At 41.5% G+C, this 288,358-nt stretch overlaps 1 protein-coding gene, 1 non-coding gene and 2 pseudogenes across 2 annotated transcripts; 2 read left to right on the forward strand and 2 right to left on the reverse strand.

The window, feature by feature from the left end:
* Positions 1-12,558: 12,558 nt before the first annotated feature.
* TRNAA-GGC (transfer RNA alanine (anticodon GGC)) lies at positions 12,559-12,631 on the forward strand. Its single transcript has one exon. It is a non-coding gene; the product is annotated as a tRNA-Ala (tRNA).
* Positions 12,632-30,811: 18,180 nt separating this feature from the next.
* Positions 30,812-128,130, forward strand: LOC147417444 (uncharacterized). Its single transcript, XM_086506437.1, has 8 exons — positions 30,812-30,968; positions 75,252-75,434; positions 110,856-110,913; positions 112,672-112,888; positions 126,626-126,696; positions 126,798-127,115; positions 127,202-127,349; positions 127,441-128,130. The coding sequence occupies exons 1-8, from the start codon at positions 30,865-30,867 to the stop codon at positions 127,578-127,580; spliced, it is 1,239 nt and encodes a 412-aa protein (XP_086362563.1). The 5' UTR covers positions 30,812-30,864; the 3' UTR covers positions 127,581-128,130.
* Positions 128,131-235,364: 107,234 nt separating this feature from the next.
* LOC147417445 (uncharacterized) lies at positions 235,365-236,165 on the reverse strand (annotated as a pseudogene).
* Positions 236,166-237,253: 1,088 nt separating this feature from the next.
* On the reverse strand, positions 237,254-244,072 carry LOC147417446 (heat shock 70 kDa protein 15 pseudogene; annotated as a pseudogene).
* Between the last annotated feature and the right edge of the window lie 44,286 nt (positions 244,073-288,358).

Genomic DNA, 288,358 nt, shown 5'->3' on the forward strand with positions numbered 1-288,358 from the left:
TATCGACCATTTAGTTTCTAAACCGTGGAACCATCTTCGAGACACCCATATTATTCTCAATCAAGCGTTATCAATTTTCTTTTAATTCAATATATAGGTTGAATTGCCAAACTGTGAGAAAAGAATTGCATGTCTATTTGATATATAGATACGATGATCGAAATTGAGCATGCACTGGTGAGGAAAACATATAGATAAACTAAACTTAAGGAAACTTTGACAAACTCAAAAATACAAAAAACATAAACAAACTATAAAAACTGAACTACACTACCGACCTGATAATCGTGTACAAATGTCATTCAATTGTGCAAACCGGAGGACAATATTTGAGTCAAGCTACAAAAAAGAAATGTGAATAGTTAAACATATCATCTTGCAATGAAATGTCACACACTCAAACTGCAGTGCACGTCATGCAGAGGTGTTAGTATGGTGGAGAGCTGGCACTGTGGTCTCTCCAAAAATTATAAGAAAAGAAAGTCGTGGCATGCCCTGTAGCATTTATGTGTTGCGCCAAGCAAACGCATAGTCATGGGGTGCTGATACATATTGCAATGTTGTCGAGTTGGAGCCGCACTTGTGCAATTGAAACATCCATTGTTATAAATATATGTCCTCCTTGCCAGACACAAAACACGCATTAAGATAAATACAGGAGATGTGGCATATTGATTAAGCTTAAAGAAAAGCAGATCTAATTTTATATTCTATGTCGAAGGTTCACTATATAAACAGGTATGGGTGCTTTTTGATAGATTTTTCCTTGTTAAAATTGATCTATCTCTCTCTGTTTGTCCATCAACTCTTTCTCCTACCTTATGTTGTACTAGCCAGTTTCTTATTTGCAGTGCACCCTCTCCTTGTATACCAAGTAGGGCTTCTCCTCAATTATGCAACTCACCGGCCATGCAGTAGCATGATATCATATGTAGGGTTTGTCCTCAAGTAGTCTAGGAGTCTTTCCAATTGCACGGTTCTGTTCATGGGACCGACCGATGCTTGAATTTGACCTTGGAAAGAGAACTCCATGTTGTGAACTTGCATTGGCCAAACAATACGTTCGCCTGCAGCTTTCCCTATGCAAGATCACATAATAACGGGAGTGTTGAGTTCGCGTCTCCATAGAGGAAGACACCATATTTAGTCCGCTCATCACTATTACAAATGCGGATCTAGCGAACTTTGTACTTGTTTACTTCAATGCTAGATTCTTGATGTCAATCTGCATATGTTCTGTTATATTCTATAAATGTTCTATAGCAACACCCACCAAGCAAGTCTAGCTAGCACAAAGGCCGCCTCATGGAGAATAACTCTTAGGATATCAGAATCTACATCATGGACTGAATGCTCTCATGAAATCCCCTCATTTGTCCGAGTCTGGGAGGTCTGGCATCGGGCCAAGGAGGCTCGACAGCTAGCTTCACTACAAGAGGTACTTCACATTAGTGACGCTCGTAGTGCGACGCTCAAAAGTGAAAATCCACGGCATCTCTATGGGCGTTGCTATTATCTTTATAGCATAGCAACTCTTATGGCAACGTCCATAGCGACACCGATAGGGGTAAAAAATAAATCGAGAGCGCCAAAAACTCAGATCTCAGATCTGAGTTTCGACGCTCTAGCGAAACAAGTAAACCCACGCTCTCTGTCTCTCTTTCTCTCTCTTCCCCATACGGACACACATACACGAGGACAGGAAAGAGAGCCAGGTATGCTCCTTCCCTCTCCTCTCTCTCATGTTTCCTTTCCTCTTTCTCTCTCTCTCTCCCACACACACACACACACATTGTGTCTTTGAAAGAGAGAGAGAGAGAGAGAGAGAGAGAGAGTACACATGCATAAACAAAAAACGCATACACACACACATGCATAAACAAAGAATGCATACACATACACATTAAGAGAGAGAGAGAGAGAGAGAGAGAGAGGGAGAGAAGACGAAAAGAGAGGTAAGGGAAGAAAACAAAGAGAGAGAGAGAGAGAGAGAGAGAGAGAGAGAGATTAAAAAAAAGAGAAAATATGAAATAAAATGCTATATTAAGATTTAGGGTTAGGTTAAATTTAAAATTACATTTAAGATTAGGTTTGATTAAGATCTAAGATTAAATTAAATTACATTTAACTTATATTTAACATTTATGCTAAATTTAAAACTAGGTTAGACTTAAGATTATGTTAAGATTTAAATTAGATTTAAAATTAGGTTAGATTTATGTTGAGTTTAAGGTTAGGTTAGATTTAAAATTAGGGTAAGATTTAAGATTAGCTAAGTTAGATTTAAGCTAGATTACATTTAGGTTTAGGATTTAAGATTAGATTACATTTAGATTTAGATTTAGTTTAAGATTAGATTAGATTTAGATTTATGTTAGATTTAAGATTAAAACAAGATTTAATATTAGCTAGGTTAGATTTAAGATTAGATTAGATTTAGTTCTAGGTTATTTAAGATTAGATTAGATTTAGGTTTATGTTCAGTTTAAGATTAGATTAGATCTAGATTTATGTTAGAATTAAAATTAGATTTTAGGGCATGTCAATGAAGGCTTTGCCCAAAGAGCAAACACTAGGTACACAACAATATGTATATTCCCATCAGAATCTGACACCTGTTAACTCACCCACTAACCATGTTCAATTAGCTCAGAATCATCATATGTTCAATTATGTTAGATTTAAGATTAGATTTTGGATTTAGTTTTTATATTAAAGTCTACCTTCGATATTATGAAAAAAAAAATAGAGCTAGGTGAACGGTGATCCCTCTCTTCCTCTCTATGGGTGCGACTTTAAGTTGGAAAGCTTTCAACGTCATGATACTCAGATTGGAGGCCAACATGTAATGTGCTAAGTAATCCCTCAAACAAGGATCTGCTGTGAAGAGATGTTAAGATGCTATGAATTGCTACAGCTAGAGAAGAGGCAAAGGGGTTTTGTCCACTACATGCACTGTCATGTAGACATGGGTGTGTAGATTTCTCGTACCCACAAATATAGGCATTGACCAAGAAAGACGAGATTATAACCCGGTGGTTCAGATCTCTGTGCACCTCTAGACCGAGGTGTTCGGAGATCGGACATGACTAGAGAATGTGAGGTAGTTTACAGTGTGAACAATGAGAGAGAGAGAGAGAGAGAGAGAGAGAGAGAGAGAGAGAGAGAGAGAGAGAGAGAGAGAGAAAGAAAGAGAGAGAGATAAAAGACGGAGGATGCCAATAGAAGATTAAATTTATGTCCAGGTTATAAGGCTTTTACATTCATTATGAGTAGTGACGAGCCGTCCAACCGAAACACCTATCTCTCAACAAGGATCTTATGTCCTTGTAATCAATACAAGCATGTTGTGCGATGAACAAGACGCATTTCTTTGCAGCATGTTCGTGAATTTGGCAAATTTAATCCATCTATTATAGATCGAGTTGTTGCCAATTATAACTTGTCGGACTCTGACGTTGGCCAACAGTCAACAATCTTGCAACCCAATAGACGTGTTCGCAGGGGCTTTGGTCAAGCAGCATACGTAAGGCCACAAGATGTAGCCTCTGACAGCTCAGAGGATGATCATGCAGACCACATTCCCAACGAGGCAATGTTTGAGCCTGAGATCGATGAAATGATCGAGACGGTCATGGATTTAGAAAGGCTTATCTATGATGATATGAAAAGTGAAGCCAATACACCATTGTATGATGGAGCACGTGTGTCTAGATTGAAGGTGCTCCTGGTTCTTCTCAATATGTAGGCAAAGTTTGGATGGAGTGACACTAGCGTCACAACGCTTTTCAGGTGATTTATTACAATGTGTTTACTTCAATAAAAAACTCTAGATGTATAATGGTCTGATAGATTACTTACATGTGACCGCATTTTTTTCACTGTGTAGATTGCTCAAAGAGCACATACTTCCAGCTGATAATGTGATGCCAGATTCCAAAGAGGAAGCAAGAAATATCTTGTGAAACTTGGGGATGGATTACAATTCGATTCATGCTTGTCCTAATGAGTGTATTCTTTTTGGCTAAAGAGGGGTCCAATGAGCTTCTAGTTCAATTCAACAAATATCTAGATATTTTTAAGTTCTCTCTCTCAAAGAGGTAAGCAGGACACTTGTCCTAATGCTACCCATGTGCTTGAAATGCATTGTGCATGTGATTGGCTAGGGGGAGAGGGGTCTAATGAGATTCATGCTTGAACAAAAAGGAGGGCTCGCCCAAAGCAAGCAAGGGGTATTCTTGGGGGTATACACCTCTCACGCACTCATTTTTCAAGAATTCTCTCAGTTGGTGAAAGTGTAAGACTCCATCTCCTTCTCCAAGCTTGTTGAGAAGTTGAGAGCCTACACCAACACTCTTGGCTATGGAATGCAAATCCAACCAAGAGTCATGCTTCAATGCTTAATCTTGCCATCTTCATAACTATGCTATTATGTATGCTAGCAAGAAGAGTGATGATAAGTTAGGAACTATTACTTTCTCCTATGGAATGTTTCTTCTTCCTCTTCCCTACTCTCATTCCTTGCTAGCTCTCTCCATCTTCAAAGGTGTTTGAGGCCTTGGGACTGAGGTCGGGGATGTCAATGCTTTTACAAAGTTTATGTTATGCTCATGATGTATGAAGATTTCCATATTCATAGCATCACCAAGGTCACAAGGAACACAAAGATTGTATTATACCAAGTCTCTCTTGAGAGAATCTATAATACGAAAGCCTATTGGAGGGGGGACTGCCGGCTCCACATAAATCTGATTCTCAACTGTTGTCAAGTTCTTTAATTGTCTCTCTCTCTCTCTCTCTCTCTCTCTCTCTCTCTCTCTCTCTCTCTCTCTCTCTAAAGTATTGTTCGTGCTAAGTTAATTAAGTATAATGTCTATGTTGCTACCATCAATTAAGTTCACTTGATATGCTCACAAAGTAATCTCACAAAAGTGCTTTATCTAATTTCCTAATTCCACTACTCTCAAAGTTTATAGGCCATTTCCATTACAATGAGTGTTATAGGTTTATTTTTGTTAATTGCAGGCATGGCCATCCTACACCTACTCTATTGAGGTTCCTCCACCGGTGGTAGATCCAAACCTATAGCGGGATATGTCTTTACGGGACAAGTACCTCCATTCAACGGATGCATTGTTTGGCCGGTACACTCCGTAGCAGCTTGTGAGCTACGGTCTTTCTCCGCAGTCCACGCCATGGGGGAGTCAAGGAGGGACTTCTTACATCCAGAGCCTCGCACCAACGGCACCTCAGTCTACGACCCCTTCTTACCATCCTACTCCCCTTCCATCGCAGGGTCCCCCTCCCATGGCATCGCAAGGTCCCACTTCCATTGCATCACAATGTCCCATGCCACTCCATTCCACTTGTCCTTCGCTTGAGCATCGTCAACGCAGTTCTTCTAGCGACATGCATTGATGCTTGTCTCAAGGCAGCAAGCGTCGAGAGAGACGAAACGGTGAGAGATCTTGTGGCTTTGCTTGTTTTGGTAGTGGGGGGAAACGGAGTTCCCTATTTTAGAGCGTGCCACCCCTGACACAGAGGACGAGGATACTAACGCACGCGTGCCAGACACGCATGGGCGCTACTATATGATAAACTATGGCGGAGAGGTGGACTTCGACACAACACAGGACAGGGCATTTCGATGCTATCTTTAGATTCTTATACATTCGACGTATAAGAATTGTTTTGTAAAGTTTAGAGACCAGCTGCCCGATCATGCATGCTACATTGAGGACGCGATCCATGCTAGATTTTCAAATGTCCCCAATCAACGTTTTTCACAGTGGTTGGAGGGCTACATAAAACATTTCTAAAAAACAAGCAGTCTAGTGTACGGTGCACAACGGCCAACCAAGTTAGAGATCCAAACAGGAACTATCGCGGTGGCAACATGGCAGATGCGGAGTGGGAGTGGGCAATGCAAGAAAAGAGCGATCAGGCTGCAACAAGCTCATCCTACAGGCAACAATGTGAAGCTTGGGCTAGACAAACTCCCATGCACTATGGCTCGAGAGGCAAAGCATCATGGAAGGACAAATATGTAAAGATTGATTAAATTACAACCTAAATTAGTGATTGTAAAGATTATAGTTGATGTTTTGTTATTGTTATTGCTAACTTAGAAAAATATCACTCTTAGTCGACCAACCAGAGAGATGGTCAAGTTTTGGGAGCGGCATACAATATTTAAAACTTGACGATGGTTGTTCGAGAACAACCACATCTCTTGGGAGCAATTCGACGGAGTAGCTTGATCATTACAAGCGGTAAGTTTAAACAAATAATTTTGTATTAATTGTTTTGAGCTGTTGATATTTGTTTAATTTGGTTTGGGTTTATGTAGAATAAAGGTGATCAAACGTACGTGCCTGTGGACAAGGAGGAGGATTAGATGGAAAAATATTTGTCCAAACTTTCATAAAGTCCCAATGTGGCACAATGTATATACAACTATTATTTTATTTGTAACTTTTTTAAATAGTTGATCTTCTGCACATTAAATTGTCAAGGTAAAGTAGATTCAATTTTAATTTTTTGTTTTTTGTTATACTCTTTCAAAAAACAATTGATATTTCATTGTTTTATACAGGTCAAAAATAAAGGTACTCATTTAAGCCACCCAATTTTGGGTGGCCCAAATAAGCACCTTTATTTTTTAATAGACGTTTAGCGATAATATGCACGGTAATAGCAGCGGCAAGTCACGCGGTAATAGTGGCTGATATTCCCGCGACTATTACCGCGTATATTGCTTATAAACCACTATCGCGTTTTTTGCCGCTGGTATTGCCACGTCCGCAATATTTTCTCTTTCCATTTTTCTTGGGTTTTCCGCGACAATGCTAGCGGTTGTGGAATGCTCCTTTTATAGTGCTCTCTCCTCTCTTTATCTTTAAGCTCTCTTGTCACTTTCACGCTTCATCCCTTTACCCTCTACAATCCCATCAAGATGTCTTCACAACTTTTGCACCTAGGATGGTGGTATCTCCTTTGGTTTTGGCCTATTAAGTGAGGCTCTCCATAAGAATTATGGAATCTTCAAATCCATGCCCACCTAATATGATTGCTAAACCATAGAAATTTCTCTCGTTATCATTTTTGGGTACCCTCATTCCTAGTACCATTGGTGGGTAAACTCTTGGAAATACTGGAAGTTCTTCATAATGTTATAGATAGATTTGCGAGGATGAAGCTATTATAGTAACTCACTGGTGGGTCCCTAGGAGTTACTTAATAAATTGCATTGGTAAAGGTTGCACTCATTGTGATATTTGCACCCATTGTGATATTGAAAATTGAGAGATTATTTCAAGCTCTCAAAATCAAACAACTTGATGGTTTGTGGATATTCAAAACTCATTAACCTAGCAGCCTTGCACACCATGCCATCATGATCTCCATAAAGAATCACATGATCATTTCTTCACATAAATTTGATGTGAAAATGTTTCCAAAATAAAGTGAGGAATGGTCTTTTCTTTGTTTTTCTCATTCGTTTTTGGTGTTATCAATGATGTTGGTGTTGGAGTGGCTATAAGTACAAAGATGTTATAGATTGAGAATTGGTTGGGAACGTTGGTATTTGTGGTTAAGATTCCTCTCAAGTGATTGAGTTGGAAGAGCACTCAAAATTGGGGATCCTTCCATTTGTGGGACAATATTGCCAAAGGTATTCCAAGCAATAATTGAGATCTATTGGGAACACACACACACACACACACACAATTGAACGTCAAGATTGGTTGCAACCTTGCTTGGTTGAATCTGACTTGAATATAGCCATTAAATCATCAAAATTGTGAAACATGTATACTCACAAGTTCTTGAGGCTCCTTACCTCCAAACACGATAAGACTACCCTCGTTGATATCTTTGTTGCTTATGAGTCTTTCAATAAGATTAAGGAAGCTATATCCATAATGAAATAAAAGCAAAAGGTTTCTACTAATAAGCATAGGAGATCCTTGAACTTAGAAGAGAATGATTGGGTATTGCTTAAGCTTCCCAAAGCATTCCTAAGACATACTATATGCAAAGGGAAACAAAGACATCCAGGGGGTTATACTAAGTTAGAATTAGAATTATGGACCATCTCAAATCCTTAAGCCAATTAATGAATTGGCTTATAAGTTAAAGTTACCTAGCACTTGGCTCATTCATAACCCCTTTCATGTGAGTCTTCTAAAACCCTATAAAGACAAGCCACCCAAAGACCTAGTAATTAAAGATCCACTCCAATTTGAAGGTCAAGAAGAGATCTTACAGCCTGAGAGTATCATATGACATGAAGACAAAATTATACAAAGTGGTAAGACTACCTGAAGATATCTTATTAAATTTAAGATATATCCTTTGAAGATGCAAGGTGGATGCAAAACGTCTAACTAAAGGATAATGTAAACCTTGTAAATGCTTACAATGACTCATGTCAAAAATAAGAACCAGGTATAAACACACGTGTTCCATAAAAAAAAATTTGTCTTCTTTTGAGTCTAAAGTCTCTCAAACACCAAGTAGTCTTTTTCAATCTACTCTAGAAGATATAAGGGCTCAATAAAGACATGCTTGTGACAGCTAAGTCTTTCAAGCACCAAGTTGAATTAGTCACCACTGTAGAAGGGTGTTGAAGGGAAAAAAGGAACCCTCTACCCAAAGTAAATGGACTAGTTATGACTTTGTTTTCCCTAGTCCATAGTCGAGGACGACTTCGATTTCAAGAAAGAGATAATGTCATGAAAAATAATGTCTAACCTTCTAAAATTATTTTCCATCTTAAATTGGCCACTTAAGTGTGGGGAAAATAAAAGAGAACGAGTGAAATTGATTAAAGTGCTTATAGACTTAGTTTGATCAAGGGCTTGAAACCAAAGGAAATAATCTATAAAAGAGCAAGGATATTTGCTATCTAATGATCTAATGTCAAAGGTATATATCAAGAAGGGATAAATCTCTCTCGAGCAACCTTGATCAAAGTTACAAAGACAAGGAGGTTAGTTAGAGCAATTATAGGAGTTTTAAAATAGAAACTAAATGTGTAAATTTTAACTAATCAAATCCACTCATTAGGCTCCAAGTATGAATTATGGGGGAAGCTTAGGATAGAATCAAAAGTTATGGCAAAGAGAGTCTAAATCTAGAAAATCTAAATTTAGTAGGTTTCAAGTTTGGCTTTATAGAACTCCCAAAGGTTTGTGGTAAGGTTTTGCATGGGAGGTGAAGCTCCAAAGCCCAAGGGTAAGTTTAATTTATTGTTTTTAATGTGTAAAGGATACTATGAAATCAACCTTGTACTACTTAAGATTCTCCTCTAAATAATCCTCTTAATGGAAAACTCTCATTGCACTAATTAATTCCAATATGATTGGAGGAGAAATATAGACACTCTGACATATCCCTTTCTTTACAGCAACATTAAAGTCAAATACAAGTTAGATGATGAACCATCGAACAATTCTGCTCGTATTACAAGGTGTATCTACCAAGTACAGAAGGGCTTGGTGGTCCACAAAAAATGTGCATTTGGTAGCTAGAAGATAATGCCAAACTTTCTTTACCGCATATTCCATACCCAATCCCCCTCCCTTCTCTGTAATCACCCTCTCCCTCTCAATGCACCCTTAACCACATTTTTCCTCTGTGTGTGTGTGTGTGTGTGTGTGTGTGTGTGTGTGTGTGTGTAGAGAGAGAGAGAGTGTGTTAAAATAATTATTTAAGTAAGTAAGAGAGAGAGAGAGAGGGAGAAAGATAGACAGACTAAGCACACTATTAACAAAGTGAGTAATAAAGAACTTTGAAATGGTTCATGAAATCTTTCATTTTCAATGGATCACATACAAAGCTAACATATACAAATGTCAAAGGCTATGCATAAATGGCAAGCTACACATAATTGCCACAATATCTATGTGGCATAAAAAACATAAGGTGCTCGGGTGAAAGCATGACTGGGTGGACACCAAAGCTGTGTCCGGGACATCACTATTTGGCAAATTAGTAGCTGTAATATGTTTGAGAAAGATAGAAGAACCCAAGGTGTGTGATATATCATTGGATAGTTCTTGAAGAGGAGAATCTAAAAAGTTGTTTGGCACCAAGTTTAGAATTAATTTGCAAAAAATTTACAGCGCGCCACGTCTAATAGTGCAGCTATTCAAAACTAGTAATCAACCCATAAAAGTGTACCACCTAGTCATGCTTTCACCTGCTCCAATTTTGACACAGCCCACTCTTGGGCCCACTATTCTTGCAATGTCCATCCTAAGCACTCTATCAACAAAGTGAACAATAAGGAACTTTTAAATGGTTCAATACAAAGTGAATGATAAAGTACTTTGAAATGGTTCATGAAAGCATTCATTTTCAATGGCAAAAAAAATTCACATACAAAGCTAGATATACAAAGATCAAAGGCTATGCATAAATGGCAAGCTATACATAATTGCCACATTATCTAAGTGGCATTGAAAAACGTAAGGTGCTCCAATTTTGACACAATCCACTATTTTTTCAATGCCCGTTCGTTAACCTATACATAGACCATCATAAACAAAATTATCAAACAATAATTTCACTATTGTATACGTAAAGCAAGTTATCTAGTGTCAAGTAGTACGATCAACATTGTGCAAATGCATGACATGGTTCTATTGAAGAACTATAAGCAATGAATCCAAACGAGACGCTTTCATTAAAGTCTGATGCTAAACCCAAAAAAATGCATGTAGCTCTTTTAGATACATGAGTAAGTTGTTGAGAAGTACATTGTCACTATTCAATCCCTCGTAACTGTCTTTGAGGGAAAGTGTGGGGGGGGGGGGGGGGTTTGATAGCCTTTTTTTAGGGCTATCATCTACAAGAATAGTGTTAAGAGGATTTGTGATGTTGTTGCAACCAGTGAATAACTAAAAAAAAGCACCAATAAGCTTGCTATTCCACAGATAAAATAAAATAAAATTTGTGAGTATCGATGACCTTGTTGGTGGCAGGGTGGCATTTTCCCTTGGTCCTTGACCCTTTCCTTTCCATCTATCTTGCTCCCCTTAACTCTCTCCCCCTTTCCATCTCTCTCACTCCTCCTGAGTCTCTCCCCCTCTCATCAACCCTCGAGGGGTACACCATGTAATCATGTTAACGTATACGTGAGTTCAAAAGGAGGGGTTTTAAAATGCAAAAACTTTAGGCAATTTAACAGAGATACATTAAAATAAAGGGTTTTTATATTCAATTTTGAAAAAAATTCTTAAAATAAGGGGTCGTTTTATTTATTCAACATGTTAAAAGAGGGATTTTTTCAATACCCCGCAAACGCACGTTATATAGGGGGGTATTGAAACCCCTCGAACATCAACCCCAATCTAATTATCTTGCCCTCTCACACCCCTACCCTCTACTATACTACTATCCCTCTAATTCTCTCTTTCATATATACTATCTCTCTATCCTCTAGCTCTCTCCTCCTTCAGAGAATGATAAGGACCTTCTCACTTTGAACAAAAAGAAGGAAGAGGGATTCCTTCCTTATCATCGTTGTTGTTCGCAAGCATTAGTTGAAAACGAGATTCTCATGAATGCTTGCTTTTAATAAAAGATTTCCCTAGACCCTCATTGTTGAACACAATCTTAATTGGTGAGAGGAAAAGAATATACCACCCAAGCACTAGATGTGTCTTATTGGCTGCTTGCAAGCCGATCTCGGATGCAAAGATCCAAGTGTTTTCTTTTATTGAACACAAGATTTGCTTAAGGAAGATATTTTGGAATATTCCTTCCTCCAATATCTTAGCAAGATGTGTGATTGATATCGTCTTTCGTAAGAGTATGAGTCTAGTTCCAAGGATGAGGGGACAGAAGTATGCCCTGCTAGGTGCTTGCGCGTAGTATGACACCATGCAATGAGACACGAGTAGCACTGGCGTTAGAGGGCGCTGTATGCCATGGATGAAGTGGCGCAGCTAAGTCTAGATTTGGGCTCGTTCTATCAAATTGGACCTAGTTTATGAGAATTGAAGATGACATGCAATGAGCCCCAAGTAGTATTGGCGTTAGAGGGCTTTCTATGCCATGGATGAAGTGGTTGCTACTAACGCTAGAGACGAGCTTGTTCTATTGGATTGGACCTAGTCTATGTGAATTAATGACCCCACATGGAGACGAGGGAAGAAGCCCGCTCGTGAAAGCTTGAACCATCTAAGCGATCTCGCAAAAATTATGCTTATGACAGTGCATGGTAGTTTCAAAGATGCAGTGGATGAGAAAGCATCCTTGGCGATGGATTGCTCGCTTCAATTGATGTCGGCATAAATGAGATGTTGGCTACTAGTAATGCCTATGTGTGGCCACTAGCTGCATGGAAGTGGGGTGTGTTTTCCCCACCTATGAAAGAGAAGCCATGCTTGGCAATTACCTTGTGTGGATAAGGCCAGGTGGAATTGTTACCTCGTTTTATTTTAAAAAAACGAGCGCTAGCTTATTGTTGTGAGCTGTACAATGAGCAACCTACCTTCTGGATAAGGTTGTGAACAATATAGTAATGCCCAATAGCTTCGCAGGTAGGGGGGTGTAGCTCACTTGGTAGAGCGCTTGCATGGCATGCAAGAAGTTCGGGGTTCGAGACCCCGCATCTCCAAAGGGGGTAGCAATCCCTTTTTGAGGCAGGCGGACCTTTCTGGTACTCTCTCTTCTGCCTCGCCTTGTCCAGCCAGCTAACAGCTTGCCCGGAGGGCTGGCAAGTGTGCCTTGACCACTGGCAGCAGGTCGACTATATTGCTTCCTTTTGTGACACCACTCCTTTCTGCAGCTAGCTAGCATGGCATAAAAAATACAGGCCTCAAACATGATGTGCCAAGGTTGAAAGAATAATTCTACTACTACTTATCTTTCTCAGCTCAGCAAGTGCTGACCTACCTATCCCTAAACCTGGGCACATCTTGCATTGCGTCCCAAGTCAAGAAGCAAAGTCGAGAAGAGAGTCGGGTAATGGAGGGAAAGACGCTGAGTGTGCAACAAATCATTGATTGCATGAGAGCAGACACATCCTCGGCTTCCTTTTTAGCATGCAGTTGAGGAGGGCATTCATACATGAGAGGCCTATCCTCCTCGAGGATTCTACCGTCGAAGCATGTTAAAGCCGGGCACGTTTCTTTCGAAAGTGGAGCACGTGCGTGAGGAGGAGATGCAGGAGAAATTGAACGAAGACCTTTGTATGCGGTGGTGTCATGTGACCCATAGTTGGGTGATTACAAAGGGGTTTTAAACAGCTTATGTGTAAGGCCTCATGCAGGAATCACGCAATGACCTTACTGGCTTCCACGAGAGAGAGAGAGAGAGAGTAGAATCAGATGTTTAGAAAATCGTGGGGAGTAGATTGGGGAGAGGGAGGCTTCTTGAAAATGAGGAGGGGAAGTAACACCTATATTTAACGAGGGGGAGAGTAATGGGATTGACACTTCGGGTTGGGGGGCGGGATCTCGAGGTGCACTAAACTTGACCAGCGCAAAAAATGAGGCGCACCGTCGAAAAAATGAGGGGCATTAAACCTGGCCAATGCGAAAAACGAGATGCACCGTCGCGATTTGAACCGTGACCTCGATGTCCACATTTAGGGTCACATGGACTAACCACCCCACCTGCGCGCACATTGTGTATCTCAAACCGTTTTTACGATGTAATATTGTGAGTTGATATGCATTGCCCACGTTGTCCATGTTTAGTGCATGTCCAGGTTTAGTTTTTGAGCAGTCTAAGATTAGTGTGTGTCTAAGTTAAGTTTTTGAGCAGACATCTGCAACTGCGATCTTTTCAATATTCGTGCGTGAACTTCTTCGCCCTTGATCCCATACTACTACCCCCCCCCCCCCCCCCCCCCCCCCCCCCCCCCCCCCCCCCCCCCTTCCCCCCTTCGCCTCTTAAATATAGGTGTCACTTAGTGTTGAGGGGATGCATTTGTGCGATTCCTACATCATTGTGGTAGGATTCAGAACAAACGGGGGAAGAGCATAAGGATTACAATTGAGGGCTTGGGAGCTAGCATTAAGATTTTCGAGCATTGGGATGCTCTCCTACCACAATGGGGGGGGGTGTTGTTTCGCTTGTGCAAGCTGGCTTTCACAGCCTCGTGGCGATTTCACCTTCGAGAAAACACGGTATGCCACCTGGACACAACGGTTTGAGTGGCTTCAATGGAATATGTAATGAGCCTTCTTTCATGCCTTAATTTTCCCTCAGGTACCATGGGCCAATTGGAGAGTCATGAGAGGCATTGGTGCAGACGAGCACATCATAAAAGCTAAAGTTGAGGGATGTTTAGGTGCTGACAGTCTTCTAGCTTCTACCACCACTCTGATATGGTGCACAGTTTTGGTGCTTATTACTTTTTTTTCTTTTTTGTGTTTGTCCCTGGTTTAATAGGATCTTGTGACACATCAACACCTCAAAGGTCTTCAAAGTAGCCTCTTGAGACTCTAGACTTGTTCGACGCACAATGCGTGCAAGTAAAATCAATAAGCAAAATCATGATGTATGTTGACTGATACCATACAATTTGACCACTATCAACAATGGGTTCATGTTCATATTCCAAGTCACCGCTCAAAGGTTTTTACTCTCTTAGCAAATGGTTTCAAATGATTGTCTAGATATAGATATGTGAGTCGATAATTTGTTGGTATAAGTGCTTTCTATTATGTAGGTGTCGTTGGTACGTTCTGTTCTTGTTGTCATAAGAGTCAACTCGTTTTTGGGAAATTTTAGATTGAGGATCAAGCTAAACAACTTGCAAGAAGCATCAGGTGGCTAGCCCGTTTCTATTAAAATGATTTTGTGCAAAATCACCCATTTTATGCATATTCAAGTCCGCTTCAATAAAGTTATCATGTTCTTCATACCATTCTTTAGTCACTACTAGCAGCTCTGAAATAAAAATCAATGCACAAAGAGTGACATTTTTTGTACTTTAACTCGATGTCGATATGCTTATCGCAAATATCACCTGTGATATTTGATGTAAATAACGATGCAAATATCGATTGTGATATCGTCGATGCTCCACGAGGGCTTTTTTTTTTGTGAATTAGACCATGAGCTTATTTTGAGCTATTCGTGATAAGAAGCAAATCCACCGTCTCCGAGTTTGGTACAGATAAACTTTGCCTCTCTCTCTCTCTCTCTCTCTCTCTCTCTCTCTCTCTCTCTCTCTCTCTCTCTCTCTCTCTCTCTCTCTCTCTCTCTCTCTCTCTCTCTCGTGATTGTGCACAGCGAAACACACACACACACACACACACACACACATTTAAACATGACAGTTAATTTTTAACCTAAGTAGATGAGAGCTCTATACAGTCTGTACCCACACACGCTTTCTATAAAGCAAGTCATGCTCGCACATTGCTGGTCATCTCTCTCCCTATTTCTCTCATAAAGAGTATCGATCTTACAAAACCAAAGCGTGCAGCTTCATGCAATCATGACATCCTTTGAACATCTAATTGGTTTGCTCTGACTGGTAGTATCGGCTACACACATGAAACAGTTGTATCAACCTCCTTGGGATACACAATGGAGTGCACATGGGCTCATGACCTTCTAAGGTTGGTTGAAAATTTAATGATAATCCTTTTTTGAGAATCAGAGGCCTCTATTTTTAACCTTATCTCCCTTTCTCTTGCTTTGGCTAGACGACATGCATCTCCCTTTCTTGACTTCCGACGTATAATACTCAGATATCGCTCCTCTACACCCCCTCAAACCATGCCCCACCACAAACCCATGCTTAAGTATGCAATCCTTTCACTATTCTTGTCACCTGATGCATGTGATCTGCTCATGGATTGTGTTATCTTGTTTCCTGCTCATGTGTAGAAACAAACCCCTACGGATTCGTGTTATTTTATCTTTGGCATGTCCCCATCTGCTCAAATTCATTTGCAATTCACACACACACACACACACACATTGTTGTACTCGCCATACAACACCTTCCTTCATACCGTCCACACACATGCATGGTCGCGTGATCAGGACATGACCATGGCTACCAAGTTCAGTGACAGGATCGTGCTCTTTTGATGCGCACACCCACATGAACTTCCTCATGCGTGCAAGCAAGTGGAATGATATCAACCATTATGAACCCTGGTGACACCAATTGACAATGGTACAGGTAGGTGATTATGCACCTACTTAGTATATCTGGTTTGTTATAGATGAGAGTGCTTTTGAATGTTATCTCAGTTCCTGTGGGATCTGGCTTTTTGCACACTCAAACTATGGTCTTAACTTGCTGGTGTGATAATCCCGCAATGCTGGGTTGTTTATACATTACATTATCGACACGTTGTGACCTACATACAATTATAGGTAACTCAAGTTAGAATGTAAAAATCATGCTTGATGTTGTAAATGAATATGAGGTGTATCTCGACTTTGAGATAGTTGACTCAGGGATTTCAGGTAGATGCTCTTGCACCTACTTAGTACTTAAGCTTTTCATGATGGTCGAGCTATTGCTTCTTTAACACATGCATACATGATTGCCATCTACAATTATGTACGTATCAGTATGTACGCATCAAATGATACACCTATTCATCAGATTGCCATCAGATGATACGCATCAGATTGCCATCTACAATTTGCCTCCTTGCGTTATGGGTTAGCATATATTACTCACACTTGCATGTGTACCATCATTTGCCAGTAGCACATACTTGCATATGTATGAGATTTCTCTAGTTGTCTTACCTTTTCAACTCTTCTGGGATCTGGCGATGATTTCATCCAGTACAACAAATCAAATCCACATTGATAATATTGTAATAATAGGATATGGGGATGCGCATAGCTTATACATCATGAGTATGGCTCTTAACTTATTACATACATAGTAGGCATACAGCTTCCATTGGGTTACCCCCATGGATTGCAGCTCAACACTCAGATTTGGTTTACATACATTGGCTTAATTTTGTTTTTTCACTTACGAGCTTGAGGTATTATTGATCTTTCGAGCTCAATTAATTATATAGATATGCTTATGCATCTGGTAAGGATCTTGGAAGAAGTCGTAGCGACTGAATTTTTTGAAAATACAATCTGCATATAAATAACATCCTGCCCAATTTTCTTTTTATAGCAGGCGTGTATGTGGTAACAAGTAGTATCATGACATGGATGGCATTACTCTCTTTCTCTCACACACATCACTTATAGCTTGGTTTCCATATCCTCCAATATTTTTGTTAATTTTGGTTTGCTCACTTTGAGACTTGCAGGAAAAAGTCTACATAAATTGACATGATCTTGTTGGGATATGGTTTTTGGAAATGATTGTCACTACCTGGGTTGCCTACAACCTCATGTGGGAGTATTAGGGGTGATGGCATTGACTGTTTTTCTTAACATAATGAGCAGATACCAAGGAATGGATGCTGAAATGTCTATACATCGATTTGCATACATAAACTAGTGTATATATGGCTGTTAACCATCTGATAAATAGATGAAAGCTGATATCTTGTATTCAGGGAAACCGTGCTCATCGTGTGTGACTTGAGGATATCGTAGTTTCATTTCAGGGCTACCATACCCAACTTTATTAGCTGGGCGCTACTTTATATGGTGTTCAAGGCTACCAGGACCATATGCATAGCCGTAACATAGTAGATAAATGCCGTAACATACTAACCATGCGATAATACCTAATGTATACCTAATGTATATACCGATAATATTATCTAATGTTTGGATCATTTTCTAAACATAAATTTGATCTATGTTATGTTGTTAGTTTTTGTTGTAAATTTTGACACCGATAACGAGGGGAGGGAGTCATTGACACCTATCTTCCCAAGTAATGCCAGTTCTGACGAGCTTGTGTTTCTTGGATGGTGACAGGTAAGAGATTCTTTCCTCTGGATTACAATGACAATTGCAGCAATAACAGAAGATCATCCACTATTTGGTTATTTTTATTAATGATAGATGACCCTTGTATATGATTCTTTGATAATAACATGTAATACACTATATGTCAGTATCAAGTTTAAATGTCAATTGTAAGTTTAACTTTATCTACTTGTTATCTAATGTATACATAAGGTTTGGTTATTTACACGTTAACTGGTCTTTACTCCCATTGTATGGTTCAATTGTTTGTGAAATTGTTAAATAATCTTTCTTAAACACATAAATAATGTAGATCTACATACACATAATCAATAACAATAATGTACGTACACATAATGTAAAGGAAAAAAGCATTTTGATAATTAATTGTTAAATTTATAAAAAATCAAAGATTTTAATGTTTTTTTTATTAATTAATTTTTTTCCAGTATCAATATAAGATTGAAGACTTAAAAATATAAATTATAATTTATGATTATTTTTTGTTTAAAATTTAGGATCTAAGTTTTTATATTGTTATCAATTTGTGCTAAGCTTAAAAATTGAATTTAAATTTACGGATTATATTTTTAGTTTAAATTTAAATGTTTAATTTATGTTTTTAAATTTTATTTAAATGAAAAATTTAAATCTTATTTAAATAAAAATTTTAAATTGTATTTAAATGAAAAATTTAAATTGTATTTAAATGAAAATTTTAAATTGTATTTAGATAAATATCTTATATTTATAATCTAGATTTAAGTTTAAATTATGAATTTAGGTTTATATTTAGTGTTAAGTTTAAGTTTAGACTTTTACATTGTGTCAATCAAAATTATATTTCAGTTTAGCTTAGAGTTAATATTTCTATTAGATTTAGGTTTTGAATCAATAATTTTAATTTAGAGTTTAGGGTTTAAGTTTATATATGTGCTTAACACAAACGACAAGATGACAAGCATTTTTGAAGTCGATATGTTTTTGCTACCAAGAATGTATATGGTTTTCCCAAACCACCAATAGATAAGTGGGCAAGTCATATACCAAGTGGCAAGCACAAATGGTAAGTGTGCAAGCCATTTTTTATTTTGTTTGCATTTAAGGTCCTTCAAAACACAAATGGGCTTCAGAAACTATGTGTGCACTTGCTATTTGTGCTTGCCACGTTGCATATGGTTTGCCCTTTTACCTATTGATGGTTTGAGCAAGATGGAAAATAAAAACGGCAAGTGTATAGGCCGTTTTGAAGTCCATTTACATTTAGAAGACAAAACACAAATGGACTTTAGAAATGACTTACACACTTGCCCTTTTTGCTTTTCACTTTGCATATGGTTTGTCCACTTCAAAAACGGCTTGCTCCCTTGTCGTTTATGCTAGTTCAAGAATGCATACGGCTTGCTCAAATCATCAATAGACAAATGGACAAGTTGTATGTGCAGCATCAAATACATATGTCAAGCCATGTACAAAACAACAAGCCGTATGGAAAGTCCTAAGTGCATAAGTCGTTTTTGAAGTCCGTTAGTGTTTGATTTTTTTTTTTGTGCAAAAAAGACTTGATAAACGGCTTGCGCACTTACCATTTGTGCTTGTTACTTTATATATACCTTATTCACTTGTCTATTGTTGGTTTGGGCAAGCCATATGCATTCTTGTTAGTAAAAACGATAAGATTCTTTTGTGTTTTTTTTCCTTAAAAATGCAAATGAACTTCCAAAATGGCTTACCCTCTTAAAGTTTGTGCTTGTCGCTTCACAAATGACTTGCCCAAATCAACAATAGATAAGTGGACAAGGTATATATGAAGTGGAAAACACAAATAGCAAGTGCGCAAGACAAACTAAAGTTCATATGTTGTATATCAACCCATAAGCACAAATGGCAGGTACCCATGCCATTTTTTAAGTCCATGTATTTTCTTTACTCTAAAAATGTAAACATACTTCAAAAACAGATTGCCCCCTTGTCGATTATACTTGCCACTTTACATACAATTTACCCATTAATGGTTTGAGCAAGCCCTATGCATTCTTGTTAACACAAATGCCAAGAGTGCAAGCTGTTCTTGAAGTTTCGTTGTGTTTTTTCTCTTAAAATCACTTACAGACTTCAAAAACGGTTTGTTCTCTTGCCATTTGTGCTAACAAAAATACATACGGCTTGCCCACATCATCAATAGACAAATGGGTAATCTGTATACAAAGTGTAAAATATATAGAACAAGGCGTATGTAAAGCTGAAAGCAGAAATGATGAGTGTGCAAAAGCCATTTTTGAAGTCTGTTTGTATTTTTTAGAGAAAAAAACGCAAACGGACTTCAAAAATGGCTTACACACTTAACATTTTTGCTTGTTGCTTCCTATTTGGCTTATCCAATTGTCTACTATTGGTTTGGGCAAGATGTATACGATCTTTTTAGCACAAATGGTAAGAGAGCAAGCCGTTTTGAGAGTCCGTTTGCGTTTTTTCTTCTAAAAAATGTATATATGGACTTTAGAAATGGCTTGTTCTTTTATTGTTTGTGCTTGTTGCTTCACATATGACTTATCAAAACCTTTGATAGGCACATGAGCAAGCTTTGTGCAATGCGGCAAGTAGAAATGGCAATTACATAAGTTGTTTTTAAAGTTTGTTTTTGTTTTTAAAAGAAAAAACGCTAACGAACATCGAAAACGGCTTGCACACTTCCCATTTTTGCTTGCCACTTTGTATATGGTTTGCCTAAACCATCACACAAGAGAAATCCATGTGTAAAGTGAAAGCAAAAATGGTAAGTGCATAAGCTGTTTCTGAAGTCTGTTTGCATTTTTTTGAGAAAAAATGCAAATAGACTTTAGAAATGACTTGTGCACTTGCTATTTGTGCTTGTCGCTTTGTATATGACTTGTCCACTTGTTTATTATTAGTTTGGAAAATACGTATATGCTCTTGTTAGCACAAACAGCAAGAGGGCAAGCCTTTTTTTGAAGTTCATTTACATTTTTTCTTATGGAAATGCAAACGAATTTTAGAAACAACTTGCTCTCTTGCAATTTATGTTTGCTACTTCACATATGACTTGTCTAAATCATCAATCAATCCAAGGATAATCCGTGTGAAAAGCGACAAGTAGAACTAGCAAGCATGCAAGCTATTTTTAAAGTTTGATTGCAATTTTAAAAGAAAAAACGCTAATAGACTTTAGAAACGGTATGGTTTGAGGATATTTACTCTACCCCACCTCATGGCATTTTTCCATCATAGTTATCATCCTCAGCACTGTAATGGAATTGGCCTATTAACTTGAGAGTAACGGAAATTAGAGAGAGTACTTTTGTGAATTTACTTTGTGAGCATAGCGGGTGAACATAATTGATGGTAGCAACATAAACATAGCATTTGGTTAGCTTGGCATGAACAATACTTTTGCAAGAGAGAGAGTTTAGAGAACATGACAACAGTTGAGGACCGAATTTATGTGGAGCCGGTCCCCCCTCCAATAGGCATTTGTATTATGGTTTCCCCCAGCAAGAGAGACTTGTTACAATACAATCTTTGTGTTCCCTGTGACCTAGGTGATGCAATGAAGATGGAAAGCTTCATGCATCACGAGCATAACATAAATTTTGTGGAAAACTGTAACTATCCCAAGCCTCGGTCTCAAGACCTCAAATACCTTTGAAGGTGGAGAGAGCTAGCAGGGAATGAGGGTAGGGAAGAGGAGGAAGAAACATTTCATAGGAGAAAGAACTAGTTCCTCACTTATCATCACTCTTCTTGCTAGCATACATAATAGCATAGTAATGAAAAGGAGTGTTGGTGTAGGCTCTCAACCTCTCTACTTGCTTGGAGAAGGAGAGGGAGCTCTTGTACTTTCCAATTCACACAATGAGAGTGTGTATGAGTGTGTGTGGGAGAGTATGCCCCTCAAGCAGGCCCCCTATTTGCTTTGGTCAACCCCCCCTTGTAGCTCATGCTTGAAGCTCATTGGACCCCTCTAGGCCTAGCCAATCACAAGAAACCACCCCCCCTTCTTGCATGGCTCGCCCCCTCCTTGTAGGGATTTACGTTGACTTTTGTGCCACCTCAAGCCCCTCAAACTTGGACCTAGTTCTCACCACAAGCTTGGCCCTTAAGCCCCTCAATCTTGGGCTGGTTTCTCACCTCAAGTATAGCCCTAACATCTCAAGCATGACAAGCACCTCAAGCATCTCAATCATCAAGCACTTCAAGCATCTCAAGAATCTTAGTCCTCAGGCATGTCAAGCACCTCAAGCTTGGGCCGGGTTCCCACCTCAAGCACAGCCCTAGCTCACCTAAGGTCAAAGGACTTTTAACACTAACTAGTGGAGGTCTTCAATGAAGCTAACCCTAAGGTCTTTATGCTCCATTGGTTAGCCTTTCTCTTTGATGGACCATCTCTCATTTGGGCCCCTTTATCATTGGCCCCGTGTTGAGATAGATCTATAAGCACATATCTATATCCTAACCCTTGTTCCCGTTTATTCTCTCACATTAAATTATCAGTTTAATATGAGAAAATCATTTGGGTTAGTTAGATACTAGATTTTATGACATTAGCTCTCTCTTAAAATCATAGCCGTCCTCGACTTTGAGGTAGAAGAGATAAAGCTTTAGTCATTAGTCAATCTTACTTAGCGGGTAGAGGATCCCTTTTTACCCTACGACATCTTTCCAAGATGGATGACTAATCCATTTGGTGCTTTGGAGACATAGCTACCGCAAGCATGTCTACTCTTTACTCCATTTCATTCTGCCAAGTAGAGTGACAAATTATACTTGGTGTTTGAGAGACGTTGTCATCACAAACATGATTCTAAGCATGCATAGTATTTAAATTTGTGCACAATAAAAGGAGAACTAGTCCTATAAGACAAGTACATGTGCTTACTCTTATGTAGCAAGCATTGACAAGATTCATAATATCCTTAAGCTGTATTCCTTGCATCCATCTAGCATCTTCAAAAGGATAATTTTTGAACTTAATAAGATACCATCGGATAATCTTACCATGTCGTAGTACCTTGTATTCATGCCAAAGAATAGCTTTCAGTTGTAGCATCTCTTCTTGGTCCTCAACTTCGGGAGGGTCTTCAATAATTGGTTCACTTTGTGTCTCTCCTTTGTAGGGCTTGACTAGGCTCACATGAAAAGCATTGTGTATATGAGCCAATGGTTGGGCAACTTGAGTTGGTAAGCCGTCTCATTGATAGGCTTCAAAATTTGGAAAGGGCTATAGTATCTTTTTGCTAGGTTAGCATAATACTTTTGATGGCCCGTAGGATTTCTACTCGTCGTTCGCCTTAATTGAGCCTTAGGAAACTTAAGTAAGACCCAATCATTTTCTTTGAACATTGAGGCCCTTCTATGCTTGTCAGTAACAGCTTTTTGCCTTTGTTGAGAGATGGATATAGCATCCTGAATCTTTTGAAAAGATTCTCGTAGGACATGGCTATACTCATCGACAGCAAAGATCTTCCCATGTACTTTGAGTAGCAAGGGACTTTTAGGTCTTCCCTCAATGATTTCAAAAGGTGCTTTTCTTGTAGATGTATGTACAATATTATTGTAGGCATACTCTACAAGAGGTAAGTACTTTTCCCATTGTGAGCATTGATCTACTTCTGTAACATAAGTTTTTAGTAGATCGAGTATCGTAAGATTGGCTCTCACTTTGGCCATCCGTTTGTGGGTGATAGGCCAAAGAGAAATTTAATCTTGTTCCTAGATTTTCAAAGAGAACTTTCCAAAAATTACTGGTCATTCTAGGATCTCTATCTGACGTGATGGATGTTGGTAATCCATGGTGTTTGAAAATATGTGATATGAAGAGAGTTGCCATTTGGTGTGCCTTAATAGTCTTTTTGACAGGAATAAAGTGTGCTTTCTTGCTAAACATGTCGATTATTGTCCATATTCCTATATTCCCATGGATAGACTTGGGTAATACAAAGATGAAATCCATGGATATACTCTCCCATGGTGAATTTGGGATAGGCAATGGATGGAGAATCCAGGTTGCTTCCCTCTATCCATCCTGCAAGGTGAATGGTTCCTCACAGGGGTATTACTCTCACACCTTTCCCTTGAAAGCTCTTGCCGCATGGCATTTTCTTCATAGATTGTTGTGGGAGTTCAACCTGCACTTCCTCTATATTAACCAAAAAGTTTCCTCTTTTGGAGGTCTCACTAGAAGGCCTCGCAAGAAGTCTCTCTTCTTGGGCACAAGAACTTGAAGAGCTTGCAGTTGGCTTTGAACCTTCACTTGCAAATTAGGGTTTCCCATTGCTTCTTAAATCTTGTCCACAAGGTAGTTGATAGTTCTTTGACCATCATCAGTAGTTACACCATGTACTAAGTCCATGTCACCAATATTAATCCTATTCACTTGATTATTTCAACCATGATTAAAATTCCTCGTGTGTGTATCCTAGTTCTTTCCCTTCACACTTCTAAAGCTTTGTTTACCAATCCTCTTATCCCTTGAAAATTGGTACTCAAGTAACTACAAGTGTGGTTTAAAATATTGTTAATTGCATAGAGTAGTGGAGTGTTTTTAATACTGCAAGGTTGGTACCAGTTCCTATCAAGCGGCTGATAGATCAATAATGGTTAAGCCATAGGAAAGTCCCAAAATACTCCATTATTAAGACCATGGTTCTCGATGGTGTCCCCTGAACCCTGTTATGCAAATCGACATAATAAATCCTAGCCCCACTTACCCTACTACATCGAACAACTCCAACCTTTTATAGATTACTCAAGGACCTCTCTTCTTAGGCAAGAAAAAAGAAACTTAGCCTCTGATACCAGTGTCAAAGAATCTAGTAATTTCTTGAATTATCAACGGAAATAGATTATGTGACGGGTGTAGTTTCCCTAAAAGAGGATGCTTTAGAGGAGATAGAGAAGTTGCATCGGGACAATTTTAGTGCACATTAACACACACATTAGAAAATTTAATCATGCACAAAAACTAGAAGAGAATTACGAGAGTAAGAGCTACAAATTAATGAGGACCGGATTTGCTTAGAGACAGTCCCCCCTCCAAAAGGACTTCTATCATAATTCTCTCAAGAAAGAGCTTGGTTACAATACATGATTGTGCTCTTACAGAGCCTTTCTTGAACCAAGAAGATGATGTACTTCAAGATTCCATGGTGTCACCCTCCTTCCCGATTTTAAACACCCCAATGAGGAGAAAGGAACTGTGGGGAAGATGTAGATGAGGGTGAAAGAAAAAAGTGTTTTTCAAGAAAGAGAATGTGTATGTCATATATGATTAATCTGTAAGCAATCTCTTAGGAAAACACCTTATAGTAGAGTAGTAGGGGATGATGAAGAAGAAGATGAAGCTTCCACTTGCTTGGATTAGCATCTATATCCAAGTTCTTGAGCATATAGACTATCTGTTGTGCTCCCATGAGAGAGAGAGAGAGAGAGAGAGAGAGAGAGAGAGAGAAAGAGAGAGATTGCTTGCTTTTCTTTTCCACCTTCAAAACTTGCATAATGGAAAGGGTGAGAGAGTAAAACCCAACTAACCGTTCTTGCTAAACTCACCCCCCCATTTGCTCAAATTCAAAATGGAATGCTCATAAAATGTACCAATGAGGAATGAAGACTCAAAAATGCAAATTGATGCTTAAGTGAACACTTGTACCCTCCCTTCCTTTCCAAACGAGAGAACTAGCCCCCTTCTTTTTGGACTTACCTTTGATTCACCAACACACTCCCACACATAAGCTATCTTCACATAAAGCAAGTAGGTGCTACTTTGAAGATGTGGACTAGCCATACTTGGTGAAGAAGGTCTAGGATCAACTAACTAATTAAGGACGGATTGAGTTAATCTTAGTCTTTTAATTTTTCCTAGCCTTAATTAAAAACCCTAGTCTTAACTTTGAGTTTATTCACTTATGCTCTTTTATTTTTCCCATACTTAACTGGCAAAATTAAGATGGGAAACAAAAAACTCTCCCTAGAAAAGAATTCTTCTATTGTTTGGAATCAATTTTCCATGTGAGTACAATACTACAAGCAACCTTTGGCATATTGGGATATGATTTGTGGCCCATGTTATCGTGGCTGCCAAGATGTTGGGTGATGTACTCATTAGAAAACTGCACTTCAAAGTTTTTGAATCTTTCAAGGTAGGAAAAATGAAAATGTTGCTTGTGTAGCTACATTGATAGAGCCAAATCCTGGTATCAAAAATCTTTCCACGTGGTCTTTTTAGTGTCGAGGCTCCTCTTCTCCTCCTCCACTAACAAAATGCTTAGCAAAATGAATCCTCATCACTCTCTCAAACCCTAGATGTATGGTTTTCTTGCAATGAAAATCACCTTCAAACTCTCATATCGTTTTGCAGCACTCAAATTGTTTTGGGTGCACTTTGACAACCCCCCCCCCCCCCCCACCCCCCAAAGGTAAAGCTCACTTCTTGAACATGTTGGTGGTGTCAAATTCCCAAACTTGTCTCTCATCACCCCCCCTTTAGGCTCAAAACGTTTTGGTGTGATTTTTTCTCTAGAGAAAGTTACCCCTAGATTTTATCTTATCATTATAAACCCTATTATGAATTTACAAAGTCATTTGGACCCCAAAACATCTTTTGTCTCTCAAATCATTTTGGGGCTCATAGGTGTTTCTTGAGTCCTTTTTTTTCAACTCCATTTGCTGGTGCAAATTTTTTTAGTTCTCGACTTTGCGGCTTTTCCTGTGAAACACTAGTCTTGAGCTTCTTGATGGTTATTTCAGATCCTTGTTTGGAGTGTTTTGGCCCAATTTACCACCCAATTTGTGTTTGGCTTTCTGCTACAGTTTTCTTTAGTGCGGGTTGCTTACCTACTGGTCTCAATGGTCGTACACATCATCTCATGGCCTAATACTTTTTAGCCTACTTAGCTCGATTCGTTGCCTTTTTTCTTTTGGTCTGCTCTACTTATTTTCTCCCCCTATTGATTGTATGTGTAGCCCCAACACTGTCAATGGGTTCATGCAAGTGCAAGGTGATTCAGAGATACACAAAAAGAGCTCCAAATGTAGGGCTTTACATGATTGTTTGTTTTGGAATGCTCTCCAAAAAGGACAAGTGGAAGGGAATTTACACTTTTGATTTCCAAGTTTCTACCGTAGTAACATTTCCTCCTTTTGTTGTCCTCTTATGCTCATTGACCACATGAGAAACTTAATAGAACATGTTGTGCTAGCTAGGTCACTTAGGGCACTCCAAATGGTGCAAAAAAAAAGGCAATATTCACAAGCACACTCTTGAAGAGTACTAGTTAATAGACTTAAAACTTTGGGCTTGCCTTCATTTTGGAACAAGCTACCCAACTTTAGACTCATATGCAATTCTTGGTTTAGGGTTGTGACTTGGATTATTTCCTACAAAAGATTGCTTACCAAACAATAAGATTGGAAGTGTTGTTGCCCTTTCCAAAATAGTAGTAGGAATCGTGACTAGAAGAAGTATAGGCCTTAGAGTTGCTATTTGGGCTTAAGTGGAAGACTGATCCCATTGTCTAGGTACCCATTGACATTCTGTAGCAATCAATCAATGAGATGGCTTCATGGAAGTATTATTGTGGGATTTACTTGGATTAGAATATTGAGCCGGTAGCTCATGAAACTGTAGCCTTTATTGCCCTTGATAGTAGTCTTGTGCTCCTAGTAATGCTTTTTTTACCATCTCTTTGCTGGACTAAATTTCCAAGCTACTTGTTTTGGTTGTGGTTTAGATTGTTGGTAACATTGAGTCATTGTAGCTAGCAATTGTGGTAATCTAGCCCACTCTTGCTTTGAAGGCAATTGTTTCTTGGGAACAACGTGTTCTTGTAGGAGAATGAGGTTGAGGACTTTGAATCATATTTTCCACTCAATAAAAGAGACAATCCTTGATCAACAGAGTGTAGTTGTTTAGGTTGCATTGGCTTGATGGTAGCTGGTGGAGGATTGTTCTTTGTTGGCGTGTCAACATCATTGACTCTACCTGAGGTGATGTTGAATGTGACTGTGTTCAATTTCCAATCAATGTTGCACTTGCTCTCTCTCTTCTAGGAGTAGCTAAGTATGGGAACATGTGCAGATTATGTGGGTAGTGCAATGTGAAATTGCACTAGCTAATAAAATGCTGATGAGTGAGTTCCACTATGATTGTGCCCAAAGTGTAGACTGATATGCTAGCAAAGTTGTGCAGTGTGGTGGCACGATTGGACACAGGCTTGAGAGATAGCTTTTGGTGGAATTTGTAAAAGATAAAGTTGAGGTCGACTCTAGCGTTCAACAATATTGGACTGTGTATGATTTTGCCTTGAAATCCACCAAAAGGGGAGGATTAGATTTCCCCCCAACTATTAGTCGTTGTAAGAAGTTAACTCAAAGACGTTGTAGCTTGCCTTGATGAGCTCTCTCTATAACTTCTTCTTGAGCTTGTTGTTTCATTTAAAGCTTGAGGCTCAGCCTTGTTTTCCCCTACATACAATTGTCACAACATTTCCTCATTCAATAGATCTAGTATTTCTTGATATTTGAGTCATTTATGTATGCTTTCATGGAATTTCCATTATAATCGCAAGGAAAATTGCATCTCCATTGGAGATATCACTATGTACAAAATGGGTTTAGACCTCTAGCAATGTGTTTTTCTTATTCTTTTTAAGGGCATATAGAAGCACAAGCTCTTCTTTTTTGAGCTCCTAATCTTGAGGGTAAATTTTGGTCAAACTATGTTGTTCGTCTCCTTTTCTTGGTGTACATTGCATGAATTGATTTTAGCCTTATTTTGTTAAGATTTTCTAGTTCTTTTAGTTGATTTGAAAAGGCATGTATCCATTCCAAAGGAACTCTGCGCTGTAGCATAGGGAGCAATTATTCCACCGGAAGAATTGCATTAAATCTTTAGAGTATCTAAAAAAAGTGATGCCAATTGAGGTCTTATAAGCTATCCTATATGCTTGCAACACTCCTAGTAATATATCTTCTCAAGGTTTACTATCCACTTCTATCATCTTTGTGAGTGCCATGTATAGCACCTTGTTGGTGCTTTGTGCCAATCCATTGCATTCGGGATGATAAGGTGCAAGCCATTATGTCTCGCAATGAATACATCAAAACTTTTTTGGATTTTTGAGTGTTTGTAGATGCCAAGGTGGATACCTCTTCTAGTCTAATTTTCCTATTGTAACTACCAGATTGCAAAAGATGCGTGGAATTCTCACATTGTGGTGTAATTGTAAAATATCCCAATTACTTATGATGTATTTGTACTATACCCATGGGAATTGAAGCTTGGAGGTCACATTTTAGACTCCTTAAGTATATGTCATTTTGTAGAAACGTGAAAGACTTTTGGATGACATTGTATGGGTGAAGCTAAAGCTACAGAGCTCTTTTTTAATCAACATTTCTCTCAATCTAGTAATCAAATTCAAATTCTTTCAAGTGCATTCTATTCTCTCCTCTTGCTCTATCTCTTGAATGTGATCACTTTCACTTTGGTGAAGGTTTGTGTCTACACTGTGTGAGTCTTAATCTTCTCTTTGATTCAAATTTAAATGATAATTTTTTGATAAGAGGTTGATCTTAGTCCCTAGGGGAAGCTGTTAGACTATTTTTGTTCATGTTTTGATGACCTACAAAATGATGCATATGATTCATGGTACCTCTAGAATTGGGATATTATGGTTCAAAACTGTTTTGATAGACCTTGCTTATCTTCTCTTAAAGTTTGGAAGCATTCCAAGATCATTTAGCTGAGAAATCATCAGGTGATTAGTTGGTGTGAGGATTGACTATATGCTCAATTATTAATAGTTGTGTGTTGATCCGTGATTGCTCTTTCATGCATCTTTAGCATAGGTTACTCTGCCATGATTGACAACCCAACACGTCTCCCTTGAGCAGCGACAAAAGAGTGTGTTAGTGCCAGATAGCTATGCCATAACGTATGCAAGGTGATCTGCTAACATTGGCACTATTGTCGGGGATTTGATCTAGTGACTATACTTGTGATTATCCAAAACCATTAAAAACCCATTCTAATTTCACTAGCAACATAGAGACAAAACAAGGTTTTTTCACTTGAGAGAGTCTAAGAGTTGAGGGAGGACTAGCTAGACCATTCATTTGGTAGCAAAGAGTGTTTGTGATTAAAGGTAAACCAATCATTTCAATTGCCATTGCTTTAGAGTGTTGTTCTTTCCAACACCACTAGCCATAATTTCAATTTATAGCATTATTTCATTTAAATTCATAGGAGTAGAATAGGTAGGCCAAAACACCAAAAAATGAAATTAACCACTATAGCATTAGAGAGTAAATCAACCATTGTAGCATTTGAGAGTAAAGTGCGAATACATAGAAATTATGGCAAGAACCTGGGAAAAAATTTGATAGAGTTTCCCACTGTAATTTGAGCAAAATCTCAAAATAATACCTCACCAATAATTTGGCATACACAAAAATTGTGAAGCCAACTATGCGCATAAATAGAGACTCAATCTCTCATCCACAAGCTGTCATATACCCGACCAAACTTGACCTTATGGCTCTCCGAAACCCATGAAGAGAAGCAAGACAACACTTACAGGTCAAACAAAAATTGATAAACATGTAAAAACAAAACCGTCTCAATCACAAATCCACAATGGGCATACATAAGCATAAGAATAATGATATATTTTTGTTTAGAATACATTGCTACCAATGTTCTCTAATCGAATTTATTTTCCGAATCAAAGTTTGCTTATTATTTTATATTACCAAGCCTGAATCATATCTATATGATTTCCTGCAACTGCACTTCGATAATACCCCTAACCTAACCCAATATATTAGGTTAAAATTTCAATTTCCCTTCCACTTATTTATGGTCATCAAAGGGAGTGCCCTCTAGTGCCGTATTAATTTTGTAAAAGTTCTACTAATTTATTTAGGGAAAATGGATCAAATGCTGATTTTGGGAGCACTGCCATGGCGTTTTCATGCGATGATGATGAGGGGGAGCCACCTACACGAAGTCAGGCTGAAATCACTCTCAAGCATCTTCTCGACAAGCAGCTCTCTACAACCGCCAGGTATTGTTTTGAGAGAGAGAGAGAGAGAGAGAGAGAGAGAGAGAGAGAGAGAGAGAACCATGTATAACTGGTGGTATCGGAGGTGCCAATTCGATAATCAGAGACATTGAGTTGTTGGTAGGCCAATCAGAGAACCTGTTAAATCACGTGTTGAGCATGAGTTTCGTTCGGTCTTTGTTGCATGGAAGGACTCCTAGGAACACAATCAACATTTCTAAGATGATCTTCACCGTTGTTTTGCAATTGAACTATGATGCCATGGTAGTTCATCGAAGGATCGTGCTTCAATTTGCAAAGGGCATGCAAGCAGCTGAGCTTTGATAGCACTGTAACCACTTTGGGCAAGTGGTGGGAGAGAAGACGGTGAACTATTGATCTTTGCATGTTTGAAGCACTTTTAGCTCTTCAAAACTGTTACGTGCACCTTGGCTGTGTGTGCCACGTAGACATGCTGAACCTACTTCTAGAGCCAAAGAGAGTCTATAGAGCCTCCATATCTGGACACATAGGCTTTTCTTAATGAGAAACATTTTATGTACATGCTTTGTATACGTGTTTGATGGATGCTGTTACACTTTCGTGGACATCTGGCAACACCAGCATGTAGCTTAGGATAATTGCAATGTGTCGGTGCTTAGGAATGTGTCAGTCCACTTCTTACATCAAATGCATCACTAGGTTGTGAGATACGGGCCTCATAGTACCCTAAAACTATGTGTGCGTGCACAATTGGCAAATTTGAAGGAAAAGTCAATTGACACACTCCTTGAGGTTTAGGGGCACACAATCTAAGGTTTTGCTCTCGGTTGAGAAAAGTGCACTAAAGTATCATAAGTGATTCTTTTGAAACACACGTTGTTGAAATTTGTTGTGGGCACATTCTTGCATAATGGTTGCCATAAAAATTGTGGGCTGACTTGTCCTCTTTATGGCTGGTGATGCCTGTTTTAAATTGGTTCATTTTTCCACTTTCAAAAGGCTGAAATTTTTCCGTGCAGCAAGCGGTTGCGAGCATGTCCTTTGAAACTGATTTTCTTCGTGTCGATTTTCCTCCATATGCCTTGAGATTCTTGAGAGGAAGAGGTATTCTAGTGCATCTCTTGCGAGAGAGAAAGCACACATGCACTTTCTTTGCTCTCAAACTTTTGATAGAGAGGTCCTTCTGAGAGAGGGAGACCCACTGTACAAAGAAGAGTTCAACATTGCAGAACTAGTGGGCTGAATTTTTAAAGGAGAGAAGCAAAATCATATTTTAGTAAAGGTATGATTGCATGGGCAAGGAGGGTTCTTCATAGCATAGCATCGGGGTGATGTGGGGAGGGCATGGAGGAGATAAAGAGGCAAAAAATGCAGCCCACGTATGGCTACAACAAAAAGATTTCTTTAAAATGTGGAGAGCCTTTTGGCAAGTTCAATTTTCTAGACACTAATCTATCCAAGACGTTGTTTTCTTCTTGTGAAAACACTACAAAACTTCTAGATTCTTGGACTCCTTGACTTTTTGGACTCGGTACATGCGTGGACGGCTTTAGTTTACTGAAACAGACTTGGACACTCCAAGTCAAGAATTAACCGCGACAACACCAAATAACCACTTCAAAACAATTCACAGATCACAATAGATTTGCACTGGCCTGGCGGAGTTCCGTGCCTAGAGAGATTGGCCCCAAAGATTGGCGCCCCTTTCGGTATTTCTTTTTGTATTAATCAGTCATCAAAGTACAAGAGAGCGGTTAGGGTTTCACTCTCAGACTCTGCGTCCAGATGCTCTGAGAAGTGAGGGCCCAAGCCACTTATTTAAAGGTTTACAAGGGATGCCAAAAGCAGAGCCCCAAAAGCTTGAAAGCAAAAGCTCTTTTCCCTCTCTCACAAAGAGCATCTGAAAGCAAAAGCAAATTCTCTTTCTCTCTCAATGAGAGCAAAAGCTGAGATTTGCGTCCCTCAAAAATATCCCTTTTTTTTTGTTTAATTTCACCTCTGCAATTTCCAAAAATTAGGGTTTTTGGCAGAAATTAGGGTTTTTGCTGTCCGTAGCCACGTCATCACTTTGTGACATACCCCCCTCTTGAAAGCATTGTAATCGACCGCGATTACGCCTGCAAAACCGACAAAAGCCATAAACCGTCTTAGCAGACACTGACTATTAGTACCTACGTACTAGAAACACACATCTAGCACATGTACAAAATCGACAGTCACATCACAGGACATCACCAGACATCACAGGACATCACATGACATTCAACATTCATTCGGATCTTAGACCATGATTTATCGGCAATGTAGCTAGCAATCACATCTAGGTCCAATCGGGACCTCATCGATGTCCGATTGACTAACCCCTATTGCAACCATGTCTATTTGAGATAAGTAGACCAAAATGCTGCAGTCATTTCGTCTATTAGTTCTTGCACTCAAAAGAAGTGAAGGAACAAATCAGTATCATTATTAGGAATTGCATCTCATAAAGTCATCCAATAGAATACTGTTAGCTATCAGTATCCCTGAAGCTGAAAGAGACATGAGTGACTTTAGTATCAAAATCGAGGCATCTGTTGACAAGGGAGCGGAGTGACTCCCCTCTTGCGCATCCCACTGCACCAGATCTCCGGCCAAGGTGAATTCTGGGTTCCGTTTGGAGTAGACTAATAGTCAGTGTCTGCTAAGATGGTTTATGGCTTTTGTCGGTTTTGCAGGCGTAATCGCGGTTGATTACAATGCTTTCAAGAGGGGGGTATGTCACAAAGTGATGACGTGGCTACGGACAATAGAAACCCTAATTTCTGCCAAAAACCCTAAAATTCTTGCAAACCCTAATTTTTGCCAAAAACCCTAATTTTTGAAAATCGCGGAGGTGAATTTTTTAAAATAAAAATTAACCCTAATTTTTGAAAATCGCGGAGGTGAATTAGGGTTTGCAGGAATTTTAGGGTTTTTGGCAGAAATTAGGGTTTTGCTGTCCATAGCCACGTCATCACTTTGTGACATTTACCTCTTGAGAACTTTAAGACACCAATGTCTGCCTTGTCCAACCATTGTCCAGTCGTGACAAACCATTAAAAACTTGGAGAAGCTTGTTTAATTACTTAAATTGAGGCCTAAGAACACCATACTTATTTATGCGTTTGTTCCTAGTGTGCTTAACACTATGTCTAGTTATTCTTATACTCCTACAATGCTTGGACTCTGAAAATTCTGATTGGATAACTCTTGCCGAGAATGAGTTGGATCCTAAATTATTCATATGTGCAAAAAAATAATCATGTTCATTAAATTTATAGATTATACGGTGATAGTCAACTTAGCTACAAAAAGTGACAACCAAGGGGAGCTTTTATAGCCATTAAGGTTGCCTTGAATAGGATAGCCCCTATGCTGGAAAAGCGACACCAATCCTCACACACACACACACACACACACACACACACACACAGGCGCGTGCGCGTGCACACACTTTCAACAGCAATCACACATAGGGAAGCTTCAGGAGGGGAAAAAAAAGCTCCCCTTGCCTACACCTTTTCTTCCTTTCTCTGATGTTTTGTGTTTCACAATTAATTAGGGGCAGGCTAGGTTGCTCTATTCTAAAAAACTAAAACTGAGATATGAAGAGAGCTCAATATGCTCCTTAAATGAGAGAGTTCATCCGTCTTAGAGAGAAAGTAAGCAGATTCTAGAGAGAGATACCCAAGCAATCTCACCGAATTGGGAATAGTGAGTGGTTGGCCTATCACAATGCAACACAAATGCTCACATATGCATCTTACAAGACACAACGAACGCCACCGCTAAGCACCAACTCCTCCAAGACAGACGGTCTGCGGTATGATACTACTCAACGACTACCTTGTCACTCCCATAACCTAAAAAGGTCCGGGCCATGAGTTCAAAGTACGGATACAACTAAACGCTCCCGAACCGGAGCTTGTGTTGCTTGGAGGTTTCAAACATACAACTAAACGCTCGGATCGTTTATTTGTCAAGGGAGCCTCGTAAAAGCATTGGGTGCTTGTATAGAACAATTTAGAGAGATTTCTCGCGAGGAATCTCCTCTAATTCAAGGGGCATGTGACCCTACAGGTGTGAGAGCTCGAGGGCTACCCAGAAAAGTGATCGGCTTGTGAATCGGAGCGCAAAACAGAGAATTCAGCGTGCTGTAATTTATCTCCAGGTTTTGCAAAGTGCTCTAAAGTGCGTGTAAAGTCAATGTTTACTTGGGATTTTGTTTGTGGAGACTTCTACTGTGGTTATGTTGCCGAAATCGGGTTAGAGTAGAGGAATTTCAGATCGATAAAAGTGGGATAGGTTGTGGAAGTTTACAGGTTTTTTCTCAAGTATAATAACAATAAAGAAATACCGGAAGGGGTGCTAGTCTTTGGGGCCAATAGTTGTCGGCGTCTGCTTGGAGCATTCTAGCTTCCGAACTATGTGTGCTTTGAAGTGTTAATTCTTGTTATAGGTTCCTTCTGCAAGGTTTCTCTGTGTGTTAAAGTTTAAAGTAAAGTTTCAGGTGAAATCCTACGTCTGCCGTGTCAAAGTCGACGATGTGGAAGCGTAGAGAGAGAGAGAGAGAGAGAGAGAGAGAGAGAGAGAGAGAGAGAGAGAGAGAGAGAGAGAGTCTCCTGAACCAATCAACCATGGCAATGAATAACTGAATGTATATACAATGGAGGCAAGGTGTTGCTTATATAGCACCCTCAGTAAATTGCCCTACCCAAGACTTTGACAAAAAAGTAAAATAAAACCTAAAAGCCAAACTAAATAATGGGATCACATTGGGCAGTTCACTTGAGATGCCTAAACTTTAACACCCTCTCTGCAGCTCATAGTGGACATCAATAGTGAGACCCAAGTCGATGAAGAAGCTACCATGGACACCCCAGCACCAGCCGGGATACCGATACACCTCGGTGCTGCTCTCCTCAACTTTGTACTTGAAAGTAATGCCATCTTGAGCGTCGGTTGCCTTTGTAGAAACTTTGAACTGTAGACCATACTACGTCTAATAATCCCCATTCGTGAACTGTGAACACATCACGTCCGAAATATAAAACTCCAAGATAATGAACTGTTGGAACACATCCTCTCCATGATCCGACCAACAACAATGAATTGGCTAGCCCATCCATAGTGTTTTAGACGTCTGATTGGTTCCCTGCCAGATGTATGTGCATTGAACTCCGACCTACGGATCTAAACACCAATAACTTGAATGCCAACACAAGGGTCCAAATTAATTATAGGGAGCATGTGGTTGCCCCTCTCTGCCACTCACAAGCCTCTCTCTGGCTGAAGCTAGTGGTGACACCGATTTTCATGTGATTGGAAGGCGGGAGTCCGTGCCAGTGTAGTCACCACCACATAAACTGCCTCCTTGCTGTCCTTCCCTGAGTCACTATCACTGCTTTCCTCCTGTTGCTTGCTTTTACCTTTGTCCTTTGTAGAATCTTAGGCTTTGCCTTTGGATTTGCAATCCTTGGCCAAATGACCTCATTTTCCACATTTGTAACAACGGTACTTTGTCCTCTTTCTCGAATCCGAAGCAGCAAGTGCTTCACCATGTGCTTCCATTGTCTCAGATTTTGCCTTGAGTTACCAACACGGCTTCCTCCTCAATGAGAAAAGAGCTGAGATTGTCAAATTCTAGCTTTTCCTTCGTGACTTGTAGCCGTAGTGTCCTAGCCACTGTTTCATACTCTTGAGGCAACTTTGTGAGAACCAAAGCAGCTAACTGGGTACTCGTCAGTGCACTCTTCATAGCCGATAGTTGATCATGAATAACTTTAGTGTTTATAAGAAATGATTGCATGGAACTTCCTCGGGGAAAGTGGATGGCAAACAACTGTCCAAGAAGGGTGACTGCTCGCATCGGAGAATCCCGATCAAACATACCTATGTCACATGACACATCCAACCCTATGTGTCCGTGGACAAGTTACAATACGACAAGGGTTTAGTCAGTCCAGTCAGTCTAGATTAGAAGTGATCTGGCACTTTTGTGAGTCTATTCGTAGACTGTGCATGCCCAGACACTTAGTGTAGATGCATATCCTCTGGTTGCACACAACATGATCATCAGTATTCCCGTCAGAATCCATCAGATTCCATCAGGGGAAATTTTCCAGTGCATTTAGCCTATTTTACCTATTTTTGACATTTTTCACTTATTATTTTTAAGTGACTTTTGTTGGAAAGTAGGTAGGGCAATTTTGCTAAGTTTGTATATAAGCAAACTAGAGCTAGCACTATTTGGCAGAAGAGGCAACATGAGCCAAGCTCATCAGGCAACTTCTCAACAAGACCCCTTGGCGGTTTCCCCCTCCAAGCAAGAAGAATCAGCCCTAGCGTTTTCTCATCAGCAGATCACCGCGACGGAAGCAAGCTCAGACCTAGCATTTTCACTCAGCATCATCGCAAGAAGACCCCAGCAAGCTAGCGTTTTTGAAGACCATAGCGTTTTTGCAAAGACACCTCAGCCTAGCGTTTTTGAAGATTTCAGCCTTTGCATATTGGCAGCGTTTTCAGCCACAGCATGCAGCGATTTCAGCAGTAGGAAAACCATCAAGATCAGCCCCTAAGAAGGTAGCAGATTTAGCCTTAATGAACCTCAGTTTTTAGCCCTAAAGCTGCAGATTTTCAGCGACAAAGACCCACAGAAACAGCCCCCAAAATCAGCATTTTTGGATTGTAGCAAATTTCAGCCCATAGCATTTTTGGACAGCAGATAAAAGATTGCAGATATCAGCCCTTAGGTCGGCCTCGTCATCCCTGTCGTCATCGTTGACATAGCCTAGAATTGCATCGGTCTCATGCATACAGTTTGTACCAGTTTGTGCAATCATAAGTAGACCACTCTCGCCGACGAGAGTGGGGCATAGTTACCGGGGAACGCCCCCTAGCCCCCGTTCCGGTGTCCGGGGGGCAATTCCCTTCCCGAACGTTCCGAAACGTCCCGGAATGTCTGACGTTCCGGGTGGCCAATGCAAACCGGAACGGTCGTTCCGGAACGTTCCGAAACGCCCCCGGACCGTTCCGGAATGCCCCTGGAACGGCCAACGGCTACAAACAAATTTGGCAAAAATTGAAAAAATTGAAGTAAATGTTTGGGCTTCTTTTGAAAGTGTGCAAGGCCTCAAGGACTCATAAAATGCACCCCCCTCCCCCTTTCTCTTCACAAGCTAATCCTCAAGGCTCAAGCTCTCTCCCTCTCACTCTCAAGATCTCTCCCTCTCAAGACTCACTCTCTCAAGGCTCAAGGCTTCAAGCCTTCAAGCTCTCTTCCCCTCCCTCCCACTCTCTCAAATCTCTCCCTCTCCATCTCTCTCTCTCTCTCTCTCTCTCATCATCTAGTCATAGCAAGGTTGAATGGTCTTCAAAACGAGTTTTTTGTGAGTATTAGAGTCAAAGCACTCTAATACTCCTTGTATTTAAACACAAGGAGCTAAAAATTGCACTATTTGGGTGTTTTTTATACCTCCCGTTCCGCGACGTTCCCGTTCCGGACCCCTACCCATTCCCCCGTTCTGCGGGGATCCCGTTGCCGTTCCTGTTCCGCGTTCCGGGTAACTATGGAGTGGGGCCTTCGGAGGAGGGTTTTACAATGTCTCTGGTGTCGTATCTCTCTTCTCTCTCTATCTCTCATTCTCATACACTTGCACGCACAGTGTCCATTCACTTTGTTTGTGATCATAGCATTCTCTTATTAAGAACGGAAGGGTCTACCTTCCATAAGAATAAAAGGAACCTTGAGTACAATTTGGAGCACTTATCTTGAGCAAAGCGCAGACATTCATTCCGCTGCACCTAACATTGGTATCACAGCTTTGGCAGTGTTCTGTATCACTCAAGGAAAGAACCACAAGAATCACAAGAATTTTTTTTGCTTGTTGCGGTCGCACGAACCCAAGTTCACTTGGGCGTGTTGATTTCTAATCGTGTTTTTGAAGAGTGACAGGAATCCCAGGAAAGAAGGGCTTGTCCAACCTCCCCTTGTCTCTTTTCACTCATTGAGAGCGGACCGTGCACTTAGCGGCCGGCCAATCGACGTGAGGTGGGAAAAAGAAACCTTGGTGTGAGCGCAAGGCCGCCAAGGGGTGCGCCCGCGGAAAGGATTAGAACTCGGGTGAAGAGTAGATCCTTTTTAAACACGGTTTGCAAGCAAAAGAAAACCTCAAGAACCTCAAGAACCCAAGTTCCTCGTGAACTTGAGAATCCAAGACCACAAGAACCCACAAGAACCCATGACTTCAGAATGGTCATCACTCGAAGCGGAATGGATACTTCGCTTGGAGGTGATGAGCATGAGAGAGGCGAAGAAGAATTTTCCCCACCAGGAGGTTTTTCCGACCCTCCGCCTTCCCCATCTACGACAAGGATTGCACTAACTCCTATGGAGGCTTTCGACAAGAGGATGATGGATAGGAAGTTAGAACGCGAAGCAAGAAATGCAAAAAGAATGGCAGAATTTGATTGTGAATGCAAAGAAAGAAAAGCAGAAATGGATCGCCGGCACGCAGAAGACAAAGCAGAACGAGAAGAAAGAAAGGCAAGACAAGCAAGAACAGCGCGAGCGACACAGGCAAGAGTTCTTGCGACTCTTTTCTCAAGTGCCGGCACAGATGCTAGAGATTCAGGAGACGGAGACTCTCTCAGTCTCTTCTTCTCCAAAGCATGACACAAAGGATTTGCATGATTGTGAGAAGCATGATGATGATAAGCATGATGATTTGAATGATATTGATAAGCATGATGATTTGCATGATCAAGATGTGATTTCTCACAAGCATGATGAGTTGCATGAAGATTCACAAGGATGACGTGTTAGTGGATGCTTTTTCTAGCAAAGCTAACCTTGTTGTAGATTCGATCAATTACGAAGAACCGATCTTGGCTTTCGAGTCGAGGTCCAAAGAACCCCCACAGGACGATTCGATCATTCAAGAAGAACCGATCTTGGCTCACGAGCCTAGGTTCAAAGAAACCTCACAGGAAGTATTATGTGTTCGCATGATTGATACGCACGCTTTGTTCGAGTGTTTCATTCGGGATCGTTTCCTGTATTTTAGTCAGCGTCTTTATGTTCCTAGGCATGACATATTGTATGTTGAGCACGTTTCACTCATGGGTGAGCACGAATGTATGCGGATTCAAGGAAGTCACATTCCCTGTCTCTTCCTTGGCATGACACATTCGTAGAACGAGCAAATGAAAGTATGAGCACAAGGCATGGGCATTTCCGTTGTGAATTGCCACAGTTGATTGATTTAAATCAGCAAGAAAAGATTCAATCTCATTGTTTGCACGTGTTTGGTGAACTTTGTTCATCTACATTGCATGCACAGTCTTTAGAGAAGACAAGATTTTTTCCATTCACTTTACATGGAATGGGTATGTTCATGGTTTTTTGTTGGAAATGATTTTAGGAATTTTCAGCCATGAAGATTCTTGAAGAAGAAAGAAGCATGACTCTCGACGAAGTTGAAACATTGGAGGAAACTCAGAAGACTTTGTGTCGCTTTCGGTGCGGCCTAAAGAAGCAAGCGTTACAGACCTTTATGAAGTTCAAGTACTGCATGACTGTCACAAACGGGAGCGCATAACAATATAAAATACATGCAGATAAATAGGATTTATCACTTATTACTGAAGCTAGAGGATATAGAGAGAAATAAATAGAGAGAGAGAGATAGAGAGTGAGAAGATCGACACAGTACTGGGGACCAGAAGATGGGCTGGTCCCCCCTCGTAATAGTATCTTTATTACTGAGGAGAAGTCTATACAAGCACTTGAACCGAACGTATTACCACGTTCGTTCTAGAATAAGACTTGATGGTTCTCGGAAGCTGAGGCTTCCGATACCTAGGGCAAAACCCTATTCCAAGGAACTTCTGTTCCTTATTCCAATTCCTCGAGAATCAAGGTTCTCGCCTTTGGATCTCACCTTCCAGACTCGGGGCATGGCATCCCTGCAACTCTTTTCCAACTCTCTTTCCAGAGTCCTCTTCCTGCAGAACAACTCTGCTTTCCCGGACACGAAGTCCTTACTTGGGAATCCCAACTTATCACAACTTGAGAGATTACCTCTCTCCGATCCGTGGATCTACTTTCCAAACTCGGGTACGAAACCCTTGGGCTGATCTAGCTCTAGTTCCTCAGAGTGCTTTTCTCCTGCAGAGGCTCATGCCTTCCTCTGCTCCTACTCCCTCACGAAGAGGAAGTACACCTGCAATCAAATACTCAAAGATCATACCATGAAAATCGTTACCTTCAAAGTCTCGACGCTCGAAACGCAACTCGATTCTCAAAAAGCAATTCCCCGGAAGAGATCTCTACATAGAAAATTCCTCTCTTCCAATCCTACACACAAAAGAGGTGTGTTGTCGGGTTCCTTCTTGTAAATCAGCCCCGTCTACGACGTTTATGGGCTGAAAACAGAGAAAAACAGCAGCTTGTCGCAATGGAAACACGCTCCGTAGGCACTTCTTCGCGAGGGAACTCGCGCTCTGGGTCTTGGCGACATCGGGTACACTTGGAACAGCCATGGGCATCACCGGCAAACGTCTTCTTTGCGGGTGAACTCTGTAGCAGCATCTTCTTGTAAAAACTGATCCTTCCTTCTGAGTGAGGGCATGAGATGCTTTTATAGCTCCCGGCCACGGGCACGAATAGCTGCTCGCGTAGAGATCGCAGCCGCTTTTTTCGTGTGTGTGTGTGTGTTTTTTTTTTTTGGCGTTGTTCCGCCAGAAAAAAAGAGAGAGAGAAAACGCTGGTTGATCTGTTGCCTTATTTATCGGATGGCTGCCCACTTATTAAGTGGGCGGCCTGTCACCTTTAAAAATGGTATGAATCTGTCCAAAAACTCAAGAAAACCTTATAAGTTAAAAACAATGCTTTCACAGCACTTGCTAGGCGTCCCTGGATGCAATCACACGCATAGTTGCAATGCAGACATAGACTTCCTCGCGGGAAAGCATTTGCTTTCCTGAAAAGCAATTCCGCTTTCTCAAAAAGCATCCGTTTTTCCTCAAAGTTTCCTCTGAACCCATCTTCATTCAAGTGCTTGCCTTTCCTTGTGCACAATTCTAACACAGTTCGGAATTTCCTCTCGACTATGGATATTCCCTTTCCGATGCACCTGTCACCCACCTTGTGACGCATGAGGAATACCCATCACCTAGTCACTACCTACCGAACTTACGGTACAATCTCCTTCGCGATGCTCTATGTCACCCATCCTATGATGCATCAGAGATGTCCGTTCCCGGATGGTTGGATACTTCTTCCCGATGCTTCCTGTCACCCATCCAATGTGACGCATTAGAAGTACCCGTTCCTGGTGGCCTTACAAATATTCCCATTCACAATGCTCCCGTCATTACTTTGAACGACGCACTAGGAATACTCTGTACTCGGATGTCTCCAGTGAGAAAAACCCTCTCACTTAAAATTCCAATAATTCATTTAGAATTATGTTTCCTGTTGTTCCAAGCGAGAAAACCCTCTTACTTATAAATCCAATAATCCATTTAGAATTATTTCTTGTCAAATAAAGCCAGTTTAGCAACATCTCTCTCACTTATAAACAGTTGTCCTCAACTGTAGAGGTCCAACTGAACTGCCTGGGTAGAAACCAAAAAGATTCCAAATCTTGCTCAATGGTGAGTTGAGCTGGTCCTTTCTCAAAAAAGAACTTAAAAATTAAATTAAACAGAAATTCAAAAATTCAATAATTCAATACTTACCTTACCGGTTCATGTCCTTCCTCTAGTACCTCGAGGATATCCTTCACCAATCATCAAACTTACGAGCCATGTAAGAACTCGTCATTCGCGTCTTTCCAACAGATCGGAAGTCTCCTCATCCGAGAATCTGTTAACTCAATTCCATCCACCTTCTCAATCCCGAGAAGAATAATCCTCCTAGAAATCAATCTAGGTATCTGTCCTTGCGCATAATCCTACGTTGTTAGTCCAGAGGATGTTAAACCTCTTGTGTCCTCCCACATAGGGAATGCCCAAATCATAAGAGTATTAATCTCGATATCTTCCTTTACAAACAAAATCTGCGATCACCTTAAAGAAGGTTCTTGTTTCGGGCCGTTGCTCAACGTAGGCGAATGGTTCCAATCCGAAGATTCCTGGTGCACGGCGGTACTTCCTTCCAATCTTTTCCTCTTGCAAGTTATTATCACCAACAGTGTTTTCCTGACGCCCATTAGCGTCTCTTCCTTGAAGAGGCCATCCTTGCAAGCATCTAGGACTCCTCGCAAAATCTTAGGCAGATAAAATTCTAGCCATATCATTCTTTGAACATAAGTTCAAACTTGGTCCACTTAAGGGCGAACACGCTTTAGATCTCAATGATGTTCTCCCATATGTGGTTAAGGTAATTCTTACCATTTTTAAAATAGTTGGCGAATTTTACTCTTACGAACATAATAGTTCGAATTTATTCCAGCAGCGTGTAAATGCTACTTGACCTGCTGATGGAGAAACATATACCGCAACCAAAAGTTGCTACTGTATGGTAAAAGCACATAGCGTACTCAATAATCAACGACCATCAGAAAACCTCTTCTGCGTAGAGAAACTCAAATTCCTTCTACCGAACACATCTCAAATAGAGATTCTCGTGTCGGAATATCCTTGCGCGCAAAAAGGCGCTCAAGAGAGTATAATAAACTCCCGTCCAGTTCCTGAAAAGGAAGTTGGTTCATCTCATTCCGTTCAGGAGAAAAAAAATCAACTGGCAGATGACCCACCTTGGCATAGGTCTGCATCTTCTTGTGTTATCCATGTACCCAAAGGTGTACATAATTCTTAAGCTGTGGTAGAGTTTTGATGAACCTAGGAAATTACCTTCCCTTCGTAAGATCCTTAGAGCGAAGACGCTCAACCTGACGATCCCTTGGCTCGATCTTAGAGCAAAACCCGCTCATTAAATAAACTAGGATTTCAATCCTTGGATTCTCGAGCAGAGTCCGTAGTCGTCGCTTGTTCCTTCCCTCATAAAGAGAGTGTTCATTCACTTGTGCGAAAAGCACTACCATGTTCTCCCTTACCGGGTAGAGGGTGTTGGTTCATAAGGTACTCAAGCTTAGTGAAAGCTGTTCTTGGTTAAAATCTCGGAATGGTTCCTTCCTTTCTGCCGTCCTACCCGCAATAGCAGGTAATTTGTTGGTGAACTACTGGATACGAGATCAATAGTTGACCTTCCGGATATTTGAGCAAAACAATCCATCGCATAAAGCAATGTTTCTACTGAATTCTACTCTCATAAACACTCGAGAGTGATTGTCTTGGTTAGACACATGCATATCTCGTGCATAAAAGCAATACGCAGTTTATGAGTTCCTCAAAGATTTAACTTTGATCAAAGACCTGCCCTCTCACTTAAAGTTTGAGGGTCTTCTATTCAAAAATTTAGGAGTTAGATTGAATTCCCTTACTCCAAACTTTCTCCGGATAGCAACGTATCCTTCGAGGAGAGGTAACAAAAATTCATTGTTTCTGTGTTCAATGGTTCCCGTCCCACTGCGGAGATTAAAGTCTATGTACACTAAGATGTACACTTTCAGCTTTAATCGCTGACTCCACCATCTGTTGCAAAGTATCTTGCAGATGCATCTACAAAATTCGGGCAAAAGTCCTTCGTTAAATTTCTTCATCTTTCCTTCCTCAAAGAGGATCAAGAGTGGAGCTACCTTGGCAAGAATGAACCACTACTTACTTCGAGTCACTCGTGTTCCTATTGGGCAAACCGATCCCAATCATCTTTGATGCCTTCCTCAAAGCGTAGAGGAAAAAAAATTTGTCCAAAAATTCAACCTTGAATTGAATCCAAGTCTTGTTGTAAGTTCCTTGCAGAGGTTTGGTATACCACCAAGTACTTGCAATCCCGTTGAGGTGTTTGGTCACATGCCTCATCTTCGACGCTTCTCAGAAATTGCCGTTTGCAAAGGCAACTTCAAACTCTCGAATGACAGCGGTAGCTTTCAGGACATCTTTCCTTCCGTCAAAAGTATCAAACTTGACCGGAATGTTCTAAGGTCTAAAGACCTGTTGGGTTAAAGGCCTAAATAACCCCTTTTTGTACATTTTTATACTTTGTCCAGGTTCATATTGAACTTGGACACATTTTTTAAAGGTCACTTATAATAGAAGTGGGAAAACCCAAATCTCACTTATTGAGTTTTCCCCAAAAACGTGAGCTCTCTCTCTCTCCCTCTTCGTTCTGCTAGCGCTTCCTCTCCTGCTAGCATTCACCACCTGTAACAGACTTGGACACTCCAAGTCAAGAATCAACCGCGATAGCACCAAATAACCACTTCAAAACAATTCACAGATCACAGTAGATTTGCACTGGCCCGACGGAGTTCCGTGCCTAGAGATATTGGCCCCAAAGAATGGCGCCCCTTTCGGTATTTCTTGTGAGGCACTCACCACTAATTTAAAGATTACAAGGGATGCCCAAAAGCAGAGCCCCAAAAGCTTCAAATCAAAAGCAATTGCTCTCTCTCTCCCACAGAGAGTCAAAACTTGAAAGCAAAAGCATTCTCTCTCTCTTTCTCATATTGTAGAGAAAAAGCAAAATTTGCGTCGCTCATCATTTAAAAAAAATAAAAAAAATAAAAAATTTCTATTTTTTATTTTTAACAACCTCCGCAATTTTCGGAAATTAGGATTTTTGGCAAAAATTAGGGTTTGTAGGAATTTTAGGGTTTTTGCTGTCCGTAGCCACGTCATCACTTTGTGACATACCCCCCTCTTGAAAGCATTGTAATCGACCGCGATTACGCCTGCAAAACCGACAAAAGCCATAAACCGTCTTAGCAGACACTGATTGTTAGTACCTACGTACTAGGAACACACATCTAGCACATGTACAAAATCGACAGTCACATCACACGACATCACAGGACATCACCAGACATCACAGGACATCACATGACATTCAACATTCATTCGGATCTTAGACCATGATTTATCGGCAATGTAGCTAGCAATCACATCTAGGTCCAATCGGGACCTCATCGATGTCCGATTGACTAACCCCTATTGCAACCATGTCTATTCGAGATCAATCAGACCAAAATGTTGCAGTCATTTCGTCTATCAGTTCCTGCACTCACGAGAAGTCAAGAACAAATCAGTATCATAATCAGGAATTCCATTCCATAAAGTCATCCAGCAGAATACTGTCAGCTCTCAATATCCCTGAAGCTCAAAGAGACATCAGTGACTTTAGTATCAAAATCGAGGCATCTGTTGACAAAGGAGTGGAGTAACTCCCCTCTTGTGCATCCCACTGTACCAGATCTCCGGCCAAGCTGAATTCTGGGTTCCGTTTGGAGTAGACTATGCGAAACCAAAGCATCGAGGTAAAGTTTCACAATCCGAGGAGTATCTGCTAGGTCCTCCTCCTCCATCCACTTCGCATCAAATGCAGGAAAGTTCTTGAACTTAACCAAGAACCGCCTTCGGACTTTACCTTTCTTTGTATCCGTATGTGCCAAAATCTGTTCAAGAAGAAGGGTCTCCTCGTTTTCTTCCACTGCGGGTTGCTCATCAGGCTCCCCATCATTAGGCACATCACCCTTAACAGGGTTCAAGAGACTCACATGCAATGCATTATGAATCCTCCAAGTATCTGGCAGTTTCAATCGGAAGGAGACATCATTTATCTTGTCAGTGATCTGGAAAGGTCCGTAGTATCGCATACTAAGCTTTGGAAAAAGCCTCTCCTTTCCCTTTTTCTTTCGTAGGCGTGCCTTCTCAAAAGTAAGAGCACCCAATCATCCTCCTTCAATTTCAAGTCGCGACGATGGCGATCCGCTGCCTTTTTCTGTCGTTCTTGAGACTCTGCAAAGTCTAGCGAACCTTGGCAAAAGACGTATCCAAATCTCGCGAATATTCATCCGCTTCAAATATCTAATCTTTTGTGCTCAGGAAGGATAGAACCTTCGCAGCACTTTCAACAATCTCACATGGCGTCTTCCCCGTCGAAGAGTGTATCGTGTTATTGTAGGCAAATTCCACCAAAGGTAAGTTCTTTTTCCATTGAGTCTTTTGATCCGAGATACAAGACTTCAATAAATCTAAAATCACTGAATTGGCAATCTCAAATTGCCCGTCAGTCTGCAAGTGGAACGATGACGAGAACTGCAACCCGTGCCAATGTTCTCCCAAATTGCCTTCCAAAACAAACTCATAAATCTGGGGTCTCTGTCGGAGACAATCGTCTCAGACGTGCCATGTAATAGGAAAATCATCGTGATCTTTCTGTGTTCTCGGGAGATCAAAAATGAAATCCATTGCAATACTTTCCCAGGGGTGGGTGGGTATGGGTAAAGGCTGTAACAATTCTTGTGCCTTATGCCTGTCAAACTTGACCTTCTGGCATACCAAGCAACTGCGCACAAACTCTTCCACATCCTTTTTGAGTCTCGGCCCAAAGAAGTATCTCTCTACCCCCTTCATGGTGGTAGCAATGCCACGGTGACCCGTAAAAGGTGGGGTGTGGCATTCAGTCATAACCTTATCCCTCAACGGCTGTGTAACGCACAACATAGTCTTTTTCATCAAGTAGCCTTCCCGAAGGGAGTATCCAGCTACTGTCTCCCCATCCCGTATCCGTGTGAAAATATCTGCAAAATCTGTATCTGTGGCACATTGATCGACCATATCCTCGAAGCTCCTATGATGTATCGCGGAAATAGCCAGAACCAACGGTTTCCGAGACAAAGCATCTGCCACCACATTCTTCTGTCCCTGCACATGGACAATCTGGAAGTGGAACTGTGACAAGATGTTCACCCACCGCATCTGCTTTTCCGAAAGCTGCTTCTGTGACAAGAAGTAGCGTAAACTCTGATGGTTTGTAAAGATAGGAAAATCCGCTCCGAGTAGGTAATGCCGCCACTGAGTAAGAGCGTGGATAACCGCCAAAAGCTCTTTCCCATAGATCTGTGCTGTCATCTCCGGCCTAGAGAACAAACGGCTCTCGTAAGCTATGACATGACCTTCTTGCATCAAGACCGTACCCACACTACGACCACAAGCATCACAAAATACTTCAAATGACTTCTGCAAGTCCGGCAAAGTCAAATCTGGTCCTGTAGTGAATTTCTCTTTCAATGTCTGAAAGGCAGTCACCTCTGTGGGTCCCCACGAAAAAGGTACTCCTTTCTGTGTCAAGGTATGCAAAGGGGAAGCAACCTCTGCAAACTTTCGTCTGAACCTCCTGTAGTACGAACACAGTCCCAAGAAGCTTCTAACTTCATGGACATTCCTCAAATCGGGCTAATCACGGATAGTCTCTATCTTGGCCGGGTTCATTTGCACTCCTGCTGTTGACACAATGTGTCCCAAAAAATGTATCTCTGGTAGGAAAAATTCACTTTTCGTAGCATTAATCACTAATGTGTGATCTCGTAATGCCTGAAAGACTTGAAGCAGATGATCTCTGTGTTCTGCCTCATTCTTGGAGAAAACAATGATGTCGGCATGAGTGTGGAGAAAAATCTTGGCGTTCTTTTGACCAGGTCAAAACATATTCAAACTTTATCCAGCGTTCAGTTCTCTCCCAAAAGAATGAGTAAGAAACTGAAGCTCATCAAGTACAATCTCTAAGCCCTTCATTTATCAAAGTCGCTTTCTCGGCCCGATAGTCAACCACAGCGTAGTTCTTGTGGTACCAAGGGATCCTGAGTTGAACGTCACTCGCATGCCCTGAACACCCCTGTCATTGCAAACAAAGTTTGCCAATGCTCGGTGTAATGGCAACATCCCATCCAGGTGCCAGTCGAACTACCTCTGCCTGTGGCGTCAATCTGTCGGGCGTAATTCCAAATCGAGCCGCCAATTCCAAGTGAAAAGAAGTTAGCCTTGGCTCCTTGAAAAGAGCTTCCTGATCCTTCTCTTTGCCCCAAAAGCGGCAATGTTTGTACTTTCATTCATTAGATTCGGTGCAGGTCCCACGCCATGTGGTACCAGTTCTGCTTTTCTATCTGCCTTTTCTGCCACATTCCTCAGCTGCTCTCGAACTCTCAGACCTGTCATCGTCTTTATCATTCTGTTCTTTCTGTGCCTATCCCTGTTCCCCGCATCCAAAGCACTTCCCCTCTCTGATGAAGCGAGCTCTCTCCTCAGGAGTAAGCTTGGGTCGTGCATCCTTTTTCTCTGGGTTGCTCTTTTTCTTTCTACTTTCATTCCCAGAAGTCTGTTCGGCTCGTTGTGTCATGGCCTCATCTGTGGGGTAGGTCAGACTGCCAGAGTGAATGGCAAAGCCCCGCTTCGCATGACTCATCAACTCCTGAATAGAAGTTGACTTCTGTTCCAAGCAGTGATCTCGGATCTCTGTAGGTAGACCCAAGGTAAACCGCTCAATGTGTTCTCTGAACGAGATCTTCTTGAATGAAGAGGCGGGTAGAAAAGAGCTCCAGAATCTTTCACAATAAGCATTGATTGTGTCTTTCTTGGTCATCCGAAGATGGTTCCAAGCAGCTCGTATATCTCGTTCATATTCTTGCTTCAACCAAGAAGGAATAAAAAGCTTCTTAAATTTCAGCCATTTAACTGGCGCAGTCTTGTTTAAAAGAAGCGTGGACCACCAAGTACGAGCATTCCTCTTAAAGTAAGAGGCAGCTCTCCGAATCTTGGAGTGCTCTGAATAGCGTCCTCCCGCGAAAGCAATGTGAAACTGCTATATAAAAGACAAAGCCTTCGAAGCATCTGAGTATCCTGAAAAAGTATCAAACTTGATCGAGTGGCCACCGTCCTTAAACACTCTGACTTTCTTGCTTTCATCTTCGAGAAAGTCATACTGGTTAGCTCTTTAAAAATTCTTCTTGTTCGCATAAAACTTTCCGTCATCGGAATCTGAGCTGTCTGTAGACGAGTCCTCAGTAGAACTGTCAGTCTCTGGGCGAGATGTAGCCTTCTTTGCCTTTTTCTTGCCCTTTCCGAAGCTTTGTTTCTTGCTTTTCCTGTCTTCTTCGCTCGGGTCTGAAGAGCTAGAAGAACTGTAAGAAGAAGAAGAAGAAGAACTGGGTAGGTCTTCAAACTTGACGCGCTTCTTCAATTTCTTTGCCTTGTCAAATGTCGACCGACGACCCAAATATCCCGGGAAGTCAGTGCTTTTCTTCTGCTTCTTGCCGTGCTTTTTGGCTTTCTTCTGTGCGTCAAAAAGCTGAGCAATCCGTGCATCAACCCGTGCATCAACCACCTCTTCTAGTTCCTTCTCTGAATATTGTTTGGGATCAGAAGGTTTCTTGAAAGCAGATTTCGGGAGTGGTGTTGTGGTTCTCTGCCACTCCATCTATACCTCTTCCAAAGAGGTCTGGTTCATATATTTTGCCATCTTCGGGTCCTTGGCAAAATTGAGCATCATCTTTGTTGCGTCGCCGATCAACTGGCGCCAAGGCGGGCCTTACTCTCTGCTGGAATCTTCGTTGTGATCCCTGTCCGCATCTCCAGATGCAGAGGGAGTCGACTGATCATTGCCTGAAGCCATAGGTGCCGCGGAAAAAAAATAATCGGGGATCGAATTTCCCGTAGAAGAGAAATCGGCCATGCTCTGATACCACTGTAACAGACTTGGACACTCCAAGTCAAGAATCAACCGCGACAGCACCAAATAACCACTTCAAAACAATTCACAGATCACAATAGATTTGCACTGGCCCGACGGAGTTCCGTGCCTAGAGATATTGGCCCCAAAGACTGGCGCCCCTTTCGGTATTTCTTTTTGTATTAATCAATTCAAAGTACAAGAGAGTGGGTCGGGATTCACTCTCAGACTTTGCGTCCAGATGCTCTGAGAAGTGAGGCCCTCAGCACTAATTTAAAGATTACAAGGGATGCCCAAAAGCAGAGCCCCAAAAGCTTCAAATCAAAAGCAATTGCTCTCTCTCTCCCACAGAGAGTCAAAACTTGAAAGCAAAAGCATTCTCTCTCTCTTTCTCATATTGTAGAGAAAAAGCAAAATTTGCGTCGCTCATCGTTTAAAAAAAAAAAAAAAAAGCCTTTGCGATTTTCGAAAATTAGGGTTTTTTGCAAAAATTAGGGTTTGCAAGAATTTTAGGGTTTCTGCTGTCCGTAGCCACGTCATCACTTTGTGACACCACCCCTCTCTGCACACACACTGCACTTCCTCGCGTGCTCTTTCACTTGCACACACCGCCGCGTGCTCATCAACGTGTATCAGAGCCGGATTAGGGTTTCAGAAGCTTTGCGCAGGTGGTTGGACAGCAGACAAAAGGCTTCTCTCGCGTCAAATTTCCGCTTTCATCGTGAAGTCCCTTGCTTCCGGTGTCACCTAGGGTGATTAGGGTTTCCAAAACAGCCTAAAACAAGCTGAAATTAGGTCAAAACAGGTAAAAACCAGAAAATTACAGGTCAAAACAGCAAAACGCAGGTGTTCTAAATCGATTCCCGTGAATGCCCCTTGCTTTTCCCACTCAAAATAGGTCCATTTGATGCAAATTGATACGCCAAAACAGTAAAGTTGCAGAAAATTCAGAATTGGACTGTTTTTATGTACACAAATTGAGGTTTATGTACGCCTTTTGTGGGTTTATGCAAGTACGCATTGGGGATACTTGTTAATTGCTGAAATTTTCAGCACATTGTATGCAACGTGCGGTACATTGTGATCACTGAAAATTTTCAGATTTTGTGTAGACACTTTCTGCTGCATTTTTATCCGTGCAAATGGCCTCTACTTCCTCGTCGTCTGATGCCAAGAGCTTGATGGAAATCAAGCTATTTGACGGTACAGGTTTCGACCTATGGCAGGACAGGATGCAGGGGATTTTGTTCCTCAAGGATTGTGAGGACGCCCTTTTGGCTGTAAAGCCTGAGGATATGTCGGATGAGGATTGGGCCAAGCTCAACAAGAGGGCAAAGGCCTACATCAAAATGGCTGTGACCGATGACATTCTGGTGGACATAAAGGGCTTGGACAGTGCACATGCAATTTGGCATAAGTTGAAGGCCACTTATGAGAATGCCACCCCTGTGAATCAGGTGCGTTTGATGCGCAAATTGGTGAACATGATGCTTGACGAAGCCAAGTCGGCTTCTGAGCACTTAAGTGCTTTCACCAGTGTTATGAGTCAGCTACAGGATACTGGGCTTCAACCTTTTGATGACAAGTTGAAAGCCATATTTTTATTGATGACTTTGTCAGACTCTTGGGAAACGCTTGTGGTTTCTTTGAGTAATAGCCCCAACCTCACATATGATGGAGTGCGAGGCTCCATCTTAAATGAGGAAATTAGACGCAAGTCTAGTGGTGGGGAAGGTGGCAGTTTTGCTTACAATGCGAGAGGCAGAAGTCAGAAGCAAAATACAGGTACCAAGACTCAAAATAGGAGCAAAAGCAAGTCTAGGGATAAGGATGTGACTTGTTACCAGTGTGGCAGAAAAGGCCATAAGAAGCCAGATTGTAGGTATTTCAAGAAAGAGCAGGAAAGAAAGAAGGAATCACAGGAGAAGAAGAAGACAGAGGATAAGACAGGGGAAAAATCAGCAGGTACCTCCTCCAAGGATTCGGAGACTGTCAATGTATCCTTTAGTGTGGTTATCACAGAGTTCGACAGTGAGGAGATCTTGGTTGCAGCTTCATGCCCCTCAGATTTTGTTGTAGCAAATGCAGAAGACATGCTTATCTCACGTAGAGATGTCATTGATGCATTGCTAAGTGCAAATGATGGCCTTACATAGTCTTGGATAGTAGATTCGGGTGCCTCATTTCATGTGACTCCATCTGTGGAGTGTTTTGCTTCTTATCATGCAGGCAAGTGTGGTAAGGTTTACCTTGGGGATAACCATGCTTGTGACATTGAAGGAATGGGCACTGTGCGCTTGGCATTAAACAATGGCCAAGAGTTTATGCTTAAAGATGTAAGGTATGTACTAGGCATCAAGAAGAGTCTATTGTCTGTTGGCCAGATGGATGCACAGGGTTATACAACCATTTTTGCTGGGGGTTCGTGGAAGTTGCTTAAGGGATCAATGCTCATTGTCAAGGGATGCAAGAGTGGTACATTGTACTATTTACATGGCAAAGCTTTGCCTAGCAAGTTTCTTGCAGTGGCCGAAGTTGCTTCTCATTTGGAGTTGTGGCACAAAAGACTTGGACATATGAGCCAGAAGGGACTTGATGTGCTCTCCTCTTTGAAGAGGGTTGATGTAAAGGGCACCAAGTTAGATTTTTGTAATGACTGTTTGTATGGTAAACAAAAGAAGTCTTCTTATTATTCTGGTGTCTCGCGCAAAGCTAATGCTCTTGATTTTAATTCACTCCGATGTATGTTCAATGCCTGTTAAGTCTTTTGGTGGTGCATCATACTTTGTTACATTCATTGATGATTGCACTAGGAAAGGCTGGGCATTTTTGTTAAAGAATAAGAGTGAGACATTTAATGCATTTAAGAGGTTTCATGCTTTTGTGACCACGCAAAAGGGTAGTAAGCTTAAATGTCTGAGATGTGACAATGGGGGGGAGTACACGTCTGCTGAATTTCAGCGTTATTGTGAAGAATATGGGATTAAAAGGGAGTTGACAGCCCCTTATAATCTATCTTCTAATGGTGTGGTTGAGAGGTATAACCGTACTTTATGTGAGAGAGTGCGTTGCATGTTGTCCACGGCTAATCTCCCTCATGGGTTTTGGTGAGAGGCTTTGAAAACTACAGTTCATGTATGCAATCGCTCTCCTAACAGTACGCTAAAAAATGACATTCCAGAGGAGGTTTGGTCTGGCAACCCTGCCTCTTATGATCATTTGAGAGTGTTTGGCTGCGAGGCTTTTGTCCATGTTCGTAATGACTTGAGGACAAAGCTAGATGCCAAGTCCATCTAAGGACTCTTCCTAGGTTATGGGGAAGAGGGTGAAATGGGCTACAAGATATGGTTGCCTCAGTTTAAGAGGGTAGTACGTAGCCGAGATGTAGTGTTCAATGAGGCTAAATTGCTGAAAAATGCTACATCTTTTGAAATTGACAAGAAATCGGTCAAATTTCAGTCTCTCTTGCCACCTATTGATGTTGAAAAAGAGCCTCAGGATGCATTACTGCAAGCTGAAATTGATAATCAGCCGGTTAACCTTGAGCCAGAAGAGGTAGGACATGATTTAGATGCTCCAAATGAGGATGGACAGCCACATGTCATGGCTGAAAATGATTTTCAGCAGCATGAGCATGCTGAAAATGAGTTGCCTCTTGATGTAGAACCTGTGCCTGAGAATGTAGATCATTGGGTACGCAGGTCTACTTGTGTCAGAAGGTTGATACAGCGCTTTGACCCCTCTTTGCATCATGTTATGTTGACATATGAGGGAGAGCCTCTTACATATAAAGAGGCAAAATCATGTGAGTTAAGCAGTAAGTGGGAGCTTGCGATGCAAGAGGAAATCAAATCTTTGCATGCAAACAATACTTTGGATCTTGTGCCATTGCCTAAAGGAAGAAAGGCTCTTCCTAACAAATGGGTTTACAAGGTCAAATGTGTTGATGGAAAGCCCAAGTATAAAGCAAGGTTAGTTGCCAAAGGGTATGCACAGAAAGAGGGGATTGACTTTCAAGAGATCTTTTCTCCTGTTGTAAAGCTTACGACATTGCGTGTCCTTTTTGCTCTCGCTGCAGTGCTTGACTTAGAATTGAATCAAATGGATGTAAAAACAACTTTTCTTCATGGTGACATTGATGAAGATATCTACATGAAGCAACATGAGGGTTTTGTAGTTCCTGATAGAAAGGAACTTGTATGCAAACTAAGAAGGGCACTGTATGGTTTGAGGCAGTCATCACGTCAGTGGTACAAAAAGTTTGATACTTTTATGCTGTCTCAAGGCTTTAAACGCAGCCATTCAGACCATTGTTTGTATATAAAGAAGGATAATGATGGAAGTCCTATAATCCTTGTGCTATATGTAGATGATATGTTGATTGCTGGGAAGCATAAGTCTACCATTGATGCTCTTAAACGTCAGCCGAATTCAGCTTTTGCAATGAAGGATTTAGGTGATGCTGAGCACATCTTGGGTATGAGAATCAAGAGAGATAGAAAACTGAAATTGCTCTTCTTATCTCAAAAAAGGTACATTGCTAAAGTACTTGACAGGTTTAACATGGCTGAAGCTAAGTCACTTGGAGTACCTTTACCTCCACACACAAAACTTAGCAAAGCCGATTGCCCAAAGGATGACGTGGCAATGAATGTTATGAAGGGAATCCCTTATGCATCAGCTTGTGGTTCTCTTATGTATGCTATGGTTGCCACTCGTCCTGACATTGCCCATGCGGTGGGAGTTGTTAGTAGATACATGTCCAATCCCGGCAAAGCACATTGGGAAGCTGTGAAATGCATTCTGAGATACTTGTCAGGTACACAATCTAGGTGTATATGCTATGGAAAAAGTGACTTGAAGTTGTAGGGCTATTGTGATGCAGATATGGCAGGTGACTTGGATACCAGGAAGTCCACTAGTGGCTATGTGTTTGCTATTGCTGGTGGTGCTGTCTCTTGGTGTCCACGACTGCAGAAAATTGTGGCATTGAGTACTACTGAGGCTGAATATATTTCAGCCACTGAGGCTTCTAAAGAGGCCATATGGTTGGGCCGACTTGTCAAAGAGCTTGGTATGCCTGCTAGTACTCCTGTCTTGGGATGTGATAGCCAAAGTGCTGTCTATTTGGCCAAGAATGCCATGTTTCATGCACGGACAAACCACATTGATGTGCAATACCACTTCATACGACAGGTATTGGAGGATGGTCTAGTCACCTTGACTAAGATTCACACACAGGATAACCCTGCAGATGTTCTCACCAAGAGTCTTGCTAAGGCTCAACATGAGCATTGCATACAGCTGGTGGGAGTTGGTTAACTTAAAGGCGTCATTTATACCTTTAAGTGGGAGGTTGTTGGCCTTTTTGTACATTTTTATACTTTGTTCAGATTCATATTGAACCTGGACACATTTTTAAAGGTCACTTATAATAAAAGTGGGAAAACCCAAAACTCACTTATTGAGTTTTCCCAAAAAATGTAAGCTCTCTCTCTCCCTCTTCGTTCTGCTAGCGCTTCCTCTCCTGCTAGCTTTCGCCACCCCTCTCCGCGCACACACTGCACTTCCTCGCGTGCTCTTTCACTTGCACACATCGCCGCGCGCTCATCAAGACCTTCTTCATATCCTTCCCGGAATGACGGGATTTCCTGGCTATGGTTCTGGATTAATGTTTATGGATATTTTCAGGATTCTGAAGGATCTTGAGCATTTCGCTCCTTGGATTCTCTAGGTTCTTGAGCATCATGCTCTTGTCGCCTTCTCAGAGAATCCCAAGTCTTGTGTCGACTCATTGCAGAGAGAAAAAAAAAATTCCAACTCTGCGAGCTTTTCCTGCAGGACTAGGGTTCCGCCTGCTTACTTCTCTCTTGGCTTGTCATGGCTTCTTCCCGTATCTTCCCAGAGTCGTCCTCCTTTACAGAGAAAGAGAGGAGACCATGCTCTGATACCACTGTCACAAACGAGAGCGCATAACAATATAAAATACATTCGGATAAATAGGATTTATCACTTATTACTGAAGCCAGAGGATATAGAGAGAAATAAATAGAGAGAGAGATAGAGAGTGAGAAGATCGACATAGTATTGGGGACCAGAAGATGGGCCGGTCCCCCCTCGTAATAGTATCTTTATTACTGAGGAGAAGTCTATATAAGCACTTGAACCGAAAGTATTACCACGTTCGTTCTAGAATAAGATTTGATGGTTCTCGGAAGCCTCAGCTTCCGATACCTAGGGCAAAACCCTATTCCAAGGAACTTCCGTTCCTTATTCCAATTCCTCGAGAATCAAGGTTCTCGCCTCTGGATCTCACCTTCCAGACTCAGGGCATGGCATCCCTGCAACTCTTTTCCAACTCTCTTTCCAGAGTCCTCTTCCCGCAGAACAACTCTGCTTTCCCGGACACGAAGTCCTTACTTGGGAATCCCAACTTCCGGATTACAACTTGAGAGACTACCTCTCTCCGATCCGCGGATCTACTTCCCAAACTCGGGTTCGAAACCCTTGGGCTGATCTGGCTCTAGTTCCTCAGAGCGCTTTTCTCCTGCAGAGGCTCATGCCTTCCTCTGCTCCTACTCCCTCACGAAGAGGAAATACACCTGCAATCAAATACTCAAAGATCATAACATGAAAATCGTTACCTTCAAAGTCTCGACGCTCGAAATGCAACTCGATTCTCGAAAAGCAATTCCCCGGAAGAGATCTCTACATAGAAAATTCCTCTCTTCCAATCCTACACACAAAAGAGGTGTGTTCTCAGGTTCCTTCTTGTAAATCAGCCCCGTCTACGACGTTTATGGGCTGAAAACAGAGAAAAACAGCAGCTTGTCGCGATGGAAACACGCTCCGTAGGCACTTCTTCGCGAGGGAACTCGCGCACTGGGTTTTGGCGACATCGGGTACACTTGGAATAGCCATGGGCATCACCGGCAAACGTCTTCTTTGCGGGTGAACTCTGCAACAGCATCTCCTTCTTGTAAAAACTGATCCTTCCTTCTGAGTGAGGGCATGAGATCCTTTTATAGCTCCCGGCCACGGGCACGAATAGCTGCTCGCGTAGAGATCGCAGCCGCTTTTTTCGTGTGTGTGTGTGTGTGTGTTTTTTTTTTTTTTGGCGTTGTTCCGCTAGAAAAAAAGAAAGAGAGAAAACGCTGGCTGATCTGTTGCCTTATTTATCAGATGGCTGCCCACTTATTAAGTGGGCGGCCGGTCACCTTTAAAAATGGTATGAATCTGTTCAAAAACTCAAGAAAACCTTATAAGTTAAAAACAATGCTTTCACAGCACTTGCTAGGCGTCCCTGGATGCAATCACACGCACAGTTGCAATGCAGACATCCCGAAAAGCAATTCCGCTTTCTCAAAAAGCATCCGTTTTTCCTAAAAGTTTCCTCTGAACCCATCTTCATTCAGGTGCTTGCCTTTCCTTGTGCACAATTCTAACACAGTTCGGAATTTCCTCTTGACTATGGATATTCCCTTTCCGATGCACCTGTCACCCACCTTGTGACGCATCAGGAATACCCATCACCTAGTCACTTCCTACCGAACTTACGGTACAATCTCCTTCGCGATGCTCTATGTCACCCATCCTATGACGCATCAGAGATGTCCGTTCCCGGATGGTCGAATACTTTTTCCCGATGCTTCCTGTCACCCATCCGATGTGACGCATCAGAAGTACCCGTTCCTGGTGGCCTTACAAATATTCCCATTCACAATGCTCCCATCATTACTTTGAACGACGCACTAGGAATACTTTGTACTCGGATGTCTCCTGTGAGAAAAACCCTCTCACTTAAAATTCCAATAATTCATTTAGAATTATTTTTCCTGTTGTTCCAAGCGAGAAAACCCTCTCACTTATAAATCCAATAATCCATTTAGAATTATTTTCTTGTCAAATAAAGCCAGTTTAGCAATATACGACCCACACATCAGAGTGGGCCGACGAAGAGTCCCTTTCGAGGATTCCGAATGCTATTGGCGATCTCCCTCGACGCCATACAGTTCGGTACCAGTACCTCACTTTGAAAAGGAGGGGATGTCACGTGACACATCCAACCCTATGTGTCCGTGGACAAGCTACAATATGACAAGGGTTCAGTCAGTCCAGTCAGTCTAGATTAGAAGTGATCTGGCACTTTTGTGAGTCTATTCGTAGATCGTGCATGCCCAGACACTTAGTGTAGATGCATATCCTCTGGTTGCACACAACATGATCATCAGTATTTCCATTAGAATCCATCAGATTTCATCAGGGGAATTTTCTAGTGCATTTAGCCTATTTTACCTTTTTTTGACATTTTTCACTTATTATTTTTAAGCGACTTTTGTTGGAAAGTAGGTAGGGCAATTTTGCTAAGTTTGTATATAAGCAAACTAGAGCTAGCACTATTTGGCAGAAGAGGCAACAGGAGCCAAGCTCATCAGGCAACTTCTCAACAAGACCCCTTGGCGGTTTCCCCCTCCAAGCAAGAAGAATCAGCCCTAGCGTTTTCTCATCAGGAGATCACCGCAACTTAAGCAAGCTCAGACCTAGCATTTTCACTCAGCATCATCGCCAGAAGACCCCAGCAAGCTAGTGTTTTTGAAGACCATAGCGTTTTTGCAAAGACACCTCAGCCTAGCGTTTTTGAAGATTTCAACCTTTGCATATTGGCAGCGTTTTTCAGCCACAGCATGCAACGATTTCAGCAGTAGGAAAACCATCAAGATCAGCCCCTAAGAAGGTAGCAGATTCAGCCTGGTAAGAACCTCAGTTTTCAGCCTTAATGAACCTTTGTTTTCAGCCCTAAACCTGCAGATTTTCAGCAACAAAGACCCGCAGAAACAGCCCCCAAAATCAGCGCTTTTGGATTGTAGCAGATTTCAGCCCATAGCGTTTTTGGACTACAGATAAAAGATTGCAGATTTCAGCCCTTAGGTCGGCCTCGTCATCCCCGTCATAATGGTCGACATAGCCTAGAATTGCATCAGTCTCATGCATACAGTTTGTACCAGTTTGTGCAATCATAAGTAGACCTCTCTCGCTGACGAGAGTGGGGCCTTCGGAGGAGGGTTTTACGTTTCTGGTGTCGTATCTCTCTTCTCTCTCTATCTCTCAGTCTCATACACTTGCACGCACAGTGTCCATTCACTTTGTTTGTGATCATGGCATTCTCTCATTAAGAACGGAAGGCTCTACCTTCCATAAGAACAAAAGGAACCTTGAGCACAGTTCGGAGCACTCATCTTGAGTAAAGCGCAAACATTCATTTCCGTTGCACCTAACAACCTACGAGCTTGAACCACATTTCATTGGCAGTCTTCAAGGCTGGAGAAAGGTCCTTTGTAAGAGATTCCACAATGGCCGACATTGCCTTCGCATTAGCCGCATCCCAATCGACACACGATTCGAGATATTCGTCATCTTGAAGGTGGGTGTACCTGTTGTGGGAATCCCGTGTGGAACGAGGCTCTGAGCTATCGACAACATCCCATAACTCTTTCTCTGAGAACTAGAGTCGCATAATCAAATTCCAATGAGCGTACTTATTCCCGTTCAATTTGTCGCCGGTGCTTGAGCAAGGCGGGGCCATGGTGAAGTTGCAAGATCTGGAAGTCCGGGAACCTTCTCGCACTCCAAAGTTGGCCGCACAAACCAAGCCGATAAAATCCCCACATTGTCCCTTTCTTAAGCTCCAATTTCTCTGCCTCTGTCTCCCGAGTCGTGCCAAAAGTGTCTCCTCCGATGTCTCCGTCTAGGGATCATGATCATCAAAGCAAGGAGCCATGCTCTCGAAGGACTGGCCCGGTTTCAACCCTCTACACACGTTGCTGCCCCTTACTTGTTGGCCAATAGCGTTTTAGAACGCTGCTGAAAAACAAACACAGGGCACCTTGACACGATGGCGTCTCAAAACGTTGGGGATGACCTGCTGCCAAGGGGAGAACTGTCAACTGCAGCCTTTCAAAACGTAGGGCTGCCAAGGGGGAGCCTGTTCTTCTGCGGAGTTTTAAAACACTAAGAAGCCAGGGAGGGGAGGGGAGGCGCCGGTGCGTTTCAAAACGCAGGGAAGGGGATTCACTGCCGGGCAAGGCTGGGCACAGCATCTCAAAACGCCGTGGTGACCGCTGCTACAGCAGCGTTTTAAAACGATACGAGGGGGATTGTCTCCGGCTGGGCTGCGTTTTGGTAGCGTTTTGAGATGTTGTAGGGAGGCTGTAACCGGCCTATTAACTTCAAAAAGGGCGGTAGACTTTACTTCAAACCTTGATTTAGCTTTCACCCATTATTAGTCGTCTATTCTACCTGTGCTATAATGACACAAGAGAGGGGAATGGGATACAGAAGCTAGGATGCATCTGTATGTGAAGACCGACACCAGACTGGCCCCTAAATTAGGCGCCCCTTTCGGTATTTCTTTATTCTTTAACAAAGGGAATAAAAGCTGTGGTTCCCTACAAGCTGCCCCGCACAATCTTGGCTGAATTTCAACTGTTTTGGCCTGATTTCGGCAGCATAACTATACTAGGACCCTTCACAATCAGTATTCCCACGCATTGGATGACTTTCCCGACGCATACGGTCAGTTTGCAAAACCTGGCAAGAATCTGCAGCACGCTGAATTCTCTGTTTTCTGCCCCGAAAATGCGCCAGATCACCTGTACAGCGGTCCCCTTGCGTCCCCGAACCTCCTGGGGGTATTAGGGTCCGTTTAGGGCCAAAACCCTAAACCTGCAAAAATACACAGCAGGCTGTAATTCACTGTTTCAGGCTCCGTTTTGCGTGCCAGTCGCATCCGTAGCAAATCCTCGAGCTCCCGCACTTGTAGGGCTACTTGCCCTTTGAATCGGACGAGAATTCACACGTGAAACCTCTCCGAATCACCTGTACCTGCGGGGGATTAGCCGCTAGCTAATCCAGTATCTGTGCAAGAGGCTCTTGCCTCGGCAATCGCGCATGAACCCACACAACTGTATATTGGTCAATTGAAAAGCCCACTAGAGGGGCATAACATACTGCCATAGGGGAGAGAGAGGGCAGTGCGTAGCGTGCAGGGCATCACTCCTGGCACCGCATTGTACATAAGAGGGAAAGCCAGCACTCCATTGAAGCTCTCCCACCTGTGACAGCACTCAAAAACGAGCTCACAGCTGAAAATCACGTTTTTGCCTTCTCTTTAAGTAGTAAACTGGCCTCAAAGTGCCAAGTGTCAACTCATTTGTGCATTTTCCCGCTTGAGACCCTCGGGTCTAAAAATATCTCACCTGCAGTCTCTGTTGACTTGGCCACAGAGTAACAAAATGACCCCCATGTCAAACTGCACGTAATGACGCGAAGACATTTTGCTGTCCAAAAATAGCAGTCCCTAAAATTTAGGAGTTTCTGCCATTACATTCTTCTAGGTCATCTGACCCTCTTTGTACGCTGCAGCCACACCCAGAACTGAAATGTAGCATATGTAGCAAAGGATTCTGCTTTGGCTGGCCAATGACCCCACTTTGGCTAACCATAGTCCTTGTCCAACCTTAGTGCTCTTTAGCCCTTAGGCCTGGACTCTCTCTGAACAGTTCCACACTGGCTATGCAATGTAGGGCAGTTAGATTTCCAGAGGGGTGTTTCCAAAAGGTAAGACAAACGAAATTCCCCAAAGAAAGAGAAAATAAACAAAAATGGAATTGCCACTGGCTGGTGACATACTCTCCTCTTGAAATCTCAAACGTCGTCGTTTGCACCTATGTCGTACATGCTTATAGTCAGCACTCGGGTGTCCGGACACCGTGTCGACTCATGTACGACACATACATGCTCACAGTCAACACCTCGTTGACACATGTATTGCCTGCGTGTGTGAACCCTGTCCCAATGACATAGTGGAAGCGTCACACTCTGCCATTGCTTTGAGTCCATAACTTTCCAATGACAAAATTGAAGCGTCACATTTTGCCGCTGTCTTTTAGTACACGTTGGATCCAGTAACCTTTCGAGCATACCGAAACCGACAATTTAAGAATGCAGTTACACATGTACTCTTCAATAGAAATAATTGCTGTACCCTTGACAGACTGACAAGAAATACTCACTTCTATAGCACTAAACAAACTTTTGGACATTCCATAAGAGCAATTGCCAAACTGACAATCTGTACAGCTCTAACATTCATGTAACATGCACTTCATGTGAGCTCGCTGTAAGTAACATGTACATCATTTCTTTCAGAAGCCATTGTCACACTGACGTTCCATGTAGCTCTGAATCTCAAGGGGTCAAGGTAGGTTGCAAACCAAGGTTTTAAGTTTCCATACTTTTAGTGACTCTGCAAGTTCACTTTTTTCCATCCACTTGACATCCAGAGGTGAATAGCTTTTGAACTTTACCAAACAGCACCTTGCAACCTTGCCTTTTCTTTTCTTTCTTTATGTGCCAAAATCTGTTCCGGGACCAAGATTTCGTCAAGTTCCTCGACTTCCGGCTGATCTTCAGCTGGCATATCTTCTGGCACATCACCCACATAGGGTCTGAGAAGACTCACGTGAAACGCATTGTGAATCTTCCAACTCTCAGGCAATTTCAGCCTTTATGCAATATCACTGATTTGCATACTGAGCATTGAAAACAATCTTTCTCTGCTTTTCATCTTGATCTTTGGAGATTAACCTGTGATCTACCCTTATGCTGTCACTTTTATTGGGCTGAGAATTCTCTTTTTGACCCAATTTTGGCAGCATAACTGTAGTAGAAACCTTCACAACCAAAAATCCACATATCCAAGTGATTATCCACGCATAATAGAGCACTTTTGCAAACCTGTCCTGGAAATTCAGCACGCTGAATTCTCTGTTTTTAGCTCCTAAAATGCTCCAGATCACTTGTATTACTGTCCTCTTGCTTCCCCGAAGCTCTTGGGACAAAAAGGCATCAAATAGGATCAAAACCCTAAATCTGCAGAAAAATACAGCAAGCTGTATTTTCTTCTTTCGAGCTCTGTTTTGCGTGCCAATCGCACCGATTTGTAGCCTTTGATCTTCTGCATTAGTAGGACTACTTGCCCTTTGATTTACACGAGATTTCTCACAATAAATCTTGTTAAATCATCCTGTACCTGTTTTGAATTAGCCTTTAGCTAATTGGGTACCTGTATCAAAACATTCCAAGTGGAAGGAGTCTGTCCTTGTAACAACAGTGTATTCCACCACTGACTTGCATTTTTTTTTCAGAAAAGTGACAGCTTTCTTGACTTTAAATGCTCCTTCCAACAAATGCTTTGTCATATTGTTCGAGGAAAGAGAAAACCTTTGTCCTCTCATCAAAGCCATTGAATGTGTCAATGGACTCACTGATCATTTTCTTTGTATGGCTTTAGCTTATCCATTGACTCCAAATTGTCAAAAGAGACAGTTTGCATAATGGCTACACCTGTGGGAGCCATCTGTACTCCCTGGCTAGTAACATGTTGATGTCCAGGTGTCATATTCACTGATGGGATTGAAAAACCAGCCATACCCAAGTTGCCTTGTGACACCCCAAACTGACCTTGTGTGCCTTGAAATCCTGGATGCAAACCAATGTTTGCATACATGGAGTTGGGCACCATGCCTTGCATACCCCTAAACACTGTTCCTGGCATGCCAAAACTGCCTTGAACTTGATGTGCTATTGATGAAGATTGTATGAACTCCATAAATCTTGGATTCTCCATCAATTGCTTGAACATGGTCACAGCAGTAACAACCTGCAAAGCTTTCTCTGCTTGGCCTGAACTCTCGCCAATTTCATGTGCAGTTGGAATAGATTGTCTATCCCTGAAGAGGAACCCTCTTCCTTGTTGCCATCCATCATACATCCAAAGAAAGACTCGTAGCCTTTCCCAAAGAAAGACTCTCGTAGCCTTTCTCACCTGTATCCAAAGAAAAACTCTCGTAGCCTTTCTCACCTGTAAATCCACTCGATCTACTTTCAAACTCTCTGTGTTTTCAAGGTCATCCCAAACTCTCTTTGTGTCTTTAACCCAAACTGACCAAGGCTCACTTTTTGAGGAAGAAGTGATTTAATCCTGTCGATGAAACCATGTAACCGGCCTGTTAACTTCAAAAAGGGCGGTAGACCTTAGACTTAAACCTTATTTGCTTTCACCCATTTAATTTGTCTCCCACTTTACCTGTACTTTCAAGACACAACAAAAGGGGAATGGGATACAGATGCTAGAATGCATCTGTATGCGAGTCAGACACCAGACTGGCCCCTAAATAGGCGCCCCTTTCGGTATTTCTTTATTCTTTATAAGAGGGAATAAAAGCTGTGGTTTCCTACAAGCTGCCCCGCACAATCTGGGCTGAATTTCAACTGTTCTAGCCTGATTTCGGTAGCATAACTATACTAGGACCCTTCACAATCAGTATTCCCACGCATTGGATGACTTTCCCGACGCATACGGACACTTTGCAAAACCTGGCGAGAATCTGCAGCACGCTGAATTCCCTGTTTTCTGCCCCGAAAATGCGCCAGATCACCTGTACAGCGATCCCCTTGCGTCCTCGAACCTCCTGGGGGTATTAGGGTCCGTTTAGGGCCAAAACCCTAAACGTGCAAAAATACACAGCAGGCTGTAATTCACTGTTTCGGGCTCCGTTTTGCGTGCCGGTCGCATCCGTAGCAAGTCCTCGAGGTCCCGCACCTGTAGGGCTACTTGCCCTTTGAATCGGACGAGAATTCACACGTAAAACCTCTCCGAATCACCTGTACCTGCGGGGGATTAGCCGCTAGCTAATCTAGTACTTGTGCAAGAGGCTCTTGCCTCGGCAATCACGCATGAACCCACACAACTGTACATTGGTCAAGTGAAAAGCCCACTAGAGGGGCATAACATACTGCCATAGGGGAGAGAGAGGGCAGTGCGTAGCGTGCAGGGCATCACTCTTGGCACCGCACTGTATATAAGAGGGAAAGCCAGCACTCCATTGAAGCTCTCCCACCTGTGACAACACTCAAAAACGAGCTCATAGCTGAAAATCACGTTTTTGCCTTCTCTTTAAGTAGTAAACTAGCCTCAAAGTGCCAAGTGTCACTCATTTGTGCATTTTCCCGCTTTAGACCCTCGGGTCTAAAAATATCTCACCTGCAGCCTCTGTTGACTTGGCCACAGAGTAACAAAATGATCCCCATGTCAAACTGCACGTAATGACGCGAAGACATTTTGCCGTCCAAAAATAGCAATCCCTAAAATTTAGGGATTTCTGCCATTACATTCTTCTAGGTCATCTGACCCTCTTTGTACACTGCAGCCACACCCAGAACTGAAATGTAGCCTATGTAGCAAAGGATTCCGCTTTGGCTGGCCAATGACCCCACTTTGGCTAACCATAGTCCTTGTCCAACCTTAGTGCTCTTTAGCCCTTAGGCCTGGACTCTCTTTGAACAGTTCCACATTGGCTATGCAATGTAGGGCAGTTAGATTTCCAGAGGGGTGTTTCCAAAAGGTAAGACAAACGAAATTCCCCAAAGAAAGAGAAAATAAACAAAAATGGAATTGCCACTGGCTGGTGACAGAGGCAATGCCGAGGACGAGATAGGCTTCTCCTTTTTTCTCAAGGTTGCTCCTCCACGCCAAGGGCTTCAAGCCGCTCGCTCTGATACCCATGTCAAAGTCGACGATGAGGAAGCGTAGAGACCAAGGGGAGTGCGCAAGAGAGAGAGAGAGAGAGAGAGAGAGAGAGAGAGAGAGAGAGAGAGAGAGAGAGAGAGAGAGAGAGAGAGAGAGAGAGAGAGAGAGAGAGAGTCTCCCGAACCAATCAACCTTGGCAATGAATAACGGAATGTATATACAATGGAGGTAAGGGGTTGCCTATATAGCACCCTTAGTAAATTGCCCTACCCAAGACTTTGACAAATAAGTAAAATAAATACCTAAAAGCCAAATTTAATAATGGGATCACATTGGACAGTTCACGTGAGATGCCTAAACTTTAACATACCGCCCTATGGGCCGGTTTCATGGTTCCGTCACCGGGATAGAATCACTTTTTCCTCAAGAAGTAAGCCTCCGTTGGTTTGGTGAAGACACAGAGTACAGAAACGTGCGATTACACCATGGCCGACAAAGGGAAGGGCATTATGGAAGAGGGTCCTCTTCATAGGACAGACAGGAAATTCTGCACGTTCTTACATAACCTTTTCAGCATTCGCCTCGCCAAAAAGTGGTCAAATTAGGGTTGATTTTCTGCTGCGTTTTTAGGGTTTGCAAGTATGAACCAGGATGAGATAGGGAGAGGTCTCACAGTGGTAGACTGGCCACTAGATCTCCTGCGGGAGTGATGTGGGTCTACCAGGTGGTAAATGAAATTTGAACGTTACTTGGTCGTGGGTAGTACGCTACAGTGTTGTGGAATTATGCTCGTTTGCAAAGGCAAGAGCCTCTTGTACAGGTAAAAGTTAAGGGACAGGTTGCAAGATGCTATTTGGTGAAGTTTAAGAACTATCCACCTATAGATGCAAAGTGGATGGAAGAGCATGAACTGTCAGAGTTACCAAATGTATTGCAGTTTTACCTTGAGCCTTTGGGTTACAGCCTACGTATGCCCCAACCCAACGTCTGCAAAGGAGGGGTAATGATAGAACTAGCACATCAAATGTACTCATGGATTCAATGCAATAGCAGTGTACGTTGTTTGACAAAAGTATGAAGGTCTCATTAAGTCATTTGTACACATGTTTTGACGATCTTTCTCGCAGATACATGCGATGATAAAAGGGTGCTTACCACACTAAATCGTCTATGGCATGTATATATGGCACGCAATCGAGGACGTTTGGGATTTTAAGAGGGTGGTATGTCACGAGCATCTATTTGTTCACAGATGCATTACAGGTCAAGCGCAAAAGAGGGGGCGCTCGATTTATACTGGGGGGATGCTTCATTGAGAACCTGTCACAGTTTAAGAGCTATTGTGTGCAAGCTTTCCCTCTCATATACAATGTAGTGCAAGAAGTGATGTCCTGCATGTAACAGACTTGGACACTCCAAGTCAAGAATCAATCACGACAGCACCAAATAACCAATTCAAAATAGTTCACAGTTCACAATAGATTTGCACTGCCCCGGCGGAGTTCCGTGCCTAGATATATTGGCCCCAAAGACTGGCACCCCTTTCGGTATTTCTTTATGTATTAATCAGTTCAAAGTACAAGAGTGGTTCGGGTCTCACTCTCAGACTCTGCGTCTAGATGCTCTGTAGAGTGGGAGCCCAAACCACATATTTAAATTACAAGGGATGCCAAAAGCAGAGCCCCGAAAAGCTTCATATTAAAAGCCTAAAAATAAAAGCAAAGGCTCTTTCCTCTCTCAAGCTCTCTTGAGCTTTTGAAAATAAAGCAAATATTCTCTCTTTCTATCTCAATTTGCGTAGAGCAAAAGCTGCTTTTTCCCAACGCAAAATCCGGAAAGCTTCCGTACGGTGCCATGTCATCATGTCATCGCTTTTTCCGGGTTCAACCTTGGTACCCTAGGGTTAGGGTTTTTGGCAGGTTTTAGGCTTAGGGTGGGTTTCTGGCAGATTTTAGGGTTTGCAGGTTTTAGGGTTAGGGTTTCCAGAATCAGGGTTTTCAGGAGCAGTTAAGACACGTCATCACTTTGTGACATACCCCCCTCTTGAAAGCATTGTAAGCGCCCTCGATTACGCCTGCAAAACAGACAGAGGCCATAAATCGTCTTAGCAGACACTGACTGTTAGTACCTACGTACTGGGAACACACATCTAGCACATGTACTGTCACGTGACACATCCCAACCCTATGTGTCCGTGGACAAGCTACACCATAGCAGGGTTCCCGTCAATCAAGTCAGTTTAGATTAGCGGTGATCTGGCACTTTGTGAGTCTATTCGTAGACTGTGCATGCCCAGTCACTTAGCAATAGATGCATATCCTCCGGTTGCACATAGCATGATCATCGGAATTCCCATCAGAATCCATTAGCATAAGTTAGGGGAATTTTACAGTGCATTTAGCCTATTTTCCTATTTATTGGTATTTTCACTTATTATTTTTAAGTGACTTTCCAACAAAAGTAGGTAGGGCAATTTTGCTAAGTTAATATATAAGCAAACCCAAGTTAGCACTTTCTGGCAGAAGAGGTAGCAGGAGCTTCCCGCTCAACTGGCAACTTCTCAGCAGTACCCCCCCTCAACATCAGATCCATTGCCATCACCTCCCATCCCCTTGGCGTTTTTCACAGCATCTCCCATCGCGTTGAAGTCCCCCCCCCTTCTGGCGATAGTTACCTTGCAGATCAGCCCCAAAGGCCTAGCGTTTTGGGATCTCAGCCCTCAGCAAAAACGCTAGCAACAGATCAGCCTATTAGCGTTTTTCAGCGTCTTTCAGCGTTTTTAGCAGGTGTTCTCAGCGTTTTTTGCAGCGTTTCCAGCAGGTGCTTTCAGCCCTAAAAACGCAGCCTGGCCAGACACAGCACTTCAGCGTTTTACCATCAGCATGAACCCCGCAAGATCCACCATTTTCAGCCATAACCACAACAAGAAACCAGTCATTTTCAGCCCCAAAAACAGTCCACAAATTCAGCCAAAGAAGATCACAGATTCAGCCATCGAGTCGTCGTCGTCATCGGCATAGTCCCATTGCATCAGTCCATTGCATTCGCATTGTACACCTTTGTGCAATCAAAGTAGACCACTCTTGCCGACAAGAGTGGGGCCTTCGGAGCAGGGTTTTACAACTCTCGGGTGTCATATCTCTTCTCTCTCCTTCTCTCAGTCTCCTTCACTTGCCCGCACAATATCCACTCACTTTGTTCGTGATCATAGCACTCTCCATAAGACGGAAGGCTCTCTCCTTCCGTAAGAACTAAAAGGAACCTTGAGCAATAAAGAACACTAATCTTGAGAAAATACAACATTCATTCCGCTGCACCTAACATGTACCAATCGACAATAACATCTCACGACATCACATGACATCACTAGACATCACAGGACATCACATGACATTCAACATTCATTCGGATCTTAGACCATATTTTATCGGCAATGTAGTTAGCAATCACATCTAGATCCAATCGGGACCTCATCAATGTCCGATTGACTAACCTCTAGTGCAACCATGTCTATTCGAGATCAATTAGACCAAAATGCTGTAGTCATTTCGTCTATTAGTTCCTGCACTTAAAAGAAGTCAAGAACAAATCAATATCATAATCAGGAATTCCATTTCATAAAGTCATACAGCAGATTACTATTAGCCTTCAGTATCCTTGAAGCTCAAAGAGACATCAGTGACTCTAGTATAAAAATCAAGGCATCTATTGACAAAGGAGCCGAGTGACTCCCCTCTTGTGCATCCCATTGCACCAGATCTCCGGCCAAGCTAAATTCTGGGTTCCATTTGGAGTAGACTATGCTAAACCAAAAGCCTCGAGGTAAAGTTTCACATTCTGAGGAGTATCTGCAAGGTCCTCCTCCTCCATCCACTTCTCATCCAATGCAAGATAGTTCTTGAACTTAACCAAGAACCGCTTTCGGACTTTACCTTTATTCTTCGTATCCTTATGTGCCAAAATCTGTTCAAGAACAAGGATCTCCTCATTTTCTTCCACTTCGGGTTGCTCATCAGGCTCCCCATCATCAGGCACATCACCTTTAAAAGGTTTCAAGAGACTCACATGAAATGCATTGTGAATCCTCCAAGTGTCAGGCAGTTTCAGTCGGAAGGAGAATATCATTTATCTTTTCAGAGATCTTGGAGGTCCGTAGTATCGCATACTAAGCTTTGGAAAGAGCCTCTCCTTTCCCTTTTTCTTTCTCAGGTGTCCCTTGTCAAAACGTAAGAGCACCCAATCATCCTTCTTCAATTTCAAGTCGCAACGATGGCGATCCGCTGCCTTTTTCTGTCGTTCTTGAGATTTCTGCAAAGTCTCGCGAACCTTGGCAAAAGCCGTATCTAAGTCTCGCGTATATTCATCCGCTTCAAAAATCTTACCTTTCATGCTTAGGAAGGGTGGAACCTTCACAGCACCTTCAACAATCTCAAATGGCGCCTTCCCCGTCGAAGAGTGTATCGTGTTGTTGTAGGCAAATTCCGCCAAAGGTAGGTACTTTTCCCATTGAGTCTTTTGATCCGAGATATAAGACTGCAATAAATCTAAAACCACTGAATTGGCAATCTCAGATTGCCCGTCAGTCTGCGGGTGGAACGATGACGAGAACTGCAACCGCATGCCAATGTTCTCCCAAATTGCCTTCCAAAACAAACTCATAAATTTGGGGTCCTTGTCGGAGACAATCGTCTCAGGCATGCCATGTAACTGAAGATCTGGGCCACAAATAGTGTCGCTAAGTGATCCTTTTTGACTGTTTTCTTCACTGGAATGAAATGAGCCTTTGTTTGCTTAATCTGTCAATAACAGTCCAGATACCATCGTGACCACTCTGTGTTCTCGGGAGATAAAAATGAAATGCATTGCAATACTTTCCCAGGGGCGAGTGGATATGGGTAAAGGCTGTAACAATCCCTGTGCTTTATGCCTGTCAAACTTGACCTTGCCCCCTTTTGGTATTTCTTTATGTATTATTCACTTTAAAGTACAAGAGTGGTTCGGGTCTCACTCTCAGACTCTGCGTCCAGATGCTCTGCAGAGTGGGAGCCCAAACCACATATTTAAATTACAAGGGATGCCAAAAGCAGAGCCCCGAAAAGCTTCAAATCAAAAGCCTAAAAATATAAGGAAAGGCTGTTTCCTCTCTCAAGCTCTCTTGAGCTTTTGAAAATAAAGCAAATATTTTCTCTCTTTCTATCTCAATTTGGGTAGAGCAAAAGCTGTTTCTTCCTAGCGCAAAATCCGGAAAGCTTCCGTACGGTGCCATGTCATCATGTCAGTGCTTTTTCCGGGTTCAGCCCTGCTGCCCTAGGGTTAGGGATAGGGTTTTTGGCAGGTTTTAGGGTTTGCAGGTTTTAGGGTTAGGGTTAGGGTATTTGGCAGATTTTAGGGTTTGCAAGTTTTAGGGTTAGGGTTTCCAGAATCAGGGTTTTCAGCAGCAGTTAGGGTTTCGGCTCTCGGGCAGACACGTCATCACTTTGTGACACTGCACACTGCACACTGCTCTCTCTCTCTTCCCTGCGTGTAGTAACGTGATGCCCCACAAGAGGACTCTTCATTTGACCTATGTACAATTGTGTAGTTTTATGCGCGTTTGCCAAGGCAAGAGCCTTCTGTACTGGAACCGGATTAGCTAATTGCTAATCCCCTTCAGGTAAGCACAGTTCCATCGCAAAGGAATGCGCAAACGGAGAGTTTCTCGCGTGAAAACTCGTCAGCTTTACAGGGAAACTGTCTCATTGCGTACGGGAGCACTCGAGACACGCATAGGCATGCTCGCCCCGCTCGAAACGGTCCAAAACAAAGAATTACAGCCTGCTGTGTTTTTCAGCAGGTTTAGGGTTTCGAACTCAAACTGCAGGGGAATCTCCAAGGGAGCCTTAGAAAGACCTTAGGATGTGTGTATAGGGCAGTAGGCACCTAACATTGGCAAAACAGGAAATTACAGCATGTAGAAATTGACTTGTAGCTCACTAGAAAGCTTCCATACCGCAAGGGAAAGTGTCCTTGACGTGTACTTGTGATCTTTAGGGATATTTGCGCCGTTATGTTGGCGAAATTGTGATCTTTTCGGACCAGATGCTTTTGAGTTTGAAGGCTTTTCATGTAGATTGCTTTTGGGCATAGGGCCTATTGGGCCTTTAAATACGAGGCCATGGGCTGATTCTTGGGCATGCTTATGGACGAAGGTGCAGAGGATGGAGTATCGACTTGTACTTTGATGATGCAATATAAAGAAATACCGAAAGGGGCATCAAGGTTTGGGGCCAATACTCTCTGGGGTGGAATTCTGCCACTCCGTGTCACGTGTCGTCTCTCTCTTTCAGTTCAGTTGTTATTGAAGTGCCAAAAGTCTGTTTAGTGTGTTCTTTTCTATTGGCACATGGTGCCCGTCTTGTGACAGCCTCCCTCGGCTGGTGCCCATAAGTTGGGACAACTTATGTCCGATTAGTATGCCACGTCAGCAGTTTGTGACATACCCCTCTCTTGAAAGAATTGTAATTGCCCTCGATTACGTTCGTGAAAACAGACAGAAGACATAAAACAAGTTTGGTAGACACTGACTCTAAGTACTCATGTACTAGACGACACAAATCTAGCACTTGCACAAAGACGGCTATTAGTGCACATTGAGATCATACTCAAATCAAACCACTGTAACAGGCTTGGACACTCCAAGCGAGAAATCAATAGCAACACACGAACAAAAACTTCAAAATCAATGAACTTTGTGAGTCCATACGGCCCGGCATAGTTCCGTGCCCAGAGGTATTGGCCCCAAAGTTCGGTGCCCCTTTCGGTATTTCTTTATCATTAATCATTGCCAAGTACAACTCCCAAGGGACCTCTGCTCGCAAACTTCCCGTCCAGATGCTCTGCAGAGTAAGGCCCCAAGGGCTCTTATAAACAACACATGGGATGAGAGAGGAGAGCACGGGAGAGAGGGAGAGCATGAGAGAAGTGGCATCCAATGTATTATGTCATTATGTCACATGGGCTTCATGTCACATATGGAAGGGGGAGCATCTAAAGCTCAAGGAGCCCCAACACATAGAGTCCAATGTGCCTAAACTGCTTGAATTTGCACCCCAAAACGGCCCTAAAAGGTGTGCTCAACGGTCCCTAGTCGATAGTCAAAAACTGCCAAAGGCTAGAAACGATTGCATAAAAACTAACCGTACGGAACGTACAAGATGGGATGGGTCCGGCCGAACGAAACGAAACGTTCAGCAAATCGTACGAGAACTACCCCGAACTCACAACGGCGGGAACTCTGGGTCGTTGCTTTGCTTCGCCCCTTGGTCGAATGCTAGAGGAAGAGCCTAGCCCACGTATCTAAAGGCCCTTGGCCTCTTGTGGCCTCCAAAAGCTAACGCAAACAACAACCAACGCTTTTCATGGAATTCTGTATTGCCACGTCATCGTGCCGTCAACGCACAGTCTGCTACTTTAGCCCGTCAGTGTAAAATCCGGAGGTTCCGGACAGCTGTTGCCACGTCATCAGTTTGCTACACAAAAGGGATCTTGTGTGTGTGTAGGTCTCGCTTTATTTTATTATAGCCTTTAGGCACTTGGGCCCCATAAGTTGGTGACACTTCATTATTATTTGGCCCACACAGCGAGGATCTGTAAGTTGGTAAACACCTTGTCTTCTTATGCTTCTTCTAGGATTTAGGCCCCTTGGCTGGGATCAGCAGGTTGGCTCAGGTCTTCAGTGGCTTGACATGTCTGCAGTTTGTGATAGTGATTGAGTAGATGGACACAATCATTCAGTGCGTCTTGACCTTCACGCGAAAATTGTAATGTGCAGCAAAAGTGATTGGTGGTGAATGCTTTGGATGAGTGTTCAGTGCGTACTCAAGTTCCTTTTACTTCATGAGAGAGTTTCTTTTACTTTGTGGGAGAGATGTGCAAAAGACTAGATAGAGAAGAGAGAATGATACTGTGAGTGAAGGTTCTGTGAGTGATAGAGAGAGAAGAAGACTTCACATCAGATGGGTCCCAACCTCCCTCCAAGAGCCCCCCTCTCTATCACTAGAAAGGTATTTTCTTTAGATTGCACAAATGCTGATACGTTGGTCCTAGATGTTGAGATGCTTATGGGATCTTGCTGTAGGTGCTTGGATCTATGAGGCTAAGGGCTGAAAATAGAAAACTCTAGTGTATCTGACTTGGATCTGCGATTGTGACAAGGATATGGGCTGATCTGCTAATGCCGATGTTGAAGGTGCTGATGGTAGATGGGGATGGCTGAAAACTGAAGAATGCTGGCTGATCTGGGCTGTAATCTGCAATAGAAACATGCTGGCCGATCTCTTGTCGGAGGATGGTGAAAACTGCTAACGCTAGGGCTGATTTGGTCTAGCGGTGTTGATTTGGTACTGCATGATGAAAAACGCTAAGGCTGAATCTGCTACTGCTGCTGATGATGGTAAAAAAACGCCTAGGTGCTTAGAAGATGCTGCTAGCCAAAACTCTAGGCTGGGTACTACTCCCTTCAACCCAAGGGCCTAGGGGTCACCTTTATATGAGATACGATTAGGTAGGAAAAGCCCCAATAAAAACCCTACGGCTGGGATGAATATTGGCCTGATGTCACTCATTAATAATTCACTGAACCCTTAATAATAGGTGCTTTACATGCAGTTAAAACTACCTAGGCTTGGTACTATGCTAGACTATGGAAAAACTCCCCATTGCCTACACCTAGTTGAAGTGCATGGACATGCATGTGTTGTGTACAAGCTCTCAAGGGTGCCATAACACTTCCTAGGCTGTCCTAAACCCAGAAGTAGGAGTTAGCTTGTCCACATGCACATAGGGTTAGCTCTGCACGTGACAAAACCTAATTATAAAACTCGGCACATTTGGTCACTTTCAATGGGGACTTGTTTTGCAGAGCCCAATGTGGCATGCATAATCACACAACCGCACATTGTTGGTCTGGCTTTGCCAAATTTTCACCAAGTGGAATTAGAGAAAGGCGTTGTATCAGAAGTGAGGATTTATATAAGAAGTGAGAATTTAAATTTATATGGATTCTGGAAAATGTACAGCTTACTTTAATATTTTCTTATCACAGTGATAATGTCATGTTGACTTCTATTTAGTTTTATTTTTGCAGGCTTGAGCAAGTTGAATTCCAACAAGCAACTGAAAGCATGTACTCCTCAGTCCATGCAAGTAGTGGTATAAGCACCTTGCAAGATTTTGTAAAGACCGAATCAGCACAGAAGCAACTTTTGGAAAAGACAAGGCTTCTCCAAAATGTTTTGGATGGCATGGGCTATTCTAGAAAAGAAATACAGTAAGTATTTCTTTGTTATTTGATTTGGGGCTTACTTTGTTGTTCAACTTGTAAGTGTATAATCTGAATGAATCTGCACAACTCGTATTCAACAGCCTCTCACAGTGAAAATCGCAAGCACCTAAGGCCACTTGAAAAGTTTGGAATCCTGCTGCTGCACATGCCTTTTTCTGCAGATAGTGATTGATGTAGTAGATGTTCTTGCTGGTATAACTCCTTAGATTATTTCGGAAACTCAGTAAAGTCTCTGGCAGTGGTGGCCTAATAAATTTTGCACTTGGCTCTTTGGCCTCAGCAGAACACTGAAACATTCAACCGTTTGGGTAGTTGATTGCTTAAAGCAAGAAGACAGGATCTTTGCATGTGTGTATTGTGTCGCAGAAATCACAGATAATGAGACTCTTTATTGACCTAGGAGTATATCCTTTAGTATGGGTGGATCAGGGTTGATGCTACCCTCGGCATGGTGATATCACCATGTCACAACAAATTTATTTTAGCTGCATGAATGTGTTCACTTTAGAATCATTCTTTAGGTTTTCAAGCAGACAATGGTGCAAAACTGGATGAACACTGTTGCATGCACATTAGAGGACTTCATCATGAGAACTTTGATCGTTGATAAAAGAATGAGAACTATTAATCAAAAAAGACCTTTTTTGGGCAACTTCTTTGTGCAGGCAGTGGTAACTCATGAAAGTTGTTACAATAGCTACAGTGGCTTATGAAAGTAGACGTCTTAAAGATGTAGAATTGCATGCCTCGATCTACGAGATGGAACTTATGGCTGTGATTCACGCTTTGTCTACCTGGAAGCATTATCTTCTAGGAGTGGATTTTGTGATCAAAACCGATCATCAGAGTTCGCGGTATTTCGTTAGGCAACGGAAATTATCAGAGAAGGAGATGAGATGGGCCAACTTTTTGTCCATGTTTCACTTCCATATCCCTTATACAGATGGGAGTAAGAACGTGGATGCAGATGCATTGTATAGATGGCCTAGGGTGAATGCAGTTACTTTTGTGTATCACCAAGAACTGGAACTGTCACGGGGACGGGCAGTACGTGCCAACGGAAAAGAATAGACCGAACAACTCTAAGCGCTTCAAATAACAATTGAACTGAAAGAGATGCACAACACACGAGATGGGGAGTGGCGGAGTTCCACCCCAAGAGAGCATTGACCCCAAACGTTGGCGCCCCTTTCGGTATTTCTTTATATTGCTTGAACTCAACACAATGCCGATACTCCAAGCTTTGCACCTTCATCCGAAAGAGTGCCAGAGAATGAGCCCTTGGATATTTTAAGACCCTTGGCCTCTGAAAAGCAGTTACATGAAAAGCATCACTCAAAAGCATCTCGCTCAAAAGTTGCCAGCGCGTTTTGTGGAAATCCATACAGCTGCCACGTCATCAACGTAAAACGTGAAAATTCGGACAAGTGCCACGTCAGCATATCAACGTAATTTTCAGTCGTCCGTACAGCTGCCACATCATCATCTTTTACACAATTCCTGTGTGTGTGAGAGTGGATCTTGTTTTATCTTTAGGTTACTTGGGCCCCATCGAACGGGGCCCCATAAGTTGGTGGGAACTTCTTCTGCTGCTGCTTCTTAGGGTTTAGGCCCCTCGTGTCACAAAGTGATGACGTGTCTGCCCGTTAGCATGCGGGAAACCCTAACCTTGACTGCTACTGAAAACCCTAATTATGGAAACCCTAACCCTAAAACTTGCAAACCCTAAAATCTGCTCAAAACCCTAACCCTAACCCTAACCCTAACCCTAAAATCTGCCATAAACCCTAACCCTAACCCTAAGGTATCAGGCTGAAACTCCCGGAAAATGCACTGGCCTGCTGACGTGGCACTGTACGGCAGTTTTCCAGCTTTTTGCGGCAGTTGCTTTATTTTCTCTACGCAATTGCCAAGAGAGAGAGAGAGAGAGAGAGAGAGAGAGAGAGAGAGAGAGAGAGAGAGAGAGAGAGAGAGAGAGAGAGAGAGAGAGAGAGAGAGAGAGAGAGAGAGAGAGAGAGAGAGAGAATTCCATTGCTTTTATTTTATTAAAAGCTCTACAGGGAGAGCTTGTGAGAGAAAAGAGTTTTGCTTTATTTTTAAGCTTTTGGGGCTCTGCTTTTGGAATCCCTTGTAATCGATAAATAAATGGTGAGGGCTTACACTCTGCAGAGCATCTGGACGCAGAGTTTGAGAGTTCAGAGAAGGAATTAGAAGAGGTGGTTGATGCACGTATTGCTCAGCTTTTTGACGCGCAGAAGAAAGCCAAAAAGCGCGGCAAAAAGTAGTAGAAAGGCACTGACTTCCCGGGTTATTTGGGTCGTCAGTCGACATTTGATAAAGCGAAGAAATAGGGGAAGCATGTCCGATTTGAAGAAGTACCCAGTTCTTCTCTTATTCTTCTTCTGACAGTTCTTCTAGCTCTTCATATTCGAGCGAAGAAGACAGAAAAGGCAAAAAGCAAAGCAAGAAACAACGCTTCGGAAAGCGCAAGAAAAAGGCAAAGAAGATCAAATCTCGCCCAGTGAGTGACAGTTCTACAGACGACTCGTCTACAGACATAGTTCAGACTCCGATGACGGAAAATTTTATGCGAACAAGAAGAATTTTCATAAAGCCAACCAGTATGACTTTCTGGAAGATAAAAGCAAGAAAGTCCGGAGTTTAAGGAAGGTGGACAGTCGATCAAATTTGACACTTTTTCAGGATACAAAGATGCTTCGAAGGCTTTGTCTTTTATACAGCAGTTTAACATCGCTTTCGCAGGAGGACGCTACTCAGAGCACTCCAAGATTCGGAGAGTTGCCTCTTACTCTAAGGGGAATGCTCGAACTTGGTGGTCCACGCTTCTTTTAAACAAGACTGCGCCAGTTAAATGGCTGAAATTTAAGAAGCTTTTTATTTCTTCTTGGTTGACGCAAGAGTATGAACGCAATATATGAGTTGCTTGGAACCATCTTTGGATGACCAAGAGAGATACAATGGATGCTTATTGTGAGAGATTCTGGAGCTCTTTTCTACCCGCCTCTTCACTCAAAAAGATTTCGTTCAGAGAACAGATTGAGCGGTTCACCTTGGGTCTACCTACAGAGATCCGAGATCACTACTTGGAACAGAAGTCAGCTTCTATTCAGGAGTTGATGAGTCATGCGAAGCGGGGATTTGCCATTCACTCTGGCAGTCTAACCTACCCCACCGATGAGGTCATGACACAACGAGCCGAACAGACTTCAGGGAATGAAAGTAGAAAGAGAGAGCAACCCAAAGAAGAAGGATGCACGACCCAAGCTTACTCCTCAGGAGAGAGCTTGCTTCATTAGGGAGGGGATGAAACCGGCCTGTTCAATCCAAAAAGGGCGGTAGACTTTACTTCAAACCTTGATTTAGCTTTCACCCATTATTAGTCGTCTATTTTACCTGTACTTTCAAGACACAACAAAGGGGAAAGGGATACAGGCTGCGAGATTGCACCTGTATGAGTAGACAGACACCAGATTGGCCCCTAATTCAGGCGCCCCTTTCGGTATTTCTTTATTGTTCAAAAGAGGGAATAAACGCTGTGGTTCCCTACAAGTTGCCCTGCACAAACTCGGCTGAATTTCCACTGTTCTGGCCTGATTTCGGCAGCATAACTGTACTAGGACACTTCACAGTCAATATTCCCACGCATTGAATGACTTTCCCGACGCATACGGGCACTTTGCAAAACCTGGCGAGAATCTGCAGCACGCTGAATTCTCTGTTTTCAGCCCTGAAAATACGCCAGATCACCTGTACAGCGGTCCCCTTGCGTCCCCGAACCTCCTGGGGGTATTAGGGTCCGTTTAGGGACAAAACCCTAAACCTGCAAAAATACACAGCAGGCTGTAATTCACTGTTTCGGGCTCTGTTTCGCATCGAGTCGCATCCGTAGCAAGTCCTCGAGCTCCCGCACCTGTAGGGCTACTTGCCCTTTGAATCGGACGAGATTTCTGGCGTGAAACCTCTCCGAATTCACCTGTACCTGCGGGGGGATTAGCGGCTAGCTAATCCACTACCTGTGCAAGAGGCTCTTGCCTCGGCAATCGCGCATGAACCCACACAACTGTACGTTGGTCAAATGAAGAGCCCACTAGAGGGGCATAACATACTGCCAAAGGGGAGAGAGAGGGCAGTGCGTAGCTTGCAGGGTATCACTCCTGGCACCGCACTGTGCATAAGAGGGAAAGCAAGCACTCCATAGCTCTTAACCTGTGACAAATCTGAAAATGAGCCTCTCCCATTCCTAAATTCAGCGCCACTTCTTGTTGCATGAGGCAAGTGCACCAGAAGGTGCCACTTGGCACATTTATAAGCATTTTCCCGTTTCGGGGTTGCCGTCTAAAAATATCCCAACCGGTTGCCCAGTTGACTTCTTAGCAGAGCAAGAAAATGTTCCCCTTGTCATTCCGGAGGTAATGACGTCAACACATTTTCTGGTCCCAAAATAGCAGTTCCCTAAATTTTAGGAGATGCTGCCATTGTATCTTTCTAGGTCATCCGACCCTCTTTGTACATTGCGGCCACATCCAGAACTGAAATGTAGCCTCTGTAGCAAAGGATTCCACTTTGGCTAGTCAATGACCCCACTTTGGCTAACCATAGTCTTTGTCCAACCTTAGTGCTCTCTTGCCCTTAGGCCTGGACTCCCTCTGGACAGTTCCACACTAGCTATGCAACGCAGGGCAATTAGATTTCCCGAGGGGTGTTTCCAAAAAGTGAAAGTAAATAGATAATAAGAAAGAAATCAACAAAAAGGATAGATAGTAGTCACACGCTGGTGACATACCCCCCTTCTTGAAATCAGAAACGTCCTCGTTTGCATCTATGTCGTACATGCTTACTGTCAACACTGATGTATTCAACACCTGTCGACACATGTACGAGACATACATGCTCATTGTCAACCCTGGTGTATTCAACACCTCGTCGACTCATGTATTGCCTGCGTGTGAACCCTGTCCCAATGACATAGTGGTAGCTGCGCACTCTGCCATTGCTTTGAGTCACTAACTTTCCAATGACAAAATGGTAGCTGCACATTTTGCCACTGTCTTATAGTACACGTTGGATCCCGTAACACTTTCGAGCATACCCAAACTGACAGTTTAAGAATGCAGTTACACATGTACTCTTCAATAGAAGCAATCACTGTATCCTTGACAAACTGACAAGAAATACTCACTTCTATAGCACTAACCAAACTTTTGGACATTCCATAAGAGCAATTGCCAAACTGACAATCTGTACAGCTCTAACATTCATGTAACAGGTATTTGATTTGAGCTCACTTTAAATACCATGTACATCATTTGTTTTAGAAGCCATTGTCACACTGACAATCCATGTAGCTGTGAAACTCAAGGGGTCAAGGTAGGTTGCAAATCGAAGGCTTCCAGGTAAAGTGATAACACAGTTGGTGACTTTGCAAGTTCACCTTCTTTCATCCACTTAGCATCCATTGGTGGATAGTTTCTGAACTTTACCAAGTAACGCCTAGCAACCTTGCCTTTCACTTTTCTTTCTTTGTGTGCCAAAATCTGTTCAAGGACCAAGATCTCGTCAAGTTCCTCGACTTTCGGCTGATCTTCAGTTGGCATATCTTCTGGCACATCACCCACATAGGGTCTGAGAAGACTCACATGAAACGCATTGTGAATCTTCCAACTGTCAGGCAATTTCAGCCTATATGCAACATCACTGATTATGTCGCACACTTGAAAAGGCCCATAGTAACGTATGCTGAGCTTTGGAAACAGTCTTTCCTTGCCCTTCATCTTCTTTAACCTTGCCTTTTCAAAGCGTAAAAGCACCCAATCACCAAGTGAATATACCACTTCACGACGGTGACGATCAACTGCTTTCTTTTGCTTTGCCTGAGTCCTTTCTAAGGCCACTTCGACCTTCTTGTACATTTCATCCATGTCCTGAACATACTTATCTGCTTCAAATATCTTGTCCTTTGTATGCAGTATGGGAGGAACTTTCTTGCCACCTTCAACTATCTCAAAAGGTGCCTTGCCAGTTGATGAATGCACTGTATTATTGTATGCATACTCCACCAATGGCAAATATTGCTCCCACTTTCCTTTATGCTTTGACACATAACACTTCAGCAGATCTAGGACAGTAGAATTTGCCTCTTCTGACTGCCCATCTGTTTGAGGATGAAATGACGAAGAGAATTTGAGCGTGGTGCTCATATTCTCAAACAAACCTCTCCAGAACAAACTTGTCATGCGTGGATCACGGTCGCTAACAATTGACTGTGGCATGCCATGATACTTGAAAATATTGCTCATAAACAAGCGTGCCATCTGATCTGGTTTTATCTTCTTCCTGACAGGAATAAAATGAGCCTGTTTGCTGAATCTGCAAATAATGGTCCAAATACCATCGTTTCCTGTCTGCGTTCTCGGAAGATCAAAGATAAAATCCATAGCAATACTTTCCCATGGTTTATCTGGAATAGGTAGTGGTTGCAATAACCCTGGTGCCTTTTGCCTGTCAAACTTGACCTTTTGGCATATTAGGCATTCTCGCACAAAGGCATCCACATCCCTTCTCAATGTAGGCCAATAGAAGAATGTCTCAACCGCTTTAACTGTAGCATCGATACCACGTGCCGTGCATACGGTGGGACATGACTCTCTTCCATAACTTTGCGTCGCAATGGCTTTGTGACACACAATCTGCCATGCATCATCATGAACCCGTCTTTAAGAAGATAGTGTTCATGACGTTGTCCATCCATTAGCTGCTCGAAGACCCTTGCAAAATCTTCATCATTTGCATACTGTTCTCTCATATCATCAAGTTCATGATGATAAGGAATCGACACAGCTGAAATTTGTGGCTTCCTTGACAAGGCATCAGCCACAACGTTCTTCTTGCCTTCTACATGCACAATCTGAAAATGGAACATGGACAAGATATTTGCCCATCGCATATGCTTCTCAGATAACTTTGTTTGTGTCAAGAAGTATCGCAAGGTCTGATGGTCCGTTTGGACAACAAAGTCCGCACCTAGCAGGTAGTGTTTCCAACTTAAGAGCGCATGAATCACAGCCAGTAACTCTTTCTCATAGACCTGCATGGTCATCTCTCGCCCTTGCAAAATTCTGCTCTCATAGGCTACTACGCTGCCATCTTGCATTAGCACTGCACCAATGCTACTACCGCAGGCATCACACTGGACCACAAATGACTTCCTAAGATCTGGCAACACAATGACTGGATCTGAAGTCATCTTTTTCTTTAAGAGATTAAAAGCTGAAATCTCTTTCTGTGTCCATCTAAAGGTGACTGCCTTCTTTTGAAGAGCATGTAAAGGTGAAGCAATCTCAACGAAATTTCGGATAAACCTTCTATAATAGGAGCATAGTCCCAAGAAGCTTCGGACATCTTGCACCGTCTTCAAATTTGGCCATGACTTGATCGCTTCAACTTTTGCAGGATCCATTCTGACACCATCCTTTGAGACAATGTGTCCCAGAAAGTGAATCTCTTCCAAAAAAAACTCACTTTTCTTTGCATTGATGAGCAACCTATGACTGCGTAGCTCTTTGAACACAATGGCCAAGTGATGCCTATGCTCCTCTGCATTCTTTGAGTAGACTATCATGTCATCAAAGAATGTACCAACAAACTGCTGGTGTGGACGGAAAATTCTGTCCATCATCCTATTGAACATAGCAGGAGCATTTGTGAGACCAAAGGGCATCACTAAAAATTCGTAAAGGCCAAACGTCGTTCTAAAAGCAGTCTTGTGCACATCCTCTGAACTAATGCGAATCTGATGGTACCCACTCTTTAGATCTATCCTGCTAAACATAGCTACTCCTTCTAATTTGTCCATAATATCATCAATTCTAGGTATAGGGAACCTATTCTTGATGGTATTCTTGTTCAGTGCACGGCAGTCGATGCACATACGCCATGAGCCATCCTTTTTCTGCACCAACAACACTGGAGAACAGAATGGAGATGAACTGGGCTGAATCAGCCCCTTTTCTAACAGCTCTTGTACTTGGCCCATTATCTCTTTCTGCTGAGCCGCACTAACCCTGTACGGAGGCTTATTTGGTGGGCTACTGCATGGCACCAAATCTATCGCATGGTCCTCGGGTCTCTCTGGCGGTAATTGAGACGGTAATGAATCGGAAAAACAGTCACTGTACTGTTGTAAAAACATTGACCTTTCTTTATCTAGCACAGATAAATTTGATTCATCACAATCTGACACTTCACGTGCAAAAACCAAGTACGCAGAAAGATGCTTTTTCATTACAGAAGTAATAGCAGAAGCTGATACAGTAGGAATAGACTCCCCTTTAAGCTTTACATCCAGAACATGAGTCTTTCCCCTGCTCTGTACAGTGATCATTTTGTTGTAGGCATCCATGATTCCCTGTACACGAAACAACCAAGGAATACCTAACAACACATCACATCCGTCCAGTGGCATGATGTAAAATTCTTCAGCATCTACATAGGACTGGATATGTAGACGCAACTTTCCAATGATGGGTGTCACAGCCTCTGTATGGCCAGGACATGCCAAACCTGCCTCTGTTGTATACCCCATCTCTTCAGGTCTGATTCCCAACTTTGAAGCCAATTCTGGGGAAATAAAGTTGGCTTTGGCACCTGGATCAAAGAAGATAAGCACTGTTTGATCCCTGACCTTTCCCCATGCTCTGCAAAGCTCACTTGCATCTGAATTTGGCTTGTCGCCCACCATATCTGGCACTAGACCAGCCATGGGCTTCTTTCCTTTCCTGTCTTCCTTGTCATTAGAATCAGTTGGCCTTTTCTTTGTAGGACAGTTGTAAGCAATGTGGCCAGGCTGCTCACATATAAAGCATTTGTTCTCTGTCCTCAGGACCTTCTTTTGCTCTTCTGACTTGCGAGGAGAACGTCTTTTCCATTTCTTCGCTGGTCCTTTTTCTGGTTCAGCCGTAGCTTTGTCTTTCCCTGCGTTGGCTGACTCCTGAGTTCTTTTAGGAGCCTCATTGGGAACGTGCTTCTTGGCTGAATTTTTCTTGCCTGATCCTGCCTTGACGCCAGTGTTAAATTCACAATCTTCTCCCTTGAGCAAACCATTGCCAGTGTTTGCTACCTCGATGAGCTGCGTCAAAGTAGTGACTTTTGTCTTCGTGCAGTACTTTCTCAATCCTTTAGGTAGACCACAACAGTATTTTTCAATCTGTTCTGTCAATGGCACAAACCTATAGGAAGTTACTGGAAGTAGAGCTTTCCAAAACTTCCGATTGTAATCATGCAGATTCTTGCAAGTAGCATCATTAAGCTGGTGCCATTCTGTCATGACATCTGCTTCGAAATCATCAGATAACCATGCTACTGGAAAAATCTGCTTGAAGTAAATCCATGTGGACGGAGCTTGCCCTTGAAGCAATAAAGTTGTCCACCATTGTCCCGCATTCCCTGTCAAGAAAGTGGTTGCCTTGCGGACCTTTGAAGCCTCTGTAAAGTTCCCCCTGCATAGGCCTTGTCAAACTGTTGGAGGAATGAGAGAGCCTTCTTCCTGTCATCAAACCCTGTAAAGGTCGTGAATGACACACCTTTGCCACCTTCTTTGTATGGAGTTGGCCTCTCGAGCGGCGTTAAATTGTCATATGGAAGTGATTGAAACATGGGAACACTATTAGGGTTCATCTGTGTTCCTTGGCCGCTATTAACTTGACTTGGAAATGGCAGCCATATCAAAATTTGCTTGGGGCATCCCAAATTGGCCCTGAGTGCTGTGAAACCCTGGTTGCATACCCATGACACTGTACATGGGGTTAGGCATCATTGTTTGAGCACCCCCGAACACTGTTCCTGGCGTGAAAAACTGATTTCTAGGTGCATGACCAGCCATGCTCTGGAATACCGATCCACCTCCAAAATAGCCAGGGTGTACTGAAGGTGGTGGGAAGACTTGTTGCATAGCCTGTAGGTTACTTCCCTGCCCATTAGAACCAGCTATAGGCTGCTGAAAGGTGGCGGGCTGAACTGGTACAGCTTGAAATACTGGCATCTCAGCCACCTGTTCTTGCACCTTAAGCATAGGTTGTGGAGACTGCATGTTCTCCGTCAAGTGTACACGTGTTTCCATTGACTGTGCGGTATGAATCACCTGTACTCGAGCCTTAACAGGCTTTTGAATATGATCCAGTGACCCAACTTGCTGAGACGGAACAGGAGGTTACGGAAAGGCTAAAAACCTTGGGTTTTGCATTACTTGTGTGAACATAGCCACAGCAGTAGCCAACTGGGTCCTGAATATATCGTCATCTGTCTGTGGTGGTCTTGAGGACTCACCCACTTCATGTGTCTGTTGACCCTGTGAAGAGGAAACCTCTTCAGGCACATCATCTGGTCTGTCAGCCATAATTGCAATTCCCCGTGTCTGGTCTATGATCCCCTGTGTCTTCAAGCCCAAAACTGACGAAGGCTCACTTCTATGGGAAAAAGTGATTTAATCCCGTTGATGGAACCATGAAACCGGCCTGTTCAATCCAAAAAGGGCGGTAGACTTTACTTCAAACCTTGATTTAGCTTTCACCCATTATTAGTCGTCTATTTTACCTGTACTTTCAAGACACAACAAAGGGGAAAGGGATACAGGCTGCGAGATTGCACCTGTATGAGTAGACAGACACCAGATTGGCCCCTAATTTAGGCGCCCCTTTCGGTATTTCTTTATTGTTCAAAAGAGGGAATAAACGCTGTGGTTCCCTACAAGCTGCCCCGTACAAACTCGGCTGAATTTCCACTGTTCCGGCCCGATTTCGGCAGCATAACTGTACTAGGACCCTTCACAGTCAATATTCCCACGCATTGAATGACTTTCCTGATGCATACGAGCACTTTGCAAAACCTGGCGAGAATGTGCAGCACGCTGAATTCTCTGTTTTCAGCCCCGAAAATGCGCCAGATCACCTCTACAGCGGTCCCCTCGCGTCCCCGAACCTCTTGGGGGTATTAGGGACCGTTTAGGGCCAAAACCCTAAACCTGCAAAAATACACAGCAGGCTGTAATTTACTGTTTCGGGCTCCGTTTCGCGTGCCGGTCGCATCCGTAGCAAGTCCTCGAGCTCCCGCACCTGTAGGGCTACTTGCCCTTTGAATCGGACGAGATTTCTGGCGTGAAACCTCTCCGAATTCACCTGTACCTGCGGGGGGATTAGCCGCTAGCTAATCCAGTACCTGTGCAAGAGGCTCTTGCCTCGGCAATCGCGCATGAACCCACACAATTGTACATTGGTCAAATGAAGAGCCCACTAGAGGGGCATAACATACTGCCAAAGGGGAGAGAGAGGGCAGTGCGTAGCGTGCAGGGCATCACTCCTGGCACCGCACTGTGCATAAGAGGGAAAGCAAGCACTCCATAGCTCTTAACTTGTGACAAATCTGAAAATGAGGCTCTCCCACTCCTAAATTCAGCGCCACTTCTTGTTGCATGAGGCAAGTGCACCAGAAGGTGCCACTTGGCACATTTATAAGCATTTTCCCGTTTCGGGGTTGCCGTCTAAAAATATCCCAACCGGTTGCCCAGTTGACTTCACGGCAGAGTAAGAAAATGTTCCCCTTGTCATTCCGGAGGTAATGACGTCAACACATTTTCAGGACCCAAAATAGCAGTTTCCTAAATTTTAGGAGATGCTGCCATTGTATCTTTCTAGGTCATCCGACCCTCTTTGTACACTGTGGCCATATCCGGAACTGAAATGTAGCCTCTGTAGCAAAGGATTCCACTTTGGCTAGTCAATGACCCCACTTTGGCTAAGCATAGTCTTTGTCCAACCTTAGTGCTCTCTTGCCCTCAGGCCTGGACTCCCTCTGGACAGTTCCACACTAGCTATGCAATGCAGGGCAGTTAGATTTCCCGAGGGGTGTTTCCAAAAAGTGAAAGTAAATAGATAATAAGAAAGAAATCAACAAAAAGGATAGATAGTAGTCACACGCTGGTGACAGGGGAAGTGCTTTGGATGCGGGGAACATGGACATGTCCTAAAAAGGCACAGAAAGAACAGAATGATAAGGAGGACGATAGGGCTGAGAGTTCGAGAGCAGCTGAGGAACGTGGAAGAAAAGGCAAGATGAAAACAGGACTGGCTCCAGATTGTGTGGGTACCGATCCCAACACCATGGACGAGAGTACAGAACTTTGCCGACCTTGGGGCAAAGTGAAAGATCAAGAGGCCCTGATTTTTTTTGATGGAGGAGCCAAGGAAAACTTCATTTCACCGGAATTGGCGGCGCGGCTCGAGATCACTCCCGATCGGATGGGACCACTTGCGGAGGTTGTTCTAGCGGCACCTGGCAGGGACGTGGCCATTACACCTGTCATTCGCAAACTTAGGTTGCATTGTCAGGGGTATTTGGGGCATGAGGACTTTTTCATAATGCCTTTGGAAGGTTGTGATGTTCTCTTAGGGATTCCCTGGTACCACAAGAACAACGCCGTGGTCGATTATCGGGCGAGGAAAGCGACATTGACTACAGAGAAGGGCAGAACCATTGTACTTGATATTAAACTGAAGGGCGAGTCTGTCCCCATTGTATCGGCTTTGGCCATTTCTAAATGAATGAAATCCAGTATGTTTGTTTACTCGATCTTTATGAAAGAATTGAGCGATAAGAATAGGACAAATATGTCTAAACTTGATAAAGAACGCCAAGATTGCTTCTCACGCCGATTGCTTCTCAGAGGGCCTACCAGGCGAGTTACCACCTGCTCGTCTTGAAGATCATACCATTGATATGATACCTGGAAGCACATCACCGAACCGCCCACCTTACCTTGTGAGCCGAGCACAAAATGAAGAGATTATGAACCAAGTGAAAGACCTGTTGGAAAAGGGTCTTGTCTAGTCTAGTACTTCACCGTATTGCTCTCCAGTGTTGTTGGTTTTGAAGAAAGACGGATCTTGGAGAATGTGCATCGATTATAGAGCTGTCAACAAAATCACCATCAAGAATAGATTTCCGATTCCTAGGATTGATGATATACTCGACAAATTACAAGGATTCTCGTGCTTTAGCAGGGTTGATCTGAAGAGTGGATATCATCAGATCAGACTCGCGTCGGGAGAAGTGTACAAGACAGGATTTCGGACGACTTTTGGGTTATTTGAGTTTTTGGTGATGCCTTTTGGCTTAACCAATGCTCCTGCGACATTTCCTCGGATGATGTACAGGATTTTTCGAGAGTACAGGCTATTTCTTGGCACTTTCTTGGACGACATCATTGTTTTCTCCAAGAATGAGGCCACAGAGATCATCTGCTTCAAGTCTTTCAGGCATTACGAGATCACCAGTTAGTGATAAATGCAAAGAAAAGAGAATTTTTCCTACCAGAGATACAGTTTTTTGGGACACATCGTCTCAGCAGCGGGAGTGCAAATGGATCCGGCCAAGATAGAGACTATCCGTGATTGGCCCGATTTGAAGAATGTCCATGAAGTTAGAAGCTTCTTGGGACTGTGTTCGTACTACAGGTGGTTCATTCGAAAGTTTGCAGAGATTGCTTACCCTTTCCATATCTTGACACAGAAAGGAGTCGCTTTTTCGTGGGGACCCACAGAGGTGACTGCCTTTCAGACATTGAAAGAGAAATTGACTACGGGACCAGTTTTGACTTTGCCGGACTTGCAGAAGTCATTTAAGTATATTGTGATGCTTGTGGTCGTAGTCTGGGTGCGGTCTTAATGCAACAAGGCTATGTCATTGCTTACGAGAGCCGATTGTTCTCAAGGCTGAAATTGATTTATGAGAAAGAGCTTTTGGCAGTTATCCATGCTCTTACTCAGTGGCGGCATTACCTACTCGGGGCGGATTTTACTGTCTTTACAGACCATCAGAGTTTGCGCTACTTCTTGTCACAGAAGCAGCTATCGGAAAAGCAGATGCGATGGGCGAACATCTTGTCACAGTTTCACTTCGAGCTTGTCCATGTGCAGGGACAGAAGAATGTGGTGGCAGATGCTTTGTCTCGGAAGCCGTTGGTTCTGGCTATTTCCGTGATACATCATAGGAGCCGTTGGTCCACCTTTTACGGGTCACCGTGGCATTGCTACCACCATGAAAGGGGTATAGAGATACTTCTTTTGGCCGAGACTCAAGAAGGATGTGGAAGAGTTGTGTGCAATTGCTTAGTATGCCAGAAGCTCAAGTTTGACAGGCATAAAGCACACGGATTGTTACAGCCTTTACCCATACCCACCCGCCCCTAGGAAAGTATTGCAATGGATTTCATTTTTGATCTCCCTAGAACATAGAGTGGTCACGATGGTATCTGGATTGTTATTGACAGATTTAGCAAACAGGCTCATTTCATTCCAATGAAGAAAACAGTCAAGCCGGATCACTTAGCGAGACTGTTTGTGGCCCAGATCTTCAGATTACATGGCATGCCTAAGACGATTGTCTCCGACAGAGGCCCCAGATTCACGAGTTTGTTTTGGAAGGCAATTTGGGAGAACATTGGCACGCGGTTGCAGTTCTCGTCATCGTTCCACTCGCAGACTGATGGGCAATCTGAGATTGCCAATTCAGTGGTTTTAGATTTATTGAAGTCTTATATCTTGGTGGAATTTGCCTACAATAACATGATACACTCTTCGATGGGGAAGGCGCCATTTAAGATTGTTGAAGGTGCTGCGAAGGTTCTACCCTTCCTAAGCACAAAAGATAAGATCTTTGAAGCGGATGAATATACGCGAGACTTAGATATGGCTTTTGCCAACGTTCGCAAGACTTTGCAGAAATCTCAAGAACGATAGAAAAAGGCAGCGGATCGCCATCGTCGCGACTTGAAATTGAAGGAGGATGATTGGGTGCTCTTACGTTATGAGAAGGCACGCCTGAGAAAGAAAAAGGGAAAGGAGAGGCTTTTTCCCAGTGTTACCAGGGAACGGACATTTCGGGCCTTGGAACGCCGGAACGGCGTTCCGGCCGGCTGGGATTTTCTGGAACGCGTCGGAACGGAACGGCGTTCCGGCTGGAAACTGTCACCGGAACGGGACGACCGGAACGGGCTGGAACGGACCGGAACGGCTGGAACGGCCCCAACGGCCATAAACGACAGTTTTTGAAATTGAAAAAAATGACTGTTAGGTAGCCAACGGCCATTTTCAGCAGTCAAAAAAGTATATAATGCCCCCCTCCTCCCCCATTCTTCACACACTCATCAAGCCTCAAGGCCCATTCTCCCTTGCTTGAGCCTTGCTCTCAACTCTCAAGCCAAGCTCATTCTCCCTAGCTTGCTCTCAACTCTCAAGCCATAGTGTGGCGCCGCGGTATGCCTCAAGGCTCAAGCTCTCAACCTCTCTCTCTCTTGGGCTAACTTCTAAGTTCTAACCCTCAACTTTCAAGGCTCAAGGCTCAAGCTCTCACGGAATCAAGTGGCAAGTGTTATCTCTGACTACTACTCTTGCAATTATTTGAGAGCATTGTGTATGTACTATGGGCATTGTGTTTGCTCATTGTTGTTCATCTGGCTATGTACTCTGGGCGCCTCACATCCCAATCAAGTCATAATAAGGTTAAATGGTCTTCGAATCGTGTTTTTTGTGGGTATTAGAGTCAAAGGACTCTAATACTACTTGTATTCAAACACATAACGCTAAAAAAAATAATATTTGGGTGTTTTTTTAGCCTGCCGTTCCGCGCCGTTCTCGTTCCGGGCCCATTCCCGTTCCCCCGTTCCGCAGGGAGGCCCGTCGGCGTTCCCGTTCCGCGTTCCGGGTAACTCTGCTTTTTCCAAAGCTTAGTATGCGATACTACGGATCTTTCCAGATCATTGGAAACATAAATGATGTCTCCTACCGATTGAAATTGCCTGATACTTGGAGAATTCACAATGCATTTCATGCGAGTCTCTTGAAACGTTTTAAAGGTGATGTGCCTGATGAGCAACCCGAAGTGGAAGAAAACGAGGAGATCCTTGTTCTTGAACAGATTTTGGCACATAAGGATACGAAGAATAAAGGTAAAGTCCGAAGGCGATTCTTGGTTAAGTTCAAGAACTATCCTGCATTGGATGCGAAGTGGATGGAGGAGGAGGACCTGGCAGATACTCCTCAGATTTTGAAACTTTACCTCGAGGCTTTTGGTTTAGCATAGTCTACTCCAAATGGAACCCAGAATTCAGCTTGGCCGGAGATCTGGTGCAATGCGATGCACAAGAGGGGAGTCACTCCGCTCCTTTGTCAATAGATGCCTTGATTTTTATACTAGAGTCACTGATGTCTCTTTGAGCTTCAGGGATACTGAAAGCTGACAGTATTCTGCTGTTTGACTTTATGAAATGGAATTCCTGATTATGATATTGATTTGTTCTTGACTTCTTTTAAGTGCAGGAACTGATAGACAAAATGACTGCAGCATTTTGGTCTGATTGATCTCGAATAGACATGGTTGCAATAGGGGTTAGTCAATCGGACATCGATGAGGTCCCGATTGGATCTACATGCGATTGCTAGCTACATTGCCGATAAATCATGGTCTAAGATCCGAATGAATGTTGAATGTCATGTGATGTCCTGTGATGTGACTGTCGATTGATACATGTGCTAGATGTGTGTTCCTAGTACGTAGGTACTAAGAGTCAGTGTCTGCTAAGACGGTTTATTGCCTTTGTCTGTTTTACAGGCGTAATCGAGGGCGATAACAATGCTTTCAAGAGGGGGATATGTCACAAAGTGATGAGGTGTCTGCCCGTTAGCATGCGGGAAACCCTAACCTTGACTACTGCTGAAAACCCTAATCATGGAAACCCTAACCCTAAAACTTGCAAACCCTAAAATTTGCCAGAAAACCCTAACCCTAACCCTAACCCTAACCCTAATTCTAAAATCTGCCTTAAACTTTAACCCTAACCCTAGGACAGCAGGCTGAAACTCCCGAAAAATGCACTGGCCTGCTGACGTGGCACCGTACGACAGTTTTCCTGCTTTTTGCGGCAGTTGCTTTATTTTCTCTACGCAATTGCCAAGAGAGAGAGAGAGAGAGAGAATTCCATTGCTTTTATTTTATTAAAAGCTCTACAGGGAGAGCTTGTGAGAGAAAAGAGTTTTGCTTTATTTTTAAGCTTTTGGGGCTGTGCTTTTGGCATCCCTTGTAATCGATAAATAAGTGGTGAGGGCTTACACTCTGCAGAGCATCTGGACGCAGAGTCTGAGAGTGAAACCCGAACCACTCTCTTGTACTTTGAATTGATTAATACATAAAGAAATACCGAAAGGGGCGCCAGTTTTTGGGGCCAATATCTCTAGGCACGGAACTCCGCCGGGCCAATGCAAATCTATTGTGAACTGTGAACTGTTTTGAAGTGGTTATTTGATGTTGTCGTGATTGATTCTTGACTTCGGAGTGTCTAAGTCTGTTACACCTCGGCTAGGATGGGCAAGTTGGCTCCGTTCTTCAGTGGCTTGACACGTCAGCAGTTTGTGACATCTCTCCTTGAAAGAAAGCAATCGTCCGCAATTACCGTATATCTGCAAAACAACTCAAGTTAGGTCAAAAATTTTCGAGGGTTATTCTGAGGGACATTTCGAGGGACAATCTGAGTGACAATCAGTTTTCTCATTTCAGATTGGAGCTCTTGATATCGGTCGTTGGATCCCTAGAAAAATCTGATTCAATAAGGAATATTTAGTGGTTGGCACATCACAATGCAACACAAATGCTCACATATGCATGTTACAAAACACAACGAACAATGCCGTTGAGCACTCTCACGAGACAGACGGTCTGCGGTATGAAGCTACTTAGTGATTACCTCATCACTCCCCCCTCAAATAACTTAAAAAGGTCCGGGCCATGAGCTCAGAGGACTGATACAACAAAATTCTTCTCAAACCGCAGCCTGCGTCTCTTGGAGGTCCAAGCATACAATCCAATGCTCCCCAGACATCTCGTCTGCGTCGTTCGGAGGTTTTCCAGCATACAAAGAAATGCTCCCCAAACATCCCGTCTGCGTTGTTCTGAGGTTTTCAAGCATACAACAAAAGGCTCCCCAGACATCCCGTCTGCGTTGTTCCGAGGTTAAAACAACATTTCTCACTACTCCACCCGGCAGGAGATCATTAAGCATTGAAGCAAGAGTCAAACAATTCAAATCGGCACCAAGATAGGTTTATAACATATACCATCCATTTCAAACAAATTCCAAATAGCGTCACCAAACAATTTCTCAAACAAAATTCAGAAGACTGCTAATTCAAACTGAAAAAGCATTCTCGACATCAGTCGGGCTCGAAAGTAGACTTGCTTTGCATTCTCGACATCAGTCGGGCTCGAAAGGCGACTTGCTTTCCATCTTGAAACCCGCATCAAAAATTAAGGTTAGGTTTCTTCCATAAGGTTGTAGCTGATTGAAACCGGCCTGTACTTTCAAAAAGGGCGGTAGACTTTAGACTTAAACCTTATTTGCTTTCACCCATTTAATTTGTTGCCCACTTTACCTGTACTTTCAAGACACAACAAAGGGGAGAGGGATACAGGCTGCTAGATTGCACCTGTATGAGTAGACCGACACCAGATTGGCCCCTAACTTAGGCGCCCCTTTCGGTATTTCTTTATTGTTTAAAAGAGGGAATAAACGCTGTGGTTCCCTACAAGCTGCCCCGCAGAAGCTTGGCTGAATTTCAACTGTTCCGGCCCGATTTCGGCAGCATAACTGTACTAGGACCCTTCACAATCAATATTCCCACGCATTGAATGACTTTCCCGACGCATACGGGCACTTTGCAAAACCTGGCGAGAATCTGCAGCACACTGAATTCTCTGTTTTCAGCCCTGATAATGCGCCAGATCACCTGTACAGCGGTCCCCTTGCGTCCCCGAACCTCCTAGGGGTATTAGGGACCGTTTCCTAAACTTGCAAAAATACACAGCAGGCTGTAATTTACAGCATTTCTGCAGAACAACTCAAGTTAGCTCAAAAATTGACGTAAACACATTTTCAGGTCCCAAAAAAAGCAGTTCCCTAAATTTTAGGAGATGCTGCCATTGTATCTTTCTAGGTCATCTGACCCCCTTTGTACACTGCAGCCACACCCAGAATTGAAATGTAGCCTCTGTAGCAAAGGATTCTAGTCAATGATCCCACTTTGGCTAACCATAGTCCTTGCCCAACCTTAGTGCTCTCTTGCCCTTAGGCCTGGACTCCCTCTGGACAGTTCCACACTAGCTATGCAATGCAGGGTAGTTAGATTTCCCGAGGGGTGTTTCCAAAAAGTGAAAGTAAATAAATAATAAGAAAGAAATCAACAAAAAGGATAGATAGTAGTCACACGCTGGTGACATACCCCCCTCTTGAAATCTCAAACGTCCTCATTTGCATCTATGTCGTACATGCTCACAGTCAACACTGATGTATTCAACACCTGTCGACATATGTACGACACATACATGCTCATTGTCAACCCTGGTGTATTCAACACCTCGTCGACACACGTATTGCCTACGTGTGAACCCTGTCCCAATGACATAGTGGTAGCTTCGCACTCTGCCATTGCTTTGAGTCACTAACTTTCCAATGACAAAATGGTAGGCACACATTTTGCGACCGTCTTATAGTACACGTTGGGCCCAGTAACACTTTCGAGCATACCCAAACCGACAGTTTAAGAATACAGTTACACATGTACCCTTTAATAGTAGCAATTACTGTATCCTTGACAAACTGACAAGAAATACTCACTTCTATAGCACTAACCAAACTTTTGTACATTCCATAAGAGCAATTGCCAAACTGACAATCTGTACAGCTCTAAGATTCATGTAACAGGTATTTCATTTGAGCTCACTTTGAATACCATGTACATCATTTCTTTCAGAAGCCATTGTCACACTGACAATCCATGTAGCTTTGAAAGTGAAGGGGTCAAGGTAGGTTGCAAATCGAAGGCTTCAAGGTAAAGTGATAACACAGTTGGTGACTTTGCAAGTTCACCTTCTATCGCCTACGACGGACGCCGTATTATTTATTTAGTAGAGTCAGGCATCGGGCTTGTCAGTCCAATAGGAAAAGGGTAGAGTTCCATCCACTTAGGATCCATTGGTGGATAGTTTCTGAACTTTACCAAGTAACGCCTAGCAACCTTGCCTTTCACTTTTCTTTCTTTATGTGCCAAAATCTGTTCCGGGACTAAGATCTCGTCAAGTTCCTCGACTTCCGACTGATCTTCAGCTGGCATATCTTCTGGCACATCACCCACATAGGGTCTGAGAAGACTCACATGAAACGCATTGTGAATCTTCCAACTGTCAGGCAATTACAGCCTATATGCAACATCACTGATTATGTCGCACACTTGAAAAGGCCCATAGTAACGCATGCTGAGCTTTGGAAACAGTCTTTCCTTGCCCTTCATCTTCTTTAACCTTGCCTTTTCAAAGCGTAGAAGCACCCAATCACCAAGTGAAAATACCACTTCACGACGGTGACGATCAGCTGCTTTCTTTTGCTTTGCCTGAGTCTTTTCTAAGGCCACTTTGACCTTCTTGTACATTTCATCCATGTCCTGAACATACTTATCTGCTTCAAATATCTTTTCCTTTGTATGCAGTATGGGAGGAACTTTCTTGCCACCTTCAACTATCTCAAAAGGTGCCTTGCCAGTTGATGAATGCACTGTATTATTGTATGCATACTCCACCAATGGCAAATATTGCTCCCACTTTCCTTTATGCTCTGACAGATAGCACTTCAGCAGATCTAGGATAATAGAATTTGCCTCTTCTGACTGCCCATCTGTTTGAGGATGAAATGACGAAGAGAATTTGAGTGTGGTGCTCATATTCTCAAACAAGCCTCTCCAGAACAAACTTGTCATGCGTGGATCACGGTCGCTAACAATCGATTGTGGCATGCCATGATACTTGAAAATATTGCTCATAAACAAGCGTGCCATTTGATCTGGCTTTATCTTCCTCCTGACAGGAATAAAATGAGCCTGTGATCTGGCTTTATCTTCTTCCTGACAGGAATAAAATGAGCCTGTTTGCTGAATCTGCAAATGATGGTCCAAATATCATCGTTTCCTGTCTGCGTTCTCGGAAGATCAAAGATAAAATCCATAGCAATACTTTCCCATGGTTTATCTGGAATAGGTAGTGGTTGCAATAACCCTGGTGCCTTTTGCCTGTCAAACTTGACCTTTTGGCAAATTAGGCATTCTCGCACAAAGGCATCCACATCTCTTCTCAATGTAGGCCAGTAGAAGAACGTCTCAACCGCTGTAACTGTAGCATCGATACCACGATGCCCTGCATACGGTGGGACATGACTCTCTTCCATAACTTTGCGTCGCAATAGCTTTGTGACACACAATCTGCCATGCATCATCATGAACCCATCTTTGAGAAGATAGTGTTCATGACGTTGTCCATCCATTAGCTGCTCGAAGACCCTTGCAAAATCTTCATCATTTGCATACTGTTCCCTCATATCATCAAGTTCATGATGATAAGGAATTGACACAGCTGAAATTTGTGGCTTCCTTGACAAGGCATCAACCACAACGTTCTTCTTGCCTTCCACATGCACAATCTGAAAATGGAACATGAACAAGATATTTGCCCATCGCATATGCTTCTCAGATAACTTTGCCTGTGTCAAGAAGTATCGCAAGGTCTGATGGTCTGTTTGGACAACAAAGTCTGCACCTAACAAGTAGTGTTTCCAACTTAAGAGCGCATGAATCACGGCCTGCAGTTCTTTGTCATAGACTTGCATAGTCTTTCCTGGCCCTTGCAAGATTCTACTCTCATAGGCTACTACCCTGCCATCTTGCATTAGCACTGCACCAATGCTACTACCACAGGCGTCACACTGGACCACAAATGACTTCCTAAGATCTGGCAACACAATGACTGGATCTGAAGTCATCTTTTCCTTTAAGAGATTAAAGCTGAAATCTCTTTCTGTGTCCATCTAAAGGTGACTGCCTTCTTTTGAAGAGCATGTAAAGGTGAAGCAATCTCAACGAAATTTCGGATAAACCTTCTGTAATAGAAGCATACTGCCAAGAAACTTTGGAGATCGTGCACCGTCTTCAAATCTGGCCATGACTTGATCGCTTCAACTTTAGCAGGATCCATTCTGACACCATCCTTTGAGACTGTTGCTAAATGGACTATTTTCTTATTTTCTTATTTTATCGAGTAATTTCTTTTTATTGAAATTGGGATATTTAAAGATGTGCACTTGAACGGTAAGGTTAGGAACTGTAGATCTACTGGAATTATTAAAAGCCATCAGGAACTGAAAACTCTGATGCGTCATATGATGGGTGACATTAAGCATCGCGAAGGGGTTTTACCGTTAGTTCGGTGGGAGAGACCGGGAAACGAATATTCCTGAGGTGTCACGTGATGGGGTGACAGGAGCATCGGAAAGGGATTATCTCGTGGGTCTGGTAGGAAACCCGAACTGGAAAGAGGAATACGCGTAAAGACGCAAGCACAAGAATAAAGATGGGTTCTGAGAAGCTTTTCTTAAAAAGCGGAATATTTTAACGAGTTTTCCGGGAAGAGTAGACGCTTTCCCGCGAGGAATCTATGTTTGCATTGCATTCGTGCATGTGGTTGCATCTAGGGACGCCTGGGAAATGTTATGAAAGGTATTGTTTTTAACTTATAAGGTTTTATTGAGTTTTTGGGAAGGTTCAGACCACTTTTAAAATATGCCGGCCGCCCACTTAATAAGTGGGCAGCCACTTAGAAAATAAAGCAACAAAACCAGCCTGCGAATTCTCTCTCCCTATTTCAGGTAAAGCAGCGCCAAAAAAAAAAAAAAAAAAAAAGCCGCGATCTGTACGCGAGTAGCTACTCGTGCCGTGGCCAAGGAGCTATAAAAGCACCACATGCCCTCACTGAAAGAAGGTTACCAACGTCAGCAAGAGAAGACTCTACCACAAGAGATCGCGAGACTATGAAGCACGGAAGTCACGTTTCCCGCACAAGAGCGACAGGTATCTATTGTGGATTCACCATAGGAATTGTTGTCGCGTGTTTGTGTGTGTGTTTGCAGGTACTTCATCGCGAAGGAGAAGCGAGAAGGCTTCGGCCTACGCTTGGGAATTCCGGGAACGGAATTCGGAAATTGTCTACGGAGTCTCGACTCCGAGTATAGACGGAAAAAGGATTGAGAGCTCGTCTCTCGGATTTCCCTTACGGGAAGGAACGACCATTGAGTCAGAGATTTAGAACGGAGGGGTTTTCTCCGGTTCTTGTGCTTGTAAAAAGATTCTCCCTAATAAAGGATTCTCTTTAAGGGGGGGGACCAGCCCATCTTCTGGTCCCAAATACTGTGTCGAACTTCTCCCTCAACTTTGTTTAGTTGAAAGATTATTTATTTTCATCTTGCTGATTATTCGTGTGCGCTCCCGTTTGTGACAGTGGTATCAGAGCTCGGATTCCTCTCTTTCTCTGCAAAGAAGGACGATTCCGGGAAGGAACGGGAAGAACCATGACAAGCCATGAAAGAACCGCTGAAGACGAACTTCAGCAGGTGCGAGCCCAACTCGCGGAATTGCAACAACTCATTTTGTTGCCGGCTGTCCAAAAGGCTTTGGACGGAATCAAGAAACCACAAGGAACGGATGCCGATGGGCGTCAGGAAAATCCTGTTAATGGAAGCAACCAACAGGTGGATGGTGCGGAAAAAGGTGCCGAAATGCACAAGGGATCTCCGGATCAGGACAAACGGCCTTCTAAGAGCAAGGGCCAGGAAAAAGAACTCTCTCTGCTTAATGAAAGCAAGGATATCTCTATCTCTTCTCCATCATACTCTCCTGATTATACTACTACATCTACTTCTCATACAGTATCTAAATCTTCTCCCAAGAAGAAAACTCCTACTACTTCTCTACATGTTACTAAAGAGAAGCCCCAGTTCAAGAGGGATAACCGCAGACGTCACCGCAAGATGCGGATTTTCAAATCCGGTGACAAGGATGTGAAGTTTGATAACTACACAGGACGGAGAGATATCTCCAAGGCACTGTCTTTCATCAGGCAGTTTGAAGTTGCTTTTGGCAACGGAAACTTCACAGAAAAATCCAAGTTGCGTCATGTTGGGATGCATCTCAAGGAGACTGCAAGCAACTGGTGGCTAGCCAAAATTCTGGAAGGTACTCAAGCCAGAACCTGGGCTTAATTCAAAGCTGAATTCTATGAACAATTTCTTCCACCGGATTTCGAGAAGGACATTCGGAAGGAATGGGACTGGCTCGCCCAGAAGGAACAAGAGAAAGTCACGGCTTATGTTGACAAGTTTTGGTCGGTTCTTCTAAAAGTTACGCCTTTATGAAGATTTCCGACGAAGAAAAGATGCGAAAGTTTGAAGCAGGCCTTCAACCACCGCTTCGGAAGAGCATGAAGGTGTACCCACATGACACCCTTCAGCGGATGATGGAGTCGGTAATCATTGTCGAGGATTTACATTCCACTGGTACCCCCAGATGGATGGAACATAGCACATACCGTGCAAGGCAAAGAGCGGTGTATGATGACCATGGCAACCAAGGCAAAAAGCGTTCCCCAGAGGATCCGGATGAGCCTAAGAAGCCAGAGGGTACTGGAAAACGGCTTAAGTATCTCACACCAAACCAAGTACAAACCTTCAAAGAGCAAGGAAGGTGCTTCTACTTTGGTGAAAAAGGACATATGAAGCCCGACTGCCCTGCTCGGCAACAACGGCAGAAACAAGCATCTTCGAAGAGGGAACAATGGAAGAAGGAACCCGCTCCACCGAGCTTGAATTCCATTTGTGATGTACAAGGGAATACAAAAACTGAGAAAGGGAAGCGCTAGCTCCTTAAAGGCTGGGGATCTGTGAATAACCAGCGGGTGTTGATCCTCTACGACCTTGGATCGACGGACAACTTCATCTCATTGGAAACTGCAGAACGTTTGGGCCTTACACCGGCTTAGCTTGGAACTCCAGTCACCTCCGGATCGGCATTTGAGGGGTTGACCACCAATGCAACTCCCGTGCAAGGACAACTCAATCTAATGATTGGTGAATACAAGGACTGCGAATGCTTTTTGATGGCACCTATCGAGGGATGTGATATCATCTTGGGTATGCCATGGCATTACCATATCCGGTCCCAGATTATGTAGAAAAGACCCTCGCTTTTGAGCATGAGGGCAAGAAAATTAAAATTTTTGCTGATGCAGGGGATTGGCTATTCTCTATTGTAAGCCATATCTCCATTAAGAAGGAAATAAAGAAGTGCGTTTCTGCTTACTTGATTTTCGCACGTGAAAGAGATAAAACTAATGAGGGTTCGCTCTCTAGTTTGGAAATTAAACGTTTTCAATTTCTTGAAAAGTATAAAGATTGTTTCACGGATACTCTACCAGACAAGCTACCTCCGAAACGTCCGGAAGATCATCGCATTGATCTCGTACCAGGTAGCTCTCCCTCGAACCTACCCCTTATCGGGTTAGTCTTGCTCAGCAAGAGGAAATTTTGAAGCAAGTCAACGAGCTTCTGGAAAAAGGTCTAGTACGACCAAGTACTTCGCCTTACTGCTCTCCAGTTCTACTGGTGCAGAAGAAAGACGACACATTTTGAATGTGCATAGATTATCGATCTCTAAACAAGATCACTATCAAGAATCGCTTTCCGATACCCCGGATTGATGATATTCTCGATAAGCTGCAGGGAGCAAGCATCTTTAGTCGCATTGACTTAAAAAGCGGGTATCATCAGATACGCATAGCCCCTGAAGATGTCCATAAGACTGCCTTTCGCACAACTTTTGGACTTCATGATTTTTGGTAATGCCGTTTGGCTTGACCAATGCTCCTGCCACATTCAATCGAATGATGGACCGAATTTTCAGCCCACACCGAGCTTTCACAGAGTGTTCTTTGATGACATACTCGTCTTTTCAAAGACCGAGGAGGGACATCGGAAGCACTTGGATATAGTGTTTCAGGAATTGGGAAAGCATGTGAATGCAAAGAAGAGTGAGTTCTTCCTCACTGAGATACACTATCTCGGCCATATAGTCTCACACAACCAAGTGAAAATGGATCCCGCAAAGATCCAAGTCGTGCAAGATTGGCCAACTCCCACTACGGTACATGATGTACGAAGTTTTCTGGGATTGTGTTCTTACTATCGGAGGTTTATCCGAGGCTTTGCTCAAGTAGCAAGACCACTTCATGACCTAACAAGGAAAAAGATCCCTTTCAGGTGGGGATCGAGACAACAAGGTGCCTTTGGTAGGCTAAAGTACCTATTAAGCCATGGACCTATTTTGATAGTGCCAGACTTAAGGAAACCATTCGAGGTTCATGCTTCAGGTGATTGCATCGGTGCAGTGCTTAACCAAGAAGCCCATGCAGTGGCTTATGAAAGTAGACGACTTAAGGATGTAGAATTGCATGCCTCGATCTATGAGAAGGAACTTATGGCTGTGATCCATGCCTTGTCTACCTGGAAGCATTATCTTCTAGGAGCGGATTTTGTGATCAAAACCGATCACCAGAGTTTGCGGTATTTTCTTACGCAACGGAAATTATCTGAGAAGCAAATGAGATGGGCCAACTTTTTGTCCATGTTTCACTTGCAGATCCTCCATACGGCTGGGAGTAAGAATGTGGCTGCAGACGCATTGTCTAGATGGCCTAGGGTGAACGCAGTCACTTCTGTGTATCACCAAGAATTGGAATCACTTCAAGAGTTGTATCCGAATGACCCAGACTTCTCCTCCACTTGGAATAAATTACAGAATGGAGAGGATGAATATCCCTATTCTATTCGGGATGGTTACCTCTATCACCACCAAGCAATTTGTGTGGCAGAACCATTGAGAAAGAAAATCATGGAAGAAGCACATGCTTCACCATATGCAGGTCATCGGGGAATTTTCCCTACGACCTTAGCATTGGAAAGATATTTCTTTTGGCCAAGCCTTAAAGCAGACATTGATCAATATGTCAGAGAATGCTTGGTTTGCCAAAAAGTAAAGTATGATCGGCATAAGACGCCTGGGTTACTCCAACCTTTACCTGTGCCTGATCAACCCTGGGAGAGTATTGCCATGGATTTTATTATGGATCTCCCAAAGACTCAAACTGGAAATGATGCGATCTGGACTATCGTGGACAAATTCCAGTTAAGAAAACAATCAAAGCAGACCATATGGCTATAATTTTTCCAGCACAGATCTTTAAGCATCATGGACTGCCCAAGTCTATTGTGAGTGATCGAGATCCTCGCATGACAGGCAACTTTTGGCGTGCCTTGTTTGATAACCTTGGCACAAAGTTGAATTTTTCTTCTGCATATCATCCTCAAACGGATGGGCAGAGTGAGATCGCTAATTCCACAGTATTGGATATGCTGAAATCTTATGTGTCAGAGAGACAATCTGACTGGGAGAAGTATTTGCCCCTTGTTGAGTACGCGTATAACAATACCGTGCATTCGTCTATGGGGAAAGCACCTTTTGAGATTCTCTATGGTAAGCCTTTGCTACCACCGATCCTTGTCAGTAAGGATAAGATTTTCGCAGCAGATGAGTTTGTTCGGGATTTGGACACGGCCTACGGGCAAGTTAAGAGAGCAATTTTGCGTTCTCAGGAAAAACATAAGAAAGCTGCGGACTAGCACAGAAGGAATCTGGACTTAACAGTCGGTCAATTAGTCTTACTCAAGTTTGAGAAGGCAAGACTAAAGAAACAAGCGACTCATAAAGGGAAAGTGGTAAACCTTTCCAATCGCTATTATGTGCCGTTTAAGATAATTGACCAAGTTAACGATGTGACGTTCCGATTAGACTTACCATCTAATTGGAAGATCCACAATGCTTTCCATGTTAGTTTACTCCGGCTATATGTGGGACCGCCTCCAAGTGATCCTATTGCTGAGGAACCTCTTGAGGTTGAGGAAACGGAAGAAATACTCCAACCGGAACAGATCATTCATCATCAGGAGCGGCCACTTAAGTCCGGGAAGATTACACGGAAGTATTTGGTAAAGTTTAAGAATTATTCTACTCTAGATGCTCAGTGGATGACCGAGCAGGAATTAACACCCTATCCCGAGATACTGGAAGGATATGTACAAGCACTACAGTTGAGGACAACTGTTTAGAAGCCAGAGGGATGTTGCTAAATGGACTATTTTCTTATTTTCTCGAGTAATTTCTTTTTATTGAAATTAGGATATTTAAAGATGTGCACTTGAACCGTAAGGTTAGGAACTGTAGATCTACTAGAATTATTAAAAGCCATCAGGAACGGAAAACTCTGATGCGTCATATGATGGGTGACATGAAGCATCGCGAAGGAGTTTTACCGTTAGTTCGGTGGGAGAGACTGGGAAACGAATATTCTTGATGCGTCACGTGATGGGGTGACGGGAGCATCGGAAAGGGAATATCTCGTGGGTCTGGCAGGAAACCCGAACTGGAAAGAGGAATATGCGTAAAGACTCAAGCACAAGAATAAAGATGGGTTCTGAGAAGCTTTTCTTAAAAAGCGGAATATTTTAACGAGTTTTCCGGGAAGAGTAGACGCTTTCCCACGAGGAATCTATGTTTGCATTGCATTCGTGCATGTGGTTGCATCCAGGGATGCCTAGGAAATGTTGTGAAAGGCATTGTTTTTAACTTATAAGGTTTTATTGAGTTTTTGGGCAAGTTCAGACCACTTTTAAAATATGCCGGCCGCCCACTTAATAAGTGGGCAGCCACTTAGAAAATAAAGCAACAAAACCAGCCAGCGAATTCTCTCTCCCTATTTCGGGTAAAGCAGCACAAAAAAACAAAAAAACGGCCGCGATCTCTACTCGAGCAGCTATTCGTGCCGTGGCCAAGGAGCTATAAAAGCACCACATGCCCTCATTGAAAGAAGGTTACCAATGTCAGCAAGAGAAGACTCTACCGCAAGAGATCGCGAGACTACAAAGCACGGAAGTCGCTTTTCCCGCGCAAGAGCGACAGGTATCTATTGTGGATTCACCATACGAATTGTTGTCATGTGTTTGTGTGTGTGTTTGCAGGTACTTCATCGCGAAGGAGAAGCGAGAAGGCTTCGGCTTACGCTTGGGAGTTCCGAGAATTCCCGGAATTCGGAAATTGTCTGCGGAGTCTCGACTCCGAGTATAGACGGAAAAAGGATTGAGAACTCGTCTCTCGGATTTCCTTTACGGGAAGGAACGACCATTGAGTCCGAGATTTAGAACGGAGGGGTTTTCTCCGGTTCTTGTGCTTGTAAAAAGATTCTCCCTAATAAAGGATTCTCTTTAAGGGGGGGACCAGCCCATCTTCTGGTCCCAAATATTGTGTCGAACTTCTCCCTCAACTTTGTTTAGTTGAAAGATTATTTATTTTCATCTTGTTGATTATTCGTGTGCGTTCCCGTTTGTGACAGAGACAATGTGTCCGAGAAAATGAATCTCTTCCAGAAAAAATTCACTTTTCTTTGCATTGATGAGCAACCTATGACTGCGGAGCTCTTTGAACACAATGGGCAAGTGATGCCTATGCTCCTCTTCATTCTTTGAGTAGACTATCATGTCATCAAAGAATGTACCAACAAACTGCTAGTGTGGATGGAAAATTCTGTCCATCATCCTATTGAACGTAGCGGGAGCATTTGTGAGACCAAAGGGCATCACTAAAAATTCGTAAAGGCCAAACGTCGTTCTAAAAGCAGTCTTGTGCACATCCTCTGATCTAATGCGGATCTGATGGTACCCACTCTTTAGATCTATTCTGCTAAACATAGCTGCTGCTTCTAATTTGTCCAAAATATCATCAATTATAGGTATAGGGAACCTATTCTTGATGGTATTCTTGTTCAGTGCACGGTAGTCGATGCACATACGCCATGAGCCATCCTTTTTCTCCACCAACAACACTGGAGAACAGAATGGGGATGAATTGGGCTGAATCAGCCCCTTTTCTAACAGCTACTATACTTGGCCCATTATCTCTTTTTGCTGAGCCGCACTAACCCTGTACGGAGGCTTATTTGGTGGGCTACTGCCTGGCACCAAATCTATCGCATGGTTCTCGGGTCTCTCTGGCGGTAATTGAGACGGTAATGAATCGCAAAAACAGTCACTATACTGTTGTAAAAACGTTGACCTTTCTTTATCTAGCACAGATAAATTTGATTAATCACAATCTGACACTTCATGTGTAAAAACCAACTACGTAGGAAGATGCTTTTTCATTACAGAAGTAATAGCAGAAGCTGATACAGTGGGAATAGACTCCCCTTTAAGCTTTACATCAAGAATGTGAGTCTTTCCCCTGCTCTGTAGAGTGATCTTTTTGTTGTAGGCATCCATGATTCCCTGTACACGAAATAACCAAGGAATACCTAACAACACATCACATCCGTCCAGTGGCATGATGTAAAATTCTTCAGCGTCTACATAGGACTGGATATGTAGGCGCAACTTTCCGATGATGGGTGTCACAGCCTCTGTATGGCCAGGACATGCCAAACCTGCCTCTGTTGTATACCCCATCTCTTCAGGTCTGATTCCCAACTTGGAAGCCAATTCTGGGGAAATGAAGTTGGCTTTGGCACCTGGATCAAAGAAGATAACGACTGTTTGATCCCTAACCTTTCCCCATGCTTTGCAAAGCTCACTTGCATCTGAATTTGGCTTGTCGCCCACCATATCTGGAACTAGACCAGCCATGGGCTTCTTTCCTTTCTTGTCCTCCTTGTCTTCAGAATCAGCTGGCCTTTTGTTTGTAGGACAATTGTAGCAATGTGGCCAGGCTGCTCACAGATGAAGCATTTGTTCTCTGACCTCAGGACCTTCTTTTGCTCTTCCGAATTGCGAGGAAAACGTCTTTTCTATTTCTTCGCTGGTCCCTTTTCTCATTCAGCCGTAGCTTTGTCTTTCCCTGCGTTGGCTGGCTCTTGAGTCACTTTAGGAACCTCCTTGGGAACATACTTCTTCGCTGAATTTTTCTTGGCTGATCGTTCCTTGACGCCAGTATTGAATTCACAATCTTCTCCCTTGAGCAAACCATTGCCAGTGTTTGCTACCTCGATGAGCTGCGTCAAAGTAGTGACTTTGGTCTTCGTGCAATACTTTCTTAATCCTTTGGGTAGGCCACAACAGTATTTTTCAATCTGTTCTGTCAATGGCACAAACCTATAGGAAGTTACTGGAAGTAGAGCTTTCCAAAACTTTCGATTGTAGTCATCGAGATTCTTGCAAGTGGCAGCATTAAGCTGGTGCCATTCTGCCATGACATCTGCTTTAAAGTCATCAGATAACCATGTTGCTGCAAAAATCTGCTTGAAGTAAATCCATGTGGACGGAGCTTGCCCTTGCAGCAATAAAGTTGTTCACCATTGTCCCGCATTCCCTGTCAAGAAAGTGGCTGCCTTGCGGACCTTTGAAGCCTCTGTAAAGTTCCCCCCTGCATAGGCCTTGTCAAACTGCTAGAGGAATGAGAGAGCCTTCTTCTTGTCATCAAACCCTGTAAAGGTCGTGAATGTCACACCTTTGTCACCTTCTTTGTACGGAGTTAGCCTCTTCAGCGGCGTTAAGTTGTCATATGGAAGTGACTGAAACATGGGAACACTGTTAGGGTTCATCTGTGTTCCCTGACCGCAATTAAGTTGACCTGGAAATGCCATATTTGGCTGCTGATTTGTAATTCCAGCCATACCAAAATTTGCCTGTGGCATCCCAAATTGGCCCTGAGTGCTTTGAAACCCTGGTAGCATGCCCGTGACACTATACATGGGGTTAGGCATCATCGTTTGAGCACCCCTGAACACTGTTCGTGGCGTGTAGAATTGATTTCCAGGTGCATGACCAGCCATGCTCTAGAATACCGATCCACCTCCAAAATAGCCAGGGTGTACTGAAGGTGGTGGGAAGACTTGTTGCATAGCCTGTGGGTTGCTTCCCTGTCCATTAGAACCAGTTATAGGCTGTTGAAAAGTGGCTGGCTGAATTGGTACAGCTTGAAAGACTAGCATCTCAGCCACCTGTTCTTGCACCTTAGGCACAGGTTGTGGAGACTGCATGTTCTCCGTCAAGTGTACAAGTGTTTCCATTGACTCTGCAGTATGAATCACATGTGCTCGAGTCTTAACAGGCTTTTGAATATGATCCAGTGACCCAACTTGCTGAGACGAAAGAGAAGGTTGCAGAAAGGCTAAAAACCTCGGGTTCTGCATTACTTGTGTGAACATAGCCACAGGAGTAGCCAACTGGTCCTGAATATATCATCATCCGTCTGTGGTGGTCTTGAGGACTCACCCACTTCATGTGTCCGTTGACCCTGTGAGGAGGAAACCTCTTCAATCAAATCATCTGGTCTGTCAGCCATAATTGCAATTCCTTGTGTCTGGTCTATGATCCCCCGTGTCTTCAAGCCCAAACTGACCAAGGCTCACTTCTATGGGAAAAAGCGATTTAATCCCGGCGATGGAACCATGAAACCGGCTTGTACTTTCAAAAAGGGCGGTAGACTTTAGACTTAAACCTTATTTGCTTTCACCCATTTAATTTGTCGCCCACTTTACCTGTACTTTCAAGACACAACAAAGGGGAGAGGGATACAGGCTGCTAGATTGCACCTGTATGAGTAGACCGGCACCAGATTGACCCCTAACTTAGGCGCCCCTTTCGGTATTTATTTATTGTTTAAAAGAGGGAATAAACGTTGTGGTTCCTTACAAGCTGCCCCGCAGAAGCTTCTCTGAATTTCAACTGTTCCGGCCCGATTTCGGCAGCATAACTGTACTAGGACCCTTCACAGTCAATATTCCCACGCATTGAATGACTTTCCTGACGCATACGAGCACTTTGCAAAACCTGGCGAGAATGTGCAGCACACTGAATTCTCTGTTTTCAGCCCCGAAAATGCGCCAGATCACCTCTACAGCGGTCCCCTCGCGTCCCCGAACCTCTTGGGGGTATTAGGGACCGTTTAGGGCCAAAACCCTAAACCTGCAAAAATACATAGCAGGCTGTAATTTACTGTTTCGGGCTCCGTTTCGCGTGCCGGTCGCATCCGTAGCAAGTCCTCGAGCTCCCGCACCTGTAGGGCTACTTGCCCTTTGAATCGGACGAGATTTCTGGTGTGAAACCTCTCCGAATTCACATATACCTGCGGGGGATTAGCCGCTAGCTAATCCAGTACCTGTGCAAGAGGCTCTTGCCTCGACAATCGTGCATGAACCCACACAACTGTACATTGGTCAATTGAAAAGCCCACTAGAGGGGCATAACATATTGCCATAGGGGAGAGAGAGGGCAGTGCGTAGCATTCAAGGCATCACTCCTGGCACCGCACTATACATAGGAGGGAAAGGAAGCACTCCATAGCTCTTAACCTGTGAAAAAATCTGCAAATGAGCCCCTCCTCCCTTCAAATTCAGTGCCACTTCTTCATGCATGAGGAAAGTGCACAGAAATGTGCCACTTGGCACATTTACAACCTATTTTTCGTTTTGGGGTTGCCGCCTAAAAATCTCCCAACCGGTTGCCCAGTTGACTTCACGGCAGAGTAAGAAAATGTTCCCCTTGTCATTCCGGAGGTAATGACGCAAACACATTTTCAGGTCCCCAAATTGCAGTTCCCTAAATTTTAGAATATGCTGCCATTGTATCTTTCTAGGTCATCTGACCCCCTTTGTACATTGCAGCCACACCCATAATTGAAATGTAGCCTTTGTAGCAAAGGATTCCACTTTGGCTAGTCAATGACCCCACTTTGGCTAACCATAGTCCTTGTCCAACCTTAGTGCTCTCTTGCCCTCAGGCCTGGACTCCCTCCGGACAGTTCCACACTAGCTATGCAATGTAGGGCAATTAGATTTCCCGAGGGGTGTTTCCAAAAAGTGAAAGTAAATAAATAATAAGAAAGAAATCAACAAAAAGGATAGATAGTAGTCACACGCTGGTGACACTGATAGTAGCATGGTCCATAGGCTTTTGAATAGTCGAAACAAGCCCCAAGATATAGCAGTGGATCTCCAAGGTTATCTGCTCGAGAAGAGACACTTGGTGAGAGATGTCCAAAAATTTAAAGTCATAATCTGCTAGGGTTTCCGTGGCAAGCATTTCTGGATACCGCACTCTGCTAGAAACTGCATATTGAAGAAAGATGTCTGAAGGCATGTAACTTCGGGCAAAATTTTTCTTGAAAGCTTGCCAAATCCTTGGAGTGTGCGCCTTGGTAGATATAGACTTCCACCACTGCATGGCATTTCTTTTGAGAAAAACAAGGGCTCGAAAAAAATTTCTTTGATCCTTCTCTTGCAAGTGATTTTTATGGCTTATGCCCTGTAAGACAGAGCGATGAACACGGGAGCGTGCCCGATGCAGAATGGAGTAAGGGTGGGAGTGGCTAATAAGTCCGGGGTCGGGGCATGAAGATTCTTTGACACACTTCCATGTAAACACTGGAAGTGCCAACTTGCTCTATCTGCTCTTTGGTAGGACCGCTATGCTTTCAAAAAAGCACATGCCTGAAACTCTGATACCACTGTCACGAGACGGGCACCACGCGTCGACAAAATAGACCAACTTTATGCACTTCAAATAACAACTGAACTGAAAGAGATGCACGACACACGAGACATGGAGTGGCGGAGTTCCACTCCAAGAGAGCATTGGCCCCAAACGTCGGTATTTCTTTATATTGCTTGAACTCAGTACGTCTTCCCCTGAAAGAGAGTCTATTCTTGTGGAGATGCCTTATAAGGTACTGCCTCTTGGATGTTACCTGGAATCCCGTCACATCACATTGGCACAGTGTTGTGAGCATACTAGAAGTTTTACATGCAAAGTCACTCAATGTCTGAGATTACGCTTTCCCTCACAGAATTTTGGAAACACTTTTGGTTGTTTGGAGTGCTTCCTGCTCTTCTTAGACCTCATAAGATCTTCTTCATCTGGGTATGCTTCTGGCTACTTTGGGGTATTTGGAACTTCAAAAAGCAGTTGATGTTTTGTCATCCTCAATGAGATATCTTTGCTACATTAAGGATCTTCTTGAGACAGAATTTACAATTCTCCTTTGACATCAATGAAATTACTTTGGACAATTTGGAGCTATTCTCCATGTTTTTCTAGAGCTTCACTTACGCATGCATACACTTAATGCATAGCCTTGCTCACTTGTATATACTTTTTTCTGTGGGCTTTCCCTCTCTCTCAGGTTTCCCACAAGCAATATAGCATACCAAAAAAAGAAGGTGTGTGTGTGTGTGTGTGTGTGTGTGTTGCAAGTACTTGTGGAGGCTGTAAAAATCTCTTTCCAAGTTTCAAGATAATGTGACTCTTTTCTTTTTCAAACGTTTCTGTATGTGTTTGGACTGAAGAGGCCAAGAATGTTTTTTGTTGTGATGTTTCAGGGAGAGGTGTCAAAGAATCACCTGCATCAACAATCCTGCAGGAACTAGCTCTGAAAAGGTGGCGATTTCCTGTAAATTCTATGTGCATCATGAATTTATAATGTATAGGTCTGCATGTTTTTGTTGCTCACGATTAACTGCTTTTCTGAGGTAGTGTTCATGTTGCATTGTGTATGTCTCTGTAGGCACTGACATGCTTCCAAATGATTGCCACTATGCTTAATTTTGAGAAATTCATCAAGTGATCCCACTATGCTTAATGTTGAGAAATTCACCCATTTTGTTTTTGATCAGTCAAAGGTCTAGATAGCTACAAAAGCAAGCAGACATTGTACCTTGGTGCCACAAAAAAGTAAGCACATCCCTCACTTGATGGTGGCTAGGAAAAACTTTTAGGTAGCTGGAAAAAGCAAGTAGCCCCCTTGCTTGTAGGTGGTCAGGAAACTTCGAGATAGCAGCAAAAAGCAACCAAACGACTTGCTTGTTGGATGGCTAGGAAGGTTCTAGGTAGCCACAGAAGCAAGTAGGCCCTTTGTTTGTTGTCTAGGTAGCTGCAAAACGCAAGCAAACCAAACTATTGAGTGCAAGTGAGCCCCTTGCCTATTCAGACGTCTATCTTCAGGGAGGCTGCAACACCTACATCTTGTCTCAGAGTAATGATATGGCACTATGCCGTATGGAAAACACACCAAGATTGGGTGAGATCTCACAGGAGCAGCTTGTATTGTTTCTATATCACAAGAGCACTTGTATGATGTTTCTATATCAGAAAGTTGGAAATACTGCGTTCAAGGGCCAATGATTTCCGAGGGGAACTGTGCCTCTCACGTGTCTCTTGCAGATGTTCTTTGGTAAAACCAGCTGGTCACTCGAGAAGGTACTGCTACAGTACCACAACTGAACTGCAAACACGAGACTGAACTTAAAGTAACACTCCAGTCAAGACCATAGAGGGGCTGAGTTCCCCTCAAAGGTAATGGCTCCTCAATAGGTGCTCTTTGCAGTATTTGTTTTTTAAATTGATGAACAATCGTGATGACAATTGGTCTGTGAGCCCACTCATACTGATCTGGATACAACTGGTCCAAAAGCGGTCGACAGGATTGAGCGTTTCAGTTTTATAGATAGGTTTTTTGATGCAAAGTATGTCACCAATATTGATCTAAGGTTAGGTAACCATCAGATACAGATCCATTCTCGGGACATCCACGTTTTGTACCCGATACAGGAGTTATGAATTCTTATGCTTACCTTATGGGTTAAAACCAACACTCCAGCCACTTTCCAACAGATGATGAATGATGCATCTTGTCTATATCTAGGAAAGTGGATTATCTAGGGGAGGCAAAAGTGGTGGCTTGCGAGGAACTTTTCCTCTTATAGCACGAGATTTCTGAATTCTTCATCGTGCTTTGGTGTGTCCGTTGTTTGTGATGGCTAGGCATGAGCAATGGAGGCAAATGGATTGTGATGTCCGACCAGAAGAAGTTTGTGTGGCCCTCAAATATAGGAAGCGTGGCAGATACGTTTCGTACAATGATTTGCATTCAAATTCTAATCAGTTCGATATCTTCTTATGGCTCTTTTGTGTCAGGCTACATTAGCATCACATGTTATTGATGGCTTTTTTGCAGTGTAACTGAGTTGTTCTTGCTGGCTACTGCCTTCATTATTTTTATGTGATTCGTGTCTTTTTCTTGACTGTGGTTTAGTTGTTACTTGTACTGCCAGTAATGAAGCAAATACAGCTCTCAGTCCTCTGAAGGCTACAATGTAAGCTCATCCATAAAGATGATAAGCTTGTTATGTTAATCAGGTTACAAAACGACGACGTTATGGAGCAGATCCTGTATTCCTTCTGCATTCTGAGGCCGAGGACCATCAGATTTCCTCCTTAGAATGTGAACACAAGCTGAAGGAAGCGATCACCAGTAGTTTGAACCAGACAAAGTCTCTACAGTCAGTAGAGCTGGAAGCATCTCTTTTAGGGGAGAGAGAGAGACTTCGAGCAATTTCTCATCTTTCACCAGAAGGTATTAATGCTTTTCCCCAATAATTACCATCTACATTCTAGGATTCTGTTGTTTCCTTTTTGTCTAGAATTCAGTCCTTTGTGCAATGGCATTGCTTGTTAAGTAGTTGTAGCATTAAAAGGGCTTAGCCATTATATGACACGTTCTTTGTCACCTTACACACCTAGTAATTTAAGAACACTGCTTTTTGGTCATGGAATCCTGTAATGTTCGTCTGCTCGTTTGTTACCAAGGTTTGTCCCTTCTCTAGATCATATCCCTTCCACATGAAATGTAAAAAAGTGACACTGTAGCAGACCAACTGAATGCTATGGCCAGCTACATTGCGCAACTATTATCCCCTAGACTTTCCTTAACTTACCTTGGCACTGAAGTAGTAGTAGCTTGTCCGTGTGGCACATAGAGCTCATGTGCATGTGACAATTGGCTCCTTCTCAACTTTCATTCCATTTTGTCTTCGACTGGCTCCTCTTGTGCTTCCTTATGGTCCATATTCAAATTAAGTTTCATTCCATTCTGTATTCGTCCCAAAATGGACCTAAGTTCCTCAATCCTTTCCCATGGCCAGGTATTTTACCAGGTATTTAACTGGGGTAGAGACAATTAATTGTAGCAGGTTATGCTGTCAACCAAAATGACCATTCCGCACAGAAGCTTGACTGGCAACAATAAACTAAAGAAGAGTGTATCTTTTGCTTGCTGCTCCCAATGCCTCGGCTGAGAAATCGATTGTGGGGATTTTTCTTTAGCCTCTTCATTTTCCCTTTACCATCCTCCTACATCACTTCCTTTGGACTTGTAGTGGTGCCCATTTACTCTCAATGTCGGCAGCCTTTCTTATTTGGTCAAAGTTTTCTATTTCAAGGGCGTTGCCTCTTCTCTGTGCCTCTCCATTTGCTTACCTTAACATTTTGTACAGCTTCCATGTGCGACTTGATCAGTGAAATCTCCACTTTAGTTATCATCACTTTGCGTTGGACGGTTCGTTGTTTTTTTGGCTCAATGCTCATTTTTGGTTCTCGAGATTTGTCAAGACTCCGGCATTTTCCTTCACAGCTTGTGAGCATCTGTTGTTGAAGGGGGGGTGTTAGAGCTTTATGTTCACCTTCTAGATGCTTTACATGCTCTTGGTTGTGGGTTGGCCATCCTTTCATCTTCCTCGTATGGATTCTAAGCACATATAGAGTTTGCACCAAGCATTTTATCCATTTTTCTCTTTTTTCTCTATTTGTGGATTTTTGGTGGTTGTTGGGTATCTTTAGAGGTTTTGTGCGACCGACCTCTGGCACACTTCATATAAGCTGCCAAGGTCCATTCATTTGGGTATCCATTGTAATTTGTATTGTATCACCATCTAAAGTTATTGAGTAGCCAGATTTACCATCCATTTCTCTCGTGTTCTCTCACGTGCCTTCTCTCTCTCTTCTGCTGCACATTCCGACAGAGCTAGCTGACCATGCTATGCCTCCCACGTGAAAATTATAGCTAGAAGAATGGAGGCCATTACATGAAAGAACTTGATACGTTGCACATTTGGCAATCTCAAAGACTATGTCTTTGGGTTTGCTCTAGGAGCCCAACCCTAGTGAACCCAAAGACTCATAACCTCCCGTCTCCTTCGATTGCCTCCTCAAGATTAGGGTCAAGGAGCCATTGTTACACGGTTGCTGCCAGGACTCTCTTCCTCCGAACAAAAGCTTTCGGGCCTCGGACTTAATTCCTCCTTCACCATCCATAATCCTTGGAGCCTATTCTAACTTGGCAAGAAGCTTGAAACTTTTTTTTTTCAAAAGTACACTCCCTTCTTCTCTTTTTTCTTTGGCTATCCCCAACCCCTCTTGGAATCCTCCCTCTCCTTCCACAACCCTTGGCCTAACCTTTAAGCGTATTTTCACTCTCTTGAAACCCCTCCTCTCTTCCATTGTCTCAAATCACTCTCTTCTTCCCACCCAATGAAAGAACCTTTATCCTCTCCTTCACTCTAGATAACCCAAAACCTTGCCCTTTCTTCCTCTTACCTAAGATCCATAAACCCATCCTCGTTGACCGTCCTATTTGCTCCTACAAAGGGTAAAATGCATCCAAATGGCTCCATGCACAACTCTATCTCGTGCTTTTGTTCAAAACCAAACACCTCAAATATTCCCATTGGCTCATATTATCCTTTTTCCTCCCACTTAGCTTCCACTTCTTTTCCTCCCAATGTTATCCTCTTCACTTTTGATGTTGAATCTCTCTACCCAAGCATCCCCAACTGTGAAGGCGTTTTTTCTCTTAAGTCCATTTGCTCCCTTCCCCTAAAGTTTATTTCATTTTGTCCTTGGCTTCTCTTATCCTCAACCATCAATACCTCTCCTTCAATGGGGAGTTTTGGCACCAAGTTAAAGGCACTGCAATGGGGTCTAATTTTGCGGTTGTTTATGCATGCCTCTTTCTTTGCTTTTTAGAAGAAGGCATGGATCTCCTATCTTCCCCTTCCCTTCTCTGCTTCAAGAGATTTGTGGATGATGCTTTTGACATTATGGCCCTCCTCCTAGTTTCAGCAAGCTCCTCCGAGACTATGGACACCCTCTCCAAGAACATATCAAAATCTCTCCTTTTACCTCTTCTTAGGAAGCTTTTATTTTGGACATTCATTTCTTCAAGGGTCCCTCTTTTGCTACTCATGGTATCCTCGATATCCATTGCCACCAAAAGGGCCTCAATTCCTACAACTATTTCCTTGGCAATCTTGGCATCCTACACACCAAAAGATTGCTTTTATTCTATTAGAGCTTAAAAGGTACATCATACGAGAAAGCTCCCTTTCGGACTTTATCTCTATATGTAACCTTTTCTTTGCTAGACTTAAGGGCAAAAGGTTATTGTTACAGGCTTGGACACTCCAAGCGAGAAATCAATAGCAACAGACGAACAAAAACTTCAAAATCTCTGAACTTTACACACACACACACACACACACACACACACACACACACACACACACACACACACACAGAGAGAGAGAGAGAGAGAGGAATGAAATGTTATATTAACGTCTTCAAAAGGCCAAAGTGACCTATGAGACCAGAAAGTTACAATGCGGTGTATTTGATACAAAGTCAGATTAACAAAATAGATTAAACTAGGATAACAAAATATAAATACTGCGGGATCCTAAACTAAGCAGTACAATGTGAAGACAATATGGGAGGGAAGTAGAGATCCATCTTCATTTGCACTCTAGACGACGAAGAAGTATCGCTTGAATCCTTTGCTGTAGCCTCCTTCGAAACTGTGTAGCTCCTCTTCTCCATCGGGGTCGTCTAGATCTCCCTAGCTCCAATGCTCGGTCTATGAGAATGCCAGTAGTGCGGGTAGACCTCTCCACCGTTGGCTGCTCCTTTGTCTGTTCTTCTGGGTGTACAATATCTAGTGTAAAGAAATCTGTGATCTGTCTCTGGGGATGTCTCTCTTCAGCTCTCCTCAATATAGTTTCTCTATGCCTGTGTAACTCAAGTAGATATAGCCCAAGACATCTTATCCTCATAACTCATGACCCTAGATAGAGGCCCAAAACCTTCTCTAAATAGACAATGAAAACGGCCTCGTATCTCATAGTACACTGTGCAATGACATATGTAATGTACTTCTGTCTCTGGCTCTAGATGGCATAAGCGGCATATCCTGCTATCTGCTGGTGTCCCCCTGAATCTACTAGTCTCAATCTCGAGCTGATGTGAGGACGTGAGTATCTGGCCAATGGCACAACGCAAACCATGAGAAAGATGCGTGTCCATATAGCTGGGTCAAATCACAAACCCATCCCCCATGAGGTGGAGAAGATGCTCTCTATAGAAAGCCATCTTCGTGTCCAACTCCTGTAACGGCTCTATCCATGTCCTCCTCGTGACCAGCTGAATCAGATCCTAACGAATGAGTCTATTAATCTCTACCTGTGTCAGAGACCTCAAGGGTGCCTGTAGAGAGTATTGAAAAGGAGGCAACCTGTCCATGGTCAAACCACGTGTCTGAAACCATGATGCCATCTGTGCATACTAGCATGATGTATCCCCATTAAGAGCTAATTGTCTGGAGGACTCTAGAGCCACCCTGGCATATCTGTCTCTGGTAGTATCCCACAAACTGTGTACAAAGGAGACTGATCTGGTAAGCACCTCAATCTCCATAGGGGGGGCAGCTAGTTCCACTCGAATGATATCATGCGGTACGGAAACCTTGGCTCTAATCAGCCGAGGGATCATAGATACCAGGGGCTTCTCCATACGCCTCCAACCATCTTGGCCTATAGAAGGTCCCCAAACCTGCACCCCATATAACATAGTAGAGGCAACCAAAGTATCAAAGAGCCATAACTTTGTCCTAGGTTCCTGGAACTGAACCTGCGAACACATCCTCTCCATTCCTCCCAGAGCCGCACCAGCTCTAGTTAGTCTAGTCTCTGCTGCTCTTCTCAAAGAAAATCTCGGCCCCAGGTAAGTGTATACTCCACAATCTCCTGACCATATTTGAAAGTAGGTACTGATCTCCTGACCCATTGCGGTGTGGTGTTAAACACCATAACCTTGGTTTTACCTAGATTTACACACAATCCACTATCCTCTGCAAAACTGCGTAGTGCATTCAAATGTTGTTGCATACCTTCTGGTGAGTCAGATATCAGCACAATATCATCAGCATATAGCAACAATGGGATCCACGTCCCTGCCAGTTGGGCACCCCTGTCACCCTCTCTGTCAATGTAATCGGACACCTCATCAACATACATACCAAATAGAGTAGGAGACAATGGGCAGCCTTGTTTCACTCCAATAGTAGAGTGAACTAAATCAGATACCCCTTCCGGAGTGCGTACATGTCCCACCACTGTTCTGTACAAAGCCATAATCCCCCAAATCAGCTCTATGGGCACCCCCATCTCCTGCAGTCCGCGCATCAATCGAGCTCTTGGTATCGTGTCAAATGCTTTGCGAAAATCCACAAAGCTACAATAGATCTGTCTCCCATGTGCTCTGCCCTCCTCAATGATGGCCCTAAGTGTCAGAATATGATCAAGAGTGGAGAAACCCCTCCTGAAGCCGCCGGCCCGACCCTTTGCTCGTACACCCTCGCCCTTTGCCCAATTACTCAAGTGTTGCTCCAGAATAGATGCATACAACCGTGCCAATGAGTGTCCAACCATAATAATGTGGTAGTTCCCAGGCTCTGTAGGGTCACCAGCCTTGCAGATGGGCACAATATTAGACAACCTCCAAGTCTCAGGTAATCCCTCACACATGGCACGATTGAACAACACTGCGAGAACCTCCATCAGCATATCCCTTGCATGTATAAAGTGCTCCGCTACTAGACCGTCGTGATCATATGCCTTCCCGTTCCTCATCCTGTCGATGGCCCTTTGTACCATCTCAGGTGTAAAGAAAGTGCTCGTAGCTGGGCAAGGCTTGGTAGGGTCTGGAAGGGGTTCCTATCCAGGAACCGTATATAATGATGTCGCATATTGGCCCCACACATTAGGTGAAGTAATCACTGGGGGAGGGGAGTGCTCATGGAAGAGTCGCCATGCCTCTTCTGAGTCCCTACTCAAGAACATCTGATATAAATCTCGCTCCATCTGAGCTAGGTCAGCTCGCTTCTTCCGTCGCACAAGGCGTCGGAAAGCAATCCGAGACTGTCTGTAAGTGATGACTCCTAAAAGAAGATCCCTTTGAAGCTGGGCTCTCATCTCTCTGCACTCCTCATCATACCAACTATTCTGGGGCATGCTCCCAAAATGTCGTCTCTTGCTCGGCTGAGTGTGTGGGTATGCCACTGATGCAGCCCCATGCAGTGTCTCAGTCAGTAGAGTGGTGCACTCCTCCACTGAGAGGCCTGTACCATTTGTGCCAACTGTGCCTTCCAATAGACGGTCCTAGATCTCCTCTGTATAGACGAAATCAGTCTCTGGTGTAAATGTATAGCGGGTGTGTGACCTGCCTCCTAATGTCTGGGTCGTACTATACTGAAATTTAACGGACAGTGTCAAGAGAGCATGATCTACTGCTATGCCCACTGGCCTGGCTCCCACTGTGAAATCCTGAATGCAGGAGACAAAGCTCGGTTGTGTCATAACAAAATCCACTGTACTGGCCCCATGTCTGTGTGGAAAGTATGTGAAACCGATTGCTTTGGGAAATCGTTGTAAGCCATTAAGTATGGCTAATCCATGTGTAGTCGTCATTTCCATGAGGTATCTCCCATACTCCGTCTGCTCTCTGTCATCTGAGCATCTGTCAAGTCCCAACTCACCCACATCCAACTCTCTAAGCATCTCATTTGAAGTGTCGTAGAAGACTGTCTGCGAGTTGCCCGTTCGGGCATTGAAGTCCCCTAGGAGAATGATATCACCATACCTAGAAAACTCCCATATGTCATCATCTATAATAGAGAAAGGCGACTGCCCTCTGGATGCAGCATACACGGATGTGCTGGGAGGAAAGTAACATATGGCAATATATAGGAATTGACCTGTGTCAGCTCTCAGTCTCACCCACATATATCTAGCATGATCATCTCTTCGTACAATATGCAGTAATAGTTGTAGTTCCTCTCTGAATAGCACTGCTTGTTGCTAATTGGACTATTTTCTTATTTTTAATGATTAATCTCTTTTTTAGGATATTTTATTGTGTGCACTAAGAAGTTAAAAGATTGTAGCTACAGGAACTGCCATCAAGAACGGACAACTCTGATGTGTCATTTGATGGGTGATGGTAAACATCGCGAAGGAGTTTCCGTAAGTTCGGTGGAAAGGGCCGGGTTACGAGTGCCTCTGATGCGTCACATGATGGGTGACGGGTGCATCAGTAAGGGGGCATCCCGTAGGCTAAGGAGGAAATCCGAACTGAGTAAGAAAATACGCGTAAGAACGCAAGCACAAGAATAAAGATGGATTCAATGAATCTTTTTACGAAAAGCAGGAACAGTCGCGGGAGGACAGATGTTTTCCCGCGAGGAGTCTGTGTCTGCATTGCATCTGTGTCGTGTCCTGCACCCGGGGACGCCTGGAATGTGTTCGTATAGCATTGTTTTCACTAACTAAGTGAGTTTTTAAAGTTTGAACAAGTTCACACTTTATTTTATTAAAGTGGCCGGTCACTTTTAAGTGACCAGGCTTTTATTAATAAAATAAAGCAAGCAAGGCCCTTAAAAAAAAAAGCCAGCGCTAAAACCTATGCAGGGGGGCTGAATTGCGATCTCTCTCTCTCCTCTCTCTAAAAAACGCAATTTTCTCTCTCCTCTCTCTAGGAGCGCCAAGCTCTGCTTTTGGACCCCTATTCCTGCCGGGTGTCAGACCCTATAAAAAGGGTAGCCAGCGTTTCAGTTTGGAGGAGCCGGAAGCAGCAAGAAGTGCAAGCGTTGGGATTCTGGAGCAGAGACTGGCAACGGAATTTGCAAGTGCTCGCGTGACGACTGAGTACGGAGGTTGATTCTCCGAGCAAGGAGCGACAGGTATAAGGTGTTGATACGCATTGAGAATTGCTGCTTTGTGTGGTTTGTTTTCCAGGAATCTCCCGTCTCACGGGAAGGCCCTTCACGGGAAGTACGGCTTCACGCCTAAGTCCCTTACGGGAAAGTACGGCTTCGTGCCTAAGTCCCTCACGAGAAGGAACGGCCTTGTGCCCAAGCCCTTTACGGGAAAGCATGACCTTCGGGTCTAAGACTACAGAATGGAGGGGTTTCCTCGGGTTCTCGTGCTTGTATAAGAATTCTCCTTGAATAAGAGAATACTCTTAACGGGGGGGGACCATCCCATCTTCTGGTCCCCAATACTGTGTCGATCTTCTCCCTTCTCTCATGTTTTCAAAGAATTATAATTTTCAGATTTTCTAAGTGCTCGTGTACGCTCCCGTTTTGTGACACTGCTACTCCTGAACCTCTACTCCCATGCTCAGATCTCACATTTGTCCTGTGAGCTGTCTCCCATCTGTATCCCATCACATGTGGCATTACTTGTCCAGGGGCTTGATGAGTCTCTGACAAGAATACAATATCCTTGTCTTTGAAACTGTCCTCAAATGCACCCACGTCCAACCTCATAGACCCATTACAATTCCAGGTAGCCATCTTCAATGTGGTCCCATAGGTCTCGCCCCGTCATGCAGTGCGCCGCTCTAAAATCACCACCTGCCCATCTCTATAAAAGGCTATCTTTCCCTTCTCCCTTGCCGCTGTAATCTCTGGCATTACCTCTCTCATATGTGCGAGCTGTGAGAGAGTCAGGTCATCCCCGAGGAAAATACCTGTCTTTTTGAGAGTAGGCCTCTTCCTCAAGAATTTCTTCTTCTCTTCCAACGAGGGGAAGTGTAGTATGAGAGCTCTCCCCTTTGAAGACTCTCCCGTGCCGTCACTTTTCTTACCTACCCTCCATGCCTTTGTGTGCAAAGGCTTCTCCATCCCCATCATGGAGGTAAGGCTTGTGACCTCTTTCTCCACATTGTTTATGTCCTTGAGACCGGTCACTCTCACATGTAGTGCTCGCATCTGCCTCCTTTGTTCCTCTTCGAGGGTCATGTTGATAAGCGTCGGTGTATAAGGGGTTTCTTGACCTTTCCCTTTCTTGGCGACCTCAATCCATTTTTCGGCCTCGTCCGCCTTTTTCTGTGTCCTTGTTATCATCTCCGCCCATGAAGATGTCTTTGCCACACTCAGTTTCTCTTTCTCTGTGATCATCCTAACCTGTTCATCTATTACCAAGGGCTGAAATTCGCCTTCCTCTAGTCCACTGCTTACTCTATCCGCAAGCTCCTGTTTAAGGGCAGAGACTTCTTTTTTAAGTGTTCGTATCTCGGCGTTTGGGTTCTCCTGTTTGAGGGCTGAGACTTTTTCTTTGAGTGTTTGTATTTCTGCGTTAAGGCTCTCTTTTTCCTTCTTCCATTGTGCGCCTTCATTGAAGACTATCTGAAGGAGGTGTGCCTTCTCCTTCCACCATCCTTCCATCTCTGTTTTCCACTCCTTCATTTCCCTCTCCATCTGCGCCATCCGCTTATTTGTGAGCATGAAGGTTGCCTTTGCACGCGACTTGCAAACATGTGAGACATTGACGGCTTCGTGTCCTGTGTCGGGTCCTGTGCAGGGGAGATTGGTTCCATGTTTTATTGTTCAAGAGATGTATTGGGCTCAATTACTCGCGGCCTATGCAACCAGCAAACACGCGGACCCCTACTGGGTTAGCTCACGGCGACAATTTCGCATCTGCTAGAGCCTCGCAGGCTCCCTGTATGTCTGACCTGTTGCCCCCTCGTGTACTCGTGAGGAGGACCTGCGCCACAGCCAAGTATGGGCGCCTCTGATAATCAGGAACAGCCTCTCGCTGTCCCTCTGTCTGGCTGTAAACAATAAGTCCCGCAACCCCCTGTGTAAGGTATCCGCAGGCAGCACTGCTCGCTGCTGAGTGTGCATTAACCAGCCCCTCACGCGACCCGTCTCTTCTGGAGCATGGAACCCAAGAGCAGCCCCCACTGTGGGACGGGCCTGCTGTCCCCGCACCTGCAACCTGTAAAGCTGAGGGCGCTGCCTAAGGTCTGCAACCCCGAAACCTGCTCTAGTGTGATGGCGTATCTGCTCACGGCCCCCAGAGAGAGAGAGAGAGAGAGAGAGAGAGAGAGAGAGAGAGACGGCACGGCGGAGTTCCGCGCCTAAAAGCAGTGGCCCCTAAGACTGGAGCCTCTTTCGGTATTTCTTTATTATTGCTCACAACAAAGTACAACTCCCGAGGGTCCTTTGCTCTCAGACTCTATGCCCAGATGCTCTGTAGAGTGAGGCCCAGGGGCTCTTATAAACAGTACAAGGGTTGCCCAAAAAGCGGAGCCCAAAAGCATCAATTCAAAAGCACTTTCCCCCAAAAGCATTTGCTCTCAAAAACTAGCGCTAGGCTCTCCAAAAGTAGCCAGCATAATTTGCGAAAATCCGTACAGCTTGCCACGTGGCAGCAGCAGTGCAAATCGCGGGAAAATCCGTATTGTCCTGCCACGTCATCGTACGGACTGCCACGTCATATGTTGATGAGTTGTCAGAGTACATTGACAGACTTGGAGATAGAGGAGCACAGCTATCAAATACTTGGATACCTATTGTTATATGCGGATGACATTGTGCTCATAGCTGACTCACCACAGGGATTGCAAAAGCAGCTTGATGCATTATGGACCTTTGCACATGATGCAGACATGTCCATAAATCTTGGCAAGACGAAGGTAATGATCTTTAGCACTACAACACAGTGGGTGGGGGCATCAGCACGGGCTCTCATGTATGGGTAGGAAGTGGTGAAGCATGTGGAGCCCTACACGTATTTGGGACTGCAATTCAGAGGGCCGTCCTTCTCCATGAGAGAGGCATTAGCAACGAGACTGACATGATTGCATGCAACATTAGGAGGCTTAGAGTGGATGTGCTCTCAGGTGCAGTTCCAAGAGCCCTGCACTAAGCTATGGCTTTTCAACACATTGGTAACCTTCACATTATTGTATGGGGTGCAGATTTGGGGCCCTAGCTTAGACCATCACACTCGAACTGGTCGGACCTATGATGGATGGAGGGCAATGGAGAGGCCTCTATTGACAGGTTGATCGGATGTAAGGCCACGGTTCCGCATGAGATTGTCAAAGTAGAGTTGGGGGCCACACCATTTGTGGCTGATTATGGGAGCTTCCACATCATTTATATGCCAGATTAATGTTTAAGTCACCACGAGACCTTGCTATGGAAGGAGACTCCTCATGTTGGTACGCACAGATGTCAGCTTGGTTTCGGATACATGGCTTCATTATGGATAGACCACCACCTTTTCAGTACTCATTGGATGCACCATGGCTTGCACTGACATGGTGAGAGATTAGCAAGACTATCAGATGGGATCTCACACAACTGACACGAGGAGGACATGGTTCTCTCCTACAGAGGAGCTAACAAAGAAAATGGCGTTCTACAGAGTCCATTTTTTCCACTCCTCTTAAGGATGGCTTCATCATACGGCCAAGCTACATGGATGAGCATCTTTCACATGGGGTTCGATATGCGATAGGTCAGTTACGTTCATCCTCACACCAGCTCTAGATAGATAGGCAGATAGAGATAGGAGCATACATATGTAGATGCCCAGTATATTACTAGATACTAGTATATTCCACTGTTTATTCAGAGAGGGTTTCGGTCCTCCTGCTGGAGCGATGGACTACATTGATTAGAGGTGTCTTGGGCTTTTTCCACTGGAGATAGGCAGACACAGAGAGACATTACTTCGGAATTCAGCTTTAATTGGAGTATCGATGGATAGGCAGGCTACCGATTTCTTCAGAGGGGGTCATCCTCAACACACACAAGGAGTCTACAGACCACACAGGGGACTCTCATAGATAGAGCTGCACAGATTAGCAGATCTAGACGATCACAAGTCCGTGGTAGATCACGTAGACGTCATATCTTTCATTGTTGGATCCAGGCCATCTTTGAGAGGCATAGAGCGGCTCCTACCAAGTTCTTCACAAAGGAGGAGATTGAGGACATGAGGCATAGGCCTATGAGAGATTCATGTGATGTCATTGTTGTGTAGGTTGTTTGGTATTTTGTTTAAGTCTTTTTCATGCCAGGATATGGATCATATGATCATGATGATGTAACGTCTTTTGGTCTCACAGATTTTTTAGGCCTGTTGAAGACGTAAATGTTCTTTTCTAGTTCTTTTGTACCCAGACATGGTATTAGATTCACTATTTTGTAACTGATTGGTCTCATAGGTCATTTTGGCCTTTTGAAGACGTTAATATAACATTTCATTTCATTTCATTTCATTTCTCTCTCTCTCTCTCTTTGGCATGTATGTGGAGAGGTTGCTGACTACATTGAGAGGGATGGTGATAGAGGAGCACAGTTGGCAGGACATGGATCCCACTACTATTATATGCTGATGATATTGTGCTGATTTTCGACTCCCCGGAGGGGATGCAGCGTCATTGAGATGCTTTGTACACACTTGCCCAGGATAGTGGATTGTCTGTTAACTTGGGGAAACCAAGGTTATGGTGTTCAACACCACACCACAGTGGGTCAGGAGGTCAGCACCTACTTTTACGTATGGCCAAGAGACGGTGGAGTATACAGATGCATACACCTATCTTGGGGTAGTCTTCAGTGGACCGGCTTTTACATTGAGGAGAGCAACAGAGACTAGATGGACGAGAGCTTATGCAGCCTTGGGAGGTTTGGAGAAGATGTTTTTGCAGGTTCAGTATCAGGAACCTCGAGCAAAGCTATGGCTTTTTGACACTCTAGTGGCTTCAGCTATGCTCTTTGGGGTTCAGATTTGGGGGCTCTCAGTGGACCACCAGGGCAGATCTGGTAGCACTGATGGATGGAGATGTATGGAGAGGCCTCTAGTCTCTATGATCTCTCAGGATTTGATTCAACTAGATACCAGAAGCACATGGATACAGCCGGTACAAGAGTTGGGTATATGTGATCAGACCGGCCTATATGGACACTCATTTATCCGATGGGATACGATGTGCTATTGGTCAGATGCGCACATCATCGCATCAGCTAGAGATTGAGACTGGCAGATTTAGGAGAGTACTAGCAGAAGCCAGGATATGCCAGTTATGTCATATAGAGCCAGAGATAGAGTTACATCACATTTGTCATTGTCCGGTATACTCCGACATACGAGGTGGCTTTCACTGTCTATTCAGAGAGGGCTTTGGACCGTTGGCTAGAGTCATGAGATATCAGGATCAGAGATACCTAGGGTTGTTTTTGCTATAGCTGCGCAGACACAGGGAAAGTCTCTTGAGGAGATCAGGTAGTGGGAGAATTTCACAAAGGGAGATCATTGACTTCTTTAGAGCAGGGACTCGGCAGCCGGATGAGCATGTTTCGCAGCAGACTTCAGAGCCCACTTTTACCAGAGGTATATTAGTGGACAGAGCCACTGAGCTTGGGAGAGCTAGACACCCACGTCTACGGGGGCGACCACGACATCGACGGAGGCTCCACCAGAGAATCATGACTATTCTAGCACGACATGGGAGACGCCCAATACGATTATTTACAGAGGCGGACATTGACGAAGCTCTTCAGCGAGACCGATGCAATACTTTCTCGGACAACGCCCGATGCCGGGCATCCTCGGGCATGGATGATGACGATGACGATTTTCAGGCTGACAATTTGAGTTCTTTAGTTTTAGTCTTTCACTTCACTTCATTTTATTTTTGTACCCAGACACGATTAGATCCACAAGGATTGTATCAGTTTGGTCTCATAGGTCATTTTGGCCTTTCATTTTCTCTCTCTCGTCCACCTGTGGCCTCTCTCTGTTTATCTATGTTATACAGAAGGGTATGAAACATTCTTGAAGCCAAGAGAGAAGTGGTGTTTATGTTAGTGTAATAACTTATTCAAGCTATTTAAAGGCAAAAGTTGGGGTCAAGCTACCTCAAAGGAAAAGTCGTTCATCTAAAACTGGATATCTCCAAATGCTATGCTTGCCATTTGTTTATTTGATTGTGCACATTTGCTTGGAATGGAGGTAAAGGAGCCTGGAGGACATAACCTGGACAAACCGGTCACAGCCTTAACAGCCACATTCACACCTGCAGCTGCTCATTTAGCTGATGCTTTACTTTCTTCAAATTTCCTTGGGAGTTCTAGCTTTTGTGTTCTTGATGCTCATGACTCTTAAGTTTCTCAATGTTACAGCTGTTTCTTCTCGAAAGCCACTGTTTGGTGTAGGAGAGAGGATTAGTGAACAACTTACCCTGACACCACAGGCAAGGTTGCCTTCTAGGTTATTTCTATGATTTATTGTTAGAGACAGTTTCTCCAACAGGACCTTGTTCCAAGGAGCATAGAGGTTTTTTCTTTTCAACAGGATCGAGCAAGATGCAGTGCTGAGGTGGACAGTTCAAGGCTTACCAACGAGGTGTTTTCAAGGCCTGCTCCCCAAGTACTAGACTTGCATGCTTATCTGAAACAAAGATCCGAGTCTGAGCCAGGTTATGCAGATGCTGTGCTTCCAAAAGATAATCCAGGAGAAAGTGAGCAGCTCTCGATTCCACGTGCTCAAGACCATACTTCTGCAACAGAGGTATCTGAAAGTGATATCTTGAGAAACCGCCTCTCACAAGAAGAAATCCAGAAGCTTCCATGTGGCAAATTCGCAAATTATTCGCCTGGAAATCTTTCACGTGTAAGCTATTTGTAATACACACTCTCTCTTATGATAATGCACTGTTGTGGGTACATGCCTAAGTAAGAAAACTGTATTGCTCTCAGGTTTTATATATTAAAAACCTGTCGAAAGATGTCACGGAGGCAGACCTTGTTGCATTGTTCATAAGGTATCAGGATAGAGACCAACCGCTTCTATTCCGATTGATGACAAGAGGCCGTATGAAAGGACAAGCATTTGTTACATTTTCTGGTAAGATTTGAGTCGGTGTGATAATAGTTGTGTCAGATATTCCATGTAGCATTTAGAATTTTGTTGATGATCTGCTTTCTCAAATTTGCAGATGAGGAAACATCAAGCAAAGCTCTCCACTTGTTAAATGGCTATAAACTAAGGGGCAAACCAATGGTGATTGAATTTGGACATGGCAAGCATGGCTCATCACATACTGCCACCAAGGAGTTCAATGAACCATCTTTATAACGAGTCTACAATTTTTCTTACCTGAATTAGCTGGAAGCAATATGGATCAGGCGAGAATCTCTCTCTTGGGACCGGGAGTGACCGGAAACGAGTTGACATACTAGTTTTTCCATCAACTCTCAGGCCTTTCTAGAAAGTGGCCGATTTGTATGAGCAGGTGCTGGCTTACTCATGGTCCCCTGGGAAACTCCTGTTGTGCATGCAGCTGGATGTTTTGAATAGCCATTCCTTCTGTAATAAGAAAATTTGTGCCTTTTTTGTATCCATAGTCCACTTGCTGATAGAAACATGTATAATATTATGTATTTCCTTTGCACCTACCTTTAAATGTAACCTACATGATTCTGGCCTTAAAACTCATCAACTTTGTTTTGAGGAAGGGCCTAAACATCAGTCTAGTTTTTGGCTTGCTAAACCAAGCCAGGGAAGAAACCTCAAAGATCGTGCATATCCTATTGTCAGATGTGTCCCTCAAGTGGGGCTTCATAATAAACAAAACTGAAGGCAACCATTTCATTTTTGGAAGAGCTACCTCCCAAGGTTCCATCTACGTTTTTGAGTTGATCCATCACTTTTCTTTAGTTAGCTTGTATAAAAAAGCGTTTCTAAGCATATGCACATTTTGGAGGCTTCTACAAATAGAAATTCTCATGTAGAATTGAACTAATAGGAAATAGATAAGGGGTACAAAGGATCCTCTATGTTGGCGAAGGAAGAGCCAAAGGGAAAGCATACAGAGCAACTCAATCTTTTGGCTGAGTAGACTTTGGACGACTTGACCTTCCATCTCTGCCAAGGATTTGGCCTTTTGGATCACAAAGGCTGACAATTTCAATTTTTTCATATGCTCTCTGTTTTTTTGGCCCCAAATTTACAAGGAGTATTCTGTAGCCTTTTCTCTTTTCGCTTAGATCTAGAGAATCTTTATCTGAGACACTTTTCTTGGAGGCTTGTCAATTTTAGCAAGCCTAGTTTGCACAGCCGGACAGTAGAGGGTCGAGGAAGCTTTTTCACGTGATGATGTTATTCTTTGCAGACCCTACACACCATGACCACACATGTATTATGTCCTACTTGCTTTTTAATACCATTTGGAACTAGGTAGAAAGTTATGTATATCATGTTGTACTCACAGAGCATATAGCTTTGTTGTTAAGAGTTTAAAGCTCCATTAGCCCACGGGCCCATGAAGTCTCCCTTGTCCTCTCTCTCTCTCTCGTGTGGAAAAATAGGGCTTGAGACCCATTCTCATCATTTTAAAAAATGTCAGATAGCAAATTATTGGATGTCAAGATTTCCAACCTGATGCACACCTGGCACGACTCTATATAAGGCATTATCACTACTAAAGTGACAATTGCGAATGGCTTGCACCATGCTTCTTTTCACATCCATAGGTATTTGTAAAGCATGAATCATTCTTGATAGCTTTATTAGTAGCCACTTCCATATATATTTTCAAGGCGTGTCATGGTGGAAGAGGGATCTTTGAAGAACTATGAGTGTCGTTCACATTTGGCATTTATATATTTTACAAACCCATGACATGTTTACTTGATTGAGGTAGTGCACAAGGGTTAATACATAATTTCATATCATTTTTCCTACTCATATAAAAAAAAAGGGGAGGGGAGGGGAGGGGAGGGGATGGCTGGCATGCACTAGTGGTTCCTATCCCCTCCCATTTTTTAGAAGAACTCCCCTCTCTCTCTCTCTCTCTCACACACACACACACACACACACACACACACACACACACACACATCTACTCTTTTTTCCCTTCTGACACTCAAGTTAAGGCTTAGAGCGAGCTTTTTTAAATCTTGAAAAGAAGCTTGCTCTAAAAGCTCATTCCCAAAAGAGTTTTTGAAGTGAGGTTTTCTCTCTCTCTCTCTCTCTCTCTCTCTCTCTCTCTCTCTCTCCCCTTCCCTCTATCTCCTCTCTCTCTCTCTCTTCCGCTACCTCTATCTCCTCACTCCCTCTCCTATCCGTCCATATCCTCTCACTCTCTTGTCTCCTGCCACCTCTCTCTCTCAATCACTCTCTCTATCTCTCTTTCTTCTTGTATCCCCTCTCTCTCTCTCTCTCTCTATATATATATATATATATATATATATATATATATATATATATATATATATATATATATATATATATATATATATGTAAATAACTACCGGACTGTCATGATTGGGTGTATAATGGAGATAAATTTGAGTGATTAGGTTGAAGAGAATGGTATGCGTACCAAAGTTGTTTGAGTGCATAATGAAAATAAATTTGAGGGACATGCATGTCAAAGGACAAGCGAGTTTTCATTGACGTCATAGCACCATTGATCATCTTGTCACTCTTTATGTTCTCATGGACGAAAGTCGATTGAAAGGTAAGCAATTGTATTGTTGCTTTGTGGACTTTAAAGGATGCACAAAAAATTATGGTTGTTCTTATGCTTGTGAAAACCAACCATAAGGAGAAGCCATGCATTGTGTACAACAATGAGACACTTAGAGTTGTTGAGAGCTTTAAGTACCTTGGCCTTGAGGTTCCGGTCAATCAAAAGTGGCATGAATGTGCTATGCGTCATTTGGAAGCCGAAAAGAGAGCGTACTATGCATTTGAGAACATGTATAATGCGGGAAACATCAACTGTTTGGTTCTCATGAAGCATCTTTTTGACACATTAGTGACACCGATTCTTCTTTATGGAGTTGAAGTGTGAGGCGGGAGCATCTCAAAATCTACTTGGAAAGAGTTTGAGAATGTCCAAAAGCGTTTTCTTACCAAATTTCTCCAAGTTAAGACACAAACACCATATATGCTCCTACTTCTTGAGAAGCCATGCATTGTGTACAACAATGAGACACTTGAACTTGTTGAGAGCTTTAATTACCTTGGCCTTGAGGTTCCGTCCAATCACAAGTGGCATGAATGTGCTATGCGTCGTTTGGAAGCGGGAAAGAGAGCATATTATGCATTTGAGAACATGTGTGATGCGAAAAACATCAAGTGTTGGATTCTCAAGAAGTACCTTTTGGATGCTTTGTGACACCGGTTCTTCTTTATAAAGTTGAAGTGTGGGGCAGGAGCATCTCAAAGTCTACTTGGAAAGAGTTTGAAAATGTCAAAAAGCGTTTTTTTACAAACTTTCTCCAAGTTAAAACACAAACACCATATATGCTCCTACTTCTTGAGTCTGGATCTCTTCCAATTGAGGTTATGGGCATGGAAAAGATTGTGGCGTATATGATAAAGATGCATCAAAACCCCTCACATCGATAAAGATCTGCAAGTGTCCTGCCCAATAAGATTTGTGGTGTCTATAGTTATAACCGTCTGGAGAAAATGGGAAAGCCTAGAAACCCTCATGAGAATGACCAAAAGCCTGTCAATGCATGAACTTGTAACCCAGTGTGGTCAGGTGACTAAGCTGTGAAAAACTCCAGGAAGGCCAGATGTAGCAATCTGCACCGTAAACTCCTCCGAAACAAGGAAAGCCAGACTAAATAGTCCGCATTGTAGAAGCTATTGTAAGCTGCAATAGTCACCGAGAGATCACACAGACAACCACCAAGTGGTGTCTTGTCTCAGTAGGTAGGGTAATCCAAGATGAGGGGAAAGCGAGACTCAACAGTCTGCGCTGTGAAGGGCCTTTGAGATGAGATGTCGTGAGACCAAGCTGTCTGTACCATGACCATCTTGTAGAAGTAGGGAAGCTAGACTGAGTAGTCTGTGCTATCTTGCTTGTATCTCTTGCCTCCAATCCTCCAGTGTCAACCAAAATAAAATCCACGCCAACAACACCACCAAACTGCATCTCGGTGTCGCTCTCAATGTGAATGAGCTGGGAGTGGCCTACCGCGCAGGTTTGGGGATAAGTCTGTTGTAAGGTGGGCCAAGGGTGAGTGTAAGCAACTATGAAGATAACAATCCAAATGATCTGGAGAGTAGAAGAGCAACTGCACTACCATCCAAGCCAAGATCCGGGGGACTCCGATACTTGTGTAAGGATGCTTGATCTCTCGTATCTCGTGTGTAAACTCTCTAAGAGAGTCCAAAGCACTGAAGTCTCAGTCTAGTCTATAGATCCAAGCAATGAACCCGTCCAAGAAGAGATCTAAGAACCTCTCCCTAAGTCCATGTAGAAGCTCCTGTGTAAGCAAGTGATCTGATGTGTCCAGGTCAATTGGTAAGTGTCTATCCACCAAAGATGGTGGTGTCTTCTCTGGGAATGTCAAAATCCCATATGCCACGAGCATGGCCATCTCGTGTGAACTCCTCTGATGAGTGCATAGGTGTGTCCATAGCAAACCACAAGTCACCACCCCCTCTAAAGTGCACAACCCCCGAAAAAAGGCTGGAGTAAATGGATCTTCCAAGGATCGTACACCCGTAGATGATCTAGCCGATGTTGAAATTATCGTGTACTATAGCAGTCACTGAGAGACCGCATGGACCATCATCGGATTGTTGAGGTAAAGCCCCATGTAGCCGGTTAGGCCAGCACTCCCCCACTATACTTACTCATTATGTATATAATAGAATAAGGGGGCTCACATATTGAGAGTGAGTTTTAGCCCCTGCAAACACAAGGTCTCCTCTTTTCCTCTCTTCTCCATTGCTGCACACACTCACACGTGTTCCCACTCGTACACTTCAATTGGTATTAGAGCTCATGGCGATTGTGGAGAGCATGATGACATTGAGGCGAAGATTGCGGTGAAGGTGTGAAATTTTCAGCACTTTTTTGCAACTGAATTTTGGCTAAGAAAAAGATTAATTTTTAGCTTGATTCCCACTATCCTTATTGGAAACGGCATGTTCTACAACTTTCCAGTTGAAATTCCGAATTTAGCACTGATTTTGCTGTACGTTTGGTAGACTGCCTGCACGTCTAGGATACACAACTGCAAATTTTTACAGATCTGTTTTGACCTGTCAAAAAAATCCATTTCAGGTCCATTCCCGTGATTCCTGACCGTTTTTTTGAGATGTACAACTTTGCAAAATGAAGTTTCTACAAATTCTTAACGGTTTGAGAGATATGGGGTGTTCAAAAAGTTGAAGATTATGTATGCCTATTGTGGTGATTTGCTACATTTGGAGAGCTCCGATTGAGCTTTGTCGTTCTCTTGTTTTGTGCATTAATGTTTTGCTCTCAATGAAGAGAGTGTGGGTTGAGATTTTTCAACAAATTTATTCACATACATTGAGAACACTTTGTGGATATATGCATTCTTGTGGACTGTCAAGATTCAAGAGTGGATTCATCAAAGGTTATGTGCATTGACTTATACGATTAAGCAAATTTCGAGAGTGTGGTGCACGCATTTGTACAGAGTTTTGCAAACATTTCTGGCATGATTGTGAGTTGAATTTTCAGCTAATTCGGATGCTCATCTGTTGATACACATTTGGTGCATGCTTGATGCTCGTTTATATTGCCATGTGGATGCACATGATGTGTGCTTTTTGGCAGATGATATTCTTCACCTTGCAATGGCATATGTGAGCTATTGTAAGCATCAATTTTTGCCATATTTTGATTGGTTTGCATCCAAGTTTATGCTAGTATATGCCTCGCTTGTAGAGTGCGGTTGATGCACTTTGTGTTTCTGATTATAGGATTGCGTTCCAGGTTTAGGGAGTTGAGACTTTGGGGAAACTCATGTATGCTTGAGTGCGGATTTTGTGCATGATTTGCTCATGGTTTTGAGCATGTTCATGGCATGTATGGTTATTATGGTTAGATAGCCAAATACTGCCAAAACTCTGCCGCATTTTTCTTGCGAGTTTATTTGTTTATGCGTATGGTTTGCAGTTGTGTTTTGATTGCATTTGGCACTCAATGGTTGCTTTGCCATAGTGTTTTGGCATCGCAATATGAGAGTGTTTTATCACCGGATTATGTCATTTGATATATATGTGGTAATCTCTTCAGGAGGGAGATTGTTGATGATAGTTTCATCGGTTACCACATAGTGCTCTTGGATTAGAGCGGGTATTTTGACATCATTTGATCGGTTTTGCTCACTTGTTTTGTTACATTGATCTCCATATTTACTAACAGTTCTCTTAGACAACTTATGCTAGCTTATGTTGTATTTTGACAGTACTTGGTATATGAGTTAGCCAGGATTTGGCTATTGTCAGTTGATCGATTTGTGCTTGATCTTGTCACAGGTTATCGCGATGGATTTGGCATGTACATCATTGTCAAGGTTTGTGTTTTTCCATACAAAGTTTGATGGTTCAGACTTTGAGCATTGGAAAGCAGGTATGCATGATGCATTGACTCAGTTGGGCCAAGTGTTGTCACTACATGACATGGATGCTAGGTCAGAATCTATGACTGACGATGAGTGGGAGAACTTGGATGAGCTTGGACGTTCCACGATCATGTTACACCTTGGTGAGTTTGTCTATCGCATTGGTTTGGATGCATGTACAGCTAGAGAGTTATGGCAAAGATTGTGCAATGCTTTTGGCACAAATGAGTCCAGAGAGATGCCTACATTCAAAGGACAATCTTGCAAACACAAAGACACTGTGCGTTGGCATTGTGGTCATATAAGGCATGCACATAGGTGTTGTTTTTGGCGGATGAGACATCGTAGGAGACATCACTAGAGGGATGCTATTTGGATGACATCATTAGGAAAAGTTTGGACTCAAATTTGGACCTTGGTAGAAATGCCATGTCAGCATAGAGAGAGATAATAGAAAATTCATTTTAACCCTTTTTCATACATGTTTTCTTAAATCTGGAAATCTTATTCATACAAGGTATGTTTATTAAAAAACCCAAAAAGTATTCTAGCCATGATAACACTTTATTGTGCACGGTGGCTACTGAATTCAATGCCGGATATCTCAATCTTTTACGTTTTTGAAAACTAAGCTCTGTTTCCTCGCCTCCTTCTTCCCCCCCATTCCCTCCCGCGTTCTCTCACGCGCACGCAATATTCAAATTACCATTCTTATATTGCCCCCACCTCCTTCTACACACAGTTTCAATTAGTCATGTTTCAGTCGACATTTGTAGCTTCTCCATGAAAACCTTCTATGAGGAATAGGAGAGATGTGCATCACATGCACATAGAGCTCTCACGAGAGTATGAACCCCTCTGTAAGAAAAACAAACAGTAGACGCTTTCTGAAGCTTCGAAGGAGAACTTAAGATCACATGGCATGAAAAATGTGGACCTTTGGCTGGACGACAGAATGTATCCAAAACATCCCGTCACAAACTCCAATCCACCTTTTAAGGATATTACATCCTTAGTGAACTATGTTGAACATGGCCACCATGGCTTGTATGGCTACACTAAGCAGTTGACTGCTGCAAGAAATGATGTTCTGCAACAAGAGAGAGATATTGTATGCAGCGAGAATGTCTGCTTACACCAGAAAGTCGTGCAATGTGCTAAACAGGTTGAAGGCAGCAAGGAGACCATCAAGGAGCTTACACAACAACTCAGAGAAAAAAACAGTGCTAGGTCTTTGCCAAAGAGAAAGAAAACTAAGAGTCATCGAGGACTTGAAAGTTGTTTCAGGAGGAATCAAGAAAAGAGTGCAAGCCATCAAGTGATGCATCTATCCTTCTTAAGTTTATATTCATAAACTCTCACATCCGTTACTACTAACATGCTTGCACAAATCTTTGCTTCACCCTAACAAGGAAGTGGAGCGCAACACAACACCTCCTCGGCCCATTACGGGCTCATATTGAATCACAAAAACGTAACTGGCCTCTTGGATGATAAGCACTATGGTAAGATCGTTTCTAAAAACTTGACAACCTTTTACAGGAGAACCAACTCTCTGCACGGGATATTCAATCAATTTTGGATGAAGCTGGTTTATCCAATAAGGGATATGCTGCCATTTTCAAGTACGTAGCATCATTTGCAGTGCTGTTCCACTAGAAAAGGGTTTTGCATCATTTGAAATGTTGTTCTAGTAGAAAAGGGTTTTGATTCCTAACTCCTCTTACTCAGGTTTGTGCAAAGACAAGTCAAAAAGTTCCGCTTCAAGCACACACTATTTCCAAACCCTTTCTTTATTCAGAAAACAAGACGGAAAGTTAACAAGGGTGTGCTTCAAAAGCTAGGAAGTCCTTTCCACATTGAATCGACATACATATCGCCAAAAGGAGAAGAAATGGTATATTAAAATTATAACAATACTTTTTGTGATATGATTGCAGTGCAATCATACATTGTGCAGTTGTTCGATGTTACTCCTGAAGAGTGCAACGATGTCCTGAAGTTTGTCAACAAGCTAGATGAGTGCGAGCTTGTAAAGGAGACAAAGGTTGAGCGAGTCACAATCACACTCATGAATAGAGCTCTGGATGCAAGCATTGGACCAGATGATCCTCGAAAGTTTAATGTGCAATCTCAACACAACATTTTCCTTCTTGCGACGTTCAAGGTGCGTAGAAGTTATGTTTAAGATAATTTATCATTATGTTTCAGTTGAATGCTTTCAAATGTGCATTATAATAATTTCAAAATTATCCTTTCAAGTGCCCACTGAGAACTTCGGTATATTGAATTGGGTTTTTCATCAAACAAAGATACCAAAAACAATAAGCGAACAGAGAAATGAAAAGAAATTGGATATGGAGGGCATGGAATCCTACAATGTAGAGTGGCACATGGCTAAAGACCTAAAAACCTTGAAATGCATGTACAACGTTTCCAAAGGTTGAGTCAACTTTAAAAAGATAATCGTTCTCAGACTTTATTTCCAAGAAATTCCTTAACAATTCATTTTTGCATGAATATAGATTGCAAGCTTGCTGTCAACAACTGTCTTTGATATTCGCAATTTAGAGCAATGTGATATACTGTGTGAGCCGCCTTCTTCAATTAAGAGTTGCATTGCACTAGAAACAGTCGGTCATCCTTTATCTCCGTGCACAATGTCTTCTTCTCCTTTCTCTGAGGCACCGGTACGACACTTAATCGAACAGTTATATTAGACCAATATTTGGTGATGATAACCAGCATGGAAATAACTAACACATTGTTATGTTTACATACAAAACATACTACCTTTTGGATGTTGCACTGAAAAAGAAAATTTGGAGGCAGGCTGAGGTCAACCTCGTTCTCCAAATCCTCACACACTTGTCGTAGTGTCACATTGCCTCGAATGCTAAGAGTAGTAAGCAGATCAGGTCCACACCATATCTCAAGCATTCTCAAAGGATTGTTCAAGTCATCAGTTAAATCTTGGTCCAAAGCTACCAGGTTACCATTCACTCGATGCCACCTTATGTAGTGGAAGGAAGCTATGAAATTTTGAGAAGCTATCATGCACTTACACACAATACACTTCTTATTTACCTTGCAGAAGATACCATCAAAATCATGGACATCCCAAGATTTATCCAAAAAATTGAGGTATTTCTCTATCTTGCAGAGTAGCATAGTTCCGATCGTCCTAATTCTTCATCATGGAAAAAGTCAATGAACACATGCATGGACATGAAGATTGAAACACGTACGAGCCGCCTAGAAATATTTGGTCTTAAGCACTTTAGTATTTCCTGATGGAGCTTTATTCTGAAACACTCATAGGTTTTACATGAAGGGACTGGTCACTCTGGACTGTCCTTTGAAGGAAATGGTAGATATTCTAGAATGCCAAATCCAAGCGTAGAACATGGAGCATTATAAAAGTGGTCGAAGAAGAAAACCCCCCTTTCAGCCAACACTCTTCTGGCTCTAGTGTTATAGAGTAGCTCTCCCACAGTTGCATGGAATGCATAAAAAATGCCAATAATGCATCCATCGGCTGCCAGTCGTCTTTGTTGGAAAGATAAATATCTGCAAATGGCAGGTTAAACACACAATATACAAGTGAAGAGTAAAATCTATTGTGGATGTAAGAAAACTTACAATTTGATTGGTTTGTTGGAAATCTTGTCGACGTTGTTTGTAGACGCAACTCTGAGTGCATATATGCGTGTTTAATGAGAACCTCTTTGAATGTTTGCCCGTTTCTGACAAGCAAAAGTTTCTCACCCTACCTTTATAACTGTTCACAAACTTGTTTCTCGTGTGCTTTCTCTTCCTGGTATTTATATTGGGTGTAATAATGTACACTGTAATGTCCAATTAAATCCATTGATTAATAGCTCTCATTTACAATTGAAGGGAGCTCTCTCGGGCTTGATTATCATGACTAGAATGTAAAGGCTCAGGAGACATTTGGGGGTTGGGTGAGAGGTTCGGGGTTGAGGAAAAGAATGTGTAGTGGCCTCGTCTTCCTCGGTAAAATCGGGTATCACAATAAGACTAGAGGTTGAGTGGCCAGAAACAGGAGGGGAGGCAGGTCGAGACGCTTGGTCTATCGTTGGTTGAGGCGCTGCTTCATACCTCCGAGGTGGAGGCCGAGGTTGTGGTCATGGTGGTGGTACGACAAATGCATCGGTGGCTCTTAGAGGACGTGTCTCCACAAGATTGATCATATTTTGGATCATCGTCGTCCTAAATGCCTCCACATGGACGTTCAAATAATCTACCAGGTTCCCTGCCTGCAAATGAATTCCCTAGTTTTTATATGTAATTCAAAGAAATCATGTGTGCAAGGATTACAAAAGCAAAACATTGCACTTACACTTCTACGCTCCTCATTATAAATGCGTTCCAGAAGAAGCTCCGCATTTGCAAGAACTCTCCATCCACAAGAATGCCCGTCGTCTTGTTTTGAAACCTTGCAACTCAAAATCAACATATCTTTCCAAACACTATCTTGGGTCAATGCTTCCCATGTAGCAAAAAATTCCTGAGCAGACCTGCAAGACATAGCATATGGTGACCACACGTTGCATCGAAATCGCAGAATCAAGAAACAAGTAACTATGTACCTTCGGACATTCTCATGAAGACCATGCACAGAATTTGCAAGGTAACAACGCTTGCGATCAATGTTTAGTCCAACAAGGCTCCAATGTGAATTGATTGCACAAAACAAGGAATTAGTTTTGCTATTCATAGTATAAAAATATTGAAGAATAGCGAGATAAAAACCACTTACTTTTTATTGTAAGCTAAAAGTAAAACTTTTGCCGCGTCGATGTTGACTATTGAAACCAATCAACGACTTCTATCAAGGAAGTGGACTCCGAGGTAAGCATGACTGATAGCTGTGAGTCCAAAATGGCTACCTCGGATTGTTGAGTCCATGAAAGGTTGGAAACCAGCATGCTGTAAATTGAGAAAATTGATTGATGAGGATATCCAATAAGCCATAATCAAATAAATACCTCTGCAAAAATAATATAACATAACAGAGACCAAAATATGTAATTTGGTCCGTAAGCTCCCTCTCACTATTTCGAAAAGCAGCTATCTCGTGAGGGCCAAAACAAAAATACAAATTTTGGCCCCAGACCAAAAGTGCTACATCGAAAGTTGGCCCAAGAAAACCTAGGGTCTCAATGTTAGCTTGGTAAATTGCTGCTAACATCTCCCGTTCATTCGACTCGGGGTTGAAGGCTCTTTCACAAGTAGCTCTTGGGTCCGCTCCACATTCAAATGTGTGGCCTATGTCTGCTGTGTGGTGCTCTCATCGTACACCTTCACTTTGGTGACTGGAGGGATTGTGAAAATTTTGTCCATTCTCTTATCAGATAGATGGACTGGTGCAAGTGCCTTGTCGTACCTGAAGCGTAACAGCCTAACCAAACTGATATCCCGGGACATCACTGTCACTCTGTGAGCATGAGCTGTGAAGACATAACTGTCTTGGAATAGCTCCATCAAAAAATCATTGACTGTCTCGTGGAGACAACCCATCGCACTTCTGGCCCACCGAAAATCCAAATTTGCGCTCTCATAAATCTGGCAAACTACTCTTTGGAAGGGTAACTTAGGAATAGCCAGTGAGATATGCCTCTCGAGTTTGTGCATCTCAAGTAGAACACTTTGGTTCTGCTCGTACCTCCGACTACGCATTGTTGCCCGAAGATTAGGCAGGGTTTTGCCTGCAGCTCTTGAGGATGAAGGTTGGTTGTCTTGCAGGTAAACCTTCCTTGCGGGTCTGCTTTATGTGAGCCATGGAAACAAGTGTTTCACCTGGAAAGCGTTGTGGGAAAGAATAAGAAGAAGATTGAGCAATGAGAAGGTTAGGTCGCAAAAGCTGTCTCTTAAGAGGTGAGGATAGAGGTCAACCATCAGTGGGGTATACGGAAATAGAAACGTTATATAAGTGCAAGGACATTATCATCATTACTAACCGTGGGATATGCATGTGGCAGCGGCCACAATTAATTGATTCACTCATCATCATTGGGAAGAGTGTATCACTGTCAAGGACACATGGCATACTATCGCGACACAATGCGATATGGGATGGGCCTTGATCAGCCAAACCCCCTCCTCGCGTTGTGTCACGATAGCCATACCTCCTTATCACGTTGTGGTGTGACACTCTTGATGGCGCACCACAACGTGATAAAGAGTGTCACGCCACAATACGATAGGGACCAACCATGTTGTCGAGATACCAAATGTTGCGTAACAACGCGATAGGAACCACCCATATCGTGGAGATACTCCCTATCGCGTTGTGTCGCGACATTTGGATGTCGCTCCACAACGCGATAGGGACCACCCATATTGTGGACGTGCATCCCTATCGTGTTGTAGCGCGATATTTGGATGTCACGTCACAATGTGATAAGAACCACCCATATCGTGGATGCGCCTCCCTATCGCGTTGTGGTGCGGTATTTGGATGTCGCATCACAATGCGATAGGGACCACTCATATTGTGGATGCGCATTGTTGTGCAACATTTAGCTGTCGCATCACAACGTGATAGGGACCACCCATATCGTGAAGAGAGCTCCCTATTACGTTGTGGCGTGATATTTTTTTGTCGCTTCAGAGCACAAGCATATCAAGGACTGTGTGACATAAACCTCCCACTCGGTTGTGGTGCGACACATTTTAATAAAAGCTTTTTCAGTAACCAAAAAAAGAAACAAAGAGACAAAGCCAAAGGAACAAGATATGAAGACATTTGCATTATCATCAAGCACTCCATTACAAAAGACTACGAGGTGATACATGCACTATCTTGTTTGTCCATTACAATTATTCTTCTTCCTTCTTTATCGTTGGTGGTTTCTCCTTGGTCTTTGCAGTGCCTGTTTACCCAGCCTTTGCCTTATGGTTTTCTTTGTTTTTCTTCTTCAGTTCCTTTCGAAGAGCTTTTGCCTCAGCTAGCGTTTTCTCGACCTCCTTCATTTCTGCCATCATATTTTGGGAAAGCTTCGTCTTTACTCTCTTCTTGTCCTCCATATCTGCGTTGTGTAGATGTGAGCGAGTTATGGAGTGTGCAGTCAAGGTGATTTATATAGCTACGGTACTCACCCAACTAGGACATGTGTCATAGGGATGGTTGAGCTTGCCTCTGCCTTTGTGCTACATTCATTGCACCGTTACTAATGCAATCATAAGGGTGGTTGTAATGACCTGGTCGAGTTCCTAAGGAGTCTATATATAAAAGGCCCGTCAATCCCTCCTTCGCACTCCCTAGTGTTAGCCGGTGCTTTCCTACCTTTATCCTAACCAACAACCCAAGTTTTCTTACCTCTCTCCACAAATGGATCCCTTTCAGATTGAGATAGAGGAGGAGCTTCCTTGCTCTAACGAGGCACCCAAAGACAAGCTATATTATTTTCTCTATAGAATTAGGCTTCAACAGCGGGAGCAGGAATTCAAGCTTGTTTTCAACCTTGCCTTCTCATTGCAAGAGTTTTTGCCTTCTGCATCACATTTCCTTTTGTAGATTTTCATCAGACATACGAGCAAAAGACGATCAACGGTACATTTGAATTTGAGAATTGTCGATATGTTTATATGAAGGATATCAGTTCTGATTGTTTAAAGAAAGATATTTTCTATAGGAGCAGCCTCAAGTTGCCATTTCACTCTCGCAAGAATGACATCAGATGTCCCGTACATAATCAAAAGTGTCGAGTTGCAGAATACTATGCTGGGTTCATACTCTTTTTGAATGTTAATCTGGACAATCACCGGGACACAGTAGAGGAGGCCGAGAGCAGTCACCGTTTGGTCAATGGTGACGAGTTGCTGCAACCACCAAGTGGTGCTTTGTGTGTTTTAGAAGGTGTTCAATTGCCAGAGGGAGCTTTCCCAACAAATGTGCTCCCTACCGTCCCATCGAGGATCATCATTACGTAATGCTTAATGATATCATGGAACTGTTTGACTTGAGAGAGGACTACTGCCTTGCTATAGTTGCTCAAAATCTACAAGAGAATGACAATATAATCGACCCTGTCGATGACAAGTATTCTGTCATGGATGGTCATGTAATAGCGGCTGAGTTTATCAAACCAACAGAGGCACTAGCAATGATATACAAGGATGCATTTGCATGTGCCGCGACGCTTCCAACGAAGTCGGAGTTCAGGGCGGTGCAAAAAAGGCTTAGAATCATAGAGATGGGGAGAATTGCTCCATCAACAACATTGACGCCTTCCTCATCCTCTGCAAACTAGAGTACACTTGACTTATGGAATGCTGCATTACTCGAAGAAGATAAAAATCAAAAGGTATACTATTGTGTAAATATTTTTTTGCTTCTTCGTATGAGAGTTTCATGTGTATATACCAACACTTGGATTTTATTTCTTGTAGCTCGTAGTCTATGATGATAAGTTCATTCCTCGTCCTCGTGGACGAGGTAAAGGAGACTTGGGAAAGAGTTCCTCCCTTGGTTAGTACTTGGAGAATTTGAACGCTCCAAACTTCCTGTGCTTCCATTCCAGCTTCTTTGAGGACAAGGCTGAATTCTCTGTTTTTGTTTTGGAAGGATCTCAAAATATCTAGGAGGCGCGACCATCAGATGGAATGCAGACAAGGTGATGCTCCTAGACAAGCAAGCCGTGGTCTCAATTTTTGGTGTAGGGCCTGGTATGTATGGCCATTGCAGTCGCTACTTTTTGTCACATGCTGCGTATGGTCTAGCTTGTGGAATCACAGACCCATGCCATTTTCCATAATATGAAAAACATGATCTGCTAAAACAAAAGCAGCCAATCATTCAACTTATAGAAGAGGCCCCGCAGGTTGAGGCATCTGAGGAGATCCAATTGTTCGACCTCAATGTGCTTGCGAGACAGATGCTTATGACGAAACGCATCAGTCAAAGAGACCAAGGCACAAGGAAGAGGGTCCTTCAGATAAGGGCAAGAGGCCATAATATTTTGTATCATTTCCAGATGACTAGAAATAAATAGAATGTATTTGTTTTTTGCATCGAAGCTAGATTGATTATGTAACAGTGTCTTGCAATGTATTTTTTTTGTTGAAACCATCATTCACATTATGAAAAGTTAAAATGATAGAATATCAATGTCTTGCCACATTTTTAATTTTGCTGCAACCATCATTCATAATATGAAAAGATGTAATTACATTGATTCTTTTAAATACATAAAGTTTGGTGTTTGGATCTTGCTATGGCTGAGAGTTATGGCATAACTTGCAACGGTGTTGTCCAAACCCTTCCCACGTGTTGTTTTTGTATCCGCCAATCCGCATGTTGTGTAGCCGTAGACGATAACTCTCATGTCTCCTTTCTTCGACGTTTTTTGGCTAATCTCACCGCATGGCCAATCTAACTTTGTTTGACTTGTTCCTTGCGATGTGACTTATGCATTAGTTTTTGATACGTCCATTGATGTAGCTCCTCTAAGCTATTTTCTTTGTCCGTACTACGTTGATGTCGAGTGTGACTAAAATAATCAGTACGAGCTTGGTAGTGGGTTTTTTCCAGGTCCTGTGTAGACCAAACACCCAAGCTGCCATATTGCCTTGCAAACCAAGGCATGTGATTACAAATGTGTTGCACACAAAGCATGCAGACATTATAAGGATGAGTATTCACAATTCAAAAGATTATCATGTCATCAAACCAATTACAATACCATGTAGTGAGTAATATGTTGATTTTTCCACGCACTTAAGAATGTCTTATGGAAGGTCTCCATAGCTTCTTGGAATTTGTATAGTCGCCCTCAATCCATGAGTTCAATTCACAAAACTTGAATATTGCATCCAAGGTTTTCCATACCTTCGCTTTGCGAGTCCTTGTTGCACCATTTTCTGTATGGTCAACTACAGCTTTATACAGATTTTTCCACCTGTTGTATCGTAATGCTTGTCTTTCTTGTGTACTTTGGCTTTTGCGTTGTCGTCCAGTTGTGGGCACTGAAAGGAATGCAGTAATATCAATGACCCAAACCCATAGCATCAATAACTATTGCCAGGTGAACATTATTGCAAAAGTAATCTCGATCCCAAAGTGTCACCCTTGTTATGCCATAGAACGTCCACCATTTGGTTTGCGCTACTGAAGTTCCTAAGTGAGGGAAGAGTAGGTGCTCATACCACTTCACAAAATCCCTCCTTAGAGATTCAATTGTTTGTTGCAGATGAGGAATGGCCTCAGATAAAACTAGCTCTTGTCACCTGTCCATAAAGTAAGGTGATGAGCCAAGAGACACCCTAAAGGATTGAAAGAGGTAATCCTCAAAAAATCTTGGCAAGAATATGGAAAGAAGAAAGAAAGATGAAGGTAAGAATATTGTAAGAAGGGAGGAGAGATTGCATTTTATATAGATGAGCCAGCTAGCGAAGATTGAGTTAGTGTAACCTAGAAGTTAAAGATGTAACTTGCGGATGAAAATTTACCGCTTTCCTTTATTGTTTTGAGATGAGGATAATTCTTTCCTTTTGTTGGGGAGTTTGTACGGGCCTCCTCCTAGCTCTTACTTTTGACTATCGCGTCTAAGCCATCAACTTGAAAAAAATAAAAGGAAAAAAAAGTAAAAAAATTGTTCGAGTAAAATCGGATTCAATTCAAGCACCAAAGTATACCCACAAGCCACTTCTGGCTTATGCCATGGGAACATAGACATAACCAAGGCATGAAAAATCTGCTCTTCAAATTAGCATAAAGAAAAGATAAGGAAAAAGGGAAAGAAAAAGAAAAGAAAAAAGAAGACAAGATAAGGATAAGGATGAGGTAAGTAGCTTGTTGAAGATTTTTTGTAAAGCAAAATAATATATCAAGATATATAAAAAGAACTTATCTATAATAAGGAAGATAGGCTGTCAAGATAAGTGAAGACACTTATCTAAAATGTGCATAAAAAGAGGGCTTCTCTTCTCATTTTACACTTCTCTCCTTCATTTTTCTCAAGGTACAAACTTGAGAGTAAGCTTGAGAAAGCCATAGCCAAGTATATTTCACACACATCTCCTACACACACACACCTCTCTCCAAGAGAAGATGTGGCCAAAACCTTTAATCAAGTTTGTTAAAACTTGATCTTATTCCTCCCATTACACTCTCCCTATCCTCTCTCCTAACCCTCAAGCTTTCCATAGCTTGGATATCGTTTATCTCATTCCTTTCTCTCAATCCAAGTAGCGAAATTGGTGGTCTTCAAGAGAAGGCGAACAGAGAAAAATCCGACTACATCCAAAGCAAGGAGAAGACTATACCATACACACACTAAGGTAGAATTTTCTTGTTCTTTTTATGCTAATACATTTGCTTGAAAGTGATTTACCTTTCATGCTTACTTGAATTAATGCTTACAAGAAAACCTTTTCCTTGTTTGCGTGGGAAGACAAAATAACTTCTTAATTTTTTTGTTTCTTTCTAATTATGGTTCATTACTAATCATAAGTAGCCATGTTGCTAACAAGTAGCCATGATGTTATTTCAAGTTCCATTATTTCAAGTTTCTTAGAATACTAAACTAATATGGCATAGAGAGAGTAGAAAGCACTCTCTTTAACCATAGATGATTGGAGGTCATAATTATCTGAATATTTCAAGTTCCATTATTTCAACTTCTTTAATACCAGATTAATATGGCATAGAGAGGGTAGAGAGCACACTTTTTTAACCATAGGTGATAGGAGATCATGTTTACTTAGATAGTATGCATGAAGAATGGTGACTAATATCTTAAATTATCCCTTAATCTCTCGTATAAATCTTTTTATTGATTTTTAAGTTACTTTTATTTTCTTACCTAAATTACTCTTATAAAGGTAAATACCATAAAGAAAGGTAGCTAAGTATTGGAATTTTTGGAACTAATCTCAAAGAAGAACTTTTTAACCATTCATAATTCATTGCATGCGTATTTCTCACTACACTAACATGTCCACTCTTAGGAATGTTGCATTTTCACTCTTGCACTACCATTCATTGAAGGGTTCACAATCAAGCATCAACTCTTGCATAATCATGCAAAAGAAGTTTACAATTGCAAGTTGGTGCACTCTTGCATAATCACTCAAAAGAAGTTTACAATTGCAAGTTCGTGTACTCTAAAGTTCTATGTTTGCAATTCATAGTCCACACTAAAGCAAAGATCATCCTAGAGGGCATATGCATTGTTCTTTTCAAGTTTGTATTCTCTCAAATTTGTTTTGCAATAGCAATATGGGGGGAGTAAGGGGATAGCTTCATAGAAGCGACAACCATGTTGCTTGAACATAAAACTCTCATTTCTTCCATGGAGATGCCCCATGGATGGCAAATGGTGCAAAGAAAACAAATGTGATTCGCCCAAGACGGGGTTAACTTGAAACTTACGTCAAGATAAAATCTTAAACTCCCAAGAGACTTGTTGTATTTCTTAAGATTTTGTTTGAGTAGACATTAAAAGAAAACCGAGGCATTATAACTCAAGGAACCTAATGCAAATTTCAAGTAGGATTAAAACTTTATCGAGAAAATTTGATGTGGATAGCCCTAGCATAACGTAGAAGTTTTAAGTGTGAACTTTGTCTTACATGTTTGGAAAAAGTCCGGTACAGGTGTTTACCTATGGGATGCAATGGGGGATGGTCCTTTTTTACTAGGATTGATAACCGTTGGTCTATGTTTTGAGCTTGAGTTCATCCAATGTCCTAGAAATAGGATTGGATGAGAGTGAGTCCTAGCCAAGTGGTGAGACCCGCGAATGCGTCTAGAAATCGGCCTAGTCCGGGTACGCTTGATGTCGATGGGAAAGGAGGAAGGAAAATGAATCCATGAAGGGATCAAATAAGGGAGGAGGATGTGATTTGATTAAGGAACTCTACTAATTGTTTGGTAAAAAGGAACCTTGGAAAGGCTAGGAACCTAAATGGGATATCTCGCAATTGTCCTCAGTAGCGAGAACTTTGCTCTGCTTCTTGGAATATTTATTTAAAAGGAACTTAAGGTAGATTACTTGTAAGCCTTTCTAAAACAATGCATGTAAAGAAAAATAAGAATTGAAATCTGTGTAAAGGCACCACCTCCATACGTGGCGGAGGAGACATGATACCCGAGTCCGAGGACAAGGATAGAGATATGCCTGGAGAAGTATTTGTGATTGCTTGAAAGATAACTAGATAACTTTAATAATACTAAAGGAAAAGAAAGTAAAACATTCTAAAAAGAAAAAAAGGGGAACGACCTGATAAATGCACACTTACAAGGATATGCAGCAGTTTGCATGCTGCTTTCAAATAATTGAAATGTATTCTTGGTTCCACATGTTTGAAATACTTTTTTCCTAGTATCATAGAACTACCTTAAAAGGGTGTATTTACCAAATGGTTCGGTGGGAGGGTGGATTCCAGAGGATTAAGTTGTTGGCTAGAAATTTGAACCCAAGTTTACATTGTCATTAAGTTAAGTTAAGACTGGGGAAAAGGGATTTTGATCTATAGAGTGGGGATCAGACTCGGGAAAGAGAGACTCGTCTAGTTAGTAAATACACTCATCCTAGGGAAATGCACAGACGAATGTGCTCGATCATAACCTAAAAGAAAAGCGTCGATGACCTTGAAACAAGGGTGAATTAGAGGCCTCTCACCCATTGACCTTGGAAGGTAGAGCTCAAATTTAGTCTGATGGCTTTGTTTTGAAAGTTGAATCGATAAGAGAGAGATATTTCGAGGTTAAGGGTTCCATATGAGAAAAATTGAATGTTATCACCCCCTTGAGTTGGCATCAAAGAGCAGGAGGAGTCCTATCTTGGTGTCGATCTCAAGCGGGAGGGATGTCAGGAATCGTGGTGTACTCATTTAAAGGTGGTGCAGTTGGTGGTCCTTGACATGGCCCTCACAAGTGGTATCATAGCCCTTGCGAGGGCCATGTCAAGGATCACGGGTACACGACCTTCAAATGGGTACACCACGATTCCTGACATCCCTTCCGCTTGAGATCAACACCAAGACATGACTCCTCTTGATCTTCAGTGCCAACTCAAGATGATGATAATATTCACTTTTTCTCATATGGAGCCCTTATCCCCAAAATATCTTTCTCTTATTGATTCAACTTTCAAAACAAAAGTATCAGAATAGATTTGAACTCTACCTTTCAGGGTCAGCTGGTGAGAGTCCTCTAATTTCAACCTTGGTTCAAGGTCACCGCTTTTCCCTCCGTTATGACCCAATGCATCCATTAGTGCATTCCCCTAAGATGAGTGCCTTTAATAATATACAACTCTCTCTTTCCCAAGTTTGATCCCCACTCCGTAGGTCAGAATCCCTTTTCCCCATTATTGACTTAACTTAATGACAATGTAAAATTGGGTTCAAATTTCTAGCCAACAACTTAACCCTCTGGAATCCACCCTCCCACCGAACCATTTGGTAAATGCACCCTTTCAAGGTAGTACTATGATACTAGGAAAAAAGTATTTCAACCATGTTGAACCGAGAATACATTTCAAGAAGCATGCAATTTGTTGCATACCCTTGTAAGTGTGCATTTATAAGGTCGTTTCCACCTTTTTCCTTTTTAGAATATTTTACTTTTTCCTTCAGTATTATTAAAGTTATCTAGTTATCTTTTAAGCAATCACAAATTATACTTCTCCAGGCATATCCCTATCCTCATCCCAGGACTCAGGTATCCTGTTTCCTCGACCATGCGTGGAGGCGGCGACTTTCCATAGATTCTAATTCTTATTTTTCTTTACATTGTTTTGGAAAGGGTTACAAGTAATCTACCTTAATTTCCTTTTAAATAGATATTTTGAGAAGTAGAGCAAAGATCGACTAATGAGGACAATTGTGAGATAGCCCATTTAGGTTCCTAGCCTTTCCAAGGTTCCTCTTTACCAAAAAATAAGAAGAGTTCCTTAATTAAATCACATACTCCTGCCTTATCTGATCCCTTCATGAATCCCTTTTCCTTTCTCCTTTTTTGTTGATATCAGGTCTACCCATACTAGACCAATTTCGAGACGCATCCGCTGGTCTCACCACCCGGTCGGGACTCACTCCCATCCCGGATCCCATTTCTAGGACATTGAATGAACCCGAGCTCAAAACTTAGACCAACGGTTATCAATCCTAGCCAAAAAGGACCATCCCCCATTGCATCCAATAGGTAAACACTTATGCTGGCCTTTCCAAACATGTAAAACAAAGTTCACATTGAAAACTTCTATGTTATGCTAGGGCTATCTACGTCAAATCTTCTTGGTAAATTTTTAATCTGAAATTTGCATTAGGTTCATTGAGCTATAATCCCTTAGTTCCTATTTTCTTTTAATGTCTACTCAAACAAGACCTTGAGAAATACAACGAGTCTCTTAAGCTTTTTTTTCGATGTAAGTTTCAAGTTTACCCCGTCATGGATGAATCCCATTTGTTTTCTTTGCACCATTTGCCATCCAAGGGATATTTCCATGGAAGCGATGAGAGTTTTATGTTCAAACAACATGGTCGTCACTTCCATGAAGCTATCGCAATTGCAAAGCAAGTTTGAAGGAATAAAAACTTGAAAAGAAAAACACATATGCTCTTTAGGATGATCTTTGCTTTAGTGTGGACCATGAATTGCAAACATAGAACTTTAGAGTGCACCGACCTGCAATTGTAAACCTTTTATGAGTGATTATGCAAGAGTCGATGCTTGATTGTGTAGATATTGGAAATGTGTTGCCCTTTGAAGCGGGCATCCATCACAGGTTAGTATGTGGTCTAGATTCCTGCTAGAGATAATCCGAGCTATCTTTGTCTTTGGTTGTCTTGTGCTGACCATCTTTGTCCACTACCTCCTCACCCTAGGTGTAAGGTGGAGCAACAGGGTGAGGTAATTTTTGGGACCTACGGTGAGATATCTTGAACCAAATCATACAGCATAGAAAATTCACCTAGAGAAAAATCTACAATGTCAATTTTATGTTAGTCTTTTGTTAGAATCTCCCTTGGTCTTCCTATTTTATTCCTTTTGGGAAGCTTCACCATGCCTCTCACACTTTAATCACATGGTGTCTACCTTTTCTACCTCGGTATTCCCTTTTGTCACTTCTTTATGTGTTCCTTCACTTTCATCTTGCCCTTACCGTCAAGATTGATGACACTCACTGCTTGGTTGCTAGCTTGTGGTGGGGGTAAGTGTGGAATTATTGTCTATGATGGTGGTGGTATGGTTGTAGGATGTGGATGGGTGATACCTTTGGTGGTTGTCTAGGTGGTAGTGGCCTTGCTCTTGATGGTGAGAGTTGATTTTGCCTTGCTTCCGTATTAAATTTTTGCCTCCTAGTGTGTGGATAATAATTCATATCTTGACCATATTATTGAAAATTTTAGAAATAATAATCTTTGTTTTGCCTTCTCTGTCCTCTTCCTTGCTTTGGATTATGGTTGCGTTCTTGTGCTTGCTGCACCAACTATATAGATAGATTCTCTTGTTGAGTAGTGATGCAGCTCAAAAGGTCTTGCTACTCTTATGATGCCTCTTGTGATCTTCTTGTCATTAAGGCATGGGATCTCCACTACCAAGTCGTATGTTGTAGGGAATCTCCCCTTCACCTTCTCCTTAAGTGGTGACCACATGTCAGTAATAAAACAATCCTTCTTGAGAAATCAAGCACTCCTTTACCTTCCTCTAGTGAGGCAACCCATTTCTCCCATAGATCCATAAACTTGGATTCATAAGTGGCATACTCTAGCAGACCCCCTGCTCCAACTCCCTCAATTTTTGCCATAGTTTTCAGAGGTAGTGCCTCCTCCAAAGCGCTTCAAGCATTATGCCTTAAGCTCATTCCAATTCTCTTTAGTTGCTTGGAAAAGAGAATTGTACCAAGACTTGGACTCTACTTTTATCAACAAAGTAATGCTACAGATGAGATACAAAAATAGCACGTGATAGACGATAAAATCAATAGATCCACATACCTAAAAGACTGTGTGCACACGAAGTCCATAGCAAGACTGATATGAGAGAGACAAAGAGTGAGAGAGAGAGAAAGAGAGAAGAGAACATGCTTTTGCACCACTTTGAGCAGAGTGCTACACAGGCATCGAGGGAGGAGAGGTGAGAGAAGAGAAGATGAAAACAAACACTGGGTATAATCTCCCCCTATGCAAGAGTGATCATTTTTCTCTTGCACGTATTTACTTGTATATTTCTTGAATTCTAAAAAATGATTACAAACTACCCACCCAGAGATGAAGTGACCATAGCTCATTACAAGCACTTTAATAAAGGAAATGCCCATAAACCTACTATCCTTTTGCATAGTTCATAGCTCACTTATTCTTTTTGCAACCTGCTAGCTGCAATACATAGTTATATGTAAATTCCATTACATACCTCTCCATTAGGAAGCAACTGTCCTCCATTGCTAAGGTAAGAATTTGCAAATTATACTTGCAAAAAATAATGGTTAAAATTATGTGCATTAGAAATATCATGTACAAAAACAAAAATTTGTCTATTCAAACGAATTAATTTTCTTATGCCTTTTGTCATCCACATACTGCATATTCTATTGTCTCATACCACAAAAATATGCAGTATATGCCATATCCTAATGGATTAGGATATCATTGGTCACAATCTTCTTTCAATATCAATTCTCATAAATTTCAAGTCCAATTTCAAAAACACTATCGAAAACTAATCATCATAAACCAAATCAGATGCAACTCCAAAATCATACTAGGGATAGTGATGGCCAACCACTATAGCATGATTTTGTGATTGGTGTTGCCTAAGTTGGTGAATCAACACCAATGAAATCTACTACCTAAACCAAAAAATATGCAATAATATCATTTAAACTAGTGAATCTGTTGTTTGTTGGTGTGCTTCCTAAATTGAAAAATCTGCGCTCATGTTGCATGAATCAACATATCTACATAGTAAATTGGTGCTGCCTTAATCAATGAATATACACCGGATGAGCATTTATACAGTGTCTAAATCGAGAATCTATGTGCACATGACCAATGGAGTAGGCAATGCATCAAAGACAAACCATTTGTGATATCAAATTAAAGTATATTTTATCCAACTACATGCTAGCTCCTGTGAGTAGTTGTATATCTTAATGACAAACCATCTCAATAGAAATTTGATTCAGTGCAAGTATAAGCCACGACGTTAGAGATGGTTGATTTGAAAAGCTCATTAGAGAATGCAAGCAAGTAAAAGAGCCATGTCTTTTAAAAGAGTCTATGATATTCTCCCTTGTTGCAAAAATTCTTAAGTGTAGCACCTTAGGCATATTCTCAAAGAGAACCACTTAGAAGAAATCAAATAAAATGAGCATTTATCAAATGAGTATATTAAAACTATAGGATTGCCGTATAAAAAGATTTTGTAAGAGATGGCGTATAATGTGGAGATCTTAAGATAAATAAGGAAATATAACAATTACTAGGATGGCACATTGTATATGGCATTTAGGTTTATAAAGAGAAATAAGTTATCAAAGAAAATTCTAATATTGTTGGTAAATGCATATTATTGTAATGCACCTAGAAATGATAAACGTGGAGGTTCTCTGAAGCTAGTATTCAAATTGATAAGGAATCCACCTAATTTGAGTTTGTCATTGCAATTTTCTTTTGAATGCAATCAATTGATGCATTTGGGAGTGGGCTAGTCTGTATATTTGACTACACGTGCAAGGGAAGACACTACCATAAAATTTGATATCTTTTTTGTTAGTGTATCATGATTGAAGCTTTCAAAATGACTCTGCAAAAACAAAATAAACTAAAATAAGGAGAGAGATTACCTGACCACTTGTCTTTACTTTCTTGTGTCCTTAATGGTATGTTCATAGTAAGCTCAAAACGTATGCTCATAGTAAGCTAAAAAAGAGAGGCATTCCACAATATGTTCTATATAGTTCTTTGTGAACCATTAAAAGCTAAAAGCTGTTCAAAAAAGAAATAAACATCATCATCAAAAGCAATTGATGACTTTCATTCAAGACATACAATTCTATTGCCTTAAAAATGTGGTAAACATAATAAAGGTAATGATGTTGACTAGATTTATTGTAATTAATAACTAGAAAAATACAAATGAGTCATGGAAAGAGGACAAAAGTAAGAAAATATTCACCAAATTGTAAGTTCAATAAATTTTAAGCCCTACAAATGAGTTCATGACATTTTATAACCTTAGTTGATGGAAGGAACCACAACAAGACCATCTATGTGTACAAATAGAATATTATTGTTGTTGTAATTAATTGGATTAACTAAATTTTAATGATATTGCTGACGAGGTTGTTAGATTGAGCAAAATATTCTTCAATGTAGTGATGCATCTTGTGGTAAAAGAGTCACAATGGTACATTGACACACATGCCACATGCAAGAATAGTATGTCTTAGACTTGAAAGGCAGGCCTTTATATTAGCATAGGTAGTTACAATGGGACACATCACCCACACACTCCACACATGTCCCCTTTAGGAGAAAAACATGGACTTTTTAAAAATATATTTTTGACTAAGAATGGACTCAATTTGGGACTGTTCCAATGCCTTAGTTGGGGGGAACGATCATACAACAATGGACTTGGCTTTGGGGATGGAAAGGTTGACAATATAGAAGCGACAAACAATCATGTTGAATAGGATGTAGCTAGGGGGTTGGCTAGGCCCACTTGGGTACACCATATCAAAGCAGGGAATACGACTTGCTCATGCAACGATGAATAGGTTGCTATCCCAATTAGATGTACGAGGCAAGAAAAATGATTGGGCTACATCATATGGGCATGTACGTGATTTGTTTTTGGATGTACATCCAAAATCTCCAAAATGGAAATTAGTGTGTGTGATTGGTGCATCATTTAGGAAAACATCTCAGATACAAAGGCTACTCCTAAGATTTTGAGTCTTCTGATTCCTCTCCCTCTCTAAAGTGAAGAATATGGATGTGTATCTTTGTCCACTATTGGAAGAGCTACAACAATTGTGGATTGGCATAGAAGTGGTGGATATGAGCCGACACACATGTCGATGCAATGCTTTGAACAGAGGCATTCTAATGTGGACCATGCATGACTATCCTGGACTAACAGAATGCTCAGGTGATATATACTCAAACTACTATAAACCTTGGTTTTTCTCAAGTTTGTCTATTTTCATGTGTATACATGCAGGGCTTCAAACAAGCGAATACAGAGCATGTGTCACATGTGAACCTAGACTTAATGCATGTTGGGCGCCCTCACTGAAGAAGCAAACCTACGAAGTTCATCAAGTGCATTTTCCAGAGAATCACAAGTTACACGATGGTTTTTTGGGAAGAGAGCCACCAAGGATGTCTGCCCGAGCATGGTTAGAGCAAAAGGAGATGTGTGATGACGGTTTGCCCCCAGGGATGAAGAGACTCTCTCTATGGTACGAGTTACCATATTGGCCCAGACTCATGATCAATCACTTGCTCGCTTCAATGCACATATTCAAGAATGTGGGTAATCTACTATGGGACCATCTCATCAGCAAGAAAGATACTTTGGGGGCTAGAATTGACCTTAGAAATGTGCATTGTATGGAGAAATATTGGCAGCAGATAGCACTCGATGGATCAATAAAACTCCCTAAAGCACCATGGATTTTGACAGGAGGCCAAGAATGCAAAGTAAAAGAGATCATTTGATCCGTGCGAATGTCCACTGGTGTAATGCACTCACTCCAAACATGTTTCACTAAAGAAGGGAAGCTTACTGGTTTGAAGTCACACGACTGTCATAAAATGTGTCAGGTATGTCTGAAGTGGAATATATCATAGTGGGAATTGTGTAACATATCTGTGTGTGGACTTTAATATCATTGCTAGATGTGTTTTGCAGTTTATTTTACCGGTGGCCATTGGGGAATGTTTGTCTCCTGACGCCCGTACCACAATCTACAAACTTGCGAAGTTGGTGCAATGGATCTCACAAAAGGAGATCCATGTAGATTCCATACCATCCGCCAAACTAAACGCTACAGAGGTTGTATGCATGTTTGAGAAACACTTTCCTACTACCATGCTAACCATTCAAGTGCATCTTCTTGTTCACATAGTTGATGAGGTGGAAATAGCTGGCACAATGCATTCTAGATGGATGTTCTTTTTAGAACGTTTCATGAAAATGCTTAAGGGATATGTGCGTTAGAAGGCACGTCCGGAGGATAGCATGATAGAAGATTGGATGGTATCAGAGTCCCTAGTTTACATTGGAGAGTAGCTAGACGGATTTGATAAAGCCCGAGACACTCTATGGAAAACCATAGATGATGAGCGCATATCTAGGATTGTCATGTGCAATCTTGGTGTTGAGAAAAGAATGACAAAAGATCTAGAGGCTAAAATCAATGGATTTTGCATGCTTCACAATCCAGTGATGCAAAAGTGGATTTCACAATACGAGGATGCAAAGCAAGAGCGTCAAAGAACAAAAATCAAGTGGAGATGGGGAAGACGACCATCGATGCATTATCCGACGGGTCTTGCAAGCCTACCAACATTCATGAGCTTAAGATGGTTGCACAACCAATTGAAAAGTGCACAATAGTGCGGCGTCAAGTGAGTGAGGAGGAGTGGGAGTACTCTCGGGGTTGCACGACCAAGGTAAGTTTGTAATGTACGACTCGTGGCTTTTTAGATGTTTGGATAGCCATACATGGCATCATGGTGTAAAGGTTGACATTTTAGGGTGGAATGGATCGAAAAAAAGCATTTTACACAAGATTGTGGAATCATGGCAAAATTTGAACAATCTAGTCGATGAAGGTCCTCTGATGCAGATCCTGTGGTGGTGGAACTCACTTACTTTGGCACGCTACAAGGGATTTTGAGGATCAATTATAGATGATTTTTTGTGGATCTATTCGACGTGCAATGGTTCAAGATAAACATGGAGGGTCACAATGCTACTGTGCGCAGAGGAGATTCAGGTTTCCTTGAGGTGGATTTAGCTAAAAAATGGACCGACCTTCGAGACACATTCGTACTACTCGAGCATTGTGAGCAAGTAAGTCTGTAAATATTTAACATCCAATTTTAGAGGACTAGTGGTCTGGAAGCACTCACGTAAGTTATGTGGCTCTTGCAGGTGGTATTTCATCCTACAAAGTCTACACCAAACTGGTGGTAATGTCATAGAGGTAGCCCCTCATAGTGCACATACGTATGAGGGCTTCCATGTGCCAATCACAGTGACATCAGAGGAGGAGATCAAAGAGGATGCTGATTTGGAAGCTGAAGAGGTGGTGCCAGACAAGCCTGGCACTGCTACTCTCTATGTGATGCATGCGGAGGACCTACAAAATGAAACGAAGGACATTTGCCTAAATGGAGACCTCTATATAGGCATAGGGAGTTATGCTGAGTTATGCAAGGATGAGAGAGAGACCTCTTAAAGCCATAAACATTGTATTTGAGCAATTTTGTTCCTCTTTATAATATATATTGTATTCACGTGGAGTTTTGTCCATTCTTGTCTATATGCTCTACTTGAGAAATTTAAATTGTGATTAATCAAATTATAACTTGTTCAAATTTTCTTCTCCATTCATCATTAAGATTTAATGTTCGTGTATTTAATGCAAGTACGGATGATGATCAATTCCTTTATTCCTTGTCACCCAAGCAGAGGAGGTGGTACGAGGAGCATCATCACGCTGGAGCACCGTCACGTCGTTCCACTCTTTCAACGTCTCCCTCTGTTTCGGAGCGATCAGCACGCTCCGAGAGTTCGATGTCGACTAGACAATCTACATACTCTTCTAAGCACCGATGCTCTAGTGGTAGCGAAAACGGTTGCTGTGGAGATGTCGCCGCTGATGCTTAGACACTACCTCGTAATCGACGTGGCTCCTTACCTTCCCCTTCTTTGCCCGCCCCCACACCAGCCATGGCATCGCCATCTACTCCAGGTTTTGTGCGACTATCGGCTGTTCCTGGCTACATACCACTCGCTACTCCTCTGAGAGTCACCCCAGTTTGACACTCCTCGCTTCGGGGCCCAGAGTCCAGTGGAGACACCTGTCATCCGTACCCCCATCGAGACGCCACTCAAGATGCCACTCGAGACCCCTGTCGAGACCCCCAGGTTCACGCGTCACAGGCGAGAGGGCTTGCCGTACTCGGTCGACATTAGTGGCGGCAACACCTGGAGTGACGTGCCAAATGAATTAAAAGACAGAGTCATCAGCATGCTGCATGACAAGTTTCCCGTGTCAAGTCAGAATGAGTGCTTCAATGAAGACCTGATGAAGGTGCGGATGCGCAAATAGTATTGCAAGCACAAGCGTTCTAAAGTGCAAAAAGCGATAAAGCATGGGTGGAACATGCCAGATTGGCTAGCCAAAGAAGATTGGAAGAATGCAAAGCGAGCAGCACATGAGAATCTTGATAAGTGGCAACAACAAAAGGAGGCAACCAAAGCGCGAGTAGAGGGAGGGAGCTTGCACCACTTGGGGAGCGGCGGGTGGCATCATTTGAGGCCGATTTTGTAAGTGTTTTTGCATTTCCCTTTAGGTTTGGTAGTTATGGCTAATTGTAATTTTAAATTCTAACATAACGTATTCTTTGTATGTTTTGAACAGTGGTCAATGAGACAGGATGTGATCCCACACCGTATGAGTGCAAGCATGCGGGCAGAAAGGGCTTAAACGCCCTTATGGACATTCTCAGTTCTCGCTCTGGCATGGTTTGTGTTTCACTTTACTCTCTTACATATGTTGTATTTTAATGATAAGCTACAAAAAAGATTGTTTTGTAATTATATGCTTATACTTAAATTTTTTATTGTTTTTTCTGCAAAATCCGACAGATATACACCGCTTGGACGCGATGAGATGTCTCATTAGACGAAGTCAATCTAGCCGTAGCCAGATAGCACTAGTTTTCTTTTGTCATAGCATGCATAATGAGATGACGTGTGTACGTCTGCAAAATCCGACAGATATACGCCGCTTGGACGCGATGAGATGTCTCATTAGACGACGTCAATCTAGCCGTAGCCAGATAGCACTAGTTTTCTTTTGTCATAGCATGCATAATGAAATGATGTGTGTACGTCATTTTTGTAACTATTGGTCAACGATGTATTTACTCAATAAAAAATAATAAAGTTGCAACTATTACATTTTGGTCAAAGCTTAACAATCAAGTGATTTTGCCTATGATGTGTATAATTTTGTCAATTCACTTTCGTCGAAATACTTTTGTTAGTTTTGCATTTTTATTCTAGAAACAATGTTCAATATGGTTGATGGGTGGCAGGGCATTCATTGCCCTACCACCCAAGTTTTTTTATTCTCGGGCATCGCTATAGACGTCTTTATATAAGGTTCTACAATGTCACTAAATTAGGAACTGTATGCATCACTATGAGTGTCGCTATAAGTGTTGCTATTTAGAGATGCATATAGTGATGCTAATAGCGACATTTATAGCGACGTTCCCAGTGCGACGCTATTAATGACGCTGGGGGATAAAACACCCCATTGTATTTTTGTCGCTACAGCCGCTGTCACAAGTGCACATAACCTCTTGTAGTGCTTTCAAAAAATTTCAACCACATAAGTGAAGGGTAAGTATAGGAAACAAAAAGGACCATAAAAATGAAAAGTCATAGGAAATGAAAAGCCCATTAAAATGGAAATTCAAAAGATTTCTCATCTCTATATAAAAGAAGTGGTCAAGTGATTCTTCTCCATTACCTTTCTTTTAGCATTTCCTTCTCTTTAGAATTTCCTTGCACTATGTAGATAGAGTTTCTTTGCGCTATGTAAGGTTGTGAAATCATATCAATAGGACTCTCTATGTAGGTTTAGTATAGTCCTACCATTTTTAGGTGGGAAAACACTAAACCTAATATTTTGGAATTTTTGAGTTTTTGACCCTTTGATGTTTTTTGAAGCCATTAGGAATACCTTTTACTTTTTTATGCATTAATGTATATATGTATATAATTTTTTTTTAAAAAAAAGAGGCTATTAAATGGAGCCAAGTAGTGTAGTTACTCGTTCAAATTACTCTACCCTAGTGTTCATTTCTCCAAATAGCGTTAATATTATACGAGCTTGTGTGAGGGGATGCTTTTGACAAAAAATACAAAATCCATTTGGAGAAATAAGAAATATGCAAAATAAAGAAGATGACAACTCTTCTCTTGGATGTAGATGCAGTTGTTGGCATGCTTATATACATTGCCTCTTGAATGCATGCAAAATATATTCTTGATGCGGAATTGAAGTTACTAATATCGGTAAAAAAATGACCTTTGAATACTTGGGTCTATATACGTTCCTTCAACATGGAAATTTTTTGTAGATTTCCAACCAAAGTTCCGTACTGAACCATCAACAACCTTTTCTCAAAATATTGAATAGACACAAGAACAGATTACTCAAAGAAATATCGTGGTGGGACATGATATACTATGTATTCATTCTTATGTTTTATTGCTACACCCTTTGAGAGACACAATACGTGCAAAAAAGCTTTGATGATGAATTAAAAGCTCAAAATCTGTTCTATTGTAATCTTTAAGATCTGGGAGCATCACAAATTTTGACTTAGTTTTACTTGTGTGTTGCAATGGTTGTTTGATTAGCACTTAAGGAAGATTGCTAGTTGCATAGCTAACCTATGAGCCTTTGTATCAGCCTGTAATGTAATTTTTCATTCTTTTGAGCAATCTATTTATAGCTACATGCTTTTGTAATTTATTGATTCCCAAGCCAAGCACCTAAGGAATTATGTAAGCATGAGTCAAACTAAGCGGGGCTGAATGCTTCTAGATTGTATAAGTGAATCCTAAGCTGTAAAAGAATTAGCATGTTTTCCTTTTTTGACCTAAAACCGTATGGCTAAGGTATAAAAGACAATCTTTGTAAGAGAATTGTCAGGATTTTTTTTGGGGATAATGAACATAAAAAAAGTTTAGTGAGCACTATGTATTCTCCTCTTTCTTCTCAAGCAGCATTGTGTATTCTTCTCTTTCTTCTCAAGCTCGTAACTCTCTTGCAAATGGTTTGTTCGGAGCGTTGTCTATTCCATTGCATTTGTAGGTGAAAGCTCTACGCAACATTGTATACAAAAAAAGAAAAATGCTACAATAGGTCATCTGCAAGTGAAAGTTCTTTACGATAATGGGTTTCCACTCGATAGAGGCAAGATTGCAAATGGGAGATAATACAAGGATCAATCCTGGTGGCTGCTTGAGCCAACATTAGACTTTGCAATTTTTCCCCTCCACTTCAAGTAACTTCTTTCTTGTAACCCTGCCACTTCTTGTCTATGTCACCCAAGGAGGCAATAACATAACTAGCCATAGGCGGCCATAGTATGTACTTCTTGAGCCCATAAATCCTCGATCAAGCTATCCAAAAACTCTATTGGCTTCTTGGTTTTCAAGTAGTATAATTTTGCCCACTCCCAAGTTGTATTGTATGTGAACTTACCACCCTTGATAGATCCATAAGTGTAAGTATGAGAGAGTGGGTGATTGGGAAAGATTCCTATGGTAGATATCTATTGTCTCCTTGTTGAGGTTCCCAATGTAATGGACCAAACTTTGATCCCTTTTCAAATCCAAAGGCTTGGATCCCTTTCCTCTTCCTAGAAACTGAACAGGATCCACAATATCAATCTGTGCAAAAAACCCTCAAATTAATTAAAGGAAAAAAGTTTCACTCACTTAAACTATGTGCTTGCAAATGTACTATTTTACAAATTTACCTTAGGGTTTTCATCATCTTTAAAAAGGTCCTCTTTCCAGAGGTTGTTGATAATCATACATTTTATTTCTCTTATTGATGCACAAAGTACATTACAAAATAAAGAAAAAATGACTATCTTTGGAAAATAGAAAAAGCTCATTACTTTTGATAGCTAATACAAAATCCATTTGGCATGATAAAAAATGTGTTAAAAGATGCACCAATGGGAGACAAATTAAGAAGTAACGTTTCAAGAATTCCCTCCGAGCTTCAAGCTAGAAGAACATAGCAATGAGAATATTATCAAGTAACCAATCATTCTTGCCTTAAGTTGCTATAAGAAAGTAGAGTAAACATTACTATAAACTAAATTAGGATAGTCTACACTTTCTAGGCACTTCCAAATCTATATATTGTACAAATTATTAAAGTAATAATTTTTGTCATAATTAGTTACATATCCCAAAGTAGACTTCCTTGTCTTTTTATACAAAAAATTAAAAAAGATATTGAAAGGAAAAAGATATTAAACATATAGTAATCTTTCTTAATAATTTCTATAATCTTCAATAAAAAAGCTAGTACTGATAGAGCTTATGGTAATATGTTTTTAATTTTTGAATTCAGTATTAACATTTTTCTCATTTTCATTTGTTGATAATTTTCTTACTTTGTTGCAAATTAAAGTATGATATGTACTGGTACAGTAAGCATGGGTACTTAAGAAAGTCAAAGAAAACATTACTTGTTCACCCTATCACTAGGTTGGTAACCTAACAGGACATAAAAGTGTCCTTTCATGGTTTTGAAAAAAACCTCCAAAACCATAGTAGATCCACTCATTTTGTAAAATCCTTTCATGAGGTTATAGTTCAAGGCCTACTACACATGTAAAAAATAAGAAACTTGTAAAATTTCTCATATTTTGGTCACACCAAGCCTCCAAAGTTGATGGACCAGTACATTTTCACTAAAACAGTCATTTCTTACGTTTTGTTGCATAAAAATAAGATTAGGGATTTTTGTAGGACTTGAGATAAATTCCCTAGTTAACTTCAATGTGTTGGTGATCAGAACATATGATTTCTTCTCACTCACTATTTTTTGTTTTGCCAAAAGAAATAGGTACAAAAAAGTTGAATTTTTACCATTCTGCAAACCTATCATCAAAGTTTCTATAGCCACGCTCAATACAAATAATATATGCATGTTTTCTTAGTTCCCTATTGTCCTTTAGGTTCATAAGGAGCCATGGAGCATGTCAAAAGAATAATACATCTCTTACCAAGGGGAATCTTGGGGACAAAGATGAAGTGCTACATACAGCAAACATGAAAAAACTGGGTTCAACATTATGAGTTGTAGAATCCCATAGAAACTATTCAATATCTAGCCAAATTTGATTCTTATTACTAGATATGGTTACTACCTACAAAATGCATGTAGTTGTCACAAGAAACTAACAATATTGAAAAAGCTATACTTGATATACTAGAATGTTTCGTTTTCTTCTATAATTGAAAAAATCAACCATCGTTGTCTAGTATGCAAAATAGGGTATTAAGTGTCCCAAACTTCAAGGAATATTATCTTTATGTTACAATATGCAACATAGAAAATCAAAACTGCATTTGGATATCATGAAAGCCACCAAAAAAATCATAGAAGAGCTAAAATTGGCTTAAAAACAGGATTTGACAATTTTTGTAATTTGGTCATAACTTACAACTTTAACATTTATTTCTCCCTAGAAGCATCAGGACATGTTGAGGACTACTAAAGATAGTTCTCTAGCATTATAGACCTCACAAACATGAATTCTAGAGTGGTATAGTTGCAAAAAGTTGAAAAAAGTCAAAAACAAGACCCGTTTTTTCACACAGTTTAGGTTGTGAAATGTTGTGCAAGGACAAGGTTAAAGATGGAATTGATATTCCAAAAAAAAGTCAAGTTTTTTTCAGCTCATGAGACAACTTTCTAGACAGATAGCACCTCAAAATATATTTTTAAACTCTTGACATAATTCAAGGAAAATGGTGACTTAACAGGACATAAAAGTGTCCCATTACCAACCTAGTGCTATGTAAAAATGTTAGCATGATTATCGTATATTTATAGAGTATATACATAATCTAACTAAATTGGTCTTAGTAATATTAATGAATTTATGTCTATTTATGTAACGTATATTTATAGAGTATATACATAATCTAACTAAACTGTCTTAGTAATATTAATGAATATATGTCTACGTACCTAAAAATAAAAGAAAATCTTGACATTCAATAAATAAAAGCTCATATGAATTTGTAATAAAAATAATTAAAGAACTAATGTAGATATAAAACTTTGAAGTAATTGTATAGATTAAATGATATGAACACAATTAAAGCAATAATCACAAAACAAACTTAAAAGACGGCTTGCACACTCACCATTTCTTCTTGTTGCTTTGCACATGGCTCGACATTTTTGCACACAACTTGCCAAATGTGTTTGTTTCTTCATATACAACTTACCCATTTTTCCATTGAGGATTTGTGCAAGCCACATGCATTATTATTAGCACAAATGGAAAGAGGACAAGCTATTTTGGAAATCTGTACGTGATTTTAAGAGAAAAAATGCAAATGAACTTCAAAAATGGCTTGGTCTCTTGCCACTTGTGTTAACAAGAATGCATATGGCTTGCTTAAACCATCAATGGGTAAGCCGTATACAAAGTGGAAAGTATAAACGGCAAAAGGACAAGCCATTTTTGAAGTCTTTTTATGCTTTTAGAGGAAAAAGCATAAACAAACTTCAAAAACATCTTGCATACTTACCATTTGTTCTTATGGATATGGACTTTAGCTTTGGCTTGTGCACTTGCCATTTGTGCTTGCCACTTCATATATACCTTGTCCACTTGCCTATTGTTGATTTGGCAAAGTCATATGTGAAGCAGAAAGCACAAACTATAAAAGAGTAACCCATTTTTGAAGTTCGTTTATGTTTAAGAGATAAAATGAAAATAAAATCCAAAAATGACTTGCCCTCTTGCCGTTTGTACAAATAAGAATGCATATGGCTTGCCCAAACACAACAATAGGCAAGTGTACAAGGTATATATGAAGTAGTAAGCACAAATGGTAAGTGTGAAAGCCGTTTCTAATTTCTGTTTGCCTTTTTTTTCAACACAAAAAAACTTAAAAAACAACTTACACACTTACCTTTCTGCTTGCCGCTTTGCACATGGCTCAACATATGTGTTTGTTGCTTTGCATACATCTTGTCCATTTGTCTATTGATGGTTTGAGCGAGCGTATGCATTCTTTTAGCATAAATGAAAAGATAGCAAGCTGTTTCTGAAGTCTCTATATGTTTTTTTGAGAAAAGACACAAACTAACTTCAAAAATGGCTTTCGATCTTAATTTTTTTGCTAACTACTTTGTGTACGACTTGTCTAAACCATCAAGAAATAATTTGATAATCCATATGCAAAGCATCGAGCTCAAATGGCAAGAGGGCAAGTCATATACGAAGTTCGTTTGCATTTTTAAGAGAAAAATACAAACGAACTTCAAAAACGGCTTGCACACTTGCCATTTGTGATTGTTTCTTTGTATATGGCTTGCCCAATTACCTATTGATGGTTTGGGAAATTCATATGCATTATTATTGACATAAAAAATAGGATTTTAAACTGCATTATCTTGTTATTGGTGTTGGTCGCTTTGCATACCAAACATCAACATGCAAGTGGACAAGCTATATTAAAAACAGAGAGCTATATCAACATGAAAGTGTCCAAGCCATTTCTAAAGTCCGTTTGCGTCTTTTCTCTTCTACATGCAAATAGACTTCAAAGCGGCTTGTACACTTGTCATTTCTATTTGTCATCTTGCTCAAACTACCAATAGGTACAAGGACAAACCATATGTGTGTGTGTATATATATATATATATATATATATATATATATATATATATATATATATATATATATATATATATATATATATATATATATATATATATATATATATATATATATATATATATATATATGCAAAGTGGCAAGCACAAATGGAAGGTGCACACATAATTTCTGCAGCCTGTTTGCATTTTTTAAGACTTCAAAAATGGCTTACAAACTTTTGCCATATGTGATTGCCACTTAGTATATAACTTGTCCACTTGTCTATTGATGGTTTGGGCAAGCCGTATATATTCTTTCTAGAAAAAATATATCGACTTCAAAAATGGCTTGTCATCTTGTCGTTTGTGCTGAGCACATATCTAAACCCTAAACCCTAAACATTCAATTTAAATGATTGATTCAAAATATAAATTTAATCAAAATGTTAAGTCTAAGCAAAACTTAAACCTAATTGTAATTAATAGAACATAAAATTTAAACTCTATATTCAAACTTCGCACAAACTATAAACTTAAACGTAACTTTAAATTATAAATAGAAATTTTAAGGTTTTTATCTAAGTAAAATATAAAGTTTTTATTTAAATAAAATTTAAAAACATAAATCAAACATTTAAATTAAAACTTAAAAGTATAAACCCTAAATTTAAATGCAATCTTTAAACTTCACAAATTGATAACAAAATAAAATTTATATCTTAAATATTAAACAAAAAAATAATCATAAATTTTAAATTTATAATCTAAATTAAATCTAAGTCTTTAATTTTACATTAATACTCAAAACAACTACAATTAATTAACAAAAAAATAATAAAAATCCTTGATATTTTAATTCATTTTCCTAATTTAACATTTATAAAAAATTCTAAAATTTTCTAAATTTTGTGTACATACGTACTTGTATTTGATTATGTGTATACAGATCTACATTATGTATGTGTGGATATTCACTGTGTGTATGCGTCTTTCTTTGTGCACAATTGCACGAGAGAGAGAGAGAGAGAGAGAGAGAGAGAGAGAGAGAGAGAGAGAGAGAGAGAGAGAGAGAGAGAGAGAGAGAGAGAGAGAGAGAGAGAGAGAGGTGAAGCTTATCTATGCCAAACTTGGAGAAAGTGGATTTGCTTCTTACCGCGAATAGCTCAAAATGAGCTCACAACCTAATTTGAAATTTTTTTGCCCTCGTGGAGCATCGATATCATAGTTAGTAATTGCATCGATATTTGTATCAATATCACAGTCGATATTTGCGACACACATATCGACATCATGGGAATGTCCAAAAAGTGTTGCTCTTTTTTGCATATGTAGGCAAAGAATGGTATAAAGAACATGATAAATTTATTGATGCAGACTTGAATGTGTGTAAACTAGGTGATTTTGCACAAAATCATTGATAGAAATAAGCGAGCCACCTGATGCTTCTTGCAAGTTATTTAGCTTAATCCTCAATCTAAAATTCCCCACAAATGAGTTGACTCTCAAGACATCAAGAACATAATATATCAGCAATGCCAACAGATTATCGACTCGCATATCAATACCTAGACAATCATATGAAACCATTTGCTGAGAGAATAGAAACCTTTGTGTGGTGACTTGGAATATGAACATGAACCCACTGTTGATAGTGGTCAAATTGTGAAGTACTAATCAACATACATCATGATTTTGCGTACTGATTTTACTTGCATGTGTTGTATGTTGGAGAAGTCGAGAGAATCAAGGGGCTTTTCCAAAGATCTTTGAGGTGTTGATGTGTCACAAGATCCTATTAAACCAGAGACACACACAAATGTATATGCGGGTCACATGACACCACCGCATTTAAAGGGTCTTCCTCCAATTTCTCCTTCACTTCCTCCTCACACAGGTGCATCAATCTTGACTCCACTTTTGAAAGAAATGTGCCTGGATTTAACATGCTTCGACAGTAGGATTCTTGAGGAGGCAGAAGGATAGGCCTTTGTTGTATGAATTCCCTCCTCAACTAAAAAGAAGCCGAGGATGTGTCGACTCTCACACATTCAATGAGTTGTTGCACACTGAGCTTCTTTCCCTCCATCACCCGACTCTCTTCTCGACTTTGGTTTTTGACATGGGACTCAATGCAAGAACCCGTGGCATGTGCCCAACGATAGGGACAGGTAGGTTTTGTTGTGCCTCTCTCTAAATTATGTTACTCATTCCTTTTTGTATAGGTTTATGTGTATATGTACTATTTACTTCATATGGCATACTCATGATTTTTTGAGGCCTTTCTTTGCGGTTTTTGTTCCACTTAGTCTCACACTTAGGTTGATGTAATCAATAAGTTGTTTCAATAGGTAATTGAGGGTGTTCTCTTTGTATTAACAATGGATGGGGCCACTTCATCTTACATGGAGAATGCTGAAAGTTTTTCAAAGGCCTTGGTGAATGAAAAGGGTCATAATTTAACTGCATTCTTAGTCCTTGTTGAGGTGAGAATGATAAGTAGTGTTATGCTTCAAATATAAGGCTTGATGAAGAGTAGAATTATTCTTTTAGCTTTGTATAAGGTAGGTACATCCTGTTTGAGGCATTTCGAACATCTTTGTGATATTGTATAGAGATGCATGATACACACACCAGCATGTAAGGCCTCCCGTTGTTGCTGGAAAATGAAACAACCCTAATTTTGATGGGATGTGTTAATTAAGTTGCATCCTGCAAGAGATTGTTGGGCACATTATGCTCTCCCCAAGTCTTTAAGTGGTATGAATGTGTTAATTAAGTTACATCCTGCAAGAGATTGTTGGGCACATTATGCTCTCTCCAAGTCTTTAAGTGGTATGAATCCTTTTTGCGTTTGGTATGATCTCATTGCGATGCCCATAAATTGACTTCTCTTTTCTCACAGTTGCCACATTGCATGCCGTCTACTGATAGTGCAAATCTAGCAGCTTGGCATCGAGTATCTACTGGTCGGGTCGGTGTATGGGGTATTGCTACATTGAGCCTCGCTAGTATGGCTAGCTTTTGTTAACGTTAGCAGCTTGTCCATGCAAAGCTTGGGTGGAGCATAGGTGCATGAAGAGCAAGATTGAACTTTATTGACCCCCACCATGAAGAATGTCTGGCTGGCTCATCTCTTTTGTAACTGCTGGATAATCAGACAAAGCGACAGGAAGAGTGTGGCTCTTGCATTGCTGCTTGTTTTACTCCATCAAATAGTTTTAGCAAGACGAGCAGGAAGGAGCTTGTTGCAGCAGGCAAATTCCCTGGCTAACTGGACAAAAGAGTAAGCCAGCTCCAGGCAGGTCACAAAGTCCGCCTGCCACAAAACTGCTGTGGAGATGCGGGGTCTCGAACCCCGTGCTTCTTGCATGCCATGCAAGCGCTCTACCAAGTGAGCTACACCCCCCCTACATGCGGAATTACTGGGCATTACCATTTTCTTCACAATATTCTTATCCAGAAGGTCGCTAGCTCACAACAATAAGCTAGCGCTCGTTTTTTTTTTAAACGAGCAATGACCCTAGGTAACAACTTTTGGTCCACGTGGCCTTATCCACACAAGGTAATTGCCAAGCATGGATTCTTGCTCATCAGTGGGGAAATCACAACCCACCTCCATAACGCTATTTTGTCCATTGCCAAGGTCCTTAGCATTTTGTTAATGAGGTGGGTGATTTGGCTCTCCACTTCTACCGCATGCAAGTAGATGTTGGTCAACTCTTGCATGCTAACTCTCGACTCACATTTGGCATACCTCAAGAGTCACCCCGAAGGATTAGGGAGGTTGTAAAAGAGAGTTGTCGTACTAATGACATGCTAATCACAACACTAACTGCTCGATGGAAATTTATTAGAGTGTAGGCACAAAATGAACTTGATTATTTGGTTGAAATGAGTACAAAAGGGGTGTTCATATAGCACTAGAGATGTAGCATTCGCTTACCTCATGCATGACAACTTGGAACAATCTATTCCAAGAGCTAAATTTTCATACTTATGGGGTTTTATTCATGCTCCTACATGCGAGATAATGCTACAAAAGTGCTCCACATGATGGGATAGCCTATGACTAAGACTGGGTTCAGATGAGGTCAGAGAAAGAAAAGCTTGGTGCAAGTCTATCGCCACCTTGTCTATACGATGCTATGGACAGAGAGAGAGAGAGAGAGAGAGAGAGAGAGAGAGAGAGAGAGAGAGAGAGGCCATCATGAATCAACTTTTTCCACCCAACTCACTATAAGAGGTCACTTAAATTCCGGCGCCACATTACCGGCGTCACTGACGGGCGTCGGTATATGTGTGTGTATGTATGGGGGGCGCTAAAGTTTTTTTTAAAATTTGATTTTTAAATTTTCGACGTATATTCCGACGCCTATTCCGACGTCAGCGCGAATGGGCTTTCCGACGTTTATTCTGACAGCTGTTCCGACACCTAAGCTGACATCTGTACCGATGGCACCTGCAAAAAACGAAACCGTGGGATTTCTCTGCGCATTTCTCTTGTTCTTGTGCGTTTTCTCAAGCTCTCTTCTCCCCCATCTCTCACAGATCTGGTGCGAAACAAGCCGTCGGAAGTGCTAATGTTGCTTGTGCGTTAGCGCATAACACTAAGGTGAGATTGTTTTCATGTCTACTTGTAGATTTAAGGTTTAGGGTTTAACTTTGTGTTTGTGTGTGCGTTTTTGCAGGTTCCAGGACTTTTACAACAACTTTCATTACTCAAATAGGACGAATGTGAGTGCTCGAACCTTTAAATACATATTAAATTTAATGTTGCTTGTGGTTAGCGCATAACACTAAAGCGCATAACACTAAGGTGAGATTGTTTTCATGTCTACTTGTAGATTTAAGGTTTAGGGTTTAACTTTGTGTTTGTGTGTGCGTTTTTGCAGGTTCCAGGACTTTTACAACAACTTTCATTACTCAAATAGGACGAATGTGAGTGCTCGAACCTTTAAATACATATTAAATTTATTTAAATTACTTTGTATATTAATAAAAGAAACTTTGAATGCTTTAAACTTTCAATGCTTTAACACTATGTTGGTAACCTAAGAGGACACAAAAGTGTCCTTTCAGGGTTTTTGAAAAAAACCTCCAAAACCATAGTAGATCCACTCATTTTGTAAAATCCTTTCATGAGGTTATAGTTCAAGGCCTACTACACATGGAAAAAATAAGAAACTTGTAAAATTTCTCATCTTTTAGTCACACTAAGCCTCCAAAGTTGTTGGACCAGTACATTTTCATCAAAACAGTCATTTCTTAAGTTTTGTTGCATAAAAATAAGATTAGGGATTTTTGTAGGACTTGAGATAAATTCCCTAGTTAACTTCAATGGGTTGGTGATCAGAACATATGATTGCTTCTCACTCACTATTTTTTGTTTTGCCAAAAGAAATAGGTACAAAAAAGTTGAATTTTTACCATTCTGCAAAACTATCATCAAAGTTTCTATAGCCACGCTCAATACAAATAATATATGCATCTTTTATTAGTTCCCTATTGTCCTTTAGGTTCATAAGGAGCCATGGAGCATGTCAAAAGAATAATACATCTCTTACCAAGGGGAATCTTGGGGACAAAGATGAAATGCTAAATACAGCAAACATGAAAAAACTGGGTTCAACATTATGAGTTGTAGAATCCCATAAAAACTATTCAATATCTAGCCAAATTTGATCCTTATGACTAGATATGGTTACTACCTACAAAATGCATGTAGTTGTCACAAGAAACTAACAATATTGAAAAATCTATACTTGATATACTAGAATGTTTCGTTTTCTTCTATAATTGAAAAAATCAACCATCGTTGTCTATTATGAAAAATAGGGTATTAGGTGCCCCAAAACTCAAGGAATATTACCTTTATGTTACAATATGTGACATAGAAAATCAAAACTGCATTTGGATATCATGAAAGCCACCAAAAAAATCATAGAAGAGCTAAAATTGGCTAAAAAACAGGATTTGACAATTTTTGTAATTTGGTCATAATGTACAACTTTAACATTTATTTCTCCCTAGAAGCATCAGGACATGTTGAGGACTACTAAAGATAGTTCTCTAGCATTATAGACCTCACAAACATGAATTCTAGAGTGGTATAGTTGCAAAAAGTTGAAAAAAGCCAAAAACAGGACCCATTTTTTCACACAGTTTAGGTTGTGAAATGTTGTGCAAGGACAAGGTTAAAGATGGAATTGATATTCCAAAAAAATGTCGAGTTTTTTTCAGCTCATGAGACAACTTTCTAGAAAGATAGCACCTCAAAATCCATTTTGAAACTCTTGACATGATTCAAGGAAAATGGTCACTTAACAGGACATAAAAGTGTCCCATTACCAACCTAGTGTTAAAAGAAATTATGGTTTGTTCATTTTAAATTATGAAAAACATTTGTTTTGGTTTATGAAAAAATCTTGTTTTGAAGAAATTTTGTTTTGAATTATGTCTTTTTTGAAATTATACAATTGATGGGGTTTATGTTTTAGGTTAAATTTAGGTTATAAGTTAAGTTAGATTAGGTTAAGTTAGGTTATCTTATACGTTAAGTTAAGCTACGTTGTTAGGTTAAGTTATACTTAGATTAGGTTAGGTTATCTTATACATTAGGTTAGATTAAGTTAAGCTACGTTAAGTTAAGTTATACTAGATTAGGTTAGGTTAAGCTACGTTAAGTTAAGTTAAGTTATCTTATATGTTAGGTAAGGTTAAGTTAATCTACGTTAGGTTTAGTTAGGTTAGGTTAAGATACATTCGACAATACGGCAAGCCATAGAGCTTACCCACAGTGCATATTAAAAACAACACAATGGCGATCTGCTCGTCAATACGGCAAGCCATAAAGCTTAGCCACAACACATATGCATTGTGAGCAAGCTCTATGGCTTTCCGTATTGCCAACGGCTCGCCATTGTGTTGTTTATATGTCCGCGAGCATTTTTCAAGTCCTAAAATAGCTAAGCGGCTCTAATGGCTTTCCGTATTGCCAATGGATCGCCATTGTGTTGTTTATATGTCCGCGAGCAGTTTTCAAGTCCTAAAATAGCTAAGCGGCTCTGAAAATAACACCATGGCAAGCCGTTTGGCAATACGACAAGCCATAGAGCTTGCCCACAATGTATATGCGTTGTGGGCAAGCTCTATGGATTGACGTATTGCCAAAGGGCTTGTCATTGTGTTTTCTATATGTCTGCAAGCGGTTTTCAAATCCTAAAATAGCTAAGCGGTCCTAAAAACAACACAACGGCAAGCCTTTTGGCAATATGGCAAGCCATAGATCTTGCTTACAATGCATATGCATTCTGGGCAAGCTTTATGGCTTGCCGTATTGCCAAACAACTTGCCATGGTGTTGTCTATATGTTTGCGAGCGATTTTCAAGAGCTAAACTTGCCTCGTGTCCCTAAAAACAACACAATGGCAATCCGTTTGGCAATACAGAAAGCCATAAAACTTACCCACAAGGCATATGCATTGAGGGCAAGCTCTATGGCTTTTCGTATTGCCAAAAGGCTTGCTATTGTGTTGTTTTTAGGACCGCAAGCGGTTTTCAAGCCCTAAAATAGCTAAGCAGCCCTAAAAACAACACAATGGAGATCCATTTGGCAAAATGGAAAGCCATAGAGCTTGTCCACAATGCATATGTTTGCGAGCGATTTTCAAGCGCTAAAATTGTCTCGTGTCCTTAAAAACAACACAATGGAGATCCGTTTGGCAATACGACAAGCCATTAAGCTTGCCCACAAGGCATATGCATTGTGGGCAAGCTCTATGGCTTGCCATATTGCCAATAGCTTGCCATTGTGTTGTCTATATGTTTGCGAGCGGTTTTCAGGCCATAAAATCGCTTCGCAACTCTAAAAACAACACAATGGTGAGCCGTTTGCCAAATTGGCAAGCCATAGAGCTTACCCACATCGCATATGCATTGTGGGCAAGATGTATGGCTTGTCATTTTGCTAAATGCCTGACCATTGTGTTGTTTTTATGTTAGGTTAGGTTAAGTTTAGGTTATAGGTTATAGGTTAGGTGAGATTATAGGTTAAGTTAGAGCTATCGACAAATTAATAGTCGAAAAAATACAAACGGACGTCAAAGATGACTCGTGTACTTCTAAAACCGCAAACAGACTTCGGTTAGGTTAGGTTATAGGTTAGGTTTATGTTATAAGTTAGGTTTGGTATAGGTTTTAGGTTAGGTTAGATTATAGGTTAGGCATAACGATTATAGGTTAGATTATAGGTTAGGCATAACGATTATAGGTTAGACATAACGATTATAGGTTAGGTTAGAGCTAGCGTCAAATTAATAGTAGAAAAAATGCAATCGAACTTCGAAGATGACTCGTGTACTTCTAAAAACGCAAACAAACTTCGGTTAAGTTAAGTTATAGGTTGGGTTTATGTTATAAGTTATATTACATTAAGTTAGGTTAGGTTTATATTATAGGTTAGGTTAGAGCTAGCGTCAAATTAATAGTAGAAAAAATACAATCGGACTTCAAAAGTGCACACAGACTTGAAGAACCTTAATATATAGTCATTGCAATAAAGACGAGATTATTACCCTGTGGTCCTAATCTCCGTGCACCTCTAGACCGAGGTGTGCGGGGATCGGGCCTGGTTAGAGAATGTGAGGTTGTTAGAGCTAGCAGAAAATAGTTGAAAAAATGCAATCGCACTTCAAAAGTGCACACAGACTTCAAGAACTTTAATATATAGGCATTGACCAATAAAGACAAGATTATTACCATGTGGTCCAAATCTCCGTGTACCTCTACATTGAGGTGTGCAGGGATCGGGCCTAGCTAGAGAATGTGAGGTTGTTAAAGCTTGTCATGTACTTAGTAGTGTGTAGTTATAACAACTAGAGTGTTTTGATAATTTGTTGCATCATTGGTAGATAAAGTATGGACGATAGGATGGTGTGTCCTTGTGCACATTGCAAGCATCAGATCTTCCAAAAACGAAAAATCTACGACCAACACATATGCAATCACGGTCTCTTTCCGATAGAGCAAGTACAAGACCTGCATTATCGATCTCATGGTCTAGAGATTGAAGGTCAAAGTCCACAAGTAGATATTGCTCCAACTTCATCCCAGAGAAGAAGATTTTCAAATGAGCAGCCATTGACTGAGTCCGCCCAACTAGTACCTGAAGCGGCATTTCAAGAAGTAGAGATGGAGCAGATCTTGGACACGTTCTTTGACATGGATTCCAACATAGAAGGCAACAACATTGAACGCACTACTATGGACCAACCTCAACCATCCCGTTCATATCGACGGCATGATAGCAATGATGAAGAGGGCAAGATGATGCAAAGCCTTGCACGCATGCCGCTCTCCACTGGTGTAAAAATCTCAGTTCTCCTTACCGCGTTGGTAATGCTTAATTTGTAGTCTCTGACGCCTCAGTCAGAGCTTTTCTGGTAAACATATTTTTTCTTAAGCAGGGTAAAGTGCAAATTACAGTTCATACAGAGTGATCAAAGGGCTGACTTGTTCATGTAACAACAGGTTGTTGAATGAGAAAATCTTGCCAGAAGGCCCAATCGCATGTCCCCTACCCGTCTAGCCGCTAAAAAGCTTCTTACTAATTTGGTCTTGGATTATTAAAAAATACATGCATGTCCTAATGATTGTATACTTTTTTGCAATGAGTATACAAACCTGGAACAGTGTCCCAACTGTGGATCAAACAGGTATAGGGAGGACACACAAGGAAAATTTATCCCTGCAAAGGTCCTTCGATACTTTCTTATCATTCCAAGAATAAGAGCATGTTTAGGTGCAAGTCCATAGCCGCTTTGATGACATGGCACTCAAATACTAGATCGACAGATGATGTTATGCGGGTACCTGCTAACCCTCGTGCATGGAAACCCATAGAGGAAAGTTGGCCTACATTTAAGAACGAGCCTCGATGTATCCGCTTTGGTCTGGCAATGGATGCAGTAAACCCATTCAGATTACGGAGTTCGTCATGGAGTACGTGGCCTGTTTGTGTGCTTAATCATAATCTTCTACCATAGCTTGCTATCAAGAAGGGCCATCTGTTGTTGTCATTGATCATCCCAGTAAATTACAAAGCAAAGAACATGGACGTCTATCTAGCACCACTTATAGAAGAGCTCCAAATCTTGTGGACAGGAATCGATGTGGTTGATATGTCCCAACCAATCGGACATCGGAATGTACATGTGCAAGGCATTCTCATGTGGACCATGCACGATTGTCCAGGCTTCGGTGAGTGCTCAGGTAAGTGACTTTAAAACCCTCACACACATGTGATTCATGGCTATGTCAACGCTTTTATATTTTAATTTTGTGATGTTTCAAGCTTGAGTTACTCGGGCAATCATGCATGCCCGAAATGTGGTCCTCGACTTGGCTTCCGCCGCTCTGAGCATTTGAGCAAGACAGTTTACAAGGAGCATGGTAGATTTTTGCCTGAAGGACATGAGCTACATGGACCAAACATATGCAAACATGACATGCATCCACTGAAAGCGAGCGATTGGAAAAACATGTGGCTGGAGAGGGGAGATTGGATTCCACTTGGAATGAAAAGACTTTCTATTTTCCATGATCTCCCGTACTGGAGTGACCTACTGATTAATCATTTGCTCTACCCAATGCACATCTTCAAGAATGTGGGGGAGATCATCTGGAAGACCATCACTGGAAAAAGGGAGAGCAAGGCCCAAAGAGATGACCTGCAGGCTGTGGATCGGATGCCAGAGATGTGGCCTCGACTTAAACCCAATGGAAAGTGGTCTATACCAAAAGGTCCATGGGTTCTGAGTTGCACAGAAGAGCAACAAGTGAAGAAGACTATATCTTCATTCAAGACTCCCACAGGGTGCATGCGATGTTTGAAAACGGCTTTTACGAGAGATGACAATCTCAGTGGTCTTAAGTCCCACGATTGACAGATTACATTAGAAGAACAATCTACAAAATCAGTGAGTTGGTATGCTGGATTAGTTCAAAAGAGATAAGAGAGAACAACATCGATGCAGCACGCTTAAATGCTATTGAATCAATGTGCATGGTGAAGAAGTACTTTCCAAAAAACATTCTTACCATCCAAATACATGTACTTGTGCATGTAGTCGATGAAGTTGCAGTTGCTGGGGTGATCCATAGCAGGTGGATGTTCTTCTTGGAGAGATTTATGAAGACTTTAAAGGGGTTTGTTTGTCAAAGGGCTCACCTCAAGGGTAGCATGGCCGAATGATGGCTTGTACAAGAGTCTCTTGTCCTCATCAATGAATTTTTGGTCTTAATTGATCCAGAGATGCTCCGAATGTGGATTACTAAGGTCAACGTCAAGGTGACAGGGGACGAGCCACAGGGACAAGACATCATTAGGAATATGGACATCACAATGCGAGAAAAGGTTATGAGATTTTTCCTTCTCAACTCTGACATCATGCAAAAGTGGCTAGAGAGGTACGAAGGGAAAAAGCAACAACGTTTGACAGATCGTCTTCAATTCAAGCGCAACCGTGCAACTAGAAACCTTCCTTTTCCAGATCATTTTCAAAAATTGCCAGACTTTCCAACTGGGCGGTGGTTAGATGCAACTTCCTTTTTGAGCTCTACATGAAGATTAGTTTGCTTTAATAACTTTTAGTCTGTTTCAATTTTGTGGCTGCAGTATTACAAATATGGAGATTGTGGTCGCATGATGGGAAGCACTTCAGAGTGCAAGGGATCGACGAACAAAAGGTCACTTTCGACAGTGGTGTTAGGGAAAGCTTCGTCCAAGAAAGTAGGAGTAGTGCCAGGGATGAGAATATAGAGACTAACCAACTTGAATACTTTGGCTACATCCAAGACATCTTGAAGATTAGCTTTAGAAAGTTTGATATGTTTATCTTTCATGTCAAGTGGTTCAAAGTTATTACCAGGGCCCTAATGCAACTGTGCGTGAAGACAAGAGTGGATTGATTCAAGTGAACTCTAGGTGGGTGTGGACAGATGTGGGGGATACATTCGTACTTCCGCAGCATTGTGAACAAGTTGAGTTCATACACGATCCACTATGGATAGAAAATGATGAGAATGATTTGTCTAAACCCTACTGGCTCTATGTCGTTCAAGTTGCTCCACGTAGAAAGTAAGTGTGTGAAGGATTGGATGTTGAGGTCGAAGAGGTGATCATGAACAAAGCGTAGGACTGACTCCAACTTTCATTTTAGATTTTGAGGTGGATGTCAACATTGAGCAATTGTCTGAACCTAGAGATGAGGTGTCAAATAGTGAAGCTGATGCGGAGAGCGACGAAGAAGTAGAGTTCAATGACGAAAATGCAGAAGTACAGATTGAGATAGACATCTTTGGTGCATCAGATCTCATAGAGGATGAGAGATTAACTAATGACTTTTTCTAGGAAACCTTTTGTAAAGCTCTTTTTATTAGTCTACAATATACTTTAGATGATGTCATTTGTGTAACAGTTTTGTTGATTTGTCATTGATTAAGCATTTCTTACATAAACTAACGTATTTTGTGGGTGTTGTTTGTGTGTGATTAGCCATGGCCGATGACAATGAGTCATATTCTCCTAGTTTTAGTTTTCATGTCACTTCGGCCGGCATGTCACCCGAGCAGATGGGCTCGTTTTTGTCTCAGTTCACACCAGAGCAGATCGCGATTACACATCACCTTTGGACAGCAGGTCCCTCTAGACCTACTACAGCCGACCCTACGCCCGGGACTAGTGTGGTCCCTACACCGAGCGGCCCCACACCTCAGTATAGTGTGTCTCCTACACCTAGGAGTCCTCTGTCCCCTACATCGACGGGTGGTTCATCCTTGAGACGAGGTAGGCGTTGTTTTGGAGGCGGTGGTTGTTGTGGTAGCGGTTCTACCGATGCATCCACACCACCAATCTTTAGTAGATAGTTCACCGATCGGCACACCACGTACACCTTGGGGATAACACAAGCATGATCCTAGTAAGGAGTACAAGAGTAGGGATGGGGCTGTTGTGGTAGATAGGGTCCGAAAGGCCATGCGACAGAGGATTCGACAGCTCTGTACGATTCAGTTTGGTCACTCTGTGATGGAGATTTGGGATAACCTCGATCTTGAGAGAAAGAATTACATCATCGAGGCCATTCAGAGAGAGTACATGCCGGCAGAGAGGTACGATCAAGTCTCGAACAACTGGATTTTGAGCGTGGCGAAGTCCACAATGTCACACCGTCGGTCAGAGCCAAGAGACAGGTACAATGACGACAGTCCTAAGCGGCATGGTTGGATGCAGAGGAGTGGATGGGGATTGCACGAGAGACACAAGACAATCCTGATAGATTTCAACAGCAGAGAGATGCAGCCAGAGCACGTTTGGAGTCTGCTGGAGCATCACATCTTGGGAGTGGAGGCTACGATGCGCTTCGACATGAGTTTGTAAGTATTATACGTATGCTTTAAATTATTGATAATATATATGTTATTTGAAGATTTATCTAATGATTAAACCATAATTTTGTAGGAAGTTATCGTGAAGCGCCTTCCGACACGCTGAGAGGAGAAGTATGGGTACAAGCATGGACTTGTGGCCCTTTTGACCCAGCTGTCTGCAGGAGGAGGAAGAGGACGTCGACTGGGAGGCATTACCATGAGAGTCTTCTCATTCAGTGTGATTGTTTGCATATGTACAGTTTTGTAGTGCTTATGTTTATGGTTTATGGTTATGTTTATGGTATGGCACATATGTTATGGTTAAGGTTTGACAGTCAACTTTAGATTATGGTTTTGCTATGATGGTATGGCAATCATGTGATGGTTATGGTTATGGTTGTGCAATGATGGTATGGCAATCAGGTGATGGTTATGGTTTTGCTATGATGGTATAACAATCATGTGATGGTTATGGTTATGGTTATGGTTATGGTTGTGCAATGATGGTATGGCTATTATGGTTATGGTATGACAAGCAACTTATGGTAATGGTTATAGTTATGGTTATGGTTGTGCAATGATGGTATGGCTGTTATGGTTATGGTATGACAAACAAGTTATGGTAATGGTTATAGTATGGCAAATAGGTTATGTTTATGGTTTTACAGTTTTCGACTCATGTTTTAATTATGGTAACATGTTATGGTATGGAAAATAGGTTATGTTATTCTTACAATTTTTCTAATTGCTATACACTCGCTCTTTAGCGTCAGCTTGTAGGTGGAGTGCGGTTGCTTGTGCACTCTTCCTTTGGGCAGAGAGGGCTGTTTTCTTTTGCTACAGTACATGCAGCATTGTTCCCAGCCTTCTCTACCCAAAAAAAATTTACAGGTTTGGTCGTCGGTACAGACAACGGTATGAGCGTCGGTACAGGCTTCTAAATAAGCGTAGAAATATACTATAGAAATACCGATGCATATTTCATAGTCTATTCCGACACGTATTTCATGGATTATTCCGACGTAACGTATATCAATGCTCATACCGACGCTACGATACCGACGTCTCTTTCGAAACCTACTTTAGTGCTTTTTAATTTAAAAAGTAACTTTATTTCGTCAATACCTGCGCTGATTTTTGCGCGACGTCTTGTAGTGACTTTGATGCCCCTATGTAAAAGACTTCCACTGCCTCATCTTTTGAACTAGGCCAAAGGGAGATATGGGGTTCTCCGTGGAGGGGTTTCAGAACTAGAGTCCAGCTTTGGGACCCTTAAAAGAGTTAGTTTTCTCTTTTTGTTTTTTGAACACCACAAAGAGTTTTTGAAGTGGTAACCCTTTATGATTACCTTTACGAAGTTGAATTCTCAATTTTTTGACTCGCTTAATTTTTTCTTTAAAGGAACCATTGGTAAACAAATGCTCGAAAACAAGATCAGATGTATTTTGGTATAAATATTCATGTCATGTCGTTTAGACTCAAGTAAGACATCATTATATCCTTAAGGCATATAAGCAATGCAAACTCTGCAAATTATTATTATTGCTTTAATACATCGAGCTCGGACGTAGTTTTTTTACTTCTTTGAGAGGGGTCTTTGTGACAAAGGACTGGTCTTTTAGACACATCCCTTGTGTGTGTGTGTGTGTGTGTGTGTGTGGGCGCGCCTTGTTCATTATAGTACGAGGTAGATAGGCTAAAAATTGTTGTGTTAAAATAGAAAATCCAAGTAGGAAGTAAGTAAAGCCGGTGGCTCCAGGGAAGAGGACCAAGTTTGAGATATTTATGAGCGTGTTTAGAGTCAAAGGAGGGACATACTTCGAGATTTTATCGAAGAAAAGATCAAGATCATGAGAATTTTGTATCTCGTGGATAGGAGGGTATTGAGTTTAAACTGCTAGTTTCTCATGACAGCTTTATGTTGTCATGCCAAGTGCATAAACCCCGATGATCAAGGACCAAGCCCAATGGACCAACTGCTACTATGGATAGGGAATGAGGCCCAAGGGGCTATATAAAGGGAGGTTGGGAGGATCATTCCAGGGCAGTCCAATAAGGGGACTTCACACTAGTATCACAGCTTCTATTTTGGGCCTAGGTCGTGAAGCCACCCGCTTTCTTCTTGCCTGCTCATGCAAACAAGGAGGGCCGAAGAGATTGGAGGCGGCCATGGCCGCTTAGCAGAGGAGGAGGTCAAAGGTTGAGGCTATGGGAAAGCATCCTAGAAGGGGGAAGCGAGGCGAAGTCGACCATGGCGAAATGCAGCTGAGTTGGGCTTGTTGGGGTCGTAGAGGACCGCTGAACATCTTTCGTCACATGCTTGTGGCCTGGGAAGCAACACCCGAGGCCCCTTCTTCTCCCCTTCTCCCTCGTGGCACTACTTTCCAAAAATCCACCATCATTGGCTTATTTTTTATATGGAAGGCGCCCAAGGACTTTGGCCTTATGGCATTTTCACGGTACTAGGGAGGGTGCCCACAGTTGGCGGTCCCCTCCATTCTTACTCTTGGGCTTGACATCATCACCTAGAAGTCCGTCGAGCACAAGCCGATCGGAGGAACATCGATCTTGTGAGTTGAACACGCATCGACAAGGCAAGCTTCTACAAACTACACTCCATCAGCAACATCCATGAAGAGATGCATTGACCTAAAAATAACGCAATTAGCAAGGCTAATTGGCGGTGATTCACAGTGATTGCAACAATTACGACTGGGTTGCATCAGTTCTTCCTGCAGCTAACCAGGTCTTTCCCATTCTTTTGCTAGCACCACACAAAACCGTCATGGATTCCTCGTTCGATTCTTTGCATGAAGAATTGCCCGAGAATCATTTTTTTGACTTTGAACTTCCTTTAGGAGAATCTACTCCTCCTCCTCAGAGTGTGCTTGAAATTTTGGAGGATACTAGCAATTTAATCGAGGAAAAAGAATACGTCACAAGACGTGACTTTAAAAAGTTTGAAGAACGGTTTTGAAAATTGGCAGTTCGCGTCCAATTGCTTGCTACACAGGTGGATCAACTTACGGAGTTGATCATCTCGTGCATCCGACAGGCTACAGTATCTACACCTATGGCAGTCGTGGAACCAATCTCAGCAATTGTGGCAAAGAGGAGACTTTCAATAGTAGACTTTAAGAAAGCCAAATTGCAAAAGTTATGCTTCAATTGTATGGGACAGCATCAACGGAAACATTGTCCCCACGTACTGGATGCATAGGTCTTTTTGATGGATTCTGATACTAAGTAAGCAATCATTTTTTTGCATGCTCTCTAGTGGTTATCTACCCGTTGAGATAAATTTTTTAGTTATTTGTATAAGATACAATAGCTTGCTCATTATAGCATGTTCAGTCAAGATATCATACATGTTACAGTGCTGCTTTGATTCTTTATGAAATTTTGACAAGGTCGATTCTTCTCTACTTGGACACATGTGTGTCAACGGGAGCATCTGTTAGCTATGAGCACCAGCACTCCATGAGTACTTATGTGAAGCAAATGGTTTTCAAAGTTTGGAACATGCTAATAGCATACAAACTTAAGGAAACTTGCCAAGATGTCTCTAGGTTTTTAAATCACACGAGGGTGTATATGATATATACACTACCTCACTCAAGCAGAAAATATGGCTATGAGCCATATTTAAGTGAGTTTTTATTTTGAAAACTCAAGACAACTCGTCACAGTAGGGCAACCAAGTTAGACAATTTCAAGTTTTTGTGTCTTTCTACATTTTACCTTTACATTGGCGACGATTGCCTAATGTACAAAGCAAAGTGCTTTGAAAACATTTATGAGACGCAAGGCTTCTAACCCGTGCCAAGATCTTGCCGTTGACTTCAAATCAACAACATTGGCACACACTTCTGGGCATTAGGCAACGTGCAGATATAAGCTCACAATTTACGTAAGACAACAACAAATTGTCATGTATCCATGGGTATCGGCTTAATCTGTAGGGCCATCAATGTCACAAAGGGCTTACACGTCTACGTGTATAGCATGCCAGTGAGATTGATATAATTCCATCTCATTACGATTTACGCTTCTGCTATAACACTAACTACTCTATCAAGGACAAGGTAAGTGACTGAAACAGTCACACTCACATCCAAGGTAGATGGGTCAAGAAGTGACTTGTGTTCTCTCTCTCTACGAGAGAGTTGTACAAGCACATTGATGTACGCTTACAGGACAATCTATGACACATACATGTCTTCACTGGAGTATATGCAAGGGACATACAACACATTAGAATAAGGGACTTTTCTCATCCCAGCATTCTCTCTCTCTCTCCTTTCTAGTTCTCTGCACGAAAAATGAAATTAGGCATGATTTTACTAAAATCTTTCTATGTTGATATGGTAAGAGCCATCTGTTTGTAATCCATCAGTGATTACTTTCAAGATCGGACAATTCTATCCAATTGAGTACCCATCGATTTTAATGGACAAGCAAAAGAGTCTTGCCATTACTATTTTTTTGGGTGTTATTTTAGCATTACACACTTTGATGTGAAAATCAAGTTGAGTTTTTGATCATCTTAAACTCATAAGGGCTGATCTCTACCAAGGTGTATAGATGAAGCCAACATTTTCGACAGCACGGTTATTCACAAAAATCCAAGATTATAGATTTTTGGGTCTAGACAAGATCCAGTTGTGAATACGATTCCAACTTGAGTGGATCTCCTATTTTATCTATAGCACTAAGAGTATATGTCCAAGTATAGTTTTGGGGTAAGACCCATCTCGTGATCACTAAATCACTTATTAAGTGTTGATGGTTAATTCTTGGAACCTTCGCACTTGCACTTTCAAGGAAAGAAGTCCACAATCTACCAAGGGGTAGTGGACAATTTCAACTTCCAATGTTGACTTCAATTACTATTGGCTCCTAGTTGAGCAGTTTCCCTCCAAAGTCTAACCAAGGGGTTAGATAATGTAGATATTAACCAAGGGGTTTGGATTGCAAAGGCAACACCCAAGGTTACATGTGCAATACTACTTACATGTGCAATACCTTTGTGTGGTGACTTGGAATATGAACATGAACCCATTGTTGATAGTGGTCAAATTGTGAAGTACTAGTCAACATACATCATGATTTTGCTTACTGATTTTACTTGCACGCATTGTATGTCGGAGAAGTCTAGAGTTTCAAGAGGCTACTTCGAAGACCTTTGAGGTGTTGATGTGTCACAAGATCCTATTAAACCAGGGACACCCACAAAAAAGAAAAAAAGCAATGAACACCAAAAATGTGCACCATATCAGAGTGGTGGTAGAAGCTAGAAGATTGTCAGCACCTAAACATCCCTCAACTTCAGCTTTTATGATGTGCTTGTCTGCACCAATGCCTCTCATGACTCTCCAACTGGTCCATGGTACCCGAGGCAAAATTAAGGCATGAAAAAAGGCTCATTACATATTCCATTGAAGCCACTCAAACCGTTGTGTCCAGGTGGCATACTGTGTTTTCTTGAAGTCCATAGCTTGGTGAAATCGCCACGAGGCTGTGAAAGCCAGCTGGCACAAGCGAAAAAACACGCCCCATTGTGGTAGGAGATGTAATCAATGAGTTGTTTTAACGGGTAATTGAGGGTTCTATCTCTGTATTAAGAATGGATGGGTCCACTTCATCTTATAGGGAAAATGCTGAAAGTTTGTCAAAGGCCTTTCTGAATGGAAAGGGTCATTTAAGTGCATTGTCAGCACTTGTTGAGCTGAGAAAGATAAGTAGTGCTCTGCTTCAAATGTAAGACTGAAGCAAATTGACGAAGAGTAGAATTATTCTTTCAACCTTGGTACATCATGTTTGAGGCATGTATTTTTTATGCCATGCTAGCTGCACAAAGGAGTGGTCTCACAAACCAGCCCTCCAGGCAGCTGCTAGGCTGGACAAGGCAAAGGAATTACAAGAGTCCTAATCTCTCTCTCTCTCTCTCTCTCTCTCTCTCTCTCTCTCTCTCACAACTCCAAAAAGGTCCGCCTGCCCCAAAAAGGGGGTCTCAGCCGCTATGGAGATGCGGGGCCTCGAACCCCGAGCTTCTTGCATGCCATGCTAGCGCTCTACCAAGTGAGCTACACCCCCCTGCCTGTGTCACTACTGGGCATTAATATATTGTTCACAACCTTATCCAGAAGGTAGGTTGCTCACTGTAGCTCACAACGATAAGCTAGCGCTTGTTTTTTTTTAAAACAAGCAATGACCCTAGGTAACAACTTTTGGTCCACCTGGCCTTATCCACACAAGGTAGTTTCCAAGCATGGCTTCTCACTCATAGGTGGGGAAAACACACCCCACCTCCATGCTGCTAGTTGCCACACATAGGCATTACTAGTAGCCAACAAGCAGTAACCAACTGACAAATCTTTTATTCTTTTATTTGTGGAATAGCAAGCTCTATGGTGCTATTTTTAGTTATCCTCTGGTTGCAACAAACATCACAAATCCTCTTAACACTATTCTTGTAGATGATAGCCCTAAAAAAGGCTATCAATCTCCCCCCCCCCCCCCCCCCCCCCCCCCCCCCCCCCACAAAACCCCCGTCTTTCTCTCGTAAAAAATTACGAGAGATCGATCGACGAATAGTTGACAATGTCCTTCTCAACAACTTACTCCCGTATCTAAAAGAGCTACATGCATTTTTTGGGTTTAGAATTGGACTTTAATGAAAGTGTTTGGTTTGAATTGGTTGCTTATAGTTCTACAAGAGAACCATGTCATGCATTTGCACAATTTTGATCATACTACTTGACACTATATAGCTTTCTTTACGCATACAATAGTGAAATTATTGTTCGATAATTTTTTAATGCTAGTGTATGTATAGGTTAACGAACGAGAAGTGAAAGAATAGTGGACCGTGTCAAAATTGGAGCACCTTAAGTTTTTGATGCCACATAGATATTGTGGAAACTATGTATAACTTTCCATTTATACATAGCCTTTTACATTTGTCTATGTAGCTTTGTATATGGGTTTTGTTTTCCACTGAAAATCAAAGCTTTCATGAATCATTTCAAGGTTTTTTATTATTGGCTTTGTTTAGAGGAGAGTTGAGTTAGGCATACTTTCACTTTCGGGCATACTTTCAATGTTTTTAGTGATGATTAAGACTTATCTTAAATGTTATTTCGATTTTGAAATATTAAATGGATCTTTTTATTTCATGTTTTATTTCACATTCTGACATGTCTTGACTTTTCTTGCATTCTATTTTTTTAGAATGTTAAAGTGAAGCTTCAACTTACATAATTCTATAAATTCTATACATACATACATACATATATATATATATATACACACACACACACACATACACAAATTATAGGCTGTCAATGCTTGACTTTTTTTATATTCTATAGCTTTATTTCAGTTAGTGTTTGGAAAAGTCTCTTTGATTAAGCGATTGTGCCGGTCGAGTCTCCTCCTCGCAAAGAAGTAAACCAAAAATCCTAGCAAAACATTTTGAAATTTGCATGATTTTTGAACTCTTATCTCACATATTTCATTGATTTTTCTTCCCTTTACCATGGTTTGCAACCAGATTTTCAATCGGCTCAAGGCAAAGCTAAGGCAATCCTTTCTTGGACACTGATTCTAGTTAAACTCAACCTAACGATTTTATCACTTTGTTATTGTTTTAGAAAGCCATTGTGACCCTTTCACTTGTTCACTTTGTATTGAACCATTTCAAAGTTCTTTATTATTCACTTTGTTAATAGCGTGCTTAGGATGGACATTGAAAGAATATTGGGCCGTGTCAAAATTGGAGCACCTTACGTATTTTATGCCACATAGGTATTGTGGCAATTATGTATAGCTTGCCATTTATGCATAGCCTTTTGACATTTCTATATGTTAGCTTTGTATGTCAACATTTTTTGCCACTGAAAATGAAAGCTTTCATGAACCATTTCAAAGTTCTTTATTAATCACTTTGTTAATAGCGTGTTTAATCTCTCTATCCCCCCCCCCGCCCCGCCCCCTTTCCCCTCTCTCTCTCTCTAGTTCTCTTCCTCAAATAATTATTTAAGCTCCCTTCTTTTCACGCTCTCTCTCTCTCTCTACAGAGAGAGAGAGAGAGAGAGAGAGAGAGAGAGAGAGAGAGAGAGAGAGGGAGGGAAAATGTGGTAAAGGGTGCATTGAGAGGGAGGGGGTGATTAGAGAGAGAGAAAGAGAGAGAGGTAAAGGGTGCATTGAGAGGGAGGGGGTGATTAGAGAGAGAGAGAGGGTGGGGGGGGGGGGGGGGGGGGGGGGGAGGGGGGGGGGGGATTGGGTATGGAATATGCTGTAAATAAAGTTTGGCATTATCTTCTAGCTAACAAATTCACATTTTTTTGTGGAACACCAAGCCCTGTTGTACTTGGTAAATAGGCCTTGTAATGCAAGCAAAATTGTTTGATGGTTCATCTTCTAGCTTGTATTTGGCTTTAATGTTGGTGTAAAGAAAGGGATTTGTCAAAGTGTCTATATTTCTCATCCAATCATATTGGAATTAATTAGTGAAAGGAGAGTTTTCCATTAAGAGGATTCTTTAGAGGAAAAATTCAAGTCCTACATGGCTGATTTCATAGCATCCTTTATACATTAAAAACAATAATTAAAACTTACCCTTGGGCTTTGGAGCTTCACCCTTTGTGCAAAACCTTACCACAAACCTTCGGGAGTTCTATGAAGCTAAACTTGAAATCTACTGAATTAATTAGATCTACTAAATTTAGGCTCTCCTTGGTAAGTTTTGATTTTATCCTAAAGCTTCCCCCAAAATTCATACTTGGAGTCCAATGAGTAGATTTGATTAGTTAAAATTTACACGTTTAGTTTCTACTCCTATAATTTCTCTAGCTAACTTCCTTGTTTTATACCTTTGATCAAGGTTGCTCAAGAGAAATTTATCCCCTTTGACTTGAGATAATTAAATAGCAAATACCATTGCTCTTTTATAGATTTCTTTCCTTTGGTCTCAAGCATTTGACCTTTGACCAAACTAAGTCTTTAAGCACTTCAATCAATCTCACTTGTTCTCTTTATTTTCCCAAGACTTAAGTGGACAATTTAAGATGGACAATAATTTTAGAAGGTTAGAAATTATTTTTCATGACATCACCTCTTCCTTGAAAGCATAGTCATCCTTAACTATGGAGTAGGGAAAATAAAGTCATAACTAGTCCATTTACTTTGGATAGAGGATTCCTTTTTATCCTTTGACACCCTTCCATAGTGGTGACTAATTCAACTTGGTGCTTGGAAGACTTAGTTGTCACAAGCATGTCTTTATTGAGCCCTTACATCTTCCAAGTAGATTGGAAAAGTCTACTTGGTGTTTGAGAGACTTTAGAGTCAAAAGAAGACACTTTTTTTAATGAAACATGTGTGGTCATACCTGATTCTTACCTTTGACACGAGTCATTGTAAGCATTTACAAGGTTTACATTATCCTTTAGTTGGATGTCTTGCATCCACCTTGCATCTTCAAAAGGATATATCCTAAATTTAATAAGATATCTTAGAATAGTCTTACCACTTGGTAAAACATTGTCTTCATGTCGTAGGATACTCTCAGGCTATAAGATCTTTTCTTGACCTTCAAACTGGGTGGATCTTCAATTACTGGGTCTTTGGGCGGCTCACGTATATAAGGTTTTAGAAGGCTCACATGAAAGGTGTTATGAATGAGCCAAGTGCTAGGTAACTTTAACTTATAAGCCGATTCATTAATTGGCTTAAGGATTTGAAATGGTCCATAATTTTAATTCTAACTTAGTATAACCTCTTGGATGTCTTTGTTTCCCTTTGCCTATAGGATGTCTTTGAATTGCTTTGGGAAGCTTAAGCAATACCCAATCATTCTCTTTGAAGGTCAGGGATCTCCTATGCTTATTAGTAGAAGCCTTTTACTTTTGTTGCATGATGGATATAGCTTCCTTAATCTTATTGAAAGACTCATCAGTAACAAAGATATCAAGGAGGGTAGTCTTATCATATTTGGAGGTAAGGAGCCTCAAAAACTTGCAAGTATATATGTGTCACGATCTTGATGATTCAATGTCTATATTCAAGTCATGTTCAACCGAGGAAGGTTCCAACCAATCTTGACGTTCAATTGTGTGTGTGTGTGTGTGTGTGTGTGTGTGTGCTCCCAATAGATCTCAAATATTGCTTGGAATACCTTTGGCAATACTGTCCCACAAATAGAAGCAACCCCAATTTTGAGTGCTCTTCCAACTCAATGGCTTAAGAGGAATCTTAACCACAAATATCAACATTCCCAACCAATTCTCAACCTATAAAATCTTTGTACTTATAGTAGCCACTCCAACACCAACATCATTTGATAACACCAAAAACGAATGATTCCTCACTTTCTTTTGGAAACATTTTCACATCCAATTTATGTTAAAAATTGATCTTGTGATTCTTTATGGAGATCATGAGGGCATGGTGTGAAAGGTTGCTAGGCCCAATGAGTTTTGAATATCCACAAACCATCAAGTTGTTTGAGTAGGTCCTGCCGATCTTTGAAAAGGTGTTGATTAACTAGAACCTAAGAAGATGCTATCGTGGGTTTTGCGATGAAAAAGGGGAGAGAAACCACGTGGAGAGAGAGAGAGAGAGAGAGAGAGAGAGAGAGAGAGAGAGAGAGCTTTCTGCGCATCTGTCAAGCAAGTATTTTTCATTTTTGCATGTCGTTATTTGCATGCACGTGTAGGATGAGGAGGTATCTTGGAATTATGAACCTCTCATTTTAGCACATAAAGAAACAAACAAGGGGATGTCAACTCAATATATTGAATGCCAAAGCAAATAAATAGTATGTGTAGAAAAAATAAGCCAACAGTAAAAACTGAGTTTGACCAAAAACAAGATTATGCTCTCAAAAACAAAAAGAAATAAACGAACACAAACAAAAAAAATGCACAAAATGGAACAAGAATTATGAGAAAAAATTACATAAAATCTCTCACGTTAACACCCATTTAACATAACAAGAAATATCCCAAAAAAATTGGAACAAAACTAAGACTTTAATGAAACACCCAAAGCAATATTTTCCAAACTCACAAGACTATTAAAAAATGACATTTGGATAAAATTTCTATAGATATAGAATATACTACTCCACTCAAGTGGAACTTTATACGTGAATAAAACATTACTCAAACAATTTAAAGAATAACCATTAGCATTGAAAAAAGAAATTTTCCCTAAATTCTTACACTAGTCTAACATACCAATAAAATATTTTGAATATACTAAGGATTTTTTTGAGGTTGTACAAAATATACCCACAAATCCTTGCGTTTTTTGTGAAGAAGCATTAAAGAAGTCATTTGAAAAAAAAAACTATGCACAAGTGTGTCTATGTGCAGTTCAACTGCTTCTTCATGCAGTTCAATGTTTTAAATATCATGGTTTTCAAGATTTGTATTATTTGATGGATTAGATTCATATATATCATCATTGGTTTTGAAAGTTTATGACTTAAAAAGTTGTTGAATGAGCTATCCAAGAATTTGTATTACATATTATTTATATAGTGGAGTATGAATCAAATCAAATAAAGCTTCAATTATATATTGTATCTCAATTTGGCCACATTTGTAAACGAACTTGTATTCTAGTTTTTGACTTATAGCTACACCTATAGTTGTGATTTCAATGCATATTCAGGATAGCAGTCTATAAATTGTGTCGATAGCTACTAGAATATTATTTATACTTCCTAGTAATAGAAATTGATTATAATCCAGACATTGGTGGATCTGTCTAAATGTATTTCTTGTTGTAATTAGATGCTCTTCAAGCTGATTGAGAATGTGGATTGATGGAATAATCAGTTTCATTTGAATAAATGAAGGGGAGGTAAATTTTGGAGCTTTCTCTTTCTTACAGTAATATAGAAAACTATTACATAGTTATTCCTTTGATGCATTGATTTTTCTTGAAACAACAAAAGTTTCATGCTCAACCATTCATATTTTGCACACACAATTTGTGCTAAGATGGTTGAAAAAGCATAGTTGTGATGCATGTTCAACAAGCCATTTACATAATTCTATCATTATCTCTTTTCCATGCAACACAAACATTCTAGTTTATAAGCACAACATACAAAGACGAGTGTGCCTTTCTTTTTAGATGAAGGCTTACCACATGAGTCTACAAAAATGATGAAAGAATCAATTAAAGACATTGACCATCAATGACCACTACATTTATAATATTTCACATTAGCAAACACTGATACAAAATATAACCATGAGCAATTAAGAAAAAAGTAATTTAATTGACCAGATATAGTTAAGCATGAGATCCTGAAAACTATTACAGAGAAATGGTAGTTATGCACTTACCTTTTCGACACAATGAAGATACCCTTATCAATGGACATGGAATTTGGAAAGCAACATTTAAAACCAATGAGAAAAAACAATAAAAAACTACAACAAATATAGCTACAAACTAAGTGGATCCATATAGGATCGTTGAAAAACATTGAAGGACTAATAAAAAATGTAGAGAACAATTTAGACTCTGATAATAAATGATGTTAACTACATCAAAATAACAAATAAATAGATATAAAAACTATTGATATCAACACCCAAATTCAAAAATCACAATACAAAACACATAAGAAGAGAACTACCAATTAGTAAGACTTCCTAGTTCAACTTCAAATCTTTGCCTTCATAACAAGGGGAGCTGGAACAGATAAAACAACTCTCTTGAGAGAACTCAATGAAGAATTTATCATTTTTTATAGCTCTAATAAAATTTACAAGCTAATGAAATTGAAAGTTTTTAGACTAGCATACACTGGCAAAACAACATAGTTAAATCTTGTTATTATTGATGAAATTTCATTAACAAGAGAAAAAATATTCTTGTACATAAATAACGTCTCCAAATAATTAAACATATTTACCATCTACCATTTGGAGGACTACATATACTTTGCTTCGCTGTTTTATATCTGCTATGCAATATATAACACAAAAATATTGAATAGAGCTAGAATTAATCGACAAACAAAACTTAACTTCCAAAACTTGAACAACTTATGCTTTAAAACAACTTTCATGTTATTCATATACCCCACTTATTCTACACACAACAAGAAACCTAAAAACATAATAATGATATTATTGAATCAACAAAAGGACCAACTTTCACTCTTGCTATATTAGATGTACCCCTCATAACGAATTCTTCAATTTTAGAAAATGCAAATAAGGCTGCATGTCTACACACCACAACAAAAATTAAATCATTGATGTTATGTGAACTATGTGCAAGAAACTCTGATATTTTTTATGGTCTCTTGAATGGAGCATATGGATATTTTAGAATTGTCACAACCTACCACACAAAAAAAAATCATGTGGATTCAATTTTTTGATTAAAAAGTAGGACAAGAAACACACTTAAAAAATAAATTACTCTATGACTCTACCATAGGTTCTACATGGATGTGCATATTTTTGGCGACAAAAGAGTTCCAATTAGGGATAAATACCAGCAAACAAACATACAAGACACAATTCCCAGTTCAACAAGCTTTTTCACTAATAGCACTTACACCATTCTCAAGGACTTTTGATGCAGGCAATAGCATTCTTTCCAGAGAAATGTGATAAACACGGATTAACCTATATGGCTTTATCATGGGTCTAAACACTATATCATTTATGATTATTATAAATTTTCCAGGAAAAAAAACTTTGTTTCAGATGAAGACACCAAAAATGAAGCCCATAGATTTTTAGCAGAAGCACAATTGAATACAATATTTCCAAAATTAGATTCCTCAAACAAAATTAATATATCATGATAAAAACACTAAATATTAGGTCACTCCTCAAGTATTACGATGATATACAAGTACATTCCTTGCTATAGTTAAGAAATATAACTTGTCCTCAAGAATTCATGCAACATACCTTACATTACCACACCATAACAAAAATTTGAAACTAATTTCAGCTCAAACTTCATACAATACAATAATTATATTTAATTCATTTATAATGATTATTTCAAAAAATATACACACATCTAACTTTAATGACATGACATTATCAAAGCAAAATTTAAAGAGAATTTAAACTCAATAAAACTAAACATTTGCATATAATAACAATTTACCAGAGGAATCCCAATCTTCGAGCGATCATATCCGAGCAAGCACTAAACTCAACAATTCAATTCAAACAAAACAAAAACAATTAAACCCATTTTGGTTGACCTTCAATAGTTTACCAAAAAATATAGTCAACCGTTATCGAATACTTTGTAAGTTAATGTGTTTATCTGAGTGAACACTCAACCAAGCAAACTAATTCAAGTAAAATGAAAACAATCAAACTCGTTTTTGTTGACCCTCAATACTTTACGAAAAGATATAGTTAACCGTTTACTGAATACTTTGTAAGTTAATGTGTTTCTTACAAGGCAAAGTCAGACGAATCAAAACTCTATCCTATATAGTCCTAGGATGGAAGTATCTAATAACACTACGAGAGGTACTTCACATCCTATATAGTCCTAGGATGGAAGTATCTAATAACAATACAAGAGGTACTTCACATTAGCAACGCTCGCAGTGCGATGCTCAAAAGTTAAAATCCACAACGTTGCTATGTTCTTTGTTGCATAGCGACTCCGACAAGGGTAAAAAATAAACCAAGAGCGCCAAAAACTCAGATCTGAGTTTCTGCACTCTACCCGTGCTCTCTCTCTCTCTCTCTCTCTCTCCCCCCCCCCCCCCCCCCCCCCCCCCCCCCCCACACACACACACACAAAAGAAGAGGAACGAGAGCCCGGTATGCTCCTTTCCTCTCCTCTCTCATGTTTCCTTCCCCTCTTTCTCTCTCTCCCTCACACACACACACACACACACACACACACACACACACACACACACACACACACACACACATTGTGTCTTTGAGAGAGAGAGAGAGAGAAACCAAAGAGAGAGGGAGAGAAGACAAAAAGAGAGAGGTAAGGGAAGAAAACAAAGAGAGAGAGAGAGAGAGAGAGAGAGAGAGAGAGAGAGAGAGAGAGAGAAATAGATAAAAAAAATTAGAGAAAATATGAAATGAAATGTTATATTAAGATTTAGGGTTAGGTTAGATTTAAAATTTCATTTAAGATTAGGTTAGATTAAGATCTTAAATTAAGTTAGATTACATTTAACTTATATTTAAAATTTATGCTAAATTTAAAATTAGGTTAGACTTAAGATTAAGTTAAGATTTAAATTAGATTTAAAATTAGGTTAGATTATATTTAGGTTTAGGTTAGATTTAGGTTTATGTTGAGTTTAAGATTAGATTAGATTTAGATTTACATTAGATTTAAAATTAGGGCAAGATTTAAAATTAGTTAGGTTAGATTTACGATTAGATTGGATTTAGATTTAAGTTAGATTATATTTAGGTTTAGGATTTAAGATTAGATTAGATTTACGTTTATGTTGAGTTTAAGATTAGATTAGATTTATATTTATATTAGATTTAAGATTAAGACAAGATTTAAGATTATCTAGGTTAGATTTAAGATTACATTATATTTAGATTTAAGTTAAATTACATTTAGGTTTATGTTGGATTCAAGATTATATTAGATTTAGGTTTCTGTTGAGTTTAAGATTAGATTAGATCTAGATTTATGTTAGATTAAATTAGATTTAGGTTAGATTTTAGGGCATGTCAATGAAGGCTTTGCCCAAAGAGTAAACACTAGGTACACAAAAATATGTATATTCCCATCGGAATTTGTCTCCTATTAACTCACCCACTAACCATGTTCAATTAGCTCAAAATCACTATATGTTGAATTAGGTTAGATTTAAAATTAGATTTTGGATTTAGCTTTTATATTAAAGTCCACCTTTGGGATTACCAAAAAAAAATAGAGTTAAGCGAACGGTGATTCCTCTCTTTCTCTCTACGGATGCGACCTTAAGTTGGAAAGCTTTCAATGGCATGATACTCATATTGGAGGCCAACATGTAATGTGCTAAGTAATCCCTTGAACAAGGATCTGTTGTGACAGAGATGCTGTGAATTGCTACAGGTAGAGAAGAGGCAAAGGGGTTTTGTCCACTACATGCACTGTCATGTAGACGTGGGTGTGTAGATTTCTCCTACCCACAAATATAGGCATTGACCAATAAAGACGAGATTATAATCCGATGGTTCTGATCTTTGTGCACCTCTAGACCAAGGTGTGCGGAGATCGGACATGACTAGAGAATGTGAGGTAGTTTACAGAGTGAACAGAGAGAGAGAGAGAGAGAGAGAGAGAGAGAGAGAGAGAGAGAGAGATAAGACGGAAGAAGATTAAATTTATGTCCAGGTTATAAGGTTTTTACATTCATTATGAGTAGTGACGACGATGTGGGGCTGTCCAATAGAAACACCTATCTCTCAACAAGGATCTTATGTCCTTGTAATCAAATGCAAACATGCTATGCGACGGACAAGACACGTTTCTTTACAGCACGTTCATGAATTTGGCGAGTTTGATCCATCTATTATAGATCGAGTTGTTGCCAATTATAACTCGTCGGACTCAGACGCTGGCCAACAGACAGCAATCTTGCAACTCAATAGACGTGTTCGCAGGCGCTTTGGTCAAGCAGCATACGTGAGGCCACAAGATGTAGTCTCTGACAACTCGGAGGATGATCATGCAGACCACATTCCCAACGAGAAAATGTTTGAGCCCAAGATCGATGAAATGATCGAGACGATCATGGATTTAGAAAGGCTTATCTATGATGATATGAAAAGTAAAGCCGATACACCATTGTATGATGGAGCACGTATGTCTAGATTGAAGGCGCTCCTAGTTCTTCTCAACATGCAGGCAAAGTTGGATGGAGTGACACTAGCATCACAATGCTTTTCAGGTGATCTATTACAATTTGTTTACTTCAATAAAAAACTCTAGATGTATAATGATCTGATAGATTACTTACACATGTACCACATTTTTTTCACTCTGTAGATTGCTCAAAGAGCACATAATGTCAACTGATAATGTGATGCCACATTCCAGAGAGGAAGCAAGAAAGATCTTGCAAAACTTGGGGATAGATTACTATTTGATTCATGCTTGTCCTAGCGACTACATCCTTTTTAGAAGGGAATACATAGACATGGAGAAGTGTTCAAATTGTGATTCTGAGAGATGTCGAGTGGATCTCCACGGACAAAAAATTCCACAAAAGGTTTTGCGATATTTTTATCTACTTCCTTGCATCAAGTATTTCTTCGAATGTAAGTCCATGGCTGTCCTAGCATCATGGCACGAGGAGAATAGATCTTCGGATGGTGTGGTACAGATTCCTGCAGATTGCGTAGCCTGGAAACATATAGACGATACATGATCGGATTTTGCCAGGGAAGCTCGAAATTTGTGCATAGACCTCGCTATGGATGGCGTTAATCCATTTGGTAAGAGATCAAAATATTACAGTGTATGGCCCGTTGTCATGGTCAACTACAACATTCCCCCTATGGTTGACTACCAAGAAGGGGCACCTGTTTCTAAGCTTGATTGTGTCGGGGCGGTATAAAGTGAAGAATATAGATGTGTATCTTCGTCCACTATTGGAAGAGCTACAAAATTTGTGGATTGGCATAGAAGTGGTGGATATGATCCGACACACAAGTCGACGGAATGCTTTGATTAGAGGCATTCTAATGTGGACCATGCATGACTATTCCGGACTAACAGAATGCTCAGGTGATTTACACTCAAACTCAAACACTATAAATCTTGGCTTTTCTCAAGCTTATCTATTGTCATGTGTATACATATAGGGCATCAAACCCGCTTCAAACAAGCGGATACAGAGCATGTGTCACATGTGGACCTAAACTTAAGGCACATCTGGCGCCCTCACTAAAGAAGCAAATCTACGAAGGTCATCAAGCATATCTTTCAAAGAATCATGAGTTATGCGACGGTTTTTTGGGAAGAGAGCCACCAAGGATGTCTGCACAAGCATGGTTAGAGCAGAAGGAGATGTGTGATGACGGTTTGCCTTCAGGGATGAAGAGACTCTCTCTATGGTAAAAGTTGCCATATTGGCCCAGACTCATGATCAATCACTTGTTCGATCGAATGCACATATTCAAGAATGTGGGTAATCTGCTGTGGGACCATCTGACCGGCAAGAAAGATACTTTGGGAGCCAGGGTTGACCTTAGAAATGTGGATCATATGGAGCAATATTGGCCGCGGGCAGCACCCGATGGATCAATAGAACTCCCTAAAGGGCCATGGATTTTGATAGGAGCCCAAGAACGCAAAGTAAAAGATACCATTCGATCTGTGCGGACCCCCACTGGCGTAATGCACTCGCTCCGAACGTGTTTCACTAAAAAAGGGAAGCTTACCGGTTTGAAGTCACATGACTGGCATAAAATGTGTCAGGTATGTTTGAAGTGGAATATATCATAGTGGGAATTGTGTAACAAATTTGTGTGTGGACTTTAATATCATTGATAGAACATGTTTTGCAGTTTGTTTATCGATGGCCATTGAGGGATGTTTGTCTCCTGACGTCCGTAACACAATCTACAAACTTGCGAAGTTGGTGCAATGGATATCACAAAAGGAGATCAATTTAGACTCCATACCATTCACCAAACTAAACGTTGCGGAGGTTGTGTACTTGTTTGAGAAACACTTTCCTACTACCATGCTAACTATTCAGGTGCATCTTCTTGTTCACATAGTTGATGAGGTGAAAATAGCTGGCATAGTACATTCCAGATGGAGGCTTTATCCTGAGCAGTCTCACAAGCAAGGACACTCCTCGATGTGTTGTGAAAGTCTGATATGCTCCGAGTGCGATGGAGACTGAGGCTGCAATTGCAAAGGAGGTGATCCGTCTCTGCTCATAGATGTTGCTCGTCCCTCCACTAGATCTAGTTGATCGAGTGAAAGAGACGCTAAGAAGCGCTCTATGTCCGCCTTGCTGGAGCGAGCTCTACTATTGCTCATATTGATGGATACCGCTCTCTCTCTCTCTCTCTCTCTCTCTCTCTCTCTCTCTCTCTCTCTTGTGATAGATAAATATCTCTCGCAAGTAATCAAGAAAACTATGAAAAATAGAAAAAAATAATAATTTATGATCAGAGTGTCTTTGTCACAGCTACATTGTTCAAGACATAGCTTTTACAAGATACGTAGAATGCATACGGGAGACAAATTCACAAGAACTTCACAGGAATCTCTCTACATAGGAATCCCTCCCCCTTCATGAGTCCCCTCTCTCTCTCTCTCTCTCTCTCTCTCTCTCTACTCAGGAACCCCTCTCCCTATTATCTATAGTATAGATTATAACTTGTCCATGTTTTCTTCTCCATTCAATATTAAGATTAAATGTTCATGTGTTTAATGCAGGTATGGATGACGATGAGTTTCTTTCTTCTTTGTCACCCTAGCAGAGGAGGTGGTACGAGGAGCGTCATCGCTCTGGAGCACCTTTATGTCGTTCCACTCCTTCAACATCTCCCTCTATTTCTAAGCATTCAGCACGCTCCGAAGCTTCGATGTCGACGACACAATCTTTACACTCGTCTAGGCACCGACGCTCTAGTGGTGGCGACGGTTGCTGTGGGGATGCCGTTGTTGATGCCTCGACACCACCTCATGTTCGACTAGGCTCCTTACCTTCCCCTTCTTTGCTCGCCCCCACACCAACCATGGCATTTCTATCTACGCCAGGTTTTGCACGGCTATCGGCCGTTCCTAGCTGCACACCACTAGGGAGTCACCCCAGTCGACACTCTTCGCTTCGGGGCCCAAACTCCAGTGGAGACACCTGACGTTTGTACCCCCATCGAGACGCCACTAGAGACCCTTGTCGAGATATCCAAGTTCACGCATCACAGGATAGAGGGCTTGCCGTACTTGATCGACATCAACGTCGGCATCATCTTGGATGACGAAGGCAAAAAAGTGATCTCGCGCATGCTCGGTCTTTGCTCTCAAGTGTTTCGATACTACATACTAAACACCTGGAGTGAAGTGCCAAATGAATTAAAAGATGGAGTCATCAGCATGGTGCATGACGAGTTTCCAATGTCAAGTCGGGATGAGCGCTTCAATGAAGACCTGATGAAGGTTCGAATGCGCGAATATTGCAAGCACAAGCGTTTTGAAGTACAAAAAGAAATAAAGCATGGGTGGGACAGACCAGATTGGCTGTCCAAAGCAGATTGAAAGAATGCGAAGCAAGCAGCCTGCGAGAATCCTAACAAGTGGAAGCAACAAAAAGAGGCAGCCAAAGCGCGAGTAGAGGCAGGGAGCTCGCACCACTTGGGGAGCGACGGGTGGGCATCATTTGAGGCTGATTTTGTAAGTGTTTTTGCATTGCTCTTTAGGTTTGGTAGTAACGTCTATTTGTACTTTTAAATTCTAACATAATGGATTCTTTGTATGTTTTGAACAGTGGTCAATGACAGGACGTGACCCCACACCGTACGAGCGCAAGTACACAGGCAGAAAGGGCTTAAAGGCCTTGATGGACATTCTTAGTTCTTGCGGCGGCATGCTTAGTATTTTACTTTACTCTTTTACATTTGTTATATTTTAATGATAAGCTAAGAAAATATATTGTTTTGTAATTATATGTTTATACTTCGAGAAAGTCTTATTGTTTTTTTCTACAGAATCCGACAGATATGCCGCTTGGACGCGATGAGACGTCTGATTACAGGACGTCAGTCTAGCCTTATCCAGATAGCATTAGTTTTCTTTTGTTATAGCATGTATAATGAGATGACGTGTATACGTCTTTTTGTAACTATTGGAAAACCAAATATTTTCTCAATAATGACAATTGTGTTGTAACTATTACATTTGCAAAGCTTAACAATCAAGTGATTTTTTCTATGATGTGTATAATTGTCATTGATTTACTTTCGTCAATTTACTTCCGTCCAATTACTTTTGTCAGTTTTGTATCTTTATTCTGCAAACAATACTATGCATGATGGAGTTAATGGTTATATTGTCTTGTGGGTGACTACTTTCGGTCTATACCTTGCACTTTATTTCAAAGGTGAATATGTGCTTATCTTGGATTCATTTAGGTATACTTTATTCGGGAAACATTCAATATAGTTGATGGGTGAATGCGCTACCACCCAAAAAAATTTACTCTCGAGAGCGTCGCTATAAGCGTCTCTATATAAGGTTCTGCAATGTTTCTATAAGCACTATAAGCATCGCTACAGAAGGATTGCAATCGTCGCTATATGTGTCGCTATATAGCGACGCGTATAGCGACGGTTATAGCGACGTTCCTATAGCGACGCCGGTGAGTATAAAAACCGAATGTATTTCCGTCACTAAAAGCGTCACAAGTGCACATAACCTCTTGTAGGTGTAAATCTAAACTTTGAAAACTAATGTGTTTCTTACAAGGCAAAGCCAAAAGATTAAAAAATCCATCCTATGCCAGGCTTCTCTTGGTACTCTCTTTGGGGGTGCCAATGTGGCCTTGCCCAGACATCTGCTCCATTTGACATTCATGTGGAGAAGTTTCATCTTGTTTTCAAGTCCTAGCCAAGCTACAATGAGGATGGGCAGGTTGGAGTGATGTTCTGAGAAAATCACTTCCAACAAAAGCTAAAAAAATGAATAGTCTTTGCCCATAGTTGAAGCAATTCCTGATCCTTAGAACACCTCATCTACATTGGAACCTTTAAAGGATGCCTCATATATATTGGGAACTTTGAACAAACCATTACTACAATTTATTCCGATATAAGAGATGCATCATTGCCAAATGCTAGTCAGTCACAACCTACAATTACATCACCAGACATTACAATACCTGGTGCTAAATTTTAGGCAATGAATGATGCAGCTATTGCTATTGCTATTGCTACTACTTTTGAGAGTTCTCAAGAGGAAATGAACTATGGCTACTACTTTTGAGAGTTCTCAAGAGGAAATGAACTCTGAAATGGATGCTCTGTCAAGTGAACAATTAAAATCACCCAAGGAAGCATATGAAGCCATACTGTCTGGGAGTAGAGATGCTATAGACCAAGGCTCATCCTCCAATGCTTTATCGCAGACTTCCCAGATGCTTGGGGATGAATTTTCAGAGACAAAGTTTGGCATTGTGAAGGGATTTACAAACTGCAAGAATCGATCCAAGGTTCAATGGATAGTACCAAATTTTTGTTGAAGAAGACATATAATAACATCAATGGATCAATTGTAAGTGCATTCTCCCCGCTGACGAAAACTTGAACATTGAACTAGTGCCAAAAGTGGTGAACTCACAATAATATTTTACCCAATTACTGACAAGTCCTTTCCAGATGGGGACCCCTCTAAACAATGTGCACTCAAGCAAGATGTGAAATCGGTTGAAAACATCACAAGTAGGGCCATAACAGGCGTGAGTGAACTTGCAAAAAATGGTTATTCTTCCACAAAGGGAGTTCTACCAATAAATGTGTAGGTGCATTTGAGCACTGACAAATTGTTTGTGTGAAGCGAAGTCGGATTTGAACTAGCGAACTCAGTGCAGCTATGTGAACTAGCAACCAATCCATGCGGCAGCTTTGGAACGAACGCACGCCAGCATGCGATGTGTGCTCAGGTAAAGGTTTTTTTGAAAATCTCCAAGTAGAAGTCATCTTTAAGTGAAATTTGGAAGATTGTAATTTCTTGTGGGAGAAACACAAAAGGAAGATTTTAGTTTCACTTATGGGTTTGTTTTGGAAACTGAGATATGAAAAGGGTGCTATGTTTTGAGACGATTTGTGGCTCTACTAAAATCTTCTTCAGCAAGCTGAATGAAGTGATTGCATGCTCTCTTATGTTTGGCAACAGAGGAGGGAGGGAAGATTATACCATTTATGTGAAGAAGATGTTTTAGTTTTGCATCTACATTCAGGATTTTAGTAGGTTGACAAGATTCAACGGATTAGTGCAGGCTTGCTAGATTGCTGCCTTTAATGGCACCATGATTGGACGCCGATGTGTGATGAGCCAACCAAGATAGTCTGCCCTCCTCCAACTACATCAGGAGACGTAATCAATGGCCAACACTATAATTTACACATAAAATAGTTGCATGTGTGCCGCACTTGTAATGACCCCATTGAGCTCGCAAGTGTGTCTTTACACAAGAAGATTTTTAAAAAAATTCATGTAGGAAAAAAGAGTCTTTTTCATTGTTTTTCATACAATGCATAACATCATGAGCTTTTGCTTGAGAGGCATTGCATACCTAGCTAGGTACGATGGGGGGCAAGGGATCACCAGGCCGGCAGTCCCCTACCCCCAATCGTACCTAGCTAGGTATGCGGTGTCTCCGGAACAAAATCTCATGATGTTGAGGTAAGTCACAATGTGATAATTATTTTGAGAATTTATCTAAAACTTCTTGTGTTATCCTGGTGCTCCAACGCCACAACAGGATGGTGTTTAGAGGTTGATAATGGCTTGACGAGATTCAACAAGATAGTGCAAGTTTGCTGGCTCACTGCCTTTAAATGCACCTTTACAATGACCACACACCAACATGCAATGGCTACAGAGGCAACGGGTAGAGTGTAGAAGCCATGTGGCATTTCAACAATGTCCCCCCTCCCGCCAAACCCAAAGACTAGTGTTCAAGTCAATTTCACAAACATACAAAATTCCCATTAGGGTAGATGCAAAGAGGAAATTCTCCAAATAAATGGAACTTTTTGCAATTTAACATTATTTTCTTAAAGTTTCAAACCAAACTTTCTCCTTCTTCCCCTCCCTTCAACCGACTGTTTTGATTTTTCAATTGGCCCAAGGCTAAGCTGAGACACAGAACACTGCCAAAAACCTTTCTGCTTTCTCAGTCAGTGCATTTTTTAAAGCTTTGATAAACACTCAAAATTTCTCCAAGTTCCTCAACATATTCTAAAAAAACCGAAGAAATTTGTAATTTTGCTTAGTAAGACCAATACAACCTTTTCCGGTGCATTAAAAAGGATGTTTAGTATCTCCATTGAGGAAACCTCCCCTCTCCCTCGGGCCCGTGAGCGCGCAAATCACTGAACAGGCTTCTGAGGGAGCTCTCCATTTGCACTATCAATTGCTACATGATATTGTCTTTTGTGTTATGAGATCAAGTGGGGTGCACGTGGCTCTTTAGGGAGCTCTACATTTGTGGAATCAGTTGCTTCATGATATTGGCTTTGTTGAGGTAGCGGTCTTTTATGGCTTGCAATTTTATGCAACAATTCAAAATTTTGATGGGCAACCTGCAATGCTGAGCCCACTTAGGAGCAGTTTTTTGTAAGCATCTTGAAATGCTAGTTAAGGGATGGTCACACAACCGGTTTTTGAATAATTTTTTTGAGGCACTTGGCAAAAGCTCTAGTCTCTAGCGACCTCAATGATCCTAACTAGTCAACCCCATTGACTATCGATAGTGCAATGACTAGAACTTATTAGATTCCTTAATACCATTGAAGTCCATTTGTCTTGGGATTGCAATGTTAAAGTGCACAAATAAATGATATATGATGGCCATCTGGTGAGGGATTGCACTAGGGGAGGATCAACAAAGATAGACTGGTTGCAATAGAGTTGGTTCTTCTCAGCTACATTAGCGGTGTTGTAGTATTGTGATTACGAGAAGACCAAATCGGTGGCTTGAGAGTCATGTGATGGGCCATCTCAAGGGATTTCCCTAGATGATGATGATAGAGAAAAATACCAATCATAGGAGCACCAAGTCCTCTTAGCCATAACAGACAAGGCAAAGTTTTGCCTAGTAGTAGGATGCATCCAAACATCATTACCGATATTAGAGGGGTCAGAGTCAATAGAGCAAAGTATCCATCTGGCAAGCAATAGAGGCAGAGGCAGCAACAAAGGCAGATAGAATAGTCAATGTGCCATTGTTTACATTTTGGTAGTGAGACTAAGGGTTGAGCAATGAGGAGGCAAAGCAGCCTCCAAGTAGACCTTTTGATGAGAGGTTAGTACATGAGGATGGAGAGGTTCATTCAGACTAGCTAGACATGTAGGTAGAGCATGAGGATCAATAGTCGAAGGCATTTCACGATTGGCCTAAACTATTGCAAGAGAGTCTAATTCAACAATTTGTTCATTCTTTTATGATGTGGTCACTAGTGCTCTCATAGAAGGCACTACTATGAGGATCCACTCCTCCTATGACATTGGCATTCCTTTCATGATTTTTGTCTTCCTTTGTTTGTGCCATTTTTTGATATATATGTATCATGGATGCTTCTTATCTCCATTCTAGTTCATGAGGTTCTTGGTCATTTAGAGTTGTGGATGTAATTATTTTGTTGTGTGTATTAATTGGCCAAAATTTTTCTTGCTCAATGAAAGTGCATTGTCAATCTACAAAGAGGAGACAAATCAAATGATTATGATGAATTTGTAGTATGACCAACACCTTTGTGAGACATGTCACAAACACAATGTTTTCATTGATGAGGAATGTGATTCTTCATAGAGTCCAATTTTTTGTACCAACTCTATTGATGTACCAATGTTAAGTTTTTTATCTGCTCGTGCATGGTAAAATCCCTATGACATTGACAGTTTCCTTCCCCAGTGGATTGTCAGGATTCTTTTAACAATTTTTAAACAGGTGATCTCTTCCACATCCATCACAAAAGACAAAAAGTTTTATTCGTTGACCTTTATGTCGACACTCTCATGCCCAATGGTTGCCTCCACATTCATAGCACAGGCCCTCTGATCGGGTTGTTGGTGGTGCTCCCTTTGGATGGCCTACCCTAGGCGGATAACCTTGAGCTTGTATATTGCACCTGTACAAAATTTTCATTCACATTTGCATTCAATCAAGGCATGACAACTCTTGGATACACAAGGATCATAATTATACCGGCTTAGACACTGCCATAAAGAGAGTCTCCCTATTTGGTAAGACCCTCGCTTTTCCATCACAAATTCACTCATGTTTGCACAATTTACATCAAATTAACTTGAAAATCATCACACTTGAAGATGGAGACAACATCATCTGCACTCAAAGAACATGAGCACAAATGACATGAAGACATGAACAAGAAGAAGAATCACGAAGACATGACAAAGACAGATGAAAGAACATGAATTTTCAACCCCTTCTATAATTATGATGTACTCAAAAATTGAACCTAGAAATGACTAAATGGCCATCTTTGAGTGATGAATCAAATTGAACCACCTATGATGTATCAGTGTGCCTTCACAAACCCTAGATGAATCAACTTACCGTATCCATGACTAGTTCAAGGGGGAGTTTGTTGGGATTTCCCTAGCCATGGAGTACTGGGAATACCCTCTCTCTCCATGACATGATGGCCATGACGCATACATCCATGCATATATTAATGATCCATGAAGATTGCACTAAATGAAGTCCACACAGATTGCATTAAAGAATGTCCATGATCTTTATCCTTTAGTAGCATAGCTTTGGGCTATAAAATCACCATGTACATTATTCATTATGATCTTTTCATTTGCAATCCAATCAAATTCGATTGGTGTTTACCTTACATAATTAATACCATTACATTAATTCCCATGAATGCCACTAGCACCTAGCCGCCTTAACGCTTATCCTATCAGCATCACATGAAATTGTTGTGGGAATTGATGGCCATCAATATTGATTGGCAGGTTGGCTTGGCCTAAGCTAACAATCTTTCCATGATTTGGAGCCTTGAGCTCTATTTGATTTTTTGTTAATGGTACATTTGTCATCTTCATGTAGATAGTGTATTTGATGACATTGTCTCTAGCTACCATGTCCACAAGTGCTCGCTGTATCGATCCATTTGGGAGCTGTATGTTGATGTGTACATCCATCCCTCTAAGCCAATTATGATTTGTCTAAATATATTCAATTTAAGGAGGTTCCATTTCTACTTGTGGTAGAATTTTCACGTTGTGCTGTTGTTCTTTGCACTTTAAAATTTACAACTTAGCTTCTTCAAGATCATGTGCTTGAATAGCCTGGCTTCTTCCTCTCAGCTACTTTGTGGATCTTTTCTAACATTTTAGTGGTTAGTGGTAGATGATATAACTTTAACCTACATCCATTAATCCAATTGGGCATCTCTTCTCCCTCTAATTCTAAGAGAATTTCTTGGAGAGAAATTTTCAATCCCATCTTCTCTAAGTTTTTACCAACTTCCCCTCATGTATGTGGTTTAATTTGTCAGAACTCAAAAAGAGCTATTGTGCATTGTAAAGGAGTTAACATTAGTTCATGTAGGATTTTTGTGTCCATCATCTTTGGAATTGTCTTCCATTGAGAAGGTACTACCTTGGCCTTTGATTTTGTTTTATATTCTGCTATGAAATATGGCAAAGTGTTCAATGTCTCAGGTTTACTCTTCGTCCAGATGGTTCCTATATCACCATATAGAGATTGTTTATCTCCATGGTAAAACTTGTGATCCATGTAGATCTCAATGATAGGTGTAGACTTAAAAAGTTGCACTACCATCCTTTTTGTTTTTTTTATCATTTCCCATAAGGTTTGTGGCCATGGCTCCTCCACTTCAGGGGTTAGCAACATCACTCGTGACTTAGAGTCATCTGTGGTATTAGCCACTATCCTATTGCCCACACTAGTGTCTTTATCTTAGGTCTTGTTTGATCATTCCTTTCATTTCCTTTGCGCTTAATTTTTTACATCCCTTTTATATTAACACTTCTTGTCTAGGGATTTTGGGGGGTCACCAAATAATTTTGTGACTATCACGTGAGTGCAAAACAGAAGGGGTTATTAAACTTTATTTTTTCTCACATTTTCACATACATAAGGATATCGTAAAATGGAATTGGGAAAAAATTATAGACTGAGTAGGAAAAGGGTGTATTATATTTGTCAAAAATTCACAGATAAGGAGTTTTAAAATTAGTCCTTGAATGACGTGATATACATCATTTATACATAGTGAGCCCCCCCTCCCCCCCGCAAGATAGGGATGTGTTTTTTTTTTGGCTGCATTAGAGCTTGAGCTATCTCTATGATCCTTTTGCAAATTTTGACTCTATGCCCTAGTGAAGACCATGGCGCATGCACACAAAAAGGGAATCATACATTGTGACATGCACCCATGGAACATCGTGATAAATTTCACAAAGGAGGGTGTGCCTTGGGTCGGTGTCATTGATTGGGGTGTAGCGCTACGAGTGGGAATTGAGAAGTGGCAAACCATCATCACAAACCAAATGGAGCACCAACCATGCCCATGGAGGCCCCTAAGATTTGCAATCCAAAATCTACCTGCTCATACACTAAAGCCAGTGATACATATGCATCAAATTTCTTCACTAAGCAATTATATGATTGGTGCAAATAATTTTTAGAGCATTAAAAGTTCCTCGGCAAACAGTGGAATAATTTTTAGAGCATTATAAGTTCCTTGGCAAAAGGTGGAAGCAAGTAGATGTAGGCATGATCATTAAAATAATGCACAAAAGCTATTTGAAGCCACCACCTAGGTCAAAAAAGACTATGGAGAATATGAGTGAGCATTTTGATATTCTAGAGCTCAACCCAAAAGTGTGTTAGCAATCACTAAGTGAGATGGTGCCTAGATTCTAGTTTCTTATGTTGACTCTTGTAATTTTGTATATATGTATATCCCATCATATTTGTAAACACCGAACTTGTATGTTTTGCAATTATCCCATCAAATTTGTAGACACAAAACTTGTATAGTGATGGTTTCATTTTCAATCTCTCTCACTCATTCACGCTTTCTCAATATTTATGTTGCAAAGTGATTCAATACAATATGTGGTGTGGAACACCGCATATGATTTCAGTTGGTGTGGTACAGTCATAGATTGATTCAAGTGATGTTACTTGTGTCAATGATAGTCATTAACTTTGTTAATAGTGTAAACCCAACATGGTGGTAGTGCTATTGGTGTCAATTTTTTCTTGTTGTGTTCAGGGATTTCATTAATGTGGTTACGTTAATAACACTAGTAATTACACAAGAAAAATACGTGATCACATTAATTATTAACGTGATCCTAATGTGATGACCTGCAAAAACCATTAGAGCTGGTTAGCCCGTTGGGTATAAGCATATTCTCTCAGGGCTTGCTAGGTTTTTTATTTCCTCGGCAAGCCCACCGGAAAAAAGACATTGCCCTGAGGGCTCGCCAAGAAAATGAAAAAACCCGATAGGCATAACTATATATAGTAAAACTCGTGCTTATCGTGGTGCTTTGACTAGGAAAATCCCTGGGGAGAGTATCTGAGCTCCGGGTACAATCATCTCCAAGTTTTGAATTGACCTAAGGTTACATAGTCACAGGTCTTTGTTTTGGGACGAATGTGATACTTAATGCGGTAACCACTTCTGAAAATATTTAAATCCTTCACTAAACATAAAGGTACGAAACCAAAACAATTGAGAATTTGGAGAGTCATGCTCATTGCGGCAAGGCAATTGGTCCATATGAGGGCTGAAGTTGGTTTTAGAAGATGAGCATATGTAAATGACAAGTCGATAGTCAAGGGTTGGATGCCTTGTACTAGTGTACTAGGTATATAGAGATCCTTAAAGTCTTGCATTTTTCACCATCATAGATTTGAGTTGATATACATTGTCCCTACATAATATAAGAGCTATAATCCTTAATTGGGTGAAAATAGCTCTTATATATTGAATTGGATGCATAAGGGGGCTACAATCGTTAATTGGGTACAAGTATTCCTCAATTGTGTGATTGTATTGAAAATTTCTTTGCGTTCTTTCATGCATTGGTTTATATAGGGAGTGCATTATGTACTATGAAAGATTGTTAGTGCATGACATGAACAATCATAGATATTATTTCTTTTGTGTGTGTTTTGCAAATAATTGACATTCTTTTAGTGTAGAAGTTGATCATTATTTGTAGCATTTGAAAATAGATGTGTCTTTTTGTTTGCAAATTGAAGAGGATGTATAAATAATCATCATAATTATAATTGCAGTGATAAATTCATAGCATTGTCGTATTTATAATGTTGTGTAGAGAGTGCATCGCAATGTGTATGTTTGCTCACAACATATGTGATCGGTATGTGGATTGACTAGAGTGCATTTCAAATCTTATATTGTGCAGATTTGATTACTTTCTTAGTGATTGAGTTTCTAATATATATTGAAAGAAGAAAAGTGTTTTAAAAATAAAAAATATAGTTCTTATGCCTTTAGTTTTAAATTGAAAGCAATGGAGCAAAATGTCGGCACAAGTGGTACGAAGAAGACAAAGAATAAAAAATCCCCTGGCAAAGAGTGGGATTATTCTCACAACATATGCAGTCAATATATGGAGTGACAATGTAAATTTTGCTTCACAACAAAATCAGGTGGTGCACCACGTATTAGAGACCATTTTTTGGTAGCATTAAAAAGAATTGTAAGAAATGTGAACATCCTCAGCACCTACAATTGCAAAACGTTTGAGAGAAGAGCTTGCCAAAAAGGGTGGCAAGAGACAGTGAATACATGGCTCTGTTATGGATGCAAGTCAAGAGCTGAGCCAAATATTAACTCTGATGATCCTGTGGTGACACCAACTAAACTTTACAAGACAGCCTGTGCAGAGAGAGGAAATGTCAAGCAACGTTCCTTTTAAGCGTCACAATGAAGGTGGAATTGGGCAAATGCATCAAAAAACATTGCATCAAAGCGTTCGTATGTAGTCTCTAGAAGAAGCACAAACTACACTCGCCAAAGCAATTTTCTTCACTAGAAGTGCTCTGGTCATGGTAGAAAGCAATCATTGGAAGGCCACTTAGAAGAAAATTGGTGAGTTTGACCCAGTATTTTAGTTTCTTTATATCACACGATATGAAATGTTGTAATGTAATTAGCCTATTCAACTTGAGAGTAGTGGAAATTAATGAGAATACTTTCGAGAAATAACTTTGTGAGCATAGCGGGTAGACATAATTGAAGATAGCAACATAATCATATCAATTAGTTAACTTGGCATGAACAATACTTTTGCAAGAGAGAGAATTTAGAGAACATGACAACAATTGAGGACCGGATTTATGTGGAGCCGGTCCCCCCTCCAATAGGCATTTGTATTATGATTTCTCCCATTAAGAGAGACTTGTTACAATACATTCCTTGTGTTCCTTGTGACCTAGGTGATGCAATGAAGATGGAAAGCTTCATGCATCACAATCATAGCATAACATGAACTTGAAGAAAGCTTTAACTATCCCAAGCCTTAGTCCCAAGACCTCAAACACCTTCGAAGGTGGAGAGAGCTAGCAGGGAATGAGGGTAGGGAAGAGGAAGAAGAAACATTTCATAGGAGAAAGAACTAGTTCCTCACTTATCATAACTCTTGTGCTAGCATACATAATAGCATAGTAATGAAGAAGAAGGAGATGGCAAGCTTAAGCATTGAAGCATGGCTCTTGGTTGGATTTGCTCTCCATAGCCAAGAGTGTTCGTGTAGGCTCTCAACCTCTACTTGCTTGGAGAAGGAGAGGGAGCTCTTGCACTTTGCATAGCACACAATGAAAGTGTTTGTGAGTGTGTGTGGATGAGTATACCCCTCAAGCAAGCCCCCTCCTTGCTAGGTCGACCCCTCCTTCTAGCTCATAATTGAAGCTCATTGGCTCTTGCCAAGCCTAGCCAATCACAAGCTTGGGCCATTTCTAGCATTAGGTGTAGGCTTGGGACAAGTGTCCCCCTTTCCCCTTTGAGAGAGAGGACTTGATAAATGCAAAAACAATTAGGTAATTCAAGTAATTTATCATTGGACCCCTTTGAAGCTTAACCAATAGGCTTCAAGCAACACATGAAGGTAACATGGGTAGGGACCTAACATGTGTCCTTGCTGCCTCTTCAAGTTGGGGCTTCCCTTGTGTGTGTGAGTGTGTGTTCTCTATCTAATCCCTAGGAAAAGGGCTCGCCCCCCCTCTTGTAGGGATGCTTTTGACTTTAGGTGTTCAAGCACCTTACTCACCAAGCATGACAAAGCACTTGAACTAGGGGGTATTCCCACAAGCATCTCAGGCAAGCATGTCAAGGCACCTCAAGCACCTTAATCAAGCGGCAAGTCGAGCACATCAAGCATGGAGCAAGTTAAGCACCTCAAGCACCTTAATCAAGCAGGACAAGCACCTCGAGCTTGGGCCGGGTTCCCACCTCAAGCTTAGCCCTAGCTTACCTAAGGTCAAAGGACTTTTACACACATTATTGGAGGTCTTCAATGAAGCTAACCCTAAGGTCTTATGCTCCATTGGTTAGCCTTGCTCTTTGATAGACCATCTCCCATTTAGGCCCCTTTACCATTGGACCCGTGTTGAGATAGATCTATAAGCACATATCTATATCTTAACACTTGTTCCCGTTTATTCTCCCACATTAAGTGATCAATTTAATATGAGAAAATCATTTGGGTTGGTTAGATATTAGATTTTATGACAAATGTTCTTTTGGACAAATGCTACATCGAAAGAGAGTGTTGCCTAAATAATACTTGGGATACAAAATTGTGAGTGATGGTTGGTCTAATGTTCAAAGAAGACGATTGATCAATGTAATGCTGGTTTGTCCAAAGGGAGAACGTTTATAAAGGCGATTGATAGTTTCGATGAAATTAAAAGTGGAAAATATATTTTTGAGGTCTTGATTAATGTAATTAATCAAGAGTGGAAAATATATTTTTGAGGTCTTGATTAATGTAATTAAAGAAATCGGAGCTGAACATGCCATTCAAGTAGTCATGGATAGTACAAAGAACTGTAAAAATGCTAGCAAATAAATAAAGAAGTGCTTTCCATACATTTTTGCCAATGGTTTTAATTCACACAGCTTAAACTTGGTGTTGAAGGATTGGTACACTAGTGAAGAAACCACATGGTTTGCCAAAATAATTGACACAGTGTGCCAAGATGTGAAATTTATCTTGAAACAACAAAGAGTGCTTGATTTGTACAGAACGGGCATGCTAGTGATGTTGAAAATTCCTACTGAAACTCAATTTTGCATGCATTTTTATACATTGGAATCACTTCTCCGCAATAAGTGCACTGTGATTGACACTTTCAATTGCTCGGTCTTTGACGAATGGAAGCTTGAGCAGAAAGAAAAAGTGAAAGAGAAAATTACATGTCTACAAGTGAAAGAGCTACTTAGTGGAGGAGTGTAATAGATGCATACCATGTAATGATTCCCGTTATGTTTGTGATTTGCAACCTTGATCAGAAGGCACCAAATATGGGCAAAGTGTGGATGACATGGTGATCAGTTCAACAAAGTCTTAAAAATCCTGAGGAGCTAAAGGAGTTTGTAGTAGAGAAGGAGTGGCAACTACCATTCTCTGTCAAACAACAAATAATTTTGGCCAAGTATTTTCATGCAAGATGGAAGAGTGCTCATAGTACACTCCATAGTGTGGCTTACATGCTCGATCCGGAGTATTGGAATTTAGATTTGGTGTCCAACACAAAGATGGTCAACGATTTCTATCATGTGGTCAACACGCTCTACTCCAATTTTCAGGGACAAATTGATTGTATCAAAGAAATGAGTGCATTTATATTAAAAGAAGGTTCTTTTGTGAATGATTTTGTATAGTCAATGGCAAAAGAGCAACCTGCATGGAAGTGGTGGATGATGAATGGTGGAGAGAACTACTCAACCTTAAGCCCCTTGCAATGAAAGTACTAGCGCAATGTGTAGCAAACTCAAGTTCAGAGAGAAACCGGAGTATGTACAAGTATGTTCATAGCACTATTTGCAACAAATTATTAGCAAACAAAGCAAAAAAATTAGTGTACATGTTTTGCAACGAAAAGATATTGCATCACATCGAAAGTGCCGACTACGAGGAGGAAATGCCAATCTGGTTGTATGATTGTCAAAACAAAGACAAAGAAGATTTCAATGTCGGTACTATATCTCAATGCACTACAGACAAAATAGAAGAGAATTTAATAACAGATGTGGAAGTTGAATTACAAGAAGACCCACAATACTCGTACTCAAAACCAAATAAAAACTTTACAGGCTCAATATAGCTTGAGAGTAGAATGAAGATTGTGTCAAAACCCATTATAAAAGAGCTCGTATTCAATGTGTTTTGATCATATACAATGCTTCATAATAGCGATTATACATAGTCTGTCGATCTCAATTGTTATGCTCAATACCTGCATCTTTGTTACCAAATAGATTTCTAATTGTGCTAGGGGTATCTTGGCGGGCTTGCTTGAATCTATACTCATTCGCCATGCCAAACATATAATATATTTCTTGTGGAATATCTTTTGAACAAATTGCACATTGGCTACTATTTTTCTTTAAACAAATTAAACACACGAGGTGATAATAATGACCACATGTCAATGTATAGTATCCACTCCATCCATCAAAATTCTTGTAGCAAACTGGAAATTGGGAAGATGAAAATTCATCCGAAGTAGATGAGGGGACCAAATCTGGATGCAAGACAAGGTGACTAATGTGTGTCCCTTGTACAAGTGGAGGATTCACTCACTGTGTCAAATTTTAAACATCCTGGCTTAAGCGATGAATACTTTTCTCCATCCGAAAATGTGATGGTTGGAATGTTTGGGTGGCTATAGAAAGCCGTGTTATTTTTGCATAGTTCTTTGTCAACTGTGTTGTATAAATATCTTTCTCCTTTTTTAACTGTAGGTCGGTCCCTTCAACTATCAATGCAGCTCATCCCGGGTGAAAGTGACACAACTCTCCCTAATATCATGGGCGGCAACAGTTGTCTCCTTCGACAAAAATTCTACTGGTCGTCACTGTTGCACAAAATGAACATACAACATTTTTGCAAAATATAATGCACAATCTGCATTGTGTAGTGGATGGCCCTAAACTTCTAAGTAGATTCTCTCAGCGTTTTCTTTGATTGCTTTGTGGAGGCACTTCGATGCCTTCCACCATCCTTTCTTTTTTTCCGCGTCCTCACATGGCCATACTATTTTAATCATATCCTTGTTTACTTATTTATTGATATCTTTCCATTGCATGTGGTTTGGATTTGCCCATTTTGATAGTCGTTGAGCAATGCGCATTGCTTCTTGTACTGGCATACCATGCGCTAGAGATTTCATGCACTGGAACGCATTAAAAGTTGCTTGTTGTTGATCATCTGGCACTAATTGGGTACCAGAAAATTTTTCTTCATTGACCATAGTATCTTAGAGCTGCAACGGGAAAATAGACAAATATTCAATATCTTTGACAAAAATATATTCTCACGATTTAACACTCTCAAAGATACCATGATTTAATAGTCTCATCCACTACACAACACATTGTATCTTGGTTCAATCAAATCACAATTGATACAAAAAATAAAATCACAGTTGATTGAACTATTTGAACCACAAGACAAATGACTAAAGATAATTGATCCAACTGAACCACAAGACAATTGATCAAATTGAACTATAAGATAATTGACTAGAGACATATAGATTCAAATATACTTCAAATGAATCAACGAGGTGAACCACCCCAAACTCAAATAATAGACTTCAATACAAATAAACTACCTAGACAAAAAGACAAATGTAGGGTACAAAAATGTTCAAGCCGGGTAAAAAGACGGTGCAAGTTCAACAAGCGGTCGCTGGACAAATTTAGGATCTGTCTTTAAATGCTCTTTGAAAAAGATCAAAACATATGATGTATTTATTCAAAATTCCCGATCTCTTAACTTCGTCTAACAGTCTAATTTTATATGAATGGCCCTCATGGCATCTTGATCGGGGTGGTAAAATATTTTATCTGGGAAATAAACTTTCCTAGCTGCACTCCAAAAGTCTATCAATGTGTTAAATACAAATCCTAATGCATAAATGTCACTTGCTTTTGTGTAACTTGTGCATTGTAGATCATATACTTTTGGAGCAATCCACTATCGCTTTACGATCTCTCCTTCCCGTGCTGAGTGTGCCTCCCAAATTGCAAAGTCCGATTGTCCGCTTGGATGCAAATAATTATTTAACACACGCTTGGCTGGCATTCTAAGCATCATGCCCCAATCAATGATGCTGGCGTGAGGATTATTTGCACAAATAAAGTCCAACATTATGTTGAAAGGGTGCATGTCGCTCTGCACTATACCAGTTGAGTGAGCAGCCACAACACCATCGATTAAAGCGTGTAAAATTTTGGCACTTACTCAATCATTGCTTTGATCCATGCAGTCTCTATCTCTGGTAAGTGTTGATTTGCTGGTGGAAGCAACCTCTAGTCATGTTGTAGCATGCATATAGCGTATGAACTCTCCGTGGGCGAATGACAAGCGGCACATCATGTCCCCCAAGGTGCCCCCATTGTAGTATGGGAAGATTGTGATCCACGGAGCCTTGGTGATAAAGCCAATGAATCTTACAATGGAGGGGTGAAGTGCTTGCATTCCTTGCTTTGTCTAAAAGCTATCAAATTTTTCCTCACTCCCTCCCTTGTAGCATTTTTTCATATATGTAACGTGATCTGGAAAGAAAGAGATGCCTTTAATGGTGTATAATGTGCACACACCAAAAGAGCCTGCTCCAGTCCTTGTACTTTCCACCAAAGTCTTGTGGGGAATTCCAATTAGATGAGCGCACTTAGCATTCAATGTCATGCGCATGATTGTGCTGGTGTCACTGGCATCTGATCGGCCACCCATAGTCGCTTACACATCTTGGGCCGTATTCAATCTCTTGGGTAATGAGTTGAAGACTTTAGAAAATATGAACGATTATATTGATACACATTGGAAACAATTTTCACTTTAAAATGTAGTGTTTACTCGTGTAAAATGTAGAGCAAACAAGTAGCTTTTAAGAACTTCATCCATATCAAACAATACAAGCTAATTAAAAACTTAAAACATTTCAGCATATTGTGAATATTACTTAAATTTAATTGCCTTGAACTGGACAATAAAAAACAACATATCAAATACAATGTCATGGGTGCACATTGTACTGACACCCTCACACTAGTTCAGACAAATCATAACCATGACTTGAAGACTTTAACAAATGTGCACGATTATATTGATTCACATTGGAAAAAAATTTCACTTTAAAATGCAGTGTTTACTCGTGTAAAATGCAGAGCAAACAAGTAGCTTTTAAGAACTTCATCCATATCAAACAATCTATACTATATATGAAGGAGACTGGTTTTCCAGTGCCACGTGTCGCAATTTGCTTTATCCGGCTACAATGAGGACAGTGCGCACGCATGGGGGGGGGGGGGGGGGGAGAGAGAGAGAGAGAGAGAGAGAGAGAGAGAGAGAGAGAGAGAGAGAGAGAGAGAGAGAGAGGCGGCCGAAGGCCGCCGGCCACACTAGTACAGATTAAAAACCTGAAACATTTTAACATATTGTGAATATGACTTATATTTTGCACGTTGCACTCTCATGAAGAAGACTTTAATGTCGGTGCATTGTGATGTACATGTTGCCAACTTTAATTTAGCTCATTTTAAAACATTGAAAGTATACAAACCAATCATAAATTGCAAAGATCATCTTGCTTTTTAAAAAGATAAAAATGAATATTTTACATGCAAATTGTGTGCATATACTTTTTTACATAGAGAAATAACATGGTGTGAATATTACTTATGTAAATATAGCATTAAAATAGCGACGATGATTAATGAATAAATCATTCTTTTGAATATGATTAGCTAGTATATGTTTTCATAAGAACACTTAAACAACAATATCGAACAATTCAAACATTTGTATATGAAATACTCTTTACGGCTTCGAAACCAAGTATTTCATATACTTAATACTTAACAAAATGAATTGCACATGCACATAAAAATTATATGGCATTCGTACAGTCGGGTTAATGACCTAAACGCCACATTTATGAAAAAATATATGCTTCTAACAAAGGACATTCAATTACCCTCGTTACCGATCGAGTGCCGCCCAAATCTAAAGAGCAATAATTGCTTGCATACGAGCATCATATAGCCGCATTACCGACCGATGCCCATATGTTTTTTCGGAAAGGGGAAGGGAAGTTGACTCACTATAAAGATACTAGAATTGTTGTGTTTCCAACGTAGTACCCAGATAGTGAGCCAATGCTTACCACAAGGACACCATAATCCCCACGTCACCAAGGTGATGCCCCCGTGGTAAGCACCGTTCCTTAGAACAGCTTACGCACACACTCGCATTGTGTGGTAAGGTACCTTATGATTGACATGCAATACAACAAAAGGTATGCTACCACACAATGCACACACACACACACACACCACACACCCAGATCGTGTGGTCAGCTACTCTGCTACTGTTGCGCACTGCGACACAGAGCACACTCCAACACGACCTCCTCTCTCCTCTCGATGTACCTACAAAGGCGGTCCATCTCTCTCTCTCTCTCTCTCTCTCACACACACACACACACACACACACACACACACACACACACACACACACACACACACACACACACACACACACACACACACACACACACACAAGATGGCCCAACGGGCCCAATCGAGTCCCTCTATATATTGTTTTGCGGGCCTACCGGCCATTTGGGGTTTCCCAGTGGGCTTGCAAGGAAAATTTTAAATCTCGGCGTGCTCGCAAGGAAATCTGAATAGCTCGGCAAGCTTTTTGTGGGTTTCTAGGTTGCTCTTAACTGGCTTGTTTGTGATTATGCTAAGTGTGATTATGTAAATGTGTCAATAAGACCTTGTGATCACACATTTTTTTTGTAATTACATAATTATTATATCCCTAGTTGTGCTTAATTACCATACAATGGTGTTTCATGTAGTGCACATAATTTTCTTTTGTTAAACCATAAGTGTGGTTGAATGTCATTCAATTTGGACACTATAAATTGTATTCTTGTCAGGCATGGACAAGCACAAAAAATCGATAAAGGTATATGACCACCTATTGTTTTTTGCAAATGCGACTGGTCCAAATGATCAGGTGAGGCTTGTTGTATGGACCTCTGAGTGGGAACTAGCTAATGGCAAGCAATGGAAGGACATCAATAAAGAAGTCACCACATATATGTTTAAGGAATCATGGCCGAGTGTGTTTGAGTTCTCCATCCATACAAAGAGATTGAGGTTGGACAAATGCATTGTGCTAGATTTTCACATGCACGGAGAGGCCACATACCTTGATTGCATAGGCAGCATCTTGAACCACATGGATTGTTACTTGTGGTTTGCAAAAGATTCTCTACATGAAATATGTTCTAAATGAGTCAGTGGACTTCAGTAGCAAGGCACCCAATAAGACCGTAGTGAATATTGATAGTGAGATAGTTATAGTATCACAATAAGAGCTAATATGCATTGGCTGGTGTTGCTATGGAAACCCATGACATTGTAGAGGAATTGCAAACACAGATGTGTACCTCCACATAGATGATGGTGGTAGATACAACTGAGACTAGAGAGTTGCAAAGAAATATCGAGCTGCTTAGTTGTGAACTCTATGAGATGGAGGAGTGGCGCCAACAATAATCGGTCATGATCATGATCGAGTATCCCAATGCAATGAGGACACCTCCAGTTTATACACCAAATGTTGTGGGGCCTTGCCCAATTTGCAGCCATTTCTTTCACAGCTTGAGTGGTCATCATAAAATAGCTTGTGGTCATATGTATCATCTACCATGTGTATGCAGAACATGATGAACAAGACCATGTGGCATATATGCAAGGCTTCCATTGACAAGCTTGTGTGCACAATGTTCAAAATGGAGAAAGACTATCAACACTTAGTGGTTACCATTGCAAGAGAGAGAGAGAGAGAGAGAGAGAGAGAGAGAGAGAGAGAGAGAGAGAGAGAGAGAGAGAGAGAGAGAGAAGATGTTTTGGACAACCAAAATTTATCTTTATAGATGCTACATGAGTGAAAATTGTAGAGCGTGTTTTGTAAAAATAACTTATTATTGTATATGATGTGTTTTGCGTGCTATGAATGTGGGCTTCTTGTATTATTGTATATGAAAAAGCAATTACAAAAATGCCAATGGATTTTTGTATCATTGGACAAAGCAATAAGGAAACTTGGGGTGGCTTTTTGTATCATTGTGTATACTGTGTTTTGTACACTACAAAACAAGTAGATAAAGTATACTATGAATCATAGTATCAAGTCTTTCACAATGCGAGTTTTGATAGACTTTAAAGTAATAGTTTTTACTTTCTAAAAAAATGAATGATAAAGAGTAAAAATGACTTTTCACTTATCCGTGTAAATGTAAAACTCCAGTGCTACTGCAATTGGGACAAAGCAGTTACAAATCGGAGTGTTTTTCAACTCATGTATCACCATAGTTAACAAATCTTGAGGAGTGTTTAGGTGGCACAAGTGCTTGGGACTCATATCTATTGTTGGAATGGATAACTCCTCATCACTACAATGGCATACTTGTATTTTACAATTAGTTACCTCCTCTGAGTGTCTATTGACTTGGAAAACAGGTTTGGGTAGTGAGCATCCTCATGGATGATTTAGGTGGTGCAAGAGCTTGGGGCTCTTTTCTATTGTTGAAATGGAGTGTTCCTCATCACTATATTGATGTATTTATATTTGACAATTAGTTACCTACTTGGAAACAGGCTTGGGTAGGGAGCATCCTCATGGAAGATTAGGTGGTGCAAGTGCTTGGGGCTCGTTTGTATTATTGGAATGGAGCGCTCCTCATCATTACACCAATTTCACATTATGTTCTTTTTTTTGCATGCATAGAATTGTATCTTACCATCTAAACGTTCAATTGATTTCAATATTATAAAAACCTAATAATATTTTTATTGTATGCATACATAGGTGACTTGTGGTCTTATCATGGATGCTCATGCTTGCTTCCAAAACTTCAATGAAGCTGGTTCTAGTTGCCCATCCATTGGTGGTGAAGGATGAAACAATGGAGTTTCCAATAAAGGTAACCACAAGGCTAGTGGTAAGGTGTCACACCTGAGTTGAAATTTGTAGAGAACGTTAGATCATTTGTAGATTGGCGTCACAAGATATGTGGCAAAGAAAAATCAAGATGTGCACCTCGTATTAGAGAGCACTTTCTTGGGTCCGGGAATGGAATAATTAATAGGGAAAGTGGAGATAGATGTAATGGAATAGGCCATGAAAATGCCACAATACGCTTGAGAGAGTTATTGGGTGGTGTAGCCGATGCAAAGCAACCTAGAATAATGATTCCAAATGTAATTACTTCAGAGCATCAATGAAATGCTATCTCTACACAAGGTGAACAAAATAGTGGTGCACCCTCCATGCTGGCTGCTACACACACAAAGAGTTAGTACTCAAGATGGGTCACTTGAGTACCATTTTGAATGTCTAGGACAAGGCAATTAAGTCTTGAGTAGAGATTTCTCTTGAAGAGGCACAGTCTTCTCTTGCACAAGCTATCTATTTCACGGGAGGTTCTAAGTCAATGGTAACATGAGATCCATGGAAGCATACATAGAAGAAGATAGATGAGTATGATGTTGGTTTTCTCCCTCCGTCATATCAACATGCACACACTATGCTTTGTAGACACTCAAAAGGAAGAAGATAGGTTGATCCTAAAATTAATTGATCAAACAAGATAAACTATAGTTAGTGACAGATAGTCAAATGTTCAACATAAATTGTTAATTAATGTGATGCTATTTAGTTCTCAAGGAGAGTGCCTTATTAAAGTAGTGGACAACTCAAGTGAGATCAAGTGAGGAAATTATGTAATTGATATTATAGTAGAGACAATCCAATAAATAGGTGCCCCCAACGTAGTACAAATGGTCATGAATAGTGCAAAAAACTACGAGGAAGTCGATTGACTTTTGGAAGAGCACTTCCTTAGCTTGCACACCCTTTGGTTGCAATGCACATAGCTTGAATCTTATGCTGCAAGTTTGATATAGAAAGATGATATGTTTGGTTCAAAAGAATTATAGAAAAGTCAAGAAAGGCGACAAAATTCATTTTGAAGAGATAACATATTCTCGCCATGTATCATCAACATATGACCACCATGCTAAAGCTACAATGCAAAAGAAGGTTTTGCACAAACTTCTACACTATGGAAAGTTTGTTGCAAAACAAAAATGCTACTTTAGAGACATTTATGTGTGCTTCTTTTTATGAGTGGAAAGTTGAGCAACCAAAAAGAGTAAAAACAAATATGAGTTCTTTGCAAGTCCTTATTGATGATAGACACTTTCGGAATGATGTTGATGATACATACTTCATAATGAGGCCAGTGATAATATACTTGCAGAATTCAATCTTAAGTTAGCCAACATAGGGAAGGTGTATATGGGTTGGTACAATGTTCAAGAGAATTTGAACTCTCCTTTGGAGCCTACAAATTGCTTGATCAAACCTTGGTAAGAACAGTTCAGTAAAGCTAAAAGCGATATCTTAAATAAGTACGTGCATACTTGATGGGTTAGTGCACACGATCCATGGTATAGTATCTGCTTTCTTGTTTGATCTAGAGTATTTGAACATGGACTATGATGAATTGGACAAAGAGGTGATTGAAGATTTCTATGGCGGGGTGAGTTATTTCTATAGCAATGTTGAGGATCAAGTTCAAGCTATCTCTAACCTGACAAAGTATAGGTTAAAGGATGGCCTCTTTAGTTCTAAGTTTGTTCAAAACCTTGTTTCAAACTAGCTAGCATGAAGGTGGTGGCTCATGAATAGTGGTTCAACACCTACATTTCAAAAATTGGCTGTTAGAGTGCTTGCACAATGTGTTGCCAACTCTAACTCACAACAAAATTGGAGTATCTACAACTATGTGCACTTGAGTATTCATAATTGCCTTCTGAGAAATTATGCCAAAATAATGGTAAACTAGTACTACAATCATAGGCTCCTAAGCAAGACTCAATTAGAGGAGTATGAAGAGGATACACCATGATGGACTGTGGATTACATTGAAGATGACAAAGAGCTATGGTAAGAGATTACTCTCAAAGAGCTAGATTTTGGTGTGTTGGGTGGGTGTACTTTGTTTGAATTGGATCCGAATCTATATGCGAGTCTTGAGGTGGATGATTGTCCTCCCACATGACAAAGAATACTATTGTGGAGTAGTGATGTAAATATAGATAGCACTGTAAGCTAACATTATGGTGGGATGCAAAACAAGTTTAAGCCCATTTCATTCGACAAGTAAAAATCCATGCTACTTTGTATTTGTGCAATTTTTTTTAAAAGTGGTGACTATTGCTTTTAACTCTATCAAAACTTGCACTCAGGGTGGTAACTTATCAAAATCTCACTATATCATGTGTGTTCAAGAGGTTCTTAATAATACCTCAATATACATAATTTATCCAGTAAAAGACCCCCACCCCCTCTAATGTATACATAAAAGTATACAAATTGGACAAATAATAATCCTCTTTGATTAACTCATGTTATATGATACATATTTTGAAAAGTGGCCGCTCTGGGAACTTGTATTGGTGAAAAGATTGAAATTGTGATGTTACCATATATACATGGTAGTGATGTATGTGAAGACACTTAGGACTGTTGGGGCATTTTTTCCCCTCACTAGGAGGTTTTTTGCCCCGTGCATTGTATATACGCCCATCAATCTAGGGCTATCTTATCTTTCCATTTCACACTAAGTAATACACTCTCTGTTGTGTGCCTTGAGCTTCCTTCATCTTCTCTAAGCTGTGTGTGTTTTCCTGCAACCTTGATTTCAACAATTGGTATCAAAGCACTCAGTCTGCTCAAAATTTTCATTTGGGCTCATTTTGGCCTTCGTTTCCACTACAAGCAATACTGTGCACACTATTTCGTCATTTTGTGCAAGATTTTTGTCAGTGTCATTTTTTGCATAACAAGTTCTTACAATCTGCACGGTTTTTGCTATATAGAATGTGTTGTCCCTGCTTCATTTCTTTTCTTTTTGGGCAGTTTTCACATCAGGTGTAGGCATTCGCCATGGTTGACAACAACACAGATGTGTTCAAGATGTTTGCTGCTGAGGACTGAATGGATGGGAAAAATTACCCTATGCAGGCTTGAATTATGAAATATGTCCTTGTGTCAAAGGGCATTTGGAATATTGTGCAGGGCATTGATGTACATCCTGGTTCTAAGAATGTAGGCGATGCTGCAGGCTTTGCTACAAGGATTGTTGTTGTTGCTAGAACTATTTTGCCTATGGTTGAGCAAGCTCATTGGGATGTAAGAGATGCACAAGCTCATGCATTGATCACATCCTTTGTGAAGCGCACTATTACTCCTCACATTTGTTCAGTAAAATCTGCAAAACAAGCTTAGGATATTTTGGCTGGTCTTTGTGCAAGTTGCAATGAGGCAAAAATTGCATTGTTGTGTAAAAATCTAGAGTTGAAGATTATGCATTAGGAAGATGAAATGAACACTTTCCTTGCTGGTGTCAAGGATACAAATGAGAAACTTATTTTTGCACACGAAGTCATTTCTGACAGTTCCCTTGTGCAGACTGTTCTTGATGCTTTGCTACATTCTTACCAGACTTTTGCTAGTACTTGGAGACTTATGACCCAAGGTAATCGTGAAGTTGTGAGGTTTGATGCATTATGCACATTGCTGTTGCAACAGCCACTTTCTAGAATCATTACTTGGGCATACAATTTAAGCAGTGTGATGGTGGAATTTCCTTGTGTCAGACAAGTTACCTAGAGACATTTCTATGTAAGTTTGGACTTGAGGACTACAAACCTATTGTCATACCCATGGAAATAAGTTTGAAATTGAGTCTTCATGATGCTGGTGATCTCACTCTTTACCAAATTGATGTGGCTGCCTTATTTTTGTATGCAACACGAGGCCGGATATTCAATTTTCAATCTCACAAGTCAGCAAATTTATACATAGCCCAGGGTCTAAGCATTGGCAAGATGTCAAGAGGATTTTTTTCTACTTGAGTGGCACTTGACATCTTGGCTTATTTTATCCCAAGGGAGGATCATTGCCACTAGATTTACATGCTTCTTCGGCTCAGATTGGGCTTGTTGTTTTGACACATGAGTGTCCACAAGTGGTTTTTGTTTTCATGATCAGCAATTCATGTATCTCATGGTTGATCAAGCAACAACCTATTGTGGCCACTTCTAGTTGTGAGGCTTAGTACATGGTAGTCTTCATAGCTACAATTGAGTGTGTATGGCCCAAACGCCTCATGGCTGATTTGGGTGTTGGACAGGACACTGCCAACACCATCTACTTTGAGAGTCAGAGTGCATTGGCAGTTGCGAGGAACCCATTATTTCATGCTCGCACAAAGTACATTGAGGTGCATTGCCACTATGTTAGGGAGAGTCTCTCAGCAAGAGAGATCAAGTTGGCTTATGTGCCAACACAGGACAACCTTGTAGATATTTTCACAAAGGCATTGTCTTGTGAGAAGTTTGAAGGTTTCCGCAAAGCTTTGGGCTTACTCCCCTTTGTGGACTGATCATGTCCTCAGGGCATGGCACTTCCCTATACTATGTGTGCCAGCTCTCATTCACTACATCACTCCCAGGGGGGATTTGTTACCATATACATGTGATAGTGATGTGTGTGAACACACTTAGGACCGTCAAGGCATTTTTTCCCTCACTACAAGGTTTTTTCCCCCGTGCATTGTATTACCCCCATCACTCTAGGGCTATCTTATCTTTCCATTGCACACTAAGTAATACATTCTCTATTGTGTGCCTTGATCTTCCTTCATCTTCTCCAAGTTGTGTTTGTTTTCTTGTAACCCTAATTCCAACATGAGATCCATAACATACTTTATGCACTTGTTTCCTAGTGTGCAAAGCACATATACACAATGATACAAAAAGCCATCACAAGTTTTGTAACTGCTTTGTCCAATTGCAGTAGCATTGGAGTTTGAGTACATCTACAAGTATAAATGACAAGTCATGTTCACTCTTTATTTTTGCATTTTTTGTAAGTGGAAACTATTGTTTTAAAGTCTATCAAAACTTTCATTGGTGAAAAACCTAATACTATGATCCATAGCATATTTTATCCACTTGTTTTTTAACGTGCAAAACACATCATATACAATGATACAAAAAGCCTCCACAACACCTAAGACACCCTTTGACCCTCGGGCCATAGGTTTCCCTCTATTCTAATGAGAGATCCTATGGCCCTAGGGCCCTATGGTGTCAGTGTAGAAGCTCAAGCGCCATTGGTTTTCCCCTCTTCATATTAGAGATCCTATGGACATAGGCCCATAGGGTTGCCATGATGCCCATGTAGGTGCCCTTGAATGGCCTAATTGATCTTTAAGATTGGTCTTTGAGAGCTTTGACATTGACATATAGACCACTCTCTAGCCCTTGTGCCATAGGTTGCCCTTTATTTTGACGATAGATTCTATGTCCCTAGGGCCATAGGGTGCCAATGAATAAGATCAAGGGACATACATTTCCCTCTATTACAATTAGAGATCCTATGGCCCTAGGACCATAGGGCTACCATGGTCCATATGTAGGTACGCTTGAATGGCCTAATTTCTCTTTGGGATCTTTCACATTGACACTTAGGTGACCCTTAGCTCCTAAGGCCATAGGTTTCTCTCTATTATAGTGAGATATACTATGGCCCTAAGCCCATAGGTGCCAATGTAGAGGCTCATAGGCCATAGTTTGCCTAGCATTCCAGCTCGGGGGGTCACTCTACGTAAAACCTATATATCAGGTACATTCAAGAACTATTTATAAACCCATGAAATATGAAATTTTCACCAATAAAAGAGACACTTTTCCTATTCAATCTGTAAATTTTTCTTCAAAATCATTTTTTCAACACCCTTCTGTATGTGAAAATGTGAGAAAATATAAAATAAAATAATCCATATTGTTGAACCCACGTGATAGGCATTTTTTAATGTATTGACCCCCCCAAGCATTCCAACTAGAGATCCTATGGTTCTAGGGCCATAGGACTACCATGGTACCCATGTAGGTTCCCTTGAAAGGCTCGAATTCTCTTTGACACATAGGCAACCCTGTAACCCTAAGGTCATAGGTTTTCTTGTATTCAAATTAGAGATCCTATGGCCATAGGGTTTCCTTGGTGCCCATGTAAGTGCCCTTAAACATCCTTCAAAAATATTTTTGCATTGACACTGAGGCCACCCTATTGCCCTAGGGCCATAGGTTGCCCTCTATTGTAATGAGAGTGCCCATGGTCTTAGAGACATAGGTTGCCAATGTATAAGGTCAAGGGCTATAAGTTTTCATTTATTCCAATCAAAGATCCTATGGCCATAGGTCCATAGGTTTCCCTCTACTTTGATGTGGGATACTATGGACATAGGGAAATAGGGTTCCAATGTATATACTTTAGGACCATAGGTTGCCCACTTTTCCAATGAGAGTAAAATAGAGGGAAACCTATGGTCCTAGAACCATAGGGACATAAGGCTGCCATGGTGCATATGTAGGTGCCCTTGAATGACCTAAATGCTCTTTGGGAGCTTTTTAAATTGACACCTAGGTTACCCTATGGTCCTATGGCCATGGGTGTATCTCTATTCTAAGGAGAGATCCTATGGACCTAGGCCATAGGGTACCAATGTAGAAGCTTAAGGGCCATATGTATCCCTCTATTCCAATTAGACATCCTATAGCCTTCCATGGTGGACACATAGGTACCTTGAATGGCCAAAGGGAGATTTTACATTGATACATAGGTGACCCTATGGTCCTAGGGCCATAGGTTTCCCTCTATTCTAATGCAAAATCCTGCAGCCCTAGGGCCATACGGTGCTAATGTAGAAGGACCATAGGTTACTCACTATTTCCATGAGAGATTAGATGGCCCTACGGGCATAGGGCTCCCATGGCGCACATGTAGGTACCCTTGAATGGCCTAAATTCTCTGAGAGATTTTACATGACACCTAGGTGACCCTTAGGTCCTAGGGCCATATGTTTCCCTCTATTCTAATGAGAGCTCCTATCGCCCTAAGGCCATAGAGTGCCAATGTAGAAGCTCAAGGGCCAAAGGTTACCTTGTATTCCAATTAGAGATCCTATGGGGCTATCATGTTGTCCATGTAGATTCCCTTGAATGGATTAAATGATTTGACACACAGGCCACCCTCTATCCCTACTAAGGTCATAGGTTTCCCTCTATTCCAATGAGAGATCCTATGACCCTAGGGCCATAGGGCTACCATGGTGCATATGTAGGTACCCTTGAATGTTTTTACATTGACACCTATGTGACCCTTAGGTCCTAGGGCCATAGGTCTCCCTCTATTCTAATGAGAGATCCTATCATCGTAAGGCCATAGGGTGCCGGTGTAGAAGCTGAAGGGCCATAAGTTGCCTAGTATTCCAATTAGAAATCCTATGGTCCTAGGTCCATAGGGCTATCATGGTGCCCATGTAGGTGTCCTTGAATGACTCAAATTATCTTTGACACATAGACCACCCTTAGCCCCTAAGGTCATAGGATTCTCTCTTTTCCAAAGAGAGATTTTATGGCCCTAAGGTCATAGGGTTGCCATGGTGCATATGTAGGTACCCTTGAATGGCCTAAATAATCGAAATGCCAAGGCAGGGATGATGGAAGCCGAATGCCAAGGGTGTTGGATGCTGCAAGCGTAGGTGTTGGGTACTTAGGCGATGACTGGGCAGCCAACACTCATGTTGGGTACTTGTTCTAATGATTAAAACTAGTGGCGTCAGACCTTCTTTTATACTGTGTCAAGGTAGAGGTAGGTACAATGAGTTTCCCTATCAGGACAAGGGTCCTACGGGGAACGGCCCAACCTAGGGGGTCAAGGACCTAGGCCAAGGGCCTGGACTGGACCAGTGTGGACTGGGGATCCGCTTAGGGCAAGTGCTAGGAGATAGCCTATATAAGGGGTGGTAGGGAGGAGGATCCTATGTTCAGTTACCCTAGGTCTTACATTGGTATCAGAGATAAGTTTAGAAAAGGAGGGCGTGGTCTTGTTTGCATGTGCATGAGGCAAGAGGAGGAGGCGTGAAGCCACTCTACATAGGAGGATCGGCTGCGACCACAGCGTGGGCAACCCCGCTTTGAGGAGGGAGGCGGCATCATCACCTCCCCAAAACTGGCATATGGCGGGCTTGAATTGAGCGTGAGACCTAGTTGCGCCGTTCTCGTCACTGGGCCGGGCCGTTTTGAGCAGAGCCGAAGGTGGCGCTTCAACTTCTCCTCCTCGACGGCTCTACAGCACGCCATCGCCTGTGTTTAATTGTTTTTTCACACATCGTGGGCGCCCAACCCGTTTGGGGTTGAGGCCAAGGGTTTTTTTTTTCACCATCCAATGGACGGTACCCACAGCGGGGTACCCCCCCCTCCCTCTTGTGAAGCCCAGGCACGGCTCGGCATACCGACAAGGGTCTTGTTGTCGGCACGGCCTCTATTTTCGGTAGATTTTCTGAAGTTGCAAAATTTACAATTATCTCCAGTGCATTTGAACGCTTGTTCTTCTGCAATTTTTCGACACTCCACGAGCCCTGAAGACCGGAAATTGTGGATCAAAATTTGGCAACCAACATTTGCAAGCTCCTTCATCAACTCCGCATACGGTGACTTGCAACTTGCGGGACTGCATCCAATGCCAGGGAGTTTATTGGGAAGCTCGACTTTTGAGAAACCTTCAAGGTCATCGGCAATTTGAAATTCCTCGGCGATTGAGCCGCCAAGTGAAAGTTAGTACGGCTCATCACTGGCCTCTGCCGGCCTCTGTATTCAATACGGCTACGAACTTTTTTACACTCCAAGTTACTCTTTTCTCTTTTGTTCGCACAACATGAATTCGCCATGAGTGCGGAACTTGATGATCATCACATGTTTGACTTCGAATACTTGGCATTTGCTTCACCGCTGGATGCCGTGTGGCCGGATACTCTCACAAAGGGTTCCCACGTGGCAACCGGGATGGACGATGATACCCAGGCAGTCTATCTTTCTCTCCGCAAGTATCTACACCTCCTCCTCAGAGCGTGTTTGATATTCTAGAGGATGATAGTAACTTGCCGGATGCTAGGGAGTTTGTCACTCGACAGGACTGGAAAACTTTTGATGCCCGATTTCGCAAGCTAGCTGTAAGGGTCCAAATATTGGTGACGCAAGTAGAAAATCTCACACAACTAATTTACAGAATGCTACCAGAATCAGCTTCTCACTCGCCAGCAACCCAAGGGGTTGTCTGCCCAACAGTTATGACCAAAGAGGTCCAGCATGTCCAAGAGAACTCGGTGGTCGATAAACGTGGTCAGGAAACGACTCTCACAATCAGACTTCCAACGGGCAAAGCGTCAAAAATTATGCTTTTATTGCTTAGGAACGCATCAAAAAAAGCAGTGTCCACATGTCCGACAAACTTAAGCATGATACATGAGTTCGTGATTTGACATAAACTCCAGTTTTGGTGTACGGCACAGTAATTATATGACTTTTGAACATGTTATGCTTAGCCATTTTCTCATACTTGAATATGGATTTTCAGTGTATTGTAAGTTTTTTGAATTGGGTATTGTTACGCCCCACTTGCTTTTCTGCCATAGTCATTTTTGGTACAACCGGTCACATCATCTCAGCTTATACGATTTGCCGAAAACATTATGAGATGCATGCAAGATCACTGAATTAGGTTGTATATGATACACGTGTCCTACAATTTTATGTTTCGCATTTACTTTGGACAGTATTGTTTGTTGTGAAAAGCCAAATGCTTGGCCCATTTCACATGAAACAAGGCTTCTAATTCGTACTCCGATTAACTCGACATCAAGAGCAGTTGGCAACCAAGTTTGTGGCACCTACATTAATCAGGATATCATCTCATCGAATCCATACCAATCTAGCCGGTGCAAGGCACTTATGGTGTTGACTTTTACGGTTGTCACGGTAGCCACGGGCTTTCGTTTTTGTATGCAAGGCCTGCTACCCAGGTGGTATAAAGTACACACAATCACTCTGTCAAGGACAATATTAGTTATGCATTGTTTCCCATAATTTTCGGTTGCTATCAAGGCACACACCACTAAAAAGAACCTAAAACTTCTACTGGATTCACAACCCATACACGGTAGATGGTCAAGATGTGACTTGTGTTCCCTCTCGCAATGCGAGCATCATAAGTCAGATGCTTGCATGCTTATAGGATAAGCTGCCAGTCAGGCATAAGATGTCTAAGAGCACACATTCTGGGCACACACACACTAGAAATTTAAGCAAAGTTCCTCAGGCCCGACATGCTCTTCTGTTCATTCTTCATCTCTTTCTCTAAGGAACAAAATGAAAATTTTCTACGAAGTTTGGTTTCATGTTTCACTACTGAGTTCTCCTGAGCCAAGATGCTCTTAAAATCTCAGCTAGAAATTGGGCAAGGTGCCATCCATATTAGTCTTCATACGTTCGACAATTGAACACTAATTTCCATGATGGCTAGGAACCACACACGCTGGCTAACAGCCATTGCTAAACCTAGGATAAGATCCACTTGTTGGTATTCCTTGGACGATTGTTCTCAAGATTGAATGGATCTAGCCAGTGGAATACACATTGACGTTAATTGACAAGCAAGTGTCTTGTCATTACGGATATCATTACGGATGTTTAGGGTGTCATTTTTGCACTACATGTTTTCAGTGCAACGCTCAACTGCGTTTTTGATCATCTTAAACTCACACCGGCTGATCTCTACCACGGAGCATAGAAGCAGCAATTAGTTGTGACAACATGGTTGTAAGGGATCGGTAGTTTACTCGTGTGGGTCTCCTGCTCTCTCTATAGCACTACGGAGTGTCTATGGACATACTGTTTTGGGGTAAAACCCGGCGGGTGATTGCTACATCACCCCATAGGCATTAATGATCACAGTTTGATCTGCATTAAGGATCACAGTTGATCTCTCCCAGTTATAATTTCAAGGAAAGAATTCTGTAATCTACTGTGGTGACAGACAAACACACTTTTCAAGTTGATTCCACTCAATCTGTACACGGTTAACTATGTTGGTTACCGTTATCTGCTAGTTCAGCAGTTTCTACAAAGAGTCTTATCAAGGGGTTTGACTATGTAGATTCTAATCTAAGGGAATGGTTTGCAAGGGCAATACCTCGGTTCCCAGTGCAATGCTGTTTGTTTTTTTCCAGTAGGGGACGTGCTCCTCTCCACTTGAATACGGGTAAGTGAACATTACGTTCAAATCTCCAGGTACGCATCTATTGATTTGGTGTTATTCCATTTTTAGTATGCTTTGCTCGGCTTTTCAAGACGTATAAGTACGCTTTAATGTTACAGAGCCATGTCAAGGGCATGTCGGCACAAAATACTTTGGGCCAAGTGTCCAATCTATCTTTCTGCCTTATGCTGTTACGAACCTACTTGTAGGGTTCAATTTGGCACATGCTGTCACATGGGATACAACATGGTCTCGGAACTCAAGGAGTTCGGTTTCGCCAGTGTGGAGCAAGGCTAATAAGGGTTCCTCTCACTCCCGTCGTAGAGTGTTTGCAGTTACCTCCACACACAAGTACATCTTGTACTTGAAGGATGTTCTTTTTTACACATCCTTACATGAGACATATTCCACATGTGGAGAATATGAGTCTCTGGACTGACACTGGCGCCATTATTTCAATTATGTGTCACGACAAAGTCCCTAGGTGCTGGTCACATCTGTTTTTTGGACCATTTTTAGCATGACATATCAGGAGAAATTTCGTGGCCAGAAATTGTCGGATACTTAGAATTACTTGTTAAGGTACAAGCACTGCTAAACAAAATTACAAATGGTTGTTTATACATATAGCAAGGTTAGAAGTTGTTAATGAAAAAGTTTCATTGTCTTTACCTAGAAGTGATCAATGTTTCACCTTCTATTTCCATTCAAACGTTTCAGCAAGGCTTGCAAAAGATTGCAACTAAAAGTATTTAGTTTCTTTTCAGAACTATTCACATTCTTTTTTAATGTGTGCTATGTGCATCACATTTTGCCATAAGTATTGGCAAGGATCGTTATGGATATATAGGTTCTGGTTAGTTTTTGCTAAATGCATGCACACTAGGTGTTATGGGCCCTAGTGTTTAGCAAAGGCTGATTTGGAACGGCATGCATATTCCTCAGGTTGTTGCTTATGAAGCATTTTTCACTCCATGTGCACTATCTCTATGAGATTACTTTTGGGTCTACTAATCACCAATAGAGGTCATGGCTTGGTTTGGCGTTTGTGGACTTTTTCAAGTTAACCACGATGGTTATTTCGGACATTGTTGATTCCTCACCAATGTTATACACTACTGTGATTCCCCGTTTATCAGTCATCTGGGACAACTGTCTGTAAACCGTGAGGAAAACACACCTCAATACTGTCAGTTATCCAAGGGGATAGGCAGATTACAAAGAGTAATCTTGTGCTAAAGGATGTGCTAAGAGCATACGTTAGCACAACGCATTTCTGAATAGATGATTTTCTCCCTATTCTAGAATTTTCTTAAGTACGATTTTCGACTTTGAACACCTCTTGTGGTGGGGTTGGAGATTGTGTCAATACTTTCATACGTCAATGACTTACCAGGTGTGCTGACAAAGTTGGCAAGTAACCTTCATTAGGGATGAACATGTAGTTCTTTGTGTTCCAAACTATTCAGAATTCTAACACGAGGACATTCCCTATCTACGGACTTTTCAAGATACTCAGGCAAGTAGGAAATCTGGCTCACAACTTCATGAAAAGTTACGCCAAGGTTTCCTTGCATTATTCCAGTACCTTCATAAGATTTGAAAATTGGTTATGCCTTTGGACAACTCTTCGTTGTGGTTACTCCTTTAAAGTACTCAAGTGAGTTATAAATGGAGTTACCATTTAGACCCAAGTGACTCTTAGTTGTGGTTACTCCTTTACAGCACTCAAGTGAGTCATAAATGGAGTTACCATTTAGACCCAAGTGGTTGAAAACGGACATCAATGTTGAAAATCAAGATGTTGCTCTTGGTTTCATTGAACCTCCTCAATGCACCAATTATCGGTCATACAGACAACTGGCTCACTTATGGGACGTCAATAAAGAAAACATCAGTATTCTTAAGAAGATATTACTACTTGTGTTTTTGAGGACTAAAACTCTTCCTTAAGGAGGGAGTAATGTCAGGACAAGGGTCCTACGGGGCAAGGCCCAACCTAGGGGGTCAGGGACCTAGGCCAAGGGCCTGAACTGGACCAGTGCAGACTGGGGATCCGCTTAGGGCAAGTGCTAGGAGCTAGCCTATATAAGGGGCGGTAGGGAGGAGGATCCTATGTTCAGTTACCCTAGGTCTTACATTCCCTTTGGTTTAATTTCCTAGTACCCACCAACTTATAAAGTTGAAAGTGACTTACCGAGTGGGCCAAATTCCATATGGTGCACACAGCCTTCCATGCTCATCAGAAGTCATTACTAATTGGCTCAAGTCCCAAATTGACCGACCTAGACTCCCGATGTGAGAAACTTGTTCGATTCGCAGGCATCCATTTCACTTTGGCCATGCAATGTCCACTTGCACCTTTTCAAGGGTTCCGGGGAAAAGAAATAAACATATGTAGTACATATTTAGAGAAGGCAACAAGAAAAATACACCTCCTGGTGATAGGATGAGTAGTGGGTGCAGGTGATCACAACTTTAATGGAAAGCTTTCCTTCTCCCTTGCTCTATGTAGTGCGATGATTTTCTCTCATGACACTGATTATGCAAGGACATGCACTCGCCACATGGGTATACTTCAAGAAAATGTTTGCATCTACGTGGCTGTCAAATGAATTTGAAGCCGATGTCATGACAGATTGACACCTACTCATTGTGACTACTTGCAAGAGCCTACATGAGTACAATTGGAGGTTTTGTAAAGCATTGCTCTCAGTAACCTCCTACAGGTTTGTGCCACTTACAAAGCAGAATGAGAAGTATTGCTGCGGACTACCTAAAGGGCTTAGAGATGACTGTACAAAGAATAGAGTGGCTATCCTCATTCAGCTTATGGAAGTTGCCAACACTGGCCATACCTTGTTGAAGGAAGAAGACACTGGGTTTCAGGGCAACGTGAAAAGGGGTACGTCAAAGAAAAGACCAGCAAAGAGGTCCTTTGCAAGAGTAGCTTCTAAAGCTTCCCAAGAGTTTGAAAGCGAAGAGAAAGCTGAAGGTTCAGACGAGTCTTTTGGAGCACAGGCCAAAAGAAAGAAAAGTTAAGGGAAAAGTTGAACGACGGTATTTGGTGAAGTTCAAGAACTATCCACCTATGGATGCAAAGTGGATGAAAGAGTGTGAACTACTAGAGTCACCAAATGTATTGCAATTTTACCTTGAGGCCTTTGGGTTACAACTTACGTATGCCCGGACTCAACGTGTTCGAAAGCGGGGTGATGATGGAACTAGCACATCAAATGTACATACGGACTTAGTGCAATAGAAGTGTATATTGCTTGATAAGTGTTAAAGACACAATGCTGACTTCTATGATTGATAGAAATGACAAAATTATGAAGGTCTCATTAAGTCATTTATATCTATGTGTCATGACCTTTCTTGCAGATACATGCGATGATAAAAGGGTGCTAACCACACTAAATCATTTGTGGCATGTATATATGGCATGCAATCGAGGAAGTTTGCGATTTCAAGAGGGGGTTATATCATGAGGTTGTGGCAACCACTAACCTTGGTTGTTGGTTTCTTTCCCTTGATTTTTATTTGATTTTTGAGACCCTCTTTTTGAAGTCACAAATGGTTGAACATTGTGTGGCCAATGTGAAACGGCAGACGGCCCAGAGTTTCACCCGCAGCCGGGAAGGGCAGGTTGCAACGAGATGGTCGGGCCAGTTGGCACTCAAATCCGAGCAATAGAAGGAAATCTAGGCTCAGTTCAAAGTCATTTAGGCCTCTCGCTACACTTTATAAGTTGGTGGGTACTAGGAAATTAAACCAAGGCCAATCAAGTGAACACATGGTAGTCAGGGAGTTGCATGCAGGGGAGCACCTAGTTTCCAGAAGCCTTATCCAAGAGGGGGCGCACAAAGTTGAGGGTGGACGATTGATTTTTGTTCATGGTGCTTTACAGTGTGTGGGTGATTAATGGGTGTAGGTGATGATATCTATAATGGAAAGCTTGCCTTCTCCCTTGCTCTATATAGTGCAATGATTTTCTCTCGCGTGTCTATCTCTCCCCTTTGCACATATGGTAATGCCCCACTAGTTGGGCTTCACATTTGACCATGTACAGTTCTGAGGGTTTTATGTGCATTTGCCAAGGCAAGAGCCTTTTGAACATGTATTGGATACGCTAATTTCTAATCCCCCACAAGTACGCACAATTCCATCGCAAAGAATTGCAAAAATGGAGAGTTTTCTCGCGTGGAAAAGGGGAACTGTCCCATTATGTGCAAGAGCATCGGAGACACACGTAGACGTGCTCGCTCTGTCCAAAATGATCCAAAACAAAAAATCTGCCAGACCATAATTTGTTTGAAGTGTTATTCCGAGTCGCAGGTTTATTCGTGAAGTTCCTCTGTGTCGTAAAGTTTAAGAGTGTAAAGATCGGGTGAAAGCTAAAGTCTACTGTCCTACGGGCCGGTTTCATCCTCCTCCTCCTCGTGCACTCCTTGGCCAAAATGATCCAAAACAAAAAAGCTGCCAGACCATAATTTGTTGGCATTGCCTGCTTGCAGGAAGTGATATAGGCGTGCTGCCTATGAAATTGGGTACACATTTTTTAGGCCGTTTTTAAGGCTTTTTGAGGCTATTTTTAAATTCGCTTCGACCTGTGATAAAAATAGCGGTGCTTGTTAAAATTAGCGCTCATTTGTGTGCTTGCTGAAGAGAACTTCTGCCACCGCGAGGACGAGAGCATCGCGAGGTCGAGAGCACGAGCAAGCAGCAGACCGTTTACGCGCAAGGTAGGAGGAGCACAAAGTATAGTGTTTTGTGTGTGTGTGTGTGTGTGTGTGTGAGAGAGAGAGAGAGAGAGAGAGAGAGAGAGAGAGAGAGAGAGAGAGAGAGAGAGAGAGAGAGAGAGAGAGAGAGAGAGGATTCAGTAAACCCATAGCTGTCGTGCCTGCCTTGGAATAATTGGGGCTTCCTACTACACACCCGATAAATGGTATATGCGCCAGTAAGAGGGTTGATCACCAGGAAGTAGTAGGCATGCCAATCGAATGCATCAAGGGTGAAGACGGTATCATCTACAAAGAAGTCCGAATCATCAACACCACCACCCCAAGCAAGCGAGGTTGGCCTGCAGGGCGCACATACAAAGCAAGCTAAACCGCTCTGGCATCCTACTGCCGTGAACACCACGACCAAAGGAACATTGGCCCCGATAGAAGAGTTCAGCACCAGCGGACAACATGCCTCCCCCCCGCCCCCCAAGGCCACAAGAGCTGCGTGTGAGCAGCGGGTGGGGAGCAGGGTCTTCATGGAGATCCAGGTGCCCAAGGTGGAGTCGAATGCGACAAGCTCCCGAGCGAAGGTGGGAGCCCTGGTGGGCTTTCTTGCCGTAGCCAACCATGGAGGGCAACAGCTTGCAGTTCTTCATGCCTGGCAGACCAGGTTTTCCAAAACATGGGGCCTCCAAGAGGTTGCCAAGTGGCAGACATAGCAGGCCGCTGTGTAATAGGCTCTCCTCCATCTCCAACGGATTTGGTTTTTGCACATGGCCCATCTTCTTCATCTGCAGCGATGTCTCTATAGCCACAACACTATAAGAATTATGTACAACGCACCAAGCAGAGTTGCAAAATCCGACAAGTGGCAACTTCGCGGCTTTTATGCTTTTGAACAGGGACGTCAAGATTGGAGAAGTTTTTGACCAGGGATTGAAGGAGAGCGACGGAGAGAGAGAGAGAGAGAGAGAGAGAGAGAGAGAGAGAGAGAGAGAGAGAGAGAGAGAGAGAGAGAGAGAGAGAGAGAGAGAGAGAGAGAGAGAGCAGCGACTATACACTTTGATATTTGCAAAGCTCACCAATTTGCCAAAAATCTTCTAGATAGATCACCTTTGTGTCGTAGGTCCCGACCATGGCATGATCACTGAGCAAAACGATATTGACACCCTCAAATATGCCCATCTCATCAAGACCATCAATAGGCCTTCTTTTGTAGAGCAAACCATATGCTGATCTGAAGCGAACCATACGCTGATCTGAGGAAAACCGTACGCTAATCTGAGGTGAACCAGATATCTTTTGTAGGGCAAATGCTGGTATGAAGCGATGCAGATCTGATTACTGATTTTCTTTTGACTTAACCTCTGTAGAGGTTGATTTTGAGCATGTATCGGCCAGATGCTTCTGAGCATGTGTTCGATTTGATGCCTACCCAATTCTCCTGACCATGGTGCTGATTTGCTATAAACCCGATCTTTCCTCTTCGGTAGTGCTTATTATCCCTAGTATCATTGTAGCCATCTAGAGCCACTGGATTAGGACAGCCACCTTTGAAGGGTTCGTCGTTGCTCGTGTTTTTCCCTGTGAGATTTTTGGAACTCGTACCAAACTAACTGTCCAAGATCTTCCCACCTATATCCATGACATGTATATATGTATAGCGATGTGGACCAGATGAGTTTCAAAGAAATGTGTTACTGATGTCCGATCCTCCCTTGAGTTATCTAGTCCACTGGTCATGAAGATGATTGTAATGTATAAGAGCATGGTTAACTGCAAATTTCTCGTATGCTGAGTGAATATCTTTCTAGTAGAAACCTACTGTACTTGCAGCTGGTTGCCGTCAACGAAGGACAACGATGAAATGCTCGGATCCCATTGGATCCAATTGGATACATTCACACTCTGGCATCAAAGCTGAGACCACATGTTGGCTCAATAACATCTCAATTTTTTTTTACTAACCTGCTGATTGCTGTGGAGTTCCTTTGGTTCATGTCCAGCCGACCACTTGCTTGACAAAACCAGGTATTACTCTTACCCAAAGGATTGTCCTCAAAATTCAATAGTCGAGAGGTTACTTTCACCATGCTGCCAATGCGAAAGGTTGCCAGGTTGTCTTGAAGTCCTGTCTGTGGTCCCCATTCTTTGTCATGGAATGGTTTCGAAAGTACTCATTCTACTACCACAGCCCACTACACTCGAAAACCTTTCAACAATGCTACATTCCGTCTTGTATATCCCATATACCAAGGCAGTGGACACGTGACCAATGTCCACAAACACGACATTGATTGGGTCATTCTTTGGTAAATCAGCCTTGTACATCCCATATGCTAAGGCAGTGGGGTTGTGGGCTCATGCATCAAGTGGAGAGGACAGAGTCCAAGAATGGCAATAGCATCCAAGACAGCATGACGTTGGATCTCCTTAAAGAAGATAGAGATTCCAATGACACAATCTGTAACATGTGTTTGAAGGTTCTTTTCAGCACTCCCTTTGAGGCTAGACAATACCATACGAAGAACCTCTGCTGGAGAAAAAGACCTAGCCTCGCGTAGGTATTGGACATGAGGAAGGGGGGACCCATTTGGACCTTCTGTAATAGAAAAGGGAAGGTTTCTGATGTCTTGGTGAACTTCTGGATCGCGATAGAGATGAACAATCGAGCGCTTAATCTGCGCTATGGTGTTCTTGGGGTTCATTGTAAAAGATGCAGAAGCTGCGATACCAATAAAACACTGCTTCTCATTGAAGGCGACAAGAGCAGGAGTCTCCCTATTGGACTCATCAGTCCAGAGCACATCGAATCCATGCTGCATAAGGTCAATTCCACCACACTCATGGTTAGGGAGCTACTAAGTATCCATGTACCTGCGCTACTTGCAACCCTTAGGCCAGCCAAGGACTATGCATTCAACGAGAGGCATCATTGAACATGACATCACAACTCTTCTTACATCGCCCCATGGTGAGTGTGGTCCCCTGTGTTCAACAAAGTCTGCAGTACACCTCCCCTGAGCAGAGAGATACATTGGGGTGGAAACAAATCTGACGCAATAGGAGTTCTGATGATTAGCCGGAATTTCCCTCCTCTCCCTTGCGGCAATGGAGCCCTCCATTGCCTTGCTGATGATCGAGTAGCCCTTCAAGATGAAATCGTAGGTGATTGCATCTAGAGAGATGCCCTTGCTTCCCATCTACTAGAAACATCCCTATGTAATTGGCCTGTTAACTTCAAATAGGGCGGTAGACTTTACTTCAAACCTTGATTTAGCTTTCACCCATTATTAGTCACGTCTATTCTACCTGTGCTATAATGACACAAGATAGGGTAATGGGATACAGATGCTAGAATGCATCTGTATGCGAGTGAGACACCAGATTGGCCCCTAAATAGGCGCCCCTTTCGGTATTTCTTTATTCTTTAAAAGAGGGAATAAAAGTTGTGGTTCCCTACAAGCTGCCCCGCACAATCTGGGCTGAATTTCATCTGTTCTAACCCAATTTCGGCAGCATAACTGTTCTAGGATCCTTCACAGTCAGTATCCCCACGCATTACATGACTTTCCCGACGCATACGGACACTTCGCAACACCTGGCGAGAATCTCGAGCACGCTGAATTCTCTGTTCTATGCCCTAAAAATGCGCCAGATCATGTACTGCAGTCCCCTCGCATCCCCGAACCTCCTGGGGGTATTAGGGTCCGTTTAGGGCCAAAACCCTAAACCTCCAAAAATACACAATAGGCTGTAATTCACTGTTTCGGGCTCCGTTTCGCGTGCCGGTCGCATCCGTAGCAAGTCCTCGAGCTCCCGCACCTATAGGGCTACTTGCCCTTTGAATCGGACGAGATTTCGCACGTGAAACCTCTCCGAATCACCTGTATCTACGCGGGATTAGCCGCTAGCTAATCCAGTACCTGTGCAAGAGGCTCTTGCCTCAACAATCGCGCATGAACCCACACAACTGTACATGGTCAATATGATGAGCCCACTAGAGGGGCATAACCATAAAGAATAGGGGAGAGAGAGAGAGCAGTGAGAGGTGTGCAGGTCATGACATCCTGCACCTCAGTGTACATAGAGGGTAAGCCAGCACTCCATTGAAGCTCTCCCACCTGTGTTGACAGCACTCCAAAACAAGCTCACAGCTGAAAATCACGTTTTTGCCTTCTCTTTAAGTAGTAAATTGGCCTCAGAGTGCCAAGTGTCACTCATTTGTGCATTTTCCCGCTTTAGACCCTCGGGTCTAAAAATATCTCACTTGCAGCCTTTGTTGACTTGGCCACAGAGTAACAAAATGATCCCCATGTCAAACTGCACGTAATGACGCGAAGACATTTTGTCGTCCAAAAATAGCAGTCCCTAAAATTTAGGAGTTTTTGCCATTACATTCTTCTAGGTCTTTGTACACTGCAGCCACACCCAGAACTGAAATGTAGTCTATGTAGCAAAGGATTCCGCTTTGGCTGGCCAATGACCCCACTTTGGCTAACCATAGTCCTTGTCCAACCTTAGTGCTCTTTAGCCCTCAGGCATGGACTCTCTCTGAATAGTTTCACACTAGCTATGCAATGCAGGGCAGTTAGATTTCCAGAGGGGTGTTTCCAAAAGGTAAAACAAACAAAATTCCCCAAAGAAAGAGAAATAAACAAAAATGGAATTTCCACTGGCTGGTGACACCCTACCCCTCTTACATGTACCCTGCAATCAAGTCATTCGAAGAGACGATATTCCGCCCGCAAAGTTTCTCAAGCACTTTTTGTCCTTCCTGGCCCTACCTCTATGGGGATATCCCACAATCAGTGGGCTTGAAGAGAGCATGACGTTTTTGTCCTCCAGCAGCCCGATTTCAACGTTTCATATAGTACGTAGTGCCTTCAAGATGCAATTGTAGGTGATTGCATGTGGAGACATATCCCGCAATTAGTGCGTTCAAGGAGACGGCATTCCGAACTGGAAGCTTCTTGAGCACTTTTTGGGCTTTCTGGCCCGACCTCTATTGGGCATATCTCACAATCAGTGGGTTCAAAGAGAACACGATGATTTTTCTTTCCGCCAAGCCCATTCCAACGTTCCACGTAGTGCCACATGCCTTCAATATGCAATTGTAGGTGACTGCATCTGGAGAGATGCCCTTACTTTCTATCTGATGAAAACTACCCTACCCCTTTTAGACATATACCGCAACCAGTTCGTTCAAAGAGATGACATTTCGGACTGGAAGCTTCTTAAGCACTTTCTGTGCTTCCTAGCCCTACCTCTATTGGGTATATCCCACAATCAGTGGGTTCGAAGAGATGACATTCAAGCTAGGATGCTCCATAAGCTGTGGGGCAGAATGCGGAGCTAGCAATGTTGCAACTCACTCTGGCATCATTGAATGTGATGTCACAGCTCTTCTTGCATCGCCCCATGGTGAGTGTGGTCCCCTGTGTCCAGTAAAGTCTGCAGTAGACCTCCCCTGTAGCAGAGAGATGCATTGGGGTGGAAAGAGATCTGATGCAATAAGAGTTCTGAGGATTAGCCGGAATTTCCCTCCTCTCCCTTGCAGAAATGGAGTCCTCCATTGCCCTGCTGATGATCGAGTAGCCCTTCAAGATGCAATTGTAGGTGATTGCATCTGGAGAGATGCCCTTGATTCCCATCCACTAGAAACATCCATGCCCCTCTTACACATATCCTGCAATCAATTCATTCTAAGAGACGATATTATGGCCTGAAAGTTTCTCAAGCACTTTTTGTGCTTCCTGGCCCTACCTCTATTGGGCATATCCCACAATCAGTGGGCTCGAAGAGAGCATGACGTTTTTTTCCTCCAGCAACCCGATTTCAACGTTTCACATAGTACGTAGTGCCTTCAAGATGCAATTGTAGGTGATTGCATGTGGAGAGATTCCCTTGCTTCCCGTATGCTGAAAATAGCCCTACCCCTTTTAGACATATCCCGCAATTAGAGGAGACGTCATTCCGAACTGGAAGCTTCTTGAGCAATTTTCGGGCTTTCTGGCCCGACCTCTATTGGGAATATCTCACAATTAGTGGGTTCAAAGAGAACACGATGATTTTTCTTTTCGCCAGCCCCATTCCAGCGTTTCACGTAGTGCCACATGCCTTCAATATCCAATTGTAGGTGACTGCATCTGGAGAGATGCCCTTACTTCCCATCTGTTAAAAGCAACCCTACCCCTTTTAGATATATACCGCAACCAGTTCGTTCGAAGAGATGACATTTCGGACTAGAAGCTTCTTAAGCACTTTTTGTGCTTCCTAAGTTCCTAGCCCTACCTCTATTGGGCATATCCCACAATTAGTGGGTTTGAAGAGATGACATTCAAGCCAGGATGCTCCGTAAGCTGTGGGGCAAAATGCGGAGCTGGCAATGTTGCAACTCACTCTGGCATCATTGAACGTGACGTCACAACTCTTCTTACATCGCCCCATGGTGAGTGTGGTCCCCTGTGTCCAGTAAAGTCTGCAGTAGACCTCCCCTGTAGTAGCAGAGAGATGCATTGGGGTGGAAAGAGATCTGATGCAATAAGAGTTTTGATGATTAGCCGGAATTTCCCTCCTCTCCCTTGCGGCAATGGAGCCCTCCATTGCCCTACTGATGATCAAGTAGCCCTTCAAGATGCAATTGTAGATGATGCCCTTGCTTCCCATCTACTAGAAACATCCCTGCCCCTCTTACACATATCCTACAATCAATTCATTCGAAGAGACGATATTCCGCCCCGAAAGTTTCTCAAGCACGTTTTGTGTTTCCTGGCCCTACCTCTATTGGGCATATCCCACAATCAGAGAGCATGACGTTTTTTTCCTCCAGCAGCCCGATTTCAACGTTTCACATAGTACGTAGTGCCTTCAAGATGCAATTGTAGGTGATTGCATGTGGAGAGATTCCCTTGCTTCCCGTATGCTGAAAATAGCCCTACCCCTTTTAGACATATCCCGCAATAAGAGGAGACGGCATTCCGAACTGGAAGCTTCTTGAGCACTTTTCGGGCTTTCTGGCCCGACCTCTATTGGGCATATCTCACAATTAGTGGGTTCAAAGAGAACACGATGATTTTTCTTTTCGCCAGCCCCATTCCAGCGTTTCACGTAGTGCCACATGCCTTCAATATCCAATTGTAGGTGACTGCATCTGGAGAGATGCCCTTACTTCCCATCTGTTAAAAGCAACCCTACCCCTTTTAGATATATACCGCAACCAGTTTGTTCAAAGAGATGACATTTCGGACTAGAAACTTCTTAAGCACTTTTTGTGCTTCCTAAGTTCCTAGCCCTACCTCTATTGGGCATATCCCACAATCAGTGGGTTTGAAGAGATGACATTCAAGCCAGGATGCTCCGTAAGCTGTGGGGCAAAATGCGGAGCTGGCAATGTTGCAACTCACTCTGGCATCATTGAACGTGATGTCACAGCTCTTCTTACATCGCCCCATGGTGAGTGTGGTCCCCTGTGGTCAGTAAAGTCTGCAGTAGACCTCCCCTGTAGTAGCAGAGAGATGCATTGGGGTGGAAAGATATCTGATGCAATAAGAGTTTTGATGATTAGCCGGAATTTCCCTCCTCTCCCTTGCGGCAATGGAGCCCTCCATTGCCCTATTGATGATCTAGTATCCCTTCAAGATGCAATTTTAGGTGATTGCATCTAGAGAGATGCCCTTGCTTCCCATCTACTAGAAACATCCCTGCCCCTCTTACACGTATCCTGCAATCAATTCATTCTAAGAGACGATATTCCGGCCCGAAAGTTTCTCAAGCACATGCTTCCTAGCCCTACCTCTATTGGGCATATCCCACAATCAGTGGGCTTGAAGAGAGCATGACGTTTTTTTCCTCTAGCAGCCCGATTTCAGCATTTCACATAGTATGTAGTGCCTTCAAGATGCAATTGTAGGTGATTGCATCTGGACACACTCCCTTGCTTCCCATATGCTGAAAACAGCCCTACCCCTTTTAGACATATCCCGCAATTAGTGCGTTCAAGGAGACAGCATTCCAAACACGACGAGCAATCAGTGGGTTCAAAGAGAACACGACGATTTTTCTTCTTGCCAGCCCCATTCCAGCATTTCACGTAGTGCCACATGCCTTCAATATGCAATTGTAGGTGACTGCATCTAGAGAGATGCCCTTACTTCCCACCTGCAGAAAACAACCCTACCCCTTTTAGACACATACCGCAACCAGTTCGTTCGAAGAGACGACATTTCGGACTGGAATCTTCTCAAGAACTTTTTGTGCTTCCTAGCCCTACCTCTATTGGGCATATCCCACAATCAGTGGGTTTGAAGAAATGACATTCAAGCCAGGATGCTCCGTAAGCACTGCTTGTTCTTTCTAAAGTGCACCTCATTTGGCACGCACCAAAGCAATACCAAGCACATTGTTTTTTTTAAACCAGCCCCTCTCTCTCTATCTCAATCTCTCAATGCAAGTGTAGGTGATTGTATCTAGAGAAACGCCGCGTGAAACTAATGCAGAGCTTTCTGGGCTTACCCGTGCTGAGCATATCTTGGAATCGGTGCGTTCAAAGAGACCACTCTTTCAGGAGGGGGAGATGTCACAAATGCTTGTTGTCAATACGCGAAAATATACGACCACATAGCTGACACTGAATTCCATTTCTTAAGCATGATGCCCATATATGTGACATTTGAGATGGCTAAGATCGCTTCGCTCCCCCCAAAGGACTAATTCACCAGGACCTCGTTGGTCGGTCGGTCGGGCACGTCTCCTAAAAAGCTAAGAGGCGGTTGAGTTGAGTACCAACTAGGCTTCCCAAATGACAAATTCCCAACTTTTGTCCCCGTGACAAGCAACTGTTGCAACCCAATTTCTGGCCAATGCCGACCAGACCGCGCCCACCAGGTTTGCTTTGTCGATGGCTGGCTATTCCCACTGTTAACACGACGAGATGTTGATGTCGAGATTGAATGTCTGCTACGAACCAACTTTCGATGTGAGCCACTGTGATGGTATAGAGAATACAGATATGATGCCAGTTCTTATGTAGAGCAAACCTTATGCTGATCTGAGGTGAACCAGATATCTTCAATAGAGAAAATGCTGGTCTGTAGCGAACCAGACTTAATTGCTGATTTGCTTCTGCCTTGCCCTCCGTAGAGGCTGACTTTGAACATGTACCGGCCAGATGCTTCTGAGCATGTGCATGTAACCGGCCTCTACAACGTAGAGGGCGGTACTATTTCAATTACCTGTTAACTTCGCACAGACCACTGTGAAGAAAAGAGAACACAGTTGCATCCAGCGATCAGAATGTCTTCGCGCACAGAGACCGACACCCTGTAGGCCCTTTCGGTATTTCTTTATTCAATTGAAAGTAGACGATCCGAACACTTAGTCCAAACTCTCTCAAAGCTATCAAACCTGGCGAGGCTGAAAACGCATGTTCCTGACATGACCTTGGCATCACAACGGCGCAAAAAACCTTGTAGGTCAAAAACACCTGTCCAGGATGGATTCCCTCGCAATTTAGGACTTTTTTGGTGAGGTGTCGCAGACATTTAGCGTGTTGTAAGTCTCTGTTTTCCTGCTCATGGGTGCTCAAAACCCTATACACGCATCCCAAGGCTCTCACGAAGCTCACTCGGTGTTCCCTTGCAGTGTAGGTGTGAAATCCTAAACCTGCAAAAAAACGCAGCAAACTGTAATTTCCCAATTCGGATCCGATGTTAGCGGAGCGAAAATGCCTCCGCGTGTCCCAAGGGCTCCCACTAGCAATGGGACAGTTCCCCTGCAAATTGGATAAGTTTTCACGCGAGAAAAATCTCCAAACTTGCAATCTTCCGTGATGGCTTAGGATTAGGAGTTAGCTAATCTGATTCCTGTTCAGAAGGCTCTTGCATTGGCAAACGTGCATAAACTCCCAAAACTATACATATTAGCCCAACTAGTGGGGCATTACCATATGTGCCAAAGGGGAGAGAGAGAGATGCACGAGAGTAAATCATTGCGCTACATGAGATAGAGGAGAAGGCAAGCTTTCCATTAAAGCTGTCAACCTGCACCCACTAACTCACGCACACACCGTAATTGCACACATACAAAAATCAGTCCTCTCTCTCTCTTGGGTGTCCCCCTCTTCATGCTGAAACTCGCAAAATCATCTGGAGCCGTATACGGGCGGAATTGTGCCGGTGAAGTAGCTGCCACCAAGATGAAGATGCTAAAGAGTTGAGATGATGGAAGTAGAGAAGAGAGACAGGGACAGAGAGTTGATCATATATTACCACCTCACATAGAAAAAAAAAAGAGATAGAGACATCTCACAAAACAAATTACAAAGAGAGAAGCATGAAGGTTAATTCACAAAGACAGAGTGAACGAGAGACAAGCAAAGGGGTCAAATCAACAAAACACACACATGCGCGCGCGCGCACACACACACACACACACACACACATATATATATATACACACACACACACACACACATAGAGAGAGAGAGTCTGAGCTGCTATGACTCTTTGCGTCTTTTTTTTTCCTTCCATGAATATATATGCTATGTTTAATAATTGACATCTTCGAGATTTCTAGAACCACTTTACAAAATCAAACATTCTGTTGCTGACTTATTTCATTGTTTTGCCTATCATAGTGGAAACGTACTCACAGAGGTAGCGGGCGAAGAAATTCGGTAACAAGTATGCCCGATTTTTTGTTTTTTATGTGTGTGTGTGTGTGTGTGTGTGTGTCTCCCTCTGTCTCCCTCTTCATATATGCATATTATATGTGTGTATAGTTGTTTAAGTCTCTTTCTGTTGCATTTACGAATGGGTTAAAGAATAGGTGCATAGATACTTTGTGTAAAATAAATGCATTCAGATAGATATGTGTGTCTTCCATGATTGTCTTTCTCGAAGTTTGAAATGGAATTCATTATGAACTTGTGAAACAACAAGTAATGTGTTTATGGTAAATGATTTATGTAACTTGGGGATTACATCTATTGTATATATTCTTGGTGGTAAACATCAAGTGTATATATTATAGATTCTAGATGTGTTCAGTGTGGAATATTCAGTAATTTATTGAATATTTCCATTCTAGCATTACAGTTTGATATTCAAACATTTACCTAATTTTTGCCTGAATAGTGTAGTGTTCTCTCTCTCTCTCTCTCTCTCTCTCTCTCTCTCTCTCTCTCTCTCTCTCTCTCAGTAAATGATTACTGCATAACATATATATTGTATAACCACCAAAAAGACAGTGTGTTTGAAAACAAAGTTTTGCAAGTCTCTCTCTTTCTGTTGCATTTACAAATGGGCATAGATATCTTGTGTAAAGTAATTGCATCCATATAGATATATATGCAATTATTTATGTGTGTGCATGTGTAAAGTAATTGCATCCATATAGATATGTATGTCTTTCATGATTGTTTTTTCTCGAAGTTTGAAATGGAATTCATTATGAACGTCTCGGACATCAAGTTTTGTAAATGATTTATGGCGCTTGGGGATTACACTATTGTATATATTCTTGCTGGTAAACACCAAGTGTATATATTATAGGTTCTAGATGTGTTTAGTGTGGAATATTCAATACTTTATTGAATATTTCCATTCTAGCATTAGAGTTTGATATTCAAACACTTCCTTAATTTTTGTATGGATAGTGCAGTGCTCTTTTCTCTCTCTCTATGCACAGTATAGAATTAATGCATAACATATATATTGTATAACCACCAAAAAATAAAAAATGTAGTTGAAAACAAAGTTTTGCACGTTCCATTTATTCATGGGAGAACGATTTCTCTTTAAGTATCTCTCTTTCTATTGCACTTACAAATGGGTTAAAGAATACGTGCATAGATACTTTGTGTAAAATAAATGCATCCATATAGATGTGTGTCTTGTATGATTGTCTTTTTTGAAGTTTGAAATGGAATTCGTTATGAACGTGTTGGACAACAAGTTATGTGTTTACATTGAATTACTTATTCTTGGTGGTAAACACCAAGTGTTTATATTGTAGTTTTCAGATTTGTTCAGTGTGGAATATTCAGTAGTTTATTGAATATTTACATTCTAGCATTAGAGTTTGATATTGTTAGCTCTTAGCAATCTCTCTCTCTCTCTCTCTCTCTCTCTCTCTCTCTCTCTCTCTCTCTCTCTCTCTGTGTGTGTGTGTGTGTGTGTGTGTGTGTGTGTGTACGCACAGTACAGAATTAATGCATAATATATATATTGTATAGCCACCAAAAATACAAAATGTGGTTGAAAACAAAGTTTTGAAACTCTCTCTCTCTCTCTCTCTCTCTCTCTCTCTCTCTCTCTCTCTCTCTCTCTCTCTCTCTCTCTCTCTGCGCGCACAAAGTAAAGAATTGATACATGAAATTTATAATGTACTGCATACATCAAATATACAAAATGTAATTGAAAACATAATTTTTAATGGTATCCATTTCAACCTTTGCCTCCATAATTCACTCCATTTCCCTCTCTGTACACACAATTATAAAAGAGTATAGAGAATGATCTACTTTTAAATAATTTAGAAACACTAAATATAATTTATTACTCTCCTCTCTCTCCCTCACACACACATATATGTGCCTATCATAATCTTTGTATGAGCAATGTCATACTATCCCTCCATCTCTCTGTGTATATGTAGAGATTGTATACATACTAAATATCATGAATGGTGCAATTCCATTCTCCCCCTTAGTTCTTTATATACATCTCTCTCTCTCTCTCTCTCTCTCTCTCTCTCTCTCTCTCTCTCTCTCTCTCTCTCTCTCTCTCTTCACATATGTGCCTATATTTTTCTAATATTCAGTGTATCTCAAAGTGTCTTTCACAGAGAGCAGTAACGGATCTAACATCGAGGCAAAGCAGATGTCGGGCTCAAATTTGCTGGAGGTAACAAATTACTCTTTCACTTGCAGCTTTGTATTTTTTAAAACATCAATGCGCACAATAAATGCATGTGATGAGCTTAAATAGAAAAAAGAAGGCAATACTCCAATCCATATGAACTTGACTGTGCTTATTGTTACAGAGTAGTACCGGTAAAGTCCAAACAATAAAAATGGAAAGACAATTCTACACCAAAATTGTCATTGAGGACCTTCTGTATATGGATAGAGAGGAGCTTTTGAAATTATACTCACGGCAAAAACAAGAGAACATGAGTGTGTTCCTTCGGAGGATATCGAAGAAGGTCTTAATGAAGCTTTCAGTTCATTGGCAGAAATTCCAAGGACGCAATGACCTCGTTAAAGTGAACGAGGGTTCCCTTTATAACGAATGTAAGAGGATACTAGGTCAAATTCGACAAAGTGCAAAGGCTATACACTTCGACGAATTTTCGCCTAGTTTCCTTTCAAAAAGAATAACCTTATTGGAGTCATTATATTCTAGCTACAAAGGGAATCACGAGCGAAAGTAAAGCACAATGCAGCATTTGAACCAAGAGATACTCCAACAATCAAACTTTTGAACCCCTCACAAATAAAATTTCTCTTGACAGCATGTATTGGTTTAGGGGAGCATACCCGTGTCTACAAAGTAACCATCGAAGACAAGGATTTCAAAGACCCACACTACAGTTTCAAGATTTTCAATCGAGACTACCAAGATAGAATTGTAAATGTGGCCATACAAGTCTCTATGTTTACGAAGCGTCACGCTGGTGTCGTACACCCCTTAGCAATTTCAACAAGCTCTGATTCACTAGGGATTGTGTATAGATTTTGGAATGGTGGATGCTTAGAGAGATGGTTATACTTGGCAACGGTAGATAAGAATAGGCCAATGCCAAGAAATTTTTTTGATATCCCAACAGAGATAGGCACATTAGAAATGGTAAAACGCCATGGCATTGAACTTGTTTACTCTCTGCTTGACTCAATACACTTCTTGCATCTACAAGAAGAATATTGTTCTCCACTTCGACCAAACATCTGATAATGTTTACTTGGGCATTGTCAGGCTCAGTCAAAGTGCACACATATCAACTTTAAAGACATTCAAACCGATGCCGTATACTGCATTACATACAATGCAAACTTACAAGCATAAGTATCGTCATATAGATCTGGAGTGTTTCTCTACTTCACCTCCAGCTCACACCTACAGTCATGATATGTACTCTACATCTTTCCTTATCTATAAAATTCTCAGAGTATGTACTCCAAGAAACGTTGCGGAGGAATACATTGTTGATAAAATAGGACAAATTTGTGAAAGAACTTTGTCCAAGGACTCAACATACCGGCCGGCGCTATCGGACTTCTTTGCTGCATTCAGCCCTTTCGACAGGGACTACGCAGAAGAACATAAGCTCCTTCGACTTCGTCCTCTTGCTGACTGAGTTCCACACATGAACACATTTTATTCATGCCTCCAATTTTTTGTATCGAGCTACCTATTAATATATCCGTTGTCTTTTGGAGTTCTCCTCAATACATAGAAGAATTTACTACTCGTATATTTCTTTTTTATTGTCTTGCAATTGACATGAATTTTTCCAGTGCTCTACAAATTAGCAGAGCTTTATAAAAAATACAAGGTAAGTTGGATAATTTCATGTTTTCTTTAATATTGTTCACTAGAATTATCTATCATAATTGTGCAGGCCCCACCAAAGGCGCCTTCTTCGACCATTTTGAAAATTGGCGACATATCTGAGGAGATGTCACACAGAGAAACTTTTGACGGTTATATTTTATGTAGATATGGAACATATGAGCATTTCCCAAGTGCAAAAAACCTCAACCTACGTGCAGATCTAGTCGATAACGAGGGCTTTAGGACAATCACACTATTGGTGGATAGAGACTTTATACCGATTTTTGCGCCTTTCATAAAGAAAAGGACCTTGCAATACAAAAAATCAAGCCAATGTTTGACAAGGGCGATGCATCCATGGTGCTTGTCGTGAATGGAAATTCAAAAGTAACCAACATATCTCCAAAGGAATTGAATATTCTATTCTTCTCAAACACTAGCTTGTCTAGTATAGTTTAATCTGAGGTAGCTGGTCCAAGAGAGGATAATGTATCTGTTGTACTCTTGGAGGACGGAGGGAAGGAAACAACTTCAAATGACAAGGTGATCCACACTGTTCGTTGTGCTGATGGTATTGAGGAAGCAGACAAACATACCATAAGTACTTATTTGCTTCCTTTACGAACATATATTTAACTTCCCGGATAAATAAGCCGTGAGCTAACTTCCTCTCTACTATGCTAGATCACTTTCACAAGTTTCTATGAAGATGACTGCGAGTACGTACTTGGCGAATTTCACAAAAGACCATATGCGACATTCGTATTTAAAAACCTTTACTCATACATTTATAATGCAACTCGCTCATTCCAATTCCGAACGACAACAATAGTTGTGCCTGTAGAAGATGAAGAAACCAATACACATTTACAACATGTAGCAGATTACTGGAGAAAACAACTCACAAAGCTCACAGAGGTAAAGTCTTCCTTTGTCAATGACAAATTCTTCGTAAACTTCCTTCCAAGTAACGTTTTCCAATTCACAGGTAAATGGCCACTTGAGCTTCATACCATGCGCACACCCTTACTATCTTGGATGCAAATACTGCAATTAACAAATTCAAAGCCAACTGAACACAGAGACAAGAGAGAAGAAACCCATGTCCTACTGTAAGCGATGTGGTACTGAAGTTGAGTTGACATTTATACCATGTTTGAAAGGATCTATCCAAACCAACACGGCTTCTACAAAGGTCAATGTTATAAGTGATCTAGTATTACAACTTCTACATATTGAGCAACCAATAGAAGCATATTTCAAAGCATCTAAAAGAGACTTTTATCAAAAGTTGAACAAGGCAAATATCTACGGTCTTTTCAAAATTAACAGTGCGAACACCATTATCTCTTACAATGGCACACACGTGAAAAGACAAAGAATTACTGATTTTTGTTAGGTACGTTACATATTTCAGTAGAAATAAAGAGCACAATGCCATTTCTTGCTTCTAATAGCTCTAATACTTGCTTCTTTATTGTTTCAGGTTTTCTGCCATGCGCCCATATGACTAGGAGAGATATCATACATATACAAGCATTTTAGAAAAGAGCTCAACAGCTTATATTGTCTTACCTTCAACACACAATTTTTTCATACATACGATTATCTTGCATTCCCATTTGATATAGTCCTCATTCATTACATTGACCTTTTTTTAAAAATGGCATTCAGAGTAGGCAACGAAGAAGAAGGTCACAAGAGGTGTACCTACGTTGAGAATGAACTTCACCTTGCACAAGAATTTGTTTTCACTGTAGGAGACTGTTTTTTTGATTTCTTGAAATATTTACTAAATTACCATCACACAACATTGGACCTAAGAATACACATAATAAACAACTTCATCACCTCGTTCAATACAAATGACCCAGATGCATTACACTGTTTGCAAACATTCCTGAACTTGGACTTGCTTTCAGCTTTGCACGGTGTTCAAATAGTAAATGAATATCTTTCCCGCATGAAATTACCAGCTTCCAAGAAAGGGATCTGGGGAGACCATTTTTGTATATATTGGTTAGCATAAACATTCAAACGAAGTATCTCACTATGGTCAAAACAAAGGGGAACAAAATATATCACTTACTTTTCGCATTTAAAAGACACACTACACATTCTCTTCGATGACCGCCCAAACCATGTTGTCCACTTTGAACCTTTAATTCCATCTGAGAAACATATAACCATAGATTAAAAAAACTCATTGCACACCAGACACTGCAACAAAACATGAGATGAGTTTTGCCGATCTCGAAACAATGCATAATTTTCATTACAATATTGGAGACTGCCTGTTTGATAGCATTGCACACTCCTTGACACATACCGTTTCCAGTCAAGACCTACGACAAATTGGAGTCATGGAACTCCTACAAAAACTTCAAAATAGTGACTCACAGGCATTGGAATGTGTACAACTACACCTAACAGCAACATTCCTTGAAGAAACTCACAATATTAAAACATTTGCCCAATATATCGAACTCATGTCAATGTCCTCAAGACATGGTGGGCTCTGGGGCGATGCAGTGATTTTGTAATGGATAGCAAGAGCATTGAAATTGAATATCAATGTATGGAGCTCCTCGCTACATAGAGTTACCTACAACACAAAGTTCTCTCAAGAACATAAAACGATTGATTTACTATTCACGATGAAAATGGGAACAATGGCCATTACGAGCCTTTGCAACCAAGACAAAGCAGAGAAGATATTGTCAAACAAGTCGAACCCACTAAACATTTCCTAAACAAACCTACTTTGCAGAAAAGGAAACATCAGGAAGAGGATACCCTACCAAGTGCGAAAAGCAACCCAAACGAAACATTTAAAAAAAAAAAGAACATATTACAGATGGAACAAACAAGTTGAGAATCAATTAATACAACTCTTGCAAACTTCTAAAGACTTGGAAATCTCAACTATTTGTGATATTTTTTTGCAAGAGCATAAGGACATTCCCAGGAAAATTTTGAAATACAAACTATCATCTCTCATGAGAAAGGATATCACAGAAAAAACCAAAAAAAAAAAAACATTCCCAGAAATAGCTCCAGAAAATAAAACTATTATATGGACAGAGGAGCTAGAGAGTACCCTGTATTCACTACTAATAACACATCCTAGTATTTTGCAGGCTGCACTCTGTAAACATTTCTTGGAAACAAACAATTTGCCATCAACACTTCTGGAGAGAACACGCACCCATCTATACCGTTTCATTTAAAAAAAAGAGGAACAAAATCTTCACCAAAACAAAACGCACACAACACATGACGATCACACAGAGAGGTGCCTACAAAAATTCCTCTCGAGCATACAAGAGAAACCAATTTGTCCGTGCAGTTGTTGTAAACGATTGTACTTTCCATCACAATTTTCAAGATATTGTAAGCATGCAATAGAACTAATCGAGAACTATACCAAAATACCATTACAAATAGATTCTAATGGTAAAAAACCAATCTGCAATAGTTGCATTTACTATTGTAATAAAGGTAAGGTTCCAAAATACTGCTCTCCCACTTTCATAAGAATGAACTCAACTATTGAGGAAGTGCAATCGCTGACAGACCTTGAAGAGCGCTTAACCGCCTCAAGGAACACATTCGCTCAAATACGTCAATACATGCACTACGGACAATACCTTTTAAAAGGGAGCATTATAAACATACCTGCAAACCTTGATATAATCCAAACAACATTACCAAGAATAGACCTTGAGCACACCACAATTGGTATTGCAATCAAAAGAAAACTAGAATACAAATCGATATACAGGAGCGGACAAATACATCCAAAAAAAATAACCAAGGCTCTAGGCATTCTACTGACTACTCCACTATATAGAAAGCACAATATTCGACTACTATCCAAAAATTTGACTGCCTTGAACATTAGCCACTCTCAAGAATTCCAAAATAATGACATGAGCTGCATGGACGATGATCAAGAGGACATCCACGATCAAGAAGAAAAGACTGAACTGCATACTGATACATTATTGCACAACTTCATAGATTCCAACGAATTTTATGATGCTACGTCGAGGGTTTTGACTATAGCTCCATGCGAACATCAACAACCACTAGGCTTGTTTTCAAATAAGGATTGTGAAGAGCTCAACTTTCCCACTTTGTTCTACGGTAGTCAATGGCACACATCACAACATCCATGTCACTTCACCTATCAAGAGTTGTGTCAATGGGAAATAATGAACACCGATCGTCGCTTTGCATATCACATCACAAACATATTTTTCAAAGTGATTAAAATAATAATCCATCAAATTTGGACATCAGCATGGGTGCACCTCCGTAAAGCTGTATTGCACAATCGAACTATATGCGCTAGAGACCTCAAAGACTCAATAGACATTGAGAGCATAATAAAATCACATGTTGGTTATAGAGACCTTCAACGGTTGCGAAATTCGCCAGATTATTATGAAGGCCTATGAAAAAACATTTTTGCTATGATCCGACAACTAGGACCTCCAACATTCTTTGTGACTTTCACAAGTGGTGAAAAAAATTGGCCTCCTCTGTATGAAGCACTAGAGCATCTCTTTAAGAAAAGTAAACACCCTCACATGAACAACGAAAACTTGAACGACTTGATACGAGAGGACCCCGTCACTTGTGCAAGATACTACCACCATAGAATCTCAAGCCTTCGCAAATTACTAAAGAAAAAATCACACATATATGGGAAGATAACCGATTTCTTCTTTGTGACAGAGCTCCAGTCTAGAGGCAGCGAGCATGACCATGGCCTACTATGGATTGAAGATGCTCCAGTATTTGATGGCTCAAACAATGAAGCCATAACAAAATTCATTGACACATACATATCGTGCGATAAAAGAGATATACACAAACATTTACAAAGCATCCAAACACATCTACACACACATACATGTAGGAAACGAAATAGAAAACAATGTAGATTTAAATACCCTCAACCACCTTTCTCACAGACAAAAATTCTAAAACCACTTGATGACAGAAGTGACAATAACATTGCAAACACAACAAAAATCTTTGAATACATACAAAAAAATGACCTACCTGAACATGACATGGAGTTCAGTACTTTCCTCCAAGAAATGAACATGACAGAAGAAACTTACAAGAGATCAATTTCTAGTCCTTTAAAACGTCCCACAGTTTTCCTCAAAAGACGAATCTCAGATATACGCACAAATGCATTTGCAAACAAACTTGTCAACGTTTGGGAAGCAAACATAGATTCACAATTTATACTTGAACCATATGCAGCTGCAACATATTGCACATCTTATCTGACAAAAATGGACAATACAGTCACCAAGACGTACCAACACTTACTACGAAAGCTTAAAAAAAACAAAACTGATGTAGCTTCTCGAATAAAACAACTAGGTTCCGCATTGCTCAACACACAACAAACGTCTGTACAACAGGCAATATATTTTATATTGTCACTTCCTCTCTTTCATTCATCAAGGCAATTCCAATTTGTAAACACAGCTCCTACGCATGAACGTGCTATCATTCTCAAATGCCGACATCAACTGCAAGATCTGCCTGATGACTCCACAGATATCACACAAGAATCAATCGTAGACAAATATAAAGAGCATCCAACAAGCTTAGAAAGCCAAACCTTAGCTGACATTGCAACAAAGTATAACTACAACAAAGAGTTCACTCAAAGGAAAAAACCAAGAATCTTGAGAAGTATACGTTACAACAAACAAAAGGACAATGAGAATCATTATAGAGAAATGCTTCTGCTACATGCTCCTTTTTGACAAGAAGAAACTGAACTCATTAAAGACCATGCAACCTGGAAGGAAGCATATTTGTCTAGGCAAGACTCCATACTTGAGAACTACAAAAAATATAATTAGAGCAAACCAATAGCAAATAGAAACGAATGGCAAGAATTAGAAAATATACCATTACAAGCATATGAAGAAGACACATACGAACAAACCATGGACCACATCCATATTACCAACACACAGAACATAGAGAGCTATGACATCAACCTTGACTTTGAAAATCCACATAGAAAAACAAAGAACTCACAAAAAATTCAATTACTCCCTGCACAAACAATACAGCTCAATACACAAGATCATTTCAAAAATATTAGAAACTTCAATCCCGAACAACGCTGCATATTTAATGATATTATGTTCAAAATCATATATGAAACCAAACAACAAATATGTGCCTTCATCACAAGAGGAGCCGACACCGAAAAAACAACAGTACTGAAAACACTAGTCGAGCACCTAACAAGATTCTACAATACAGTCCACAAAAGTGACCCACTTAAAACCAAAGTACTCAAACTAGCATTCACGGGAAAAGCGGCATACAACATAGACGGAACAACGATACACTCTGGATTACATATACCCATCAAGCAAAATGTGCTCACACAGGTGCCCGACGAACAATTGGACACTTTGACAAAAAATTATAGCGAGCTAAAAGTAGTCGTTATCGACGAGATCTCACTGGTCGGTGCAACAATGTTGACACATATCAATAAAAGGCTACATACAATCCATCACACACACCATTTGCCCTTTGGAGGGCTACATGTTATATGTTTCGGTGACTTATACCAACTTCCATCTGTGAAAGACAAATGGATTTTCAAAGACATTACACCGATGAACACAAATTTATGGTGAGAAAAATTCAAAAGTACGAACTCACACAAGTCATGCACCAAACAAACCCCACATTGGTAAACATTTTGAATAAAATAAGGAAAAACACTCATGATATCCAAGACATTGAGTACATGAACAACATTTGCCTTGCAAAAGAAACATACAATATTCACATGCCACACTTGTTTTACACGCAACAAAAAACACAAGAACATAATAATTTATTGTTCCAAGAAATTGAAGGCCCAACATATACCCTAATAGCAATAGACTCCCCTCCAACATTGCCTTCAGGAATTGCACAAGACGTTAAAAAAACAACAGGCCTTCAAAAAAGTCTCAAGCTTAAACCAACAATGCTCGTTGAGCTTTGCTCAGGAAATTATGACATAGCAGATGACCTTGTCAATGGTGCCGATGGGCATTTTCAGACAATATCAACTTATAAGAACCAAACAATTATGTGGATACAATTTCTAAATACAAAGGTTGGCCATCAAACACGCCAAAAATACCACCATCTTTATACTGATAACATAAAATCTACTGGACATGTATTTTTCCAATCACAAAGGAGTTCCATATATCAAATACAAACACAACCAAACTATTCAGAACACAATTTCCCATTCAATAAGCATGAAGAAGAACTGTCCATCGATCCCAAGGGTTATCTCTAGACACCATGGCCTTATCACCTAACAAAGCACACACACATGGGCTAGGCTACATAGCATTATCTAGAGTTAGAACCAAAGAACAACTATTTCTCTTATAATTGTTACAAGCTAGAAATTTCTCCCTAGACCAACATGTACTAAATGAAGATCACAGATTGTCCACAGAAGGGAAATGGAAATTCTCAATAGACCCGTTTGTCCTAAATAGAGATCAAACAACCATCATAAGTACTCTTAACACTAGATCACTACCTAAGTATTTTGAGGACTTAAAGGCACACCCACTTTATAGATATAGTGACATCATTTGTCTGCAAGAAGCAAAAGACACCGACTCCGTCATAACAAATAAGCTAACATTATACAATGCAATTTCTCGCCCTCCACAAAATAACACAATCACACTGTATAATAAAAACTACACACTATCAACCACATCAATACACAAACATCCAAACCACGAAATCGTTGAAACATTGCTTTTGACAGATACTAACCAAGCAATCAAAATTGTTAACTTATATCGCTTGCCGACCAACAAAGACACACACACATTTTTTGAACCTCTGAGCAGCACCTTGCAACGCACAATCCAACCAATGAAAACTTTTGTGTGAGGCGATTTCAACATTGACTACCTTTGACAATCAAGAGATAGAGATACTTTTATCGCCATAATGACAGAACACAAGTTCCAACTTACTAACAACGGACCAACAAACAGTCTACAAATCTCAACTAGATCATATATGGGAAAACTTTACAGAAAATCAAATCATATCAAAAAATTACCTAGCATATTGGACAGATCACGATCTCATATACATATCCCTCAAAAATAAAAACAACACCAACTATGTTCCCTGGACAACACCACCAACTACAGGTAAACCTCTTCCATTGCACTTTGCATATCTTTGCCTTACTGGGATCAAATCCGTACTTATGAAGGAATCTCCCATGCAGTACTATGACATTTTGAAAGCTGCTCGACGACCACTAGCTCATACACACAGTCCCATTGTCAGCTTCTTCTACCTTCACATCAAGGACACATGTTATCACATCAGGTACTCAACTACTCGCCGCATGTCTACGTTAAAATATCAACTCCACATGCTTTCATTTTAACATTTCAATTTTGACATTGCCTCCCTCTCTCTCTCTCTCTCTCTCTCTCTCTCTAACTCCCTCCCTTTCCACCTTTTGTGTTCCTGTGTCTCTCTACACTCCAATGCAAAAAATGAGACCATTTCCCTATTTCTCTGTGACTAAGTATAACCAACTCTCCCCCCCATCTCTCTCTCTCTCTCTCTCTCTCTCTCTCTCTCTCTCTCTCTCTCTCTCTCTCTCTCTCTCTCTCTCTCTCTCTCTCTCTCTCTCAGAGGCAGTGCCGCCGTTGGCAATTTAGTGCCAGCCTTGTTTAAAGTGTTATTCCGAGTCATAGGTTTATTCGTGAAGTTCCTCTGTGTCGTAAAGTTTAAGAGTGTAAAGATCGGGTGGAAGCTAAAGTCTTCCGTCCTACGGGCCGGTTTCATCCTCCTCCTCCTCGTGCACTCCTTGGCTGTGAGATTATTTCTTAGTCTGTGGGCCATAGGGATCTCCTAAGGAGAGGATAAGGTTGGGCCCGTTGGAGATTGAGATTCTACTACTTCAGCCTTCCACGAGGGAGGGGCCCATTATTTCTTGGCTATGATGCCTCTTACTACAGTCTTGATTATCAGCCAAGAGAGAATGCTACAGAAAAGGTTTATGCTACAGTTTACTATTAGGTCCTCCATCTGCTAGAGGCTAGAGCATCTACTTGGTGATGATGCTCATAGGATCATGACTGACTTTGAGAAAGCTCTAGAGAGATTGGTTTGGATTGATACTTTCGCTTCATGGTATCTCCCAGTTACTTTTATTTTGAGCTGGGATTTCACTCCGTCGACGCCTCTTGGCTATTGGACACCAAGATTTTTTGCACCCCTATTTCATATGGACGAGGACCTTCTTATTGTTTGGATGAGGAGATGACACAATATTCAGCACCTTGGTTCACTCTTCTCTGCTCTTTAGATTAGGCACAAACTTGTTAACTCGGCTCAGAGATTGCTAGTGAGGCTACTCTTAGTCTCGTTTATGCAAAGTCTTGTTTGGCAATGACATCCCCCTATCATATGCTGTAGTTTCCTTCTGGATTTCTGATGTATTCTGTATTTTGTGCCCACTGGCGTTTTCCCCCTTTGTCTTGTTATCCTTGTATATCTTGAGAGTTTTTTTCATTTCAGTTAATCTTGTAATATGGCCTTTGGTCGTGATGATGTATTTTCAATGTGGACCAGCCTACCCTTTCTCTGGGGCGGGGGAGGGGGGTTGTTCGGCCCAAGATTGAGGAGTGGCTCCTCTAGGCCAGCAAGTGAGCGCAGGTAGGCGTTCATACGACGTTGGTCCGTTCATAGATGTTCCTTTCCTCTCTTATGCACCTCCAGAGTGGTTTATCTTACACTCTTCTGTAGACCTCTGTGATTGTACATATCCTATCACTCTTTATTAGTTTTGTACACCCCTAGAGAGAGAGAGAGAGAGAGAGAGAGAGAGAGAGATTTTTTACATCTATAAAAGGATGAAATCGGGCTATGGGACAAAACAAATGTACATGGGTGTGTGTCCTCTTATCTATCAAAAAAGGACAAATGATACAAAATGAAAAAAACCATTGGTAGTGTGGTAAGAGGGGTGCAAAAGGGTGGATACATAGAGGTGTATGGGAGGGGGGATGGAGCTATATCACTAGGGGGTTGTATGCATGTCTATATGCTCAGGGTAGTACAATCATGAAAATGCATCTAGCTCCATCCTGTACTAATCTGGGGGTCTAGAATGTGATACATGGGTGGAGCCGGAGCAAGGATGGCTCAAATGAGCGTGGCTGGGTCGGCCATCATCTAGGCGCATCGCTCTTGAGAATGTACCAGAGTACGTGCAAGGCTCTAATCCCTCCCTTTGTGCATATGAACTACTCTTTGCCTCAAGTATTTCCCCATAGAGCTTGGCCATGGTGCTGCAAATCATGATGGTCTTGCTTGTGAATAGGCACAATAGTGCACCTAGTCCACTCCTCCATAGCCCTATTGAAGAAGCCCTCCACCATAGCCCTATTGAAGATGTGTGCGATCAACGGGGCTATAGTGTCAATTGCGTATATCAGGTGCTTTGTTGATACAAAGGGGGGGTAGGGGTTGGGGGCTGATACGATGGAGCTCTCTGACAGTAGAGACATCATATACATATACATTAGCATATGTAGAGGTTCAATGTTCTCCAAGGTAAGCACTCTATCGGGATGGCTCCTATGTTGCACCAGTACGGTATGGATCCTCTGTCGCAACCTGCGTCGATGTCGAGAGGGCCCCCTCATCCGTGGGCGACGGGACCACCCCAACTCTATCGCCTGATCAATCAATATGCCTCTGGTGCTACTATGTTGTGGGGGCTACTCGAACTTCTCTGTCTGTGATTGAAAGAAATCTGTAATTTGCCGCTATTGCTGGATCTCTTTCATTGTGCCCCTCTTCAAGAGTTCCTCTCTGTGTCTGCAAATCTCCAGTAAGTATAATCCAAGGCATTTTTGATCCTGGTATCTCATGACTCTAGAAAGTGGTCCAAAACCCTCTCTGAATAGACAGTGAAAGCGGCCTCGTAGTATACTGGCAGTGACATATGTAATGTAGCTCTATCTGGCACACCCTACAAATCCTAGACTCAGCAGGTACTCCTCTAAATCTGTTTGTCTTGATCTCTAGCTGATGTGAGGATGTGCGTATCTGACCAATAGCACATTGTATCCCGTGGGATAGATGAGTGTCCATGTATCCTGGTTTGATCACAAAACCATCCTCCATAAGTTGGAGAAGATGCTCCCTATAGAAAGCCATCTTCATACCCAACTCATGTGTAGGCTTTATCCATGTTCTCTTCGTATCCAATTGAATCAAGCCCTGTTTGATGAGCCTGGTAATCTCTTTCCTAGTGAGGCAGATGGATTGTGTATCTAGAGAGTACTGAAATGGGGGTAGTCGATCCATACTAAAGCCATGTAGCTGAAACCAAGGTGCCATCTCTGCATACCAACATGATGAAGAATCTAGTGTTGATCGAGCATACCTGTCTCTAGGGAGAGCCTAGGTGCTATGCATAAATGAAACTGATCGAGTGAGCGCCTCCACTACCAATGGAGGAGCAGCGAGCTCCGCCCTAACAATGTCATGTGGTATCGAGGCCTTGGCCCTAATCATCCAAGAAATCATAAACACCAAGGGCCTCTTCATACATCTCCATCCATCAGTATTGCCAGCTCTGCTATGATGATCAATTGAGGGGACCCATATCTCCACTCCGTACAACATGGCCAAAGTGACCAAAGTGTCAAAGAGCCAAATATTTGTCCAAGGTTCCTGGAACTGAACCTATGAACATATCCTCTCAACTCTCCTCAATGTTGCATGAGCTCTGGTAATCTCGTATTTGCTGGACGCCTCAGGGAAAATACTAGACCACTGAAAACGGCGTCAAGATAAGTATATACATCTGCATACTCCACAGTCTCAGGACCTTATGTAAAGGTGGGAGCGGACCTCCTTACCCACTGCGCCGTAGTGTTAAACACCATTATCTTGGTCTTACCAAGGTTCATAGACAATCCACTGTCTTGTGCAAAAACATGCAATGCATCCTAATGACGTTGCATCCCATGTGGAGAATCTGAGATTAGTACAATATCAACAACATATAATAACAACAGAATCCACGTCCCAAAGAGAGTCGGAGATAGCGAACAACCCTACTTCACCCCAATGGTGGAGTGTAGCACGTTGGACATCCCTTGAGTAGTGCGTACCCGCCCTACCATTGTCCTGTACAAAGCTAAAATCCCCCAAATCAGCTCTGTGGGCATCCCTATGTCTTGCAATCTGCGTATGAGTTTGGCTTGTGGCATTGTATCAAAGGCTTTGCGGAAATCCACAAAGATACAATAATTCCTCCTGCCATGGTGTCTACCCTACTCAATAATGGCTCTGAGTGTCAAAATCAAATCAAGAGTGGAGGAACCTCTCCTGAACCTTGCTTGCCTTGTTGCTCGTATGCCCTCTCTCTCTGTCCATCTACTCAACTCCATAACATAATCCACTGTACTAGCGCCATGCCGATATGGAAAGCATGTAAAACCACCCGCCGCAGGGAATCTCTGTAGGCCATGCAAAATGGCCAATTGATGTGTAGTCCCCATATGAATCAAGTATCTGCCATACTTAGTGTGCTCTCCATGCTGTGATAATCTACACATGCCCATTTTTGTAATATTAAGCTCTCGTGTCAACTCCTCTGAGGTATTATAGAATACTGTCTGGTGATGGGTAGTCCTAGCATTGAAATCCCCCAAGATAATAATGTCACCATCCTTAAAAATCTCCCATATATCATCATCCAAAATAAAGGGGGACTGTTCTCTAGGTGATGCATATATTGACATACTAGGATGAAAATAGAAAATAGCGATGTAGAGGTATCTGCATGTCTCTACCTTTACTCTCACCCACATATAATAATACTGCCACTCCTGCTGAACCTTGTCCTCTGTGCTCTCATCGAGTCTCCTGTTTGCAAGCTGTCTCCCATCTGTATCCGCTTCCATGTGGCATGGATTTCCCTGGGGCCTGATACGTCTCAGAGTAGAAAATGATGTCCCTCCTTGTGAAACTATCCTCAAAGGCCCCTACATCAAGGCGCAAAGATCCATTACAATTCCATGTAACTACTCTTGAGTGTGGTCCCACAGGTCTCGCGCCATCATGCGGGGACTTCTCCAGAATAACCACTCGTCCATCCCGATAGAAGGCTACTTTCCCCTTTTCTCGAGTTGTTATTATCTCGGGCATAACTTCTTTCATATGAGCAAGTTGTGAGAGTGTGAGGTCATCACCAAGGAATATGCCCGTTTTCTTTAGTGTAGGACTCTTCTTCAAGAAGTCCTTTGCCTCCATGGATGGGAAACGCATGATTAGAGCTCTCTCCTTTGAAGTCTCCCCATTTCCTTGTGTCTTCTTCCCTACCCTCCATGCCTTTGTATGAGTAGCCTCACTATCCATCATGTGGAGAAGTTCTTTGACTTCCCCTACCACATTATCTCGATCTTTTAGACCGGTTACTCGTACATGCAAAGCTCTAGTCTTCCTTGGTTGCTCTTCTTCTAAAGTCATGTTGATGATTGTAGGAGTGGAGATAGATGTGGTTTCTTTCTCTTTCCCTTTCTTAGCGACTTCTATCCATTTCTCGGTCTCATCCGTCTTCTTTTGCGTCTTCGTGATCACATCCACCCACAAAGACGTCTTTGCCACATTTCTCTTTCCTCTTTGATCATCCGTACTTGTTCCTTGATAACCTTGATTTCCTCTATCACCGAGGGCTGGAATTCACCTTCCTCTAGTCCACTGCTTGCTCTATCAGCAAGCTCTCGCTTGAGGACTGAGACCATCTTCTTTGAGTGCTTGTGAATTCTCCTTAAGTGCTTGTATCTCTGTGTGCAGGTCCTCCCTCTCCTTCTTCCATTGCGTGCCTTCGTTGAGGAACATTTGAAGAAGGTTGGCCTTCTCCTTCCACCATCCTTCCATCTCAGCTTTCCATTCCTTCATCTCCCTTTCCACTTGTGTTATCCACTTGTTTGTACGTATGAAGGTTGCCTTCGTACGGACTTGCAGACTGGTGAAGCGCTCATGACCTCCATCATAACAGCCCTTGTAGAAGTCAGCAGAGGCCAACGATGTCTTCAAGAAATATTCTGTAGCGCAACCTTCTCGTATGCCTTAGCGTTGAAAATTAATGCTCTTTGTCCTTGCTTGCAGTAGTGTTATCTTTCTGAGTTCTCCACTGTTGAAGACTTTCTTCTGTGTTGCACTTCAAGCTTCTTATAGTCTGCAAAATTGTGGTGAGCTTGCCAACCAGACAATTCTAACCTCTACAGCCCGTAGGATAGCAGAGCAGCGCACAGTCGGGGCTCAGGGCAGTGCGTGAGCACACAGGTAGGGGGCTCAGGGCAGCACGCTGGTGGCAGATGGAGTTCAGGGCAACGCGCGAGGAGGTGGCAGGTGGAGTTTAAGGCAGCACTCACACAGTGCACAACACACAGGTAGGGCTCAAGGCAGCGCATAGCAATAGCAGCAGCAGCACGCATCAGTAGTAGAGAGACAAAGATGGTGCGCCATGTTGTCGCACTATCCATGCTCATGAATAAGTGGTACACCTCAAGCTCATGTGCCTTCTCAAATGCCCGCTACTTGTAGCGTGTAGGTGTCTTCATTTCCTATCTTGCTTCTCCCTCTGAGTCACAGGAGCTTGAGCTGTACCACTTATTCATTTGTCGTTTGGCTTCTCTCTCTCTCTCTCTCTCTCTCTCTCTCTCTCTCTCTCTCTCTCTCTCTCTCTCTCTCTCTCTCTCTCTCTCTCTCTCTCTCTCTCTCTCTCTCTCTCTCTCTCTCTCTCTCTCTCGCTCGCTCCACAGACTGCGCGATAGATGATCCATACCATACTGACGCATCATAGGAGCCGTCCCAACAGAGTGCCTACCTTGGAGGACATTGAATCTCTATAGCCTTTGTCAAAGAGCTCCATTGTATTAGCTCACCCCTTTGTATTTCCCTTGTATCAGGTTTCACCCCACCCCTACCCACTATTTTCATTTCAACTCTTTGTACTTTTTGTACTCAGACCTGGTATTAGATTCACCACATGTAACCTTTTGGTCTCATAGGTCATTTTGGCCTTTTGAAGACGTTAATATTTCATTTCATCTCTGTGTGTGTGTGTGTGTGTTCAAGGGCCTGTTGTCAACGGTTCTCGGGAATAGTCCCCAAGGTGGGGCGCGATGGGTGGTGTGTGGGAAAGATGATGGCTGATGTCTGGAGGACTCATGATAGGTGGGAGGTGAGTACAGGTAGTGGTTTAGAGGGGTGGAGTAGGCAAAGGCAGAGAGAGAGAGAGAAAAAGAGACCTTTAGTCAAACTTTCTAATTAAAAAGTTTGCTTCTTGGTCATTTGTTGTATTTATGTGCAAGTGTTTATTCAAGGCTCGGTCCAAACGTGTGTGTGTGTGTGTGTGTGTGTGTGTGTGTGTGTGTGTGTGTGTGTGTGTGTGTGTGTGTGTGTGTGTGTGTGTGTGAGAGAGAGAGAGAGAGAGAGAGAGAGGCGGGGGAGGGGCTGTGGTTAAAAATTCTATTTTTTGCAAGTCTGCTTTTTCGCCATTTGTTGTAATTACATAAAAGTGTCTAGTCAAGGTTCGGTGAGAGAGAGAGAGAGAGAGAGAGAGAGAGAGAGAGAGAGAGAGAGAGAGAGAGATGTTTTTACATCTATTAATGCAGATGCAGTTTAAGTGGCCGAATAATGTGAAGAACAGACTTCACAATGGATTGTGGTATAGGATTTTACATGACGTTATGAAGCTAGAAATGATGGATGCTACTCATATGTCAGGTTTGTAATGTAGCATATTCCTTTTTTTTAAAAAATGTTTGTGTCAAAGGTCATCGGTGAAAGTAAAGCAAATTTTAAAGTCATTTACCTTTCATTGTAGAAGAAGAAATGAAGGAAGCGGACCATTTGCGGTCCATATCATTCATTGAGCAGGGAGGTGACCTTGGAAAATCCGTGGGAGGCCTCACGATCATAATGCCTGAAAACACCAAGAGTTACTTCAGGTGAGAAAGAATAGTTTGAAGTTTCTTTTGAACTTGGCGTTTTAAGATTTGTGCATTGTTTATACACATGATATTTTAGTTTTTTTATGTTTTTCAAGTGCTTTCTAAACATCGCAGGCAAGATTTGCCGGCGATCGATGTCTCCAAAAGGAAAAAAAGGCTTGAAAATTTCAATCTCACTGGTTATGGATAGGTAAAGTACAATTGCTTTGGTTTGTTTGGGTGTGTAGCTATGTATAAATTTTCTTTTGGAGATGGCTACAGTTTTTGGTGAGAGCTTGTATTGCGGATACAAGCTCTCACAAAAAACCGTGGTCACCTCCAAAAGAAAATCCATACACAACTACACACCCAAATAGAGCAAAGCAATTGTACTTTACCTGTTCATAACCAGTGAGATTTTTGATAGCTTTGAAATTTGCAAGCCTTTTTTTCCTTTTGGAGACATCGATCTCCGCCAAATCTTGCCTGTGATGTTTAGAAAGCACTTGAAAAACACCAAAAAGTTAAAATATCATGTGTATAAACAATGCACAAATCTTTAAACGCCAAGTTTAAAAGAAACTTCAAACTCTTCTTTCTTACTTGAAGTAACTCTTGGTGTTTTTAGGCATTATGATCGTTAGACCTCTCACCGATTTTCCCAAGTCGTCTCCCTCCTCAATGAATGATTTTGGACCGCAAATGGTCCGTTTCCTTCATTTCTTCCTCTACAAGTGAAAGGTAAATGCCTTTAAAATTGCTTTACTTTTACCGAGGTGGCCGACAGACGGGGAAACCCGTTGTCATGGTCCTTCCACATCAAAATACAAGCAATCAAACGCTTCAGTAGTCCCCAATTAGTCAACGGACGCTCCACAGAAGAAATCGAAGCATGACAGAAAATTAAAGGCAGCTCACATGAAGGATCAAAAGAAGAACCGCTATATCGATTGCCACCAGACCAGCCACTCCTGCGACGACAAGACATGCCCAAAGCAAAAGAGGAAGCTGTCCACCTCTGCGCCAATGACTTGTTTGGTAAACGTCATCGACAGTCTAGGTACTCTCTCTTTTACTGATTCAGAGATTTTTCATGTTAATGCACGTAGCTGCCTGGGTTGTTGCGTTAATAAGGCTATATTTGACCCGCAGGATCTCCTCCGCATTAAAGGAGAGATCAATAACCACATGGTGACAGTCTTATTCGACAATAGCTCTACTCATAATTTTATTTCTTCTCATGTGGTACAAGCACTTAAGCTCGACACGTTACCCGCAGACCATCTGTATGTGGTCCATTATGTGGAACGTCAGAGCGACCAATGAACTGAGGTTGTGCCGCGACTCGACCTCCGAATCTAGCACTTCCATGAAGTCTTGGACTTCCGTATCATGGGCCTTGAGCATGTAGATGTCATTTTAGGCATGCCATGGTTTTACGATATGACAACTTCTCTCTCTATCGACTATGCATTGCATATGGTGTGTACCATATGGTTGAGGAAACTCCTTCTGCTTTGACCACCGATTATGATGTAAATCTACTTTCAACTAATGAATTCAATTCATTGTTTCATGATTCCAGTGTACAATTTGCAGTTTGTTGGGTTAAAAATTTTGTTGTTAATTTTTCATCTTACTATTACTCTCTTCTTTCAAAAAGTGATGATACTGTAGTTTAAACTTCTAAATCTCAATCTGATCATGATGTAGCTGTTAAGCGTTATTTGGATTCTATTTTGGATAAATTTGCGGATGTTTTTCCGCTGGATTTACCAGATGGGCTTCCACCATCTCGTGGGCCTCATCTTGATCATAAGATAGAGCTTTAGCCCGGTAGCTATCCCGTCTCTCGGAAACCGTATAGATTCAGCTCGAAAGAGGAGGACGAGATAGCTAGGCAACTATAAGCCTATCTTGTGAAAGGTTTTATTGAACCTAGTAATTCTCCATGGAGTGCTCTGGTTCTTCTCGCTAAAAAGGAGGACGGGCGCATACACTTTTGTGTAGATTACAAAGGCCTCAATAAGGTAACCGTCAAGAATAAGTATTTGTTACATTGTATGGACGACCTTATGGATCGACTCTCGAGTGCTCGTTATTTCATGAAGATCGATTTGCGGTCTGGGTACCATCAGATACGGATACACCCTCGTGATGTCTTGAAGATCACGTTTCGTACACGGTATGGACATTATGAGTTTTTGGTTTTACCTTTTGGGTTGACCAACTCTCCTGCCACTTTCCAGCAGATGATGAATGATCTCTTTCCTCCGTATCTGGGAAAGTGGGTGGTTGTGTTTCTCGACGACATTTTAATTTACAGTAAAACACTCGAGGAACATCTGCAACATCTCTGTCTCGTCTTACGTATTTTAAGATGAGAAAAGTTGTAAGCGAAGCAAAGAAAGTGCAAATTTTTTCGCATTGAATTGCTGTATCTGGTCATGTCATCTCGGATGATGGAATTTGCATAGACCTCGAGAAGATACGTGCTGTGCTGGATTGGCCCATTCTTCACACGATTAGGCAAGTAAAATCTTTTTTGGGTTTTACGGGCTTCCTTCGCAACTTTATCAAAGACTACACTCGTACTGCCGAGCCCCTTACTCATTTGTTGAAGGGCGTTCAAAGAAAAAATAGTGTGAGTCCACCTATTCGGTGGATTGATGAGCTCGATCAAATGTTCCTAAACATTGAAGCGACTTGTTACCACTGCATCAATGTTGCAGATTGTAGATCCGAATAAACTCTTTGTGGTGCAAACGGATGCCAGTGATCATGCTATTGGAGTTGTCCTATATCAGGCTGGGCGGCCTGTTGCATTTGAGAATCGCAAACTCAAAGACGTACAGACACGCGATACAGAGGAGAAGGAATTGTTGTTGGTCATTCATGCCTTGAAGGTTTGACGCCATTACCTCTTTGGTGCCCACTGCATGGTATAGACGGACCACCATTCTCTGAAATATCTCTATGATCTGCCCGACCTTCGAGGTGGAAAGACAAGGTGGGCGGAACTCATGCAGGAGTTTGGCTTCGAGATACTCTATTGTAAAGATGCTAGCAATATGGTGGCCGATGCCCTTAGTAGAATTCCGGAGGTTAATACTCTTTCGTTTTCTAGAATTTCGACTGACTTCTATCTTTATCTCAAAAGGGCGTATCGTCACTTTGGTGCGATCTGGCAACGCATCCAAGATGAAATGCGTAGCCCGAAAAGCTATGGCGGTCCGGACGCCCCTCGGCTAGCTATGAAGAGAAAGGTAGCGGAGAAGTACTTGTTAAGGCGGTTACGCCGCTAGCGGAAGCTAAATAGCGAGAACTCAACCAACAACAGAATTTGTCAGACGAGGACGGAGCTTGACCCGCAGGCGCATGGAAACAACTAGGTGGGTGTCAATTCACCTACTCGACCTTCTAATGACAATCACTACTAAGGAAATCAAATCTAAGTTCTAAAATACGCAAGTGACTGAAATCCGTACTACGAACGAATGCTATACGAAACAGGATCTAGAATCATCGAATCGATCTCAAACTCAAGGGGAAGTCTATACACTAGGTAAGAACAACACCCTAAAGACTTGAACTGCAAAATCAACCTATAATCACTCCGTGCGGTAAACGCGTATGAAGACAGGCCGAAAAATACAGGTGACCGAAACTTGACCCCGATGGTACTAATGTGTAGCTCTACTCGTTGTGGTTCTATAGATATGCTGCACGCTCTATTCCGACACACGAGTTGGAAGAAAACTCACACCGAAGCTCGTAGGAACTTACCACACGTAGAAGCCGATAGCGCGCACTCTTGGTATCTGTGCGTAGCTCTCACCGTTGCTAACGCAATGGTGGTGTCGCTTCTCCAATGGCGGTCCCGTAGCTCGCGTAGCAAGGAGATAAGACTCTCTCTCTCTCTCTCTCTCTCTCTCTCTCTCTCTCTCAGACACAGTCACGGCGCTCAAAAACTCACTTTGATTAATAATTGAATCTCCTTTAGGTTACAAAACTTTGGCTTATATACCTCAGCCTTGGAGGTGAAAACATCTCTAATTATTTACATCAGCAGGTGAAATTACGTCGGGATTACAAGCTGGAAACTCAATTGAGTCCCGTTACTTAATGAATGGCTCAAATCAAAATTAAATGTCGGAAAGACATTTATTACAATCAATGGTTACAAAATGATGGGTGTGAGAAAAAATGCGGGTGTGATCCTCTGCTGGCTCAACACTCCCCCCCTCCGCGTTCATGTCGTCCCTGACATGACTTTTAGGCTTGATCAATAGAGTCCTGTCGTCTTGAGCATCTGCAAATGTGATTCGTAGCGTAGGTTGCCGATGGTCAAGGTTGGGCCGAATATTTTGCTTTCGTGAGTGAAAAAACCGGTGTAGACAGCTTCTTCGAATGTTTGCATGTGGAAGCTAGGCAAAAACATAATTCTTTGGTATAAGAGATGTAACACCTTTGGTGATGGCTGCAATGAAAGATCATACATCATATCCGTCACTGTGTCGGCCGTCGATAGTAGACTCGAAGTCGTGGCTTTATCTGGCGCGAACACTTCAATGCATGCTAATAGAGTCCTGCAGATTTTCTTTAGCATCTGACACGAAAGGTCAGGAGAGCCAGTAAAGAGTTTGATGGTGCCTGTTAGGGTTTTCACCATGTAGGCTTTACCTATTTTCTCTCCTTCCTTTGGTCCTGGCATCCTTGGGTAATTAAGCCAATTTGGCTTCTTTTCTGCAATCCTGCCATGCTCTTTCCAGCTTCTGACTCTTGGCACCGGGCAGAAGGTTGCATCCTCCCGAATCTCCTTTGGAGCCTCTACCAAGTAGATGAGGTAGGCTGGGTATTTGTTTAGCCAACCTTTCCTCCATCTAGGTTGAGAATCTACAATCTTCTTTGATTGTTCATCTTTTGTGATGTCGCCTTCGTAAAGAGCGACATACTGCTCCTCCTCTATTCTCTTTTTCGTCTTTATCACTTCAAATTTCATCAGAGGGAAAGGCAGGCTGGGTTGCATCCACTCTTCATGGAGCACTTTTGTGTCTAACCCTTGAAGTCTAATGGAGATGAGAAGTCTCCTTTCCCATTCCATTTCCGCCTTGGCACTTTCCTCTGTTGACTTTTCTATTTGGTCCTGGAGCCTTTGTTCTTCTTCTTCAGAGATTTCTGAAGTCGAGGCCACTTCTTGAACTGGGGCTGGATCTTCGATTGTGGTTGCCTCTCCGGTTTCTGGTAGCTCTATGGCTGCTCCCCCTGCTTCTTCTTGTGGTGTCTCTGTTTCTCTTCTTTGTTGCTCTTGGAGGTCTTGGAGCTGTTTGCGGAGGGCCTCATTTTCTGTCCTTAGTGTTTGGTTTTCTGATGTGAGCCTCTCCTCTGCAGCCAATGATCCCTCTGCCATGTGCAATCTTTGCACTTGCTCTAACCTCAGCTCTCTTTGCAGACTTCTTACCTGCTCCTCCAGAGCTGGTACGAGGGCTCCCTCTTGTTCTGTTCCTGCTCTGCTAGCTCTAGGGGTGGTCCTGAGTCTCATGATTGTCCTTTCTTGAAGTTCGACTCTTTCCCTTAGCTCAATGAGCTCATCCTTGGCTGCCTCCAGCTCATCTTCTATTCGCTCCTTTGCTTCCTGTGAGCTTGTTACCTCTCTTGAAGCTTCGGCTAGTTGGAGTATCAAGCCGTCTCTCTCGTTTTCTGCGTCGTAGAGTGATGCTTTATGACTTTCAGATTCAGTCATAGCATTCTCTAACTTCTTCTGCAACTCTGCTTCCTTTTGTTTTGCTGTCTCAAGTGCTACTTCCTTTGCCCTGGATCTTTCTTTAATCTTGCTGAGCAGTTCATGCACCATGTGCATGTCTTTTTCATCTTCATCTGTCAACTTGACAGCTCTTTGTGCCACCACCTCCAATGGCTTCGGCTCGTCCATTTTTTCTTCACTCTCCATTGTACCCTTTGTCTTTTCTTTCGTCCCTTTCCGATCATCTTGTTTCCGTAGGGATATCCCATAAACTGCCTCCAGGGCCTCTTCTTCACTGTATCCGATCGCGACCAGATCCTCATAATCATCTTTCTTTTGCTGAACTGGATCTATCCTCTTTTCCTTGGTCCCGGCCTCCGGTTTTTCCATAATTTCTGTTTCCATTTCTATTGTGGTTTCCTCCACAATAATTTCCATCTTCTTCGAGCTTGGTACAACAGTAAAAGAGGGCTGATTGTCCTCAGTCATCTTGGCTTTCCCTTTGTTTGCTTGCCCGTCTTTCTCTTTAGGTTCAGTAGTCTCATCTATTTTTTTCTTCCCCTTGTCGTCCTTTTGCAGCTCAGCTTTTAAAAGCTGCACCTCCCCTTCAGTATAAGGCTCGACAGGTTGCTGCTCCAGTATGGCCTCCGACTCCTCATAAGCTCTAATGTATTGATCATATTGATCAACATGTGGCCTGGCTGAGCTGGTTCCGACTTTACTGGGGTCTGGCACCCACATTTCTTCGAAGTCCCCCTTTAGAGCTCTTTCCGCTCTAAACTGCTCCACCAGCCTTTCCATCCTTGCGGATTTTTGACTTTTGGTTTGCTTGGGATCGGCCTTCTTCTTCACTTTCTTCTTGAGCGGCTCGTCCACAGCCTCCTCAGGTTCTGAAACTATTTCTAGTTTTCGGTGTGCTCTTGTGGACACCCTCTTGGATACTTCTTGCTGTTCTTCCTCCTCATCGGCTTCTCTAAGCCACTCATTCTGGGAGGGAATCTGTGGACCTTGATCCCTAGCTCCAATAGCTTCATAAGCTATTCTTGTTAGGATTTCTCCTCCTCCTATGTACTTTGGCTTCTGGTTGTGCATGGCGATTACTTGCTCGTGGATGTATTGAGCATAATTCACCTCTTTTGGCACGTTGCTCTTCAGTGCCCATGTGATGGTTGTCGCAATGGCATGGGGTGGTGTAGTATACTTCTGCGGTCTTTTGCTGCACACATGGAAAAACTGGTTGTATAATCGGCAAAGGGTTGCCGCTCGTTGATCTGCCATATCTCCGTAGGTTGTATTTTGTTTCTTTGATCCATAGACCTCTATGGCCTCCCTTCTTTCTCTGACAGAACTCCCTTTGTTGTGCAGCTTCAATGCATCTGCAATGAGCTGTGGAGTGATTTGTACTTCAACTGTTTCTCCATCCATGGCTGTCAACGTGGCTTTCCCATCCTTATGAATGGATGTTGCCAACTCATACACTCTTCTTGTGTCTACACCTGATGGTCTCGAGGTGAAGAACCTGTGTAAGTCAGCCTTTTCCAGGTATTTGCTTATGTTCTCTGATCTGCTATAATCCACTAATTCTCGTGGGATCATAGGTACATCGACCGATTGCCCTTGAGGATCTCTGAAAGTCCCCTGGTAGATCTTTATTCCCTCTTTTTCTAGTACTGCTTCCTCCACCCAAGTCTTGGTTGGCTTGAGGGTTTCTGTTGGAATATCAAAAGGTTCTGCCTCTGCAAGAGCATCCTTGATGGTTGGTCTTTTTCTCTTAGTTGCCGATGACTTAGCGGAATCCATGGATCCTGTAACTCCAATTTCAGAAGTTAGCGTCTTTTTAGTACTGAAAGCCGAAATGAAGCTTTTAACTATTCAAATGACTTGAAAATTGAAACATGAGCTATTCAGGGCCTAAGGATGCAATGTAGGTGAAAAAATATGCAAACTGGGCTCAAAAACATGCTTGAGACATCATACGCGTATGATGTCTTTTGTGTCAGAATGACTTCATATTGGTTGTGCTTGTAGCTGATAGTGTATACATGAGTGTCATATGCTTGGATTTGAGTTTGGATACCATTTGGTCAAGTTTTGGCCAGTTTAGTCCAGTTCAGGCTCTTGGCAAAATTTTGAAAGGGAATTGGATTTTATGATCCAAATTGGGTAAAACTTGGTGGATTACCTTCAAATGGCATGTAGAACACTTCTGTTTGGTGGTTGAAGCCCTGAGGTGCCAAAATCACATAGTGAGACATCATACGCGTATGATGTCTTTTAGTGTATTTTTGGACCAAATTTCTCTATAAGCTTGGATTTGGCTTTAGATAGGCTTATTCAGTGGATTTATCAAGTTTGGATAGAATTTGGACTAAAAATGGCTCTGGAGACATCATACGCGTATGATGTCTTTTTCATCAATTTTTCATGGGATTGGTTCTGTGGACTCTCCATGTGCTAGTGAAGGACTGTTTATACTCAAATCTTGGTTTGGACTTGAATATGTTGGATTTGGGGCAAAAATAGGCTTTGTATGAAGGATTTTCTCTTAATTGGGCTAAATGGGTGATCCACTTGACCAAATGGTTCCAAACTTCATATGTAGCATGTATTAGATATATATAATGGATGTATGATGACAAATGAGCATTTTTGGCTCTGTAAGTGCAAATAGACATCATACGCGTATGATGTCTTTTGTGTCAAAATGGTGCTTTTTGGTTCCAGATAGCTTGTAGATGTGTTAATCAACAATCCTACAAAGTTTCAATGAGTTTGGAGTTATTTTGACAAAATTAGGACCAAAAATCAATTTTATGGCCTACTTTGCGTCTTTTTGGTTTTCCTTGGGTTTTCTAACTCCAATTCTCATGATACTTTGTTCATAGGATGTGATTAACATGTGGAATGAGGCTATGCACTCAAATGTTGAAATGGATGTGAAAATCATGCTGTGAGACATCATACGCGTATGATGTCTTTTCTTGAAATGTTGGTCTTTTTGTGCAAAGAATGCTTTGTGCTAGTGCCCTAAGCCCTGCTAACTAGTTTTCAACTTAAAAAGTCATCAGTTTAGCTAAAAAGCCCCCTTATAGGCATTTCAGTCTCCGAAGTCGTCTTTTTGCCTTGGAGTTGAATTTCTTCAACTTTTCTTCTCGAGAGTTGCATTTCCAGCTCATTGGATATGTTGTGAAGCCACCTATTTGGTTGAACTTGACTTTGGCTCCCCGTTCTCCATCTTTCTCCATTTGGTTGCCCGAAAGCGTCTTTTTCACCATCGGTAAGTGAATCAGATTTCTCTTGGGTTTTGCTTGCAAACATAAGTCATCCATGTATATTTGAAGCTGCTTGTGAAGTTTCATGTCATTTGGTCGTCAATTTTAGCCGTTATGCCAAAATGACGCTTTGTGTGTCCGCCGCCGAATCGGTTGTTCCGACCTACTTTTGGTGATCCAAACCCGGAGATACGCCATGGTTGCATTGCCCTCGATGTTGTTAAGCTTCTTGAGAAGTTTTGCGTCGTTTCGACAACTTTTTTCTGTTTGCCTCTTGCAGGTTCTGTTGACCTAGGGTTTTTTCAGTCGTTCTTTCTCGAGCTTTGAGTGTTAGAAACTCATCTCCTATACTAGGGTAACCCACCTCTAAGGTCTTGCAAGGTTTGGTTAGGCGGTTGTGCCCCTACCTAGCGTTCCTCCCCATTCCCCGTCTCCTCTTGTTTCTTGGTTTTGGTGAGTTTTCGCGACAAAAGTTAACGATAAGCATCAAAAGCTTATGGCAACGAGTCTACCTCTCATGTCTGGTGTCCTCTGAGCTCTCGTAGCAGTCGTAGAAGGCGGTAGAAGGTCGGATGCTCCTGTGTGCTCTTTGCTCTCTCCAAGAAGGTAATAGTGGAAATGAGCTTGATAGTGAAGTGAAAAATACTTAACTTCGGGCTTCCCGGATCACTTGTTACCAAATTTGACATGTGCTCCTATCTCGTCGTGAAATGCACTTTAGGATTTGAAATTTCTCAATTTGGACTCCTTTTGACCTGTTTCTGAGAAATCTGTCCACTTTGCCAAAATATTGTCATTTCGGGCTTTCCGCAACTTTTTCAGAATTGTACCCAATTTTTATCCTGGGTTGCCCTTGTCATTAGGACCATCACCGTCTATTCTTTTCTTTTTTCCGATCTCATTTCACCTGTTTTTTTATTTTTCTTTTATTTTTATTAAGAAAATCATAAAAAATAAAGGAAAATAGCAAATTGAAGCCAAAAAATTCCAACCATACACGATAAATAGCTAGTAACCCTGTGTATATGAATATACACTTCTTTGTGATTTTTGGACTTGGATTACCACTTTTTTCCACTTTTTAGCTCCAAAAACACTCTTATTTAGTGATATTTACACATCTAGAGACCCAAATTCATCATTTGATCTCTTCTTGTTGCAAAACAAGGTATATAAGGGCATAAATATTATCAATATCCGCAATCAAACATAAAAAATTGCAAAATCATGTAAGACACTGCCCTTGTAATATAATTTTTGTTTTTCTTTGTTTTTTCCGCTTGTAGCTGCTTTGTAGCTCCTGTATACCTCCCCCCCTCCTAGTCTGAGTCCTCCCGGACGACTATGAAGTGTCTGTGGGTGAAGCATTGTAGTTGTTTTGGTCATCAGTTCCCAATGCAATTGTAGAGCGATGATACAACAGTCTTTCCAATAAAGCTGCTCTTTGTTTGATTGAAGGATTGGTGGTCGGGTTTTGGGTTAGTTTTGGCACTTCGGTAGTAGAATCAGTAGATGGATTCTTCGTTACCTTGTTGTCTTTTTTCACAATCCAAATCTGCTTCCGCTTTGCTTGTGCTTGCCACAAACTCTTTGCGACCCAAACCTGCTTTGTTCTGTGTGTTGATTTCCTCGCCTTGAAATACCTAGGAGTTTCCGTTGATTGTATTGAAGGGAGTTCCTGTTTACAAATCTTTGGGATCCAAATTTGCTTGCTATAGCTTTGTGCCGTCATGACCTTCTTTGGAATCCAGATCTGTTTCACTGTCCTTGATTGTCGGGGATCACTCTGTTGTCTGGTATTGAAGACTCTGTTTGTGTTTTCTGGCATCACCTTTTTTGGTCTCCATACCAACGTTGACTCCGTTTTATCCCAAGGTTGAGCTGTTATATTATTGCTTGTCTTCCTTATCCAATGTTGAGAATTCCTCGTCGAAGAGTAATCCGGTTGTATAGAAACTTTTGGTTGCCATTGCTTCTTCTTTCTCTCTGTTTGTGGTTTGCCCTTGTTCGTGGATTCTTCCTTTGGAGTTGGCTCTGCTCCTTTGGTGAACTTGACTGATTGACTTTCACCTTCGTATTTGATAAGCACTGATTTAGAACTCCAGTCAATCATTGCATTATATTGCTTCTGCCATGGTTGTCCTAGCAATAATGGATGTTGTGTAGCTTGGTCTTCAACCACGTAAAACATATGAGGATACACATATTGGTTAATCTGTATATGTAAAACTGTGCATCCGACAGTTTTGATTGAATTCTCAGAGTAACTCTTTAACTCTTGCTTGGCAGTTTGTAGTTTAGTGTCATTTGTCAATTGTCTATACAAACTGAGTGAAAGTAGGTTAGCTTGAGCTCCTGAATCCAATAGTGCTCTGGCTTTGATTTGGTTGGTCCCTACTTTGCATTCAATGATGGGTTCTTCTTTGTCATTCCCCATTTCTGTTATACTGACTGCGTTTATTCGTATTGCTCCTTCATTGCGCTGTTTCTGACGCAGTAGTCTTCTTTTCTCCATTCTTTCCTTCGCCTCGGCTTGCGCTTCCTCCTCAATCTTTTTCTTTTTCTGGACACGCAGCTTTTCTTGATGTATTTTGAGAAGCATGTCTTGTGTTAGCGGCAATAGATACTTTTTCACTCTGCATCCACTAATCCAATTGGGCATTTCTTCTCCGTCTAATGTAGCAAGCTTGACAGCTCCACTTGGTGATAGATCTTTAATCACCAGAGGTCCCATTCCTCGCTTTTTAAGCTTTTTAGCATGCTGTTTCAGAGTGTAAACTAGGACATAGTCCCCAACTTTAAACTCTTTAGTCCGCACATGCTTATCAAAAAATTCCTTTTGTCGCCTTTTTTGAGCGTAGATGGAAGCTACTGCTTTTAGGCGAAGCTCATCTAGTTTTTCCAGGTCATCTATTCAATCAGAGAGCTCGTGCCCTGTCCACTCTAGATCCTTAGCCACCCTTAAGGTTGAAATCAAGAATTCTATTGGCAAGATAGCATTTAGCCCAAAAACCATGTTATATGGGGTCGTTCCTATTGATGTTTTATATGCTACCCTATATGCCCATAATGTTGAATGCAACTTCTGGTCCCAGTCAGTTCTCGACTTAGATACAATCTTCGTAAGGACCGTGCATATGGTTTTGTTTGTTGCTTCAGCTTGTCCGTTTGCTTGTGGATGATACGGGGCTGATTTTCTATGGATTACCATGAATTCTTCTAGAAGGATCTTTATCACTTCATTTATGAAATGTGTGCCTCGATCACTCACAATTTCTATTGGCAATCCATATCGTACAAAGACGTATTCATATAGAAATTGTGCCGTGGTCCTGGCATCTGCTTTTTGAGTTGCCTTTGCTTCGATCCACTTTGTTAGATAGTCTGTAGCCACAATGATGTATTGTGCATGAGTCTTATATGCAGGAGGTGAAATGGGTCCGACATAATCAATCCCCCATTTTGCAAAAGCTCTTGCCCCCATCATTGGTCTAAGCGGCATATCATCTCTTTTAAGTGGTACTTTGGTCCGCTGACAGTCATCACACCGTTTAACGTATTCCTCAGCGTCCATATGTAATGTTGGCCACCATATTCCTGCGGCTAAGACAAGTTTTGCTGTCTTATCACCTGAGAAATGGCCTCCACCTACTCCTCCATGAGCTTGCTCCAGGATTATCACATACTCAGACTCTGATGCGCAAATCCTAAGCTGGTTGTCTTTACCTCTCTTATAGAGTTGATCTCCTATTAAAGCGTAATCTCTAGCTTCTGTCTCTACAGATTTCTGACGAGCTTTTGACGTTCCTTCTGGGAAAGTTCTATTTGTGAGATATTCAACAATATACTGACTCCATTCTGGAGCGATCATTATCTGATATAATGTTGAATACTCGGCTGGCGGTTTTGATGAACATACAATACATACTGTGACATATTCATGTACGCTTTCTTTCATTCCTGGCCAATAGACTCCCAATTGTAACAAATTCCTATATGTGTTCCTTCTTGAACAATGAAATGCACATTCCTGAACATGTGCTTCGCACAGATATATATTATATTCCTCAGGATTGATGCATAGTCGTAAAACATGATCATTTCCCAATTGATACAACCTTCCTGCAATCAATTGAAGATTCTTGGATTGCTGAATAGCAATATGTTTCAGGTTGTATTCTCTTCTATCGAACTCTCCTCCATAGGTTAATAGGTCAACGACATTTTGAGACCACTTAGGTATCATTTCTATGTTGAACAAGTACGCGTCTGGCATGTCGTCATCTACTCCTATAGGGTCTTCTCCATTCGTCAATCGCGAAAGATGATCAGCTCTAAGATGTGTTTTTCCTTTCTTTACTACTACCGTGAAGTCGAATTCCAGTAAGATAATGAACCATCTCACTATTCTCCCGGTATTGCATGGTTTATTCACTAGGTAGAGCAAGGCTTGGTGATCCGTAAAAAACACAAACTTGTTGGCTAGAAGATAATGCCGAAATTTCTTCACAGCATAGATCATTCCTAATCCCTCTCGCTCTGTTGTGGTGTAATTCTTCTCTGCATGGTTGAGCTGTCGACTGGCGTAACAGATAGGAAAATCCATGTTTCCTTCTTCTGGCTGAGCCAGAATGCATCCTATTGCATATGCAGAAGCATCTATGTGCACATGGAATATCTTCTCCCAATCTGGTGATTTCAAGACTGGAGCAGTAATGAGTGCCTCTTTCAATTTCTTGAATGATTCCTCACACTCCTCTGTCCATTCAAAGTTCACTATTAGCCTGTAAAGTGGTTGGCCTATTATAGCGTACATGTAAATGAATCGTCTATAATATCCACAATGTCCCATAAAGCTCTGTACTTGTTTCGCATTGGTTGGTCTAGGCATATCCACTATAACTTTTATCTTCTCTAAATCCGTGGATATTCCGTTTTGTGAGACAATATGTCCCAGAATTCTGCCCTGTCGGACCATAAACACACATTTCTCAGGATTGAGACAAATGCGATATGTCCTACATTTCTCAAATACTTTTCTTAGGTGTTCTAGATGCTCATCTCTCAGTAGAGAATGTACACATAAGTCATCCATGTAGATTTCTAGAAACAGCCTTAAGTATTCTTTGAAAGCATGCGTCATCAGCCTCTGGAAGGTTGCGGGAGCATTGGTTAGACCAAAAGGCATAACCCAATAAGCATAAATTCCCCACTCCGTTGCAAAAGCTGTTTTATGTTGATCTTCCAATGCTATGGCTAGCTGGTTATATCCTGAAAAACCATCAAGAAAGGAGTATGCTGTTTTCCCTGATACACGCTCTAGAACATGATCAGTTATCGGCAGGGGATAATTGTCCCTGATTGTTGCAGCATTCACTTTCTTTAGGTTGACACACACTCGGAGTTTTCCGTTCTTCTTAGGTACTACCACAATCGGAGATACCCAATCAGTGTGTTCAATCTCGTATATGAATTCAGCTTCCATTAGCTTATCTATCTCTTCTTTGATTCGCTTAGCAAACGTATCATTATATGTGTATGGTCTCTGTCTGCTAGGCTTTGCGTCTTGTTTCAGTGGGATTGTGTGTTGGCATATCGATGGGTCAACTCCCTTTAAGTCCTTATAAGACCATGCAAACACATCCCTATACTCTCTGAGAAGACTCAAAAGTCTCTCTTCCTCGCCTGGAGACAAATCTGTGGCTATGTATACCGGTCTAGGTGGCTCACCTGGAGCTGCTAAATCAACTTTTTTTGCATCCTCCGGTCCGTCATAAGATTCGTTCTCCTTCCTCTCTCGAATAGGTGGGGTTAATATCACCTTCCTATCCTCTATTGTGAATTTCCTATAGTGAGAGGGAACATCCATGTTTTCCTTGATTTTGGCGTTTTTGTCCTCTCCACTCTCAATTTCTGTAGTCCAAACTTCTTTCAGAGTTTTCTTGAGCTCTCGGTACTTGTTTCTACGTTCTAGCTTGGACTCCGTGTGTTCTCTGTTGCGCTTGTTCTTTTCTGATTTTTCTGTTTCAGTTTTCGTTCCATTCTTTTGAACTTGATTTCTTGAGCCTCTTTTGTCTTTTCGTAAGCTCTTTTGATCACTGCCTCTCATTCTTCCAGAAATCTTATCCTTAACACAATCTTCAGCCTTTACTAGCATTAGGAATTGATTTTTTCCTCTTATTCTAAGCATCGGATTGGTTCTAACCCCTTTTGTTTTTCTTTTTGCTCTATAGCGTTTCTGGCGTTGTTTAGTTTGGTTCGGAAAATCATAAAATCGGACATCCGTTATAGTTTCTTCGTTTCCGCTTGAATTGTCCGTTGACTCGTTGTCTGCTTCATTTCCCCACTCTGGATGATTGGGAATGTCGTGAAACACCTCTTCTTCATCTTCCTTTTCCAGTGTATCATTCTTTTCAGTTTCTTTTTTGAGTACAGTTCTCAACATGAAATACGGAACCACGTCGTACCCGTCCTTGTCGCAAAATTTCGTTGTGGGACCATCCGGAATTGCACAAACATCTAGGGTTGCTAGAATGTGTGTCCATTCTAATGGTTCAAACGTGTCCTCTGGAAAGGGTTCTCCTACATAAGTTTCGTCTTCGATAGCCCTTTCTAAAACACATTCTTCTCGTTTCAGACTTCCACATTTCGAAGCTCCACACATCCATAACTCCTTGGGTTTACCTAACCAAGCTGGAAATTCGGATCCCGCCAAAGTAGCTGAATCAAACTCCTCTACCGGTGTTCGGTTCACATCTTTGTAGCTATGGTCTTTCAGGTTCACACGTGTAGTGGTTTCCATATTTCTCAAGTATATGTGATCGTAGCCCCAATCTTGGACCATTTTCAACTGTCTCATGAATGGTCTTCCCAGTATGATATCATAGTTATTCTCCTTGCCAAAATCGACAATAGCAAAAGTATGTTCGTATTCAATGCCGCAAGAAGTCACTACAACTTTCTCTAATAACCCCATAGGTTTCTCCATGTGTCCATCTGCTAATTGGAGTTTCAACCTAGTCTTCCTTATTGCTGGTTTCCCCCATTTTTTCCAGATTTCTTTTGTAGCTATGGCTACCCCAGCTCCGCTGTCTAGTATTGCCATTGTGTTCACTCCTTGGAATTCAACTGGTAAGGTTGTATTCCCCTCTTCACCTTCGCAATACTCTCCGACCTTGTTTAAGGGTACAGGCTTAGCGTTCTTTTGTGGCTTGCTCAGCTCCTCAATGCTCTCTTGCAATCTCGATGTTGGATCTTTTATCCCAAATTTCTCCAAGCATTTTCCTACAGTGGTCCACATATGTGGTCTTAGCCTCAAAAGCTCAGCTAGAGTGATAGTGCATGTCACTGGTGTTGACAAAATCTCTATCAATCCTTGCGAGTCCATGACTTTTTCTGATGAGATTTTTTGTGAGGGAAGTGCTCTAATCTCGGATTTTGCTTCATACTCTCCTAAGTATGAAGGTAAGGTTTTCAGTGAATGAGGTTTGCTCTCCATTGTTCTAACAGAGCCCCCATCTCCCCAGTAAGATTGCAGATCCAAGTCCACTTGAGATCCTGCCTCAAATTCCACTATGGGAGGATTCCTGATGTCCTTTTCCCAATTTGTCTGATTAGCTTGGCAACTTAGCTCGTTTGCAAAGTTTGCCTCTCTCACTTGTTTCCAAAATTCATTGTAATCCTCATCTCTTTCGTAACTCCTCTGTATGACTGGATGAAAACTCTCTATCTCCTGATCGGTTGTGTTCAATACTATGTGGTCATCCTTTTGTGTATTTTCAGGCTTTTGTGCACTGGGAGTCTTTTCAGCTACCCGTGAAACGATAGTCTCTTGCTGAATTGGGTTTTCCTTTCCACAATTCATTGTTTCTTTTGGTGGTTCTAATAAGGCTTGTGCAGTCTCGATCATTCTCTGGCACATTTCAAGTCTCTGCTTTTCCAATTCCGCGTTTGGATATGTCATCCACCTCTGTTCTTGTGTTTGGTTGTTCTTTAACCTAGCTTCATAAGCTCTCATCAGTGCGTCCAATGGTTCGTGTACCTTGTCGACTAGCACTGATCCCCCGGAGCTTAAGCTCGTTGTTTCTTTGATACTCTTTTGTTTCGTTCTTTCCGGGCTCATCTCTCGTTTCCCGTTTTGACTCTCAAGTTTTTCTAATCTAGCTTTAGTTTGCTTTAGTTCCTCAGCTAGAATAGCGTCTTCACGTTCTTTTCTCAACTTCATGCGTGCTTTTCTAGCTTTTCATGTGTTTTTCTGACTCCGCTGTCCTTGACTAACTACGTCAGTCGCTAACTTTCCATTCTCAGGTTCTCTAGTGGTTTTCTTAGCTTGAGCTCTAGTCACAACTTGCGTTGGTATCAGAGTTTCATTTTGAGACCCACTGCTGGTAGGAATAGTTTCTAGCATATTCAATGTCGTCTTCTGCACTTTGTTTGGATTCTTTGAACAATCCTCAATAAAGTGAGTAACCCCACACTCAGTGCAATAAGCGTTAATTCGAATGATTTCCGTATGTGGGCAAACATTCATCAGATGGTCACCTCCACACTTGTAACAGGGTCCTAGTGCTGGTGTTGGTCCCATTTGATTCGTCCTTTGTGGGTAGGATGGTCTTTGTCCTGTTAACCCTCCATGAGCTATGAACATCAATGTTCTTGCGTCCAAATTGTATCTCTCTTCATCAGAAGCACTTGTAACTGTTGGTGTTCCAACATTCCCCATCATGCCCCATGGTTCTGGTTGTTTTGGTTCTTCTGGTGGGTAATACACTGTCGGCGACATGTGTGCACCCGATTCTTCGTAATAGGCTTGAACAGGCACTAAGGCTTGTTCTTCCTGATTCTCTAAGGTTGGTGCATATCTAATGCCCACTGGTCTTGCTCCCGGTAAAGGTGGTTGCTGTCCCAATACCGGTTGCGGTCTTTCTATCCCCATAGGTCCTGGTACATTTCCCGTTGGGTATCGAGGTACTGGATGTATCTGAGGTGGTGCTAATTGAGCTGGAGGTGCATACTGGCGCTCCCTTACATACCCTTTGTTGTAATAACACTCCTCTGTTGGATGATTTGTCCATTTTTGTTCAATAGCACACCATTTCAGTGTTTTTGGCAATGGTTTTTGGTATGGTGCCATCCTTTTTAGAGCATCTTCTATCATTTGCTCTACATTTGGCATGGTTGTTGTTTGAACATTCTTTTTAGTGGTAGTCTCGCTCGCTACGGAGGAGGAACTACTGGATGCAGAATCTGTATCCGCTGACACCTCTCCATAAACCGTACAGTTATCCACTAAGTACAATGCCTCTCTCGTTACTTGCTCGAAACTTGTACAAGCTTTCAAGTGCAAGTCCTTCTTGAGAGTGTCGTTCCTCAGTCCCTCAATAAAGAGAACAGATAGTCTGTCATCTTGTGGTCGTTCACGTACTGGACATCTCTCAATGTATTGTTTGAAGCGAAGTGAAGCTTCCTTCACCTTTTCGTGTTCTCTCTGTTTAAAAGCATATATTTGTGAGACCGTATTGTGCTTAATCCCTCGTTTTGAGAATTCCTCAGCAAACTCTCTTAGCAAATGGTCAATGTCATGGAATCCCCCAATGTTCATTGGTTGAAACCATGTCAATGCAGTACCTTCTAGAGTAAGACCAAATCCCTCGTATTGTGTATGGAAATCTGTTATCTGCTCAGCTCTTAAACTTGCTTAAAGAGTGACACATGTGCATACGGATCTCCTGAACCACCATACTTCTTTGGCATACACTTGGCTACTTGAGATGGTCTCATACGTCTATGATCTGCTCCCAATCTCATTGCTCCTGTGTCTCGGCTAAAGCTTTCTCTAGCATCATGGACTTCATGGGTTACCCTTGTCGGTTCCCCCGCCCTGAATCTACTACTAGGAGGTAAATGTGATGGTTCCGCTTCAAACCTTGGACCTGGAGTGGTATAGGTGGGGATTGGAACTGCACTACCTCGATTCGTCTCCATTGATTCTCTGGAATGTAATGATCCCATTGGTCCGACCTTCGAGTCCCAAGGTTGACTGAAAGAGTCAGCAACCTGAGTTCTTTGTCCTCCTGTTGTCATTGAGTTTTGCACTCCATTTGTTGGTGCTGGTCTATGTGAGCTAGAAGTAACATAATACTGATGTAGTGGTCCCCCAAAGTATGTATATCCTTCTAATTCTTTCTTGCCCATTGTTGAGTATTGCCTGCCATACTTATCGTAAGCGGCAATTTTCACTTCCGATCCCTCTGTGTAGGTAAAGACATAAAGTCTTTTTTGGTCTGTCAACTCTCTGGTGTAGGGTTCTTCACATCTATAATAGAGATCTTGCTCCCCATTATTATATTTGTATAGCCCCACATAGATGTTATCAGTGTTGATCCTTGTAGTTTCATTCTCTCTTCTTAACCTCGCATTAGGGAAGTTCATTATTGGTGCTTTCTCTTCGAGTTCTTCATCTATTTTGGCTTTGGTGCCCATCAATCCCCACTTGTCCACAATGTTAGGGTTTAGGACTACCAAGTACATGGTACCCTCGTCATCGAGATATCTATCTCCGCTATAGCTCACAGGCACTAAGTCCTTGAACTCACTAGGTCTATCTTCTATCTTTACACAATAGCGGTCCATTCCATCTTTGTAGATCTTGGCACCTTGCTCATTGTCGTACTGGTATTTTATGAACAGTAGCTTCATTGTGGCGGAAGGGTTTGATGATCCTGCTGCCATATTTTCTCTGTTGTTCCTTTTCGAGTGTTCCAAGTTTTCAGTGAAAATCTCGTAAGATCTCTCCGAAGAAGTATCAGAGACACTTCCTTCAAAGATCGGCTCTAATGGTTGCACCCAACTTTGGTTTACACTTCCCTCGGTTGATATGACACTTGCTGGTTCCCCTTGTTTTGGTTGATTATTCCGGAGATTCCTGCCCGATCTCAAATTCATCAATTCCCCTAAAGGACTGTAGCTTTTCCGTCTCGGCAATTTGTTTTCCCCAAGTTTTTGTGGTCAGAATTGATCCAAACTGACTGATACTTGGTCAATTGTTTAATCTTGTCAGTCGGACAACTTCTGTTTCATCAAGTGAGAATTTTGTTACTGTTATGCTGAAAAAGACATTATACGCGTATGATGTCTTTTTTCACAGATTTTGACTATTTTGGTTATGCTCACTCTCAATGGCCCCTTTATGCTCTGTTCACTCACAAAATTTAGTTTGAACTCTGTTTGAGCAAGCTATGGCTAGTTCAGGCTTTTCTTGGCAATTTTCTGCTTTTGACTTGTTTTTTGGGTCAATTGTGATCAAAATGGGATGAAACTTGAAATATAACCTCTAGACAGCTATTACAATGGATATGTGTTAGCAAAGTATCAAAATATGTCCAAAATTAGGTCAAAGACATCATACGCGTATGATGTCTTTTTCATCAATTTGGGTCCAAACTTGATATTTATGCTTTCCACAGTGTTTGTAACAATCTTGTCAGGTCAGATTTCAAAAATAAGCAGTGGAAGTGCCAAAAGACATTATACGCGTATGATGTCTTTTTTTCACAGATTTTGACTATTTTTGGTTTTAAGCCTTCTCCAATGTTTATAATTGAGTTTCAAGTGTTTTTGTCAGGTTTGAATGTAAAAACAAGATCTGAATCCAAAATTTCCTATTCTTTGCGTTTCTTGGACTCCGACTTGTCTTTTTGGGTTTCTTTGAGTGTTAATGCTCTTGTTTTAAGTTGATCTTAGGGTAAAACCCCCCTTCTAAACACTCTGGCAATGTCAAATTTTCAATTTTAGTCTCTGTTTAGGTTCTAAGACATCATACGCGTATGATGTCTAAAGTTGCAGATTTCCAGTTTTTCAGCACAGAACTCTTCCAATAGCTCTTTTAAGTGCTCAGCAACAATCAGTTACACAGAAAATTTTTCTGAACTTTGTTTATTGCATATTTCACTACCAAAGAGACTTTTTCAGTGATCTAACATGCAATCAAACACATCAAGCAAATAGAACACCAATTGATAGCTCTAGATCAGGATCAAATCAGGCCCTACCTAAGCTACTTCTAATCATAAAATGGATTTTTTGCAATTGAAAATATAAAGAGATTTACTACCACACAAGGAGTAGCAAATGCTTTTTATGTCAACAACCACTTAAACACCATCAAAAACAATCTAATCTAAGCTAAACTAAAAATACTGTCAACACGGAAGACCCAGGAATACCCCACTTCCTAGTATCTCTCGAGACCTTCGGAGTCCACCACTCCTAGATCTTTTCTAACTAAAGTATACAAAGTAGTTTATACGACTCACCTCGTAGGATTAGTCTAAGGTCACCTACTTAGGGCTCTCGTCCCCGGCAGCGGCGCCAAATGTTAAGGCGGTTACGCCGCTAGCGGAAGCTAAATAGCGAGAACTCAACCAACAACAGAATTTGTCAGACGAGGACGGAGCTTGACCCGCAGGCGCATGGAAACAACTAGGTGGGTGTCAATTCACCTACTCGACCTTCTAATGACAATCACTACTAAGGAAATCAAATCTAAGTTCTAAAATACGCAAGTGACTGAAATCCGTACTACGAACGAATGCTATACGAAACAGGATCTAGAATCATCGAATCGATCTCAAACTCAAGGGGAAGTCTATACACTAGGTAAGAACAACACCCTAAAGACTTGAACTGCAAAATCAACCTATAATCACTCCGTGCGGTAAACGCGTATGAAGACAGGCCGAAAAATACAGGTGACCGAAACTTGACCCCGATGGTACTAATGTGTAGCTCTACTCGTTGTGGTTCTATAGATATGCTGCACGCTCTATTCCGACACACGAGTTGGAAGAAAACTCACACCGAAGCTCGTAGGAACTTACCACACGTAGAAGCCGATAGCGCGCACTCTTGGTATCTGTGCGTAGCTCTCACCGTTGCTAACGCAATGGTGGTGTCGCTTCTCCAATGGCGGTCCCGTAGCTCGCGTACCAAGGAGATAAGACTCTCTCTCTCTCTCTCTCTCTCTCAGACACAGTCACGGCGCTCAAAAACTCACTTTGATTAATAATTGAATCTCCTTTAGGTTACAAAACTTTGGCTTATATACCTCAGCCTTGGAGGTGAAAACATCTCTAATTATTTACATCAACAGGTGAAATTACGTCGGGATTACAAGCTGGAAACTCAATTGAGTCCCGTTACTTAATGAATGGCTCAAATCAAAATTAAATGTCGGAAAGACATTTATTACAATCAATGGTTACAAAATGATGGGTGTGAGCAAAAATGCGGGTGTGATCCTCTGCTGGCTCAACAGTACTCCATCATAATGGGCTACTTTTCAAGCAAGGCAAAATGTGTGTGCCCGTCGATGAGGATATCCGTAGGCAAATTTTGTTTGAGTGTCATGATGCACAAAGTGCAAGCCACCATGGCATACACCGTACTTTTGCCTTGGTTGGCCGGTATTTCTATTGGCCGCACATGAAAGCTTTCGTTGAAAAGTATGTGCGAGAATGCGCGCAATGTCTACTCAACAAAGCTAAATGTCAACAACGTGCTGGGTTATTACAACCTTTGCAAATTCCCGATAGCAAATGGTCAAGCATTTCTATGGATTTTGTAGTATGATTATCTCATACCAATCGCGATCACGATGCCATTTAGTTGTCGTCGATCGACTCACGAAGAGGACACGCTTTATTCCTACACATTGCACTGTCAAGAGCCATGAGTTAGCTCAGCTCTTTGTGGAACATTTATACAAACTGTATGATTTGCCCGACAAAATTGCCAGTGACAGTGA

Source organism: Adiantum capillus-veneris, chromosome 30, assembly GCF_014529385.1.
Source record: "Adiantum capillus-veneris isolate H3 chromosome 30, ASM1452938v2, whole genome shotgun sequence".
NCBI lineage: Eukaryota > Viridiplantae > Streptophyta > Polypodiopsida > Polypodiales > Pteridaceae > Adiantum > Adiantum capillus-veneris.

Bases quoted from the DNA above. Each gene is read 5' to 3' on its own strand.
- LOC147417444 (XM_086506437.1), top strand. From the start codon at position 30,865: ATGGCGTTTTCATGCGATGATGATGAGGGGGAGCCACCTACACGAAGT. The intron at 110,914-112,671 runs GTGGCGATTTCC...TATGTTAATCAG, and splicing joins CAGGAACTAGCTCTGAAAAG to GTTACAAAACGACGACGTTA. The intron at 127,116-127,201 runs GTAAGCTATTTG...TATTGCTCTCAG, and splicing joins CGCCTGGAAATCTTTCACGT to GTTTTATATATTAAAAACCT.